General features: G+C 33.1%; 10 protein-coding genes and 2 long non-coding RNA genes across 14 annotated transcripts in view; 6 read left to right on the forward strand and 6 right to left on the reverse strand.

The window, feature by feature from the left end:
• Positions 1-8,250: 8,250 nt before the first annotated feature.
• LOC145329008 (uncharacterized) lies at positions 8,251-120,608 on the reverse strand. The gene is made up of 36 exons (XM_080173005.1): positions 120,545-120,608; positions 120,150-120,218; positions 117,347-117,415; positions 116,746-116,789; positions 116,041-116,118; positions 82,653-82,706; positions 67,437-67,510; positions 66,948-67,043; positions 66,228-66,266; positions 64,794-64,885; positions 64,319-64,379; positions 63,894-63,984; positions 63,235-63,270; positions 47,667-47,748; positions 45,995-46,064; positions 45,359-45,408; positions 45,150-45,188; positions 44,469-44,547; positions 43,886-43,996; positions 41,315-41,349; positions 40,276-40,378; positions 39,159-39,210; positions 21,166-21,225; positions 20,601-20,644; positions 19,869-19,967; positions 19,208-19,293; positions 18,717-18,819; positions 17,952-17,984; positions 17,319-17,378; positions 16,772-16,876; positions 13,926-14,025; positions 13,446-13,540; positions 11,940-12,109; positions 10,769-10,864; positions 9,595-9,653; positions 8,251-9,218 (listed from the first exon to the last, which is right to left on the reverse strand). Exons 5-36 carry the CDS (start codon positions 116,111-116,113, stop codon positions 9,109-9,111), a joined length of 2,457 nt encoding a protein of 818 aa, XP_080029131.1. The 5' UTR covers positions 116,114-116,118; positions 116,746-116,789; positions 117,347-117,415; positions 120,150-120,218; positions 120,545-120,608; the 3' UTR covers positions 8,251-9,108.
• On the reverse strand, positions 23,214-37,956 carry LOC145328357 (uncharacterized). Its single transcript, XM_080171984.1, has 14 exons — positions 37,896-37,956; positions 36,114-36,406; positions 35,597-35,788; positions 32,907-33,005; positions 32,497-32,526; positions 30,728-31,932; positions 28,953-29,057; positions 28,040-28,189; positions 27,338-27,452; positions 26,863-27,034; positions 26,308-26,392; positions 25,198-25,282; positions 25,069-25,073; positions 23,214-24,990 (listed from the first exon to the last, which is right to left on the reverse strand). The coding sequence occupies exons 1-14, from the start codon at positions 37,954-37,956 to the stop codon at positions 23,214-23,216; spliced, it is 4,374 nt and encodes a 1,457-aa protein (XP_080028110.1).
• An 11,084-nt stretch (positions 120,609-131,692) lies between the features above and the next one.
• Positions 131,693-149,271, reverse strand: LOC145327557 (uncharacterized). The gene is made up of 5 exons (XM_080171099.1): positions 149,178-149,271; positions 141,979-142,049; positions 140,704-140,832; positions 133,416-133,487; positions 131,693-131,846 (listed from the first exon to the last, which is right to left on the reverse strand). Exons 1-5 carry the CDS (start codon positions 149,187-149,189, stop codon positions 131,693-131,695), a joined length of 438 nt encoding a protein of 145 aa, XP_080027225.1. The 5' UTR covers positions 149,190-149,271.
• A 31,747-nt stretch (positions 149,272-181,018) lies between these two features.
• Positions 181,019-183,962, forward strand: LOC145327558 (uncharacterized). Its single transcript, XR_013882185.1, has 4 exons — positions 181,019-181,101; positions 182,004-182,061; positions 182,341-182,406; positions 183,861-183,962. It is a non-coding gene; the product is annotated as an uncharacterized LOC145327558 (long non-coding RNA).
• A 296-nt stretch (positions 183,963-184,258) lies between these two features.
• On the forward strand, positions 184,259-200,360 carry LOC145329009 (uncharacterized). Its single transcript, XM_080173006.1, has 28 exons — positions 184,259-184,311; positions 184,614-184,676; positions 184,971-185,049; positions 185,600-185,682; positions 186,237-186,335; positions 187,426-187,471; positions 188,434-188,469; positions 189,006-189,054; positions 189,680-189,775; positions 190,029-190,062; positions 190,413-190,458; positions 190,871-190,983; positions 191,624-191,689; positions 192,030-192,148; positions 192,500-192,584; positions 193,079-193,172; positions 193,512-193,546; positions 194,134-194,183; positions 194,649-194,749; positions 194,877-194,939; positions 196,210-196,300; positions 197,320-197,372; positions 197,640-197,732; positions 198,305-198,442; positions 198,887-198,985; positions 199,400-199,510; positions 199,795-199,920; positions 200,216-200,360. The coding sequence occupies exons 2-28, from the start codon at positions 184,671-184,673 to the stop codon at positions 200,335-200,337; spliced, it is 2,133 nt and encodes a 710-aa protein (XP_080029132.1). The 5' UTR covers positions 184,259-184,311; positions 184,614-184,670; the 3' UTR covers positions 200,338-200,360.
• A 784-nt stretch (positions 200,361-201,144) lies between these two features.
• On the forward strand, positions 201,145-208,769 carry LOC145327889 (gamma-glutamyl hydrolase-like). The gene is made up of 15 exons (XM_080171419.1): positions 201,145-201,283; positions 201,785-201,835; positions 202,319-202,363; positions 202,988-203,037; positions 203,417-203,487; positions 204,075-204,105; positions 204,564-204,609; positions 204,874-204,928; positions 205,724-205,796; positions 206,257-206,345; positions 206,607-206,655; positions 207,005-207,040; positions 207,406-207,491; positions 207,852-207,932; positions 208,587-208,769. The coding sequence occupies exons 1-15, from the start codon at positions 201,214-201,216 to the stop codon at positions 208,690-208,692; spliced, it is 939 nt and encodes a 312-aa protein (XP_080027545.1). The 5' UTR covers positions 201,145-201,213; the 3' UTR covers positions 208,693-208,769.
• Positions 208,770-209,156: 387 nt separating this feature from the next.
• On the reverse strand, positions 209,157-231,332 carry LOC145329011 (methyltransferase-like protein 25B). Its single transcript, XM_080173008.1, has 17 exons — positions 231,208-231,332; positions 230,462-230,662; positions 217,750-217,869; positions 217,463-217,565; positions 217,038-217,167; positions 216,533-216,611; positions 216,116-216,188; positions 215,718-215,798; positions 214,143-214,219; positions 213,861-213,947; positions 213,376-213,474; positions 213,107-213,182; positions 212,591-212,685; positions 211,984-212,071; positions 211,265-211,387; positions 210,645-210,751; positions 209,157-210,201 (listed from the first exon to the last, which is right to left on the reverse strand). Exons 2-17 carry the CDS (start codon positions 230,551-230,553, stop codon positions 210,054-210,056), a joined length of 1,578 nt encoding a protein of 525 aa, XP_080029134.1. The 5' UTR covers positions 230,554-230,662; positions 231,208-231,332; the 3' UTR covers positions 209,157-210,053.
• Positions 218,219-229,872, forward strand: LOC145329010 (uncharacterized). Its single transcript, XM_080173007.1, has 3 exons — positions 218,219-218,417; positions 218,559-218,711; positions 227,082-229,872. The coding sequence occupies exon 3, from the start codon at positions 227,087-227,089 to the stop codon at positions 228,464-228,466; it is 1,380 nt and encodes a 459-aa protein (XP_080029133.1). The 5' UTR covers positions 218,219-218,417; positions 218,559-218,711; positions 227,082-227,086; the 3' UTR covers positions 228,467-229,872.
• LOC145327559 (SREBP regulating gene protein) lies at positions 230,590-238,373 on the reverse strand. Its single transcript, XM_080171100.1, has 9 exons — positions 238,261-238,373; positions 237,657-237,750; positions 235,329-235,402; positions 235,019-235,080; positions 233,954-233,983; positions 232,449-232,520; positions 231,968-232,033; positions 231,203-231,332; positions 230,590-230,672 (listed from the first exon to the last, which is right to left on the reverse strand). The coding sequence occupies exons 1-9, from the start codon at positions 238,310-238,312 to the stop codon at positions 230,590-230,592; spliced, it is 663 nt and encodes a 220-aa protein (XP_080027226.1). The 5' UTR covers positions 238,313-238,373.
• Positions 238,374-239,410: 1,037 nt separating this feature from the next.
• On the forward strand, positions 239,411-249,472 carry LOC145329013 (histone-lysine N-methyltransferase eggless-like). The gene is made up of 14 exons (XM_080173010.1): positions 239,411-239,586; positions 240,164-240,231; positions 240,691-240,931; positions 241,080-241,264; positions 243,236-243,325; positions 243,668-243,811; positions 244,745-244,876; positions 245,163-245,276; positions 245,987-246,103; positions 246,533-246,674; positions 247,076-247,177; positions 247,655-247,735; positions 247,904-247,964; positions 248,637-249,472. The coding sequence occupies exons 1-14, from the start codon at positions 239,442-239,444 to the stop codon at positions 248,752-248,754; spliced, it is 1,740 nt and encodes a 579-aa protein (XP_080029136.1). The 5' UTR covers positions 239,411-239,441; the 3' UTR covers positions 248,755-249,472.
• LOC145329014 (uncharacterized) overlaps positions 249,468-288,358 on the forward strand; it is a 38,903-nt gene continuing 12 nt past the window's right edge. The window contains exons 1-18 of one of the 3 annotated variants that reach the window (XM_080173012.1): positions 249,468-249,648; positions 250,061-250,168; positions 278,011-278,089; positions 278,539-278,694; positions 279,117-279,169; positions 279,689-279,795; positions 280,238-280,305; positions 280,743-280,822; positions 281,631-281,706; positions 282,214-282,314; positions 282,827-282,891; positions 283,182-283,245; positions 283,668-283,728; positions 284,146-284,225; positions 284,620-284,738; positions 285,078-285,875; positions 286,043-286,411; positions 288,232-288,358. The exon at positions 288,232-288,358 is cut by the window's right edge and continues 12 nt beyond it. In XM_080173012.1, coding sequence (XP_080029138.1) covers positions 249,532-249,648; positions 250,061-250,168; positions 278,011-278,089; positions 278,539-278,694; positions 279,117-279,169; positions 279,689-279,795; positions 280,238-280,305; positions 280,743-280,822; positions 281,631-281,706; positions 282,214-282,314; positions 282,827-282,891; positions 283,182-283,245; positions 283,668-283,728; positions 284,146-284,225; positions 284,620-284,738; positions 285,078-285,144 — 1,401 coding nt within the window. In that variant the 5' untranslated portion in view covers positions 249,468-249,531 and the 3' untranslated portion in view covers positions 285,145-285,875; positions 286,043-286,411; positions 288,232-288,358. Of the gene's footprint in view, positions 249,649-250,060; positions 250,169-278,010; positions 278,090-278,538; positions 278,695-279,116; positions 279,170-279,688; positions 279,796-280,237; positions 280,306-280,742; positions 280,823-281,630; positions 281,707-282,213; positions 282,315-282,826; positions 282,892-283,181; positions 283,246-283,667; positions 283,729-284,145; positions 284,226-284,619; positions 284,739-285,077; positions 286,412-288,231 lie in introns of all 3 variants that reach the window. The other 2 variants (XM_080173013.1, XM_080173011.1) reach the window with 2 other exon arrangements.
• Positions 252,349-259,513, reverse strand: LOC145329012 (uncharacterized). Its single transcript, XR_013882750.1, has 7 exons — positions 258,777-259,513; positions 258,228-258,323; positions 257,255-257,346; positions 256,398-256,469; positions 254,770-255,676; positions 253,097-253,153; positions 252,349-252,423 (listed from the first exon to the last, which is right to left on the reverse strand). It is a non-coding gene; the product is annotated as an uncharacterized LOC145329012 (long non-coding RNA).

The raw sequence follows: 288,358 nt of genomic DNA on the forward strand, positions 1-288,358 counted from the left end.
ACATTTAAACAAACCAAAGATCGCGTTTTTTGCAATGGAATGAATATTTCTTACCCTCGTGAATAAATGATGACCTATTGGTCCATCATTTATTCCCTCGGGTAAGAAATATTCATTCCTAAACAAAAAACTGGACAGGAATACCCCATTGTTCTTTTAAAGCATGAAAGACAGAGTGAATTTCAGCACTCTATCTTGAACAATGGCCTAGAAATTCACGTTTCACCTATCCGTTTATTACAGACATTTCTAATTATAGATTGTCGTTGCCACTGAAAAGATGTTCATTTACTAAACAATTTTGTAGAGCAAATTTCAAAAGGTCAAAATGGATTAAAAACTTAAATAATTTAAATATCTGAGAAGGGCCTTGTTTTGTTTTAATAATTGGTCATTTAACATATATTTTTGAATCTTTTATATGATAAAAGTGAGAAGAAAGCTGTTGAATATGATGTTATTAAGTTCCATACACATCCCCTCCCTCTTCCTAAGTATTTCAGGTATAAATAACTCATCAATTTTAGGGTGGATTAATTTTTGGCCCTTTTTTAAAGCGAAACTACTCTATAATTAAATTTATCAATACGTCCGTCAGTTATTCCAACCGTCAGTCAGTTACCTCTTGTGGGAAGAAGGATTTTCTCGTCTTCAAGTCAAGATAGACGGATTCATTATACCAATAAGCATCTAGTACATAATTCATTAATGCTACAAAAAAATATTATTAACAAACAACAATTTAATTAACAAATTCTGAAAGGTTTTGTGACTTTTTCTTTCAATATTTCCATGAATTATTTTGTGCTTCGCTACTTATGAATGTATGTTAGATAAGTATGTTTTGTATAGTTAGTCATGGAATGTTTTTCTTGAAGATTTGTATTAAAATCTATTTTAGGAAACATTTTGGATGTTCGAATTTCATTTCCGCGTCTGGTGAAGAAACTATCATTATTGCAGGAGCTTCTCATGTAAATTCAATTTCTTTGAGAATCAGCCCCTATCAGCTGCCAAAACAGCTTATGCGGTAGTTATTAGTTATTAGATATAGCAGCTTGATTGTTTCTTTTAGAGGCTGTGGCTTTAGCTTACCTGTTTTTGTGGACATCTGAGGTTGATACCAAATAAACTTAAACCCTTAACCTAAAGAAAAAAACAAAAAAAATTATCCCTCCCTTACTCTCACTGTATTTCAAAAATAACTGTAAGTGTTCAATGCCCAACAGGCCACTTTGAAGGAAATTAAAGGAATAACCTCATTCTCATTCTCAGATTGGATTTATTTTATTTGGATCTTACATTAGATTAACATGTACTCTAATAAAGTGAGACTTGTAGCTGGCTAAAATAACGATGCTCAACCATCCAACCACTTCATCCCACTCTATTGCCTCTCATGGATGAACGAGCTGACCAATAAATAATGTCCAGTTTAGCAATCCTAATTGATCTCAATTTTTCACCTGTCATAATATCTATTATTCTCACAGAATAATCGTTTTTTGTTTATTCCTGAAATAGCAGGGAATAATGAAAAACAGAGGTTGATTCTTTTTTAAAAATTTGCCCCACTAATCGCTTAGTGGGGCAAAATTGTTAAAATCTTCCAAAATCAAATAAAAAATCTACAAAAATTAAATAAAATCTCACGTTCATAACCCTTCTATGATTTTGAATAATTTTTGTAAATTTTTAATGTGATTTTAGTGGATTTTTCACGAAAACAATTTTGCCCCACTAATACATATAACTACCCCCCCCCCTTTTCCAATTACATTTTTAGTCTGCTAGCAAATTGTTTTCTGCTGCTTGGCTGTGTTAATATTCCTGACACCATTGGTTGGTTTTCAAAGACCCAATTGAGAGTCGGCACAAGGTCATTGAGATAGGGAAAAACAGTTGTTAAACCTTTTCCCTCTAGTGTTTTACTCTAATGTATGAAATAACTAATAATAATTATACATGGTTGTAAATAGGTGGAATAAATGAAGATACAAAATACCCTGACTCACCAAGGTTAGTTAATTTGGATTTCGTCATATTTTCACAGTAGCTTTTCTCATATATCTATCCCTCTGGAGAGGGCGGGGGGGGGGGCTTAACCTTAGGGGGCAATCATTGACATTTACCTGACCTAACCTAAAAGGAATTATCAAAAGCTAATGTGAAAATACGACGAAACCGGCTACTTCGTTTTCTTTCCATGATCCGTTAATTTTTATGATAATTACGTACTGAAAGATGTAGATGTAACTATAGCGATGCTTAAGACTCTGCATCTTATGATTGCGATGCAAAGCGTCCATTCTCCAATCAGACAACCAAACCTTTGATTGCACACCTTTGTCTGAGAAGTCCTAACTGTGCATGGTAATGAATTGCGCCTGTCTTAAACCAATGCATTTCCCTACTCTAACTATCTAATTCGTGAACCTGACATAGCAGCAGTAGGAACCCTCTTTAGCTGTTTCGGGCTGAGATTCGAACCTATCACCGAACCTTCCCTTTCAAATATCATGTTCTATGGATAATATTTCGAATAAGAAAAGTTACCAAGCTTTCCATATTATACCTTATTGCTACATGAATACTCGTGCAAGGTTTCAAATCGAAGGAAGATTCTAACATGCCTAATTTGACATAGCTTGTTACTGCTGAGTTTCTTAATAGCACAAATTACTCAATCTTGTTTTCAGGACCAGTGAAATTTATGACAAAACCAAAAACACATGGGTTACAGTAGGAAAGCAGTAAATTTTAACATTGTAACATTACTCCAAGCACCAAGTGGGGACACTTCCATTAAATTGTAACAAGGATGACAACATCCATAAAAGCAAAGCCTTAAAATGTTAGGTAAAACAAACATCAACTTGTAGAGTTTTAGAACTGAAAAAGCAAAAGTTTTAGCAAATTTGTTGCAAAACTGCGTAAATACGGGACACTGTTTAAGGACATAGTTTTTAAGACTTGGTTTTAGACATGATTCGTTTATAACATTGTACTTTGTTGTAGTAGGAATCAGCATTCCAAAAATCAGGTATGTTAGGGAACAATATTCATATCAAATATGGATACATGCATTTCATACATTCATAGTTACATACATACTTACATACTGACAAAGTGAGGGAAGCAAATCTAAGGAGAGACCAACCATATAAATAAGATCAGGGATCTAAAGGGATAAAACAATGGCCTATGAATTGATGCACATCTCCAATGATGCCACACAAAATTACCCCTTCTGTAGATTACAATTAGTAGTTGAAACGTTTTGACACTCCAATCAAAATTCAAATTAGTCCCTAAATTTGTTGAGCCAACGAATATAAAACTTTAGGGACTAGTTCAAAAAACAGTTCAATGCCCCCTCCCTCCATGAAAAAATACTGTTATGTGAAGGTGATCTCAACTTTCCAAGAAATAATCTTAAATTGGTGACAACTTCAGATGGGGTCTTTGCTGTTGGAGGCAGGATTTTTATATACTTATATTAATATAGTCTCAATTTTAAAAATTATATTGATTAGTTTTATCTGTAACCAGGGATATTGAAGGATAAGACAAAAGACAGTAAATGAATGTCCATCCACAATTATTATTTCTAGTGAAGATGAAAAGTTTGCACAAGTTTGCTCCAAACATAAAGTAACATTGATGATAAGCATACTAAAGCCGCTTTGTGACCCCAGAAATTTCATCTATAGTCATACCTGACACAAGGAGGTTCAAACTTTTTATTTTTGGGGAGTGGAGGGGGTTAAGGGTTTTAAAGGATTTAAAGGAGATTTATTATACTTTTTAAATTGTTGTAGGTGCCCATGGTATCCTAAAACTTTTTAGGGGGGAGGAATACCCCCTTGAATGTCCATTCCTGGCACCTAAATAACCTGGTATATTTACTTTTTCAGTAGTACTACCGCATAAACTGTAATAAATCCTTTGGCGGTACAGCTTATGGTAGAATTAATCTACCTGATTTAAAAATTTTAGCATTTTTGCTGTTTAGTTTCAGTTTATTTTTATAAATCTTGTATTTTTTCTGAGACAAATTATGACAGGTTTAGTAAGGGTAAGTAGAAAAATGAGAAAAGTGAAGGTGGACAGAAAATACGTAAATTGATGTGGGGCGAAATAATTATGCGCGTTTCCAAAAATACAATCAGACATATTGATAAGCTTGTCTTTTAGAGAGGATTAGCTACTAAATTAATTATCAGTATATAAAATGAAAATAGGTCACTATCAAGTTGGTGGTTATGTTGAAGCTGTGGAGAAGTTCAACCCTATTGAACTCAAGTGGGAAGATACAGGAATTGATCAGAAATGGAATATAATAAGAGGTTTAGTTGTGGTTTCCCTCAAAGGGCTTAGTCGAGCAAAGGAACCTATTCTCTTGTCTTAAAAGTAGGGTTGGGCCGGATACCGGATATTGAAACTATCCAGTCGGATATCCGGCCATTTATATTTTATATTTTACAACAAAAATTTCTGCTTTTTAATTTATAAATGGCTGTAATTTTCTCATTATTGAAGCTAGAAGAACAATTTTTTCTGAATATGCTTATCTTTATGTAAATTTTATATTAGAAATCTCAAAACATAAATTTTGGCGGGGACAGCAGTACTTGGCAGTTTGCCAGCCGCAAACTGGCGGTTGGCAGGTAAACAGCAACGGATTTTATGAAATTGTAATATGTCATGAAGACATATAAAAAGCCTAAGTTTAAAATTTGAAGTCAAAAATTGCTGTCACAAGAACCGTTTTAAGATTTCTGGAGACCTGGAGGTTCAGGACTTGCAGGACTATACCTGGAACCTGAAATCGACTTGAACACCTATTTTTTCATATGAGGATGTACGACTATAGAATATTTAAACATGAAATGCTTTGTTTAAGTAAAAAAAAATGTGTTTACTTTTTACCTGAATGACCTTGCCAGGTTTGCTGGCATCCTGTGCCCGCCAGGAAGGAGGTATTCGAAAAATTCCAACTCTCAGTTATGTGTCATAACCATATTTCGAAAGTCACTTTATTATAGCCCTCGACCTTTTATACACAGAAAATGCACAGGGGGAAGGGGGGGGGGCATGCGTACAATGCCACCTACCCGCCTATCCTCCAACAGGGGTTAATATTACAGATTGAGGGTAGTAATAGTTTATTAGATTAATTGCTTAGAAGAAAGTTTAATAGTTACATAATTTTTAAGTTTTAACCTGAATCCTTATAATAAAGTAGCAGGATGTCTGTTTGTCTGTACTGAAGGATCTCGCTAACCGCTGAACCGATCGGGTTCTCCTTTATAGGGTAGCTTCTCATAGGCCCTGGGAAGGTTTATAACTATTTTGGGGGAGGGTACCACCACTCTTCTAAGAGAAATCGCCTCTAGAAAAAAATACCCCCTCCAAAAAAAATATTTTTATTTAATTTTTCAACTAAATATAAAAATAAGGGGGCGTCAGCCCCCCCCCAAAAAAAAAAAAAATTCCACCCCAGTAATTTTTTCTTTCTTTCTTAAATCTGAAATATAAAAAAATGGTTATCAAATTCAACTCCCCCCCCCCTCAAGTGCCCCTAGAGGCCTCTAAGGGCGTAGCCGCCAGTTTTATATAATAAGACGCCAGTAATTTGGCCGGATATCCGGCAATTTGGCCGGATAACCGGTATTTTGCCGGGTACTCGGCGTTGGCCGGATATCCGGCCAGATACCGGATATCCGGCATTTGAAATCTGCCGGATATCCGGTATCCGGCCAAAAAACTATCCGGCCCAACCCTACTTAAAAGTAAATTAATTGAAAATGGGGGGAGAGGTAATTCTTATTGTTGTTAGGGGATATTATTGAGATATATTAGGTTTAGAGTTGCCCCGCCTCCGCAGGATTAGGGCCCTGCGTAGAAGTTAAGCATTAAGGGAAATATTTTTAATTGATCTCATTTTACATCTTTTTTACAATAATCTTGTAATATTTCAGTTAGGGGACGATATTAAAAACAAGGATGACAACATGGTGAAAGAATTTAACACAAAATTAATTTAATATGATACCTTGGTCATTCTTACATCATTGTACCTTATCGTTGATAAGGGATTTGATGTCAAAACTGATGGTAAAATTAACATGGTAAAAGGGGAGGTGCAGAATTTTTCGGCAATGATCATCAAATTGTACCAACTTGATATGAGAACCATTATTACCAGATTAAAATAACTAACGCACGAACCGCGCTAATTGTGGTAAAACTTTTGGGAATAGTCCCTTTCGTAACATCGCCCCATAAGGGGCGATTCGTCGTATTTTTAAAATGGCTTTTTATAGGTTATTTTAGGTTAGGTTAGGTTATATTGGGTTAGGTGATTGCCCCACAAGGTTAGGTAATTGGCCCCGCAGGGACTAGAAATAGGAAAAAAGCTTCTGTGAAAAATACGAAGAATCGCCTGGTAAGGTGCGATGTTAGTTAAGGGACTATACCCAAACTTTTAATTAAAATCGTAACATTTTTGACTCGTAATCTGATCAGGGAAGCGGACAAAGCCACAAACTGGTTTTGGAGCAGCAGCGATCCCCAAGCATTTAATACCATAAGAATAAATCAATTTGTTTCCAGTATGCCTTCGAAATCGATTAATATCCTGTATATAAAAACCGATTTGCACTGCGCAGCCACACTGAAAAATCACGTATTTAGTTTTCTACAATATGAAAATGTAAAATCAGAATACAAAACCAGTTTTAATCTTATAATCTTTTTATCCGTGGAAAGCTGATTATTAAACGATGCGATAAATAACTAGTTTTTTAAAAACATTTTTTGTATTTATTGGTAGGGCAGAGCTACTTAATAACTGAGTAATGTTGTATGACGTTATAACAACGTTATGCAAAAAAAAAAGATGTTAACATCAATAATGAGTAAAGCAAAGCTCTCATACCAGACGATAGAATTAATAAACATTAACACATATTGCCTGTCAGAACTAAATAAGCAGAATATTGATTTAAACAGTTTTGTATGTAAATTTTAATAAAATTACTTAAACACAAGATATAATTTAACAACATACTTACATTATCAGGACTTGATTGCAGATATATTCTTCCTACCTTACTGATACAGGAATCATCAAGCATAGTTTGAAATAGATAGGACAATTCTTTTTCTCTTCAAAAGATTATATTTCTGCTTTACTTATGGATATCTTTGTTCTTTTTTCTGAATAAATTAACATGAAAATCTAATTCTTTAGAAGACGACTTATTCTTTTCTATTTTCTCAAATAGTTCAACAAAGCATCCAACCGACAATGATTTGTGTTATTGCTATATCAACATGAGCCTGTAGTCCTTAGTAAAACATCTATAATCTGTATTACAATCTGTTCTTTTCTATAGCTGACATCTGTATATCTTGCTATCCATAAACAGATCTATATTATAGATGTATATACAGACAACTACCTACCCTCCTTTTTCAAAGACTTACTTCGTCTGCTTCTAATTTAGTTTCTGCTACTTGGCTGTGTTAATATAAGCGACACCATTGGTTGATTTTCAATGATCCAAAAGAGTGGTTGCACTGCACAAGGCGGTTGAGATGGGGAGATACAGTTATTTAACCCTTTCTCCCTCTAGTGTTATACACTAGTTATCCATATACTTTTTAAAAAAACACCAATGAAAATCCACATTTCTTGAGCACCTATTTGGAGTTATACATAAGGTAAATATCTTTCTATAACTCTACTTTGCTATCAATCTGAATATCTTTCAGCCATCTTATCTATCTACTTTATACTTTCTGCTTATAATACTGATTCATTTGGTAGTATTAGGCATGTTTTTACATTTATCGCTAGTGGCTAGGGGCTAAGCACTTACAGCAGTTTTAGTTGTCCTTGACCAAGTATTATAAAAAGAGTCTTGATCTATTTCAAATGGTTAATAATAGTAATCTAACTGGGTTAAGGAACAATAAAACTGCAATTAAAAAAAGAGGCAAGTGCTTTTTTTTCTTATTAATTATGTAAAAACATAAACATTATAATAGCTTAACAATATAAATTTATATAAGTAGCAACCAATAAAATATTGTAATATTCTTATTTTCTGTTTTGGGTTCTTGTAGTGTTTTCCGACTCATGTAGTCAAAGGAGAAGGAAAGAAACACTTTTTAACTTCAATGACAGACGAACAAAACTAGACAAATAGTAGCTTTGAACTACTAAACAACTAATAAGTGTGAGGTGTTAGGATTTATTTTCAAAATCTTTGGTTTTGCGAGTGCCTCATAGCATAATAAATATTTAATTATTTTATTACATCATTTTATAAAATTATCATTTATTTTATTTAATAGATTACAGTGCTTTAAAATTAATTGAAACATAATTATATCAATGCTTTTAGCTTGTTTGATTAATAAATTCTGTTATATTTTTTTTATATCTCATAAAAATGAAACAAACTAAAGACATCAATAGTTAAAAATTATAATAAGACTTAATTATTCAAAGAAATGTTAGATGTTAATTTTAGTTAATAAAGAACAACAATTTATAACATTTACTAAATTAATTAAATTAATTATTTCTAAGCATTCAAAACAGGGACTTGGATAAAAGTATTTAACCCTTTTTTTAGCATTTAAAATTAATTTTAAGTGACTAACAATATAACACCGATTTTAATGTTTTTATTCAAATCTTATTAGAGTGATAGTTAGCTCATTTTCAACAATTGTTTATTTAACAGTACAACAAAAAAGCAGCCATTTTTTTCATGACTTTCAAGCATATCATGCACGGGCAGTGAATAAGTGAAAATTTCGATTTTTGCTTAATAACATTTTTCTATAATAATACATATAATCGTGACAAATTGATAACAAATATTTTTTTTACTTAAAATTGATACATAACCGGATGATTATAATAATACATTATACTTTTTATTTTCTCTAGAGACTAGCAATTTTTTTTAAATTCATAAAAGTTTTTAATTAAATTTTTTTTGTAATTATTATACAATTTTGTTAATGTAAAAACAAAATAATATTTTGATGCAACTTGTGTTCAACAAGTCGCCGTTTCCCGCACTCTCAAACTTGTGTAACATAATTTCCCGGGAAGGTACCGAAAATACCGGTTCTCTGTGATGTTCCCACAAACCAACCATCATCACACTTCTCCATAACAAATACAACATCACCTAATAAAAAAATCAATCTGTAAACTACAAATATGATAAATTTGCCAAGGATCTAAAGGGATAGGAAAATAGCCTATAAATTGATGCACATCCCCAATTATGATAACAAAATTATCCCTTCTTTAGAATACAATTAGTAGTTGAAACGTTCGGACTTTCAGTTAATGAATCAACCAATCAAAATTTACTAAAGTCCCCAAAGTTGTTAGGCAAACGAATAGGAAAATTATATTAAAAAACTTTGGGGACTAGTGTAAAAAACAGTCCAATATCCCTTCCTCCCTGACGATATCTCATTGCTTGACTTGAGAACTTTGGGTACTTTTAAAATATAATGAATGTTTTGAACGAAAATTTGGATTTTAAAAGTTTCTACCTTCGCAAAGTTCTACTTCATCTTCATTCTGTGGCTTGTAGTTGTACATGGCGCGATATCTAGATAAATTATTCAATGATTATAATTCTGTAACTTATAGTTGTACATGGCGCGATATCTAGATAAATTATTCTTCAATGATTACAATTCTGTAACTTATAGTTTTAAATGGCGCGATATCTAGATTAATTATTCTATGATTTGAATTCTGTGGCTTGTAGTTGTACATGGCGCAATATCTAGATATATTATTCTTCAATGATTACAATTCTGTAACTTATAGTTTTAAATGGCGCGATATCTAGATTAATTATTCTATGATTTGAATTCTGTGGCTTGTAGTTGCACATGGCGCGATATCTAGATATATTATTCAATGATTATAATTCTGTAATTTTTTGTTGTACATAGCGCGATATCTAGATATATTATTCAATGATTATAATTCTGTAATTTTTAGTAGTACATAGCGCGATATCTAGATATATTATTCAATGATTATAATTCTGTAATTTATAGTTGTACATAGCGCGATATCTAGATATATTATTCAATGATTATAATTTTATAATTTTTAGTAGTACATATATATTATTCAATGATTATAATTCTGTAATTTATAGTTGTACATAGCGCGATATCTAGATATATTATTCAATGATTATAATTCTGTAATTTATGGTTGTACATATCGCTATATCTAGTTATATCATTCTATGATTATAATAGATTATAAATGGCGCTTCCAGCTTGTAGGTTCATCTTCAATTAAGAAATTAAATAGATAAAAAACATAAAAACATTTCTCGAGACCTATATAAAGCTCCCCTGAGTTGAAGATCTCTACCAGTAAATTGGTTTTGAGAACTATCGGACAAAAAGCTTTACATTACAGTAGATATATTTTGTAACTTGTAATTGTATAGGCGAGTTATCTAGTTTTATGGTCTAATGGTCATTCCATAAGAACTTTTTTAGAGTAGGGTACCAGCTTTTACCAACAACGATCTTACAATCACGAAACCCATATGCGATATTCAGCTGTCGTTGAGGGGCAACACTTAGTAGAATTGACCTTTTAATCTGCCCCCCACCCCAAATATAATTGTAGACTTATTTCGCTTAAAGGCTATACTTTATTCCTGGTTAGGTACGTATAAAGATGAATACTTACGGGATAGGTTCTGGCTTGTCTGAAGAGTGGGTTCCTGGGTTAGACAGGGCTGATGTGGGGCGGGAGTGGGTGGAGTAAGGTGACAGGGCTCCTGACCTAGATATATACAGTGTGTTTTTTTTTATGAGAACTTTTTTGAAAGCAATTTTACCCATCTTATAGTTATCAGAATTTAATGATTAATGGCTTATTTTCTTCGTTTTTTATAACCATTTATAGAACATCAAAAATATATTTCAGTTTTTATTAAAAAAACACAGTAAAATCAAAAATTAAAAACCTAGGTGTCAACATCTAAAAATGGTTTTAGCGCATTTTTCTCATGCTCAAATCTTCTATCCCTTGCAAGAATGGCTGCAAAACGCTTCAAAGTTGAGATACAGAGTTAAAAATTGATACATATACTTTTGGGGACATGTACTAGAACATATCAAAGTTTGAAGGCAATATCTCAACTAGGAAGGGAGTACTGGCCCACCAAAGTGGACTACAGAAAATCCAATTTTTTTCTTAATTAAAATGCGCTAAAACCTTTTTTAGATGTTGACACCTAAGTTTGAATTTTTTATTTTACTGTACTTTTAAAATAAAAACTGAAATATTTTTTTGGTGTTCTAAGTTTGAATTTTTTATTTTACTGTACTTTTAAAATAAAAACTGAAATATTTTTTTGATGTTCTATAAATGGTTATAAAAAACGAAGAAAATAAGCCGTTAATCATTAAATTCTGATAACTATAAGTAGGGTAAAATTGCTTTCAAAAAAGTTCTCATAAAAAAAAACACTAAAATTGGTAAATTAACGTGCGAAGCGCAGAAATAGGTGCTTGCTTACATGTAGGTACTGGAACACAACTCCAACTCCGATTCCCGCGTAATTAAAGAAATCGAAAATAGTTAAGGGGGGTGGGAAACTTCCCTCTACTTATTTTCAACTTTTTTTAATATTAAGTGGGGGAGGGGGGGGGGGGTTGAGCTCTAATATTCACTTGCTTATTCAAGAAAGCACCCAGAAATATTTTTTTAATTTAAGGGATGTGTGACAATTTTAACTATCCTAGGCTAGGGGGAGGGTTGCACCTAGGTGGTTTAGACCCTTGTAAAGAGTGGTATAGGGGGTGGACTTCTGCTTGAATACATATAAGATAGACAGAAAATTGTTAAAACTTACTTTGACCGCTCAAAAGTAGAGGTGAAGGAAGCCGACATTTGTTGTGCAGAGGTGCTACTCATTGTTTTATTCATTGATTGGTGCGCAGACATTTGATTGATTGATTGTGAGAATGCGCGAGTTTCCTCGCCAATTGTGCTTGTCTTTTCTTCTTTTGGCTCCTTCAAAATCTAGAAAAAGTAGAATGTAATATATTTTTATTTGTCTCAGTTGTTTAATGTCTTTATGTCTGTCATTATATATATATTTATCATATGAATGTAAGTCTTTTTGTAGTTACTTATGTCTGTAAGTACGTATGTCTGTCAAAAGTGTACGTAGGTAACTGCATATATATTTATCAGTATGTCTATATGTCTATCTTTTATATCTATCTGTATGTTTGTCTGTATGTAATATCTCTCAAATAGTGAATGTAGATGTAAATCTGAACATATACAGTGTTTTTTTATGAGAACTTTTTTGAAAGCAATTTTACCCCACTTATAGTTATCAGAATTTAATGATTAACGGCTTATTTTCTTCGTTTTTAAATGCAATTAATAGAAGAACAAAAAAATATTTCGGTTTTTATTTTAAAAGTACAGTAAAATCTAAAATTCAAAACTTAGGTGTCAACATCTAAAAATGGTTTTAGCGCATTTTTCTTATGCTCAAATATTCAACCTTTTGCAAGAATGTCTGCTAAACACTTCAAAGTTGAGATATAGAGCTGAAAATGTATACAGATACTATTAGGGACATGTACTAGAACATATCAAAGTTTGAAGGTAATATCTTAACCAGGGAGGGAGTACTGGCCCCCCAAAGTCGACTACAGAAAATCCAATTTTTTTCTTGCAAAGGGTAGAAGATTTAGAAAAATGCGCTAAATCCATTTTTAGATGTTGACACCTAAGTTTTGAATTTTACATTTTACTGTACTTTTTAAATAAAAACTAAAATATTTTTTTGGTGTTCTATTAATTGCATTAAAAAACGAAGAAAATAAGCCATTAATCATTAAATTCTGATAACTATAAGTGGGGTAAAATTGCTTTCAAAAAAGTTCTCATAAAAAAAACACACTGTATTTGTTCATCTGTCATTATTTATTTCTTTTTGTATGCTTACTCTTATTTGTATGTTGTAAGTTTTTCTATCTATGAGTTTGTCCAATATTTTTTCAACTATCCATCTACCTATTTTTCTACCATATCAGCTCTATAAAAATGTTGTATACTACTTTTTGATTATATGCTATTACTTATTAGAGTGTCATTAAAGTCAATGCTTATAGAGTTTACCTCGACATAAGAGTGTCATTAGAGTCAAAGCTTATAGAGTATACCTCGACATAAGAGTGTCATTAGAGTCAATGCTTATAGAGTATACCTCGACATAAAATTGTTATTAGAGTAAAAGCTTTTAGAGTATACCTCGACATAAGAGTGTAATTAGAGTAAAAGCTTTTAGATTAAACCTCGACATAAGAGTGACATTAGAGTCAAAGCTTATAGAGAATACCTCGACATAAGAAATTGGGAATATTCCTTTTCTGCTTCCCAACTTTCCTTCAAACCAATTGTTATCAACTTTTCTTGTGATTGTCACTGTCTCTCCTAAATATCAAATGAGATAAAATAAGAACTGGATGCATGCCATGTTAAATTACGGATTAAGTCATCAATAATTTAAACAAATTGAAAACAAGGGGGTGGTAGATGTGTTTGTTTCTTACTTTAGGGTCAAACAAGATTAGGTTAAATTTGGTAATAAGTATTCCCACAGTGCCTGGAAATAAGTAAAAAATCAGCATGTTTTAAATTGACGTTCGGACTTTCTGCTAACGATTATAGAGTTGCTATGTTTCCTAAATCGAACTTAACTAGAAATCATTATGAAAAGTTGGAAATCAATAGGATAATTCTAACATGTATTCATGAACGAAAAGAGATATACGTTGCGGACGGATGGACCGACCCTAGTTATATAAAAATGGCTGACCTTTAATGAGAGATAGTTCCATGGGTGTTTGAGCAGCGAAGCTGTACTTGGCTCTGGCCTCACCCTCCACTGTTCGTCCCTTGCGCTGCAAACTTTTGGTCTAGAAACAACAAAATTATCAGAGATAGGTCAATGTAAGATTTAATAATATAATATCAATGATAATGTTATAAACTCTAAAATTAAGTCGACTTTTTTATTGGTAAAAAACTAGACAACTTTTTATAAGGTGCCATGTACAGTGTGTAATGTATAATAGCTTTGCTACTAAAAATGCTACTCATATTTGTTGTTGGTTTATGCAGCTGTAACCAACAACTGGATTAATTCGTATAGGTTTCATGATTTTGGAGGGTCATTACATCGTAGCAAACACGACCTTTTTATCTGACCCCCCCCCCCCCCCCCAATATATGTTTTTAGAACTTTTTTTGCTTTTGGGCTATACACAGGGACAAGGGAAGGCTATTCTGGCAAACAATGCTTTAGAGCTGATTTCATAGATTTCCAGTTAAAACTAGATGATGAGATTATGCAACTTTTGGCAGAATTTGATAAGAATCTCAAGCATTATTATATTAGTTTTTGCTCACTTTACTACAAGCCATGCAAAAATAAGAGTCAGAGATTAGTTCTATGTTTAGTTTTGAGATGAACGAGTTGAATAATGCTTTTTACATATTTTATATATTTTATCTAAATCATAGACTACTCGTAAATTATATGTTTAATAGTGAATAAAATTTATTGAAAATCCCAAAGAGTGGATAGCTGTAATATTTTCAAAAATATTTAAGATTGTTTAGATATTTATCTCATCTAAAAATTTTACATAAAAAAAGTTTTTACGACACCTATCAATAAAATTCTGAACTACATAACTATTCTTTTCCAAATCCTAAATTTTATAATTTATGTTGTTGTTTAATTTGGTATTTCTTGACAACTTCTTGCCTCTAATTGTGAAACAAGTTGGAGGTAATGGGTAATGTAAATTAGAAGCTTTCCTGAAATCATGATTTATTATGTACTGCAATACTAAAAACAACCAATCTTCTCCGAATATTAACATTTACAAACTTTTCACAGAATTTAAAATATGGGGAATTTCCCCCACAGTGCCTTGTAGAGCACAGAATCCCCACTTTCCCGACCATTAATTTAAAACAAATTGTAAACGACCAAAGGGGAGGGAGTCTTGGTATAGCATTAAAGAAACCAAAAGATATAATTCAAATAAGGAGGGGGATCAGTGCTTGATAGGCAACCAATATATGTTTTTTTTATGATTTATATTAAATTAAGTTGATCGTCAAATAGAATTTAGTTCTTTATGTTTCTAGGTCATTCATTTTTTAAAAGCGAAGCTTTTCTATAATTAGGGTCGGTCCGTAAGTCCGTCCGTACGTCCATCCGTTACAGTTAGCTTTTCTCGTTAATCTAAAAAGGTTAGGATTGTCCTTTCGATTTCAAACTTTATATGCTAATTCCTATAGCAGTTAGGTACAAATTCGAAAGCGCAGCAACTCTATAATCATTACTAGAAAGTCCGTACGTCTATTTAAAAGAAGCTTTTCTATAATTAGGGTCGGTCCGTAAGTCCGTCCGTACGTCCATTCGTTACAGTTAGCTTTTTTCGTTAATCTAAAAAGGTTAGGATTGTCCTTTCGATTTCAAACTTCAAATGCTAATTCCTATAGCAGTTAGGTACAAATTGATAAGCGCAGCAACTCTATAATCATTACTAGAAAGTCCGTACGTCTATTTAAAACAAGCTGATTTTTTACTTTTTTTACAACAAATCTTTATATGTTCAAATAATCCTAGTCATCTGATTTTTTTAATACTGATTCCTATTACAACAAGGTATAGTGTTACAAGCGAAGCTTCTCTATAACTAGTCTTAAAAACGTTAGTATGTCCTTAAACAGTAACATGTATTTAATAAGTTTTGCAACAAATTTACTTACAATTTTGCATAGACATATGTTCAGTTTATTCAGTTCTGTCACTCTATAAGTTTTAATGTTCGATTTCCTTCCAATTCAGAGCTTCGCTTTTATAGATGTTGTCATCCTTGTTTTAATAAGTAATGAGCAAAGGATTTTATTTTTGAGCTTTAAAGTAAGATGTTTTTAAGTTATTGAATCAATTTGAAACTTTTACTTTAACTTGCTCTAAAGGGTTAATTAGGAAGTGTTTGAAAATGAGCCAAAGTAAAAATTTGTCAAAATATTTTGTTTTTCGTCTTTAAACAGTTACAAATTTTATGGGTAGGAAAAATATTTAAAGATATTATTTATAGGAAGTATTTAAAAATGTTTTTTTAATCTCCCTACTGTGTTATTTTTTTTAAATCGGTCTGCTAATAACATTAATAATCAGGGTTCGGCAGCCGCGCCTCAGTCTCACTTTTAAACCTGCTTGTGAGCAGAAAAAGAAATTTCAGAAAGAAGGATTGTCTGCTAAAGAGCAGTTTTATACATCCAGCTGAAAATTATAGTATTAAAAAGACAATATCACTGAGGCTTACACGCGGCTTACGTGCGGCTGCCGATCCCTGTTAATAATCTACAAACATTTGATGAGGTTTAGTGAATTTAGATTAGCGAACTTATACTCAGACATAATTACTACAAGCCCCTTTTAATAATAGTTGAATCATCAATAATATTACACACTCATAAAGGTTTCGTGATTAGATTGCGTGATTTTAATAGACTTTTTGGTCAGTGAATACTTCCCTTGTCCCTGGCTATACATAATTCATGAGGTTTGTTTTGACTATTTGACAAACTGACTAGCCAAAATAAAGAGTGGCTGCGTTACTAAAACCAGTGACTTACTATTTCTTGTGTAACTGCAGATTCGTTGGGAAGAATCTCGACATAAGATTTGGGAAATATTCCAACCATTCCGTTTCTCTCTCCCTCGTACCAGTTACTATCAATCTAAAATAAGATTTTTAAATAAAATTCATGTAAAAGTTAAAATTTTGTGTAGTAATGACCATATTAAATATGACTGTTTTAACAAAAAGGTTTGGGTTAAGAACTCATAAGATCAATTTTATAGGTGAACAGAAAAAAAGCAATATTTTTCATAAGTGAACATTTGTTTGTTGTTGCATTTCTAAAAAAAACCTATGATACTACCTTTTAGAAAGTAAGATTTTGTTAAGCTCATAAATATTTTAAAGCTTTTATAGATGATTTAAATAAAAAAGTTATAGAAAGCGTTTTAGTGGTACAATTTTCAAAATAAATCATTTAAAATAATTTTTGAAATATTATCTTTAATTTTCCACAAACCCATTTTCTAAATTTAGGTCGCCTAATAGAAGTTTTCATAAAAATAGATAAATTTTGTTTTCTAAGATAGTAAAATTTGTACCTGTTTCTTAATGTAAATGATGTCTCCCTTTTTAAAAGTAAGCTCTCTGCTATTCTGAGACTGAAAAAAACAAGAATAATTAAAATTTAGTAAGCATAGAGATTCTAAATACTCATACCTGTACGCTTGTCCGTCTATATAGATTAAATACATGCAGGGGGAAGGTTCAAAAGGATCAGAAAAGGAGAGGTGAATTTTTTACTCTTCTTTAATTGGCATAACAAGCATTGGGAAAAGGGGGGGGGGGTGGATATGGACTGTAAATTATTATTGTACCTAAAATTTTATTTAAATGGTTTTTCATTTGTTGACTCAAAGCTTTGTTGAATCTTGAAAGGTTGGTTTAAACTAGCAGTGTCTAAACTTTTTAACCAATTTTTTTATCTACAGAAGGGTAATTTTTAATATTATCATTGCATCATTTTTTCGTCCATTATCGTATACCTTAGTTTTTTTTCTTATACAGACAATTTACAACATATTATCAAAGCATTAATGTTAAGCTTGAGCTACTTATGGAAGCAATCGTCCTTGTTTTAATACAATTTTCACAGTGCGTTATTATTTTATGTGCCTAAAAACTACAAATAAAATGATGACCCTATTTTTTTCTTTAAAAAAAATAAAACTAACTTTTGTATTTCTTCTCTTTTGAGCAACGTTTTCCTAAAAATATTATATTTACAACTGTCTTTATATTGAATATAATATCATTTTTCGGGTAAAGGTAAGTGGGTCAAATTAAGAAGATTTTAGGCGCATAAAAATCATTAAAAAAAAGCCTAACCAGCAGCGGTGATTTCCCCCAAATTAAATATTTGAACACACAACCCTCATCCCTTTATTTTAAGATAAATTGAAAATACTAGTGGGAGGTAAGTTTTTGTTTGTTTCTTCATTATTTTAAGTCATGATAGGTTAGGTTTCATTGAGTACTGGGTAGCCCCACCGGGTTATAACACTGTAGGTATAGGCTCCTTAGGGGTTAGGCATAAGACAAAGACAACACCATACATTTCCTAAATTTTTAATTATCTTAAAAATGAGGAGGTGGGGTTAAGTGCTCGATAGACAATTTTAGAGAAAGCCCGGCCTATACTATCTAAGTTATGTATTAGGTTGCAATCTTGAAGTATTAAAACTAACTAAACTAAGTTAAAAACTAATTATAGAGCGGCTAGCTATGTTACTGTAAGACTGAAAACTTCGTTTTACTGATCCACTATTTAAACTTTTAAAGATGCATGTCTTGTCTGCTAAGATATATTTTGGATATACGAAGAAAGTTTAATCTTTATATTGTTAAAAGCTGGCCTAGAAATCTGGAATAAATATGATTCACAAAGTTACCAAAATTACATTCCTTCGAATATCCAACTTAAGCCTAATTTAGTTTACCTGGAAGGAGTAAAGACCCTTTGCCACCATTGTGCAGTCATCAGGACGTTTTCCAGCGTTCAGGAAAACAGCCTGGCTGCCGTTCAAAGCTTCATCTTCATACCTTAAAAAAGATAATGTTATATTTTAAATAAGAACACGATAATATTGCTGGCTTACTTCTACAAGAGATTGCTGAAGATATATAATTTGATTAATGTGTCTATGATCTAAGCATAGAATATGAATATGTTTTGAATTTATGAGAATAATTTTTTTATACTTTACTTTTTTTCCTTTAACCTAAGTATTTTTAAAACTTTCTTACTCTATTTATTTAGCTTATAAACCCTAAATTGCACAAAAATCATATTTAGATTTTTCAATCATCTTATGAATAATTTAATGGTCAGCGGATAAATTGGGTATTATAACTACAAGCAAAGCAATTTAAAATAATAAAAAACGCGTTTTTGCACATTTGTAAAAGGATAAATGGAAGCTAGGCCTACCTGTTCAAAGGTACGGGTGATTTCTGGCTGGGTAGGAGGGTGTCATGGTGCTTCCTGCTTTCCTGGTCTTTTAGCAGCTCAAACTCCTGGTAGTATTAAATACATTTAGGCGCATTAAATGCAAGACCAAAGCTAAGAGGTCACTTGGCGGTTCTCCTAACGATCTAGTTTTTAACAAAATCCAAAGATTATACTTTTTCTTGCCTTTCCAAGATGAAATATTTATCTAAGCTTATAAAGAATTTCACAATATTTTCGGGGGGCTTGAATTTCATGAATAGGATCAATCCTGTTTAAAATCAAAGGTTTGACCCCCCCCCCAAAAAAAAAAAAAAAAAAAAATACAGAAACCCAATAATACGGTGGTATATTTGTATAAGGAGAAAAGTGAAAATGGGATAGATATTTATCGCATTGTATTTCCGCTTTCCGCGGATATTAACATGAAAAATTATAAAATAAGCCACTAGAGGCCGAAGGTCCAGACTAACATAACTGTAATTAATTTATGTTTTTTTTATATTCATGGAAAACTGTTTGTAATATGATGCAATATATGAGTTTTCAGTATAGCTAGAACCAATTCTAATCCAGCGGATATTAATCGGTTTCGAAGCCATACTCTAAATTAATTTCTACATTATCTCCTTGTTTTATATACCTTTTGTTTGGAAAGTGTGCTGTAGAACTGGTTCAGTTGTTGGTTTTGTCTTTTCTTCATTTCTTCGCTTGTCTCTTGTTCCCGCATTTCATTCCAACGCTGAAATAATGGATATAGGATATACGTGGATATATTGACAGTGGAAAATTAGTCGTCGATTTAGCTTGCCCTATTTTATTTTTATGTTCGTTCATCGTATCCTGTAGGAAAGGAGGGGATTGGGTATTGTCATTTTAGACAGCTGCGAGCATCACTAAATCAGTGTACATAAAATTTGATGCAATATTCAAGTAATAATATACCGATTTATGAAATTATTTGTCTCATAGAAGCTTGCCCCTTCTTTGAGTAATAAGCTTTGGTCTGTCCGTCTGTAATAACCATATACTTTTCCATATTATTGTCTTTCCCCTATTTTATACTCCTAACCATTAAAAATTAACAAATCCTAATAAATTAGATTTCAACTATATTTTTTTAAAACTATGTGCTTTAAGTTAAATTTGATGCGACTGTAATTTATACTAGTACCCAAAGTTTAATAAACATGTTTTCTTATTATACCACAAACTTTGGGATCTTTTTAAAAATCATGATTGGTTGGCTCAAACTATTAGTATTAGTGTCCTAAATTTACCATCAAATTATCGTCGCATCCACTGTCTTATCCTTTAAAATCCTTGTTGGAAGATCAACTTTTAGAGTAGATTCGCTTTTTAAACAAATGTTTACCTTCTGTTCCCATCCAATATTGCTACTTGAGCTACTTTGGCGCTCTAAATATAAAAACTAATTAATTTTAGAAAATCATAAATACTATAATTGAATGCACTTTGTCTTTGATGTACAATGATGTATAATAAGTTATTAAGCAAAACAAATCTATATTCTGTTAGAAATGTATAGAGAAGGACATAATTAAATGTATGAAAGGTTAAAGTAAGCAATAAACCTTCTTCTTCTTTTCTAAGTGATTAGAAAACCTTAAAACCTCTATTTTAGCCTTGCAAACTAACTCTTTTATTTTTTGTTGGTAATTATGTTACCTAATTTACAAACATTGTATTGTATTTTAAAAAAACGTTTAGATTGAGATTCATAAAACACAAATATTGCTAAGTTTAGATTATATCAAATCTGAATACAATGTAAACCTAAGCGTATTTTCATCAAACGAATTAGTCAATCAATCAATGCTTGAAAACCTTATATACATACACGAAGAAGAATTAATATAATAGTTTGTCCTAATAACTATTTATTAAACTTATTTCACACACAAAACACTTTTTCCTACCCTCGCTTCTAGCCCCTTGAAACACTTTGATAGATGGAACGCTAGTGCCAATTGTGTTTTCTAGACATAAACAAAGCATTTGATAGATACATTCATTTTAAATATAAGTATAAGAAGAACAGGGCATAGAAAGATTGAGATTTAGATAGGAATGTATTGAATACTAGCGGAAATGCCCCAAGAGGACTCTAAGTGCACTATTGGGGGTTCACCTTGTTCTAGCGGCGATTTCTCTCTGCAGGGTGGTGGTACCCTACCTCAAAATAGTTATGGACCTTCCCAGAATGTATGGAAAGCTACATTGTAAAGAAGAACCATATCAATCCAGCGGTTTGCAAGAGTAAAACAGACACATACACAGACAAACATCCTGTTACTTTTATAAAAGGAAAAACAAATGATGTAATCTTTCTATGCCTTGTAATTATACTTGCTTTTTAGAACATGTAAATTAAATGAAAATATGCCTGATCTGCCGCTAAATTTCGCAATAATTCTACTAATATTATTCAGCCGTTTCTTGGTGTTGTTAGTTTGTTGTGTTGGGAGTGATTGTGGACTTGAGTCATCTGGTAGTTATAAAAATACTTTACAAGTTAGGCTAGGTTAGGTTGGGTTTGTTAGGTTAGGTTAATAAGGGTTAATTTGGTTAATATTATTACTGGTGATTATTCAATCTTCTTAATGGAAAAGCAACTTTAATCAATTGTAAATTTTACACACAAAAAATGAAATGGATGTTGTACATAGATTTATATCTTTTTTAAATATATGTTTATTAAATTTCTTGAATAAAAACTCAAAACAAAAATCTATTTAAAACTTTATTATTTAGAAGGTGGACTATCTATAATACAAAGTAGAACGATGTCTGTCTGTCCGTCTGTCTGTCTGTCCCTTAAGATCTCGGTAACCACTGAACCGATCGAATTCTACTCTTCAGGGTATCTACCTATTGGTCCTGTGGTGGTTTTAAGCTATTTTCTTTGGGGGTGGGACAAAAACCAAAAAATCCCCCCCAATTTTTTTTTTTTTTTTTTTTTTTTTTGAAGGAGATTTCCATGGTCCTTTACGATTTTCGCCATATTTTTTTTTCACCTCTTGGGGCAAAGCCCATAGAGGCTAGGGGCGAAGCCGCTAGTATTTTTATAACTAAATTATTGAATTCTTAGTTTTAAAGATAGTTTTAAGTTAATCTAGTGTTAGTTGAAAAGCATTCCTTGAAAATTAATGACAGAACTGTCGCATGGTCCATCGTCTATCCTGAAAACTGGCAAGCTAGCCGGCTGATCAGTTAGCAGGTTCACCGACTGGTCTGCTGGTTGCTCATGCTCAGAAGGCTCTTCTAAGTCTAGTTTTTGTTAAATGGGAAACTCTAAAGGATGTTTATTGAAATAGCATATAAATAAATATTATTATCATTATGATTCATAGGTAAATATAAAACAAATTTGATAAGGCAAATAAACATTTTATATTATTTGTCTTTATAATCTTAGAATAACCTAAAATAAGTCTTTTATTCAAACTTTAGAGTGTCCCAAAAATTAGTCCTACCATTTATGACTGAATTTGTTAGTTTTGCTTGAATTCTAGCAACCATACTGTTAGTCATGTTAGTACTTAGTTGGTTATCTTCTGATAGCATACTAAAATTTAGTAGCAGGAATGTGGATCTGTAGTCTAATCTAATCATCGACTAATATATACAATATGGAGATTTGTATTTAGATAAGAGTCTCAAATGTAAAAGATATACTAAAACATTAGCAGATGATCCCCCTTTGTAATTTTGATGATCTGCTTGGGATAAATTAGAACTAGAAGCTGTGCCCCTAGCATTTAGGGGCTCTGTATTAAACGGGGCAGAAAGAAAATAGAAATTAGCTTACAACCATCCGAAGACTTAAATCCAAGAATGAAATAGCCTAAAACCATCACAGGACCGATGTGAAGCTTACAGAGAACCTAATCAGTTCAGTGGTTATTGAAATTATAAACTTCAGTCAAAAAATACTTACTACTTTATAGAATAGGATAAACCTTATTTAGGAGTTCATTAAAGGGGAGGTGGGTAATAAAACAAGATGATCTTCAATATATAAATAAATAACTAGTTTTAGATCCACATCCCTGCAATTCATAAGCTGATCATCAATCATACTGCTAGTCATTGACAGAGGGTCATTCATATCATTCTTAGTATCATCATTCTTTACGTGAATTATGTGCTTTAAAGGCTCCTTGTGGGTGTGACTAGATTGTGTGGCGGGTTTTTTAACATCATTGGCTGTGCTGCTAGCAATAGCATCATTCTTGTTATCCCCAGCGACTTGGCAATACACAGGGTTGCGGGACCCAGCACTGGTTAGATCTTTAAGATTCTTAAAATACATACGGCTCTCCAGACGGTCAGGAATCTTGGGCACGTCACTGGGATGATATTTGTAGTAGTTGCGGAATTGATTCTGCTTCTGCGCATTTGTGTAGCTTGTCGACGGGACGGGCATGTCCCTTTCAAATCTCTGGGACCATCTGAAATGTGGCATCTCTTTTTGTGACACGTGGATGCTGAAGGTTGGACCTTCAAACATTGATTTCATGCTTTCAACACCTCCGGATTGATATTTGGTAAAATATTCATTTTCAGCGCTGGCCTTGTTTGATAGTTTATTAAAGCCTGCATCTTCTATTTTCCCGGATTTTTGTAGGGCCGACATTTTGGTGAGAATTTTAGAGTGTCCAACTTTTTTACATAAATGTTTTATTTTTCCTTTTGTGATTCCGGCTCCACAATCTATAACCTCTTCAGCTTTGGAGGCGCATTTTTCTAGGCGGGATTTTATTTGGTCAACATTGGCCATTTCTTGATTTTTGATGACAACCCTGGTTGTGTCGGTTACATGGCTTTTGATAAATTCAGTATTTACCACAGGTAAACTTTTAGTCATGATGCTATCCTCAGGTTGAAAATGCATCATTTTTTCCTTCACATCCCCTACTTTTGATGTCATTAGATAAGCTCTTGAATGTTTGGTAGGATCTGTTTTGTTAGTCAAAGATCTGCTGCTGTACAAACCGGTTTTTCCCTCAGTGCTCTGACGGATAGAATGAACCTTTTCATGCATTTTGCCAAATGTTTCATCTAGGCTATTGTTTTCATTATCGGTAAGGTCAACATTGGAGATTGACTTTTCAGGGATGTAGCTTTTTTCAAGGTATGTTCCATTTTTGGTAGATTTTCTTGGGGAATTCATGAATGAAGCGTATCCTTCATCATTCAGATTTTCAGGGATACTAGAGGTAGATTTACTTTGGGGACTGTCTTTATCTAGATTAGTTTTTCTAGGTCCTGGCAAGCAAAGATCAAGCTTGCATTTACCGTTGGAGATAGCTTTGTTAAAGGACGAAGTTCTAACTGGGACCTTGGGTGGGGAATCTCCAGTTTCTTCTTGTGGATTTACTGGACAAGGCATGCTTTCAAATGATTTTCTAATTTCCTTCACCTTATTCGGAGGAATATCATTTACATCTTCTTCAATAGATGTAGTTAGAGCAGGGGGAGCATTGCTAATGCTTTCAAATTCATTCTTGATTTCACGAACAGTTTTTTCGGGTTCATCATTATTTTTAGGCTTTACAAGAGGAACATATTCACGTTCTTCTTTCTCTACTTTTGGCTCAGGTTCATGTACCTCCTCAATAGGTTTGATATCAATCTTTTCTTTGGGTGGTTGATAGATGACGGTATGCATAGAAGTACCAGAGCTTATGCTATCAGAACTTTGGGAGAAGGCATTTCCAAGTTTCCCCTTGCGCTTTCTCCTAAATGATTCATATTTTTTTTTATCAAAAGATATTATAATTCTTTAATAAAATGATAATTGGCAACCTTGCTTGTACCTTTTCTGACAAAATTAACTTTTTTGTGCTTAATATTGTTTGAAAATATAATTATATTCCAATACTTTTATCTAAAAAAACAACAACAATGGTTTAAAAATTAATATTGTAATCAAGACATCCTACTACTTTAAAGTTGTAATAAAAATGTGTATCATTCCTGCCAACTCTGAATTCATCTTCAGAATCTGCACTTGCCCAGTTGTCAATAATCCTGCAATATAACATTAATATATAGAATTTTAGAAGTAAGGGGTAGAGGAAGTCAACCCCTCATCCGCATTTACAATGTAAGTGTAAAAAGGAAAATAAAAAATATTCTGGGGGTGTCATTTCTCTTGGGAGGGTAAGATTCTCTAACCAGTACATTTTTACAGTAAAAAGAGATTACATCAGGCTTTAGATTTTTTGGTATATTAAATTTTAATTTATTTTAAGGGAACCCTAACAAATGAGCATAATTTGATAGATTTAAAAACTTATATTACAAAATTTATCTGATAATTTTATTGCAGCTAACTTCATAAGAAATCTTTAAACACATTAACAAACAAAAAACATAGACAACTTTTGATACCACAAAAAAATATTTGAAAAAAACGTATATTTTATCTTGTGTAGGTTAGTTTTGGTTAAGTAAGGAATCTTCTATATTTAATGCAAACAGTTTGAGGAATCTGACTTTAGGCTTTATTAAATAAGATTTTTTAAAGCTAAGCTTTTCTATAATTAGGGTCAGTCCGTCTGTCACAGAGATAAAGCTCTTTTCGTTAACTTAGGCATGTTAGAATTGTCCTATCGATTTCAAACTGTGCATGGTGATTCCTATAGTAGTTAGGTACTATTTGGAAAGCGTAGCAACTCTATAAGCATTACCAGAATGCCCGTACGTCCATTTTAAACATGTTGATTTTTTTTACTTTTTTAACAACAAATTTTTATGTGATCTAATCATCCGATTGATCTGATTTTTAGTATATTGATTCCTGGGACAACAAAGTAAAATGTTATAAGCGAAGCAACTCTATAATCAAGTCCTAAAAATGTAAGTATGTCCATAAACATTATCCTGTATTAAGCAGTTTTTCAACTAATTTACTTACAATTTTGCTTCGACTCTTATATATTTATATTCTGATTATTCAGTTCTGACACTATACAAGTTTTAATGTCCGTTTGTCCTACCGTTTCAGTGCTTCGCTTTTATGGATGTTGTCATCCTTGTTTATTATTAATTACCTTGAAACTGCATCATTCTTTTTATCATCATCAGAAAGGACCAGGATAAAATCATTATTCTCATTATGCTCGTATTCTTCATTTTCTATATTAAAAAGCGATATAAATAAAATCTTTTTGGTTGAAGATTTTAAGAATTTGTTTTCCTTTATTGGTCCCCTTAATAAATTGATTTTTTTCTATTTCTTTTCCTTTTTATAATTGCAAATAGAACAACAATTATTTCAAAATAAAAGGGAGGGGAAAATATTAAATCATTATCTGGCTTATTTATTAAGATATATTAATCAAAAGATAGAAAAAAAAAGAAATATTAATAAAGAAATAAAAGAGGTTGTAATCTAAGATATACATTTATGTACTCTTATGGCTTTGGCTATAAGAGCACTCTAATGGCATTTACTCTATTAGTGCTACATGAGTAGCGTATTACAGACATACACAAACAGACAGTGTGAGGAATCCTAATCTTTACAGAACACGTTTTGCATGTTATAGTGGGAATCGAACCTAAAAATCATGACATCCCATTAATCAAAATTACAATTACGCTTCCTAAAGAATAGCAAACTCTTGGCGATTGATCCCTCGGCTTTGCAGCAGCTACAGCAGTGGGTTTGGCAGCCGCAGCAGTTGGTTTGGCAGCTACAGCAGTTGTCCTTGCAGCAGCAGTAGATTTCTTGTCAGTTTTCTCTGCTTGTGGCAGTAACATCATTGGCACTTTGCCCTAAAAACAGGGATAAATTACTGAAAGAATCATAAATTGTTCAAAGTATTTAAATATACATAAATAAAAATTGAAATGAGGGAAGTGGGGTATTTTTTCCATTATGTTTAAAACTGCACTGTCTTAAGGGGCTACCGTGTACCAAAAATAACCTAGCCTAATCTATTCTCAGGTAAAAAAATAATACAAGAAAAACTATCCGCTCCCCCTTATTTTTTAAGTTAAAAAAAAAACTGTGGATGGCGGTTTCAGTGTCGATAGGAACTTTGATAGAAAGAAAGGGATTTCTAAACTAAAACCTACTTTGGGTGGTTGATAGCTCCACTGCTCCTGTTTGTTCTCCTTGAAATTTACACGTTTCATCAGCTCCTCATTTATGGTCTTGGACAACTTCATTCTCTCCTCCTCTTCTCGGGACCTGTATAATTCATGAGTTTAGATGTACATTTGTAGGAAAGGTGACGGGTTCGAATCTCTACCATGTTTACAATTATGCCTTTTTCTGGTGTGTTACATTCATAATATTGATATTAAGAGGAAAAACGTTGTCCAAAAAAAGGCACAACACACCGAAATGCATAGTTAAGACTTCCAGTCAAAGTTTGTACAAAAACAATTTTTATTTATAGTTAGGGTTGGAATTATCAACGAATTTACAACTAAGGTCTGGCTCTATTTTATTATTAACCATCTCTAGATGAATTAATCAGTTATGTAAAGGGTATTTTATGAATGGAAATGCTAGTACCGTCCTTGGCAGACCAAAAAAAACGTAAGTTGCAAACTAAAGAAAAAAATATGGAACATGAATTATTATATTTTAAATATTTTTTTAGATAATACCAATAAAAAAGTTAAAATTATAGCAAAGAATTTTATAATCAAACTGAAGATACCCTACCTTAATATTTTTTTTTACCTAATTCATTAACATTTTATGTGGTTACGATATCATGCAATATACACAATACACTAATGTTACTTATAGTCGATAGACTTTATTACCTGGATCTAACTTTGTCCACCCTGACAATGTTCTTCTCTGCCTCTTGTAGGCTCTTCACCACAATATCCGGCACGGGCTTCACGAACAAGGTCTGCAGAGGCCGAGCTTTGTCCGTCACCTCGATGGCAAAGTCATGGCGTGAGGGTGATCTATAATATCAAAATAAGTACGATTAAAACAAAAGAAGAAAAGGCAATGCATTTTTAAAAGATATATTCATATATTTTTTTATTCTAAAGTAACAGTATATATTTATGTCAGCTAAGATTTCATAAACGGCTTTCATTTTTAAAACAAAAAAATATGGAAATGTGTACAAGTCCCACCAACACTTGTGCATGGAAAGGCCCCACTCCCCCACCCCACGAAAAATATGTTTTCTGTCTAAAAAAATTATTTGAGGTAACTGGACAAAGTGACTCAAAAATCAACCATAAATATGAGGGATTATCCATATCTTTTTTAGTGAGTTTCTTCCCAACTTTCCCGCTCATCTCCCTAATTTTTATGACGTCACATGGCTGATTTTTTAGACACTTTGTCCAGTTACTTGTTTTGATAGACTACTGGCTATAGACAATCCACTAGTTTAGCTAGGTAATATAATTTCTGTTGCCTAGATGTTACAAAAAATATATCTTTTTTTATAAAAATGAAAGTTTTTTACTAGTGGAAAAGTTGACAGCAAAATAATTCATTTTCAGGTAGCATGTCAGCACTATCTATTTGTAAAGCTTTTTTAGTGCCTATAAAAAAATTATGTCATACTGGCCTACCATTTGTCAATTAAAATATATACCTTCTGGCATGCGATTAGTAATTCAGTCTTTGTTATGGCCTTTCATTGGTCAATTGTATTGAATGACGTCATTTTTTATAGGCACTATAAACGGCTTCTCTATTAGTGATTACCTAGAAGAATGAGCAGAACTAGCATTGCTGGCTCTATTACTCAGAATATCATTCAGCTGATCTTTCAACACTGTCACTTGGTCATTTGACAGAGAGCTACGGGACCTAAACATTATAGAACAATAAAGTTTACATTATATATTTTTTGCAATAATAACAAAACCACGGATTTAAAGGGTTAAGATAATGACCGATAAATTAATGTACATTGATGTATCGTTTGAACACTTAACTTAATATATCAACCTATAAAAATTCACTAAAGTCTCCAAAGTTGTTAAGCCAACGAATAAGAAAACTACAAATTATGCCCTAAAAACCGGTTTTTACAAAGGCCTTTTTTTCGAAGATTTTCTAATTTAAAGGTTGTAAAAAAATGCGCACCTTTTTAAAATTCAAATTGCACAGCTTGTGTTAATAGTTAAAATGTTATGCATATCGTTAGAATCGTCATAAGCTCTAGTTTTTGAAAATATAAATATCTTTTTTGTGCCATTTGTAGTTTAGGAGCTTCATTGAAAAATGTGAGAAAAAGGTTGAAAAGTTTTAAGTTATTTTCTCTTATTCATTCGAATCCGGTGGATAGGAACCGGTTCTCATCCATACGAAAAAACTATGTCTAGCATCGTATTATATCCAGCTTTCTACGAATATAGAAATGTACAATCATAAGATTAAAACTAGTTTTTTTAGCCGGTGACTTCGTCACCTAGGGGCTAAAAAAACTAGTTTTAATCTCATAATTGTACATTCTATATCCGCGGAAAGCCGTTTATAATACGATTCGAGAAATAACTATTATCACATTTTATCACGTAGCTCCTATAACATACATAGCACAGGAATGGTTTTTATATATTAAAAAACTAGAGCTTATGACAATTCTAACGATATGCATAACATTTTAACTATTAACACAAGCTGTGCAATTTGAATTTTAAAAAGGTGCGCATTTTTTTACAACCTTTAAATTAGAAAATCTTCGAAAAAAAGGCCTTTGTAAAAACCGGTTTTTAGGGCATAATTTGTTGAAATAATCATTTTTAAATATTTGAAACATAAATGTCCCATAATAGGTTTTCCAAATATATAAAGCATTTTACAAAATATTTTTATTTTCTATGCATAATTAAGTTTTTTTTTTAAATCATTTCTCTTAAATGACCCTGTAGTTTTCTTATTCGTTGGCTTAACAACTTTGGAGGCTTTAGTGAATTTTTATAGGTTGATATATTAAGTTAAGTGTTCAAACAATACATCAATGTACATTAATTTATCGGTCATTATCTTATCTCTTTAGATCCCTGGTTTTGTTATTACTGCAAGAAATATACAAGTTTTTTTTTAAAAAATCATTTCTCTCGAATGGCCCTGTAGAAAACGAATTACAAAAATTTGAGGACTAGTGTAATAAACAACCAATTGTCCCCTCTCTCTCTCAGTAATAAAACACACTCAATAAATATTTTTAACTTTAACTTTTCAGACAAATTCTAAATAAAACTATTTTGGTCTTAGCTTCTATAAAAAAGGTTTACTGTAGGTGGAAATTGGATTACAACAAGGATGACAACATTCATATGTGGCGAAGCATTAAAATTCATAGATTGGCAACCGAACAAAGTGAGTTAGTAGGCATTGTTCAGTTGCCAAAAAAGAGTGGAAGGAAACTTTCAAGAAAATCACACTTCCCTATTGCGTTATGAAATGACGGACGGACGTACAGACAAGTAGAATTATAGAGTAGCTTTACTGCTAAGGATAATTAGGCATACCTGCTGTGCATGTAAGACGACGTAGCCTTGGTGCTGGGATAAGACGAAAAAGCGTCCGGCTTCTGTTTTCCCTCATTTTCTTTCAGCTTCAACCAGCCATTTTGAACGGCAAAACTGCGCGGCAACGAGTTTGATAGATCAAAGTGGCCAGAGCTTCCTTTTTCATTGAAAACCGCCCGCAGATTTTCTACAGACCTGTCCCTGTTGTCCAACCGACTGTCGCCCCGCCACTTGAAGTCATCCTTGTCCTTGACGCGGAACAGAAAATCTCGCTCTTTTTGGGCGCTCTTTAGGGTAGTCAACAGGCCGTCCAACTCCTCCTTGGCCTTTTCTTTTTTGCGCATTTGTCGCCAGGTATCAAAATCCATGATGTCCTCACTGGTAAGTTTGTGCACCTCCATCCTGCTGGCCGCGTTCTCCAACTTCATCACCTTGTCCAAGGTGTTGAAATAATCTTGCAGCTGGCAAAATCGCGGATTTTTTGGGGTTGAATTTATCATTTCATACACGTAGTTTCTGTACTCCATTTGATCTACAACTATAGAAGCATCCGATCTTTGAGACAGTGAGGATAAAGGTCTTGGAAGACTGCATGATCTCCGGTCAAAAACATCAGAAATGTTTGATAATGCTGACTGAGCACGTTCAGCTGACGATATTCTTGACTTCTCCAGATTAGAAACAGATCTTGGAAACATTAACAAGTTTCTCTGCGGTGAATCCTCATTGCGAATAACACCTCGTGGTAGAGTTTGATTTTCAAGATATTTTTCAATCTGATCATATTGTTTAAAAATAGAATCTGTAACAGCTTGTTTGCTTTTCAGGAAAGCCTCCAGAGATGGCTGGGATGTCTTGACATAAGGCCTTCTGGCAGGGTTTTGTTTACCCCTTGGTCGAGAGGGACGTTCAGTTTTAGGCTTATCAGAATATTCTTTGATCAACAACTTTTGGAAAAAGTTGTCGCCAGTAACTTTTTCTGATTTAATGGGAGATATTTTGACAGCTGGTTTTTCATCAGCTGATTTGGCGCGCTTTTTCAGCATCTCCTGTCCATTCTTCTCTTTTTTCTTTTCCTCCTTCTCCTTTTTGGCTCTCCTGCGCTCTTTTCTGTGCTCCTTGTGTTCTTCAGGTGAAGTACAAGTTGTGCAGGGTTTCTTTTTCTCCTTTCTTTCACGTCTGTCAGCGCGCTTCTTCTCCTTCACCTGATTTTTTCAGGGTTGGATTTTATTTCTAATACAATAGGTGGCTAAATTCCCTCCAAGTGCTCAAGCGTTGAATTCCCCCATTCTTAATTAAATGATAAATAATAGTTATTTCTCGCATCGTATTATAAACGGCTTTCCGCGGATATAGAATGTAAAATTATAAGATTAAAGCTAGTTTTTTTAGCCCCGTGGTGCCGAAGGCACCGGCTAAAAAAACTAGTTTTAATCTTATGATTGTACATTTCTATATTCGTAGAAAACTGGATATAATACGATGCTAGACATAGTTTTTTCGTATGGATAAGAACCGGTTCCTATCCACCGGATTCGAATGAATACGAGAAAAATAATTATTGTAGGGGGGGGGGGAATTGCCGATTTTTCTGCTGCGGGAAATCTAACCTTGCGGGGCTACCCATTACCCCATATAACGTAACTTAACCTAACCAGAAGTTACAAATAAATAGAAATCTAGATTTTGCATTGAAAATAAACATGGTTTGAATATGAATAGCAGATACGCCCCTTGCACCTAAAAGCGAAAAAATATCCAACCCTCACCTCAAGCCTTTTCTTTCTACTTTCTTCATCCTAGGATAAAAGTATATTGAAACAAAATAAATTGGTGCCTTCAAACTTTTCTTCAAGTTAAACATTATTTTTTTTGTAAACTTATTTTCTTATTTTACTTACAATTACTTTATAAAATTGTGCTACAATATGTAAAGCATTTAGGGAACACATTAATTTGTAAGCAATTATACTTTCTTTAATTGCCGCTAAAAATAAGGTTTACTCACGGGTCTTATAGTTATTGGTTGAAAAGTTTATACACTACTAGTTTGTAATCAACCAATCGCATAAAATTTACGTACCCAATATTAACTAAAAAATATAAAAGTCTTTGGGTAGAAATATAATTTGCACTCCCATGTTCCCCCATTCACATTATATATCTGTAAATACTATACCTGTGACAATTCATTGATCTTAGTGCTGCTACTTGTAGAAGATTTAGAATACATAGTGTCCTCCTCTTCATAATTCTGTAGGTCATCACCACCATCATCCTTTACAAGATCATTATCATTATAATAATATATTTAGAATACATAGTGTCCTCCTCTTTATAATTATGTAGGTCATCACCACCATCATCCTTTACAAGATCATTAGCATTATAATAATATATTTAGAATACAGAGTGTCCTCCTCTTCATAATTCTGTGAGTCATCACCACCATCATCCTTTACAAGATCATTATCATTATAATTAATATATTTAGAATAAATAGTGTCCACCTCTTCATAATTCTGTAGGTCATCACCACCATCATCCTTTACAAGATCATCATCAATATAATTAATATATTTAGAATACATAGTGTCCTCCTCTTCATAATTCTGTAGGTCATCACCACCATCATCCTTTACAAGATCATTATCATTATAATAATATATTTAGAATACATAGTGTCCTCCTCTTCATAATTCTGTAGGTCATCACCACCATCATCCTTTACAAGATCATTAGCATTATAATAATATATTTAGAATACAGAGTGTCCTCCTCTTCATAATTCTGTAAGTCATCACCACCATCATCCTTTACAAGATCATTATCATTATAATTAATATATTTAGAATAAATAGTGTCCACCTCTTCATAATTCTGTAGGTCATCACCACCATCATCCTTTACAAGATCATCATCATTATAATTAATATATTTAGAATACATAGTGTCCTCATCTTTATAATTCTGTAGGTCATCACCCCCATAATCCTTTAAAAGATCATTATCATTATAATTAATATATTTAAAATACATAGTGTCCTCTTCTTCATAATTCTGTAGGTCATCACCACCATCATCCTTTAGAAGATCATCATCATTATAATTAATAGATTTAGAATACATAGTGTCCTCCTCTTCATAATTCTGTAGGTCATCACCACCATCATCCTTTAGAAGATCATCATCATTATAATTAATAGATTTAGAATACATAGTGTCCTCCTCTTCATAATTCTGTAGGTCATCACCACCATCATCCTTTACAAGATCATTGTCATTATAATTAATATATTTAGAATACATAGTGTCCACCTCTTCATAATTCTGTAGGTCATCACCACCATCATCCTTTACAAGATCATCATCATTATAATTAATATATTTAGAATACATAGTGTCCTCATCTTTATAATTCTGTAGGTCATCACCCCCATAATCCATTAAAAGATCATTATCATTATAATTAATATATTTAGAATACATAGTGTCTCTTCTTCATAATTCTGTAGGTCATCACCACCATCATCCTTTAGAAGATCATCATCATTATAATTAATAGATTTAGAATACATAGTGTCCTCCTCTTCATAATTCTGTAGGTCATCACCACCATCATCCTTTACAAGATCATTGTCATTATAATTAATAGATTTAGAATACATAGTGTCCTCTTCATAATTCTGTAGGTCATCACCACCATCATCCTTTACAAGATCATTATCATTATAATTAATATATTTAGAATAAATAGTGTCCACCTCTTCATAATTCTGTAGGTCATCACCACCATCATCCTTTACAAGATCATCATCATTATAATTAATATATTTAGAATACATAGTGTCCTCATCTTTATAATTCTGTAGGTCATCACCCCCATAATCCTTTAAAAGATCATTATCATTATAATTAATATATTTAAAATACATAGTGTCCTCTTCTTCATAATTCTGTAGGTCATCACCACCATCATCCTTTAGAAGATCATCATCATTATAATTAATAGATTTAGAATACATAGTGTCCTCCTCTTCATAATTCTGTAGGTCATCACCACCATCATCCTTTAGAAGATCATCATCATTATAATTAATAGATTTAGAATACATAGTGTCCTCCTCTTCATAATTCTGTAGGTCATCACCACCATCATCCTTTACAAGATCATTGTCATTATAATTAATATATTTAGAATACATAGTGTCCACCTCTTCATAATTCTGTAGGTCATCACCACCATCATCCTTTACAAGATCATCATCATTATAATTAATATATTTAGAATACATAGTGTCCTCATCTTTATAATTCTGTAGGTCATCACCCCCATAATCCATTAAAAGATCATTATCATTATAATTAATATATTTAGAATACATAGTGTCCTCTTCTTCATAATTCTGTAGGTCATCACCACCATCATCCTTTAGAAGATCATCATCATTATAATTAATAGATTTAGAATACATAGTGTCCTCCTCTTCATAATTCTGTAGGTCATAACCACCATCATCCTTTACAAGATCATTGTCATTATAATTAATATATTTAGAATACATAGTGTCCTCCTTTTCATAATTCTGGAGGTCATCACCTGTCTATTAAATCAACATGTCTCTTGTCTATATATATATTTGTCTTTCTGTCTGTCTATATTTTTATCTGGCAATCTGTTCTTCTGTTTATCTATATATCAAATCTATTATATTAACCTGTTAAATTGTCTATCTGTCTATCTAACTCTCTGTTTATCTGTCTATCTATCTATCTGTCTATATGTCTTACTGTTTATCTGTCTATTTGTCTGTCTGTTTATCTATATAACTGTCTATCTCCTAAACATAGGTCAAGAAAGAATTGTACCTTGTCTTTATCATCCTTCCGTTCCTCCTTTGCAGCAGAGGCTACTTGTTGGGTAAAATCAATTATATCATCCTTCAAATCTTTAGTAATACCAGGACCATTGTTTGTGCTGTCCTCTCCTTGGTCCTTGGCGATGCTTTGGTCAGAGTTTGTTCTTGTTACATGGTTAGGATTACCAGCTATGTCAAGAACCTGTTTTAAAAGGAATACTTTTAAAAAAATGTATTATTTCTTTAAAGACAAACGATAGGTTTTATATTTATGTTTTGTATTTATTTATAATAATTTGTAAGATTTTCTTAGCGTATGTTAAAGATAGATTCTCTAACCAGATGAGCATCAAGGTCATGGTACAAAAGATCAATACAAAAAGATAATGTTTTTTTTCTTCAGAAAACATCTTTTTTCATTAAAAGAAGTATCTGCTCTATGATTGTATCAATAATTGCTTGTGCTTCGCTAGTTATGGATGTGGTCATCCCTATTTTATGATTGATTAGTTAATATATTCCTTGACCTTAAATCTAGATTCCGAAACTGCTCTGCGCTCAGACAAAAACTGTACAAAATCATTCTCCTTCATTTTATCCTTTAGAGACTTTCGCTCTTTTGGCGAGGACTTTTTCTTGTCCCCTTCCTTGTCTTTGTCCTTATCTTTGTCGCTTGATTTAGAGGGCATAGAGTATTTTAGAAGTTTTGACCAACGTTTGACCATGCTTTGGTCACCATCTTTTTTCTTGGTATCCAGAAGATCAATGCCAAGTACTGAGGGACAATTTGTGGCCCTTTCCTCGGTTATTATATAATATCCTATCAATATTATGCCATTACATTATATTTTGATAAAAAAAATTATTCATAAGAAGCAAAAAAATATTGTGAAAATTAAGTACACTTTAAATAAAAATAGTGGCTATGCCCCTAGAAGCCTCTAGAAGTTGAAGCTGAAGTCTTGAAGTTCATTTTCTTCTTGGAACAATTCTTCTTCGTAGAGTCGTGGTACCCTCTCCAAAAATAGTTATAAACCTTCATAGGACCTGTGCGATGCTTCCTTGTAAAGGTGAACAAGATACAGACAGACATCCTGTTACTTTTATATAAGGATAAGTATAACTTTTTGTATTGTATTTTTAGTAGCGAAGCTACTCTATAATTTGAAATGTCCATCTGTCCGTATGTCCGTAAGTCCGTCTGTCTGTCTGTCCGTATGTCCGTCTGTCCGTCTTAGTTTGGGGGAAACGTGATTTTCTCGGCTCCTATAAAAGATAAAAGGCTGAACATTCCCATTATCAAGGAGCACAATTAACTATAAAACATCAATGTCGATAGGACCGCTTTTTAGCAGGTTTTAGGCTATTTTTGTATTTTTCTCATTTTTCTCCATGTCTTTGGTGTTTATGGTCCGATTTCAAAATTTTTTCAGTTATAGAATCAAAATTAAATTTCCTGTCGTTTCAAGAAAACAACTATGACGGTCAGACTGCCTTTAAGCAGGTTTTAGGCTATTTTTTATTTTTCACATTTTTCTCCATACCTTTGGTGTTTATGGCCCAATTTCCAAAGTTTTTTAGTTATAGATATCAAAATTAGATTTCCTTTCGTTTCAAGAACACATCAATGGCGGTCAGACTGCCTTTTTGCAGGTTTTTGGCTATTTTTTTATTTTTCACATTTTTCTTCATATCTTTGGTGTTTATGGTCCGTTTTTTTTTAATTTTTGTAGTTAAAAATATCAAAATTAAATTTCCCGTTGTTCTGAGCATCCAGTATGTAATTTACTTTGACCGTCAGTCTGTTAGTCATAGTACTGAAATATAAATAAATATTAAGAAATTAACAAATGTTGAAAAGGTTTCGTGATTTTTTCCTAATATGCATGCTTTTGTCAACTAATATCTAAATTCTAATTTAATTTTTTATGCTTCGCTACTTATGGATGTTGTCATCCTTGTTAAAGTATCAAGTTATTTGAAACTGCCTAAAGACATAAGACTAATCTAAAGTATTATTAAATACAGTCAATAATGCTGGCTTACATACCCTAGACAAAGAGTACAGGATCTAAAAAAGGACATATGTAACAGATGAACCAACATGGCTATCTTTTAAAGTGATGCTTCATGCAGGTCTAGGTGAGGGTTATGACTATTTTTGGTGAGGGTACCTCCAACCAATTAAGAGAAATCGACAATAACCATACCCTCCCCCCAATATATTTCCTCATTAAAATGTTATGGCTTTCCTGGGTCATCATCTTCTTCAATTTCTGGTGGGGGAGGAGGTGGAAATTCCTCTGCACCTCCCGCACTACCACTAGTATTATCTCCTCCCGGAGAAACGGCAGGAGGGGGCGGAGCCATGGCCTCGGGGGATGAGTCATCACTCCCGCCACCCCCTTCCAGAGCACCCCTACCCTCCAGACCAGTCAGAATAATTCTTGGCTCCACGTGGACATCAGCTGATGTTTTAGCACCAAAAGATTGCAGGTCACGTGATTCAGAGTCATCAGCTGTTCTCTGCTCCACATCCTCATTGGATGAGATCAAAGGAGCAGTATCTTCTTCTAAACAAATTTTGTATCAATAAATATTTAAAAATAAAATAGTATAGCAAAAACTTTCATTTGTACTTTTTATGTTTTTGGAAACAAAGTTCCTTTTTTACAAATAGAATCTTATTTAATTTGATTTTTTATTACAATTACAAAAATTTATATAATTTATTGATTTTAGCTGTTCCTATTAAATTTGATTTTACCTGAAATGTCAGCCAGATTAAGCCAGATAACCAGTGCATTAAGCTTTTAAAAGCTGCAGTTTTCCATGCAACAGCGTGTCCTTGTTGATTCATAAAGTGACGCATCATTTTCCATCAACAAATTTCCCAGATTTTCTGCATTTACAGGTGCAATTCTTGGATTTGTTGCAGTTTTTTTTTGGTGCAAAGGTGTGATTTCAGCATTGTTTTGGGTGTAGGTGTGGGTGCAATTTAATATATTTTGTACGTTTTTTGTGTAATTTTTAACATTAAAGAATGATAATAATAGAATTATTACAAAATAAAGATTAGATCAGACATACTTTACAGCATTTAATATTCTAAACAAAAACCTACAAAATAACTAAAATTCAATTATCAGATTAAAATAAAAGGGAAAAATATAGATTTTTATTGTGATTTTTGTACTTTCATGCAATTTTACCCAAATAGAAAATCATGAATATTTGATTGTGATACACTTTTCCTGTTTCCTATTTTTTAAAAAGAGAAAAGATTTATTTTTGATCATGCAATTAAATAGATAGGATTGAGATTATGGAAAACAATTTTTTGATTTTTTTTTTCATTTTACAACGTCTTTTTGTAAACATAAAAAAATTAATTTTTTAATCCAAAATTTTGAAAAATTGATAGATAGGTCTACATACATTTCCTTTTTAGGTAGAAAAGCATAAAAACCATGTTACTAAAAAGAATACTAATCAAATTATTTTCCATAAAATGAATCCACCATCCTCCCAAAAGCCACATGCAACTATTTTGATAAAGATGAAAATTTTACCGTTTTCTGACATCCTCAGTCCGTTCACTGGCACATCACCTCCCTTCTGAACCTAGATATAAAATTATCATCAATTTTTAAAAGAAGTTATAATATATAAAAACCCCGAAATTTCCCTAGAAGCTAGAATATATAGTGACATAAAATTTTAACAATTAATTTTTTATTTAAGATCAGGTCGGATAAAGGGAAATAATGAAGTTATATATATACAGTGTGTTTTTTTTATGAGCACTTTTTTGAAAGCAATTTTACCCCACTTATAGTTATCAGAATTTAATGATTAATGGCTTATTTTCTTCGTTTTTTAAAGGGAAATTATGAAACAACAAAAAAAATTACAGTTTTTGTTGAAAAAGTACAGTAAAGTTGAAAATTTAGGTGTCAACATCTAAAAATGGTTTTAGCGCATTTTTCTTATGCTCAAATAATCAACCTTTTGCAAGAATGGCTGCTAAACACTTCAAAGTTGAGATATAAAGCTAAAAATGTATACAGATACTATTAGGGACATGTACTAGAACATATCAAAGTGTGAAGGTCATATCTCAACCAGGGAGGGAGTACTGGCCCCCCAAAGTCAACTACAGAAAATCCATTTTTTTAAGAAAAATGCGCTAAAACCATTTTTATATGTTGACACCTAAGTTTTTAATTTTCAACTTTACTGTACTTTTTCAACAAAAACTGTAATTTTTTTTGTTGTTTCATAATTTCCCTTAAAAAACGAAGAAAATAAGCTATTAATCATTAAATTCTGATAACTATAAGTGGGGTAAAATTGCTTTCAAAAAAGTGCTCATAAAAAAAACACTGTATATGAAAGGAGAGCAGAAAGTAAACCTTTTTGCTTCTCTGTTAAAACTATTGCATTAATCACATAATTATGTCATTTTACTTCTTGTATTTAAAATAGCTAAAACCCATCATTTTTAAAAGGGACATACGGACGTTCTAATATAAGTTACAGAGTTTATACGTTTTTCTAAATTGTGCATAACTCTTAAAGGAATAGCTATGGCAATTTTAAATTCAAATTAAGTTAACATGTCTAAATCAATAATAAGAGCTATACGTTGATGAATCGGCCCTAATTATAGAATAGCATAATACTTACAGATGAATAGATGGCTTTAACAGACTTGGGAGCTGTCTGAGGGTTGTAGGTGTGCTTTCTATAGTTCAGAGTAGAATCACTCTCGTACCCCTGGCTCAGTTTTCTAACAAATATTAAATTATCATTATTTTTTTTATTGATTTATTAACCTAGATGGTCAATCAGACACAAACATCGGTCCAACCTATTAAGAAATTTCTAGCAGACCAAGATATCTAATTATAATTTGATTATTTAGAACTTTTAACAGCAAAATTGTATCCCCAAATATTAGAATGAATGAAACAGCCGTTTGTGAACACTTTCGGACCAATAATGTGATTGGATTGTTCCTACGCTATGTCACCTTGATCCAATTCAGGAAAAGTTTATTTAGACTTAATATTTATTTACTTTTTTCTTTGTTATGATATATGTTAAAACTTCTTTTAAATCTAGCAATATAAAATAACTTTCTATTTTGCAATATTAAAACTACTACATTTAGATATTTAAATTACTTATTTAGGGCAAAGATTGTGTAACTTTAGCTACGTTACTTTACTGACAACTTTGTAACTTAAGATTTTAAATTTCACCAGACCTCAAATGAATAATCTATCTATCTATCTCTTGCTTAGAGATAAGATTATCTATCTATCTAACTGTCAACTGGAGCAAATTTAGGTTAAAATAAGATTTAAATTCAAATTCAGCTAGAGAAATTTAAAGAATAAATTTTTAGGATGCCATATCCTTCTGATAAAAATGTAAATTTGGCAAATATATTTAATAGTTATTTCTCGCATCGTATTATAAACAATTATGTTTTTTTAGCCCCGAGGTGCCAAAGGCACCGGCTAAAAAAACTGGTTTTAATCTTATGATTGTACATTTATATATTCGTAGAAAGCTGGATATAATACGATGCTAGACATAGTTTTTTCGTATTGATGAGAACCGGTTCCTGTCCAACGGATTCGAATGAATACGAGAAAATGTATTCTTAATTTACCCATTTTTGACTTGAACAAGGCATTTGATTCAATTTAATTTTTACCTTTCAAGAGTTCTATCTCTAGATCTGTCTCCCTCCTAAAAAAATAAATAAATGAAACAATATATCAGGAGAAGGATTATGGAACTTGAAGAAAAAAATTTTTGCATTTGAAATGATCAATCATTTTATTATATGTTATGGTGGTAGAAAAGTATGAGACAAAGCATTTTTTAATGATATAATATTAAATAATATAAAATCATAGAGATACAATTTATTAATGTATTCAAATCATATTAGTTAAGGGTAAGACAGGTTAGGTTATTAAAGATGAAACCGGTAAGGTACACACACGGGAAAGCAAATACAAGAAGTTAAAAATAATATCCATTTTAACATTTACATAGATTTGTAAAATTATATGAATGTTTTTAACATATTAACATAGTTTTAAAACAAATCTGTGCTTTAGTTGTAAAAATAATATCTCTCATTTACAGATAAAGGCTCTATAATTCAATGAAAGTGATCTAAATATAACATTAAATTTAAAGGAAACATGCAAGAAATACGCCGTTTTAACTGCTGAAAGACTGCCACAAATAGATCCAATATTATATTGTAAAAATGTAATCAGTACCGACAATCTAAGTTTCTGACAAAGATAAGGTTATAATTTTGTGTCTATGCGATGTATTTTAATATTTTAATTTCTATTATGAGCAATGGAAATCTTTCAAGACTTTCATTGTACACAAAATAACATTTTAAAATGCCTAGAACTTTTTTGTTATTGAAGCTCAAGGCTTTAAATTTGTGGCATTGGGTCTACTTTTGGCAGTCTTTCAGCAGTTAAAACGTTGTATTTCTTGCAGGCATCCTTTAATCATAAAATGTATATTTTTCATAATATTTTTTGTTTCATGTTTCATCTTAATTGTATACAAATAGAGGAAATAATATTATATTCCCAACTTTTGATTTTAAGTTATCATCCTTGTTCTTACCACAGAATGCTGTTACAATTTTAACGCACAACTCATTAAACAAAACAAATGCTCCACATTTTTTTCAATCTTTCTGTTTCTTTAAGAAATAACAGAGAAATGTACATGGATGCTGAAAAAATGTTGCATTACCTCACAATTAAGTAATATAAGTTTTATTTCAGTTACAAAGCCCATAAGAATGAAGCTTTCATAAAAGTTTTTTTTTCAGAGTGGGAGGTTCTGAGTGTGGTAGGTACTCCAGATATGGTAAATGAAAAGTCTAAAATTGACCTGATTTAATGTAAGTTGCTTCGGAGAGGATGGGGGAAGTCTAATAGCCTTAAACCATCCCTAAATATCTGTAAATTTTTCCCAGAAAACTACAACCTATTTCAGCCAGTATTTCCCAAGATCTTTAGCCTCAGACAAAATACTTTTTATTATAGGATATAGGCGTAAAAGGGCATAAATTTATCATCATAAGGCCAATTTCTTGAATATGAAAGAGGCACTATAGTTTTTCTTTCGTCAAGATAATAATCCTAGTATAAAAAATTAGTAAGGTTTTCTTTGTCTGAAGCTTAATTTACAAAATTAGGATACTAAACTTATTGAATTCCCTTTTATTGGGAAGCTTCAACAAAGGTCCTTAGATGGTTTTAGGCTATTTTCGACCTCCTTTCAATCCTTTTAATACATAGCACTAAGGTCGCAGCAGCTAGTTAAATTTATAGCAATAGTCTAATTTTCAGAAACTTTAATCTTTTCTTTGCATAAGGCAGAAAAAATGCGGCTAAAGTTTGTTTTAATCATTAGACATGCTTATCTTGGCGGTCAAATGAAAACTTATATTCTTTCTAATACTGCAGTTACTCAATTAAAGTTCTCATTTATTAAGAAGTTAAATGACTTCTTTCTGTCTTATTTCATTAAAATCTACAAAGCAATGTAAATATATTTTTGTTAATATTTTTATCCATACGAATGTAGCAATAAAAAGTTAACATTTATATTTTTAGGAAACTTTCTTATATTCTGTTAATAGCTAAAAATTTCCATTTTATTTCAAACAAAATTATTTTATTTTTCTTGAGTCGGTCAAAAAAAAATAGTATTACAACCATATTAAAAGATATATCAGACAATCTTTTTAAAAGCAATTTGAATTTAACTATACTAAACATGTTTTTATTCAGGAATCAGTATCGGCAGAAATGAAAACGATTCCGTGCCGAGATAGCAAATAATTGAAACTTTGAACTTGTGTAATACAAGTTTCTACCCAAATATTTAAATATCCCTCAAGAAATTCAATATTATCTTTGGCCTAAACTTTTGACAGAATCTTATAAAAAAGGGGATGAATTAAAAAATTTATTTTGTCAAAGTATCCGAATGTCATATTAGAATAGTCCATTATTATAATATGACGTCATTCTGGATATTATTTTTCGGCAAAAATTTTTTTAATTAATCTTCCTTTTTTATAGGCACTATATGCAGCTTTCTTTTAAGAAGCAGTTTTTTTAATAAATAATCAAAACATAAGATGAATGAATATAAAACAAAACACACTAAAAGGGACAAAACAAGGACAGCACTACTACAAAACTGGGGGAAGGCAAACAACAAGGACAAAAACCTTTCTCACTGAAATATTATGCTCCGACTTGGATGATAGGAGTGGATTGAAGCTATGGGAGCCGGCATATTTGGTAATAGAGCACCCAGATCCAACAGGTGTTGTTGATCTCTTAATGAATTTGAAAAATAAAAAAAATCTTTTTAATTATTTGTATAAAAATCCACAAAATGAATGATATATGTATTGATTGGAATATTACTTTAATATGATAAAAAAAAGTTTAAATAAAAACCTTTCTTTGATTTTAAAATAAAACTCTAAAATATATTAGTGATTTCCACAAAGTACCTGGGAAGCACAGAACCCACCCTCTTATTTTTGAAGTTAATGAAACATGGAAGAGTTTTTTTCCAATTCCTAAACCTTTTGGGAGGCTCTAACCCCGTAGGGCCTTAATATTCGGTGTCCTAATTTAACCCATTATAATCTAAAGAAAAAATATACACACAGAAAACGATTAAATCTCCCTTCTATTTTCAATTTATTTCAAAATATGGGGGGGTTCTATGCTATAATTAGAACTTAGATGGAAACCTGTAGTAAAATTTTAGAGGAGCTACTCTATAACTAATTCGTCTACCTTTTCATTAACAGAGCATCTGCCAGGCCTGTAGTCTTCTATACGTCCAGGTTGCACACGGAATCTCTCTCTTTCATACCTACACACACACAGATTCAGATATAATAAAGATATAGATAGGTACAAAGGCAGGAAGGCATATTATAATTGAAGGATAAATGATTTAATGAAGGATTTAACAAGTAGAGATTTATAAGAGTATTGAAGGATAGGTAGTCACGGGATTCCTCCCCACGGGATAACTCCCACACGGGACTCCTCCCACACGGGATCCCTCCCACGGTATTCCTCCCACACGGGATACCTCCCACGGGACTCCTCCCACACGGGATCCCTCCCACGGGATTCCTCCCAAACGGGATACCTCCCACGGTATTCCTCCCACACGGGATTCCTCCCAAACGGGATACCTCCCACAGTATTCCTCCCACACGGGATCCCTCCCACGGTATTATTACAGAAATAAACATGGAGGGAGGAAATAGGAAAAAATAATCAATGTATGTATAGGCGAATAAATGGATACATAAAGTTATAAGTGGGCGGATAGAGTTAGAGACTTGAGTATATATGGATCAAAGCACGGATGGATTCAATACTAAATAGGAAAAAAAAGATATGTAAAATCAAAAAAGAAAATTATTGAAGTAGACGAATTAAATTTAATATAAATAAACTAACCTTGCTTGGGCAGAGCTAGCCGAGGGAGGTGGGCTCAAACTAAAAAAATACAAAATAAAAATATTTTTATCTTTATTAATTGATCTATTAAAAAAAATTAAACAGTAATTTATTTTCTCGTATTTATTCGAATCCGGTGGATCTTAAGCTTCAGACAAATAAAAACTTTACTACTTTATAGAAAAGATTATCAATCTTAAATGGTTTACCTTCTTTGTCTAGTTTCAGCACCAGGTGAAAAAGAATCCAGTGATCCAACCTAAATTATCAGAAAAAATTACTTCGTAATCTTTATGAGCTAATTAGCCTTTTTATTCAATTCAGTGTTTTGTTGTTGTTATCTAGTTATAATATAAGATCAAGGGTTGAAGGGTTAGTTATTATTTCGCCTTAGAGTTTTCCTCCAGACTGCAATTTTCTAGTCCAATTGAGAATTGAGTCATATTCGATACCATAAAACAAATTATAATAAAAAACATTCTATTGTGTAAAAAATGTGTAAGATAAACATTTATCTTAATCGAAGACGAAGAAAGTCGCTCAAAAAAATTGTAACGTCATAAAAATAAGGATTGAGGAGAGGAGTAGTGGGAAAGAAAACCCCTAAAAAAGAGGTGGATAATCCCACATTTTTTTGACGTCACAGGCTGATTTTTTAGCGACTTTCTTCGTCTTTATCTAAGTTATTTCTACTAGCAGTAACGTTGGTGACTCTTCCTTACTTCTTTAAAGATATGCTAGATACCTTAGACATAATTTTAACACTAGATATGGAGGAGGGATAATTTATCGTCTATTGCCATATCCTGGCACCCTTAAGGCTTAGCAAGTCTCTCATTCCTTACCTTGATATTTTGTTCTCGTTCAAATCTTGATAGGTGCTTGCTATATGGCGGTGGGCTTCTTGGTGGAGACCTAGATAGATAGATAGATAGTAGATATATAGATAGTAGATATATAGATAAAAGTAGATGGGTGGAAATTTTGACTAGTACTTTCTATATGGCGGTGGGCTTCTTGGTGGAGACCTAGATATAGAAGTAGATAGATAGAAATAGATAGATAGAAATAGATAGATAGAAATAGATAGATGGATATAAATCTTGACTGGTGCTTGCTATATGGCGGTGGGCTCCTTGGTGGGGACCTAGATAGATAGATAGATAAATAGTAGATGGATAGAAATCTTGACTGGCACTTGATTTATGGCGGTGGGCTCCTTGGAGGGGACCTAGATAGATAGATAATAGATAGATTGATAGATAGTAGATATATAGATAATAGTAGATAGGTGGAAATTTTTACTAGTACTATGTAGTAGTATATGGCGGTGGGCTTCTTGGTGGGGGCATTGATAAATAAATAGATAGATAGAAATATTGCTGTTAATTGCTTTATGGCGGTTGGCTTTTTGGTGAAGACCTTAGGTAAATGGAGAACGTCGCTCAAAAAAATTTCTGACGTCAATAAAATATTTACCTTGTAAAGTACTTAACAATGTCTATTTGAGTAATATGTTCATTTTATAAATAAAAACTTACCCTTTTCTAGATTAAAATATTTAGCTTGTAAAGTCCTTATTTTGTCTATTTAAAAAATATATCCAATGAATTAAAACTTACCCTGTAGTGCTCTTTTCTAGAGCGAAATATTTAGCTTGTAAAGTCCTTATTTTTTTCTAACAAACGTATTATCATAAATAAAAACTCGTCCTTTTCTAAAGTGAAACATTTAGCTTGTAAGGTCCTTATTTATGTTTATCTGGCCAATTATATGTATACTAGCGGCTTCGCCCCTAGCCTCTAGGGGCTTTGCCCCAAGAAAAAAAATAATTTTCTGCACCAGCTGCACCAGCAGCACCAGGAGTATTTTTTTGGGGGGGGTAAATTTTCATTTTTGGGGGGGTTGGGGGTGTCCCACCCCCCAAGAAAATAGCTTAAAACCACCACAGGACCGATAGGTATATACCCTGAAGAGTAGAATCCAATCGGTTCAGTGGTTACCGAGATCTTAAGCTTCAGACAGACAGACGGACAGACGGACAGACATCGTTCTACTTTGTATTATAGATTTAATGAATAAAAACTTACCCTGTAGTGTCCTTCTCTAGAATGAAATATTTAGCTTGTAAAGTCCTTATTTTTGTCTATCTGACTAATGATATGTATATTTAATAAATAAAAGCTTACCCTGTAGCGTCCTTTTCTAGAGTGAAATATTTAGCTTGTAAACGTAAAGTCCTTATTTAAGTATTTGAATATTAGTTCATTTTTTAAGAATAACTCTGTAGTGTCCTTTTCTATAGTAACTATTTAGCTTTAATGATATGTATATTCAATGAATAAAAACTTACCCTGTAGTGTCCTTCTCTAGAATGAAATATTTAGCTTGTAAAGTCCTCATTTCTCTCTATGTGACTAATGAATTAAAACTTACCCTGTAGAGTGTTTTTCTATGGTGAAATATTTAGCTTGTAAAGTCCTTATTTATTTCTATCTTACAATAAACAAAACTTACCCTGTAGTGTCCTTTTCTAGAGTGAAATATTTAGCTTGTAGAGCCCCTATTTCTGTATCAGTCTCGCACTCGGAGTAACTTCCTAAAATGAAAATGAAGTTAAATGATAGTCAATAACAAATTTGAAAAGTGAAAAATAAAATTGTAAACATGCATAATCATATGTTATCAAAGAATTTTTCAATCTTGTAATCATGTTCTCTAATTCGTTGGCTTTAAGACTTTGGGTACTTTTATTAACTATTGCATGTTTGTTACAAACCAACAGTGTCTGAACTTTTCCACCATTATTTTTTATATGCATACACTGTAGGATAAAAGGAAAGGACAATGCAGGATAAATTAATCTTTCCCCAATAAACTGTTATATCACAGGGAGTAAGGGAGGGGACAATGGGCAATTAATTTAATTTAAGAGATTTCAAAAATTCACTCTAATCCTTAAAATTTGGAGGAAATTGTAAAGGGTTTGTATATTAAATTTAGAAAATTATAAACTAAGAAAAAAGTCATGCAAAGCGAAATTACATCTTGTTTTTGATGAAATATATAGAGGTTTTATGGTGCGATTTTTATATTACAAGATTAAAGGACCCAGCCAACTGCTGGCTGGCTGGGCAAAAATATGAACCAATACGCCAGCCTGCCCTTTTTTATCCAGTTTATTTCCCATGCTCTATGCCCCCACCTCCCATCTCCCTTTTCCTATCGTGTGCTTTAAAAAAAGGGAGATGAGAGGAGAGGGGAGTGAAATAGAGTATGGGAGGGGGGCTGTGTATTCACAACTCTCTGTCTGCTAGATTCAAAAATAACACAACGAGTAGCGGCATTTTATGCGCAAGTACCCAAACTCAGTCAGAAACTGCTAAATTCTTGCACATTCCCTTTAAACCAGTACCCAAAGTCTGAGACTACTAAAGATTGAATATTCGATCCATTGTCCCCTCCCTTACTCCCTGGTTATATCAACTGATATGAAGTGGGAATGTTATTATTATTATGAATTTAAATTGATTAAATATCTAAAACAGTACTCAAATACTTATTAAGCTAAACAATAAATAAAAATGCAAATAATTATGCAAATCAATTAATAATTAGACATATAGGCCAGGTATGGATATTCTGAAAAACATAAAGTAAATTAAGAAACAATCTATGTCACAGAGCAAATAAGGTAAGTTTAAGCATTAAAATGTTCAAGGAATAATCAGAAATAGTATATATTATTTTCAACCAATCAAAACTAATTTTATAGAGTTAATTAATACATGATCATATGTAAAGTGTGTTACTTTATTTTATGTTTGTATTATTATTTGGCCACAACTTGGTCAAAAATGCTCACAAATCAGACCTTTTTCAACTGAAGATGCTCAAATGGTTCCTTTACAAGCCCAATCAATCAGTTTTAAGATATTTTTATATTTCAAGAAAAATTTATGAAAATACTAAAAAACAGCAAATTTGGGTGTTACCTTTATATGCACAGATACCATAAAATCAACAGAAAAAATACTTATTTTTACTTTTCTGCCATTTTTAAAGTTTGATTCTGTTGAATTGGCTATTCTTGAAGGGATTTATGCATTGAAATATACTAAAACATAATATTGGGCAGAAATTAATAGTTTAATAGATAAGTTGTCATAATGCTCATGTATTTGGATACCATCTGGGTCATCATCACCAACAGCAAGAGCATCTTTAAGATCATCATCCCCAAAATTAAGATTTAGATTATCATTTTTTTACCATATTAAAAAACTTTTTGTTTTACTTTTTGGGCTAATTATTATTACTAACAAGTATTTAAATACATCCTGTCAACTGGAGGTTGGCAGCTGTCCTCTGAAGTGATAGAGATCGAATTTCTTATTTTCCAAAAATTTCTTTCTTTAAAATACATTAATTTCTGTCCAATATTGTGTTTCAGTATAATCAATACATAAATCCCTTCAAGAATAGCCAATTTAACAGAATCAAACTTTAAAAATGACAGAAAAGTAAAAATAAGTATTTTTTTCTGTTGATTTTATGGTATCTGTGCATATAAAAGGTAACACCCAAATTTGCCGTTTTTTAGTATTTTCATCAATTTTCCTTAAAATATAAAGATATCTTAAAACTGATTGATTGGGCTTGTAAAGGAACCATTTGAGCATCTTCGGTCGAAAAAGGTCTGATTTGTGAGCATTTTTGACCAAGTTGTGGCCAAATAATAATAAAACATAAAATAAAGTAACACACTTTATATTATTAATAACATTCAAGTTTTATTTATTTTTCAGAATACCTGTCCTTGGCCCCCAAAACACCATGCATTAAAAGTTACCAAACTAGTGAAATTTAATCCTAATTGTGAAATAAGATACTCAAATTCTGATAATTTTAGATTTAATATGAAAAAACGTGAAAAATATAATTTTCATTGAAACATGATTTTTCATAATTAGATATTACATTAAAGATTGATAAAATTTAAAAGTTTTGAAAAATCAAAATAAAAAGCTTTGACGTCCGGCCTTGATTAGCAGTGATTTAACTTTAAAACATATATTGCTATCTTAAATATAGATTCACCTAAGATTATTCAAGCTATTGGCTTTGATCTAGAATTTAGTGGCTACAATGTCAAATGGTACCTCCATAAAAAAAGGCAAAAACGACACCAAGATATATATAAAGATTAGTGTGGCCCAAATGAAGGTCTAAATCGCTTTTCAATGTGCGTCATGTAAAAATAGGTTATGTATTGTTTGTAGATTTTAGCCCTATAATTGATTTTAAGAAAAAATCTATCGCTATCTCGTCAAATGCATATTTATTTTCACCTTTAATTCCCCAATTTATGAAAGACTTACACCAGATATAAAGCAAAACATCAAATTTTCTGTCTGTTTGTTTACAAACATTGAAATAAAATATTAAAATCACCAGGAATAAACATATGAAGAAAGAAAGTATAAAAATTTATTTATGTACAATTACAATAATTTGGGAAAGCTAATTCATACTGCAAAATTATTGAAGAAAAATAATTAAAGATAAGCCTTACTCTTTATTCCTGGTTTAATAAAAAACAATCAAATTATTTTTTGCAATATTAATTTTTTTATTAGTATGCTTTTTTTTAAAGTAGAATATGAGAATAAGTATATTACATATTTTTTTTTACCTTCATTTAACTTTTTATTTGAGTAAATTGTCTCTTTATTGGCGACAATGTCTGTTGAGCCATGAAATTTATTAAAAACACTTTTTCCTATTTTATGTCTTTAAAATGTATATTTTTTAGAGTTTTTCATCATTTCTCTTCTCATAAGACTAATAGCTACTGTTTTAGTTCAATTTCTTACACAAATTATCAATTTAAATAAAACAATGTTTTTAAACGTTTTTCGAAATTATTGGGCAGGAATGGCGGTTCTGCCTACTTTTTATGATTGCTTTATATTTGAACTCTTGTTACATTATTTTAGGTTGGCAGTTCTTTAATTATTTCTTGTTAAAATCATGAAAATATGAAGTTTTTGATAAAAAGCTTAAGATTGAAATTTCGAGATCAATTTTCATTGTAGAGAGGTCTAGTTTTCACTAAAAGGTCTACATTTGAGCCGGTAACAACTTCAAGGTATCCGCAAATTGATATGGTAAAGATTTAAAAATTCATGTTTTTTTGGGCCAGTCTAATAAAGATTTCCTGAAAAGCACAGTTCGATTGGTTAAGCCATTTTTGAGCTTTATTGCTTGAGAAACATACCTAAAAATCTACTTCTTTTTAAAAGCGAAGCTTTTCTATTATTAGGGTCGGTCCGTACGTCCGTCACAGACGGATAGCTCTATTCGTTAATTTAAATTAGTTAAAATTGTCCTATCGATTCCAAACTTTGCATGTTGATTCCTGTAGTAGTTAGGTACGATTTAGAAAGCGTAGCAACTCTATAACAGTTACCAGAATGTCCGTACGTCCATTTTAAACATGTTGATTTTTTTACTTTTTTAACAACAAATTTTTATGTGATCCTTTTTATCCATAGAGAAAATAATAAAAGAGAGAAATCGAGGTATTTGAAGGACTAAAATAGGCAGTGGGCCTAGAGGCCTATATTGAGCAATTGCCGCGCTGAATTTTTAATGTTATTCCACCACTTTTCAAAATGGGAATATCTTAAAATTAAATGTAATTTCATCAATTATAGTTGCTGTTTGAAGCATAAATCTAATTTTTAAGGGATGATATAGAAATATTTTGAATTATCATCCATTCTGATGAAACCTAATGAAAGAATATAAAATTATCATTATTAATTTTTCATGACTTTGCTACTGACTTTAATCATAACACTCATTATCAGCTTATAAGATTTATATTGCAGTCTATCTAACTTATATTTTTTAATAAATAAACGTTTTTACAAATTTAATATGAACATTTGATTGTAAATTATAATAATCAGTTTTTCAGTGCCATCTAGCTTTGGATATAGAACTAGAATATCAAAGCGTTCATCAATTTTTATTTTGCCTGTATTTTTCTTGTTTTGGATTTTTGTCACTAAAGGGCCAAACCCTGAGGGGTAAATAACATCACTTGAAAATGTTAAAAATATTGTAAAAACGAGTATTGTCTGAGAAAGAACATAGATAGCTTTACAGATTATTCACTTATTTAGATTATTCAGTTATGAAATTTTTTATTTAATATTTAGCCTTAGTTTTAATGTATGTCTTTGAAGTAGACAACTAGCGAACCTGGTGGCTGAGAGCTAAACTATTAATTTTTTATTAGTAAACATTTTAAAGTTTTATCATGTTAATTAGATTTAAATATTACATTTAGGCTAATTTGAAAAAAAATAAATTTTTGAACATAAAAGGTGAACCCTCCTATTTTTAAACTAGGCGAAACATACTTTTCTGCTGCACTAAGACCGTCCGCGGCTGTTTGTTTTTTAAGATTCTAAATCAAATTGTATTTTAAATATTTTCTTTAATTTTTTTAAAAACATAATAAATTACAGAAAAATAATAATAATTAATAAGATAAAATTTTTTTTATTTTTTTTACATATATAGAATAGGTTATGATTAAGATGCAAAAAGCCGCGGACGGTTTAGATAAATAGCAGACAAATTATTTTAGTAGGGGGGAAGTAATATTTTACAATGAAATTGGGGTGAGTATTCATCCTCTTATCCTTTTTCCTTATGTTTTTATCTGATTTTTGGTATATTGATTCCTGGGACAATAAAGTATGATGTTATAATCAAGTCCGAAAAATGTAAGTATGTCCATAAACATTATCCTGTATTAAGCAGTTTTTCAACAAATTTACTTACAATTTTGCTTCGACTCTTATACATTCATATTCTAATTATTCACTTCTGACACTATACAAGTGTTAATGTCCGTTTGTCCTACCGTTTCAGTGCTTCGCTTTTATGGATGTTGTCATCCTTGTTTTATTTTCAAATCTTAGCACCTTCTTTATGCAAATTCGATTTTTAATTTGTGCAGGCTAATTAGAGCAGAGTTTGTCCTTTCCAATAAAATCTTTGCTGTCAGTATTAGACTTAAAAATAATATCAACTAGTATGTATAGGTTTCTAAAAGTAATGATATCTTATTTGTATTTTGATGTGAATATCAAGGAAATGTCAGTTATGAACACTTTTATTCATTAAATCGACATTAGCTAGTAAAACTGTATGTCAACACAAACAATTCAGATCAAGCAATGTTTACTTCTATTTAAAACACAAGTTTATTTAGATTTTGTATTTAGCATGCGTCAAGCATTAAATTAATTTAAAAATTGACAAATTCTTTAAAATCTCTATTAAAACATCTGTATATCCAACCCCATTACATCGTTTTTTGAATTTATTGATTTTTGAATAATATAGCATTATGTAATTGTTATCTTCATAGGGGCTAGAGCCCACCCGCAATAATAATACACAAGTGTTAAATCCTACATAAAAGTGTTAGTATGTATGTCTATCTTTCTGTACCGAAACATCTCGCTAATCGCTTTACTGATATGGCTTTTCTTTACAGTAAAGTTTTTTACATGTACTGGAAAGGTTTTTCTTAGTTTGAGGGAGTGTACTTCCCCCCTTACAAGAAAAATCGCCCCTAGAAAAAGGTAACCCCCTTTACTTCATTTTTCGCTTTGATAATTAAAATTTGAATATGGTCAACCCCTCCCCTCTCTACAAAAGCTCCTAGAGGCCTCTTAGCCACTGAATTAGAATTATAAGGGGAGTGAAAGGTATGCACTTGCGGTTTGAGAGAATTTGCGGATAAATTTAATGAAGCTTGAAACATAGTAAACGGTTAAGTTGTCATTTATTCATAAATAATATTAAAACTTTCTAATGTGACTGCCACTGTATAAGTTCGTGGAGCGAGGATGGCTGTTCTACAAAAATATTGCGCAAATCTTGTGATGCAAAATTTAAGGTTGTTTGCATATTTTGTTGTTTAGAATCGGTCTGTAAGTATTTTAGTATGAATAGTACTGATAGAATCTTGGAAATCGTGTAGTTTTTCTTTTGCAACTACTTTGAAATTGCGATTCCTAAAACGATAATATGCGAGGTACTCAAGTAATCAACTCTAAAACCGTAAGTCCATAAAAAATATCGTGTATTTGATCTACATCATAACATTAAAATTTTGTTTAGATTTTGAATTAGATAAAATTCTGTATATTGTTTCTTTGATATTTGGTCAATCTATGCTTGTAATGGTGGTTGGTCCTTTCCGAATAGTTGAGCTAAGCTTTTATTAATGCTGTCATACTTGTTATTCCTAAGATTAAAATTATAATCTATTTACGATCTATAATTCAGTAAGAATGTCCCTTTCTGTGTGTTAAAAGTAAAACCGCCCTTATTAATGATCTAAGTACACTGTTAAGATTGTTTAATGCTTCATTGGTCATCTAAAAGGAGATACTTTCATTTCAGAAACTAAGATAGAAATTCTGAATAAAACTCTATTATAAAAATTAAATAAAGTTTAATTTAAGTATTATTTTTTTAGTATAAGTTCTAAACTGATTAATATCCACTGGTTTAAAACCACTCTTCAGCCATAATGAAAACTCACGTATAGCATCGTATTACAGACAATTTTCTAAGGATATTAAAATAAAAAACATAAATAAATATAAGCTTTGTTAGCCTGGGCCTTAGGCCCCTCGAACCTGACAAAAATGGTATAATGCTCATGATTTTTTTTAATATCCGAAGAAGACTGTCAATAATACGATGCGATATATAACTATTAGAAAACTGAATATTGGGTAGCAGAGTTGCTCTATAAGTGGTGTATGTAAAGCTTTGGTTTAGGTTTAAAGACATAAACTCTAATGAAAATATCATTTTCAGTAATCTAATATAATAATATTTTCAATAAGTATGATTTTAAACCTTTTGGAAATTGTAGTTGTCTAGAAAAGTTTTCAGTAAACTTATTACTTTCCTTGTTAAAGTTTGTAGAGAGAAGTCTTTAAATCTATAAATGAAGATTTTCTTATGTATAAAAAATAATATTTTCATCTCTTTATCCTTTAAAAGCGTTGCTTTTCTATATTTATGGTCGCGTCGGTCCATCCATCCGTACTAATACATCTTATAATTAGTAAGGTATTTAAAAATCTTCCTATAGAATTCAAACTTTGTATGATGATTTTGGTACAATCACAAATCGCCATGATTTTACATGGTAATTCTTGGGATGATTTAGTAACTTTCAACTTTACCATTAAAATTTTGAAATATTTTTTTTCTAAATATTACTTACCATTCTTATAACCAATAAAACTAGAATCTATTCGAAATTTATGTTTCCGGGCATCCCGTGATCCTTCAGATCCTTCCCGCGCTCCTAAAGACTCATAATTTCTTTCCCGCATTTCTTGGATGCTATAGGTATGGCGGCTGTTTGTACCATTGGCGATTCTTGAATCTAAAGATGGCGGCTGATTAAAGGAACTGGTTTGTTGTGGCACATTGTAGGACCCGTACGAGTTTCTTCTGGCAGCTGTTGATGGTGCATAGCTGCCAATGTTGTTGTAGTGGTAGCCATTTTGTCCGCCATTTTGGAAGTGGTTCTGATAACCTTTCTGTTGATTGTTCTGGAAACCATTGAATTGATTGTTTTGGCGGTCTTTTTGGTAGCCATTTTGGTGGCCATGTTGGTAACTATTGGGGTAACCATTTTGTGTGACAGGCAGGGAGGAATAAGATTCTGAATGCAGATATTTTCTAAGCTCTGTAATGTAACTATTATTTGCAGGCTTCTGGTGGTAGGATTTATCTTTAATAATGATGGCTAGATAAAATAGGGGGGGGGGGGGTATCCTTACTCGCATTTCTAATTTTGAAACATTATTTCTATAAAAACCCTTGGATCTTAAGAGATAAGACACTGGACGATAAAATGATACATGTCCCTAACGTTGAAAAATTTTGATAAATTAATTATTGGTTGACTATTACGAAATTGGGACAACCCAATCAAAATTAAATAAAAGTAACCAAAGTTTTGAGCCAACCATTAAGAATAAAGATAACGTCGTTGTAAATAGTACAATTATAATTTAGAGTCCCATATTTCCTCCATTCATGGAAAAGCACAACATATTTTTATCTAGCATTAGCCTACCAAGATCAAAAGAACTTTTTGAGATGGGACTAGCCCGAAATGACCGGAAATCTAAGCTCGCTCGTTGCTGGACATAATTGCCACTGTCGTACTCATCAGAAGTTCCTCCATTTGGATTCCTGGAGACAGCCAGGTATGGATTAGATTGGCCACTGGAGGTAAGATTGCTGTTTTGGGTCAGGATATATGTAGATTAAGTGAAAAATAAATGAACATTTAAAGATATACTTTTCCATTAAAAATGTATAAATAGGAGTAGGTATTTGAATAAAATCATAGCCTTTTTCATTTCAATTGAGCATAACATTAACTTTATATTCAAAGAAACAATTTATTGTTCTATTTATATATAAATTATATAAATAAAAAAGATTTTTTGTATAAAGAAAAATATTTTTAAAAATAACCATGACCAAAAACACCCACTTTTTCAATCTTCTAAAGGCACTTCCTTGGCTTAAGCTAAACTTTTGAGAGTTATAATTATTGTTGTTCGCTTCATAGTATTGCAGAGAATGAAATGAATTTCTTGAATATTCATAATCCTCCAAATTTGAATCTGTTATCAAATCTTTGGTATCTGGCGGGGATATCAAATGTTTCACTGAATCCGCATAACTAACCATTTTTAGTCACTTTTCATGGCTTTTTTAAAAATCCAAAATACCAATTTCATTATTTAATATTTAGAATTCATGATATATTATAAATAAAATGAATTGGCACTATTCTAACAAAATATCTAACTAAACTTTTTAATGTGTTAAATGTAAAATTTGTTTGAAACTAATAGTTTTGCTTCTGTAATGCAATCTTATCAAGCGTAAAACTTATATCGATAATAGACAGATGAGAATTAGAGGTACAATTTGAAAAATTTAATAGTAACTAGCTGCTGCACCCCTAGCATCTAGTGGATTTGTATTCGAAGGAAAAGGCAGAAAAACAGCCTAAAACCATCCTAACACTTAAATGTAAAAATAGCTCAAAACCAGTCATAGCATATTTAAATCTTTTCTAAAATAGAGAACTGAATCGTTCTGGTAATAAGCGAGATCTTCATGGACAAACAAAATTGTCTTGTTAATTTTATAAATGTGTATGAATCTATAGCATGTATATTCATTGTCTTCATCAAATTTAAAGGTGTAATGTATACCTCTTTTTTGATTGTTAATTCCATTTATGAAACTCCAATTGATTTTTAGTTTACATTTTAGAAAATAGTTTTTGTGAGTGTTCAGTCTATATCTTGTATATTAATTATCTTTATCAAGTTAACACATGATGAGGAGACCAGATATTTCAGAGGTGCACGCTCACGCTCACAGAAGCAAGGAGGGGAGGGGGGGGTGTAAGAGGGGTTCAAACAGGACCATTAAAGTTCAAAGGGGAGAGTATTTATACAAACTTGATTAATTATAAATTAGCATTTTTCTGTATTTTTGATTAATTATTTTCTTAAAAATAATATACCAAAAAAAGTTTAAAAAAAAACATTTTTTAGTTTGAATTTTTGCTTATGTTTTTGTGTATTTTCAAGCCACATCTGGTGATAGGAATGTGAATAGAAAATTAAGCTTTGCAACATATCCTTATCTAATGTCTTTTTTTTGTAAAATTGAGTGAAATTGTTTTTAAGATTACTGATATCTAGTTTCATACCATTTTAATAAGGAAGAATTAAGAGAGAGATAGAGAGAGAGAAAGAGAGAGAGAGAGAGAGAGAGAGAGAGACAGAGACAGAGAGAGAGAGAGAGAGACAGAGAGACAGAGGAAGAAGCTTTTAATTTGACAAGACATCATAAATGCCTGAGGGGTAGGGGAAACCCCCTCTTAATTATGTCCCATATAAAGCAGCAAGAAATAAAATTAAATTCTTATTAAAATATCTTAAAACCTGCTGATAAACAAATATCAAGATAAGTGTAAAATAAGCAAAGTTTTAGTTTATGAAATAAAAAAATGTCTTTGTAAAAATGAATAAATACCATCTTAAACAAAACTACCAGTGTCTCCATAGAATTTAAAGTAAAAGTGGAAACTTAGAGAGAAGGGTAATAATCATGACCATATCCGGTATAAAGAGAAACTTTGAACCTTTGATTATTTTGTTAATTAAAGAAAAGAAAGCCTTTTTGAGACTACCAAAACAAAATTTAGTTTATGAAGTAGAAAAAAGTTTTTGTGCTTTTTTGTTGCTTTCCCTCAAAGTGCCTTTCCAGCGCTAACCCCCCCCCCCCCTCCACACAATTTCTAAATACAAAGAAAAAAGGGGGGAATTATTTCTTCCATGCATAAGAGCTGCGTGGGGCTCTAACCATGCTGGCCATATAACTTCGGGGCTACCCAGTACCCGATATAACCTAACCTAAACTTACCTAAAGTAAGAAATAAAAAAACTTCCCCCACTCAATCTGTTAAATTCATTTGAAAATAAGGGGGATGGGGTCTGTGCTCGACTAGTGACTTAGAGGGTTGTGGTTTTGCTACAAATAAAACAAAATATATGAGACTCCTCTTAAATTAGCCAAGAAGAATTTTGAAGGATGAAAGCACATACTATTAATACCAGAGACATGATATGAACTCTTAAATTGAATCCCATATTCCAAAGTAACAGTAGGATGTGTGTCTGGTAAGATCTCGTAAACAGCTAGATCGTTTCTTCCATAAAAATATGCTAAAATTGTTATCTATAAAGAAATTTTAAAAACCAGTAAATGTGTATGCTAAAAGTAGGGACGTCCAAGTAGGCGGGATAAAGAGATGTAACCCCTCCCACTTCCAAAAAAAAAGCTTGGACGCCCTTGCCAAAAAAAGTCAACCTAATATTTTTAGTAAATCCATGTTTCTGTGTATGAAATTAAATGACTGTTAAAGGAGAATATTGAGAGAGGGATGGTAACTTTTTATACGTGGCGCGAAACAGGTGCTTAATTGTGATTCTTGTAACCAGTGTTTATACAATAATTTCAACTTTAGGACATATCATTATTAGAAGAGCGTTACATATGCATTTTGTAAGGCATAATGCAGACATAGATATCGGTAAAATTAGTTACAACAGTATGCCATTATTATAATTAATTCATTTAATTTCACATAAGTCATCATAATACTTCAATTATCAACAGAAGGTGTTATTTTTATTTTTTTTTTTTGTCTAAAGATGGCTCTAGACTATTTTATATTTAAATTGAAAACCTTCAAAAGTTTAGTCAAACTCGAAAAATTTAAAATAGATGTTTAAATAATTCAGAAAAATATATTTCACTTTCCTATTAAAACTCTTAATGCTCTAGACTTTAAAACACAAAAAAGTGTGCCATTTCGCTAACGATTGAAGGACTGTACTATTAAATATCTTAAATAAAAAAAGAATTTTCATTAAGAAGTTTTAACCCAGTTAAGTAGTAACAAGAACTGTACACATTGAAATTTGAAATATTTTTGTGTTTGTCAAAAAACCATTCGTCGGATAATGCTTGTCCTAAATTTTTAATTAGTCAAATAATTCTCATTACTAATAGTTTGGTAGTTTATTCTTTATATTACACTTTACTAAGTGTGTCACGCGCCTGACAATAGTATACGCGAGAAAAAAATAAAACATACAGTCTTTTTTAGATGCTATCATAAAAAGAACTGCGGAAAAATAAAAATTTCACGCACAGTCATTTTTGATCAAAAGCATTTCCGCTGGTTCCATAATTTCAAATTTGTGATTGAAGCTTTGTTAATTTTGTTATTAATGGCTAAAAGTTTATTGTCTCTAGGCAGACTTTTTTTTTAATTTTCATTAATCTTTTGTATTTTCTGGGTATTAGTATCAAAATTTCTAGGCATTCAATAGGATTAACTATAGGTTAAAGGACAAGTAGATTTTATGTTACTTAAATTATATCTTTTAATATATTTTAGCTTCTAAGCTTATGAATATTGTCATCCTTGGTATATTTTGTGTATTTCTATTACTATCTTTAATTCAAAGTAGAATGACATCTGTCCGTCCGTCTGTCTGATCTCAGTAATCACTGAATCGATCGGATTCTACTCTTCATGGAATATACCTACTGGTCCTTTAGTGGTTTTAGGCTATTTTCTTGGGGCGTGGGAACCCCCCCCCCCAAAAAAAAAAAAATCTTTTTTTTAGGCAGTTAATTATTTAGGATTGGTGGAGGTACTTTTTTAAAACTACCTCTTGGGGCAAAGTCGCTAGTTACTTATAAAATAATTTTCTCAATAACAAAAAAAATGAAAAATTTAAGTCTGTAAATATTACTTGAGACAAAAAAATGAGTTTTAATACATACCACATGCTGCATTTGTGATTAATAAAGAAGTATCATAGTAGTCACTATTTTTGACAAGTGGAAATCAACAATTGAAAAAAGAATAATTGACAACATTCTAAAAAGTTTAAGGAATGATCTTAAAGAATGTATTTCAATTGTACAGAGATGATTAAACTTTTGTTACGAGTTAAAAATCAGGGAGAGGGGAAAATATTCTGAAAAATTAAATATCAATATCAGCTGTCTACTCTATTGGTAGCCCAGTAAAAAAACTTTTTTATTTGAGTTTTCATTCATAACTTTACCGACAGATGTACCGATTAACCAATTATATTCTAAATCGGTATTGGGAATGTTCATAAATATATTCTGCGGTCTATCTTAAATAGCGTCCAAGATATTCACACTTTTCTCATACCTTTCTTACGGACGGAAGGGCGGACGGACAGACATTTCAAATTACATAGAAGTACCTGTTCAAAATTAGCATTTTTAAAGAAAAAAATAAATATGTAAAAAAAACTTCATAAACTTTTTGAAAAAATCTTCCAATTTGTTTAGTAAAAATCATCCAACTTTTTTTTGTAAAATCATTAGTAGTTGTTTTCTAAATAATGCTTTGTTTATATTTTTCTTTGAGAAGACATACCCCTGCTCTTGAACTTTTAATAAAAGTTAAAAACCTTGTCATTGTCATGAAAGCTTAAATTTTATCACCTACTGAGAAACATAGAGTTAATATCTCCATGGATGGGAAAATTAATTTAGCAGTGAGGACAAATTATTATGTCTAATGAAAGGTATTTTAACAATATAAAAAATTGTTTGTAAAGACTTGCAAGAAAGGGGGTAAAGTAATCTTAGGTGATCTTGGGACATTTCTATAACCAAAAAATGGTCAACATCCCACCCCCATCTCCCCCAAATTTAAAAATCATTCATTATCATAAATAAAAATTATCCATGCCATTTCCTATCTATAGTGATAATTAGTAAATGATTCCCAGGCATCCAACCACAGACGAGATATTTCTAATCACAAGTCAAACATTTTTTACTTAATTTTAAATGAAAGAATGTAACTTTTTGTTTTCTGATATGTTTGAGAAAAAAATTCTGTTTTAAGTTGTAGATATCTTAAATTGCTTTACTTAAGGAGATATGCTTTTTAGGGAAGCTTTGTATATATAAATTAGGAAGTCGTAAGGCAATCAAATTAAGACCGCCCTCATTCATTCAATTTTAGAGGCTAGGGCCAAAGCTTTTCCATGGATTTTTTGTATTTTAAATCAGTTTACTTTTTTCATCTATTAGTTTTATCAAGGATCTAAAGGGATAAGACAATGCCCTAAAAATTAATGTACATCCCCAATTATGATGCACAAAATTACTCCTTCTGTAGCGTAAGATTAGTGGATGAAACGTTTGAACTTAATAAATCAACCAATCAAAATTCGTTAAAGGTCCCCAAATTTATAAAGCCAAAGAATATAAAAAAAAAAGGTTATTGTAAACCTTTGGGGACTAGTGTAATAAACATCCCAGTGTCCCCTCACTGGGTTTTATAGCTTTAAAGGCAACTTTTGAAAGATTTACAATACTTTCTAAAAACCACTAAAATTGTTTGAAAGAGAAAATTAATTTTTTAACCAAACTCTTTAGGAAGATAAATCATAGGTGTCGTGGTCGATGGAAAAAACCACATTATCTCTATTTGCATCATAGCTACTCGTAAATTTTGTATTTTACTTTATTCTAAAAGCGCAGCATAAAAAAAATCGATTAAAATAGTTATTTGTCGCATCGTATTATAGGCATCTTTTCGGAGAATTTTTTTTTAATAACACAACTGGTAGGTATTGATGTTATGATTTTTATTTTATTATTCGTAGAAAATTGTCTATAATACGAAACAATAAAAATTTTACAGAATTGGTTCTAATCCAGCTGATATTAATTACATAAAAATATTTTTATTTTTGAACTACAATTGTCAATTTTAAAGTTTTTAAATTTAGCAACACCTTCAAATGTTAGAATTTACTTATCCTTGTTTAACTGCAATATTGCATGCTTCGATATTAATTGATAGTTTTTGCCTTTTTCGTGTACATAAATAGTATTTTTAGGGAAATATTATCACAAGAAATATAAATTTTCTCTACTCTTTAAATTAGTAGTGAACTAGCCCTCAACCATTTTTAATGGGTTACCATTTCTTCCGCAAAAATAGTTTTTAAAACATGCCACATTAGATCAATAAGGTTTTTGTCTGTAGCTAAATATCTCGGAATTTGCTGGCATATATGGATTGTACTTTTCAAGAAAGATTTATAAATATCTAGGAATTATGTTAGTAACATAAAAGTAAAAATTTTAAATAAACCAGTAAAATTTTAAGCACATGTAATATACAAATATGTAGTTTAAGGATTTAAATAAATAAAAATAGATGCATGGAGTAAATAAATTAAATAAAATATGATGCAGGTTGTAAATAAAATAAATATTGGCAGGATACTAATTAAACATCTAAAAAAGCGTGCACTTAATATATATAAATAAATGTACATTCAACACTTTGCAGTACCTCGAGATTTTCGGCCAGAAGTCTTAGGTAGCAAATCTATATATTAAGAGGAATGAGTTTAACTCCGAAGCAATTTTTATATGTATAATGAGTTTTTGTTAAATTAAAACCTTTTACATTGTAATTCATGTAACTTTAGTTATTTTTTACATCAATAATCATTAAAACCTCATCCAACCCCCAACCCCCTCCAACCCTCCTCTCTTAATGTTTGAACTCCTTGACATCTAAATCTTTTCAAAAAATTTGATTCTTTAAAGATGGCTTATAAACAGATAAATGGTAACATAGTTACTTTCCCTCAAAATGCATACAGAGCACTAACACACACAACCCCTCCCAACTTAAAAAAATCAAAAGGGAGGGGGGTGTTCCTTAGCCGGACCATCTTGATGGCTATGCCTAATCCTACGGTTCTAATCTTTCCTAATAAGCAAAATAAAAGAAACATTACTCCTTCCCTTCTAATTTTTTATTAAATTCAAAACAAGTGTGGGGTTCTGTACTCGACTAGGCACTTTGCGGTAAATTTACCGTAATATTCTAATAAAAATATGTTGAAATAAGAATGACTAAGGTTACCTCTTAAACAAAATTATCTAGATTCAATAATCTTTGTCTTTCCTATTCTACCATTAAAATGGATGGAAAGTGCCTACCTTGTCTGTTTTGAAAGTTATCCTCCAAGTATCTTTTAACTTTCTTCTCCTGCCTAGCTTTCTTCAACAATAGAACGTCAGGATCTTCAACCTGTTGATAGATAACATTAGATGTTATAGGTGGTGGTTACCCCCCTCCCCCCAAGCTCTTTTTAAGATGAATTGAAAATGATAATGAGAAAAAAAGTAACCTCTCTCTCATATTTTCAATTTCAAGTTCATAAAGACACATAGAATTTTTAGGTCGACAGTTTTCATAAAGTTCTTTTGGCTTGTGAAGGAAAAACCACCGGTCCGACTCCAAGTAAATCTTTTGTAAACTTAGCTTTTCACTTCTAATTGTATGGTCTGAACGTTACAAAGTAAGTACAACAGTCTATATTAAGAGCGAAGCTACTCTACAACGTAGTTTGCTCTATAGTTACCTTAGGCAGAGGAGTTGCTTTCCAATTTTCTAAAGTTCTCGCAAGAGAGTTATCATTATCCCTGAGAAAAAAAAATATTATGATAAAGGCCTGTAAATTTTCTATAATTCATGTAAGTTAGAACTAATATAATAATCATAATGTTCTTTTAAAGTGACTAATCTCTTCTTTTTACGACCGCTGACTAAAATCAATCAATGATTTTATTAAGATTTGAAATAAAATTGAAAAAGCTATCACTTCTGGCAAAGTTATTAATTGTTCTGGATAACTGACTTTTAAATTAGCTTCATAAAAATGTTTTACATTCAGTTGTGTGCAGAAGGTGGTGTGTACCCACCTGTCAAAATTAACACCACTCTTAACCCCTCTTGACAGGGTACTCTTCCCCTTGACCCCCCCCCCCCCCTACTAAAAGAGACAAAGGATTGTTTGATAATAAATTTATTGTTTATTGTGCTATCCCTGTACCCACCTGTGCTTTGGTTCAGGGGCATCCGAATATTTCTTGGCGTGAAGATCTTTCAACTTTCTGTCTAAAGTTGCATCTTTCCAAGCAAAGCTCTCCTGAAAATACAGTATCCTTATAAAAAAGGTAACAGAATTTTTGTCTGTCTTTTTGTGTGTCTGTAGGATCTTGCTAACCGCTGAACCGACATGGTCTTCCTTTACAGGGTAGCTTCAAAATAAACCCAATTTTTTTTACTTTTTATTTATAATTCTAAAACAAAAAATTTGGGTTATTGAAATCAACTCCCCCTCCTCAAGTGCCCCTAAAGGCCTCTAGAGGCGTAGCTGCTAGTTACTTAATAAAGTGGCTAAAAAGTAGTCAAACTAACATTGCTGTTTCAAGTTTAAATATGATTATGGTTATGGGAATCTACACAAAAAGGTCAGACGTCACCATCTTACACCATCAAATTTTTGTAAATGTTCTTCTATAAAAACGGACGGAGAACCAATAAGCATGATAAAGGGAACTAAAGTTTCTTTTAACAAGGATGACAACATCCATAAAAGCGAAGCACTGAAACGGTAGGACAAACGGACATTAACATTTGTATAGAGTCAGAACTGAATAATCAGAATATAAATGTATAAGAGTCGAACCAAAATTGTAAGTAAATTTGTTGAAAAACTGCTGGATACAGGATAATGTTTATGAACATACTTACATTTTTGGGACTTGATTATAGAGTTGCTTCGCTTATAATAGCTTTGTTGTCCCAGGAATTAATATACCAAAAATCAGGTTAATCGGATGCTTAGATACATGAAAATTTGTTGTTAAAAAAGTAAAAAAAATCGACATGTTTAAAATGGTCGTACGGACATTTTGGTTATTGATTATAGAGTTGCTACGCTTTTTAAATCGTACCTAATTACTAAAGGAATCACCATGCAAAGTTTGAAATCGATAGGACAATTGTAAGTTTGTAACATGCCTAAATTAAAAGCTATCCGTTACGGACGGACGTACGTACGGACCGACCCTAATTATAGAAAAGCTTCGCTTTTAAAAATAGTTTTGCATTAAGATATTTTTTTTTAAATCTTAAACAATTTAGTAAAAATGTCACAATTATCAATAGACTAAAAAGAATGTGCATTTAGAGTAGAATAACAAATTAATATAGACAAAACTTGGCAGTTTTTAAACGGAATTTGTCTAACAATTTTCACTTTTATGTGAAATATTTCTATTCTGAATTTCCTCAATTGTATGAAATAAGGAATGATGTTCATATGAATTCCATCACCCTTAATTCTCCCAAATCAATAAATAAATTTAAAAATAAGGGGGAGAGGGGATCAGAGGAGGGGTTTCGACCAGGGAAACCGCTATAAAATCAATTGTAAAGTAAAGTGTAATGCAGTAAAACCTTTAATATCTTAATTCCAACTATACCTTAGGATCAGGGCTGTTATAAGCACTGTCGGAGGAAACCTAAATAAACAATATACATATGATTGTTTACATTAAAACAAAGAGATTTAAAGATCATCACGAAACTCTTCTCACGTAATTTTATATTAACTAATATCATATTGTTATCATTACTGATAGACCGACAGAAAATTAAGTTAAATACGTGATGATTCTTGGTACAAGGAAGCTTAACAAAAACTTCAGGCGTCAATTTTGATTAGCAACTGAGAAAATCATGTTTTCCCATAAAGTTGTGGATTATAGAGTAGATTTGGTACTTAAAAGAATAAGTAAAATTTAAACATGTCCAAAGCCCTTTTTTTGAGAAGGGACTACTTACAAGAGGGGTGGGGGTAATAAACATATTTTGGTGCCAAATGTGAAAATTTTTTGAATCCAATGACATTATTAATTAGGGAGCCAAAATTACAAAATGATATAAAAATTCGGGTATAGTCCCTTTCGTAACATCGCAGCTTATGGGGCGATTCTTCGTATTTTTCACAGTAGCTTTTCTCCTATTTTTAGCCCATGCGGGGGGCTCTAACCCTGCGGGGCCAATTACCCAACCCTGTGGGGCAATCACCTTACCCAATATAACCTATACTAAAATAACCTATAAAAAGCCATTTAAAAAATACGACGAATCGCCCCTTATGGGGCGATGTTACGAAAGGAACTATTCCTAAAAAATCTTACACTGCGTTGAACTCTCTTGAGACTGCTGGAGTCAAAGTTGACAGGTTTGAAGTCCTTGTCGAGGCTGGGTGACGGCTGGTTCCGAGGTGTCCAAGTCTAGAACAACAACAATTATGTACATGAGTACGCCATTTTGGATCAAGTATGTCCTTCTCCCTTAAAGTGCCAAGCGACCAGAGAACCCAACCTTTTATTATTGAGAACCATAGGAGTATTTTTTCTTTCTTTTCTCATACACACTAAAAACTATTAACAGAGGGAGTTCTGGGCTTTTGCCAATTAGTCACAAAGTCACTTACGCTATTAATAGTATAAGTTTTATAACGCATTGACATAAAAAAAGAGAGTTTTAAGCACAGCATAAACCTCTTTTGACAGGGGTCTTCGACCCCCCCCCCCCCCAACCCAATGAGGAAAATGTCAAAATCTTTAAGACGTGTCGAAATTTTTGGAGGCACTTTTCACAACCCCTTAAATTTTACCACCTACCTTAGGTATATCTCTGAAGGAGATATCCTTTGCTTGGCTGTGGTTGTTAATTTCCTCAGTGCTAGACCACTTGGCTAAAATAAAAATCATGTTAACTTTAATGAGAACTAGCGCCCATAGCATCTACATATAGGTTCTGTATCCAAAGAGGGAAGGAGGAAAGAGAAAGGTAGCGTAAAACCATCCCAAAACTACCTTTTAAATAATTGATATTAAATAATTAAGATAATTTACATTTTCTAAAAAATTTTAAAGTCATTCTCATATTTAAGATGAGATAAAAAAAATTTTGTACAAGCATCTTAATTATCTAAATTTTTCATGTTTGAGTTGTTCAAAATTATATCATGTAAATCTAAAAGAAGCTTTGCTCTAAAGTTTTTTTTTATTTAGGAAAGCAAAAAATAGAAGATTTATTAATAGTGTTACAGTTTGCTTTTTAAATGTCTTTTTTAAACAAGTACAATAACATCAACAAAAAAATTCAATTAATTTATGATATAAAATTACCAACCAATAGATTTTAAATTTTGAGCAGTTAATTAAAAAAAATATGTGGTCATAATTGCATTAGATTTAATCAGTAGAGTACAAAGGATTAAATAACTGTATCTCCCCATCGCAATGTCCTTCTGCCCAATTCCAATTGAAAATCAACCAATGGTGTAGTGTGTAACAACACAGCCAAGTAGCTGGAAATAATTTTGTAGCAGATAAATACGGTCATTGAAAAAGGATGGAGGTAGTTATATGTTTATACATCTATACTAAATGTAGATCTGTTATTTAATCTAATGCCATATAATCGTCATATACAAATTTAATGTTATTTGTTTAAGAAAATGTTATATCAGCAGTCATATTAGCACCCAACCCCCCCCCCCTCCCTTCCAACTCCCCCATCAAAAAAATAAAAGAGTAACATCCTTGTTAAATATAACTTTAGGAATAGCTACGCTGCTTAGATCATGAGTGATTAATGTAAAGCTTGGAACATATTATATTTCGCTTCAATTATTTTATTAGGCACGGTTCTTCACACCTTAGGGTGGCAGGGATAGGTTTACCTACATATAAATAAGGATGACATCAAAGATTTTGAAGGTATACCTTACAAATAGTGCCTAATAAAAATTAAATCATACAATGCAAATGACTAATGATAGGCCAGTATACATTGTAATTGACCAATGGTAAAATAATAGTTGCCTATCATTGCTCATTATTTTGTATTTTTTATCAAGTACTATATGCTGATCTAATTAAAATTTAAGTGTATTTTAATTATTTCTATTACTAAGATGCTTTGTCACATCTGACATTTAACATATTGTTTTCGTCCTTTTAATAGATCTAATAAACCAATTATTGTCAAAAACTCAACTCCTTGAATAGACAATTCTCAACAGTCAATTTTCAAATATTAAATTTTTTTTAGATTACATGTCTCTGTTTCAAAGCTTAAACACCGTGTAAAAAAAACTTAAAAAGAGAAATTGGATATTTATAAGAAATCACAAATCATCTAGATGTGTCATAAGTCATTTTTTATTTTTATTTTATTTATTGCCATAAAATTGCCATTAAACCTTGTGTGTAGATTCTTGTAGCGATAAGGAATACTCCGAAAGTGTAACAGCTTTACATGTTATCGTTACCGCCGGAAGTTCCATTTTAAACACGCTGCTTTTCTTCTAGTTTAAACTAATTGTTATAAAAAAAATATTTTCAAATAGTGAATCATAGGTCGATTAAGAATGAAATTTGTATTATCATTATTTGTCCAGAGTCTTAATTTTTTGCTTTATTTTAATTGGATTATTTATCATTTTTTATAAAATCTTCAAAAATTGAATGGAAGGTTTGGTGACTTTAACAATTCTATTATCATTTCAAATAAGTATTAGACAAATAAAAATTAACTTCCTTTCTATTTTTGTGAGAAAAAAATCTTTTGGGAAGTAGTCAAGTATTTGCAACATTTTAGCTATTCAAAATTATTTCATAAGTATAAAGTAGATTTTAAAAACTAGGTTTTTGGTTGTAGGTTTCTTAAAATCAGAGATCTTATGGGATGAGAAAATGAACGATAAATGGTTGTACAGACCAAATAATGACAAACAAAATTACCCTTTCTGTAGATTAAAATCATACTTAAAAATATTGAACAATGCTATTTCAAACCAAACAATCAATATTTATTAGAATTATCCTAAGTTTTTAAGCCAGCGAATGGGCGAATAAAATTCTTAAAATGGTATAATTTACAGACTAATGTTTCCTCTATCCCTGTATATATATCATTGGTTGATTATTTATAATACAAAGTAGAACGATGTCTGTCTGTCTGTCTGTCCGTCTGTCTGTCCGTCCCTTAAGATCTCGGTAACCACTGAACCGATCGGATTCTACTCATCAGAGAATATACCTACTGGTCCTGTGGTGGTTTTAGGCTATTTTCAACCCCCCCCCCCCCATTTTTTTTTGTAGAAGATTTCCTTGGTCCTTTAACGCATTTCGCCAAAGATTTTTTTTATCACCTCTTGGGGCAAAGTCTCTAGGGGCTAGGGGCGAAGCCGCTAGTTTCTATATAAAACAACTTACTTTAAGTGTACACTAATAAATCACAAATAACCACTTTTTAATGTCTTTTGTATTAATCCAATTCTAATTAGATGTTACTGACTGTCCGTCCAAAATTTAACTAAAAAGTAATGTATAAAATATAAGCATACTATGAATGAAATTTCCTACCATAAAAAAAAAGTTTGAGGAGGAATAAAAAATTTGCAAAATCGAGCATAAACATGGTCTACACCCTTAAAAATACACTTCATTATTTTGTATTATCTGCATAGTATATACATAAAGAAAAGTTAGTAAATGTATAGTATAAATTAATTCTTTTATGAACAAACTCTAATAAACTTTTTCTAAGTCGTCAACTATTGTGGCAATGTAAAGTTACAACCCATTTTTAGATTAAAGAAAAGATTTCAAAGATTTAACAATGCTTAATGAGAAAAAAACCATAAATATTTTGTTTGTTATGAAATAAAAAATTGATAGATTTGCCTTATAACTATTGCTCCTACTCTGATACACCACAACCACTAATTACAATCTAAAAAAGGGGAAATTTTAATTATCATCATTGGGGATGTAAATCAATTTATCAGCCATTGTCATGTCCCTTTAGATCCCTAAAAAAGTCTCACTTTAAAATAATATTAGACTGTTTAAAAAATAAACAATTAAAAAAATTAAATCAAAAAGAAATTTAAGAGTGTACCTTTAAATTAGTAATCATGCAATACCAGTAGTTAACTAGGTTAATTTTAACTACAGAGCAATTAATTTGTCTTTAGATTTGAGTAATTTAAACATTCTAAGGAATTATAATTAATAATATTTAAAATTATACAGTTTTAGAATCATATTATTTCAATTGAGTTTAGATATTTATCTATAGGTAAAAAAAAAATGTTAAATTTGATGGGAGTTGTTTATAATATAATTTGACAGATTTATACATGTTTATTTAACAGCAAAACTATTGTATTATTAACGTTTGTCTGTATGTCTGGAAAATTTGGCTCAGCTATGAGATTATATGAGAAAAAGGAAATTAGGCGGTTTCCCTTAAAGTGCCCGGCGACAACAGATACCCCTTACCCCTATTTGGGGGTTTGGTTGTTTTTCGTGTGTAAGTGTTTTACCTTTGGTAAAGGTTAGGTTAGATGATATTGAGTAGGGGAAGCTCGGCAGAGCAACCGCAGGGGTTTTATAGAAGGATCTCCCCCCCCCCCCCATTCCTATTTTATTCGCTTTCAAGGGTGTGGGATTATGGGATGTAAGGCACTTTAAAAGAAAATACTGAAAAGGTTTGGTAGATCATTGTGTGCAGAAATCACAAGTTATTTTTGATTGAGTTTTCAGTTTGAAGGAAAGCTACACACAGGTCCCAGAATGCTTTTATGCACTTTGATTTTTAAATTTAAATCTCGGGATGGTGCTCGAGTTCCCTCCAAAGGGGGAGCTGATAAAGTTTTTAGGTATATATCATATCTTATCGCCAATGCAAGTTGTCATCCTTGTTACACATGAACATCAGAATTTTACATACACATAGTATACACCCTTTTGTCAATCAATTTCTACATACATACAATGAAGTAAAACAATAGAGGAAGAAGGGGTTAGATAACTGTATGTCCCCACCCTGTGGATCCTGGACCGACTTTCAATTGAGTCTTTGAATATCAGTCAATAGCATCGCAAATATTAACACAGCCAAGTTAAACATAGATTCATACCAGAATTATTGTAGAAACAAAAAAAATCATAAAAAATATTAATCCTTTATGTGTTTTATTTGAAGGAATCATTATCCCAATGTTCTTTTTGGAATTCTACAAACTCTTTTTATAACCTCTGTTGGTAGCTTTTAACCCTCCCAAGGAAATCTTACTTTGTAATAAACTAGCGGCTTCGCCCCTAGCATCTAGGGGCTTTGCCCTATGAAGTAATTTAATTTATTTTATATTTTTTTTAATTTAAAAAAATAAATAATGGTATTGCTGCCCATAATCTATGTGAAGTAGTTTCCCCAGATTTTTTTTGGGGGGGGAGGGGGGATTTCATTTTTGAGGGGGTTGGGGGTGTCCCACCTCCGAAGAAAATAGCTTAAAACCACCACAGGACCATTAGGGATATACACTGAAGAGTAGAATCCGATCTGTTCCAGTGGTTACCGGGATCTTAAGTTTCAGACGGAAAGACGGACGGACAGACATCAAGCTACTTTGTATTATATTATAGATACAAAAAATATCAAATTTAAAACCTAGCTTGAACAGAATCATGTAATAAAAAAAGACAATATGCATTGCAGAGGACTTTTGGGACCTACTTTTAACTAAAGTAGATTTTAAAGGAGACTTTCAAAGATAAATAGATAATTAGAAAGTTAGGTAAATATGTTAATTAATTCCTAGCAAAATTCCAAGTACGCAAATACCTTTCATTCAAAGGATATAATATGTTTCAGTTAGGTTATTCCTTATACATACAATAACTTTACTCTGTGTATACATAAAGATCTCTTAAATGACTGGAACGTTATATCTTTGCATAGGTTCTTTTCTTTCAAAAGGATTTACAGCGAAAATTGTATGGCAAGCTTTATTAGGTATCTAAAAGGATAATACAATGGCCGATAAATTGATGTTCAACCCAAACGATGATAAACAAAATTACCCCTTCTGTAGATTATAATTAGTGGTTGGAAGGTTTGAACACTAAACTTTTAAATCCAATGAATCTAAATTCACTAAAGTCCCCAAAGTTGTAAAGCCAACAAATTAGAAAATGTTATTATAAAACTTTGGGGGCTTGTGTAATTAACAGCAATTTGTCTCTCTCTTTCTGAAGCTTTATAAATGTTTTTACATTTTAAAAAGCAATCAAAACCAATGATTTTGTAAAGATGTAATTTTCTGATAAAGCATTCATATTTTTTATAAAATAATAGAAAACATGAAAAATAGAATAAAAAAAGTTAAATCTACTAAAATTACATCATATTCATGAAACTTTATTTTTACATTTCAGTTCTTTTTCTACTTAAAATGCTATTTTTGCATTCTACTATGGAAAAAAATAGGCAAATATATTGTTATGTTTGTGTGATCTAAAAACTTTTGTACATTGTTTGGAGCTAAAAGCTTAAGAAGGGGAAATGTGTTTAATAGTTATCTATCGCATCGTTAATAGACAGTTTTCCGCAGATATTAAAATACAAATTTTATTTTAGGACCTTTATTCCAAAATTTGTCGAAAATTGTTTGTAAAATAAAATGATATATCTGATTTTTAAGTATGGCTTAGAACTGGTTCTAATCCAGCAAATATTAATCTGTTCGACGAAATTAAAAAAATAGTTATCTCAAATTTGATGCTTTTGACTAATTTTATTTAATCCCATATAGTCAACAAATAGGACTTGTAATTCATACTATTCGAGTTAGTCGGCATAAACTATAAAAAAACATTTTTTACTTGTTAGAAATCTCTAAATGACTCGATACATCCACTGTGGTTTGAACATTGAACAAATCCCCTTGTACATTATTATTTGTTTAAAGTTTACTTTATGAAAATTACATCATTTGCATAACATTTTTTCTAGGAACTCAAGGAAATAAATGCAAATATGCATGCTTGCAATGTTGTATATAAAAGGAAGACAAATTAGTAAGTTTTGTACAAGATGTCAAAATAAAAACCGATGCCCTAAGAGAGGGGGGGTGTTGGATGTATATGGCCGGAGGTAAACATTTTTATTGTGTTTCCGATAATTCAGTTGGATAATTTTAGTACATTTTGCTGAAAAATAAAAAGTTTTAGATCAATGAACAATTATTTTGTAATCAAAGTGTCTAAAAAAATCACCCATTTGACGTCATAAAAATGAGGGATGAAAGAAGAAGTGGGTAAGAAAAGCCCTAAAAAGAGATGGATAATCCCTCATTTTTATGACGTCACATGGCTGACTTTTTGAGAGACTTTGTAAAGCTTATGGACGGACGAACCAAAACTTTATAATAACTTATATAAATAGTAATAGTTTTATTTAAATAGGTTACGCGTATCCATAACTTTGCATGTTTAGGAAATTTATATTTGAAGTCATGTTAGTATTGACTTTGTAAATGCATTTTGTTATGTACAGAAAAAAGGGGAAAAAATACTGAAAAACAATTTATATGATTTAATTATTCACCTAATCAAAATTAGAAAATTGATTAAGTTTTAATTATCTGCTATGTGATGAAATTCATCATTAAAAGTCTTGGAACTAAATATAAGTAACATCCTTCAAAACTCTTTGATTGTATGACCTTTGACAAGAAGTCTTTAGTGTGCATGGAAACTTGCTAGTGCTTTCACACAAAGTGTCTGTTGAGCACTGATAACCCCCATCCCCTTAATATATTTTTCTTTTATATAGAAGCTTTATTCAGGTTCAGGTTAAAGTACATTTTCAACGTAACTTTTCTATGACTTACATAGTCTATATGTATATTGTATATACACAATAATTGTCTTAATGAATGACGTATAATTTTGTTTATCATCATTGGAGAAGTATATAAAATTTTCACCCATTGTCTTATCCCTTAAGAACCCAGAAAATTATAAAGCCATGCTCATATGGATAAATTTATTGTTTTGCAATAATGCAATTATCCTTTTATTTGATTTTGAAAATATTGTGTGTTAATTGGATTAATTAGTAATTGCACTTCAGTCACACGCACAATTAGGCATTCAAATCAGGGATCAAAAGGGATAAGAAAAATTTCCGATAAATTCATATTCACCCCAATGATGATACACAAAAATGCCCCAATAATTGAAACGTTTGGACACTCAACTTAATGAACCAACCAATTAAAATTCAATAAAAGGCTCTAAAGTACGAATAAAAAATGGTACTTTTAAAAACTTTGGGGACAAGTGTAATAAACAGCCAAATTTCCCTATACATTTATACAAATATACATTAAAGGTTGATTACATCTATAAGAAGCGAAGCTCATTAATTTTAGTTATTCTTTTAAAGAACATTAGAGACATACCAAGCCTTAATAGAAGCTGATAAAAGCATGTTTTTCAAACAGACAAACCAACGGACCAATTAATTCTTTGAATAGATGCTCATAGATTAGGATTTATAGAATAGCTTTGCTGCTTAAATGCGTCTACATTTCAAATCAGTTTCTGCCATTTTGTTCTTATCTAAGAACAAAAGCTTTTTTTAAAGTAAAAACGTAACAAGCTGAAATTTGTCTATTTAGGCAAAATTGTTTTGAGCAAGAAAACTTCAAAGTTGATACTTTTTACAAATGAAATGCGCTGATGCTAAACTAAATTTTTGTCTCTTGATTTATTAGTAAGTAAATTTTGCTATTCTAAACTACGTTCTGTTGACTTTCAACCTAGAGACCTAAATAAATAAAAAGAATAGTAAAATGTAACACACATGTAGGATGTAATATCTAAAGTCTTTTAACTAATTCAATAAATGAGTGTGGGAAAGGCAATACGAGAGCGAATATAATAACATACTGGCAGACAGACATTAATTATAGAGTAGTTACACTATTTAACAAGGATGACAACATCCATAAAAGCGAAGCACTGAAACGGTAGGACAAACGGACATTAACACTTGTATAGTATCTGAACTGAATAATCAGAATTTTAAAGTTTAAGAGTCGAAGCAAAATTGTAAATAAATTAGTTGAAAAACTGCTTGAAGCATGATAATGTTTATGGACATACTTACATTTTTGGACTTGATTATAGAGATGCTTCGCTTATAATATTGTTCTTTGTTGTCCCAGGAATCAATATACCAAAAATCAGATCAAACGGATAATTATAACACTTGAAAATTTGTTGTTAAAAAAGTAGAAAAATCAACATGTTTAAAATGGACGTACGGACATTCTGGTAATGATTATAGAGTTGCTACGCTTTCTAAATCGTATCCAACTACTACAGGAATCATCATGCAAAGTTTGAAATCGATAGGACAATTCTAACATGCCTAAATTAACGAATAAAAGCTATCTATCTCGGACGGACGTACGGACGGACGGACGGACGGACGTACGGATGGACGGACGGACCGACCCTAATTATAGAAAAGCTTCGCTTTTAAAAAGATTAAATAAAAAAAAATAAAAAAGACAGACTTAGGTCAAAGTTAAGCTACAATAATAAAGTCTTCAAATTTATTATCTAGCACAAGATTAGCTTTCAAGGGTTGAAGCTTTTCTTTGCATTGCTTTATTAATTGCAAGCAATTTGATGGACTACTATTTGATGGGTTATCCTGGGAGTTTTACGTTGATATTGGGTATGATTTTACATAATATTGTATTTTAGAATATAATAGTTCGACACTTAATCCAACCCCACCCCCCCCCAAAAAAAAAAAAATTTTAGAAGATAGCTTTAGTCTAAATTCTAAGCTAGATAAAGGTTTAAGGTTAGATTACTGTCTTAATATTTTAATTTAAAACTTCCTGAACTAACATTAACATCCTTGTCTGAAAATAGTTTTTGCAATTCAAATCTACCTTCACGTCTTAGCTAAATTAGGGCGGAGTTTTTTTTGGTGGGAATCCACTTCCGCGTGTGTATAACATTATTAAATCGCCATTACAACGTATTATAATAACAGCACAAGATGTCCCCTTCACGTTGCTTTACTCTCACTATTAAATACCAGGAAGAGAGGTGACATTGGCCTATTCATTAAACTAGTCTCCAAAGTTTTATAATAAAATTTTCTTATTCATTGGCTGAACAACTTTGGGACTTTAATGAAGTTTTATTAGTTGGTTAAGTACCTTAACATTGTCTTATCCCTTAGGATTCCCGATTAAATACACTCTTTTAGATATTTACTAATGTGACTTTTAATGAATATGAAACACTTTTTTTTGGGGGGGGGGGGATCTGCGGAATGGAACGCACACCTTTTACCAGAATTATAAAAATAGGTGAACTAAATACTACAGTTTTCTTATCATAACTTTCAATACTAAATTTTAGCCTTTTACGTATTTAGCGATTTTAATAAATTTGTTTTTTAGGGGGACAGTGTCCAAACTTTTCCACCAATAATTTTCATCTACTTAAGGGTTTATTTTGATGATTACCATGATGATTTCCATTAGGAATGTATTTTAATTATCGTCCATTGTCTTATCTATTATAGAATGCCTGATAATAATTTGAGTTAAAAAAAAAACACAAATAAACACAATCTCAATATGCAGATTAAAATCGCTTGATAGCTGTCTCTATTTGAAAACAAGAAATCAATCTAAGAAAGCAAACATTAAATAAAAGTTAAAGAGTGGCTTACACTTTTTATTTTTAGCTAATTAACCCAAAAAATCTTTTGGGAATAATTATCCTTTTTCATGATAATTATAGAAATGTTTCACCTCTAGAAAAATTGTTAAACCTGAAAACAACGATAAAAAAGGTCTAACGACCTATAAAAGAATAAAACAAACAACTTTTTAGCCACATTAAAAGTTAATTTTGTCACCTATAATTAATTTGAAGACTTTTTTACTTTTTTAAAGGAATAAGATCTCTGACAAAAATAAAGGGGGGAAAATTTGTTGATCATTTACAGTTGTCGTTTGTAACAAAAGATATCGAAAACGGATGCTAAAAAAGCTCTACAGATGTCCTGTAAAAATATAACTTTTTTTCTGTTAAGATATCACTAACTGTTAAATCTATGGAGTTCTCCGATTTAACAAGGATGACAACATCCATAAAAGCGAAGCACTGAAACGGTAGGACAAACGGACATTAATACTTGTATAGTGTCAGAACTGAATAATAATAATATAAATGATAAGATTCGAAGCAAAATTGTAAGTAAATTTGTTGAAAAACTGCTTGATACAGGATAATGTTTATGGACATACTTACATCTTTAGGGCTTGATTATAGAGTTGCTTCGCTTAAAATATTGTTCTTTGTTGTCCCAGGAATCAATATACCAAATATCAGATCAAACGGATAATTAGATCGTATAAAAATTTGTTGTTAAAAAAGTAGAAAAATCAACATGTTTAAAATGGACGTACGGACATTCTGGTAATGATTATAAAGTTGCTACGCTTTCTAAATCGTACCTAACTATTTCAGGAATTACCATGCAAAATTTGAAATCAATAGGACAATTCTAACATGCCTAAATTAACGAAAAAAGCTATTTAAAAAAAAGTAAAAAAATCAATATGTTTAAAATGGACGTACGGACATTTTGGTAATGATTATAGAGTTGCTACGCTTTCTAAATCGTACCTAACTACTACAGAAATCACCATGCAAAGTTTGAAATCGATAGGACAATTCTAAAGTGCTTAAATTATCGAATGAAAGCTAACTATCTCGGACGGACGTACGGACGGACGGACCGACCCTAATTATAGAAAAGCTTCGCTTTAAAAAAAAAGCTTTACATATCTCCCAGGATAGTTTTAGGTTTTTTGATTATAAATTAAAGTTTTGGAATGATTTAAGCCATTTTCCTCCCTCTTTGAATATACAGATTCCTTAGATGAGAGGGGAGAAGCCACTATTTTGTTTAAAAGAAAATAATAAAATTCTTCCCTATTTCTCAATTTAAATTGTCCTTGTTTACTTAAATGTTATTTATTTAGTGAAATCTTGACATTTGACAAGCTAAATCTTTTTAAAACAATTATAAATAAAAGAAAATTCATGAATTTCCCCCCTCATTTTTTTAAGCGTAGTTATTCTTTAAATTGTAAAGTCTGTTCGTCGCATGAAAATTCTTTAGACTGAATAGGTTAATTGCAAGACTATTGTGTATTAGTTTTAAAAGTTAAGATACGAGACTGTGACTTTTTATATGCTAAGGCATACCCCTTGTAAAAACTTTTAAAAACGTCTAGCTAAACATTTTTAAAATTCTTTTAAAATCTTTAGCATGTCACTTTGAAGAAAATTGTTCTTGTTATAAGCAAAGTATTAATACATTCAGTATGTGTCCGTCCGTAAGGATGGTGATTTAGAGGACTATTAGACACAATTTTAAAAACAAAAATGTAATTTAGTATTATCATGTCCAATTTAATAAACTATTACATGTATTTTTGTTTAAACAACTTAATCATTTTTAAAACAATAATCCAATCTGTTACTGTTAGTTTATCAGAAAAATTTGATGAGCTTTTCTCTTTTGGATTGTGTCATCTTTGTTAAAATGTCCATTTATCTAAGTGAAGTATAATTGTTTAAGTTAACAAATTTTTCCTCTTAATTTGTGCAAGTCTTGTCACAAAGATTTATTAATCTATGTATCATAGACAAAACATACTGTAGTAGACAGTGAAATATTTTTTGGAGATTTTAGCTCATTTAAATTATTTTATGTTTGTGTGTCTGTTTGTGCATATACTTTTAATATTTAGCCCACAGGTAAAAAAGTAGTTATTTTATTAAAATAAAGGAGTTAATTAGAATATTATCATGTTCTTTGTAAGTTAGTCAAGACATTTTCTTCGCCCTCAGAGGCCTTGGGTTACTTGAGATGGGGGTGGGGGGTTGATTAATAACCCCCTTTTTATTTTATTACCCCTATCCCAATTTTTAAAACAATCATATGTTTTAAACAGAGCCCGAGAATTCATTTTTTCTTAACATAATCCAATTAAGTACAGACAAGCTAACAGGCAAAAAGACAATGTGAATTATAGAGTAGCTCCGCTACTAACAATAACTTCTCTAGCGCATAGCAACCTAATCATGACCTCTACTGAATTACGGATGGACTGATAATAATGAATGTGCACACCATAGCTCTAGCTCAGAGTAATCTACTCATGACCCCTACTACATTACGGATGGACTGATAATAATGTATGTGTGCACCATAGCTTAGCACACAGGAACCTACTCATGACCCCTACTACATTACGGATGGACTGATAATAATGAATGTGCACACCATAGCTCTAGCTCAGAGTAATCTACTCATGACCCCTACTACATTACGGATAGACTGATAATAATGAATGTGCGCACCATAGCTCTAGCACACAGGAACCTACACACGACCCCTACTACATTACGGATGGACTGATAATAATAAATGTGTGCACCATAGCTCTAGCACACAGGAACCTACTCATGACCCCTACTACATTACGGATGGACTTATAATAATGAATGTGCGCACCATAGCTCTAGCACACAGGAACCTACTCATGACCCCTACTACATTACGGATGGACTTATAATAATGAATGTGCGCACCATAGCTCTAGCACACAGGAACCTACTCATGACCCCTACTACATTACGGATGGACTGATAATAATAAATGTGTGCACCATAGCTCTAGCACACAGGAACCTTCTCATGACCCCTACTACATTACGGATGTACTGATAATAATGAGTGTGCGCACCATAGCTCTAGCACACAGGAACCTACTCATGACCCCTACTACATTACGGATGTACTGATAATAATGAATGTGTGCACCATAGCTCTAGCACACAGGAACCTACTCATTACCCCTACTACATTACGGATGGACTGATAATAATGAATGGACGCACCATATCATAGATCTAGCTCAGAGTAACCTACTCATGACCCCTACTACATTACGGATGGACTGATAATAATGAATGTGCGCACCATAGCTCTTGGACACAGAAACCTACTCATGACCCCTACTACATTACGGATGGACTGATAATAATGAATGGACGCACCGCCCTTTAATTTAAATTTAATTCTCTCCAGCACCTCCCAAATGTTAGTACATTAGTTTTTTTAACACGGCTGAGAAGCTAAATTTTTACCACTTTATTTGTTTTTCATAGAAAAAAAAAACATAATCTTAGATTTAGTTAAAAGTCATTAGGAACATTGTCGTAAAAATATTATGGGACTTAGTGAAGGGCAAGTTATTTCTGAAATCAACAATTCATAATTATTTGTATGTTTTAGTAATGCTCAACTTAAATTGACATTAAATTGATGTCAAAAGTTAATAATAGGGAAATAATTAAGAAGAATTAAATAGATAAAATATAAACTATAATACATTTTTGGATAAAAAAAACAAATTCTCAGTACTTTATTTCTCCCCTTTTCTATTTAAAAATTGTGAACCATGCAAATAAAATCCTTATTGCCATATTATATATCTACTAAAATTTTTGTCTTTTTGTCATAAGTTTTTTATGGATGACTTCCTTACACATATTTTAATTAATCTTTATAAGCAAGGCATAATTAATCTAATTAATTTTTTATCTGTATTCGTAATTATTCTCTTTTTAACTATTTTAAAGTCATTAAAGTTTTTTTTCTAAGCTTTCCTAATTAAAATTTACTATGGAGCTCCTTGCAATTTTTTTATGGTAGGTGGAAGGGGTGGGATAATTAATTATAGTGTAAATTTTAAGAAATTATGTTACTATTGTTTATATCTGAAAAAAAAATATTTGAAAATATGCCTTATAAGTGTCCTATTTTACTTATACTGGACCTACCTAAAAATGCTGGGACTCGAACTGGGTGCACCTGACGCTATATTCTTGTTTACAAATTGAAGAAATATTCACATACATAGACGTTGATTTTGTTAAAATATTCCTATCCTTACTAAAGTTATGAAGGTTTAAAGATTTAAAAAAAGGGTAGTTTCGCTCCTCTAAAACAGCAAGATGTACTTACAAAATACACATTAGAAGTTAACAGAGGCAAAATTTAAGTTATTTCCTGGCTAAAGCAAAAAAAATGCATCATTTCTTCAAATACAAGCCTATTTATGGAAGTTTACTTTAGTCTACTCTTAATGTCCCGATTTTTGGCAAAAGATCGCACTGTGATCATATGGTATTTTTTTTCCTTTGCGTTAAAAACTTTATAATGCATGGAGAGAGGAGTGCGGGCACTGATCAGAATTTAATAATGTTTTATTTATTTGAATATGGCGAATTTAACAATTTTACAACATCATTCATAGTTTTAATATTGTATTATTTCTTTCAATTTACAGATGACAAGATTTTTATTGTCAATTTTAAGGAGTGGAGCTTCTTAATTTCATTTGAGATAGTATATACCATAAGAAGCCAGAGCCCAAAATATTTTTGCTTGTACTACATATTATATAAAGTTTTTTGTCTGAATCTTAAGATTTCAGTAACTACTGAACAAATTGAGTTTTTCTTTTTATGGAAGCTTCTTAAAGGTTCCTGGATGGTTTTAGCTATTTTCCTTCTTTTCTTACTCTATCTAATATAGAGCTGCTAGATGCTTTGAGCAAAGCCGCTAATTTGGAATGAGGATTCTGCAAAAATATTCCAGATGCATATTACATAGGACAGCCAGTAGAAGCAAAGTTTAGATATATCCATAATCATAATTATACAATAGCGTAATGAACGGACATACGGACATTTGGAAGTCTTAAGGTTAGTATTAATATTTTAAATAATTTTCTTTGAATATTATAATATTAGAATAGAGGACGTTTATCGGAATATAGAGTTACTTTTGCTTACAAAATGTAGATTAACTTACAGGGTGGTCGAGCAACCCATAAAACAAATATAAAAGACTCACCATTTTTTAGGCTTCTGGCGTCGAATGAGGGTGAGGGACAGGTCTTGGTGCGTCCTGCAATATTTTGTTTTCCTACAGTCATTCTTGATTACAGAGTAGCTACTACACATAGTTAGGTATATAAGTAAATTTCTCGTTAAAACAAAAATATTGGCGAATTTTAGAAAGGTTTAGACACTTAAAGTAGGAGGGTGGGGTGGCGTAAACAATCCCCCCAATGCAGGCCTTCCTAACGTCAATTTCAAGGTTTGTTTGACACCTACATACATCCCCTTCTGTAAAAGCATGAATACGCAAAATTAGATAGAGGTGATTCATCTAGTTTCTTGAATTGCCCAATCCAATTTCTGAAGTTTTACTGACAATCCTTCGCCAATCAAAACTGATAGTTAAAAAAATTTAAAATTATTCTTAATTGTTTCTAAAATAATTAGACCAACAAAAGATGTACACAGTTTTTCTTTAGTTGCTTATTGTCTCCAAAAATAAGAATAAATTCGCCTTGGGCTACGAGAAATCTCCTTATATACCTAACTATACAAAGCTACAAGAGAGTGGTCAAGTACGGCTCGTTAACTTTATATATGAAAATTGTTTATGTTCTGACCAAGCTTTTTTTAACTTTACACTATAATTTCGTACTCAGAAATAAATCATTTTTATCTGAATTTTAAAAAAGATATATTATCGGTATTTAAATACTACAAAGCAGCAGTTGGTATAAAAATATAAAGTAAGTATCCCTTCTCATCAGATATACATAATATATGATTCCAAGTATAAAAAAATCTCTACCAAAAAAGATTTTTGCGCGCTTCGCGCGCATTTTTAATACTAAATATTCAATAAAATTTTAATTACCCCCCCCTCCTAAAATTTTACCCCGGGGGTAAATTTTTGGGGGGTTAAACAAAATTTACCCCTGCCAACAGATTTCAGGGGGGTTAATTACCCCCCCCCCCCCACCAAGCAAATTTTACCCCCAGAGTAAAAATTTTTTTTTTGGGGGGGCGCCATTTTACCCCCCAAAAAACGAATTACCCCCCTTTAAAAAATTACCACCCCCCCAAAAAAAAAGCTTGGACGCCCCTGCAAGTAGGTAAAGAATTTCAATTATTTTTATGTTTTTACCTACATTTCAGAAATATTTCTTAACAGTGTATTAAGTCGTTGGTCCGTCAGTCTGTCTGCATAAGGATTTTTTTCTTTGCCGCTTTAATGGAAAATGACAATATTTATTATGTAGATTCCTCTCATCTACTTTTTAACAACTTTGTCCAAGGACGCCCAATGGGGTGGAGGTAAAGGGGTGATTACCCCACCTTAAAAAATATTAACCCCCCCCCCAAAAAAAAAAAAATCAAAAAGCTTGGACGCCCCTGATTTTTTCCGTCAATCTTTTATGTTTCTTAGCATTTTTGAAAAATGGATTTATTTCTAGGATCTGAGCTTTTTAGAAAATGCTTTACCCTTGTTTATTTAGTTTTTGTTTTAGACTAAATTGATTTTTAAAAAGATTTGAACCCGCCCCTGATTAATTATTATAATTTCAAGTTTTAGCATTTCAATACATTTTTGTAATGGATTTATTATTAAATGGATCTTACAACAGTTTTTATGTTCTCTAATAAAGTGAAACACACAGTAGGCTAAAATAACGATTCCAACTTCCCATTCTATTGGATCAACGAGATGACCAATGAATGAGTTCTATTTAGCAAGCTAAATTGACTTCAGTTTTCCCCTGTCACAATATCCACGTATATTCTACATCCATTATTTTTGTAATGTTATCTTAGCGGTCACTCACTCTTTATCTGTATAAATTAAACAAAAATATTCACGGACACAGGGATGGGACAATGGGCAATAAATAAATCGGTACCCCTCCCCCCTTCTTTCAAAGAAGGGGTTTTTCTACCCATGGCTAACCCCTGCCTGGTTCCCTAACCCTGTGTTGGTACACATTACCAAGTATAACCTAACCTAGCCTAACCAACTTTTAACATTTTTCCTAATTTTCCTCAAATTCAAAAAAAAGTTTTTTTTTATTAAATGCACCTCCCTTCCTGATATGTGTAATTATGTATTTTTAGAAATTTTCTCTCTTTAGGTATTAAAAGTAAATAAGAATATCAGATAGAAAAAAAACAAGGATAAATATGTTTACAAATATATACTCTGATTTAATATGAATATTATAATTGTAAAAAACACTTTTCTATTTGATTAAAGATTCAATAGAGAGATTAATAGTCTAGAACAACCCAAAGAACTATGTGAATCTTCCCTGAAATGGAGAACCCAATCTGTTCAGAAGTTATCGAAATCTTAAGCTACAGACAAAAAACCTTACTACTTTATATGATAGGATATAGTATAGGATATGATGTTACAGACAAACTAATTTATTAGGTAGCTAAACTATATAAAAAGCATGGATGGGGACAATTCATCAAAGCAAAGCTCAACAAATCAGACAGACAAACTAACTTACTGATATACATAAAGTAACAGCATATTCAAAATATTCAACAATATCTAGAAGTCCATATAAAACAAATTCGTGTAAATATATCCCAAAATTACTTAATTACAGAACGTACTGACATTCTAAGACTTCCTTGATGAGATGTCGTTCATAAAATAGCACCAAAATATCCTAGGAATCATTATTCCAAAAATCAGATGAATCAGATAATTATTTAATTTATAAAATTGATTCTTTAAGGTTTAAATAAATCAACTTGTTTAAATTGAAATACTACTAGTTTTTACAGGAATCACCTTGCCAAGTTTTGAATCGATAGGACAATTCTGACATTCAAACCCTAATTATAAAAAAGGTTTCTCTTTCAAAAAGCAGATGGGATATAAAAAGGACATAAATTCTTACGCAAGGTTGGAACCACCCAAAAAGTAAACTAAAGTGGTTACACGATCAATTTAGAGAATTGTGTTCTTTTATACTTTTATAGACAGACATGTGCATTTTTCTTTGCGGTAACCTAAACCCTAGCTAGTCCTCTGAGTTTTGACACCTCAAATTAAATTAGAATTTGGATAAATGTAATTCAAAAATAATTACACTTAAGCCTAAAATTATTGTTACATACTCTATTGAGACACTCACATATAGCGTCCCTAGCATCTAAGGACTCTGGTCTCAAAGGAGCAAAAAAGTAGCCCAAAACCTTCCCACGGCTTAAGTCTAAAAAAAAACTTCCCAGGACCTATGTGAAGCTTTCCTTAAGGGAAGAACTCAATCAAATCTATAGTTATTGAAATCTAAATCTTCAGACAAAAAAACTTTACTACTTTATAAAATATAAGTCCTCGTGTATCAACAACAACAAAAACTGACAACAAAAAGTTGCGAAACTTAATAAATAGTTATTAGCATATCATAATTATGCTTTAATTGGTTCTAAAGCAATAAAATTAAATTTTTCCGCCCAATGTTAAACATGAAAGGATGGTAAAAAAGGGAAATAATTATTTGCAATGATTTTTAAGTTTTCTAATTAAATCAAAAATAATTTTTCCATCATTGCTTCGAAACCGATTAACATCCGCTTGATTAGAACCAGTTCAGAGCCATTCTGAAAAATCATGTAAAGCATCGTATGACAGAAAACTTTTCACGATTATTTAAAAAATCATAAAATTAATAGCAATTTTGTTTGCCCAGTCATTTTCCCCCCTGGGCTATGTACTGGTTTTAATCTTATAATTTTTTATTTTAACATCTGCGGAAAGCTTTCTATATTTTATGATACGATGTGATAAATAACTATTATTGTTTATTAAAAGATTAATTAAAAGAAATAGGTCTACTAATTTAACTGAACATTCGTACAGCGTAACATTTAGAACATGTAATAAGCGCAGCAACTCTATTCAAAAAGTTGGTAAGGTAGGTCTGTCTGTCTATCACTTTCTTTAAATCATCTTCTCTCTTTTCTTTCTTTCACTACTTGACCTAACGAAATTTTTCTTTCTTATTCTTGTTCTTTAGTTTTCTCTCTCTCTCTCTCTCTCTCTCTCTCTAAAATACTCTATATCTATTAATGCACTTGTGTTTGGCTTAACATTTCAAAAAACTTTACTTCTATTGGACCAAATCATTCCTTTTTCAATTCTAATTCATTACAAATATATCACAAATTATAAAAATTTGTACTTGCAAATCTTTTCTGTAATTAGTGTCCGAATATATAAAGATAGTTTGCTATATAATAAAAATAGAGTAGTTGAGAAATAAGACTTTTAGACCATCCATACTGTTTGGTGAATATCGACATAAATTAGAAGACGAAGAAAGTCGCTCAATGTGACGTCATAAAAATTAGGGATTATCCATCTCTTTTTTAAGAGTTTTCTTTCCCACTCCTCCTCTTCTCATCCCTCATTTTTATGTCGATATAATTTTTTTGAGCGACTTTCTTCGTCTTCCATAAATTACTGTGAAAACATTCCTACAACAATAAGTCATTAATATGTCAGTTATAGTCACATTTGTTTAAAGCAGGAATACGATTTAGACAACAAGCGAAATAAATCTAAAATGATATTTGTGGGGCAAATAAAAACGTTGTCAATTCTACAAGTGTTGCCCCCCTACGACTGCTGAAAATCACGTTAAGGTTTTGTAATTTTTTTGCTAACAAAATAGTTACATTCTCTATAAGGCTATTATGACTTTTTAAAGTTATCATCCTTGTTTGTGTAAAAATATCCTAAGAATTCCCATCAAAGGCTTAAAATGCATCAGGACTGAAAAAAAATCTTGGGTCAATGCATTTTTATCTTATAATGTCATAAATATCCAGCTATTTGTGTCATAAGAATGGATGTAAAAAAATACGCGGATATTATTACAGGGAAAAAATTGTCGTCAATTTAGCTTGTTAACATGGAACTCGTTTATTAGTCAGTTCGTTCACCCAATGGGAGGGGAGGAATAGGGTAAGAGTTGGAAGGGGAAGATCTTTTTTTTAACCCGCTGCTTTTTTTAATCTTATTGGAGAACTTTTAAAAATCTGGTGTAAGATCCAAGAAATAAAATATCAATTGACGTAAGACTGGGTAGATATGAATAATTAAGAAAAAGTGTTGTGTGTTTGTTTCTTTAGCTCTACAAAACAACTAAACAATTTCAGGGAAGCTTATCATAGATCCTGACATGTTTCAGACATTTTTCTGTGTGGTTTTGGTCTATCATAAAAAAAATATTTACTTTGTGCTACTTTTAAAAGCTAAGATTTTCTATAATTAGGGTCGGTCCGTCCGTCCGTAACGGATAGCTTTTTTCGTTAATTTAGGCAAGTTAGAATTGTCTTATCGACTTCAAGTTTGTATGATGGTTCCTGTAGTAGTTAGGTACAATTTAGAAAGCGTAGCAACTCTATAATCGTTACCAGAATGTCCGTACGTCCATTTTCAACACGTTGATTTTTTCACTTTTTTAACAACAAATTTTTATATGATCTAATTATCCGATTGATCTGATTTTTGGTATACTGATTCCTGGGACATAAATGTACAATATTATAAGCGAAACAACTCTATAATCAAGTCCTAAAAATGTAAGTATGTCCTGAAACATTATCCTGCATCAAGCAATTTTTCAACAAATTTACTTACAATTTTGCTTCAAATACATTTATATTCTGATTATTCAGATCTGACACTATACAAGTGTTAATGCCCTTTTGTCCTACCGTTTCAGAGCATCACTTTTATGGATGTTGTCATCCCTGTTTCAAAATAGTCAACTCTCACCAAATCATAAATTCTATTAGGATTTATTTAAGGCAATTATCTATATATTTTTGACAACCATAAAATAATTTTTTCACAGTAAATCTTTTTAGTAATGGATGTTTTTTCTTCAAAATTTACAATCTGATAAAGATTTGCAATTTGCTAATATACTATTGTTTAGAGAGAAATTGCATACCTACATAAAAGAAAATAAAACATGCATGATCTAACCCACAAAGCAAGGAAATACAGTTAAAAACAAAAATAAATAATTATCAAAATTAGTTTTTAAAAATTTACATAAATCTAAAGAAACCAAATAATCATTTTATCAATTTTAGAATACTTCTATGTAAATCCTTTAATGTTTTTAATTCTTTGATCAAAAGTCCATCTATCTATCTATGATCTGTCCATTTGTTGTGGTGAGAAAGAAAACTGATGTTTATCAGTAAACACTTAACAAGGATAGTTGTGTGGAAAAGTAGCGCAGTATTTAAAACTTTAGAATTATTAAAAGTGTTGCTTGCAACCTTCTGCAATTTAAGAATATTTTAGATAGTTAAAATGATAAATACCAAGACAAAAATGACTGTTAAATCAAAGTTGGGTGGAAAAGGAATTTTTTTCTTTATTAAGTTTTAAAAATGAGAAAATCTGTAGATTGTCTCGAGACTACATTGCAAGAAAATAGGAAAAACTAACATTCTAACATTTTGACGCTTTATTTTCAGTGCACATTAACATACATACAGACAAACTGAATTGTAGAGAAGCTTTATTACTTAGAAATTGTTCTGGGCAAGCGAGTAACATCATAAGATTACTCATAAAAAGGAAAGCTTATTAACTTGTAGTACAACTATATAGTAAATAAATAATACTCATAATACAATTATTTCTTTTTGCTATTGTTTTTTGTTGAATTTTGACATCACATATTATTTCAAAACAAATTTAACAAGTTAATTAGACATTTAACCATATAATTCACTTATTTTTTTATTATTTAAAGATTTCTAGTATGTCCTTTTTAAGGCTGTGTGCTACTAAGTGTGTTCCTTAAAGCTTTCTCCTATATATTAAGAGAAATAGGAATATAGATATGGGTCAATTATTATATTTTAAAATCAGGGGGAATTATTGCGAATTTTTTCAAACATTTTTAAAAATAAATTACGGATCATAGATGTCCAAAATGTTTTAATTTGTAGTGTGTAAAATAGAGTGCGAAGCACTACAAAAAAAATTAATCCACCTTAATTCTTACTTTAGGGAAGAGTTTACATGGGTTGATAGTCTAACATTTTGTTTGTAAAATGTCAAAATTTTACATAATTTATAAAACTAAGGTCTCTGAACCATAGTGTAAAACACCCCGAAAATTGTGTTAGTGGTTTAATTTTATTTTTTGGAGGGTAACAATAGGAACCCCAAAAAGATTAGGGTTTTCCATTTTGTCCAACCTTCTCCATTGGACGTCCTTGGAGGGGTTTATTTAAAGGCAAAATCCTTTATTGCTTGACAAATCATGAATATTTTTAATAGTTATTTCTCGTATCGTATTATGAACGGCTTTCCGCGGATATAGAGTGTACAATTATAAGATTAAAATTAGTTTTTTTTAGCCCCGAGGTGCCGGAGGCACCGGCTAAAAAACTGGTTTTAATCTTATGATTGTACATTTCTATATTCGTAAAAAAAAACTGGATATAATACGATGCTAGACATAGTTTTTTCGTATGGATGAGAACCGGTTCCTATCCACTGGATTTGAATGAATACGAGAAAACTACATTACCTATCCCTTGATCCCTGACTGCACTCCTCCCAGGAGATCTCAAGAGACCTATCCTTTTCTCTCTCCTCCTCCTTCTTCCTTTACCCTTTTAATTTCTCACTTCACTATTGAAAACTTGAAAATATATCATAGCAGTCAAGCTTCTTATAGGTCCAATTTATGCAGTCATATCGTTAGTTTCAAAAACTAATTTAAGGCTTCAAAATATTAAAATTGGTGCCAAATATTGCTAAATTCCCTAATTTTCATACTGGGGTTAAACGTGTGAAAGAAAGGGGTTAAATGGGAATATTATAAATATTGAAATAGCTATACATTTTCATACAGCCAGGATATCGTTGTAAATCACTAATTATCCCTTTCAAAAACTTAGCTAGACCATTTAATTTTATTGGGCAATTTGAGTTTTTTAAAAAATGTTGGACTTCTCAAATAAATTAGCATGTTCATATGATCACGGAACCTTCGCATATTACAAAAAAAATTTTCTAGCTAAAGTTTTTTTTTGTTGAAATATACATGAAGAAATTTAAATAGATATAAAATTTGTATAATAGATAAGATTTTTAACACTGAAAGGTTTTTTTACTTAATATTTACTTAATATGCACGTCATTATAAAGTATAAACATTGTTTACTGAAGCAAAATGTTGTCCAGATTAAATAGTGATTGTCAAAGAACCACTTTATCTTGTTTGACTTGTAATTTTACAGTTCGTATTTGTAAAGTAGCGGCACTGCAATTTAAAAATTTCCCTCCTTTTTATGAGGTTCTTATGATAATACTCCACTGTAACTTAAGAAGGGGTCATCTTAAACGGGTCAACATATGGGAGAGGGAGAGGATTAAGAATAAAATGAGAGATAAAAAACAAGGATGATAACTTCCTTAAAAGCAAAATAGTAGTACAAACAAACATTAACACTTGTATTTTGTCTGTTGTTATAACTGAATAATCAGAATATAAATGTTTAAGTAAAAACAAAATTATAAGTGAATATTTGGAGTTGCTATGCTTTCTAAATTGTACAATAGAACAATACTAACATGCCTAAATTCTAAAAAATCTATCAGTTCCAGATGTACAGACGGACGGACGTGCAACCAACCCCAATTATAGAAAAGAAAATTATGATAAGAGATATCAGTAAAGGACGGAGCGGCCTTGATTATAGAAAAGCTTCGCTTTTAAAAATTGGTCCTTAGAAACACATTCTTACAAAGGTATATCTAACATTGTCTCACATAAAAGTTAATTTTTAAAAGCGAAGCTTTTCTATAATTAGGGTCGGTCCGTCCATACGTCCGTCCGTCACTCCGTACGTCCGTCCATAACAGATAGCTTTTTTCGTTAATTTAGGCATGTTAGAACTGTCCTATCGATTTCAAACTTTGCATAGTGATTCCTGCAGTAATTAGGTAAGATTTAGAAAGCGTAGCAACTCTATAATCAATTTTACATCGACTCTTATACATTTTGACACTATACAAGTGTTAATGTCCGTTTGTCCTACCTGTTCAGCGCTTCGCTTTTATGGATGTTGTCATCCTTGTTGTTTCTATAAATGCTCATATTTAAACTTCCTATTGTATAGGATTATGGGGGGTGGGGTGTGTTCACAGGGTTTTTTAACCCCCCCCCCCCCCTCCCATATTCAATTGAATATGATTTACTTTACAAGGCATAGGAAAAAAACAAGCCGTTCTTATTTTCTCTGCTCCCTTCCTGAACTACAAATGAATTCTTAAGAGCAACTTTTTTTATGGGGGGGGGGGGGGAGGGAGATTAGAATATAGAATTAGTTTTTTTCTTCGGCACCTCGGGGCCAAAAAAACTGGTTTTAATCTTATAATTGTACATTCTATATCCGCGGAAAGCCGTTTATAATACAATGAAAGAAATAACTATTATTGTCCATGTTTTACCTTTTACCTTTATTTTGGCAGAAAATAGTAGTAAATCATATTCAATTGGATATGGGGGGGGGGGGGAACTCTGTTTAACTTTAGCCAAATAAAGGAAATCAGAGGGTTTATCAACAAGGATGACAACATCCATAAAAGCGAATCAGTAGTACAAACAAACAGTAACACTTGTAGATTGTCAGAACTGAATAATCAGAATAAAGTATAAACAGAATTATAAGTTAATATTATAAAGTTGTTCCACTTTCTTAATCTATCAGTTCTAGATGTACAGACGGACGGACGTGAAACCAACCCCAATTATAGAAAAGCTTTGTTTTTAACAGCAGTAGATATAATTAACACCCCTTCCCATAAATCTTTACAATAGGAACTTGATGTTTAAATATGAGCAGTTTTAAAAGTTAAAAGAAACAAAATTTAACTTTCACTTTTAATTAAGAAGCTTTATTGTTCATTGGTTCAGCGGTTAGTGAGATCCTTAGTTAGAGCATGACTTGGACCTTTCTAGGGAATAGGTAGAAAGCAATCAATTACAAATCTGCAAAATTAATCTTTTTTTAAAAATAGAATCTGTTTGTTTTGTATTGATTCTCTGCTTGTAAAACTTATATAATAAGCTTTTTTTTAAGCGAAGCTTTCTATGATTAGGATCGTTCCGTCCGTTCAGAACAAATAGCTATTTTTTGTTAGCTAAAATTTAAATTGGATAGGGAAATGGGCGGAGATATGTTATATATAGAATCTGTACTTATACTTTTGTCTTTCCAACCCCTTCAGTATTCTCATGCAATAATTTTTGTATGCCTTAAAACAGCTATTTTTTTAGAAAAATAAAATATCATTTTGTATGTAATAAAATAGTAATAAAATGTTTAAAATAGTTGTACGGACATTCTGGTAACAATTATAGAGTTGTTACGCTTTCTAAATTTTAATTTTAATTTGAGCATTTATAAAAGTTATAAAAACAGAATGACAACATCCATGAAAGGGAAGCTCTGAAATAGTAGGACAAACAAACATTAACACCTGTAGAGTGTCAGAACTGAATAACATTATACATTGTTGTTCTAGGAATCTGTATTCCAAAAATCATATCATTCAGATAATTATAATGCATAAAAATTTGATGTTGAAAAACTTGAAAATCAACATGTTTGAAATGGACATACGGACATTCTGATAACGAAAAGAGCTAACTGTTACAGACGTACGGACCGACTCTTATAATAGAAAAGAAGTTGAGGTTTTGATTTGAGCAAGGGGTCGAACTTGAAACCTTACTTTTAATAAAGCAGAGCTTTTCTATGATTAGAGTCGGTATGTCCGTCAATTACGGTTAGGTATGTCCTTTAAACAGTATTCTGTATTTAACAATTTTACAAAAAAAATGACGTATGATTTTGTCAAAAATAATACATTTATAAGTCCAAGCAAACGAATGAGAAAACGTGATTATAAAATGTTGGGTACCAGTATAATTTACACTTTACAGTCCATTCAATCCCTACTTGCCTTCCGGGTTTTAAAAATGGACAAACAATGAAATAATATGAAATATATACATGGATATACTGAGAAAGAAAATTTGTAGTTAATTTAGCTTGCTAACACAGAACTCGTTTATTGTTCATTAGTTCATCTAGTAGAAGGGGAGTGGGTAGATTGGGGGGTGGGGGGTATGGTTATTTTAGCCAGCTATGAGTTTCACTTTATCAGAATACATGAAAATATGATGCAGCATCCAAGTAATAATATTTCCGTTGTAGTAGCGCCTCTAAAATGGAATGGACACACACACAAATAATCTATGATTCATACCCAGGAATCTGAGGGGATTAGAAAATGGACTTTGCATTGATGTACATCACCAAAAATTATAAATAAAAATCTATACAATATAAAACATTGGTTAAAAAGATTGGGCACTACAAGTTCGGACCCTACCAATCACAATTCAATTTTTTTAACCTATGAGTAAAAAAACTTATTAATAAAACTTTGAGTACTTGTGTCATTAATTATCAAATGTCCTTAACAGTGCAGTGGTCCTTTTTTGGGATAGTATCGACTTTAAAATGGATTTATAATTAATTAGACATTACATCAGATTTTCCTGTTCTATTAAAAAGTGAACTATTCGGCGGGCTAAAATTTATATCTCCCCCATTCCTCTTCTTTACCCCTTCCCTTCCATCCCGACCAACAAATGTGAGGGGATATTGCAACCTAAATTTTTCTCTTCTTGTAGTCGATATAAACCAATAAAATTGCATGTTGACAAGGATATTGATCAGAGATCTAAATTGATAAGACAATGGCCGATAAATTGATGTACATCGCTAATATTAATACACAAATTTACCCTTTTTTTTACTACTATAGTGGTTGAAACGTTGGACACCCAACTTAATGAACAAACCAATCAAAATTCAAAACTTAATAAAAGTCCCCAAATTTGTAAAGCCAACGAATATATGATTAGTGAGATGAACAGCCCATTGTCCCCTCCCTCCCTGGATATTGATAGAGCTATATTATAAAATACTCATGTTGCATGTTGCAGTTGTTTACTCAGCTGGGCCCAGGAAGGGAACTTTGATGATAAACAAAAATACCCCTCATTAGATTACAATTTAAGTTTAAAATGTCTGGACACTTAACTTTATTGTGTTTTAAATTGTCACATAATCTTTAAGCAACGATCACAGAGTTGATAAATACATTTTATACCCAAAGTTTTTAAGCTTATATAATTTACAGTCCAATGTCCACCCTCTCCGTGACTCTGCTAGTTCAATAAGCTTAGTACTCAGATTTCATACATTTTCAACCCCCCCCCCCCATAAAATTGGGTTAAAATCATATCGATCCAAAGAAACAATAAGTTATAAAGACATCCTGTTACTTTTTTTTACAAGAAATACTGGTTAACTTCAAGCGTAGTTTGTAGTATATTTAGAATTGAAAACAAAACCATATGTTAAAAATAACCTCCCATTAAAAAAATATTTACCCTCCCCCCCCCCAAAACAAAAAAAATAAGCTTGGATGCCCCTGGTACATCCCCAGTAATGATAAACAAAATTACCCCATATGTAGATTAAGATTATTGGTTGAAAAGTGTGGACACTGATAGTCTTAAACCAACCAATGAAAATACAATAAAAGTACCCAAAGTTTTGCGCCAACCAATAAAATAAAGTAATTTTAAAACTTTGGGTACCAATTTAATTTACAGTCTAATACACCCTCCTCCCTGGGGACAGTAAAGAATTTCTGTTATGATCTTTATGTAAGAATGTTAAAAAATATTGAGAGGGTTTTACCTATTAGAAGCTAACCTGTAAAGTTCAGCTAGATCAAAACAGACGCACACATTCAACGGCAAAATTTGTGCTGTGTTGTTATTTTTGGTTTTTTTTGGGTCAGTAGCTTAAAAAATATCTGAACTAGTATCCTATTATATGTATACTAGCAGCTACGCCCCTAGCATCTAGAGGCTCTTTATTCGAAGGGGCAAAAAAAGAACTAAAGAATAGCTTAAAACCATCGTAAACCTTAAATATGAAAATATAACAGCATAAAACCATCACAAAAATTATGTGAAGCTTACCTAGAATAGAGAACCCAATCTGTTTAGCAGTTATTGAAATCTAAAGCTTAAGACAAAAAACTCAAACTTCTTTATATAATAGGATGTTATTTTTTTCTAAATACTTATACTCTTCTTATATTTATTTAAGTCTCGTTGTAAGTAAAAGATCCCTCCCCTCCCCCTATTATGATGTATGATATATGATGAATGATCATCGGTCAACTTTTGCTAAAAGAGATGGGGGGGGGGGGAGTTCAGTATAGGTCAAGTGAAAGTTAAATCCTAAAGGGTATTATTTTCTTCCATCCAAAGTTGTAAGTCAAATATAAATATGAAGGGGGGGGGGGGTGAGGGATATTTTTAAGGTTTAATTATATCAACAAGGATCACAACATCCATAAAAGCGAAATGGTAGTACAATCAAACATTAACATAAGCATAAATGTATAAGTATAATCAAAATTATAAGTAAGTATTATATAGTTGCAACGCTTTCTAAATCTATACAATATCTATACATTAAATTAATGATGCACAGACCGACGCGTCAAGTCTCAAGAACCAACACAAATTATAGAAAAACCTCACTTAGCTTAGACATACATTTATTAAACTTTAACAGTATATAGTCCTCCCCCTCCCCTTTATGATAGGAAGTTGGTCATGAATATGATGTTTACAAATGAGCAATTTTTTTATAAGTTACAATACACAAATTGTCAAAATCCATAAAAGCGAAACAAATTTAAAATGCATGATAATTTTGATTATTTCATTTAATTTAAGCATTCTTATAATTGTACATTCTATATCCTAGAAAGCGGTTTATATTAATTGTAAGTATGACTGAGTCTCAGAGAATTTGAATGTTTATTATTTTTTGGTTAGATTTATAATAAAATTTGTTCAACATGATTTTTAATATTAAATGCGCTGTTAACTCTATATTTGTTTGTCTGACTTTATATTCACTGAGCTTTGCTTTTAAGGGTGTTATCATACTTGTTTAGTTACATTCAGAGCGGAAGCCAAGCTACTCCTTTTTAAACATTTTGATTTTTTGAATTTTTAGTTACAAAGCTACTCTGTAATATGTTATTTGACAAGGATGACAACATACATAAAAGCAAAGCTCTAAAACGAACATTAACACATTTAGAGTTGCAAATAACAACTTTGGAGACTTTTTTTCTTTAATTTTGATTGGTTGGTTTATTAAGCATGAAATGCTGCCAAAATGAAAATAAAAAAACAAGCGAAATTAGCAATAAGAACTAAGATTAACTATCTTGCTACGAGATTGCGTGATGATAGAAAAAAAATGTATTCACCAAACCTTTATTATTCCAAGTCATAAAATTCTAGTGAGGCCATAAACCTTCTTCGTATGATAATATTTTCTGGAATTTTTATGATTTTCTGACAATGTTTGACCGTAAAGATATGTGAACATATGTAGTATCTTACAAATACATCCCAAATCTAGCATAAGTTGACCCCTTCTATCTGTATGAAAATGTTAACAGAGGTGTGAAGTCTCAATTTCCGGTCGTTTGAATATATCGGGGAATTTGTATATTTTTAGGGTTATTTTAGTATTTTGAAAATATTGAAAACAGTAACATTTCTCTACGAAATCACCCATCGTTTAAGATTTTGAGTATGTTTTGAAAAATACTATAAACTAAAACTATCATTGAATTTATGTTTATAACTACTTTGGGGGAGAGTATCTGTAAAACATATAATCCCCATTTTTTTCTTTTTAAAACTATAAAAGTGGAGGGTTAACTTACCTCCTAACCTGCAATCAAGTTTCCCTAGAAGTCTCTAGGGGCGTAGCCAGAATTTTTATATAAAAGGAAAGTTTACATCTTGTTTTGGGTACATTTTAACATTTTTTTAAAGTGTTCGCCTCCTTTGATCTTAAGAGAGTGATTACTTAGACTTATACACCGCCTATACACACACAGGGACAGATTATGGGGAAAAAGTTTTTGAATTGTTATTTATCGCATCTTATTGTTATTCAGATTCGTAAAACCTCGTTGGTATAAGATACAATACATGATTTTTTTAGTATGGCTTAGAACCGCTCTTGAATTCACGGATACGGATATTGATCGGTTTCGAAGCCAAAGACTTATCCTCTTTAGCACAGCCTATTATCCAAAATATCAGTTTGCATGTTAGGCTATTCCGGCAGGGATCGGAAGCCTCACGTAAGCCGCGCATAAGCCTCAGTTTTAAACCTGCTTGTGAGCAGAAAAAAAATTTAAGAAAGAAGGATTGTCTGCTAAAGAGCCGTTTTATACATCCAGCTGAATTTTATAGTGATAAAATCACGATTTCACTGAGGCTTACACGCGGCTTACGTGAGGCTTCCGATCCCTGTATTCCGGGGAGAGAGGGGACATTGAAATGTAATGGTTTTACACGTTCCTTCATTCATTGAACTTTTATTAACCAATTAGGTGGTGTGATTAAATTTTGTCATTGATTTTTACATCCAAAAAATTGTTTAGTCAACCAGTACCACTTTAACGTTAACATCAGAAATTATAAAGACAATGAATTACAATTACAAGAAACTGTTATTTTAGATTGGCGGAAAAGTTAGAGTCTAAAGATATAGCTTACTTCACTTTCATATTATTATCCCTGCAATTGAAGTAATATTTTGCCTGGCTTATTCAAACATTTATTATTAGAAAACTGTTCCCTGCATATGTAAAGCATATAGCAGATTAAAGGAGTCATATGAGAGTGGATTCCTAATCGCAGATATATTCTGATCCTTACTGCTAGAGCTTCGCCTCTAGCCACTTTGGGGAGCAAGGCGTCTCTAAAGAGGCAGTGCGGGTGATCCCCCCCACCTAACTAAAAAAAAGACTAAGTTAAAACTTCCTCTGAAATATAAAATAAAAATAGCTTCGCTAATATTGAACATAATCGTTCTGGTAAAGATTTTTCTGAATTACTTGTTCTTGTTAAACAGCCGCAATCCGACCGCAAATAAAATGCGGTTGATAATCCCTGTAATCTTGTAAACAACATTTTTACTCTGGGAGGATATTCAGAGAGGACAATTAAATTTAGGAGGTGAACATTTGTAGCCCAGCTCCTCTACAATTTTATATGTAAGTTCGTCCATTAAATTCTTATACTAAAGTCTTTGTGTTTGTGTGTTTGTACCGAAGGATCTCGCTAACCGCTGAACCGATCAGGTTCTCCTTAACAGGGTAGCTTCTCATAGGTTCCAGGAAGGTTTATAACTATCTTGTGGGAGGGTACCAACACCCTCCCAAGAGAAATCACCCCTTCCGAAAAAGAGACTTGAACGAAACATAAACCAATTATTTCTCTAATTAGATATTTTAAATAAAAAAAAACATTCAAACTAAAGTGCCACTAGAGGCCTCTAGGGGCGTAGCCGCTAGTATTTAATGTGCTTAACTAGCTGGATGTGTCTCTTTATTACAGCTGACTTTTCAGAAAGCTTTATAATCGTCCTTTAAAAGCCAAAAAGATTCCTCTAAAAGTAGGCAGCATTCATCAATTGCTTAACTAGTTTAAATATTTTTTTTTAATATTCAGCCATGGAAATTTTTATTCTTGTTACCAAAGGGAAGATAGGAGAATTAGATATATGAGTTTCTTACACCAAAATTCTTTAAATTTCTTATCAATACTAAAACAAGTAATACTTTTTAAAAGTGAAGCTTTTCTACTCATATTGTCGGCCCATATTTCCGTCAGTCCGTAATGTATGCTCTAATAAGTCAATAGAGTTGCTGTACTGATAAAAATGATGCTTGTAGAAATGGTAGCTGAACAAAGTGTTTAGAAATCAGCCTTGTGACGTCATAAATATGAGGGATTATCCATCTCTTTTTTAGGGGTTTTCTTTCCCACTTCTTCTCTCATCTCCCTCATTTTTATGACGTCACATGACTGATTTTTGAGACACTTTGTCGAGCTACTAGAAATGTCTAAAAATAAATAATTTGATTTAAAGCAGAACATTGTTTAGTTTGTGTGTAAACAAAAACTCAAAATTAAATGTTTACTCATCTGAAGAATTAACTTTCATTTAGCAAGGAAAATTATATCCATAAGTAGCCTAGGAATAAAGAAAAAACTGAAAGCTCTTATAGTTAATTTAATAATAAATAAATAAGAAAATAAATATCACCTATTGTGCGGAAATAATTTTAGCGATTGCCTATGGTTAAATGATGGAGATGTATAGTTTTCAAGCTTTCTTAACTCACTTTCATGGACGGGCCTTGAATATACTTATGGTCTATACCAGACGGGCGGAAAGATGTACGGACAAAAAAACAGGTGAATTGTTGTACTAGAAGTTCCCCCAATGCAAATAAAGATTACAACTTAAATTCCTCGAAAGCATCAAAGGTATGAGTAAGGTAAGGGTATATTGTGTTCAGGCTGACCGACGACGTAACTTATAGCTACATGTTTGGTCTTTAAAATTGTATAAAACTTTTTTTATTAAATTTTTTTTTCTTTATTTTATTCTCTCATTCTTTTTAAAAGCGAAGCTTTTCCATAATTAGGGTCGGTCCGTCCGTCCGTACGTCCGTCCGATATAGATAGCTTTTATTCGTTAATTTAGGCATGTTAGAATTGTCCTATCGATTTCAAACTTTGCATGGTGATTCCTTTAGTAGTTAGGTACGATTTAGAAAGCGTAGCAACTCTATAATCATTATTAGAATGTCCGTACGTCCATTTTAAACATGTTGATTTTTCTACTTTTTTAACAACAAATTTTTATGTGATCTAATTATCCGTTTGATCTGATTTTTGGTATATTGATTCCTGGGACAACAAAGAACGATATTTTAAGCGAAGCAACTCTATAATCAAGTCCTAAAGATGTAAGTATGTCCACAAACATTATCCTGTATCAAGCAGTTTTTCAACAAATTTACTTACAATTTTGCTTCGAATCTTATACTTTTATATTCTGATTATTCAGTTCAGACACTATACAAGTGTTAATGTCCGTTTGTCCTACAGTTTTAGTGCTTCGCTTTTATGGGTGTTGTCATCCTTGTTTATTTATATTTTAAAGATTTAAATTTCTAAAAATTCAGAATAAAGTTATTATTGAAAATATATTTAAAAACTCAACAGCATGAAATTGAATAGGTTGAGTGATTTTAATACTGTATTTATTACTAGCAGCTACGCCCCTAGAGGCCTCTAGCGGCATTTAAATGTTTTTTTTTATTTGAAATATCTAATTAGAGAAATAATTGGTTTATGTTTCGTTCAAGTCTCTTTTTCGGGAGGGATAATTTTTTTTTCTAGGTGCGATTTCTCTTGGGAGGGTTGTAGTACCCTCCCCCAAAATAGTTATAAACCTTCCCGGGACCTATGAGAAGCTACCCTGTTAAGGAGAACCCGATCGGTTCAGCGGTTAGCGAGATCCTTCGGTACAAACACACAAACACACAGACATCCTGTTACTTTAGTATAAGAAAAATATATTTAAAAACCCAACACTGTCTGAAATTAAACAGGTTGAGTGATTTTGATACTGTATTTATTATATTACTACTAGCAGGTTATCCCCTAGCATCTAGAGGATATTAGCATTGGTAGGGAAGAGCAGGAAAAAAGCCTAAAACCATCCAAAGACTTAGATCTTAAAAATTAGAAAGCCTAAAAACACGATGGGACATTTGTGATGCTTCCATAAAAAGGAGATCTAAATCCGTTCAGTTATTATTGAAAGCTTAAGAACTAACTACTTTATTATTTTGGATTTGGGCTATGGAATCCAATTCTCTCCCACTATACCAATACCAGGGATAAGGGATGGGAAACGTAAGAAAATATTATTCCAGGCCTATTTTCCAACTAGGCCTAAAAAACTAGTTTCGGGATGACGCAGTAGTTAGATTTGAAAACTATGAACAATGATGAAATAGCTATTATATGAATGCAAAGAAAAAAAGTATAGAATAGTATTCAGGTAGTTAATTTCACCAATCATGAAATATAATAAAAACTTTCCAAAGAACCAATATGTTAGTGGCTTTAAGTAGAATCCCGTTATTACTTCGCCAACCCCCCCCCCCCCCATTTAAAAAAAAAGTTTTTTTGAGATGGTTAAATCTGATTTATTTTCAAACGTTTTAAGGGGGGATCTACTTCACCCCAAAATTTGTATTTAGAAATATACACCGCTTTAGCCCCCCAGCTTTAATAAATAAATTAAGTAGATTTGAATAAGTACATGGGTAACATTCTATCAACTAATTGTTCCATAGCATACATATAAATAAAGAATTTAAAAAAAAATTTATTTTACGTTAAATATTAACAGAAAAGTTCAATTAAGTGTGCAATAATTTTTACCAAAATTAATGAAAATTTTTTTTTAACAAAACACAGTACACTTTTATTTACACATTGAACTAGTTTTGTATTTGTAATCATTTAGGTGGGTTATCAATTCCACATGAAATGTAACTTTTAAATTGTCTAAAGACAATGAGTTTTTCACATTGTTCTAAAGTATAAAATGTTGAATCCTACTCAGTCTTCAAAAAACGATCTCTCAATTTATGTTTTGCTATATGGACATTTATTAATGTGTAGATTTAATAATAAGTTGATGTGATTGAACGTCATATATATTGTTGTCCTTCTGATAGCAGAAACTTTCCATTGTTGTCTTTCTAATAGCAGAAATTTATGTTTGCTTGAATTAATTTAGCCAATAATAAACTGGGGGACGCGTTTGTTATTAATAATTGGTTAATGCTAAAAGCAAGTTTCAGGCTATTGGATATTGGCCTACAGCCAATAATGAACTGGCGAAAAAGAGTTGATTTTATAGGCAAAAAAGAAAAGTTGCCCCATCACTTTTAAAAGGAGGCTGAGACCTAATTTTCGGTCAGGTTTCCCATCCCTTATCCCTGACCAATACTGAACTAACCTTAAACATTGGGGAACATTTGATTAAGCTATTACTGAAAATAAATCCATAAACACACAGTTAAACCTCCTACTACTAAAGAATTGATAACAGTATTATTTATCCCCTTCACCCTCACACACTAATATTTCATCAAGTCATAATTTGAAAGCACCTGAATATACAATTAACAAAAAGTTCATTTGGGAAAAATATTCTTAAAAATTTGATTGATCAAGCAATAAATCTGATAATAGTTATTTCTTTCATCGTATTACAGCCAGCTTTCCGCGGATATAGAATGTACAATTATATGCCGAAGGCACGGGCTAAAAAAACTGGTTTTATCTTATGATTGTACATTTTTATATATTTGTAGAACGCTGGAAAAATAATACGATGCTAGACATAGTTTTTGGGTATAGTCCTTTCCATGACATCGCTCCATATGGAGCGATGATTTTCTATAGCTCCTTCAAGGAGCTATAGCATAGCCTCTTATCATATGGAGCGATGTGATAGCCCCTTTTAAGGAGCGTTCATATCGCCCCTTATGATAAGAGGCTATGCTATAGCTCCTTCATGGCCTCTTAATAGCTCCTTTGAAGGGGCGTTAATATCGCCTCTTATGATAAGAGGCTATGCTATAGCCCCATGATGGCTCCTTTATAGCCTCTCCATCGCCCCTCCGTAGTCCCTTACCTTAATTTATATAACAACCCACTTGATGGCCCCTACATCGCTCCTCCATCGCCCCTTCTCCAAATTTATATTACATTGTACTTTGATGGCCCCTACATCGCTCCTACATCGCCCCTTCATCGCTCCTACATCGCTCCTTCATCGCTCCTTCTCCAAATTTATATTAAATTGTACTGTGATGGCCCCTACATCGCTCCTACATCGCTCCTTCTCCAAATTAATATTAAATTGTACTGTGATGGCCCCTACATCGCTCCTACATCGCTCCTTCATCGCTCCTACATCGCCCCTTCATCGCTCCTTCTCCAAATTTATATTAAATTGCAACTTGATGGCCCCTACATCGCTGCTACATCGCTCCTTCATCGCTCCTACATCGCCCCTCCATCGCTCCTACATCGCTCCTTCTCCAAATTTATATTAAATTGTACTGTGATGGCCCCTACATCGCTCCTACATCGCTCCTTCATCGCTCCTACATCGCCCCTTCATCGCTCCTTCTCCAAATTTATATTAAATTGTACTGTGATGGCCCCTACATCGCTCCTACATCGCTCCTTCTCCAAATTAATATTAAATTGTACTGTGATGGCCCCTACATCGCTCCTACATCGCTCCTTCATCGCTCCTACATCGCCCCTTCATCGCTCCTTCTCCAAATTTATATTAAATTGCAACTTGATGGCCCCTACATCGCTGCTACATCGCTCCTTCATCGCTCCTACATCGCCCCTCCATCGCTCCTACATCGCTCCTTCTCCAAATTTATATTAAATTGTACTGTGATGGCCCCTACATCGCTCCTACATCGCTCCTTCATCGCTCCTACATCGCCCCTTCATCGCTCCTTCTCCAAATTTATATTACATTGTACTTTGATGGCCCCTACATCGCCCCTCCATCGCTCCTACATCGCCCCTCCATCGCTCCTTCATCGCTCCTTCTCCAAATTTATATTACATTGTACTTTGATGGCCCCTACATCGCCCCTCCATCGCTCAGCCTCCTACATCGCCCCTCCATCGCTCCTACATCGCTCCTTCATCGCTCCTTCTCCAAATTTATATTAAATTGTACTGTGATGGCCCCTACATCGCTCCTACATCGCTCCTTCATCGCTCCTACATCGCCCCTTCATCGCTCCTTCTCCAAATTTATATTACATTGCAACTTGATGGCCCCTACATCGCTCCTACATCGCTCCTCCATCGCTCCTTCATCGCTCCTACATCGCCCCTTCATCGCTCCTTCTCCAAATTTATATTACATTGCAACTTGATGGCCCCTACATCGCTCCTCCATCGCCCCTTAATAGCCCCTTACCTTAATTTATATAACAAAGCTCCTATATGGCCTCTCTATCGCCCCTTAATAGCCACTTAATTTAATTATATAACATTGCCCCTACATAGCCTCTCCATCGCCCCTTAATAGCCCCTTACCTAAATTTATATAACAAAGCTCCTATATAGCCTCTCCATCGCCCCTTAATAGCCCCTTACCTTAATTATGTAACATAGCCCCTACATAGCCTCTCAATCGCCCCTTAATAGCCTCTTACCTTAATTTATATAACATAGCCCCTATATAGCCTCTCCATCGCCCCTTAATAGCCCCTTACCCTAATCTATATAACATAGCCCCTGCAAAGCCTCTCCATCGCCCCTTAATAGCCCCTTACCTTAATCTATATAACAAAGCTCCTACATAGCCTCTCCATCGCCCCATAATAGCCTCTTACCTTAATTATGTAACATAGCCCCTACATAGCCTCTCCATCGCCCCTTAATATCCCCTTACCTTAATTATATAACATAGCTCCTACATAGCCTCCCCATCGCCCCTTAATAGCCCCTTACCCGAATTTATATAACATAGCCCCTAAATAGCCTCTCCATCGCCCCTTAATAGCCCCTTAATAGCCCCTTACCTTAATTTATATAAAATAGCCCCTACATAGCCTCTCCATCGCCCCTTAATAGTCCTTTACCTTAATTTATATAAAATAGCCCCTATATAGCCTCTCCATCGCCCCTTAATAGCCAATTTATATAACATAGCCGCTACATAGCCTCTCCATCGCCCCTTAATAGCTCCTTACCTTAATTTATATAACATAGCCTCTCCATCGCCCCTTAATAGCCCTCCATCGCCACTTAAAAGCCCCTTACCTTAATTTATATAACATAGCCTCTACATAGCCTCTCCATCGCCCCTTAATAGCCCCTTATATCCTCCTTCAAAACAGTTATACACCTTCCCAGGATCTATTGGAAGCTACCCTATAAAGGAGAACCATATCGGTTCTGCAGTTAGCGATCTTCTTTGATACATACAGACAATGATCCAGTTACTTTTTATAAGGATTAAAAATAAAATGGCCTAAAGCCATCTCATTACCCATAGGAAGCTTCACTGCAAAGGAGAACCATGTCGGTTTAGTGGTTAGCAAGGTACAGACAGACATACATACAGACAAAGATCCTGTTACTTTATTATAAGGATTAAAATAAAATAGTTATTAACCTCCCCAGGACCTATGAGAAGCTACCCTATTAAGGAGAACGATCTCAGGACCTATAGGAATCTTCACTGTAAAGGAGAACCATATTGGTTCAGCGGTTAGCAAGATCCTTCGGTACAGACAGACATTCATACATACAGACAAAGACTCTGTTAATTTATTTTAAGAAATACAGATAAAATTGTTATAAACCTTTCCAGGCCTAAAACCATCTCAGGACCTAATTTCTGCCGTTGACAACTCGAGTTAAGTTACTATATTATTTTTACAATGTTTAACTTATCTGTTATTATTTGCTGACGAAAAGTTTGGGCAAAAAAAAAGATTTATTCTTCAATGAAATATCTCTCCAGTATAATTTTGGCAAGTGCTAATTTATTAAGAATAAAGTTTGCCACAAATTTACCAAAAAATCTCATTGTCATTTCGCCAGGGAGGATTGGGATAGTTCCCAAAGTGTTATAAGTTGGCTTATCCAAGAGTGCTGTCTAGTCTCCAAAGTTTTATAATACTGTTTTCTTATTCGTTAGATTAACAACCTTGGGGACTTTTTATTGTTTTGTGATTGTTTAGTTCATTAAGTTGAGTGTCTAAATGTTTCAACCACTAATTCTAAACTAAAGAAGGGGTAATTTTGTGAATCATCAATGGGAATAATTAATATATAAACATACATATATATACAGTGTTTTTTTTATGAGAACATTTTTGAAAGCAATTTTACCCTACTTATAGTTATCAGAATTTAATGATTAATGGCTTATTGTCTTCGTTTTTTATGACCATTAACAGAAAAGCAAAAAAATATTTCAGTTTTTATTTAAAAAGTTCAGTAAATTCAAAATTTCAAAACATGGGTGTCAACATCTAAAATAGTTATTTCTCGCATCGTATTATAAACGGCTTTCCGCGGATATAGAAAGTACAATTATGAGATTAAAACTAGTTTTTTTAGCCCCGAGGTGCCGAAGGCACCGGCTAAAAAAACTGGGTTTAATCTTATGATTGTACATATCTATATTCGTAGAAAGCTGGATATAATACGATGCTAGACATAGTTTTTTCGTATGGATGAGAACCGGTTCCTATCCACCGGATTCAAATGAATACGCGAAATGGTTTTAGCGCATTTTTCTTATGCTCAAATCTTCTACCCTTTCCAAGAATGGAGGGAGTACATTGGGGGGCCAGTATTCCCTCCCTGGTTGAGATATGGCCTTCAAATTTCAAAATTTTCTAGTACATGTCACAAATAGTATCTATATAAATTTTTAGCTCTATATCTCAACTTTGAAGCGTTTTGCAGCCATTCTTGCAAAGGTAGATTATAAGAAAAATGCACTAAAACCATTTTTAGATGTTGACACCTAAGTTTTAAATTTTTTAATTTACTGTACTTTTTGAATAAAAACTGAAATATTTTTTGCTTTTCTATTAAAGGTTATAAAAAAAGAAGAGAATAAGCCATTAATCATTAAATTCTGATAACTATAAGTAAGGTAAAATTGCTTTCAAAAAAGTTCTCATAAAAAAACACACTGTATATATGTATATATATCATTTTATCGACAATCGTCTTATCCCTGTAGATCTCTGATTATCAGAGCATTTTTGAAATATTTGCTGCTTATTTTTTGGCTGCCTTTGGCAAAATAATTTTTTTTCATAAAAAATGTATACAAAATTATCGTATTAATTTGGTAAATATATCATTGCACTTGAATTATTTTTAAGTCACTAACGGCTAATCCCATAGATGACCCTAGGAGTACTTTAATGAATAGATGTGGTGGAGAGGGGGGGGGGGAGGGGGAAGGTTAAGAATTTAAGGGAAGTGATACCTTCCGGGGGCTGAAAGTGTTGGTCCCCTCCCCAAAATGAAAACTTTTCCTGCGAGTAAAATAAGCTTCAATGTAAAGGAGAAGCATATCGGTTCAGTTGATACTGATAAACATCCTGTTACTTTAATGTAAATATTAGTTTAAGGATAGTCTGTATAATCTCAGGGAGAAAGGAAACATTAGGCAATTTTTACAATAGTCTCCAAAGTTTTATAATGAAGTTTTCTTATTCGTTGGCTCAAAACTTTGGGGACTTTTGTCATATTTTGGTTGTAGTGTTGCAATTTTGTGTATCGTTATTAGGGATGGATAAAAATTTATCGGCCATTGTCTTATTCCTTTAGATCCTTGGTATAATCAACTGAATAACAGTTCCAACAACAAAAATTAAGATATTGCTTCGCTTTTTATGGACAAATATCCTGTTATTTTATTATAAGGAAAAAAAATAAACTATCTTATAATCATCTCAGGACTCAGCGGTTAGCAAGATCCTACGGTATAGACAGACAGACATACATCATATCGGTTTAGCAGCAAACGAGATCCTTTGCTACAGACAAAAAAAACTTTGTATATCGACTAGCGGCTACGCCCCCAGCATCTATTGGCTCTGTATTCAAAGGGGAATGAATAAAAGCCTAAAACCTTCCCAGGACTTAAAATAGAATAGCCTAAAACCATCCCTCGACTTAAAATAAAATAGCCTAAAGCCATTACAAGACAAATATTAAGCTTACCTGAAATAGAAAGCCCAATCTGTTTAGTAGTTATTGAGATCTTAAGTTTCAGAACAGAAAGCCTTACTAACGTGGACAAACGCAGGATATTTCGGACAAATGTCGGAGTGGACATTATATAAGTAAAACGCAGAAGTGTCTATAATATCTTAAAAATTTGGTTTCAACAACATTTGTTTAGTTATCTCTACACAGGTTAGGTTAGGTTAAGATATAAATATACAAATAAGCCCCTTGCAGGGGTTAGGCATATAAAAAAACATATTTGACAGTTGTAAACAATGTGAGAAAAAAATATGTTTTAGTTTAATAAAATGTTCTATCTGTTTCAAACCTTTGCCTTTCGATAGAACTTACCTACTTTGGAAAACTGTCAGACTGATTTTAAAATTTCAGTCTGTGAGAAAAGATATTAAAGATTTTTTTTTGTTTTGAAAGATTTTTATCTTATAAATAAAATAAAAGACACTCCTGCGTTTTACATAAGCAATGTCCACTCCGACGATTGTCCCATTCCTAGGTTTGTCCACTCCAACGTTTGTTTATGTTTTACTACTTTATATAATAGGATAATATGTATTCTTCTTTTATATTTCTCTTTTCTTATTCACTTGCAGCTGCGCTCTTTTTAATGTAAGGAGGCAGAAAAATAGCCTAAACCAATTAGGGGCTTAAATCTGAAAATGAAAAAGCAAAAAACCATCCCATGACCTATGTGAAGCTTCCCTTAAATGGAGAATTTAGTCAGTTTATGAAATTTTTAAGCTTCAGACCAAAAAAAATACTTTTTTTGTTAAAAGAGAAACTTTTCTACAATTAGGGTTAGTCCTTTCGTCATTGCTCTTCTCATTAAGTTAAGCATGTGGTTTTCTCTGCTATTGTTAAAGATAGACTGTTGAGATTTTTAGTGAATATTCCCATGACATATGTATATCCAGTCTATAAATTATTTTGTCTGTCTCTCAATTATGCTTCAAAAGACTTAGGTTTCGTGATAATCTTTGAGTAATAGCATATTCTCTTAAAGTCTGCTCTATAACTTACTTTGTCTGTTTGTCCATTATATGATCCTTATTCAATATTCTATTTAACTAAAAAATTTCATTCTCTTAGTTTATTTTTTTTCTTTATTTCATTATGTTATTATATTATTTATATTTATTTTATTAATTCATTATATTTTCATTATAATTTTCCTTTTTAAATGTGAAACTTTTCTATAGTAAGGTTTGGTTTGTCCGTACGTCCAAACGGTTAGACGACATTTTCTTTAATTTAGACATGTTATAAATATCCTATCGATTTCAAACTTTGCAGAATGATTTCTATAACAGTTGGGTACAATACTATATTCATTACTAGAAAGTATGTACGTCCATTTTTTTGTATAATATCATTGTCCCATTCATCTGGGTTTTGGAGTAATGTTTCTTAGGACAACAAGGTTTAGTATTATAATCAAATACTAAAAATAAAATTATGCCCCTAGCCTCTAGGGGCTTTGCCCCAAGAGGTGATAAAAATTTTTTTTGGCGAAATTCGTAATAGGACCAAGAAAATCTTCAGCAAAAAAAAAAATGGGGGGGGGGTTTGTTTTTGGGGGGGTTGGGGGTATCCCACCCCCCAAGAAAATAGCCTAAAACCACCACAGGACCAGTAGGTATATTCCCTGAATAGTAGAATATAATCGGTTCAGTGGTTACCGAGATCTTAAGGGACTGACAGACGGACAGACAGACGGACAGACAGACAGACGGATGGACAGACATTCTACTTTGTATTATAGATTTACGCTAATTTTAACAAAATTTATGTTTGACCTCCTGATTTTAGAGCTATGCTTTTGTGAATGTTGTTATCCTTGTTATCTTGCTTTTTTTTCCTTTTTCATAACCTATTATATAAAGTAGTAATCTTTTTTTGTCTGTAGAAAAGCTAACCGCTGAACCTATATGGTTCGCCTTTACAGTGAAGCTTCTTTTAAGTTCATAGAGGGTTTATAATTATTTCGAGGGAGGGTATCTCCACCCTCCCAGAAAATTCACCCCAAGAAAAATATTACCCCATCCCCTCAAAAAATCTTTTTAACTTTTTAAAAGCAAAGCTTTTCTATATTAAGGATCAGTCCGTACGTCCGTAACGGTTAGCTATTTTCGTTAATTTAGGCATGTGATTCCTGTAGTAGAAAGGTACGATTTAGAAAGTCTATAATCATTATCAGAATATCCGTACGTCCATTTTAAGCATACTAATTATTAACTTACAACAAATTTTTATGTATCAAAATTATCCGATTAATCTGATTTCTGGGATACTGATTCCTAGGACAACAAAATAGAATGTTATAAGCGAATCATATCTATAATCAAGTCCAAAAAATGTGAGTACGTCCTTAAGCATTTTCCTGCATGTAAGCAATTTCTCAATAAATTTACTTACAATTTTGTTTCGAATTTTAAATTTATGTTCTGACTATTCAGTTCTGACACTCTACATTATTAATGTTCATTAAACTTTTTTCTACCGTTTCAGAGCTTTGCTTTTATAAATGTTGTCATCCTTGTCATCCTTTTAAAACTTAAATTTAAAACTGTAGAGGGTCACATTCCTTCCTTACCTTAATGCCCTACCTTCTATAATGAAGGGGCAATGCAATTACAGAGGCTGTACAGGAGCCATAAAGGGCCTATGTTATATAAATTAAGGTAAGGGGCGATGAAGAGGCTATGAAGGGGCTATGTTATATAAATTAAGGTAAGAGGCTATTAAGGGGCGATGGAGAGGCTATGTAGGGGATATGTTATATAATTAAGGTAAGGGGCTATTAAGGGGCGATGGAGATGCTTTGTAGGGCCTATGTTATATAAATTAAGGTAAGAGGCTATTAAGGGGCGATGGAGAGGCTATGTAGGGGCTATGTTATATAAATTAGGGTAAGGGGCTATTAAGGGGCGATGGAGAGGCTATGTAGGGGCTATGTTATATATATTAAGGTAAGGATTATATAAATTAAGGTAAGAGGCTATTAAGGGGCGATGGATAGGCTATGTAGGGGCTATGCTATATAAATTAAGGTAAGGGGCTATTAAGGGGCGATGGAGAGGCTATGTAGGGCTATGTTATATAAATTAAGGTAAGGGGCTATTAAGGGGCGATGGAGAGGCTATGTAGAGGCTATGTTATATAAATTAAGGTAAGGGGCTATTAAGGGGCGATGGAGGGGCTATGTAGGGGCTAAGTTATATAAATTAAGGTAAGGAGCTATTAAGGGGCGATGGAGAGGCTATGTAGGGGCTATGTTATATAAATTAAGGTAAGGGGCGATGGAGAGGCTATGTAGGGGCTATGCTATATAAATTAAGGTAAGGGGCTATTAAGGGGCGATGGAGAGGCTATGTAGGGCTATGTTATATAAATTAAGGTAAGGGGCTATTAAGGGGCGATGGAGAGGCTATGTAGGGGCTATGTTATATAAATTAAGGTAAGGGGCTATTAAGGGGCGATGGAGAGGCTATGTAGGGGCTATGTTATATAAATTAAGGTAAGGAGCTATTAAGGGGCGATGGAGAGGCTATGTAGGGGCTATGTTATATAAATTAAGGTAAGGGGCGATGGAGAGGCTATGTAGGGGCTATGTTATATAAATTAAGGTAATGGGCTTTTAAGGGGCGATGGAGAGGCTATGTAGGGGCTATGCTAGATAAATTAAGGTAAGGGGCTATTAAGGGGCGATGGAGTGGCTATGTAGGGCTATGTTATATAAATTAAGGTAAGGGGCTATTAAGGGGCGATGGAGAGGCTATGTAGGGGCTATGCTATATAAATTAAGGTAAGGGGCTATTAAGGGGCGATGGAGAGGCTATGTAGGGCCATGTTATATAAATTAAGGTAAGGGGCTATTAAGGGGCGATGGAGAGGCTATGTAGAGGCTATGTTATATAAATTAAGGTAAGGGGCTATTAAGGGGCGATGGAGAGGCTAAGTAGGGGCTATGTTATATAAATTAAGGTAAGGAGCTATTAAGGGGCGATGGAGAGGCTACGTAGGGGCTATGTTATATAAATTAAGGTAAGGGGCGATGGAGAGGCTATGTAGGGGCTATGTTATATAAATTAAGGTAATGGGCTTTTAAGGGGCGATGGAGAGGCTATGTAGGGGCAATGTTATATAAATTAAGGTAAGGGACTATTAAGGGGAGATGGAGAGGCTATGTAGGAGCTTTGTTATATAAATAAAGGTAAGGGGCTATTAGGGGCGATGGAGAGGCTATGTAGGGGCTTTTTTATATAAATTAAGGTAAGGGGCTATTAAGGGGCGATGGAGAGGCTATGTAGGGGCTATGTTATATAAATTAAGGTAAGGAGCTATTAAGGGGCGATGGAGAGGCTATGTAGGGGCTATGTTATATAAATTAAGGTAAGGGGCGATGGAGAGGCTATGTAGGGGCTATGTTATATAAATTAAGGTAATGGGCTTTTAAGGGGCGATGGAGAGGCTATGTAGGGGCTATGCTATATAAATTAAGGTAAGGGGCTATTAAGGGGCGATGGAGAGGCTATGTAGGGCTATGTTATATAAATTAAGGTAAGGGGCTATTAAGGGGCGATGGAGAGGCTATGTAGGGGCTATGCTATATAAATTAAGGTAAGGGGCTATTAAGGGGCGATGGAGAGGCTATGTAGGGCTATGTTATATAAATTAAGGTAAGGGGCTATTAAGGGGCGATGGAGAGGCTATGTTATATAAATTAAGGTAAGGGGCTATTAAGGGGCGATGGAGAGGCTAAGTAGGGGCTATGTTATATAAATTAAGGTAAGGAGCTATTAAGGGGCGATGGAGAGGCTATGTAGGGGCTATGTTATATAAATTAAGGTAAGGGGCGATGGAGAGGCTATGTAGGGGCTATGTTATATAAATTAAGGTAATGGGCTTTTAAGGGGCGATGGAGAGGCTATGTAGGGGCTATGTTATATAAATTAAGGTAAGGGACTATTAAGGGGAGATGGAGAGGCTATGTAGGAGCTTTGTTATATAAATAAAGGTAAGGGGCTATTAGGGGCGATGGAGAGGCTATGTAGGGGCTTTTTTATATAAATTAAGGTAAGGGGCTATTAAGGGGCGATGGAGAGGCTATGTAGGGGCTATGTTATATAAATTAAGGTAAGGAGCTATTAAGGGGCGATGGAGAGGCTATGTAGGGGCTTTTTTTATATAAATTAAGGTAAGGGGCTATTAAGGGGCGATGGGGCGATGGAGGAGCGATGGAGGAGAGATGTAGGGGCCATCAAAGTACAATGTAATATAAATTTGTGGAAGGAGCGATGAAGGGGCGATGTAGGAGCGATGGAGGAGCGATGTAGCAGCGATGTAGGGGCCATCAAGTTGCAATGTTATATAAATTTGGAGAAGGAGCGATGAAGGGGCGATGTAGGAGCGATGTAGGAGCGATGTAGGAGCGATGTAGGAGCGATGTAGGGGTCATCAAGTTGCAATGTAATATAAATTTGGAGAAGGAGCGATGAAGGGGCGATGGAGGAGCGATGTAGGAGCGATGTAGGGGCCATCAAGTTGCAATGTAATATAAATTTGGAGAAGGAGCAATGAAGGGGCGATGTAGGAGCGATGAAGGAGCGATGTAGGAGCGATGTAGGGGCCATCACAGTACAATTTAATATAAATTTGGAGAAGGAGCGATGAAGGGGCGATGTAGGAGCGATGAAGGAGCGATGTAGCAGCGATGTAGGGGCCATCAAGTTGCAATGTAATATAAATTTGTAGAAGGAGCAATGAAGGGGCGATGTAGGAGCGATGTAGGGGCGATGTAGGAGCGATGTAGGGGCCATCACAGTACAATTTAATATAAATTTGGAGAAGGAGCGATGAAGGAGCGATGTAGGAGCGATGAAGGAGCGATGTAGGAGCGATGTAGGGGCCATCACAGTACAATGTAATATAAATTTGAAGAAGGAGCGATGAAGGGGCAATGTAGGAGCGATGGAGGGGCGATGTAGGAGCGATGGAGGGGCGATGTAGGGGCCATCAAAGTACAATGTAATATAAATTTGAAGAAGGAGCGATGAAGGGGCGATGTAGGAGCGATGGAGGGGCGATGTAGGGGCCATCAAAGTACAATGTAATATAAATTTGGAGAAGGAGCGATGGAGGAGCGATGAAGGGGCGATGTAGGAGCGATGTAGGGGCCATCAAGGGACTAAGATATATATAATAGTGAAGGGGCCATGAAGAGGCGATATTTAATTAAATAGCCCCTTGGGATAAGAGGACATATCATCTCCTCTTTAGAAGGGGCGATAAAGGAGCGATAAAGGATCATTTAATCGCCTCTTAGGGCAAGGGGCTATCAAATCGCTCCTTTCAAGGAGTCATAACATCGCCTCTTGTTATAAGGGGCTATTAAATCGCTCCTTTCAAGGAGCCAATACATCGCCCCTTGTCATAAGAGGCGATCAATTAAAATCATCGCCCCATATGGAGCGATGTCATGGAAAGGACTATACCCTAGTTTTTTCGTATGGATGAGAACCGGTTCCTATCCACCGGATTCGAATTAATACGAGAAAAATAATTAAAAATTTAAATAACATTATTTGTTTTTGTCTGTATCAAAATTGTTCTCATTTATAGTAAAGCTTCTTATAGGTCCAGGGAAGGTTTCTAACTATTTCAGCGGAAAAAGTCTCCCCGAAAACTGAAAAGAGTCTCCTCCGAAAAATGTTTGTTACTTTTTCTTTTAAAACTAAAATTGAAGGAGAATGGTCGACTAAGCCCCCGACCTAGCGCCCCTAGAGGCCTAGTTAAGATATTGCTAAGAGCTGGACCTATATGGCCTATCCTTTAAAGAGAGATTTTTACTAGGTCTTTGGATGGTTTACTATTTTGAAGAGAATTCAGAATACCTCATTTGAAGCACCTCTAAAAAATAACTGATCTCCGAACTCACAACTCCCTCCCCCCCCCCCCTACCTTCTTCTAGGTAAGCTTATAGATTTGAATTAATCCAATCTATTTCATTCTACTTTCATTTCTGCTTAACACTTTTATCTATTTCTGCTTTCATTATTAAAATAATTATTTATTTTTGAGAATATATGTCACTGCTATTGAATGGGATCTTGTTTATAGCATCATATTTACTTTACAAGAATAAAAACTTACAAAGGAACGCTAAATATCTAAATAGTATTTGAATTTGATTAAAGATGAAATCTTTTAGAAAAATTCAAAATGATATATACCAACTGCTGCTTTTATTGTTTATGTATAATACAAACTTAAGAGAGAGAGAAAAGCGTGCAAGGACAAGGCATAATTATGGCGCGGAAACCGTAACATATTCAGCGATATTCATGTTGAATGTTAGCAATAGAAAACAGACAACCATATCATTACAGACAGACGTCATACAATACAAATGACCAATGATAGGCAGTATACATTTTAATTGACTAATTGAAGGCCAGTATTAAGCCAATTTTTACAGGCACTATAAGCTGATTCATCAATGCTTACCTGTTTCATCAATGCTGTTCCTGCCAGAAGTAGGAGGGGATGAGAGACCATAGGACGATTCAGAAAATCTCATCTGACCTGAAATGGAAAACAAGGATGACAAGATCATGATTAGCTAAACATCAAACAATTTACAAAGTATAGCAAAAAATTCTACAGTCGTAATGGCTTGGAATATCTTGCGACCCAAACTGTTTCTTGCAGACGCACAGAAAGTAGGACGGTCAAATATCCAATAATACAGAGAAGATTGGGTATAAAAATTAAACTAAAGCTCCTAAATAAATAATAATCTTACTAAAAATCACGAAATATCGCCTGAAGAGCATGTACATCAATATAAGTTTAGTGATGTTTTGGCAGGTTTCCAAATTAGCGAAATAAAATTAATTTCACATATACAATATACATAATGAGATAAGAGGGAATGAAAAAAAATACTTATTGCTATTTTTTAGATCAAAATATATTCCAGTATGGCTTCAAAACCGATTAATATCTGCTGGATTAGAACCGATTTTAAGCCATAATGAAAAATCACATGTCGTATCGTATTATAGACACTTTTCTAAGAGCTCTAAAATCAAATCATTACAATAATACCAGTTTTGTCAGCCCGGACCTTCGGCCACTCGGCGCTAACAAAACTGGATCTGATCTTATTTATTAAGGTGAAAAGCTGTCTAAAATACGAATTTATTGTACCTGATGAACTAGCAGATCTTGTTGTGTTGGTCTGATGACTAATTCTACAAAATTAATTGTTTACACAAATCTGATACATTGTTTGTGATTTACCTGAAAGTTTCTGACGAACACGGACCCCCCCCCCTCTATTTTAACAATGAGGATATAGTTAGTTTTTTCTTATGCCTAACCATGGTTCTTATTTACATTGAAACTTCTTATGGATGAAGGAAAGGTTTATTTTAAGGGAGGGTTCCCCCACACTCCCAAGACAAATATCCCCTAAAAATACTTGCCTCCTTATTTTTTCTTTTTCTTTTTAAAAGCGAATATTTTCTATATTTAGGGTCAGTCCGTAACAAAGTATGATGTTATAAGCAAAGCAACTCTATAATCAAGTCCTAAAAATGTAAGTATGTCCATAAACATTATCCTGTATCAAGCAGTTTTTCAACAAATTTACTTACAATTTTGCTTTGACTTTTATACATTTATATTCTGATTATTCAGTTCTGACACTATTCAAGTGTTAATGTTCGTTTGTCCTACCGTTTCAGAGCTTCGCTTTTATGGATGTTGTCATCCTTGTTAGATCTAAAATGTAGTTTTGTATAAAGACCTATTATTGTTGTTATAGTTTCCATTTGAAAAGTTCTGTTGGTGGCCATTAGAGTTGTTGTTTCTTGTGCTACAAAATAAATATATTATTATCAATGTCCCTTATGACCTCGCTAACCAATAACTCAATTAAGTTTTCCGCTATAGGTCTCGTAGTGGGTTTAATTCTCTGGTTGGTTTTAGGTCATTTTATACCTTCTCCCTCTCTTTTTGATTAAAGATCCTTTAGATGCTAGAGGCACCATCGATCACTGGTCGCCAGAAGGGAAAAGCAGTTTTTTGAAAGGGGCTATCTGAGATTATTACAGATTCTGATATATACATATATAGACTGATGAAAAATGCAAAAAACGAAATCAAAAGCGTTCCTTCTTGAGAGAAAATCCGGGAAAAAGGTTTTAGCTATTTTTAACCTAAAATTCACATTGGCAATCCTGCAAAGAAATATACAGACATTTTAAACATTTCATTGCTCAGCACCTAGAAGTAGTATAAAAATGCTACATATACCATTGGAAAGCTCATAACCTCTAGTTTTCATATTGGGGGGGGGTGGTTCGAGGGTCTCCCCCCTATGGAAATAGCTTTAAACCATCACAGGACCATTAGGTATATTCCCTGAAGAGTAGAGCCCATTAGTTTAAGCGGTTGCCAAGCTTCATACGGACAGACAATTATCATTCTTTGTTTTATAGATATAATAGAATTAATTCTAGCATTTGTCGTATCTATTGTCTGTTGCCTTTAGAAAAAATCTAGTGTTTGTCATATTCTAGCGTTTGTCGCATTCTAGCGTTTGTCGTATCTAGCGTATGTTGTGTCTAGGGTTTGTCTGTCTACTGTTTGTCTGTCTAGCGTTTGTCACATCTACTGTTTGACGTATCTAGGGTTTGACGTAGTACCTAAAATTATAAGTTATTATTTTAAAGATATTAAGCTGATTTTTTAAATTTAAAATTTATTCACATAATTGAGATACATAGCCACTAAAGATTTAATTTTAACACTTTCTTTCTAGGGGCTAGTGGGGTGAAACACCTTCAATTGTAAAGTTTTAAGATCCAGTGGGGGGGGGGGTGAGTTTATACACTTATAGGCAATGAAATTTAGTATAAAATATTGCTCTGGATGTTTGGGCTTGTTGTTATAGTTATCAACCTTATTATTTTTGTAAATTCTCTTATATGATTAAATCTACCAGTAAACCTTAGGTTTGGCACTTGCCTTCTAGGGGCTAGAGGGGTAAAACTGCCCCCAAAACTACTAAAACTTTAAGTTCTAAGCTTTTAAAAAAATATTGGGATGATTTTGTTAATGAAAACTTTTTTCCAAATAACTGAACTAAATAATCATTCATGAAAGTTCAACATTATATTATTGATAATAAGCTCAGAACTTATAATATTTTTATTTGGGGGATGTTTTACTCCACTAGATTCTAGAAGGAAAATGCCAAAATGAAATCTGTAATAGCTACTTAGTTCAGTTATGTGAAAAATGTTGACAGTAGAAAAATTTGCTTGATATCTTTAAAAATAATCTCATAGCTTTTAATTTTAGTGTTTTAGGGGCTTTTTACCCCACAAGCCCCTAGAAGGAAAGTGCTAAAAATAATTTTTTAAAAAGTTTTACAGGTAGATCCAATCATATAAGAAAAAAAAATCATTTGATAACTATAACAACAAGTCCAAACAGCCAGGGCAAAATCTTTAGTTGCTATGTTTCTCAATAATGTGAATAAATTTCAAATAAAAAAATCATCTTGATATCTTTAAAAATAGGCTCATAACTTATAATATTTGTGTTTTGGGGGGTGTTAAAACTCACTAGTACCAAGAAGGAAAGTGGCAAAATAAAATCTTTAGTGACTACTTAGCTTAATTATGCAAAAAAAGTTTACAAAAAATTAGCTTGATATCTCTAAAAATAAGCTCAGATTTTAGTGTTTTGGAGCTGTATTACCCCACTAGCCCCTAGAAGGATAGAGCCAAAATTCAATTTTCAATATTTATACTAGTAGATTTAATCATATAAGAGATCTTACAAAAAGAATCAGGTTAATATGTATAACAAGAAACCCAAAAACATCCACAGCAAAATTTTATACTGAATTTCATTGCCTATAAGTGTATTGTATAAACTCCCCCCCCCCCCCCCCCACCAAACCTCCTTGGTTCTTACTACAAACTATACACATTTCAAAGACTATTTTAAATAAAGCTAAAATTGAATGCACCCAAAATATACAAATATACCTATATAAAATAATTATATAACTCCTAGGTGCTAAGCAAAACAATTTTAAAATGGTTTGTATAACAAGTATCAAACTTAAAATTCAAGAAAAACTGCATTTTAAAAACTTGAGTATACTTCAGAGGATAGCTCAAAAACTAATAATAGTACAAAAACGTTATATACCAATATGAAAACTAGAGGTTATGAGCTTTCCAATGGTATGTGTAGTATTTTTATACCACTTCTAGGTGCTGAGCAATGACATGTTTAAAATGTCTGTATATTTCTTTGCAGGCTTGCCAATGTGAATTTTAGGTTAAAAATAACTAAAAATTTTTTCCCGGATTTTCTACCAAGAAGGAACGCTTTTTATTTCGCATTTTGCATTTTTAATCAGTCTATATATGTATATATCAGAATCTGTAATAATCTCAGATAGCCCCTTTCAAAAAACTGCTTTTCCCTTCCGGCGACCAGTGCGATAGACATAAAGTTTGTACTCCTTTAAATATTGTTGGTTGAAAAGGTAGGACACTGCTATATTGTACCAACCAATTATAACTAACCTTGTATAATTATTCCTAATTGTATTGACAGTACTGTCAGAATCATCCGTACTTTGATCTCCAAGACTTCTAGACCAAAATTTCAAATACTACTGATTCTTTTATTGCGGGAGGTTTTAAAAATACGTCCACACTCTCAAAAAGCTATTTTTAAGCGTAGTTAGTAAGGCTTTTTATTGACTACAGCATATTCCCTACACTTACTACTATTGTCACGCATCTGACATAGTAGTATAAGGTAAAATATATTAAATGGTGTTGAATATGACGTGGTTTCAACTGGGATTCGAACTAATCAGTATTCAATTATTTAGTTGCTTAAACATAAAATATGAAGTATAATAATCACGAAACCTTTCAAACTCAAAACTTTTAAAAAGTAAATTTGAAAATGCCTGAATTTAGTATCTCTGACTTTTAGGAATTCTTGTACCAAATCTGTTTCGTTGGATTTTACCGAAAACTATATAGACATTCTTTTAGATTGTTTACAGTTTAAGTATAACGATGCCTGCCGTTTGTCCGTCTTTTTGTATGTCCAAATATCTCGATAATCGACGCTTTTCCAAAAAACTGAAACTGGGGTGAAGTCACTAAATCAACCATACAGAAATAGGCTGTGGACGATTATTTAAACTTATAGTGAAAAAAACACTAGAATAATCACATGATAAAATAGTCAAACGGCAAGAGCTAACAGTAAAAACAAATTGGCTCGGTAATCTTCACAAAATTATTACTTTTTGGATGATCATGCGGATAATGTAAGTTGTAGTATCATAAAATGTCAGACGTCTATACTTGATAGCAGCCGAGAAAATAAAGTTTCCCCTTGAAATATACTTGTGGCTTCGCTAAGAGCGGCTTGGGGAACAAAATAGCTTATAGCCGAACCTAGTAATAGTGTCTGACTGATTATGACGTAAGAAAAAAAAATAGCCAATGAGAGGTCATTATTGACCAATGGTAAAATTTATAGTGGCCTCTCATTGGCTAATTTTTTTTCTTACGTCATAATCAGTCAGACACTATTACTAGGTTCCTTATAGCCATTCCAATACTTCGATTTAAGAAGGAAATAGTCTAAAACCATGTGAATATGAAGCTTTCAAAAAATAGAAAATTTCAGAACATTCTTAATTCATATGAAAATATGTAAAAGAATGTCTAATATTCCTGTGGATTATTTGCAGGTGAACTGTTAACCAGATAGCTAAAACCTTGAGGCATCTTCTTACCATTTTTCTATTCATTTATAACATATCTTTATTTCATTTCTATATTCTATCAATGGATATATACGTGGATATTATGATAAGGGAAAAATTGTCAATTTAGGTTGCTATTTCTCCCGTCATTTATTGGCCAGTTTGTTCATCTAGCAGGAGAGGAGAGGATGGTGTAAATGGGGTTGATTGGGTTTAACGTTATTTTAGCCAGATTAGAGCATCACTTAGAGTCCATGAATCTGGTGCACCATCAAAGTAATAATATTTTATCTTTTCTCCACTTCTCGTCTATTCTTATCCCCCCCCCCCCCTCATCTTTTTATCTACCTAAACCTAAATCTAAGTTGTTGGGTCGACATCCATTATCCTACTCTCTTCTTAAAAGCCACTGGTTACGATGTAGAAAGTTTAAGGGGTAAAACAGACTAACCGTAATCTTTCTACTTTAGGTATCTTTGGTTAACAAAAATAAATAAAGAAAAAGTTTGGCAGAAACTCTGTAAACAAGGAAAATCATTCTCATAATAAGAGGAGCTAAAATTTAGTTTGTTTATATTTAAAACACTATTTCACAAAATGTTTGGAAAAGCCCCAGGTCTCTAGGGGCATGTGAGGTAAGGGGGGGGGGGGGTCGTCCTTCCACTTTTAGTTTTAAAAAGAAAAAGATTTTAAAAATATTTCTCGTATTCATTCGAATCTCGTGGATAGGAACCGGTTCTCATCCATACGAAAAAACTATGTCTAGCATATGTCTATTTTAGCCGGTGCCTTCGGCACCACTGGGCTAAAACAACTAGTTTTAATCTTATAATTGTACATTCTATATCCGCGGAAAGCCGTTTATAATACGATACGAGAAATAACTATTCTAGGTGATGTATTTTTTTAAAAGCTATTTCTCTAGGGAGGATAAAGTTACCCTTATCCAAAATAGTAGTGGACCTTCGGCAAGGCAAACTTTTGTGAAAAAACGACAAATAGACAGATGAACAGACAAAAAAATATGTATATGTAGAATCGGTAACCAAAAGAGACCACTCCATAAATTATAAATGACTAATTCTTATTCAACATAGACAAATTTGTATATAGAGAGCCTAATTCATATTTTAATCGGTTAGTTCACAATTTTAAACAGCTGTAGAGCGGCCAATTTTAAAGCTAAGAAAACCAAATTTTATGACAAACTATTATTTTTTATAAAAAAAATACCTTTTCTGACCATCGCCGAAAAACGACAAATAATGGAAACAGCCAATTTTGGCGGTAAAATGGCGATTGTCGTCGCTAAATAATATTTTTATCTGTTTATAGTTACAACTTATTAAGATATTATTTTAGTTTTAAAAAAATTGGCACTTCCAGCACCAAAACCGGCAAAAACAGGCAGTTAAACTTCTGTACCCCTACTTAACCCACTAACAGACCCCCCCCCCCCCCTCTATCTCGGCTCCTGTTACAGATAGAGACGTAAAACTTTTTTGTGGTAGTTTATGTGTATTTTTAGAGAAAATTACTTTTTTTAGTCATAGCAGTCAGACCACTCCTTATCCGCTTTTTAGCAGCCAGCTGCGGCTAATCATTTTACCACCAAAATTGGCGGTTTTTGTTATTTGTCGTTTTTTGGCGATGGTCAGAAAAAGTGTTTTTTTTTTGTTATGAAAAATAATAGCTCTTTTTTAAATTTGGTTTTCCTAGCTTTAAAATAGGCCGCTCTACAGCTTTTTTAATATTTAGCGGCTGGCTGCTAAAAAGCGGATAAGGAGCAGTCTGATCAGCTATGACTAGAAAAAGTAATTTTCTCTAAAAATACACATGAACCAACAGAAAAAAGTTTTACGTCTCTATCTGTAACAGGAGCCGAGATAGAGGGAGGTCTGTTAGGGGGTTAAGTAGGGGTACAGAAGTTTAACTGCCTGTTTTTGCCAGTTTTGGTGCTGGAGGGGGCAATTTTTTTTTAACTGAAAATAATATCTTAAAAAATTGTAACTATAAACAGATAAAAATATTATTTAGCGCCACCAACTGCCATTTTACCGCCAATTTTGGCGGTATCTGTTATTTGTCCTTTTTTGGCAATGGTCAGAAAAGGTATTTTTTTTATAAAAAATAATAGTTTGTCATAAAATTTGGTTTTCTTAGCTTTAAAAATTGGCTGCTCTACAGCTGGTTAATTATTTAGCGGCTGGCCGCTAAAAAGCAGATAAGGAGCGGTCTGATTGCTATGACTAGAAAAAGTAATTTTCTCTAAAAATACACATGAAGAAGTTTAACTGCCTGTTTTGGCCGGTTTTGGTGCTGGAAGCGCCAATTTTTTTAAACTGAAATAATATCTTAATAAGTTGTAACTATAAACAGATAAAAATATTATTTAGCGCCGCCAACCGCCATTTTACCGCCAAAATTGGCGGTTTCCGTTATTTGTCGTTTTTCGGCGATGGTCAGAAAAGGTATTTTTTTGTTATAAAAAATAATAGTTCATCATAAAATTTGGTTTTCTTAGCTTTAAAATTGGCTGCTCTACAGCAGTTTTAATATTTAGCGGCTGGCTGCTAAAAAGCGGATAAGGAGCGGTCTGACTGCTATGAATAGAAAAAGTAATTTTCTCTAAAAATACACATGAACCACCAGAAAAAGTTTTACGTCTCTATCTGTAACAGGAGCCGAGATAGAGGGGGGTCTTATAGGGGGTTAAGTAGGGGTACAGAAGTTTAACTGCCTGTTTTTGCTGGTTTTGGTGCTGGAAGCGCCAATTTTTTTTTAACTGAGAATAATATCTTAATATGTTGTAACTATAAACAGTGAAAAAAGGGACAAAAAAAGATATTTTTTAGGCCTTTCAAAAGGCAGTTTTGAAATCCCGTTATTTCATTAAAAAATTTAAAATGCTTAGAGAATGGCTTGGAAGGTGAATTTAGGTGTTCTGCATATTTCAACTTAAACACATAAGGCCTAAGATATGATATTCCGAAAATCTTTTGTCAAAGTCTACTCTACACCTAGCGCTGGCGATTTCATTTTTCACAGGTATAATTGAAATATGCAGAAGAGCTTAAAACCTGCACATTACTGAGATATTGTTAAAACCGCCGTGCTACCGTTATCTGTTGATATTTTACATGCCTGGCGCTAGGTCGCCAGTAGAGATAAAGAGCTGAAATTTTGTACATGTATTTCTAGGCCCCTAAAGTAACTTTTTAGGTTAGCAGAAAAATGAAATTCGAAAAGGGTATTTTCATGAAAAGATCTAATCTGTATATACAATACATCTATACTATAGATCTGTTGATATAAAGCTTAGCTTTCCTCACTGTGTCTCTCTGTACTATTCCTGAGCTGGATCTTTAAATCATTTTAGTGGTGAGCAAGATTGGGGTGACCCAACTTTCCACCAATGAGAGCACAGCATTTTATGAAATTCCGCGCTGTGATTGGCTGAAATTCGGCTCACCCCGATCTGGCTCACCACTAAAATGATTAAAAGATCAAGCTAAGATGTTCTTTTATAAATACAAAATTTATAACAATGACTTTGACGTTATTGCCAGAGAGAGGGGGGACAATGAGCTATTCATTACACTAGTCTCCAAAGTTTTATAATAACGTTTCTCGTATTCATTCGAATCCGGTGGATAGGAACCGGTTCTCATCCATACGAAAAAACTATGTCTAGCATCGTATTATATCCAGCTTTCTACGAATATAAAAATGTACAATCATAAGATTAAAACTAGTTTTTGTAGCCCGTGCCTTCGGCACCTCGGGGCTAAAAAAGCTAATCTTATAATTGTACATTCTATATCCGCGGAAAGCTGTTTATAATACGATGCGAGAAATACCTATTTCTTATTCTTTGGCTTAACAACTTTGGGGAGCCTAGAGAATTTTGTTTGGTTGGATCATTAAGTTACGTATTCAAACGTTTCAACCAAACGTTTTAAACAACAGAAGTGGTAATTTTGTGTATCATCATTGGAGATGAACATCAATTAATCGGCCATTGCCTTATCCCTTAAGGTTTGCTGTTTGCAGATTTTTTTATCATAAAACTTTCCAATCTATCAAATATTTGAACTATGGTGTTTAATTTTGGTCATGGATGCGAAAGAAAGCCAATGTTTAAAATTAAATGAATTATTCATAGCCTAATAAGATAAGAGTGACTTTCAAAAAGAGGTATTTGTGACATGTAAAAAAAATTATTGAAGTACAATGCATCCTGTAAGGAACAATTAAAATCAGGGCTCAGCAGCCGCACATTAGCCTCAAATTTAAACCAGCAAGTGGGACAAAAAAAAATTTGTAAAGATTGATTGTCTGGTTAGGAAAAAGTTTTGACATCCAGCTGAATTTAAAAGTTATGATATGACAATTTCAGCGATTGAAATATTCTTAAACGTAGGGCTGTTGCAAGTAGACAATAAGAAAATAATCTTTTAACAAAATTTAACATTTTAATATACAGTTTTTGTCATTTTACAATAAGTTATTTTTACTAGAAAATAAAATAAAGTAAATTGATAAGATTTCATATAAAAATTTCATGATTTTTTTAAAATCTTGGCTATATTTGGTATTTAATCTGAACTGGATCTTTAAATCATTTAATGGTGATTTAAAGATCCAGCTCTGTCAATTTGTTTTTAAAGAGTTTTAATTTAAAAACTGAGCTTTGTTTATGGGTTTGCAGCTGTTAAGTGTAGCCTTAAAAAATTATTAAAATTTGATTAATGTGCCATTAAATGAAGAAACTGGCAATTTTATATTAACAAATCAGCAGGCTATTGTACTTTAATCGATTAAATTATCAAGAAAGCATTTGGCTACACTATAGCTTTAAACACAAGAATGAATTGAAAATTATTTTTTATATTTTAACTTCATTTTTTGCCAATAAATTAAAGCTCTTAAATTCCTTGGGTTTTTTGGTGATACAGAAAATATAATTTTTGTCACAATTATGATAGTTTAGTAAAGGAATAGTGAACAAACAAATCAACATCCTATTGCTCACCAAATTCATTCTTTTAGCAATTTAACAACACATTTAAATTTTATTATAGAATGAAAGGTTTATGGTTTTTGCATTGCATAAATTTTTAGTCGCAAAGCTACTCCATAAGTTACTTTGTCTGTATGTATGTACATCTGTCCGTAAAGGTGTGGGAGACACTCAAGAGGGTGGATACAACCTTTACTAAAATAACACACCTTTTGTTGTCTTTAATACACCCCCTTCGATTTTGGTTTAAGGGAGGGAGTTAACATTTTTGGGTGAGCTTCGCGCATCCTCTGGCAAAAGCCTGTGCACGCCACTGTGTCCAATTGTTTTTGGTTTTCTTAAAAAGTTTTTTGTAAAATATGATTTTAGAACCCAAATTTGTTTGGACATAACTAATAATATTAATGTTTAAAGATTTTTATCTTTAAGCTTTAGGGAGATTGAACCATGAATTGGGGGATAATTATTCAACTGAAAAAAAATTTCTAGTAATTTATACACATTAATGAAATGAAATGATTTGTGTTACAAATAATGCTTTCAAGAAAAATGTATGAAATATATTGAAGGAATATAATTTAACTACAAAATGCTTATTCTTTGGATGAAATATTCCGCCAAAAGGTTCAAAAACAATAAGACCCTGCATAAGAATAAGAATTTATGCCTAGATACCTATTTTTTAAGAATATATTATTGAGCTGCACTTTTTTTTGTAAAAATGTATACGAATGGAATGGCATTGCAATAACATTTTTCAAACCCTGAATCATTGACATAATCTACATATAGGTCTGGATGGTTGATACCTTAGTCTCTGTAGAGAAGAAAAGAACCATATATGGACAGTCTTAGTTAATAATTCAGTTAATTTTACACTATTTTAAGTAGCGAAGCTACTTTTTAATTTCGTCAGTAAGCTACATTATTATATGCTAATTAAGACATATAGCAGATTTTATTAAGGAAAAACTTTTTTGACCTATGCATGTATAGTTGAAACATAAACTGATGTAAAGATTTATCTAACAACTGATCATCGTTAATTTCTATATTCGTCTGACGAAGCCCAAATTACATAACTTTTGCACCACGTCGTCTTCTTGTGACGTCATAAAATGAGGGAGATGAAAGGAGAAGTGGGAAACAAATTTCTTAAAAAAGAGATGGAGAATATGACGTCAAAGGAAGACGACGTGGTGCAAAAGTTAAGTATTTTGGGCTTCGTCTATCCGTCTGTCTGTTACTTTTTTCCTTCCATTTGCTCTACTGTTTTACTCTGACATCGAAGAGCTTAGCTACATATGAATTTTTTCATCATTGTTTCTGTAAGGTTTAGTTTTGGTTTTAAAAAAAATTCTTAAAATAAATATTTATAAAATTAGTCAAAAGACAATTAAATGACGATTTTGCAGAAAATCCCTAAACTTTAATCGCTAAATTCATCTCATATCAAAGATCAAACTAACCTAACCTTAACCATAATGTTTAAACTTATGGAAATCTATAAAAATTTGATAATAATTCCATTGTAATGAATGACAGAGATAATCATTCTCAACAAAAAAAACTAATAATTCCATAAAAAAAAATATTTTACTATTACAATGTTATAATATTTTTTCAATTCTTAAATAAATTTTGTTTTAACAATTTGGTTCGCCTCTAGCCACTAGAATCATAATCAGGAAAATTGCATAAAACCATTATAACTACGCTAGGTTTACTAAAGGCAATATTAAGATTCTTGGAGGTTTAAGTATCCCACACAGAGATTTTGGTGCAAAATGCTAGCTGGGAAATTATAAACCCTTTATAATCCAATTACACAGGAACTTAAAAAAAATCTTAAAAATTGTCAAAATTTATTTTATTATTCTTATTACTGTTTCAATATTTTGTACCTATTGTTGGCTAATTTTATTCTTGTCATATTTCATTTACAAATATTTATACATTTTAACATAGAATAAAATAGAGTTTAATATAGATAAAAGAAGCGCCCATAAATGCATCAAAACGCTAATACAGAAGGGAAAATTTAGAAACATTCATCTCAGAAATAAATTGAAGAGTTTAAAAACAATTAGACGATTTATTAAGGCTAAAAGAACTGCTTTTCCAGTATGGCTTCGAAACCGATTAATATACGCTGTTTTAGAACCGGTTCTGAGCCTTATTCGAAAATAATGTGTCGTATCATAGACAATTTTCCACATGTATTGAAATAAAAATCACAAAATAATACCAGTTCATTGACCCGGGTCTACGGCCCCTCGGGGTCAACTAAACTGGGATCATTCTTATTATTCATTTCATCATCCAATGAAAGCTGTCCAGTCTATTATAAGATGCAATTTTCAACTATTCTATTCTTTTCTATGGTAACTGAAAAGGTTGTTATTCACTTGTATTACAATTGATTTTACCTTTTATGGTCTATGTATCATTTAAACAAGGATGGCAACATCCTTCACAAAATATACTCATACATTTTGCAACAGTTATCTCAGATATCAACGCAATGGAGATAGAGACAGACAAAGTAGATTATTGAGAAGATGTTTATTGCTCCATATTATTGCTTACGGACTATATAAGTTATTTACTGGATACCCATTCAGCCATCGATCTTATAATAGTTAGATATATAGATGTATAGATGGGCGGATAAATATTCCTTTGCGTTATTTAAATAAATGGATTTAAATAGAGATAAATTTCTTTTCAGTTTGTATTATAAGCTTTGTTTTGAATGGATAGATAGATGTCTAATTGGGAGGGAAAGGACAATAATTGATAAAAAGTTCTATAACCTTTTCATTCCAAAATTTTCTTTACAAAAGCAACATTTTCCTAGACTTTTATTAATAGATTCAAACGTAAATAATCCTTTGATTGTTCAACTTTTAGTTGTAAATATGATCTGTAAATAGTTGCGCCTGTTTAATTGTTTATGGAATAATGATTTCCCCTTCTCTTATAGAAAATGTTTTAGGTTAAAGAACTAGTCTTTATAAAAGAAGAAAAAAATATATGTTTTTTTATTTGAAAAAAAAAGATAGAAAAGATGATAGGTAGATAGATAGAAGTGTTTATAGTTGAGAAGATTGATGGATAGATAGATAGATTAAATTATCCTTATTTGGACTTTAGGTTATTTCTAAAAACATGCTATCAAACATAATGACAGCTTAGAATTACAGGAGTTTCCTCTTATTGGTCACCGTAACACTACTTGGGTTTATAACACTATAGCACTATAGACACCGCCTTTGTATATGATTTAAATGGTTATTGCCAAATTTTAGCTTGTGCGCGCGGGGGAGGTTGGCCATTCGTTTCAGCAACAAAATAAAAACATCCAAATGACAACTATAGTAACATGTCTTTAAATATAAGTGATGTATAACAAGACAACTACCTGGATCCCCCTGTTGGAGACCTTTTTCGTCCGTTAGCAACTTACTTTCTGCTCTTTTGTAGCGACTTGGCTGTGTTAATATTTTCGACGCTATTGGTTGATTTTCAAATTCCCAATTGAAAGTCCACAGGGTCTTCGTGGGGCATGCAGTTATTTAACCCCTTCCACTAATTGTTTTACTATAATACTAAGATAATAGTATTAGAGTGATTTTATTGCAAGTCAAAGAAACTTTAATTAATACAAAAAGAGTATTTAGATTAAAAGTTGCATGGATTGAATTAAAATACTTTTATTAAAGCATATCAAATGAAAATATTAACTTTACTGTAGAAACATTATGTATTGGATTGAACTTATACTTTGAAAGTAAGAAAAGCGATGTACAGAATTAAACTGCATTAGTTTAAATAGACCCCTTATACAATTTAATTTTGTTATAGAAAAAAAAAACATTAAATTGTCTTTATTTTTAAAGCAAAATGAGCTTGCAATTTTGATGGAATAATACAAAGTACCGATGATCCATTTTTTTTCTTGATTTTTCTATGACCTATTTTTTAATCTTTATACATCCTTCCTCCCACCTCTCACTTTTTTTATTTTTTCTTGTTATCTATGGTTTCTTTTGTTGGGGGGGGGGGGGGGGGGGGGTGGTTAATTGTTATTGAAACAACTAAGAAACTATATGTGGGTGGGAGGGATGCAAAATAAAAATGTTATGAAAGCTCTTTCTTAATTCATTATACTTTTATTCGCAAGATTAAAGAAGTGAGAACTAAACTTTTATAGAAGCTTTTATCGCTCCTTTTTAAATAATTTAATTTTACCATACAGATCTAACCACTTAAACGATTTTTTGCTCAATAAAGATAAGTTCCTGTAGGTTACTATTAGCGTTGATATTTAAATTTGCATTGATATTATTATTCAAATTATTCATATCATTGGTTGTATAACTGTTATCAGCCTGAGAACAAAGATCTTCATAATTTCATAGAAATCGATCAAAAAGCAAATAATTTGAATGATTCAGTACGTATAGCCAGGTGAATTGTATGATGACATTTTTTTAAAGCGAAGCTTTTCTATATTTAGGGTCAGTCCGTCCGTCCGCCCGTCCGTCCGTACGTCCGTCCATAACGGATAGCTTTTTTCGTTAATTTAGGCATGTTAGAATTGTCATATCGATTTTAAATTTTGCATGGTGATTCCTTTTGTAGTTAGGTACGATAAAGAAAGCATAGCAACTCTATAATCATCACAAAAATGTCCGTACGTCCATTTTAAACATGTTGATTTTTTACTTTTTTAACAACAAGTTTTTATGTGATCTAATCATCCGATTGATCTGATTTTTGGTATAATGATTCCTGGGACAACAAAGTATAATGTTATAAGCGAAGCAACTCAATAATCAAGTCCTAAAAATGTAAGTATGTCCATAAACATTATCCTGAATCAGGCAGTTTTTCAACAAATTTACTTACAATTTTGCTTTGACTCTTATACATTTATATTCTGATTATTCAGTTCTGACACTATACAAGTGTTAATGTCCGTTTGTCCTACCGTTTCAGTGCTTCGCTTTTATGGATGTTGTCAACCTTGCTCTGTCTCTTCGTGCTTTAAAATTCGAAAGTGTATAACATATTGTGCATTGTGCTGTTCTCCATTAAAATTTGATAAAACTATGAATCATACATTAATGTATATTGTACATTCCCAATAATGATCATCAAAATTAACCCACTTGTATATTAAAATAATTGGTGGAGGAGTCCATAATACACTGTTAAAAAAATAAAATTAAGTATCCAAAGTTTTAAGCCAAACGAATAAGAGAACGAGTTAAAAACTTATGGAAACAATTTATAACACAGTAGGTTTAGGCAATTTTTTTGCCAAATAGATTATTTAATATGAAGATTTCCTGTGAAGTAGTAGAGGAGCTAAAGTTATGAATATTATTTGTATGTTTGGCTGTGCTCGTTGGATTTACATATCTTTGTTTTACCCCGCCAGGTTTATCAAGGTTTAACCTAAATAAAACAATTAATAGTCCTAGTAAAAATGTTAGAAGTGTATTTTCTTTTATGATCCTTATGATCACTCAAACGGCAAGACCTTACTTCCCCACACAAGAATTGTATGAAATCTTCAAAAAAAATCTGTTAAATCACAATCTATATAAAAATGTAACACACTTCATTTTTATTTATTATGATGATATAAACACCAAACCTTTCAACAGAAAGTTTATTAGATAAAGTCTTGGTAAATAGAATATTTTTTTAAAAATTGAGATTAGATATTTGAACAGAGCTGGATCTTTAAATCATTTCAATGGTGTGCCAAATCGGGGTGCGCCGAATTTCCACCAATGAGAGCACAGCATTTTACGAAATGCCGCGCTGTGATTGGCTAATATTCGGCGCACCCCGATTTGGCGCACCATTGAAATGATTTAAAGATCCAGCTCAGTATGAACAAATTTGTAAATTCGGGTAAAAGATATATTTTTCTAACTCGTCTATTCTATTCATGCTTTTAAACAGAAAGATGCTTTTAAGAGTTTAGGAAAGTTTTTTTAAAGAAGCTTTTCTCCTAGAAATCATTTATCAGCCTTCGGCTGTCAAATTCTGTCTTTCTAAGTATTGCTTTTAGGCCAAAATTATTCACGTTATTATAAAGTAACAGAAAAAATCTAATATTGATTAGATAACTTATAAAAGAAAGCTTTCAAAACTAAATAACTAAATAAAAATGGCATAGCGTGCGCAGAGAATTTTGCAAGAGGGTGTGACTTGTTGGGGAACACTTTTCTTTCCCTCGCCCCTTGGCATAAATTGTATTAATTTTATAAAAACAAAAGCAAATTATTGTTTTTTGATTGTTTGAATAAACATCTAAAATTATAAGTGTTGACCGCTGGAAAAAATCAGTGACGTTTTTAGCATCCTACCAAAAACATTATTAAATTGAAAAATTAAATTTATCTGATTCGGCTGAAAACACATGATTTACTAAAATCAGATGATATGTTCTAAAAAGGCTCAACTTTCTTTAAATTATTAGTATAGAACAAGCCAATAATAATCTTTTGAGGAAAAATTATTGAAATTATTAAGTCATTATATAAACAAAAAATCTATTAATAGAACTCTATCCGATAGTTTGCGAAATTTTAATGAACAATGGAAAATATTGCTCTTCTATAAAATCAGATTTGTTGTTTTAGAAAATACACAAATGTATCTTTTACAGGGCAATGATAATTCATCTATAAACACACACACACACACACTTTGAAAGGATGCATTCATATATCTTTATGTAAAAGTAACAGGATCTCTGACTGTGTATCTGTGTGTCTTTCTTTCAAATTGTTACAGTGTAGCTTCTCATTGGTCCTTGGAAGTTTTATAACAATTTTTGGGGAGGGTACCTTTATCCTTCCATGAGAAAATGATGTATTTTTTAAATAAAAAAATAAAGATTACTGCAGACATAAAAACCTTAAACATAGCGAAAATCACCTCAAAATTAAAATAAAAAAATTAAGTTTTATGGTTCAAAAACAAAAAAATATTTATTTGAAAATATCTTACCCAAAATTAAAGTCATCAGTTCTGTTTGGGATACTCAGGTTATCCAACATTGAGGCAGCTTCACCATAGTCCCTAGATAGATAGATAGATAGATAGATAGATAGATAGATAGATAGATAGATAAATAGATAGATAGATAGATAAATAGATAGATAAAAAGATAGATAGATAGATAAATAGATTCATGTTTAAATATGTTCATATCTTATCATTAATTAACATCAAGTTTTGATAAGATTTAAATAATTTTACATCATTACATGTTAATTTCAAATTTGAATTTACTTAATTGCCTATTTTTTAGCGCAGCTACTCTACAACTTTAAGAGGTAATTTATCCCTTTCATTCAGTCGATCCCAACTTTGAATTCTAGTTTTGGAAAGACGAAGTAAAAATTTTGGGGACGGTCATTTTTTCTTGGAGCGATTTCTTTTGGGAGGGTGGTGGTAACCTCAACCAAAATAGTTATAAACCTTACCAGGAACTACAGAAGACTGTAAAGGAGAACCATATAGGTTCAGCGGTTAGAGCGTGCATACAGACAGACAACTTTTATATAAGGATAAAACAATTACTTTAACCCAAATAGAGGGCTAAATAAATAAACAATATAAGGGTGAAATTTATACTTTATTTTGACTTTCTAATAGCTAGATAATTTAGACACAAATCTTCCTTAGGATTTAAAATAAACAAGAATAACAACATCAGTAAAAGCAAAGCAGTAGATCAGTAAAGAACACTTTTAGAGCAAAAGGGATTTAAAACAAAAGTTTTTTTGAAATCTCTGTAGCTCCTAGCCATAATGTTATGTTTTTGATATATTATGGGATCATTCAAGAAAACGAAGAGCTTTTCTCCTATTTCTAGCCCCTGCGGGAGGGGGGCTCTAACCCTGCGTGGCAATCATTAATTTCATTTACCCAACCAAACCTAACATATCAAAAGCTACTATGAAAATACGACGAAACCCGCTACTTCGTTTTCTTTCCATGATACAAAATATTTTTCTATTACCAGTGCCGGGACGAAATTACAGAGTAGCTCCCCTATTTAAGATTTAAAAGAGGTTACATTTAGTTAAAATTTAAGCATGAATAAAGATGTGTTTCAGGATATAAGTTGTATTCCCCTTCTCTGAATAAAGTATTCTTTCAAAGCAGTGGAAAAATATAACTTTAAATGAAAAAAAAACAAGGAGTAATAATATGTTCATGGTATTAGTGTATTTTTGTTTCAATATTTATATTATACTTAACATCAATATTTGACTTTTATCAAATAAAGTTTAGTAACTTCCATTAACGTCTGGGGTGTGGGGAGGGTATGAAAAGTTCGAATCCCTGCTCAAACCAACTGCATCATAACAAGACACGTTAAAAGATTACTACTGCTGTTATATCAGATGCGCGACTTACATTAATGGTAAAAGCAAAGGGTTTTACTTGACCAATAACAGGTGCAATTCATTACCTTGCATAGTAAGGACTTCAAGACAAATTCTGTACAATCAAAAGGTTGGTTGTGCGCAATGGTTTAAAAGCAATGCCCCATGACTTAAAATTGGTAATGTTTTAGGGACGCTTTAGGTAAAGAGGCAAGTTTATATAAACAATCCTATCTCTTATAAAAACATATAAATACATAGATACATAGATAATTAGATAAATAGATAGATATAAACAATCATATCTCTTATAAAAACACATACATACATAGATACATAGATAATTAGATAAATACATAGATATAAACAATCCTATCTCTTATAAAAACACATAGATACATAGATAATTAGATAAATACATAGATATAAACAATCCTATCTCTTATAAAAACACATACATACAGATAGGTTGATAATTAGATATATAGATAGATATAAACAATCATATCACTTATAAAAACACATATGTACATAGATACATAGATAATTAGATAAACAGACAGATATAAACAATCCTATCTCTATACATTTTTCAAAGTTATAAAGCTTTAAGTATTTTCCTTGCATGTTGAAATAGTTATTTATCCCATAGTATTTTAGACAATTTTCCACGGATATTAAAATGAAAATTATAAGATCAAAACCAGTTATGTTAGCCCTGTGAGAGGCAAACGGGAATATCGTCTGTAATATATGATTTTTCAGTGTGGCTGAGAACCGGTTCTAATCCATTGGATATTAATCGGTTTCGAAGCCGTACTAAAAAAGAAATTATGCGTATAATGTCTTAACCTGTATGGGTAATGTTTTGTGATGCTAATAATTAGACTGGAACCAGTAATAGCGCAGATACTCTACAATTTACAAGAACAACGAATACGAATTTTTTGGTAAGGCAAAAGAAGAATAGAAAAAAAGATTCAGAATAACATTTATATAATCAACAGATGACCTATCCATCGCCCCTAGCCTCTAGGGGAAGGCAAGAAGGTAAAAAAATAGGTTAAAACTACTCTAAGACTTTTATATAGCTTCTTGAAAAATGAAACCCATTTGGACCAACAATTTTTAGTTTCTGATATAAATCACTAGCTATTTTATAATATAGGATAGTATAATTTAGAAAGAGATAAAGAAATCATAATAGATTTTGATTGTACATACATGTTAAAAATTCAAAAGCAAATCTTTTAAAAACAGATATTTTATCCCCCATACACTTTCAATGTTGTATTGTGCAGATTTCTGTTAACATACTTTTAACCCCATTTTCACCAGTTACAGCTTTTTTACCTTACAGCTAACAAGAACGTTAATTTTTATATTTGTACAACTAGTAAAATGGAAAAGAGTACAAGTCGAATAGTTGGAAGTTCAATTGTGTCCTTTTTTTGTTGATAAAAATCTCTTAAACAGCTGGCCCAATATAAAAATCTTTTTCATAGGATTTAGGTCTGTCTTACTCCAAAAAAAATACTACTTTAGAAAAAGGCTAAATTCTTTTTTCCTAAAGATGGCATTTCCACTGCCTCATTACAAATACATGTACTGTACTGACAAATGAATTAAAGAGTAGCTTCGCTACTAAAAGAAAAGAGTTGACAATAAATTTAAAGTTTGCATGCTTATTAGTTACATTGCTTTCTAAGTTTATACACTATAACAATAGTATTCCTATATTTGGAACTTTTGATACAGATTGTACACTGTTATAATAGTTTTCCTAAAATGAAACTTTTGATACATACTTTTAAATAAAGTAGTAAAGTTTTTTGCCTGTAGCTTAAGATTTCAATGACTACTGATTCCTTTTTTCTTTTAATTTTAGGCAGTTTTTTTTTTATCTAATTTTTGCCCCCTTTTTACTAACCCCTTTAAATAAAGAGGCCTTAGATGCTAGAGGAGCAGACACTAACTATATATTAGATAATTTGAGATTGTAAAGCCTATTTTGATACTATAATTTTAAAATTTCTTTGCATTGCTGTAAAAAAAATCCATCATAAAATTATAATACAAACGTAAAGCACATTAGAAATCCCTTTCTTTTATGTTATTTAATACTTAAATTTTTTACTTGGGTTCAATCCATTCATGTTAAAATAGAAACAGGAGGTAAACCCCTAGTAAATTTTTGTCTGATCTTAAGCAATTTTAAATGTATAAACAATTAAATACTTTAGCTCTTCCTATAAACAAATAGTAGCACAAATATAACAACAGTTTTGCAGCCTTTCAAATCAGAAAATCTACTGTGACACTTTATTCTAAATAACAAAAGAACCCTATTATCTGAATTAAAAGACAAATTGAGAATTGGTGCATTTTTTCTGTCTCCCCTTGTATCTTTTCTCAGTAGTTCTGCTACTCTATAATTAAGATTGTCTAAAAGTTGCTAGTATCTTAAAATTAATATAATAAAAAAATACATCTAATTTTTAATTTAATTCTCTAAAATTACAGGCTAAATTAGAAAACAATGGGATCTACTGCAGTTCATGGTAAAATATTGCTGGTAACGAATATTGCCAAAAATCTATGAATTTTAAAGGCTGCTAGCTGCCAAATGGCTAAATGTACAGATTATACCCGCACACCATTTTAAGCGGTATAAGAAGGCCTACAAATAATCTGGAATAGCCAAAAATCAATAATGCATTATTATCTCGCAGTGCAGAGAAATGCGCGAAAAGGCCTATTTACATGTTTTTTTCTTCAGTGAAGCTTTCCCTGTGCATCATTGGATCTTGGCTATTCCAGATTATTTGTAGGCCTTCTGATACCGCTTAAAATGGTGTGCGGGTATGATCTGGACGTTCAGCCGTTTGGCAGTTAGCAGCCTTTAAAATTCATAGATTTTTAGCAATATTCGTTACCAGCAATATTTTACCGTGAAGTGCAGTAGATCAAAAAAATGATATATAAAATACCTTAAATATATAAATAAGCAACCCCCCCCCTAGATATACCACACTTTTCTGGGATCTTGCTGCGTCAAGTATCAACTGTTGGGAATATCAAAGGATGACCCCATGCAAAATTTGAGCCGGATCCGGCCAAAACCGGCCGTGAATTTTATAAAAAACCGTTTTTTTCCGGTTTTTATAGGGTATCTATAAATCGATTCAGCTGGAGCAAAACCGGTTGGAGGTACAAAAAATTTTACTTCACATGAAATTTAGCCAATGCAATTGCCTACAAAAATGTACTTCATCATCAACTTGATTGGACAACTCTTTCCCCTCCTAAATGTCCATTAAAACCTCGGAAACGGCAAAAATCGCCAAAAATCACGCCTTCGGCGGCGAATAACGGCTAAACGGTCAGCCGGAGGCGAATGAAACATAAATAAAGAAATGTTCGCCTCAAAAAGTTGTTCAATATCAAAGAGATGCTTGAAGTCTCTAAAACGACTCCTTCCCCTCCTTTAAAGGGAAAAACTGAAAAAACGTTATTTTCAAAAGTATGCCCACTTCGTAGGTGTGGGGGGCACTGAACCCGTCACCAAATATAAAGTCTAGGCGGCCCACAATGCTGAATTTTCACCAAGTGAAAGTCTTGTGTCATTATCTCTTATGAGAAAAAAGTTATTAATTAATTAAAATTTCAAATTGTGATTTTTTGATGGATTTCTTTGATGAAATGACAGGCTGGTCAATTTTTAGGCCATTTTTTGCTGTTTTCGGCCCGCCACGTCCAAACGGTTTGAGATATTCTCACGGGACCTTTTGCCCGACCTAAGTCTGGTTATTTGTGAGGTCTAAGAAAGAAAAAATCCCGGATTGGATGAAGCACGACGTCGCTGCGCGCCGTCAAAAATCGCTGGTCGGCTCATTTTGCCCCCTCAAACCCTCACCTCGTGCCATTTTTCTGTGTAAAGATTATAATTATAATCTTTTGCGTAAGTCTGATTTTTTTCCCTAGACCTCACAAATAACCAGACTTAGGTCGGGCAAAAGGTCCCGTGAGATTATCTCAAACCGTTTGGGCGTGACGGCCCAAAAACCACAAAAAATGGCCTAAAAATTGACCGGCCTGTCATTTCATCAAAGAAATCCATCAAAAAATCACAATTTGAAATTTTAATTAATTAATAACTTTTTTCTCATAAGAGATAATGACACAAGACTTTCACTTGGTGAAAATTCAGCATTGTGGGCCGCCTAGACTTTATATTTGGTGACCCTGGGGTGACGGGTTCAGTGCCCCCCACACCTACGAAGTGGGCATACTTTTGAAAATAACGTTTTTTCAGTTTTTCCCCTTAAAGGAGGGGAAGGAGTCGTTTTAGAGACTTCAAGCATCTCTTTGATATTGAACAACTTTTTGAGGCGAACATTTCTTTATTTATGTTTCATTCGCCTCCGGCTGACCGTTTAGCCGTTATTCGCCGCCGAAGGCGTGATTTTTGGCGATTTTTGCCGTTTCCGAGGTTTTAATGGACATTTAGGAGGGGAAAGAGTTGTCCAATCAAGTTGATGATGAAGTACATTTTTGTAGGCAATTGCATTGGCTAAATTTCATGTGAAGTAAAATTTTTTGTACCTCCAACCGGTTTTGCTCCAGCTGAATCGATTTACAGATACCCTATAAAAACCGGAAAAAAACGGTTTTTTATAAAATTCACGGCCGGTTTTGGCCGGATCCGGCTCAAATTTTGCATGGGGTCATCCTTTGATATTCCCAACAGTTGATACTTGACGCAGCAAGATCCCAGAAAAGTGTGGTATATCTACCCCCCCCCCCCCCCCCCCCAATCACCTAATCTTTTTTAAGTTAAGATATTCAATCTGACTAATATCTAAATTTGCAGATTTCAACTAATTTAACCTAACTTATAAAAAAGGACCATAGATATTTTATTATCGAAAAATAAAACCATTAGGGAACTGAGGTCAAAATTGCTTCGCTCCTTGTAAACTAAATTGTCCTTGTTTTTGTCTTTTTCTGCTGTGGCCGTAAATTAGACAAAACGCATTTTTAGAGGACAAAAAGGTTAACTAGTCAATTAAACTTTTTATTTCAATAAAAAGTGTGTTCTTTTTTGGTTAGTGAATAAAATAACAGAGTATTTGTCTGTCCGTTAAAATCACTAGGAAAGGTTATCTATAATACAAAGTAGAATGATCATTGATCTCTGTCCGTCTGTCCTATAAGACCCGGTAGCCACTGAACCGATTGGATTCTACTCTTTAGGGAATATACCTACTGGTCCTGTGGTGGTTTTAGGCTATTTTTTTTTTGGGGGGGGGAGGACATCTCTAAACCCCCCAAAAAAACAAAAAAATCCCCTGAATTTTTAAAAATCAGTTCGAAATAAGTGGTTGCAGCTCAATCTTTTTATTTTTATTATTTTTTTAAATTACCTCTTGGGGCGAAGCCGCTAGTAGGTTATATTTTGGCATCTCTAAATTAAAGTAAAAGGATCTTTGTCTATTTGTTTCTATGTCTCTTAAATGGTTAGACCGAACGTTTCAAATTTTTCAGAGAAATTTTACATTGGTACATGGTAGGTAGATTTTTTATGAAACCCAAAAAATTATTGATTTATGTAATGGCGTTTAATCCTTATCTTCAGCTAAGTTAAGATTCATGATTAAACATAATATATAAGTAGATACAATGATAGGGGAAAATTTTTCGTCAATTCAGGTTGCTAACATTGACCTCATTTATTGGTCAGTTCCTTAACTCAGTAGGAGAGAGGGTAAAGAGGGTGGATGGGGGTATCTTTATTTAAGCTAGCTACAATTATGACTTGATTAGAGTACATAAAAATCTGGTGCAACATCCAAGTAATAATACATCGATTGAATCATGTAATGAATCGATCATCTCACCTGAAATCATCTGCCAGCTGATCCAGAATATCATTGACTGAGCCGCTACAGGTAGACAGACCATCAGCCAGCTCGTCATAGGTCAGGTCATCGCAGGGCACCTCGTCGTAGTCAGGTATGCTTGCGGTGTCCTGCAAGGTTCAGTTAAAGGGTCAAATAGAGATGAAGTTAGTAAATTGATAAATATATCTCAATCGTTATTCGCCTTTTTAATGAAGAAGAACATTTGTGTGTTGAAAAAGATGAAAAGATGAAAAATTATGATTGTTTTAATTTTATGATTTTTATTTCAATATTTGTGGGAAATGGCCTATAATACGATGCTATACATGATTTTTCAATATGGCTGAGAACTGGTTTTAATCCTATAAAGCGTTTTTGAAGAAATACTGGAAAAAAATATTTTTTAGCTTTTTTAAAAATAGTTAAGGGAAGGGTTAAAAGAGAGGTTTAAAACAAGGATGACAACATCCATAAGTAGCGAAGCTTAAAAATTATGGATGGATATCCGGAAAAAATAAACTTTATTGCAGTTTCATAAAAAAAACATTAAATTAAAAAATTCCTAAACCTTATAAGATTTATAACGTGAAAATTGATCTATCACCTCAGCAAATTAGCAAATCTTAATGAAACTTTGTTGGGATATGTAAATTGTGAACTTATTTAATCCTTAAAAATATCAGCCACCTATCTCAAATAGGAGTAAAGAAAATCATGAAAACCTAAAAATCTAGGAATCGAACTAGCACCCCAAGCAATAAGCAAATCTCGATAAAACTTGATAAAAGTATGCAAAATATGAAAGTATTCAATCCGTAAAAATGTCAGCCATCTGCGTTGAGAAAATAGGGGTTGAGAAAAATCATAAATACTTAAAAATGTAGGAATCGATCTGGCTTCCCAACCAACTGACGAATCCTAATGAATCTTGGTGAAAATATGAAGACTGTTTACATAATTAATCCCTGAAAATTTCAGCACTCTATCTTTTACAGAAGCCGAGAAAATCACGTTTCCCCCTTTCTGTCTCAGACAGACGAAAGGACAGACGGACGGACGGACAGACGGACGGACGGACGGACGGATATTTCGAATTATAGAGTAGCTTCGCTACTAAAAAGAATATATGCAAGTTATGAAAGAGGGTGAAAATGCATTTTAGCTGAAAATGGGTAGAAAGAGGGATAATCAATTTGTTATAAATTAGAGGTCTAAGAGACCATAATTATAGAAAAGCTTCGCGTTTCTATTTATCAGTTGGATTTGACGCTTTCCTGATTCTGATGGTGATTATGAGAATGTTGTTGATGACTACCCAAATGTTGGGGTAGCAATGGAGTTACCTGGAATACAAATAGATAGATAGATATATGGCTGAATATATAGATAGATAGATGGCTGGATATATAGATAGATATATGGCTGGATATATAGATAGATAGATAACTGGATATATAGATAGATATATGGCTGGATATATAGATAGATAGATGGCTGAATAAATAGATAGATAGATGCAGTGACATGCTGAGGTTTTTGCCACCCCCTTGATCCAAAGCTTTGGGTGATGTATTACAGCCAACAAGAGGGATGTAATTTTATTGTCAGGTGGGTTTAATTGGGGTGTGAGTTCTTTACCCTGACTCCACTCTTTGCTGTATTAGGGAGGTGTATCATTGGATGTAGAGCTTTGTCAAGAGTGGTTTGGGGGTAGACACTGAGGAGGCTGTTTTCACCCCCTATATTTTAACAAGGGGGATGTTTTTACTCTCCTTTTGCACGCCTCGGGATAGATGGCTTGATAAATAGATAGTCTTCAGATAAGTAGAAAAAAATAAAAATGATAAAGATTATTAAAGAAAAGGCACTAGCATAAAAATAGAGTAGCTTCGCTACTTAAAGCTTGTCTGTATGTATATCCTGCAAGTATATAGGGCCAACTGTGAACAGTATGAAATCTGTTAACTTTTTACCCCATAACATTTGAAAGTTAGCACTTCACTTTGCATGATAAATTATCATACTACAAAAAGCAAGGATTTTAAGAAAAGGAAAATGGAAGTTAAATGTGTTATACCTCTATTTACACTTCTGTAGATTAAAATCATTAATAAAAATTTGAACACTTATGTTTTTTTACCAACCAATGCAATGTAAAGGACTCAAAGTTTTCTAGGAACGAAGATCGTTTATATGAACTTATCAAATCCAATTTCCCCTCTCTCCCTGACTAAAGCAGAAAGCAGTCCAATATTTTATTGCATTTATTTAAAAAAAGCTTTCTTAAGTTTGGGTCTATACCTTTTTACATTGCATTCTAAAATAAAATGATTGTTATAAAACTTAAAATCTTAAATCATAAATCTTAAAATCATTTTTATTCTTTTTGGACCAAATATGTCTTATAAGTGTCTATTTTAAGGCTGGCACTTTTTAAATAGTGGCTTTTCTCCTAGCCTCTATAATTAATACCTAAAGACACTTAGACACTAACAATATGTAGAATATCTAACTTTAACAAAGATGACAACATCCATAAAAGTGAAGCACAGAAACGGTAGGACAAACGGACATTAACACGTGTATAGTGTCAGAACTGAATAATCAAAATATAAATGTATAAGAGTCGAAGCAAAATTGTAAGTAAATTTGTTAAAAACTGCTTGGTACAGAAAAATGTTCATGGACATACTAACTTTTTTAGGACTTAATTATAGAGTTGCTTCACTAATAATATTGTACTTTGTTTTCCCAAGAATCAGTATACAAAAATTAGATCAATCGGAAAAATAGATCACATAAAAATTTGTTGTTAAAAAAGTAAAAAATTAACATGTTTAAAATGGACGTACGGACATTCTGGTGATGATTATAGAGTTGCTACGCTTTCTAAATCGTACCCAACTACTACAGGAATCATCATGCAAAGTTTGAAATCGATAGGACAATTCTAACATGCCTAAATTAACGAATAAAAGCTATCTAATTATAGAAAAGCTTCGCTTTTAAAAAAAAGAGTAATTGCCTCTATTGTCTTAAATTAATAGAAAATACGCCTCAAATTATAAGAATACATCTGTGAAAATAAAGGTCTATTTATACACATTGTACAAGGGCGTAACAAGGGATAGGATAGGTTAATTGTGTACAAACATGTTAGTACCCCCCCCCCCCCCATCTCCTTAAATATATATATATATCGATTGTATTATAAAGAAGGTTAGCTTATCTTCCTTTAACCTTTTTCTAAAGTATTACCATGAAGAAATTCTATCTTTTCTATCCTATATGAAGCAGTACGGTTTTTCGTCTGTCCTTTAAAATCTCACCAACTTCATCTAGATGGGAATAGTTAATTCCATAAATACATATGGTCCAGAGAAACCAATCAATTCCCCTTAACTTCATTAATTTTGAAAAAAAATAATATGAAAGTTTAGATAAAGAGCCCTAGAAGATAGAGGTGAAGCCACTTGTACTTAATAATGCATAATATGCATTTGATTATATTTGCATGAGTAAATTATGTCACTTTTCTTTTAACATATTTTGAAAAGCGAAGCTTTCTATAATTAGTGTACGTCCGTCCGTATGCTCGTCCGATATTATTATCATATTTATCTGTTTTTTAGAATACTGATTCCTATTACAACCAGGTACAATGTAATGAGCAAAGCATTTCTACAATCAAGACCTATTATTATTGTCCCTGGCCTAATAACTACTAAATATTTTTGCTAATTCAGATATGTTTGGTATTGTTAAATTTTATTTTACTTGACTCGATAATTTTATCACATTGTATTATAGACAGCTTCCCGCGGATATTGAAATGAAAAATTATCATGTTCAACCAGTTTTGTTAGCCCCGTTTTTTCTTTTAGTATTCGTTAAACGTTTTCTGTAATACGGTGCTAAACATAATTTTTCAGTATGGCTGAGAACCGGTTATCCTATGGATATCAATTGGTTTCGACGTCTTACTAGAATAATTGTTTACTGCATTTTTTAAAGAACGCATATAAGTGACTAAAAATGCACTTTTGAAGTGATTTTTCCTAAAAGGCTAATTTCATGTAATTTAACAAAGTTTAGCAAAAACAAGGACGTTATCGTACATTAGACAAAATAAAATCATTCTAAACAGATAACAAAAGTTTACCAATATGAAATATAATACTTTATAGTCCTTTATTTTCAAAAATACTAAATTTTAATAACAACGTCGTTTCGACATTCATAATAACATTTTTTTTTTAATTTATATATTATTCCTAGGATATTGCACCACATTTTTTATGTTCTCTAATAAAGTAAAACTCGCAGCGGGCTGAAATGCCCCCCAATTACCCCCTTTTCCCCATCTCCTCTCCTTCCCACTGTATATTATGAACTTACCAATTAATGAGTTCCATGTTAACAAGCTAAATTGACGACAACTTTTTCCCAGTCATAATATCCACGTATATTTTTGTATTATGTTATATAAACGCGACATAACACATTGTAATTGTATGTCAACGTTCTACTTTCATATTTTACAGGGCGAACAAACACAAGCATGGAGGTTAAACACAGTGGGGAGGGAGGAGACATTAGACTGTAAATCATACTGTTACTGTAAAACAAAATCCTTGTAGAGTAGCTTCGCATCCTTAAAAAAAACTTTAAAGGACACGAAAGCATTCTTTGTAAAAAAAATATTTTCAAGGCGATCAATATATTTGTACAGAGTTTAAGTAATTATCATGGAGATAAAACAAAACCTGCCAACGTGGCTCAACACTTGGAGCATCCGTTCGTCGTCGGGGAGGTGGCGTTAAAAAGGGTTTATACTGATGCTTTGTCTGGTGCGCGACATAAATAATTAGGGGGAATGACTTGGCCCAAAATAGGCGTCGCTCATTAACATGCACAGTTATGACTTTTAAGACAAATGTCGTGCAATCAAAAGGTGTCTATATGGCGAATGGACGCTTTTCACCGCAGTTAGGACGCGAAGTATGATTCAAGGTGAGTTAAGAGGTCTAGAACCCGTAGCGATACCAAGCCTCCTAATTATATCAATCTATGATAGCGTTTACTCTTTTATTGGCTTCGCTCTTAGTCTACAGGGGTATCGTTCCAAGGGTGGAGAGGGTGTAATGAAAAAAATTCTATTGGTAAAATTACCAAGGTTATATTATCAAAAAAAAGGTAGCTTATGAAAGTGATTTTGTTTGAATATTTAATTTGATTAAACACATTTTAATGATATTTTTGTACTTATTTAATTATCAAAATTACTTAAATTCGTTACTTTTTATATTCATTTAAAAGTATCAAAGCAAGAAATTAGAAAAATTCCCCATACGCAAAAACTATGAAATAAAATATTTGATTAAATTCTTTACAAATTAGAATTGCAAGATGGCTTTTTATTTCGTTTTAAACAAGGGTGATAATATCAATGAAAGCAGAACTCAATAAATATGTGTAATGTGTGATATTCTCATTTATGTAGTAAGAGCTTAAATTGAATCTAGTTAATTATTCTATATTGATTATTTAGTGCTTTTCCCCCAAGTGCCTAGCTAGTACACAACCCCCCCCCCCCCCCCTATTATTTTAAAATAAATTGAAATTAATGGGAGTAGGTTTTGCTATATGCCTTGTCTAACCCCTGCGGTGCTATATAACCATGTGAAACTTCCCTGTGCCCAATATAACTTAACCTAACTTATTCTAAGGTAATCATTACATAAGTGAATAACTACTCCTTCCTTCTTTTTGAAAAATTAATTCATAATAAGATTTGGGGGAGTAATCACTCGACTATGCACTTTGAGGGGAAGCGCACATATTTAAAAATTGATGTTTCTTGCTTACAATCTACAGAACCCAATTTCAAAATTTATACAAAAAAAATTTATGATATTAATATGTATATTTGATATCTGCTTCAAAAATCTAAAAGTCATTTTTCTATCTGTTTCAAGCAGATCATATCAAGCAAAGAAAGCTGAAAAAAAGTATGTCCATACGAATTAGCAAAATTTAAAAATCAATGCTATATTTTCTTTAAAATTTAATAACCAAATGTCGAAATCACTATCGGTTACGGCATTAGAATCAAGAGGCACTGTATTTTACGATTGAAAAAAACCTGAAGTCATTCCAATCCTTAAATCTACAAATAAAATAGCATAAAACCATCCACGGACATAAGTGAAAAGTGCTGCTTCCCTTAAAGGGAGAACTCAATCGGTTTAGTTGGTTATTGAAATTGAATGCCTAATTCAGACAATATAAGCCTTATAAACCTAACTACTTTATATAAATAAATTCAATACTATATATAAACCACTACTTAATCGAAGTAAACTATCTTATATTGACAGAAAGTCATTAGTATTTATAGGGTTCTTGTGGTAGTTAGATAATGTTAATAAATAACTAATTGTATAAGAAGCAGCTTATATTGCCTATTAAAAATGACGTCATAGAATACAAATGACCAAGTATACCGTTTACTATTGGTCAACTACAGTGTAAACTGGCCTATCATTGGTCATTTGTATTGTATGACATCATTTCTTATTAGGCACTATAAGCTGCTTCACTTTATAATAGTAGCTCACTATTTAGAATCTTGCTAGTTTCAAAAAAATTTATTTAGCTGTTTTATAGAATGATGTAAAAAAATTACATTTTCACAACTTCCATATTTGGCCGCGAATCATTTTTTCCAGAAGTTTTTTTTATAATTAACATACAAATGCAACATTAAATATTTTCATTCATTCTGTACAAAAATATTTATCCTTATATGAAAGTGGCTCAACACGTAGCGCATCCGCAGCATAACTAAAGACGTTAAAAATGATTCCTACGGCTGAATTCTATAATGCGCGACATAAATAGTTAGATTAGGGGGAATGCCTTGGCCCAAAACATGCGCAACTCACTACCATGCACAGTTAGGACTTCTCAGACAAGATCGTGCAAAAAGAGGGTTGGTTGTCTGATTGGCAAGTGGATGCTTTACACCGCAACCATAGGGCTTAGGGCTGACAACCCTATCCCATATCCATTAAAAAAGCCAAATTGTTACAGAAACAGTAACTAATTGCCAGCGGCCTATGCTCCCTCTGTGGAGTGAAAAAAGGGCTTGTTACTGTTTATATTAAAGTAACTGTGTCTGTGTGTAAGTAACCGTTGAACCGATATGGTTCTCCTTTACAATATATCTTCTCATAAGTCCATGGAAGTTTTAAATTATTTTGGGGAAGGGTACCACCACCATCCTAGGTGAAATCGCTTCAAAGTTAAAAATAATTCAATCCCTGTTCCACGCTACTTCATGATAGAATCATCCTTGTTATATGTCTCACAGCAAGGATCTAGCCTAAACACAAACCTATACGCAGACCAACTCACTGAGTTAATCTTAAAAGGATCTTATTTTTTCAAATGATTTACAATCAGAGACACAAAAGAAGGATGATTTGAGCAAACCATTCTATAGTAATTGGGCAAAAAATGACTGGTGGCATGCAGAAGGGGGGTGTCAACACCCTCCTTAAAGGTCCTACGACAAACGCAGGAGTCCCAAACGTCGGAGTGGACAAACGTCGGAGTGGACACTTACCCTAACCTAACCTATTTTAGACCATCTTATAGGTTTTTTAAATGCCTAACCCCTGCGGGCGGCTTATTTGTTCATTCATATCTTAACCTAACCTGGGACTCCTGCGTTTGTCCTGGAACCTCCCTAAAATGTACTGTATTTATTACCCCCTAATGAATTCCCAACCACGTGGTGAATTTCTTTGCACGCCACTGAGTTAAAAGATTTTATTCTGCTGCTATGTCAGATGGGCAACACAAATAGTAAGAGTAGGAGGAATGCTTTGGTCCATAAAAGGCGAAAGTCCTTAATATCCACAGTAAGGACTTCAAGACAAACGTCTTGCATTCGTACATTTTAAAGGTTGGTTATATGCAATTGATTATGGATATTTTTTTTTTTTAGTAATATTTATTAAGGTATCAATATGGTTCTCTATGACTATGAACTTATTCACCTTTTATAACTTAACTAAAAATTGAATCATCACAAACATATATATATAGCATTAATTTACTAGAAGTTGTTTTCTCGTTTTCATTCGAAAGCGATTAGTATTCAGTCTAGCATCGTATTATGTCCAGTTTTCTACGAATACATAAAAATGTACAATCATAAGATTTTTTAGTCCGTGCCTTCGGCATTTCGGGGCTAAAAAACTGGTTTTAATCTTACAAACATTTGTACATTTTAAATGTTTATAATAGGTTGCGAGAAATAACTTTTCTCTAACATTTTTTAATGCTGCGAAACTTATGTTTTTTTACCAATAAGAAGACAGACCAACTTTCTATGATAGTATAATGTAACGGTAATCACTTATAGAGAAGCTTCCCTTTAAAAAAATATTTTCTAAATTTACCTTCAACGCCATTATGAATATTTTCACTAAAAGATCTGCTCAAAACTTTCTTCACTTTATTTAAAAACACATAAACATAAAATGTATATGCACTGAAAATAACACTTTTTTAACACTTTAAAATATTTTTTCTTCACTATATTTCACTTTTTTAAGACAACTAAAAATTAAATAATACTGCCCCCTTTTCATTTATTAATCCTTTTATATAAAATACTAAAGTTTTTTTTTGTCAGAAGCTAAAGATTCCAGAAATTACTTTTCTGGGAAGCTTTATGAATGTCTTTTGATTTTTAAGGCTATACTTCTGACCTCCCCCCCCCCCCAAATATATTAATGTATAAACGTCATTTTTCAATAATTAAGCTATAAGACCTATATACTAGAGAGTTTGTAAATTTTACGTAAATATTTTCATGAAAATAAAAAGAAACACTGAAAAACTAAAACGACTCTTTTCATTGATTTGCTTCCCAACTTGTATAATATTTGACTGAACATGCTTTGCGCTGCGCTCAAAATATTTTCCCCGACCGCACGTCACTTCAGGGTTAACTTTACTACGAGAAAGATTCTCTGAGGGTCGGTTCTAGGGTCTTTAAGTATCTTGAATATTACATCATTTTAGCGGGCTAAATAGGTCTTAAATATGTTGTTACTTATGATCTTAGGAACTATCCCAAGTGTGTAATACTCAAGAGTAACATTTGAAAAAAAAATTTGGGTGTTATGTTCATTCAGAATGTATGTGTTAACAATACAACGGGAAAAAATTAATTCTAGTTAAACAAGGTTGACAACATTTATAAAAAGCGAAGCTAATAAGTAGGGTTGGGCGATACCGGATACCGGATATCCGGCTGATTTCAATGCCGGATATCCAGTATCTGCCGGGTATCCGGCCAACGCCGGATAGCCGGCAAATAATCGGTTATCCGGGCCAAATTACCGGATAACCGGCCAAATTACTACATATTTAAGTATCTAAAAAGGATATAGTCCCTTTCGTGGCAACGCATCTTAAGGGGCGATTCGTTGACTTTTTAAATTGCTTTTAATAGGTTATTTTAGGTTAGGTTAGTTTATATTTGGTTAGGTGTTGCCCCGCAGGGTTAGGCAATTGGCCTCGCAAGGTTAGAGTCCCCCGCGAGAGGCTAGAAATAGGGGGAAAGCTACTGTGAAAATACGAATAATCGCTCCTTAAGGGGCGTCACCACGAAAGGGACTATACCGCAAAAAAAATTTCTTCATAAACTGGTGTTTTTATATTATACTAGCGGCTGCATCCCTAGTATCTAGGGATATTAGAAGGGATATGAAAGGGCAGAAAAATAACTTAAAACCTTACAACGACTTTTTTTTGTAAAAAATTAAACAGCCTAAAACCACCCTGGGACCTATAAGAAGCTTCACTCTAAAGGAGAACCATATCGGTTCAGTGGTTAGCGAGATCCTTCGCTACAGACAAAAAAAGCTTACTACTTTATATAATAGGATAAAATTAATGTTGAAGCTTAAAAATTAAATGATCTTTCTTCTTAGCAAATAAATCTAATTAACTATTACTAACCTCAATCTGTAATATCAACCCCTAATGGTTGGAGGATGGGCGGGGAGGTGGCGTTGAATGCCTGCCCCTTCCCCCCCCCCTCATTTTTTTTCTATCCTATTTTCTGTGTATAAAAGGTAGAGGGCTATAACTGAGTGACTTTCGAAATATTGGTATGACACATAACTGAGAGTTGACATTTTTTAATACCTCCTTCCTGGGTGGCACAGGATGCAGCAATTCTGGTAAGGGTCATTCAGGTAATATTCATTCAGTAAAATATTTATTTACTTAAACAAAGCATTTCTTGTTATCTAATACTAAAATATCCTATAAGCGTACATCCTCATATGTAATATATGTGTTCAAGTCGATTTCAGGTTCCAGTATAATCTTGCAAGTCCTGAACGTCCAGGTCTCCAGAAATCTTTAAACGGTTCCTGTGACCGCAAATTTTTACTTGAAGATTTCAAATTTTAAACTTAGGCTTTTTTATATATCTTCATGACATATTACAATTTCATAAAATCCGTTGCCGTTTACCTGCCAACCATCGGTTTGCGGCTGGCAGCTGCCAAGTACTGCTGCCACCGCCAAAATTTATGTTTTGAGATTTCTAATATAAAATTTACATAAAGATAAAGAAATTCAGAAAAAAATTGTTCTTCTAGCTTCAATAATAAGAAAATTACAGCCATTTAAGATAAAAAAAACAGAGATTTTTTGTTGTTCAATATCCGGCCCAGATACCGGAAATTGAAACTAACCGGCCGGATATCCGGCCACACCGGATATCCGGCCAACCCTACTAATCAGACGGTCATACTAACATTGATTTCTATTAGGTATATTACTCTTCTCCAATTATTAGATTAAATGAAAAATATGTTTTCTTAACCTAGCCTAAGAAATTGCTACTGTAGTGTAATGTTTCTCATGGTAGATGAGGGGTTCTAATCTGAAGCTAAAGATGTCAAAAATTGTTTTCTACTGCTGCTATATTATAGGGAATTACCAATTACCATACACAGTTAAGACTTCTAGACAGGGGTCATGCAATCAAAGGGCTGGTTGTCCAAAAAAACGTTTATATATCATCTTGATCATTCCTTAATGTGCAAAATATTATTATAGATTTACTACAAAATTAGACCAAAATGTGTAAGCTGTCCTCCGGATGTTATCCAGGTTAATAGAAGAGATGCGTTTTTGTATATTTTTTAGTGCCTTTAAAAAAACTGCGTAGATACCGTATGGATACTGAAGTACAACTCAGAAGCTGTTTATAATGCCTATAAAAAATGACGTCATATGGCCTTCCATTGGTCATTTAAAATGTATACCTGTCAATATAATCTAGTCTGTGTTTCGGCATATCATTGTGCATTATTTTTTTATATGCACTATAAACAGCTTAACAACTGCAATAATATAGCAAACAAGTTATCGTAACATTATCTGAACACTCATTGAGATATAAGTGTGGGTGAAAAATAGATAGAAAGATACAACTCTCAAAAAGAGCCGGTGAGAGTAAAAAAGCAAAAAAAAAAAGGTTGAGAGAGTGAAAGAGAGAGAGAGACAGAGAAAGAGAGAGAGAGGCAAAGGGAGAGATAGTGAGAAAGAGAGAGAGAGAGAGAGAGAGAGAGAGAGAGAGAGAGAGAGAGAGAGAGAGAGATATACCCTAGAAGCGCACTTGTCCTGCAAGATATTTGCTTATTAAAAAGTTTTTTTTAAATCTTTCTCTCTCTAACTATATATTTCTCTCTCTTTCTCTCTCTCTCTCTCTCTCTCTCTCTCTCTCTCTCTCTCTCTCTCTCTCTCTCTCTCTCTCTTCTCTCTCTCTCTCTCTCTCTCTCTCTTCTCTCTCGCTCTCTCTTTTTATCTCTCATTCTCTCTCTCTCTCTCTCTCTCTCTCTTCTCTCTCTCTCTCTTTCTCTCTCCTCTCTCATCTCTCTCTCTCTCTCTCTCTCTCTCTCTCTCTCTCTCTCTCTCTCTCTCTCTCTCTCTCTCTCTCTCTCTCTCTCTCTCTCTCTCTCTCTCTCTCTCTCTCTCTCTATCTCTCTCTCTCTCTCTCTCTCTCTCTCTCTCTCCTGGTATCACTATCTCCCTATATCATTTTTTACCTATCACATTATAACCTGAAAGTTCAGGTGAATTATATTCCTATTAAAACAAAAAATGTGTAATAAATAAGCGCATTTTTTATATTCGACTGTTTCAGTTGTAATTATAAGGGATGATGTGTATTTGTCCAGGGAAAAATAAGCTAACAACATTTTTTATTTTCAGGAAGAAATCTGTGGTTTCCCTCAAAGTGCCTAGTTGAGTTAAGAAAACCCCCCCTTCAACCAGATGTAATTGGGAAATAAGGAGAGTGGGGTTATATTCATATTTTACAGTTTTGCTTTAGGTTAGGGTATATTGGGTACAAGTTAGCCCCGTAGGGTTAGGGCATCATAGGTAAAAATTGAGCACCACTGGTATGGGCCTTAGGAACCCCCTTATTTTCAATTTATTTTAAAAATAAAGGAAAGGTTTCATTGCACTCTTGGCCCTTTTAGGGAAAGCTCCTGAAGATCAAACAATGAAAAGGCTTAGAGCCTAGCGTGCTATATTGGCTTTATAATTATAATAAGGATAGTATGTGTTGGAATTTAAATGAGGCATACAGACATATTTTTATCCAGAGAAGGGATAGGGCATCTATAAATAGTTTTTTACCTTACCATTTATAAATTTTATTCCAGAAAGAAGCTATTTTCTTACTTTTTGTTTTGGGGTCACCCTTAATTTATTACAAATTTTTATTACAAAATTAAATATAAATTAATTGGTATTTTTCTCCATGCAGTCCTATTATCATTTTATATTTATTTGAAAACAAAATAATTCTCTAGAATATTCCCTTCCTTAGCAATTTAAATTACATTTCATCCCCTTGTATTCCCTTTAAACGTAGATGATAGTTTTAAAAATCGAAGCTTTTCTATAATTAGGGTCGGTCCGTCCGTACGCCCGTCCATAACGGATAGCTCTTTTCGCTAATGTTAGAATTGTCCTATTGATTTCAAACTTTGCAGGGTGATTCCTGTAGTAGTTAGGTACGATTTAAAAAGCGTAGCAACTCTATAATCATTACCAGAATGTCCGTACGTCCATTTTCAACATGTTGATTTTTTCACTTTTTTAACAAAAAAATTTTATATGATCCAGTTATCCGATTGATCTGAATTTTGGTATACTGATTCCTGGGACAACAAAGTACAATATTAAAAGCAAAGCAACTCTATAATTAAGTCCTAAAAATGTAAGTATGTCCTTAAACATATTCCGCATCCAGCAATTTTTCAACAAATTTACTTACAATTTTGCTTCGAGTGTTATAAATTTATATTCTAATTATTCAGTTCTGACAACATATAAGTGTTAATGTCCTACCGTTTCAGAACTTCGCTTTTATGGATGTTGTCATCCTTGTTTATCCTTTCAAATAAAGTCAAATTTATGGCGAACTATTTTTTTCTGTTATTTATAGCAGCGAAGCAACTATTTTTTCAGTCTGTCCATCCTGTAAGTTATAATTGAAATCGGAAATCTCAAGGGATAAGATAATGATAGATAAATTTAATTTCATCCTCTGCAATGATGTTAAACATTATTACCCCTCCTACTTATAAAAACTATAGGATGAAAAGTTTAAACACTGCTAGTTTGACCCAACAAACAAGAATTAATAATATAAAACTAAAAATATGAAAAGTTTTTAAACCAACTAAAGAGAGAACGTTCTTATCCCTAGTAATCTCAAAACGTGTAAGTAAGCAATTAACATTTTTTTTGGCTTACTTAAATGTACCATTGTGCCATTTTTGTGGTAAATTACTGATAAGCCATAAAAATACTAATTGCTTACTTATATCAGCATTCAACAACAATTTGGTCTTACTTGTGTGATAAAAGAGGGTGGAGTAAATAAATACTCAGTCATTTACAGTAAAAGTGGCTTATATAAGTTAAAGTGAAGAAAAAGAAGGAGGAGTAATAATTAATCCCTTCCTTCCTGTAAGCAGTTTATGAAAAAAAGAGAAGCTTTGGCTGATATAAGCCAAATAAGCAACAAATGTGATTGATTGCTTATAAGTAATTTATCAAAAAATTGGATGATTTGGTATATAAGCCAAATAAGCAATAAATGTGATTAATTGCTTATAAGTAATTAATCAAAAAATTGCATGATTTGGTATATAAGCCATGTAAGCATTTATTGTGATTGATTGCTTATAAGTAATTTATCAAAAAATTGCATGATTTGGTATATAAGCCAAATTAGCATTTATTGTGATTGATTGCTTATAAGTAATTTATCAAAAAATTGCATGATTTCGTATATAAGCCAAATTAGCATTTATTGTGATTGATTGCTTATAAGTAATTTATCAAAAAATTGCATGATTTAGTATATAAGCCAAATAAGCAATAATTTTCATTGATTGCTTGTAAGTAATTTATAAGAAAAATTGTATGATTTGGTATATAAGCCAAATAAGCATTTTTTGTGATTGATTGCTTGTAAGTAATTTATGAAAAAATAGCATGATTTGGTACACAAAACAAATAAGCATTTATTGTAGTTAATTGCTTAAAAGTAATTTACCAAAAAATAGCATGATTTGGTATTTAAGCCAAATAAGCAATAATTTTCATTGATTACTTATAAGTAATTTATCAAAAAATTGCATGATTTGGTATTTAAGCCAAATAAGCATTTATTGTGATTGATTGCTTATAAGTAATCTATCAAAAAATTGCATGATTTGGTATATAAGCCAAATAAGCATTTATTGCGATTGATTGCTTATAAGTAATTTAACAAAAAAAAGTATGATTTATTATATAAGCCAAATAAGCATTAAATGTTATTGATTGCTTGTAAGTAATTTATGAAAAAATAGCATTATTTGGTATATAAGCCAAATAAGCAATAATTTTCATTGATTACTTATAAGTAATTTATCAAAAAATTGCATGATTTGGTATATAAGCCAAATAAGCAATTATTTTCATTGATTGCTTATAAGTAATTTACCAAAAAATAGTATTATTTGGTGTGTAAGCCAAATAAGCAATAATTTTCATTGATTGCTTACAGGTAATTTATCTAAAATAGCATGATTTGGTATGTAAGCCAAATAAGCAATAATTTTCATTGATTGCTTACTGGTAATTTATCAAAAAATAGCATGATTAGGTATGTAAGCCAAATAAGCAATAACTTTTATTGATTGCTTACAAGTAATTTACCATAAAATAGAATGATTCGGTATATAAGCCAAAAAAGCAATCATTTTCATTGATTGCTTATAACTAATTTACCAATTTACTTGTAAGCAATCAATAAAGTTATTGTTTACTAGTGGCTATGCTCCTAGAGGCATCTAGGGGCACTTGAGAAGAGGAGTTGAATCTCAAAACCATAAAATGTTTTATATTAGTTTATTTCTCTTCGGAGGTGGGTGGTACCCTCCCCCAAATAGTTATTAACCTTTCTGTGACCTATGAGAAACTACCTTGTTAAGGAGAACTTGATTGGTTCAGTGATTAGTGAGATCCTTCTGAACTTGTTCTTATGCCCTAGAAGCCTATAGGGTACTCGAGTATATGGGAGAGGGGGTGGTCATTATCCCTCCATTTATGATAATGTAGATACCCTTCCTGAAACATTCTCTGTACCTATACGAACCATCACAATAAAGAAGAACCATATTGGTTCAGCGGTTAGCAAGATCCTTCATTAGATACAGACATACAGACATCATGTTACTTTTAAAATAAGGTAATAGCAAGCCTAAATTATCGTGATTGAAGAAACATCCACCAAATATTTACATCACGCCTATTAACATTCTTAATACTGCTTTTGTTTTATTTCTTCAAAACAATGAGATATGGTAAACTGATAGCTAGCTGGATAGATAGATATATTAAAACAGGGAACTATAGGGATAAGATGATGGTTGATAAATTTATGTATATCCCCAATGATGATACACAAAATTACCCTTTCAGTGGATTAGTAGTTGAAACATTTGAACACCCAACTTAATGATCTAAACAATCAAAATCACAAAGTCCCCAAAGTTGTTAAGCCAACGTATAAGAAAACGTTATTATAAAAATTTTGGGACTAGTGTAATAATTTTGGGAGAGTACTTCAACCCTCCAAAGAAAAATTGCCTTAGAAAAAAATAAATCCTCCTCAAAAAAGTTTCTACTTTTTAAAACTGAAATTTGGGTGTGATTCACTATCTTCCCCTTTTTCTACGGGCAGAATGGTGGTGGTAACCTCCCTCCAAATAGATATAAACCTTCCCAGGACCTATGAGAAGCTACCATGAAAAGGAGAAGTAAATTGGTTCAGGGTTTAGCAAGATCCTTCAATACAAACAGACACACACATACACAAATATCCTTTTACTTATAAGGATTTGGTTAATATACCAAATAAAATTATTTTTTAATAAATTACTTGCAAGCAAACACTCAAAAATTTTGTTTATTTTGCTTAAATACCAAAGCATACTATTTTTGATAAATTACTTGTAAGCAATAAATGAAAATCATTGCTTATTTGACTTATATACCAAATCATGCTATTTTTGATAAATTACTTGTAAGCAATTAATGAAAATTATTGCTTATTTTGCTTACATACCAAATCATACTATTTTTTTTATAAATTACTTGTAAGCAATCAATGAAAATTATTGCTTATTTGGCTTACATACCAAATCATGCTATTTTTTGATAAATTACCTGTAAGCAATGAATGAAAATTATTGCTTATTTGGCTTACATACCAAATAATACTATTTTTTGGTAAATTACTTATAAGCAATCAATGAAAATCATTGCTTATTTGACTTATATACCAAATCATGCAATTTTTTGATAAATTACTTATAAGTAATCAATGAAAATTATTGCTTAACTGGCTTATATACCAAATCATGCTATTTTTTCATAAATTACTTACAAGCAATCAATAACATTTAATGCTTATTTGGCTTATATACCAAATCATGCAATTTTTTGATAAATTACTTATAAGCAATCAATCACATTTGTTGCTTATTTTGCTTATATCAGCCAAATCTTCTCTTTTTTTCATAGTATTTATTTACTCCACCCTCTTTTATCTCACAAGTAAGACCAAATTGTTGTTGAATGCTGATATAAGTAAGCAATTAGTATTTTTATGGCTTATCAGTAATTTACCACCAAATTATGCTATTTTTTTGATAAATTACTTGTAAGTAATCAATGACCATCATCTAGCTTATATACCAAATCATGCTATTCTTTTGATAAATTAGTTGTAAGCAATTAATGAAAGTTATTGCTTATTTGGCTTACATATCAATCATACTATTTTTTGATAAATTAATTTTAAGCAATTTAAGATACTTTTAAGATACTTTTTCGTAGGTCTTACTGTTTAAGAATCATTTTTTGTAGCTAGAAAGTGCTAAATACTTCATTTTAATCGCCTTTAATTGCTTTATAATATACAGATAATAATTTGGTTGTTTTAGAACAGTTGACTAAAAAATGAGGTTTTGTGATAAAAGCACTTTTGTTGTAACTCAAAAAGTATATTTTTTCCCCAAAATTTTTGGCTGTAAAGAAGCTTTATATATTCATATGACATCCACTAAAATTTGACTTATGGTATATTATTCATAACATCACCAGAAGGAAATAAATTTTAGATAAAAAAGTTTACAATTCAGTTTTTACACTGCTATGCATCGTTCAACGCCCCTCCCCTATTATCTCAGTTCCTATTAGAGCTAGAGGGATAAATTTTTTTGTGCAAGTCCCCTGTGTTATGATGAATCTCCGACTTTAACTAAGTCAAAGTAAATTTTTGCTTCCTTCACCCTTTTATTTAACAACCTTTGTTTTTAGGTCCTTTTTACTTAAAAATTTCAAACAGCTGTAATTTTTTTATTTTGAAGCTAGAAGAAAATGATTTTGCAGAAAATGTTTTTCTTTATGTAAATTTTATATTTGAAATATCAAAATATAAATTTCAGAGGCCGCAGCTGTACTTGGCAGCTGCCAGCCGCCGCCGTCGGCGGGAAAACGGCGGCGGATGTAGACATGTAAGAAAAGCTTAAGTTTAAAATTTAAAGTCTCTAAGTCAAAAATTGCGGCCACAGGAGCCTTTTAAAGATTTCTAGAGACCTGGAGAATCAGGACCTGCGGGATCATACCTGGAACCTGAAATTGACACCTGTATCTAATATGAGAATGTATTACTAGAGAATACTTTAGTATTTTGGTAAGATAAAATGCTTTGTTTAAGTCAAAAAAATATTTTTGCTCTTTACCTGGATGACCCTGCCAGGTTTGCTGGCATCTGTGCCCGCCGGAAGGAGACATTCAAAAAATTCCAACTCTCAGTTATGTGTCATACCCATACTTTAAAAGTCACCCAGTTTGGGCTCTTTATCTTTAACACACAGAAAATGAGATAGAACCCCCCCCCCCCCCCGACCGTAAAGGGTTAATTATGGGAATGTTGTCAAAAAGTTTCAGCCTTTTACCTTTTATAGGAGCTGAGATAATCACGTTTCCCCCACTTCGTGACTGACAGACGGACGGACATTTCGAATTATAAAGTAGCTTCGCTCTACTAAGAATTATAGAGTAGCTTCGCTCTACTAGTAATAATAAGATTAAAACTGGTTTAATGATTTTATGATTTTTTAATATTCGTGGTGGAAAATTTTCTTTACGATGCTATCCTTATTTTTTTAAATATTGCTGAGAACTGGTTCTAATCCAGCTGATACTAATCGGTTTCGAAGCCATACTGGAAATTGTGAATTTTTTTAAACAAAGCTTTTCTATAATTCGTGTCGGTACGTCCATTCTTACACCGATATCGATTTAAAACTTTGGATTATTATAAGGTACCAGAATGATTGTTCATACATCAATGTTGATTTTTTAACCTTTTCGACAAAAAAAATTATTCATCCTGTTCATTTTTTTGGAATACTAATTCCTGTTACAACTAGGTACAATGTTATAAGCATCTTTATAAACATGTCCTAACAATGTAAGATGTCCTGGAGCAGTATCATGTTTATTCAGTTATGCCACTCTTATACAATTGTTAATTTATGGATGTTGTTTCTCTGATATTTATCAGGGATCTGATGGGATAAAACAATGGCCGATAAATTGATGTACATCTCCATTGATAATTCACAAAATTATGATTTCTGTAGATTACAATAAGAAGTTGAAACTTCTGGACTCTCAACTTAATAAACCAACCAATCAAAGTTTAATAAAAGTCCATTATCTGTCCCATTTTATTAAAGTCAGAATTTAGTTCATAACATTTTTCGTCCATTGTTCCATCCCTGTAGATATATGTATATACCAATATATATTCAAAATCAGTTTTTTTATATTGGACACCAGTTGTTTCCAGTATGGCTTCGTAACCGATTAATATCCGCTGGATTGGAACCGGTTCTCAGCAATGTATAGCATCTTGTTACATTACAGACTAATTTCCCATGAATATTAAATAATAATATTATAAAATTATCACCAGTTTTGTTAGCCCGGGGTTTCGGCCTATTGGTTATGTAATCGGTATATTCCTGCATTTTACTTCCAATTTACTATGTCTATAACTAGCGGCTGTGCCTCGGCTAGGACCTTTGCCTTCATCTAACAATTTTTTAGATTATCATTATCTTATATTTTTATATCCTAGTTTATTATTTATCTTTTATTGCCCTGTGCCCTTTGTGTGCCATTGTATTTATTTGAAATTGGCATTGCCCTGTTTTCCATTAAATCACGGATATCAAGGGATAAGGCATTGGACGATAAATAGATATACAATCCCAATAATGAAAAAAATAACACCTTTGGAAAATTCAAATTATAGGTTGAAAAGTTTTGAACATACCAATCAAATTTCAATAAAAATGCCTAGAGTGTTTAGGCCAACGAACGTGGTTAAAAACTTTGGGTACTAGGGCAATTTACAGTTCAATAAGAAGCTTCACGGTAAAGGAGAACCATATCAGTTCAGATGTTAGCGAGATCCTTTGCCACAGAAAGACAGACAAAGATCCTGTTACTTTATTTGTGACCCCTCATTGTCCCCAATTAGTTTTTTGAAAATTAAAAAAAAATTTCTTGGGGCGATTTCTCTTGGATGGATTTCTATGAAAAGCTACCCTGTAAAGGAGAACCATATTGTTTTAGCGGTTAGCGAGATCCTTCAGTACAGACAGATCGACTGACATACATACATACAGACAATGATCCTGTTACTTTATCATAAGGAATAAAAAAAATGGCCTAAAACCACCTCAGGATCTATAGGAATCTCCACAGTAAAGGAGAACCATATTGATTCAGCGGTTATCAAGATCCTTAGAGACATACATACATACAGACAGAATTCTTGTTACTTTATTATAAGGAATACAAATACAGTAGCCTAAAACCATCTCAGGACCGATAGGAAACTACCCTGTAAAGGTGAACTATATCGGTAACGGTTACCGAGATCCTTCAGTATAGACAGACAGACAGACATACATACAGATAAAGACCCTGTTATTTTATTATAAGTAATGAAAATAAAATAGCCTAAAACCATCTCAGGACCTTTAGGAAGCTTCACTGTAAAGGAGAACCATATTGGTTCAGTGGTTAGCAAGATCCTTTGGTATAGACAGACAGACATACATACAGAGAACCATATCGGTTCAGCGGTAAAAGAACTCCTTTGCTACAGAAAAAAAAACCTTTCTATTTTGTATATCGATAATATCTATTCTTTTTTTATATTGCTCTATGTTTTATATTTTTACTAGCGGCTACGCCCTTAGAAGCCTCTAGGGGCACTTAAGGTAGGAGGGGGAAAGTCGACCTCATCCCATTTTAAATTTGAGTTCAAAAGAATAAAAAATATTTTTTGGTGGGAGGGGGTTGAAGACACCCTCCCCAAAAATAGTTTAAAACCTTGCCATGACCTATAAAAAGCTTTACTGTAAAGCAGAACAATATCGGTTCAGCGGTTAGCGAGATCCTTCGGGACAGAAAAAAAATGCTTACTACTTTATATAATAGGATTATTTACTTGCGGTTGCGCCTCTTTTAGTGTAAGAAGGAGGCAGAAAAATAACCCATACCATCTAGGGGCTCAAATCTAAACATAAAATAGCATAAAACCAACCCAGGACCTATATGAAGCTTCCCTTTAAAGGAAATTCAATTAGTTCCGTAATTTATGAAATCTTTAGCTTCTTAAAAAAAACCTTACTATTTTGTATAATAGGATACAACTAGCGGTTTTACAAACAAATCAGTAATTTTTTTATTGGTTAAGTGTCAAATGTGTGTGTGTGTGAGTGTGTGCATGTGAGCGTGCGTCCTTTAGGTTTGACTGTGGCATTATGTGGTAGCATTGCGGTCAAAACAGGTAGTAATCATGTATCCGTTTGTGGATTAACACTGAGTGAACATTGTGTGTGTGTTACAACAGTTAAAATTATTAGAGTATTAATAACCATCAATTCAAAGTTTGGAGTATGTGCAAACAAATTAATAATTATTTAAGATAATGCTGTTAACATTTTTAAATTCAAATATTAAATTTGATTGTTTGAATTCCAATATGTATACAATGCAATATTTTATTATTCACATTTTTAAGAATGGATGTAAACAAACAAACCAATACATCAAATACCAAGCCATATGAATTACGTATAAGGTAGGGTGAAGTAAATAAACAAACATATTTCAGTATGTATTTTAAATCAAAATTTACTTCTGAATTAACCGACTCTTATGCATACGGAAAAATATGTATTATTATGTAGATAATTTCGTGGCAACGCCCCTTAAGGGGCGATTCGTCGTATTTTTTAAATAGCACTTAATAGGTTATTTTAGTTTGGGTTAGGTGATTGCCCCGCAGGGTTAGACAATTAGCCCTGCAGCGTTAGAGCCCCCCACAGGGGATAGTAGGAAAATAGCTACTAAAAAAATACGAAGAAACCCATTAAGGGGCGTTGCCACGAAAGGGGCTATACCCAATTTCCTAGTTAAAACGAAATTTCCAGTATGGCTTTGAAATCGATTAATATTTGCTGGATTAGAACCAGTTCTCAGCCACACTGAAAAATTATGTATAGGATCGTATTACAGACAGTTTTCCACGTATCTTAAAATAAAACTCATATACCTAAAACCAATTTTCTAAGCTTGGGCACCGCGGGTTGAAGAAAACTGATTTTAATCTTAATTTTTCATTCTGATATCCGCGAAAAGCTGTCTATAATATGATGCAATAAATAATTATATTCTTTCTTTTACACTTACATGGAAACTTTACAGTTTACTGGTAGTAATATGATTTTTTAATATTCATGAAAAATTGTATGTAATACGCTGCTTTACATATTTTTTTAGTATATCTAAGAACCGGTTCTAATCCAGCGGATATTAATCGGTTTTGAAGCCATACTGAAAATGGATTTATTAATATTTAAAAGCAAAGCTTCTCTACAATTAGGTTTGGTTCGTACGTCCATATTGGTTAGCTCTTTTTGTTAAGGGGGGGGGGGCGAAAGTGACACTTTTTGAAACCAAAACTAAAAGTCAACAAAGGAACTCAACTAAAAAAAGAGTTACAGGTCTGAGATTTTGCTTAGCAGTTGCTTTATAGGGGTAAAATATGGAACTGTGAAGAAACGGCGGCGCAACTGCCGAAAACCGCCGTTTCCCGCCGAAATTTTTTTGCCTTTTCTCGGCGGTTTTCGGCGGTTGCGACGCCGTTTTTCACAGTTCCATATTGTACCCCTATAATGCAACTGCCACGCAAAATGTCAGACCTGTAACTCTTTTTTTTAGTTGAGTTCCTTTGACTTTTAATTTTGGTTTCAAAAAGTGTCACTTTCGCCCCCCCCCCCCCCCTTTAAACTGGTTAGAATTGTCCTGTCGATCTAAAACTATGCACTATAACACTACAATCAAGTCCCAAAAATGTAAGAATCTACAATACAAAGTAGAACGATGTCTGTCTGTCTGTCTCTCCGTCCGTCTGTCCGTCCGTCCGTCCGTCCGTCCGTCCGTCCGTCCGTCCGTCCGTTCCTTAAGATCTCGGTAACCACTGAACCGATCGGATTCTACTCTTCAGGGAATATACCTACTGGTCCTGTAGTGGTTTTAGGCTATTTTCTTGGGGAGTGGGACACCCCCAACCCCCCAAAAAACAAAAAATCCCCCCCATTTTTTTTTGTAGGGGATTTCCTTGGTCCTTTTTTTTGTAGGGGATTTCCTTGGTCCTTTTTTTGTAGGGGATTTCCTTGGTCCTTTTACGTATTTCGTCCAAATTTTTTTTTTATCACCTCTTGGGGCAAAACCCCTAGAGGCTAGGTGCGAAGTCGCTAGTGTCCTTAAATAGTATCATGCTCCTTTCATAGCTTTGATTTTATAGGTTTGTCATCCATGTTTCTTTGATATTTATCAGGGATCCAATGGGATAAGACAATGGCCGATAAATTGATGTACATAAATTTTGATAACTTTAAGGATTTTGATTAGTTAGTTTCAAACTTATTTTGCCCAAACTTCAATCAATTCAATTAACGATTTAAATCCACATAAGGGGTAATTTTATTTATCATCATTGTCTAATCTCTTAAGATCCCTGAATTATACACTACTCTTATAAAATGGGATTCTCCTTCAATTTTTAAGTAATCATCTAGGGTTGTTAGGCGAAAAAAAAAGAAATTATGAAACTTTGGGAACTGGTGTAATAAACAGCTAAATGTCACATCCCTCCCTAAAAAAAAACTCGTTCATTGGTCAGCTAAAAACTTTAAAACTGTAGAATTAGATCTAAATGTTATATTTTGATATAGTTTAATATTAGATTCAATTGACTTTTATTGTCCTATCTCTCTCTGAAAACATAAAATTCTTTGTAAAACCAAAGTTGGTAGTGCTAGCACAATGAAAGATTAATCATACTATTGCATTATTGCAAAGAGCGGGTATAGTCCCTTTCGAGGCAATGCACCTTAAGGGGCAATTCTTCGTAATTTTTCACAGTAGCTTTACTCCTATTTCTAGCTCCTGCGGGGACTCTAACCCTGCGGGGCCAATTGCCTAAACCTGTGGGGCAATCACCTAACCAATTATAACCTAACCTTACCTAAATTATCCTTAAAAGAGCCATTTTTTAAATACGACGCATCGCCCCTTAAGGGGCGTTGACACGAAAGGGACTATTCCCCAAAGAGCTGTAGATTAGATTAACTATGGAAAAATGGCGAAGGACAATGAAATATTAATTATCATTAACCAAGCAAATGCTGCACTATGTTTTATGTAAAATAGGTATTGTTATTAACGTAACTTTGTCCCCTCCTTCCCAGAGAAAGTTTAACACATAATATATTTTTTCACATACATGAGGTTTTGTAAAAAAAAACATTTGTCGTCGGGAAAAGAAAACAAAGATAGATGCATTTACAAAAACAAAGCTAACAAATTAAAATTATGAAATATTAGGATTGAAAAGGGATAGCACAATGGCCGATAACTTGATGTATATCTCTAATAATGACTTACAAAATTACTCCTTCTGTAAATTGGTGGTTGAAACGTTTGAACTTAATAAACTAATCAAAATTTAGTAAAAGTCATAAAAGTTGTTAAGTCGACGAATTAGAAAACGTTATTATATAACTTTGGGGACTAGTGTAATATATACAATACAGCCTATTGACCCTTCCCTCCGTAATAACCACGTCGCCCTTTGGTCAATTTAAAAACTTTGGGTACATAGTCCCCTCTCTTTTCTCTCTAGTAACAAATAATAACTAAAACAATAGATAAGAGCGAAGCTACTTTACAATTCACGTCTTTGTTTGTCATGAGTTTGTAACTTAATTGATTTTCCGGTATGGCTTCGAAACAGATTAATATCCGCTGGATTAGAACCCGTTCTAAGCTATACTGAAAAATCATGTATCATATTGTAATATATCCAGTTTTATATGAATTTAAAAATGTAAAATGTAATATTAAAAACAGTTTTATATAGTCATCTCGGGGTTGAATGTATTTATTTCAAAGTTTATAAATTGTATCTTTCTACATATAGTCCGTCAATCTGTCCGTTATTTGTCTATTTTTGAAAACGATTTAACACGAACCTTTTTACATTTTTTAAAAGCTAAAAATTTTGTTATTAACACTTTCTTGTTATAATATTTACTTAACAAATATAGGAAATGGGCGGGGGTTTTATATAGAAGTGTTTGGATTAGAAACTTAAATAATAATCAAAACTTTTTTTTTATTTATGTGATGAATATCTTTGAGCATGGGAGGTGTCATTAGACCATAAATTACTCTGGTACCCAAAGTTTTATAACAATTATTGGGGGCGGATAGTAGGATCCTTAGTAACAGACAGACAGAGAGACACACATAGATCCTGTTACTTTATTTAAAAAAAGGATATAGAGCAGGGTTATACAATCTATGATCAAATAAATAATATTTTTTTTATAACATCGTATTATAGTCAGCTTTCTGCGGATATAAATATGTACAATTATTACCACCATTTTTTTTATGTTTAATCTTTTGATTGTACATTTTATATTCATAGAAAACTGACTATAATAATTTTTCAGTATGGCTGAGAACTGGTTCTAATCCACCGGATATTTATCGGTTTCGAAGCGAAACTAAACATATTTTTCCAGTATGGCTTCGAATTCAATTGATTTCCGCGGGATAAAAAACGGTTTTAAGTGAGACTAAAATTTATGTTTATCACCCCTAGGGATCTAAAGGGAGAAGACGATAGCCGATAAATTGAAGTACATCCAAAAATACCCCTTCTGTAATTTACCATTAGTGGTTGAAAAGTTTAGACACCATACACCAATCTAACCAAACAAAATTCATTAAAAGTCCCCAAAGTTGTTAAGCAAACAAAATGAAAACATTATTATAAAACTTCGGGAATGAGGGGGGACAATTGGCTGTTTATTACACTAGTCCCCAAAGTTTTACGATAATGTTTTCTTATTCGCTCTCTTAACAACTTTGTTGACTTTTGCTAAATTTTGGTTGGTTGGTTTAACCACTACCATACTTAATAACCTAACCATTCAAAATCTAATAAATGCCCCCAAAGTTATTAAGCCAGCGAATAAGAAAACGTTATTGTAAAATTTTGGGGACTAGTGTAATAAACAGCCCATTGTCCCTTACTTACTTAATAACCTAACCAAAAATTAATAACATAATTAAAAAATTCAGTAAAAATCCCCAAAGTTCTTAAGTTAACGAATAAGAAAACGTTATTATAAGACTTTGGGAACTAGCAGAGAGAGAGAGGGAGGGAAGATTGTGCTGTTTAATACAAAGGTTAAAATAGCGTTTTCTTATGTGATGGCCTAACAACTTTGGGGACTACAGAAGGGGAATTTTGTGTGTCATCATTGGTAATGTACATCAATTTATCAGCCATTGTTTTATCTCTAAAGATCCCTATATTTTGATATAATTTCAGTATTTTAATTGAGTATTTAGTCAAATTTAGTTTAAAGTAAAAACAAGAATCACATTATAGACAGATATATAACATTAAAAATAATCGTTTTTTCCCCGCGTTCAACTGTTGAATTAAGGGATCTAAAGGGATAGGACAATGGATGATACATTAATATATATCTTCAATGATTATAAACTACCCCTCATTAATTGTAATTTTATTGAGTAAAACGTTTGCACATTGCAAGTAAATTAATTAACAATGGATAATATTTTTTTATATATCCCAAAAAGTAATGAACAAAATTATGTACCCAAAGTGTTTAAGCCATCAAGCACAACATTGTGGACCAGTGTAATTTACAGTCAATGGTCACCTCCCCTTATATTATTCAATATTTCTTTCTGTGTTACAATTTATTAAAGCTTTGTATAAACAAAGGAGGGAGGGGACACTGGACTGGAAATTATACTTGTGAGAAAAACTAATCTGTTGTTTGTTGGCTTAAAAACTTGTATGTTTTTTTTTGGGTTGTACAAACCAACAGTGCCTTAACCTTTCTATTACTGAAGTGTTACCTACAAAAAAAGATTTATTGTAATTGGGTTGCTTACATAAATTTATCGTCCATTGTCTTATCACCTTTCCTGGTAAGATCGAAAATTTAGTCTATAATGAAAACAAGGATAGTTCACTCCATTAAAGGGAGGGAGGGGACCATGGGCTATTTAAAACTAGTTCCCATAGTTTTATAATAATTTTTCCTATTCGTTGGCCTAACAACTTTGGGGATTGGTTGATTCATTAAGTTGAGTGTACAAAAGTTTCAACCACTAATTGTAATGGAAGATTTTTGTTTTATCATCAGGGATGTACATTAATTTCTCGGCCTTTATCTTATCCCTTTAGATCCCTGCATTAAAGCAATAATAGATAAGAAACAATTTAGTTATTTTAATTTCGTCTATTGTCACATTCCTTCACTATCCATACAATGCTTTACTGTGGTGGGCCTTCACGTCTGCATATTGTCATATTTAAAACAAATATTTTTGCAAATTAGTATAAGACCATACATATTTGAATAGATTTTGTTTGATGAAGGTAAATATAAATGGGAAGATTAAGTAATAAACTATGGTTCTGAATATTCTATCATTTTGACGAAGGTGATGATGCACTATCCTATCATATAAAGTAGTAGCGTTTTTTATCTATCCCGAAGGATCTCGCTAACCACTGAACCTATATTAGTCTCCTTTACAGTGAAACTTCTTAGAGGTCCTGGGAAGGTTTTAAACTATTTTTGAGAAGGGTATCTTCACGCCCCCCACAAACCAAAAAATATTTTTTTACTCTTTTGAAACTCAAATTTAAAATAGACTGAGGTTGACTTTTCCCCCTCCTACCCCTAGATGCTTTAATTATCATAAAGAAAGACAAAATAACCCTTTCCTTTGTTATATATTTCAAATACTAACATTTAAAAAATAAGCAAACAAGATCATAAGTAGGGCAACAATAACAATTCAACCTTTATAAATCTTTATATTTTTTTCATAAGAAGCGCAGCAATAACAATCTACACCTTCTTAAACAAGAATGATTAGATTATAAGTAGGCAAGTAGCTTCTTAAAGAAGAATATTAACCCTACAAATTGGATATTGATAGCTGATTACTTTTTAGTAGCGAAGCTACTCTATAATTCGATATGTCCGTCCGTCCGTCTGTCCGTCCATCAGTCCATCCGTCCATCCGTCCATCCGTCCGTCCGTCCATCCGTCCGTCCGTCCATCCGTCCGTCTGTCTGTTTGTCTGTCTGTCAGAGAAAAAGTGGGAAAACATGAATTTCTCGGCTCCTATGACAGATAGAAGGCTGAAACTTTATGACAACATTCCCATCACTAAGGATTAAAATTAACTTTCACATCCATTGCGGTTGGCATAGACGTCCAAGGGTGGGGTAATGGGGCGATTACCCCCCCCCAAACGATTTTGGGGGTGCCTACGGCCCCTTAAATCTGTTGGCAGGGGTAAATTTAGTTTACCCCCCCCCAAATTTACCCCCGGGGTTAAATTTTTGGGGGGGGTAATTTAAATTTTATTAAATATATAGTATTAAAAATGCGCGGGAAGCGCGCAAAAATTTTTTTTATTAGAGATTTTTTTTTACCCCCCCAAAATTGTTTGGGGGGGGTAAATACACCCTCCTAAATGGTTGGGGGTGCCTACGGCACCCCCAGGGTAGGGGTAAATTTTGAATGGGGGGGGTAAAATGAAAAAAATTTGGGGGGGGGGGTAATCGCCCCATTACCCCCCCCCTTGGACGCCTATGATGTCAGTCATCATACAAAATAAAATAAGGTTTTGTGTTTTTTTTCTCCAATTAATTAAATCTATTCTTGATTTTAAAGAATACTCTTTCTCTTTCTACTTGTAGGTATTCCCATCCACAATTTTTGTGCTTCGCTACTTATGGATGTTGTCATCCTTGTTCAATTTTTTACTTGCACTTCCATATTTCTTCTTGTAAGTCTATATGTAAATCCATATGTCTGGACTAGCTTAATGTCCATTTGTTTGTATGTTTATCTGTATGTCCGACAATCTATCTGCATGTCTGTCAGTCTGTCTGTCTGTCTATATGTCCAACATTCTCTCTGTCCATCTGACTATCTGTCTATTTTTTACTCTATCCATTTTTCTGTCTGTCTATCCATCTGTCTTGAAGTCTTTCTAACTGTCCATCTGTTTGCATATCCATCTGTATGTCCATCTATCTATTTGTCCATCTGTCTGTCCGTCAATCTATTTGTATTTAAACTGTTTTTCTGTCTGTCTGTTAGTCTTCTGTTAAGATTAATTATTATTTAAGTAGTGCAACAATAACAATTTACACCTTTGTAAACAAAGATAATTATATCAATAAGTAGCACAAAAAAACATTCTCTACTTTTTAAACAAAAATAATTATTTTATAAGTAGCACAAAATAACATTCTATACTTTCTTTAACAAGAATAATTATTTTATAAGTAGCGCAGCAATACCAAGGTATACAATAAGTAGCACAAAATAACATTCTATACTTTCTTAAACAAGAACAATTATTTTATAAGTAGAGCAAAAATACCAAGCCATACCTTCCAATACAAGAATAATTAGAATATAAGTAGGGCAACATAACAAGAATACCTTCTTAAACAAGAATATTAACCCTAATAAATTGGGGGTAGGGGGGGGGGGGGGAGTTTTGCTATCTGTTTGAAAGTATATCTAAATGTCTGTTGATTTGTCTGTCTACATTTACATCTGTCTGTTTGACTGTCTGTCCATCTGTCTGTTTATCTTTCTGTGTAAGGTAAATAAATACTTTTTTTAATTTTTAGAAAAAAAGGCATCAAGATTTCAATTCCACCAATTTAAAATATTTTTTCAATGCTTTCATGTCATTTTGTCTGGTTTTTGGGACATTTGTCTGTCTGTTTGTTTGTTAGTTTCTTCATTATGTTTATTAGGGTGGGTTCATATTGGCAATTTATCTGACACCAAAGCAGGAACTAGAACTTGATTTTTATAACTACAATACACCTCTGGATTTTTTTTATTCATCTTAAGTCTAAAAACTGTTGGTTACCACACATTCAATTGAATAGCTATTTGTGAATTGTCATAAGCTCTAGTTTTTGGATACGTAAGAACTAATCCTGAGCTAAGTTTAGTATAGGAGCTATATGGTAAAATGTTCCTCCTTACTTAAAACTTTTCAACTTTTTTCTCACATATCAATATAGCTCCTAAACTACAAATAGCTGAAAAAACTGGTATTCAAGGCACAATATTGTTATTAAATGTTGATAAAAATTCTTGAATGTTTAATTGGAAATTGTTAAGAAATATTTTTATGTAATCCTATTTAGTACATTTGAATATATTTTGTTTGTCTGTAATTATTTTTCATTAGATTACTTCAGTGAAGAACATAAACTTATCACCTGAAAAAATAATAGGGTGCATTTAGGATCACTTTAAAAATAGATTGTTGTTTTTTTATTCAGTCTGTTGTTAGAGTGGTTTTGCTGGAACTCCTATAGACTTCATTTAATCAGAAACATCAAATTAATTTGTATCAACTTGAATAAATTTTCATCAGAGTCTTTTGTATTATAAATAAATATATAAAATAATTTTTAAAATGTTTGAGCAAGTTTATGTGAGGTTTTAGTAGCTCAAAAGAAAGGTAAGAAAACATAAGATAGCTGGTGTTCAAGTACATATTTCACAGTAAAAAGGTTGAATTAAAGAAAGCATAAAATAAATAAATGGATGACTTAAGTAAGCAATCAACCCCAAAAATGGCTTATTTAAGTAAGGGTTTTGCAACAAAAATGGATGATTTAAGTAAGTAATCAACCCCAAAAATGTCTTATTTAAGTAAGGGTTTTGCAACAAAAATGGATGATTTAAGTAAGCAATCAACCCCAAAAATGGCTTATTTAAGTAAGGATTTTGCAACAAAAATGGATAATTTAAGTAAGTACTCAACCCCAAAAATGGCTTATTTAAGTAAGGATTTTGTAGCAAAAATGGATGATTTAAGTAAGCAATCAACCCCAAAAATGGCTTATTTAAGTAAGGATTTTGCAACCAAAATGGATGATTTAAGTAAGTAATCAACCCCAAAAATGGCTTATTTAAGTAAGGATTTTGCAACCAAAATGGATGATTTAAGTAAGCCATTTTTGGGGTTGATTGCTTACTTAAATCATCCATTTTATGTTGCAAAATCCTTACTTAAATAAGCCTTTTTTGGGGTTGATTGCTTACTTAAATCATCCATTTTTGCTACAAAATCCTTACTTAAATAAGCCATTTTTGGGGTTGATTACTTACTTTAATCATCCATTTTGGTTGCAAAATCCTTACTTAAATAAGCCATTTTTGGGGTTGATTGCTTACTTAAATCATCCATTTTTGTTGCAAAAACCTTACTTAAATAAGCCATTTTTGGGGTTGATTACTTACTTAAATCATCCATTTTTGTTGCAAAAACCTTACTGAAATAAGGGATTTTTGGGGTTGATTGCTTACTTAAATCATCCATTTTTGCTACAAAATCCTTACTTAAATAAGCCATTTTTTTGGGGTTGATTGCTTACTTAAATCCTCCATTTTGGTTGCAAAATCCTTACTTAAATAAGTAATCAACCCCAAAAATGGCTTATTTAAGTAAGAATTTTGCAACAAAAATGGATGATTTAAGTAAGGGTTTTGCAGCAAAAATGGAGGATTTAAGTAAGCAATCGACCCCAAAAATGGCTTGTTTAAGTAAGGATTTTGTAGCAAAAATGGAAGATATAAGTAGGACATTAATCACAAAAATTGCTTGTTTAAGTAAGGATTTTGTAGCAAAAATGGAAGATATAAGTAGGACATTAATCACAAAAATGGCTTGTTTAAGTAAGCAATCAACTACAAATATAGCCTAAATGGCTGAGAAGGGATTAAATTTTGAGGAAAAATAATCCGGATTAAAATCTTAATCTGTAAGACATTTACGTCAAAAGCGTCCGATTTGGCTGATTCTTATCAGCCACCCTCATTTTTGGGGATTTTTAGGGGTTTATAGGGCAATAATAGTTCTTCAAGTAAGCAATTAACCTACGAAAATGGCTCGTTAGTCCGACATGTCCGATTTGAGTAAGCCACTTTTGTTGTAAAGTGCGGACTTTCCCGATGTGAGCACGTCCTACTTAAATCTGACAAAAATGCTTATATAAGCACAAAAAAAGGTAAATTGCTGAGATAGAGATTACTAGGGTATGCAACTTATACTGAGTAAAATTGTAATTTACATTTCAATGGAAATTATTTCTTGAAAAAAATATATTCAATACTAATGTTTATCTAATCCATACCTTTGTCCAATTGTCTGATTTTAATTTTAATAAATTGAAAAGGTCTCTAGGGGCAGTAGCCTCTTATACATTTTAACAGACTGTATAGAATATAGCCAATTAATATTTTTTATGAAAGCTAATTTGAATAGCTAACCTTGTACTGAAAGTAAACACATTTCTTGTATGCAAGTTATACATACATATGGACCTAAATATTTACCAGTTAGGAGGGTGAAATCATTTTTATAAAAGCAGAATTATAATCTAGGAGGATTACGGGGTTTCCCTATAAAAAAATTATTCCATTTTCCCCTCTCTTGGTAATTATAGCATGATGCTTTCATCAACAAGAGAGGGGGAAATGGAATTATAATTACCTTAATCATAGATTATATTTCTACTTTTATAAAAATGATTTCACCCTCCTAACTGTTTACTAATTTTTAACCTTCATGGTTATTATTTAACTGTAAAAGTATGTTATAGTTCCCTATGGAAGCTTGCATCACTTTATCAACAAACATAAAAATTATTATGGTTGACATACCATCGACACTCTCAATTATATATATTTACATACAGATCATTCTTCGCTTTCAAGTTAAAGTTAGCTTTAAAAATGAAGGGGGTAATTTTTTATAAGGGCGATCAAACTAGTTTAACTTTTCTTCCAGGTCCCATTAGTAGTTTTACTGTATAGTCTAGCCAACAGTTAGCGAGAACTTTTGTTACAAACACATGCACACAGAGACAGACATTCATTTTGTCTCTTTTTATTAAAAAACTTCATTTTTGAAATAAATATACTTTTTAGGAAATAATAAGAATTGCAATATAGAAAAAGGTCAGCTACGCGCATTTTACGTTTCTATTTGAAGCGGAAGATGTCCCCAATAAATATTAGGAACAAATGCATTTTTCTCTTATAGTAAAGTAACATAAAAGAATAAAAGAAAAGTAAGGGCAAATATTTTAGTTAAAATCTAGAAAAATGTGCCTTAATGGATACTATTTTTCTAAAATTTTTAAACTTAAAGTAAAACCTAGTAAGATTTTTTTGTCTGAAGCTTAAGATTTCGTTGATTACTAAACCGATAGAGGTCTCCAAGTAAGGGATGCTTAACATAGGTTAGCCCATTTTTAATTTAAATCAATAACTACTGAACCGACTTAGTTCTTTGTTTTATGTAAGCTTTACATAGATCCTGTTATGGTTTCAGGCTATTTTATTAAGTCTTGGAATGGTTTTATGCTGTTTTTCGAATGCAGACCTGCCGCTAGTTATTATAAAAGGATATTTATTTCTATCAAAATTCTCAATTAAATCTGTATTATCAAATACAAAACTAACTACAAAGTGTCCTATTTTATAAAGGAATTTGGGTAAAGTAATGAAGGTGAAATTTCAGAATTCTTAAATTTGAAATTAGAATATAGGGGAAGAAAGTGAAAATAAATTTTAAAACTTTCAGAATGTTTTGTCCTTTGCAATTGGCTTCTCTCCTAGCCTCTAGGAGCTTCGTCCCAAGAATCGTTTATACAAGCTAAAGAGACAATATAAAAAATCTTTAACTAAAGTTACTCTAAGCCACAGATTGTCTCAGGTTGAATAATTTTTCTAATTTCTAGGTAAAAAAATAATCTCACTAGAAAATAGTTAAAAACCAACGCAGGACCAGTAGGTATATTCCCTGAAGAGTATACCCCAATCGGTTCAGCGGTTACCGAGATTGTACATTGTTTTATAGCTATCCTTCTATCAGTCAATAAAAGAGCGATAATTAACAATAACCTTAATTTTTCTATGACTGATATTATACATACAGGGTGCGCCACATAAATCCGGACTTTTTCTTATTTTTAAACAAATGAACATAAAATCGTCAATTTTAAAGATTTTATTGAATTTTAAAAACTGGAAAGTAAACTAGGTACATGACTATTAGATTATTAAATAAAATCACCACAAGCCTCAATCACAGCCTCTACCCGCCCCCTGAACCGCCCCCCGATCCTGGTCACCATGTCCCTGTCCAAGCTTGCGAAGTTCTCCTTGATAGTTGCAATGAGGGAGGTCTTTGTGGTATGGGCGTGTCTATTGGTACGTGCTTTAGTGGCGCTCCAGGCCCAAAAGTCAATTAGTTGAAGATCGAGGCTGCCGGGAGGCCATACCTCCTTAGGGACGTGAGTAACTGCAGGATCCAAATTCACCCATCTTTCAAGCTACCCTTCAACACGGCGGCTCTCATTTGGTCCACAAATAAGCTAGAACAACGTTTAATACCTTTTTGGAAATGGCATAACGATTAAGCTAGGGTTACCATCGCAACACATAGTCTAAAACGAGTTTTAAGGTTACAAATGGGCCTTTGTAGTCGAGAACGGAGAAATTTTCACGGATTTTTACAATTTTTGACGTTTTTGACATCTCAAAATCTGCCACGTTTCACTTTAATGGAGTACTACGGCCAAGCCATTTCAGATAGAGAGCTCTAGTCTTTTCGACTGTCTTACACTGTTAAAAATATTTTTTTTATTTAGTATCAATTGATACTCTGGAGAGTATTGGACCCGTAAGTACCCTACAACTATATAATTAATATATAACACTATGTAATACTATATAACACAATAATTATTACTATACAGAACCCATACATTTTTTTAGTATCGATTGATACGCTCTAGGGTACTATAGAATACGCTGTAGAAAAGTTTATAAAAATAGTAATATTTTATACGTTGTAGGGTATTGGAAAATACGCTGTAGAAATGTTTCTTGATTTAGTACTATTTCATACGCTGTAGCGTATCAGACAATACGCAAGAGAATGGTTTATTAAAATAGTAACTATTCATTCGTTCTAGGGTACAAATCTGTACTGTAAAGAATAATTGAAACAGGCACCATTCGTGCACACCTCTCATGGAAGTGTTTCAATGCTTGGTCGTTTTAGACAAAGATGAAATGTTACTATTTATGCTCAGATTTATAGTTTTGTTTTTTGTAATTATGACTGACCATAGTTTTTATTTTTAAGGATAATGTTTAGTCCTAAACATCTTTAAAGTAATTTTTTTTACTAAATTTACATTTAAATTAATGTTTTATGGCTCTGCTTGGTATGTTTATTGATATAACAAAATGTACAGCATGACCCTCAAAAAAGTATTTTTAAGCATCTGCAGCCCTTATTTCTTAATGAATTATAAAAAAGTGCATATGTCCTTGTTCTCCATAGTATTCCACATAAGTAGATATAAAAATATTTTTTTTACCTCCATTAACACCGGAGATTTTTAGAGCTAAAGTTTTGAAAAAGTGACTGAGGAAAAAGTAACTTTTAACATGAAACAACTTTTTTAGCAAAATTAAGGTAGAAATCCTTTTATTTTTGTTACTAGCAGAAACTTTATACAAAAATGAAATATAAAATTTAGTTTTTGAGTAAAAAGCATTTTTTTACACATATTTTTTGAGTCTTTTTAGTTTAATGATATTTTGAAAAACTTACTTATTAGGCAAAATTGTTTAAGATTAAAAAACCAAATAAATCTTTATGAATATAGCAGGAAAATTGTTTTTGTTTCACAATCCTAACTTTAATAACAAAAAAGTTATAAAGAAAATAAAATTAAAACATAATGATTTTTTTGTCTAAAAAGCTTAATTAACCCCCTATTAAATTATTGAGATGTCAGAAAGTAGGCGGAGCAACTGTCATAATTAATCCTTTTCTCAAATAAGGGTTAATAAATAACCTAAAATTTGCAAATAATCAATTCATTCAGTAGTATTTTTTGCCATTAAAAATTTATATTTTTTGGTGGAATAAAAAAGAAATAATTAGTTAACTTGTTTTTCTTTGTGTATCATTATTCAGTTGCCAGAAAAACATAATATAACCATCCAAAAAATAAGAGAAACAAAAAAAAATTTTTTTCTCAGTCACTTTTTCAAAACTTTAGCTCTAAAAATCTCCGGTGTTAATGGAGGTAAAAAAAATATTTTTATATCTACTTATGTGGAATACTATGGAGAACAAGGACATAAGCATTTTTTTATAATTCATTGAGAAATAAGGGCTGCAGATGCTTAAAAATACTTTTTTGAGGGTCATGCTGTATATGTACATATAATAATCATATATTATAAACTGATCTTTCATACAAAGTAAAACAGTTTCATTCCCTACAAAGTATCAAAAATTATGATAGAGGGTAACAACAATTGCGAAGGAGGGCAATGAAAAATTACTTCTACCGTATTGAATTATATTCCCAAGAGCGTATTAGACAATACTATACAGACAAATACATTATTTAGTACTACGTGTTACTTCACATAACATTACCTAATACTTAGTACAGCATTGAAAACTTCCTTGTATCGTAATGAGGTTTTTTTCCTACTACGTACGGATTGATACTATACATTAATGTGAAGAATATAGAGTATCATCTGATGCTAAAAAAAAAAATTATTTTTAACAGTGTACTTATGTATCTAACAGTATCCCCAGCAAGTTGCATAACTCTACCTCACCTACAGATGGGCTGAGGTCAGATTTAGTGGGCCCTAGTCGAGAATCCAGGGTAAACTATCAGCGCAATTCGATTCTGCCATGTTAAAGATGAGCGCTGCCAGCTCGGAGAACACGGCCTCCATCGTCCAAAATTTGTATGGACAAAAAGGTAATTACCTAAGCTTTTTATAGTGTGGTCAAACGTCATGATTGGTCAAGTAGTTTTGGTGCTATGGCCATTAGAAAAAAGTCCGGATTTATGTGGCGCACCCTGTACATAAAACATAATTTCTTTTTTTATACTAGCGGCTACGCCCCTAGAGGCCTCTAGTGGCACTTTAAATGTTTTTTGTTTGTTAAAGTTAATTTTTTATGTACGATACCACCTTATTTGACGTTGAAGTCTCCCAGATTTTAAGAAAATTTTCAATTTTTTTGTCATTTCTTTTGGGAGGGTGTAAGTACCCTCCCCTAAAATAGTTAAAAACCTTCCCAGGACATATGAGAATCTACCCTGTTAAGGAGAACCCGATCGGTTTAGCGGTTAGCGAGATCCTTCGGTACACACAGACAGACACACAGACAAACATCCTGTTACTTTAGTATAAGGATTTTTATTAATCAGTAAATAGAAAAATACTTTATTTTTGTGTATATCATATTTTTCTTTTATGTTTGTCATAATCTTGAAACTGGCCGAGAAGCTTCGTTAATGTCCATGAATATAATATATAATTCCAAAATTATAATTAAATCTTTAAGATTTTAATGATCCGGTAAATTCAAATATATTAAAAGTTGTTATCCAAAAATTTTGAAGGTTAATTGTTTGTCGAGGTATTTTGAATATAACAAAGCATTTTTTGTTTAATACTTTACTAAACAAAATTGTTCAACACAAAATTTTACTGAATTATCATTGCATATAACAAAGACGTTTAATTTTTTCAATTCAGGGGGTTAAAGGCACATGAACCGCGCCAACCACTTACCGATTTAGTTTTTATGGAAAGCTTTATATCTTATTATGCTATTTTTTATTATGCCGACTCCTTGAAGCTAATCATAGAGCCTATGAAAAAAAATGGATAATTTGGCCGAAAAATATCGACGTCATTCGGGATACTTTTTCAATTTATCCTCTTTTTTATAGGCACTATAAAGAGCTTTAATAAATGAACTGACCAATAAATGAGGTCAAAATTAGCAACCTAAATTACCGAAAAATTTTCCCCTGTCAAGATATCCACATATTCTATATCCATTCCTGAATTTGAACATTTGATGTAAAAATCATATTTTAGGTGTAAGGGCTTATCAAAAATTGACCGTAAGCACAACACACCAGGGAGGGAGAGGACAATGGTCAGTATATTACACTAGTCCCCAAAGTTTTATAATAAAGTTTTTTTATTAGTTGGGTTCAACAACTCTGGGACCTTTTAATTAAGTTTGATTGGTTGGGTTATAAACTTAAGTGTACAAACGTTTCAACCACTAATTGTAACACAAAAAAGGGGTGATTTTGTGTATCATCATTGGAGATGTATATAAATTAATCGGCAATTGTCTTATCCCTTTATATCCCTGACAACACACGGCTCTAAATCTGTCTCAATTGATTAAGGTGTAGAATGATATCCAACTTTTTTAACAAAAAAATTTTCAAAAATCAAAGTTTAGTCTTAGATATTATGTGGTAATGACAATTATGTCCAAAAATAGCACAGCTAAAGTTTATTACAACAAGGATGACAACATCCTTAAAAGCAAAGCTCTAAAACGGTATGATGACAGACGGACATGAACTCTAATAGAGTGTCAGAACTGAATAATTTTGAAAAAATAAAAATATAAAAGTTTTGACAAAATTATACGTTATATTTGGTGCAAAACTTTTTAAAATACAGAATTCTGTCACATAAAAAATTGTTTTGAATAAATTTAAAAATCAACATGTTTAAAATGGACGTACGGACATTCTGGTTTCTAAATCGTACCTAACTACTACAGGAATCATCATACAAAGTTTGAACTTGCTTAAATTAACGAAAAATCTATCCGTTACGTACAGACGGACGTACTGACCGACCCTAATTATAGAAAATTACTATGAATATATTGTTTTTAGACATTACGAAAGGTTGCGTGTTTTTTGTTATTGCTTAATTTTAAAAAAGATAGATTATAAGGATATAATTGTCGAAGCTTTCCCATAACTAGGGACAGTCCATCCGTCCGTAACGGCTAGCTCTTTTCGTAGACTTAGTTTTGTTATCAATTTCAAACTTTGCATGATTTAGGTACGATTTAGGAAGCATAGCAACTCTACAAAGTCCGTGCGTCCATTAAGACAACAACTTTTTGTAAGCTGTTATTCTCCTATTCATCTGATTTTGGGAATAATGATTCCTACGACAACAACGTATTATATTATAAGCGAGGCATCTCTTCTATCATAATCATATGTCTTTTGACTGTATTATGTATTTAAGCAATCTTGCAACTTTATGCACAATTCTGTTTAGACTTACAAATTAATACTTTGCTTACTAAGTTAAGTTACTGTTCGTTTGTCCTAGAGTTTGTATTATATTATACTTCATATCTAAAAGTAAAGGAAGTAAATATTAATGATAACTAACATTGATAAGAATATTTTTTATATTTTCAGTTTATATTTACTAGCTGACACTAGCAAAGCTATTTCATGAATTTATAGGTCGGAAAAAAATTATGACATTTCCAGAATTGCCTCAAAACCGCTGGATGTGAACAAGTCAAGGACGTCCAAGCTTTTTTATTTGCATTGGGGGGGAGGGTAAAAAATTAAAAGTTATAATTTTCGGGGGGGGGGGGGGTAAGCTTTTTATCATAGAGGCAAGGACAATCGAGCTTTTTTAACTTACCCCTCATTCCTTGGACGTCCCTGGAACCAGTTCTAGATCATACTAAAAGTAAAAAATCATGCATCGTATTATAGACAATTTTCTATGAATAAGGTAATGAAAATCCTATTCTTTATATCAGTTTTGTTAGCACGGGCACTCGGCACCTCGGGGCTATAAGAACTGATATTAAGCTTATACGTTTTCTGTTTACTATCCAAGGAAAGCTGTCTATAATACGATGCGCTAAATAACTGTTCTATAACAAACTAATATACGGTAATATCATGTAAGCATATTTGATTCTACACCAAAAATTGTATAATTGTTTTTTATACAGAGAAGATGTTTTACTAAAAAACAGATCAAAACACTTTTGGTTCAAAATGTCTGACGAAGTTAACAATGGAAAAGGTCAACATCCGAGGTAATGAAAAATATTGGGATCTAGTGTAGTTCACGCTGAAATATTCCTGGTAACACGATTATCTTTAAAACTCTATGATCTTTAAAGGCTGCTAGCTGCCAAACTGCCGAACTTATATGTCTTTCCTACACACCGTTTAAGCGGCATCATATATGTAAAATATGAGGTAGCTATGATCCAATGATACACAGGGAAAGCTTCACTGAAGAAAAAACGCCTAAAATGAGTATTTTTGGCGCATTTGTGTGCACTGCGAGCTAACTCTGCATTAGTCCAGATTAATTGTAGTAGTCTTTAAAGTTCATAGTTTTGTTAGACAAAGCTATAGTCGCTGCTGCAGTTAGCCACAAGCTGCTTAGCGGAAGCAACAGCCACCATAGGCCACATTTAGCCTATACCATACTCAGTAAGGCCACCCTAAGCCATTCCTGTCGACTCCAAATTTTAAATTAGCTGCAGCTAGGCCTAAGACACTCATCTGCAGCCACTCTAAGTTACACTCAGCCTCAGATACACTCATTAGCAGCTATGGCTGCTTAATTTGAATTAAGTTGCAGCAGCGCGGTTGAAGGCGTATCTTCGGGGTGTTTTTTTTTAATCTGCGAAATAAATTAACATGTTTAATCAAACTGTGTTGATCACTCTATGGTATTATATTTTAGTTAAGTTTTTTATTGTCTGAAGCTTAAGATCTCAGTAACTAATGGGCCAGTTGGATTCTCTATTTTAGGTAACCTTCAACTAGGTCCTGTGATGATTTTTGACTATTTTATTTTCATATTTATGTCTTAAGATTGTTTTAAGCTGTTTCTCTAGCCCCCTCTCTGTCGCTTCTAATTTAGATTCTAGAGGCGTAGACGCTACTGTAAAATTATTTCATCATTTTTATGAATAAAATTTAGGTTGGAAGTCCAAAATACTCCAACAGATTCTCCATTGACAGGAAGAAAAAGTACACAGGTATTGGCAACTGGACACAAAGAGATCAATATATGTAGATGTATATACAGATAACTACCTTCCAATGACCTTTTTTGTCTGCTAGCAAATTGTTTTCTGCTACTTGGATGTGTTAATATTCCCGACACTATCGATTGATTTTCAAAGACCCAATTGAGAGGCGGCACAATGTCCTTAGGATGAGAACATACAGTTATTTAACCCAATCCCTACCATAATCAAAAAAATCATCACTTTTTAAAAAATTTATGCGCTTTAACTAAACAATTATACTTTTAGGTATTCAATCGCCTACGAGAGAATACATTTTTCCACACGATTATTCTACAACCAGGACGATTGAGCAGGAATTATATTTAGACACTATACCTATACATGATTCATGTGATGTACACTGGTACAGGGTGTTTCAAGAGAAACGTTTTTAAAAATCTTAATTATGCATAGAAAAAAAAACATTTTATAAAATGCTTTATATATTTGAAAACCTATCCTAGGAAATTTATGTTTCAAATATTTTAACATGATTTTTTCAACAAAATATGATTTAAAAACCGGTTTTACCAAAGGACTTATTTTGAAGATTTACGGATTTAAAGAATGTGGAAAAATATGCGCACATTTTTAAAATTCAAATTGCGCGGCTTGTATTAATAGTAGAAAAAATGGTATGCATACCGTTAGAATCATCATAAATTCTAGTTTTGGATACAAAAGAACCCTACCTATGCTACGTATAGTATAGGAGCTACGTGTTAAAATGTTTCAACTTACTTAAAACTTTTCATCTTTTCTCACAATTTTCAACGAAGCTCTTAAACTACAAATAGCACAAAAATAGTTCTTAGGTGGGTTCTATAAACAAAACTGTTACGGTATCAACAGCTGCAAATGCGGTATAAACAACAAAAATCTGACGCTAGACGTTCAGAAGTCATCTCACTGTATACGCAGTCGCTGTAACATATCGCCGTTATGACGTCATTTCACATTGCTGTAGATTTCACAGATGGATCAGGGAGATGAACAGCATCTCACAGTATAAGCTATCAAAAGCTGTCAAAATTCCTACTTTTACAGACAAAAATTATGTAAACAAAACAAAAAATCATGCATTGCAAGCATTATTTATTAGGAAAAAACGGGGCATTTATAAAAGGGGATAAAAAATTTAATTTAAAAAAAAAAATAATTTATATGTCTAATTTGTTAAAACTAGATTTTTTTTTTAAATTTTGATAATTAAATATCTTTTAAAAAATTTTTGGAGATAAAATATTTCATTGGAAAAAAAATAATCTATAATTGAGTAAAAAAAAATTTAAGGGGAGGGGGGTGTTAGGGGTACTTTCCTTTCCCCCTCTCCCTTTTCATTTTCTGTACTTTAAAAAATAAGCTAAAATGACCTAATATGAATACGACATTTGGTTAATATTCCATTTTTATGAGTTCTTGTTGTTGATTTTGTTGTTGTTGACAGCTGCAGTATTGCCGTTCTATCACGGTTCCATAATACCATATTACATCTCACAGTAATGTTTATAGAACGCACCGACACACAAAAATGGCCGCCCGAGGTACTGCAATGTGAGATACCGTGATAGAACAGCAATGTGATAGAACTGTGATCACAGTTCCGACTATAGAACCCACCTCTTATATTTCCAAAAACTTCTCCATCCAGTAAAAGGGAAGGGTAAAGAGGGTGAATTAAGTGTAAGATCCAAGTAATAAAATATCCATTATCCGACAAAAATATTAACTCTGATTAAAACAAAAAGTCTAACTATAAAAATTTTAGAATACTTTTCTTTTTGTTTGAAGTGTGTTTGCCTGTTTGGGATATTTCTAGGGACAAAGATATGGCACCTCAACAGAAACTATGGGATCTAAAGGGATAAGACAATTGCAGATAAAGTGATGTACGTTCTTGATAATGATACACAAAATTATCCCTTCTGTAGATAACAATTATCGGTTGAAACGTTTGAACATTAAACTAAATCAATTAACAAGTGAAAATTCAATAGAAAACCCTAAGGTTGTAAAGTCAAGGCATAAGAAAACGACAGTAAAGTAAAGAAGCATGCAGTAAAAATAATATAAAAATTGGAAAGGCATGCATTCCCCAATTTTAAATGAAAAATTGAAATAAAATCAAATTTGCTTAAGAGGTGCCATAACACTTAATATATATGTAGTGATGTACTGGTACTCAGAAACTACTATCTCAAAGCTCAGTTTGATTGGGTAATTTTAAAACATCCACCCTGTCTTCAAATAAAATAAGTCAATTTTTTTGCTTTGCAAAGTAATGAGATTTGAAAACTGACCCTTTGATTAAATAACCTTTTTCTTCAAGCATAATCTTTTGCAAATTTTGATTTTGTACCAAGAATATCCAACGACAAATGCCATAACCACACTTGTAATGATCTTCTTTAGTTTGACACTATTTAGTGCCCGTATTAGAACTCAATGACATATTTGAGTATTGAAAATTTATTGTCACAAATACAGTCATGTCGTCAATTAATCTTTTAAAAATTTAGATTTTTAAAAATCATGCTGAAGAGGAAAAGAGAAATTGTTCAGATTATTATATAACTATGAAGGTCGGTATTGTTTAATTGAATATAGTACTTATTCTATAGATAGAAACACAACCGATACTTTTTTTTAGAAACATAGCTACTCTTTAATTTAATTTTTCTGTCCGTATGAGTCCGTAATGCTATTGGGTACACGTGATTTTCTCGGCTCCTTTTCAAGTTTGATAGCTGAAATTTTTAGGGATTAAAAAAGTTCACATTTTACATATTTAAACCAAGTTTCATCAAGAATTGCCCATGAATTTGGGTGCTAGATCAATTCCTAGGTTTTGATAGAATAGCTGTGCTATTTTTTAGGAAGTTTGTAATGAGACGTGCAGCAGAGACAGAGACATATTCAGAAGGGAGCAAACATATGCCCAAGTTACTATTGTTTCAGGAATCATCAATAATGAATTAAAAGCAGTGGCATGCACTGCGCAGTGATTCACCTGGGGGGTGTTAAACCTATGTGGAGTGTATGAGAATACAGTTTAACATAATATCTTGTATTTTTGACAACTACCTTCCCTACACTACTTATAAGAGATTTATAAAAATATTTTATTTTTATTACTTTATGTTTGTAAATTTGGACTTGAAACTAAGCCCTTTAACAATCTTTTTTTATGCTACAAATATACAATTCATATGAAAAAATGATTCCTAGAACTTAGAGGTAAAATGTTATAAGCGAATCAACTGTATGATAAAGCCCTATAAATGTAAGTTTGTCCTTTAACATCATACTGTATTTAGGCATTTTTCTAACAAATTTATAAGTTTTTCAAGACTACTAAATTACTATTCCGCTTATTATGTTCTCAAACTCTACAAGTGTTAATGTCCGTTTGTCGTACCGTCTGTTTTTAGAGCTTTGATTTTATGGATGATGTCATCCTTGTTTTATCTATGAAAGAAACTAAATAACATTATGATGATTTGTCCAGCAATGATTTTGTGTTTGCCAGCCATGACCATGATTGTGGACCTCATCTTTACTAAAAATATCACATTCAAATCACTTGCAAGGAAAAGATCTTTTATGTAATACCTATATTTGTGACAACTTTTGCTACAAAGAAACTTCCCATGAAGTATAAGGGACACTGAATTTCATTTGTAAACAATATTCTAATTCTAATATTCTCGATGTTAGTTAGGGATGGAATTGGAGGAGACATTAAACTGTAAATAACATTGATGCTTCAAATTTAAAAAAGAAACATAATTTTTGGCCCAAAACATATGTCTTGATAGATTGGTTAAACCATAAGTGTCCAAACTATTGACTTATCCTTGAAGATCCCATTATTTTAATCATAGAAATGTTTAAATTTTGTTTTTATGAGGTAAACCTTAATTTTTCTATTTAAGATCTTTAATTATAAACTAGCAGCTACGCCTCAAGAGGTCTCCATTGCATGGGAGGTGGTGTTACCTTCCTCCCAAATAGATATAAACCTTCCCAAGACATACGAGAAGCTAGATTTTAAAGGAGAATCATATTGGTTCATCGGTACAGACAGACAGACAGACTCACAAACATCCTGTTGCTTGTATATAAGGATCTTTCTGTTGGTCAGAGCTCTGTTTGTTCAGCCACTAGTGGTGTATAAGGCCTTTAGGGTCAGTATTTCTCCTGACAATCTCAAACTTAAATCTGAATTCATGAATGTTAAGGTGAGCATAAGGATTACAACATCAATAATTAGCAGAGCTCATAAACATAAAAGTATAGAAAACAGGCAAGGAGTTAATAAGAAAAAGTAATTTATACAGACAATGCGAATTGATCAACAAAATATTAGACTCAAAAATAACCAGGAAGGGAGGAGATATTTGACTGTTTAATATTTAAGTTCCCAAAGTATCATAATAACTTTTTCTTATTTGTCGGTTCAACCAGTTTGGAGACTTTTATTGAATTTTGATTGGTTGGTTCAATAATTTAGTAGAATGTTCAAACATTTGAATCACAATCAGTAGGGGTAATTTTGGGTACCTTAATTGGTAATGTACATCAATTATCGGCTATTGTCACATCCTTTTAGATCCCTGTAAATAACCAACCTAATTCAATAGCAGATGAGAAAAATTAATTTTCATAATAAAAAATTTATGTCTCATAGAACATGAGAGACAGACTAATGATATTAGTTATATAATAAATGTTCATTGGTTGGCAGAATCTTCACAAACATATTTAGCCATGTATCTAAAATACCAGCAAAGAAATTAACATTGATATAACACGGATGGTTGGACAAATAAAATAGTAGCTTCCCAACCAAGAAAAAAATTTGATGTCTGTCAGTCTGTCTGTTATTCTAAATTTGAGATGGATTTCCATTTTTAAAAATATAATTTTTTCAGCTGCTATGTTAAAGATATTTCTAATTTTGAGTAAATATTTCCATAAGAAAAGAACATTCACAATTTCCCTGGTCAGAAATTTTACAACGTTTTTAGCGAAATTTTAACAAAAATGCTCTAAAATTTAGACAATTTTTACGATCTACACGTTGTCGAATTTGTTTCCAAATTAGACAATATTTTTGGTAAAATTAAAATTCGACAATTTTCTCACGCAGTTTTAATGCTCCAAAATCGCCAAAATTTTAGGGAACATTTTGCAAAAAAAAATCTGTAAAATTTAGTACAATTTCATTTTCTTAAAATTATAATATTTATAATAATCATAATGATTAATTCTTACTTTTATATTTAAAGCTTTGCTACTTATGGATGTTTTAATCATTGTTTTCTTTAGATCTATGAGATAGCTGGTGAATCCATATGTCAAATACTTTTGCAAGGTTACAAGTTAATACATTTTTTTGAATTTACAAGAATAATGTTTAAGCTACAATATCTTAAATAATAAAATACAAAGATGACAACAGATATCAACAGCAAAAATCTACATTACAAAAGCAACCCAATAGACAGTTATCTTATTCATATCGCCATAGGGGCAATGTAATAAATTTTTGATATATTGCTGGATTTTTATCTAAATACTACTATATATATTACTAGCAGCTTCGCCCCTAGCCTCTAGGGGCTTTGCCCCAAGAGATGATAAAAAAGTTAAGGTGAAATTCGTAAAAAAACAAAAAAAAATAAGAAGGACCAAGGAAATCTCATAAAAAAAAGGACCAAGGATATCTCCTACAAAAAAAAAAAAATGTTTTTTGGGGGGGTTGGGGGTGTCCCACCCCCAAGAAAATAGCTTAAAACCACCACAGGACCAGTAGGTATATTCCCTGAAGAGTAGAATCCTATCAGTTCAGTGGTTACCGAGATCTTAAGCTTCAGACGGATGGACGGACGGACATACATCATTCTACTTTGTATTATAGATTATGTCATTCTTTCTTTTTCATTTCTTTCTCTCTTTTTTCATTTCTTTGTCCATTTGTCAATTCATAATTTTTATGTGCTTGGTTTCTATGTAGGTTGTCAAATGTTCGTTTTGATTGGCTCTAAAGAGTTATCCAAAATCCTAATTAGTAACTGTCTTTAGTGCCCGAGCAAAATAGGGATAGATGTCACTGCTTTTGGCCTACCTATTCTATTGATTCAGGAGATACCCTATACCGCATTTCTTTTCTAGGGAGTTTCTTTCCCTCTTCCCTTTCTCTTTCCCTATGACGTCAATACTATAGGTAGACCAAACACGGTGACATCTATCCCCATTTTCCTAGGGCAATAAACCCAGTTACTCCTAATTATTTTAATTAGTGATTTAAATATTAACTTATATGAAAATTGAAAGGAGGAGTGATGATTTTTGAATTCATAGCCAGACATAAGGGAAGTTTTATTATAAATAAGACAAAAGTATTATATATACTGTATTAATGGATAAAAAATACGTGGGTATTGTGAGAGATTTTTGATCAATATAATAGAAACCTAAAATGACGACAAAGATTCCCCTGGCACAATATTCACGTATTATATATCCATTTTGCCTTGATGTATTAATGTTTTTTTTCTAAATTTATTGGTAATAATCAATATAGGAGGAATCTTTATTGGTGAGATGTTAACACACAATAAGTACAGTTTTTTCGTGGAAAATTGATACATGATTTTTCAGTATAATCTTGCGTATATTTTTGGGTTTAAGGAAGTCCAAGGGGGGTGGTAGTAAAGGGATGATTACCCCAATGCAATGTCAGAGTTCGCCATAGTCACCCCATAAGTATAAGAAAGGGGGGAGGGGGAGTAGTAACCTCCAACAAAATTTGAAAGGCTTTCAAAAATAGAAATTTTTCGGCCAGCGGTGTGCAAGCTAGCCTTGGAATAAAATCTTTTTTTGTTCTTGGAATAAAACTAAAAAACAGGATGGAAGAGTTATTCTCATTGGAGAAAGAAAACTTGAACTGGCCAGGTATTTAGAAAATGATATTCAACTTGAAGAAAAGCTTATAACCGTTAACAGTCGAGCCCCTTTTCGAACCTTAGTCGGTCGTTGGGGGCACTGAACGACCCGCCTCCTCCTCCTCCTTTTATCTTAGCTCCTATTAAAGCTAGACAATCTTTGTATGTTTCCCTTGTTTGATGTAAAGAATTTCCGACTTTAAGACAGTCAAATTAAATTTTTTTCTTTGTTTTTAGATCCATTTTTATTCAAAAATTTAAAACGTAGTAATTTTCTTATTTTTGGAGCTATCAGCTGTTTTTTAAGAAAACGATTATTTTTGTTTAAATTTTGTTTGGCCCCTCAGACTAACAAATCTGGTTTTAATCATATAATTTTCGTTTTAATTCCAAGGAAAGCTTTCAATATTACGATGCGATAAATAACTATTATGATAGAGAAATATGCAAGCATTATAAATAGAAGAGGCAGGATAACTGTCTGTGTGTCTGTTTGTAATTAAAGATTTTGCTAACTGCTAAACAGGTTTAGTAGTTGTATCTAGGCTGACTAGATAATGTACTTGTAATATCAATCTAATTTGTTTTAATTGTACATATATTGATTAATTCATTTTTTTGTTAATTACTACAAGCCTAGCAACCTCTGTAGTAGCAGTAACCTATGGTATAAGCTCCCATTGGCTATTTGATCTTTACCAGAAGGACCCACCAATGATTGAAAGATTAAGGTTGGTCGTTTAGTGATTTTTTACCATAGATAGATCCAGACAAACTGTATTAGACTGAATTAATAATACGTCAAACTTAAAAAGGAATTTCTAGAAGACATATATTTTTGTTTATATTTATTTATACATATATGATCCAATAACCAACAACTTAATAAAGTTTTTTCAATTTTCATTATAGGTAAAGGTTTTGTAATTTTGGGTAGTAGTAGATAGGCGTTCTTTTTGTCTTTTTGAATTCTGTTTCTTTTAGATTTGGAGTTCGTGCTGCTTTGGATATTGTTCCCAGGAAATTTTTATTCCACAAATATTTACCACTTTTTGAAGAAGTTCTTTTTAGTGCCTTAAAAAATGACGTCATACAATACAAATGATCAATGAAAGGCAAATACACATACTAAATTACAAATGGCACGCCAGTACACATCTTAATTGAACAATGGTTGGTCAGTATGACGCCATTTTTTATAGGCACTATAAAAAGCTTAACCTTTAAAGATAAAACCCAACTTTTTTGTATTTAGTTTATAAAAGCAAAAAAACGAAGACAATTAATAATATATTAAATAACAAGTTGAATTTAAACAAAAACGGACCAATATTTGTTCTATCATTAAGAATAAAAATCTGTGAAAAAAGGTTGACTTTGACACTGTGTTTTGTAACAGTCAGCTTGGAATGGAAGGAAAGGACCATAGAATAGAAGTTTATAATTTTGTTAAAAACTTTATCATTAAAGTTAAAATTTTAAAAGCAGTTATTGACTTTGTCCTTAGATTATCTAGGGGATTCGCCTAATATGAGAGTTTGCCTACCCTTCTAAAACCTAACTAACTTTACAGAAGGAAAGCAAATTAAATCAGTTCAACCATTAAAGATATCCAAGGCTTCTAATTTATATAATAGCCTCGGAAATATAAAAACAGAGTCCCTTCAAAAGAACAGACAGCAATTTGCTAGCAGGCAAAAAGGGTCTCCACCACTTGGGCCAGGAAGCTGTCTGGATTATATCTATACTTATAAATTTTTAAAGACACAATCCTTCAGGGACAAAATTCATCGTGTGACTATTCTATGATCTGATTCCAATTGAACAGAAAGGAGGAATGGCGACAACATTATTTTTCTGTCTCTTCTTGCTGTTGTCGCCATACATCTGTTCACTATTCTTCATCAAGACATATCTTCACTGTATGAGACACTTTGACAGGAAAAGTTCAATACAAAGATGGTCAATATTCTGTATAGTATTTACTTAATACCTATATTTGTGACAGTTTTAAACACATAAAATGCAAAATCTTTACAATTACAAAAGGTACTTTTGGAGGTGGTGTAGCTTTTTTTTATTTGGTCTTCGCCCTTATGGTATGATGTGGGTTTCTTATTTGTTTTTGCCTTAAAAAATGAGGGGATGAGGATATTTTTCCTTTTTGGTGGGAATGGGGTTATCCCACTCCCCCAATAATATAGCTTAAACCCCCCGCAGGAACAATAGCTATATTCTAAAGCTATATAAAAGAATAGAGCCTAATCAGTTCAGCGGATTTTTAAAATATATTTTTAAGGGAAGAAAAATTTATTATGACCAAAAATAAATTCACAGATTTCCTAAAATTTAAGTTGAGTAGTTTTGGAGATGTAACTAGAAATAAACATTGAAAGTATTATGCAATTAATTTCTGTGATAAACAATTAGAGCAAAAGACTAGGGGTTAAATAGCTATGTGTCCTCACCCGAGGACCTAAGGTCTCCAATAAGGGTATTAAGGTAGTGGTCTGAGTATACATCTATATCTATAAATTTATTAATAAATAGATGATTTGTATTTGATCTGAATATGGTTAAGGACCTTGTTAGTATTGCCAATGTTTTGGAGAGACACAACAAATATTGATCAGCATTCAGTTAAGGTTTTTATTAAAGATAAATAATCCTAAAATAAAAGTAACAGGATGTATGTTTGTCTGTACAAAAGGATCCTACTAACCGCTTGGTTAACATGTTTTTTCTGAACAATAAATTTATTTAAAGGTACTTGGAAGGTTTATAACTATTTTTGGGGAAGGTACCTCCAACCTCCCGATGGAAATCTTCCTTGGAAAAAATGCCGTCACTCCAAAAATTGAAATAGTAGAGTCAACTCAACCTCCAGCCCCTCCTTCCACCTTTAAGTTTCCCTAGAGGAGCGCAGCCACTTGTAATGATTAAAATGTTAAAAGTCTTAAAAATAATCTTCTCCGTGTATTACAGAGCTGGAGAAACTCTCGGATAAAGAACAAAGTTTTTGGATTTATTGTTCAGCTATCATCCTTGGTTGTTCTTGTTTTGTTGGCCCATGATGCCATGGGAGTTCTCAAACATGATTCCTGGTAAGAACACGGATATAGAATGTCTAAAACTAGTAAAGTAGTATAGCAATAACATAATTTAATGAATTATACTAGGGTACACAAAACATTGGAATCCTGTCCTCTTTTAATCAATTCAATCATTCTAATATTTCTGCATCAATACTAAGTACACAATTAAATGTGTTAAGACTAAGCTACTAAAAATTCAAACGTTCCTCCAAAAAAATGAATATGGGGAAAGTATTAATTATGTTACTGTTCTATGAGATTTTATCCTGTATTTCTAGTTAATAATCCTCTATTAACATTCTATTTTTGAGCTAACTTTTATAGTATTTTATCCATTACAATGATTTTGTTACTTTTAAGGTGGTACTGCAATGAACAAACAAATGTAATCCAAGAAGTTTTGAAATATTTGTTTAAAATTATTCTTATATTTCTAGCTTTCTCCAGGGATTGCATATATTAAACATTTCATAATATTATTTCTTAAACAATAATTAGCGGCTATGCCACTAGAGTTCTATACGTGCACCTAAGGGGTGGAGGGGATGTAACTAAACCCCACCTTTATAATTTTGTTTTAAAAAGAAAAGTAATATTTTTAGAAGGTTTAATCTTGGATGGGGCGATTTCTTTAGGGAGGTTGCTGATACCCTCCAATAGAATAGTTCTAAACCTTCCAGGACCAATAAGATGGTTTTGGCCCTGGGCCTTAACCCTGTGGAGTGCCCTAACCCAATATTACAATTTAATTTAACTATTTAAAGTTAAACACTACCATAATTAAAATACTCACCCTGCCTATTTTTTACTTATTTTAAAATAAGGGTGGGATTTCCTGTGATTAGTCACTTTGAGGGTTGCCGAAATAAACCTTCGACGATTTTTTTATTACCTGAAATTATTAAAAATTATCATATATACAACCATATGCTGTATAATAGTATTGAGCTGATACAATGTTACTTCTGGAATATTACTTGGATGGATGGTGTTCTATTACAGGCTTTAAAAATCAGAAATAAACCTTTTGCAGGTAATACTTTTAATAGAGTTATACAGACAGTAAACTTAGATTTTGGGCGTTTGTAATTAAAATTTGTAATTAAAATACTTGGCCGTTTAGAGTGTAAGGAGAAAAATCTTAAATCCTGTACTGTGCGATTTGGGTGGCATTGCTGAATGGGGGTACAGCTACTCTATTTTCTCATTTATTTTAACTGACTATTTTTTTGGGCCGGATGTGTAGCAAAACTAAAATATAAAGTACCTTAATGACTACTTTCCCAGATCCGTAGCAACTCTATACATGGCATCTTCCCTGACTAAATTTACTCTTTCTACACCTTTTAATTTTTCTTAATTTTTTATTCAGCTCAACTAGAAGAAGAACAAACAGAGGCAGACATAGTATACTTTTTATAAATCTTTTTAGTTTTGCAGCCATTTTATAATCAAGATATGTTTGTATGTTACTCACTTTGAACATGAATATACTTTACTATGTTGTGTCTTATCTATCCTAAAATTTAACTTTATTACTTGTCATGTTATTTGAACCATAAAAGTAACTCGGTTTAATTTCTTATGGCACAATGTGATGAGACTTTACTGTGTCATATTAAATGATTTATTTGAGAGTTCAAGGCTTTCAAGTTACATCCTATTTAGAAGCACAGCTACTCAATAGTAATGGCATGCCTGTATATCCCACTTCTTATTTTTTTATCTTTCAATCTAAAATATTGTTGTTGTTTTATCACTTTAAGTTAATGATATAAGAAAAATTATACAGTATGACCCATAGAAAAGTTGCTTTAAGGGTTTGCAGCCCTTATTTCTTGTGCATTACCAAAACATATATTTATCAATGTTCTCTATGCATTTCTACTTTTAAATACACCAAGTATTAAGCTCTAGAAATCCTCAAAGTAACTTTTTTAAGGGTAATGCTGTAGATTTTTTATTTTAATGGCCTATTATTAATATTTGTGTAGGCACAAGCCCCAAGAGAAAATCAGACTAGCACAAGAACTAGAATAAGAAAGTAAGAATTAAATTCATTAGTAAAATAAGATTTTATTAACATTTGATATTGATGTTCAGTTTTAAAATGCAAAGCATAATCTAAAGAGCATATATTCCCTCACTCTATTTGTATGTAACTATCAAACCTGAAGATTCCTATCTTGAATATATTTGATGATTACTAATACAAATTTAAACCAGGATTCTTACTTGGATGATAACCTAAAACTTAAAATAATTTCATCGTTTTTTTACTGGTCATTTTTTCAGTTTTTTCTCCATGGAATACAAAGAGGAATAAAATCTTTATTCCAATTGAAAAATCTATTCTCATGTTATTACAAATACTATGCTATAAAGAATTAATCATCTGATAAAAACCCAAATAAACATGAACTATCATTGAAAACCCAACTAATTTTATGTAATTTAAAGACAGAGTAAGGGAAATAAATCTTTGTGTTTTGAAAAGTTTTAATGTTAGGTTAACCACAAGGTTTGGAATGAAAAGATTTGAAGTATCTGAGAATACTGTCCTCAGGGAGGAAAATTGTGTGCTTTGGAAAGTTTTTGATGCCTTTCTCGGTGAGTTTTAAAGGAATTTTTCTAAACTTAGAGTTGGATATGCTTTTAAAATGGTGTTGAAAAGATACAAATCTGCCCCAAAATGTTGTCTCTATAACTTTAATTTTCATAAGCGTTTCTGTTTTAGGAATAGTGGAATTGATAGCTCTGTTTACTTTCTTGATTATAGTTCTCCAAGCAAAGGGACAAGGTACTAATATTATCCAGATATTGTTCATCTCAAGATAAAGGGAAAATATTGATAAATAAATACAAAATGATATTCAATTATAGAAACTAGTAAGGGTATTTTGTCTTAAGCTTTAGATCTCAATAACTACTGAACTGATTGGGTTCTCTATTTAAAAGAAAGTTTCACACAGGTCTTGTTATGCTTTTAGGCCATTTAACCCCTTACAGTCGGGCCCCTTGCTGCACCTTAATCAGTCAGGGAGAGGGCGTTCAACGCCCCCCCTTATTATCTCAGTTCCTATTAGAGCTAGAGGGCTGATTTTTTTGTGCAAGTCCCCTGTTTGATAATGAATATCCGACCTTTTATAAGTCTAAGTCAATTTTCGCTTCCTTCACCCTTTTATTTAACAACCTTTGTTTTTAGGTCTTTTTTTACTTAAAAATTTTAAACGGCTGTAATTTTCTTATTTTTGAAGCTAGAAGAAAAATTTTTTTTCCAGAAAATGTTTATCTTTATGTAAATTTTACATTAGAAATATCAAAATATAAATTTCAGCGGCCGCAGCTGTACTTGGCAGCTGCCAGCCGCCGCAGTCGGCGGTCGGCGGGAAAACGGCGGCGGATCTTCATGAAATTTTAATACGTTATGTAGACATGTAAGAAAAGCTTAAGTTTAAAATTTGAAGTCTCTAAGTTAAAAATTGCGGCCACAGGAGCCTTTTAAAGATTTCTGGAGACCTGGAGGATCAGGACCTGCAGGATCATACCTGGAACCTGAAAGTGACTTGAACACCTGTATTTTACATAAGGATGTACTACTAGAGGATTTTTTAGTATTTTAGTATGATAAAATGCTTTGTTTTAGTCAAAAAAATATTTTTGCTCTTTACCTGGATGACCCTGCCAGGTTTGCTGGCATCCTGTGCCCGCCAGGATGGAGATATTCAAAAAATTCCAACTCTCAGTTATGTGTCATACCCATACTTTAAAAGTCAAGCAGTTTGGGCTCTTTATCTTTCACACACAGAAAATGAGATAGAAAAAACCTGATGGGGGGGGCGTTCAACGCCCCTCTCCCCCGACCGTTAAGGGTTAATATTCAGATTTAATTCTTAGGATGGTTTTAATTTATTTTTCAGTCTCTTTTAATACAGAGCCTTGTTGAAATATTGGGGTAAAGTTGATGAAATTATTAGTATATTCAAGCACGTGAAGAACATCTTTATTATATAACATGCAACTATACACAATCACTTACAAAAAATTAACAATCCATGTCTTATATTCAGAAGGTTATGTGGTACCAGTTTATCAAGCAGAAATAATGAAAGAACTGCCAATGTTACAGAATTGTGCCAATAAATCATTAAAAACTGAAGAGTAAGAATTTTGTGAAGCAAAGCTTTTCTACATTTATTAGATGTCCAATTTGTCCATATGTAAATGGTAGAAGAGATCTATCAAAAATAATAATTTGCAGCTAAGGCTTCAAACTGTAATTCTTTATTGTTGATTATATCCTTATGTATAAGTAACAGGATATCTGTCTGTACTTCAGACGGCTGAACTGATTTGTTTCCTTTACAATGTAGCTTCTCATGGGTCCTTAGATGGGTTTTTAATAAATGCTGCGTTTTTTTCGACAATTTTTTCGACATTGATTGATTGAACGAAGACGATTGGATTTCAACACAGAGTATACAACATAAGAATTCAAAATTTTAAAATTATTATTTTAGCCATTTGTATAATGTCTAATACAACTTAAATCCATTTTCGCTGCGTATTTATTAATGCGTCTTTTTAGAGCTGTGTTAGACATTATACAAATGGCTAAAATAATAATTTAAAATTTTGAATTCTCAAGTTGTATACTCTGTTAAAATCGTATGGGGCATTGCTCTTCAAGATGGAATAAGGTTTTTAGCAGAGTATACAACTTAAGTATTCAAAATTTTAAAATTATTATTTTGGCCATTTGTATAATGTCTAATACAGATCTAAAAAGATGCATTGATAAATATGCAGCGAAAATGGATTTAAGTTGTATGGCTAAAATAATAATTTTAAAATTTTAAATTCTTATGTTGTATACTCTCCCATCGTCTTCGTTCAATCAATCAATGTCTAAAAAATAGTCGAAAAAACGCGGCATTTATTAAAAACCCATCTCTGGGATGGTATATAACTTTTTTGGGGGAGGGTACCACTACTCTTGAAAGAGAAAAAAGAGAAAAATATGGTATGGTGGTTATATTACCCCCCCCCCCCTTCCAATTCAAGTGCATCTGGAGGCTTTTAGGTATGAAGCTTCTATTTAGAGATATTGTAGATAATTCTGCCATGTCTTCTAACACATTTTTACAAATACATTTAAATGAAAATTTTCTATGTTACAGTGAAAAGAAAATGTTCTGCGACATAAAATTCAAGATGTTCTCCAAAGGATTGAGTTAGTTATTTTTTATTCAAATTTATTTTTGTAGCTTTGCCATTTCAGATATACAAATAAACCTCTTCTGGTGGGGATTTCTATTACATTTAGGCATTTCTTAATAACTCACTGTCCATTCATTACTATTTAAGCTTCTACATGTGGGCAAGGTTAACCATTTACATAGTTTGATAGAAAAAGGGTAATCTGAATACAGTTTTAGTGCACTAATTAAAAAAATCATTTTATCTTAATTACATCTCTTCTTTGATTATTTTGTTTTAGTGGTATATTATCTACACCAAACAATTGAAGCAGGCAACAATGAATTGGCTAAGACTATTATTGAGTGTGATGATATAGAATGTACTATACTCAAGGAATAGCATTTTTGTTGCAAAAACATTTTCTCGTATTCATTTGAATCCGGTGGATAGGAACCGGTTCTCATGAATACGAAAAAACTATGTCTAGCATCGTATTATATCCAGTTTTCTACGAATATAGAAATGTACAATTATAAGATTAAAACTAGTTTTTTAGCCGGTGCCTTCAGCACCATGGGGCTAAAAAAACTAGTTTTAATCTTATAATTGTACATTCTATATCCGTGGAAAGCTGTTTATAATACGATACGAGAAATAACTATTATCCTACTGGAGAAAGAGATAAGACAATGGATGATAAATTGATGTACATTCCCAATGGTGATAAACAAATCATCTGCAGATTAAAAGATTTGAATACAATCAAGGAGGGTTTTAAGTATTTATTTTGAGTTTGCATGGTTTTAGGCTAAAACTTAGCTCCCTTCGTATATGGAGCCCCTTGATGCTATATGTGCAGTGGATAGTAATAGATAAAATATCTTGTAACCTAGCCTAATTATGGCCATTTAGTTTAAAATTAAACGACCATTGCATCACTGTACCAAAAATGATTATTGAAACAGAAATTTGAGTCTCCTGAAGAAAATAAGTACACCATACAATCTGCCCTGCATGTGGCCATCAAGCACCAAAATCTGGAGATTTCAAATCTTTTGATACACCACTTTAAAAAAGAGATCAATGAACTTAATTATGCTGGTAATGTAATAGTATGAATCAGAATCTTATTCATTAAGCTGATTCTAAGTCATACTAAAAAATCAAGTTTTGTAGATCGTATAATAGAGAATTTTCATTACAAAAAATGATAATTTTAGGATAAATCACTTCTTCTTTGGCTCGGGCTCAGGGCCAAGAATTCTGGAATTTATTCTATGATTTTTCATGATTGCTTATGATTATTTTTTCAATATAGGGAAGCATCATATAGGTTCAAGGATGAATTTAGGCTCTTTTGCTTTTTAATTTAAGTGTATGGGTGGTATTAGGCTATTTTCCACCTTTCCATATCCCTTTGAAACTAAGCTCCTAGATTCTAAGGGCTCAGCTACTATAGTAACATAAACTGTTACAATACAATTGTTTTTGTAAATTTGTCTCTTTTCTTCTTAGTTTTGGATGTTTAATCCTTGTTTGTTTTAGGTTTAACACCGCTACACCTTGCTCTGCTAAGCAAAACAGAAGTTGGGCTGCAAATAGCTGATGCACTTCTTGAAAATGGAGCTGATCCATCAAAAGCAGGTATTGGACCAGTGTGGTGTGCAAAGCAATTCACCTGGGGGTGTAAAATCATTAGGGGAAAGAGTAAGGCAGGCCATTTGCAATTTAAGGGGTGTAATAGTGTTGATACCATTAAACCCCCTATTCTAGACGCCACTGTATCGGTCAATCACATTTATCAGAGTATAACCTGTAAAGAACAGCTACCTATTAGGGGAGAAAAAGAGTAAGGCAGGCCTTTTGCAATTTAAGGGGTGAAATAGAGTTGATACCATTAAACCCCCATTCTAGACGCCACTGTATCGGTCAATCACATTTATCAGAGGATAACCTGTAAAGAACAGCTACCCATTGAAATAACAAATTCTTGGACAAGGCTCTATCTTACACCTGTCTGATTTAAATGCCTTGTATAACTATTATACTTGTTTTTAGACAGCAATGGTCGTGCTCCTCTGTATTACACTGATGATGTAATCATTGCTGAGAAAATGTTGCAGATTAACGAAAGTAGAACAATTCTATCAAGCCATGAATGCACACAGGGTAACCCTATAATATGACTGCAAACTGTCGGCACAGTTTTACTAATAGAAAACTAATAATTATCCCATTAAAATAACAGAATGTTTGTCTGGCTTAAAAAAAAAATTAGGGAGGAGATCATTTTTACCCACCCCTACATTAGTTGTAAACCTTCCCAGGGCATACAAGAAAATACATTGTAAAGGGGAATCATATAGGTTTAGTGGTTAGAGAGATCCTTCAGTGCACACAGTCAGCCAAACATCCTGTTACTTCATATAAGAATAATTCCTGGTATTTTTTAGGTTTGACACCTGTACACTTGTTATGTAACAGAAAAGTTGATGACATGACAAAGTTGATGGAGTTGTACTGGTACTGGGACAGTCGATCATTCAATGAACTAGACAATAATAAAACAGACGCTATAGGTACTTTTATCTTGATCATAGAAACATCAGGCTCTTTATATAGCTTTACATTTTACGGGCAATTTCAAGTCTTCCTCCTCCCCCTTAAAAAGCAGCCTTTTAATATAAAGCTAAATTTATTGACGTGGGGGTAAGCCTCAGTCTGTTAAGAACTCTCAAATTACTCAAAAAATTTATGGTTTTAGGCTATTTTAATTCTCTCCTACTCTAGATTATGGGGACTGTTAAAATTACTATAGCAAAAAATCCTAATATAGACTACAATAGTAGGATTGATAATCTTTTAATGTTTTAGGTGTGTGTTGTAATGAATGTAGAAGAAAACTTGATAAAGATTTTAGTAAAAAATGCACAATTTTAAAGAAATATTATAAAGCAAGTAGTCTAAGAGAATCAAGATTTGATAATATTACTTAGTAAAATAAATCTAATTCATTCCATTTTTTTGTTGTTTCGTATGTATAATTGCGTTGTGTTCACGAAGGCTTAGTTTAACTCACAATAAAAAATTCTACTTTTTTTTAGAATAATGGTAAATAAGCTTCAAAAGACATATTGTATATGTAATAATATATTTATTTATAAAGGTTTCATAATTTTTAGTTATCTTTCTATTTTTGTTATGACCACTGAACATCTGCTAAATAAATTAGACAAGAGGGACAAACAATCACAGTTGACTTGTAGAAAAGTATGGTTAGTAACAAATAAAACACATTAAAACTAACCTACAATTCTAATCTCATAGGCAAACAAAAGATAACACAATTCAAACTTGTTTAATTTAGTTTTTTGATAAATTTCATTCGACTAATATATGATACAATTATTTATTGTATTTTCGGAATATTGTTTATGCTGGAATGGGTATTCCAACTAATCTGGCCATGTGTGATCACATGGCAAAACTTTAAATTTCTCTATCACCTACATCAACGAAAAAGGAAGAAATTACAAATTTTGCCATGCAATCGCAATATTGACAGAATAATATGAAAATCTATTCCCGTATGTGCTATAGTGCGAATATGCAAAACATAATTTTGGCGCATTGTAAGCGAAAATAAATCAACTTAAAACTAATTTCTCCAGTCTAATTTTGCTAAGACATAATAAGAAATTAGAAAGAAACCAAACTAAAGCTTGCAATGCACACTGTTTCATCTTTTTTGATTGTTATTATGCTATAGTGTCTCTAAACCTGGTCGATTTCGGTTTACACAGTCTTTCTCCCTATTTTATTAAGGATTTCTTGTGATACTCTATTTTATGTATGAATTCTAACAGATAGAAATGAAGTTAATATTTGGAATATTGTTTGCTACGTTTTCTCAAGCATTTGCAGTTGACCGACCTATTATAGGTATTTTTTTATGATAAAAATGAAGTAAATCTATTTTCTATATTAGAGGTTGGTCCGTCTGCAACCAATTGATTTTATCAGTAATTTTGGCGATGTTTTGGTTGTCCTATCGATTTCAAACTTGACATGATTATTCCTGTAAAAGTTTGTGAAAATTTAGAATACGTAGCAACTCTATAATCATTACCAGATAGTCAATATGTTCATTTACTTTGTATAATTTCATAAATGGTGGCTTTGAGCTAGTCCTTAAATAACAGATTCCAAAAATCTTATTTTCGAAGTTTATTGTTGTTTTGAAAAATAATATATATTTCAAACAGAAAAATATAAACCCCAAATTAAATCAAACAAAAATTCCCGATCTGTGGATGAAAATTATTGTACGAAAAGAACAAATATTTGTAGCTTATACTTACCAAGTAATAATAATAGCCAATAAACTAAATAAATCTAAGATAATATATAGGGAGTAGATAAAAAGCTTCTTTTTCTTTAAAGGTATTTTGAGCCAGGAGGTATCTTCGAGTCTAAATGAATTTGGTATTACAGGTGAAAATTATACAATTTATTTAGATTGTGTTTAGGAAGTATTATAAAAAGTTTAGAAGAATTTTTTGGCAAATAAATATTGAAGACGATGATTTATAATTAATTAAAAGCTTATTCAATCCAACTTTTTCAACCATTCTTTAATTTTAGTAACTAGGATGTATTGTATGCTCCTCTTTATTTCATATAATATACCTAACCCCCACCCCCCTCCACACAAACACGCCCTTAATTTCTGAACTGTCTAATATACTCTAATTTAAAATGCTTTATCATGAATAAATTTTTAAGCATATATGTATAATCTACAAGTGGTGGGTTTTTTTTCGCCTCATAGCAAGTTGCTTTCTTCTCTTTTGTAGCAACTTAGCTTTGTTAATATTTCCGACGTTATTGACTGATATTCAAATACCCTATTGAAAGTCGGCACCCTCCCCGTGAACATATTCTTGCCCCCTCTATTCTTTTACTTTAATTTATCAGGAACTTATATTGCAAGCAGCTATGTCAAATGGGTGGAAGCAGCAGGTAAATCCAATTATAAGTTGTTCTAGGATGTTTCAAATTTTCATGAAAACTTCCCATTTGTTCTGGGCTGTTTGTCGTATTTTCTTTTAGTTAGGAAAATTGAATTAAAATTGGAATAGATTTCCGTTTTTATAAGGTTATTATTCTATCATACCCTAAAATACAAGCTATTACCTGAGCAAAGACCATTGCAATACAAAATTAACAAGTTAGAACTTTGGGTTTAGACGCTGATGGGTGCGTCCAGAGCGTATTAACTAATGTCTTGATTGTAGAGAAGCTTCGCTTCAACCCAAATAACTCAGGGTAACTTTGTACACGTTTCTTTATGGGCAAACAAAACAATATCGAATTCAATATTTACATTTTAGGTTGGGTTAACAACAGATTATACATGATTCCTTCCCTTTATATATTTGGGAAAAGGAATGGGCAGAAATAAAAGTAGAATTACATTTGACAATACATTTAACAAAAATATTAACAAGCACTTTATTATTGAAGGGAACATAGCTACTCCATAAGTCGGTCTGTCCCGCTAAACAAACAATATAGTACTTTGATAACATTTATAGTATATTAAAAAAATTTAAATAAAAGAAAAATAAACTTACTTGTGATTAGGAGCTAGAGCTGTGCCTATTATTGTGAACAGTGATCAAGATTTCACACAGGTGACATACAGTTATTAATTTAATTGTCCTTGTTTTTTTTCAAAATTAAGCTAGCTAAAGTTTTGACCATCCTCTTTATACAAAAGTGACATGATAACTGTGTGTTTGTGTATATACCGAAGAATCTCTCGAACCGCTGAAATGATATGGTTCTTCTTTGTAGCTTCTCATAGGTTTTGGGAGGTTTATAACTATTTTGGGTGGGGGCACAGCAACCCTAAAATAATCTCCCCTAGAAAAAATTGACCTCTCTAAAAAATTTTGATAGTTTTTTTTTATTATTACTAATTAACTGCTTCATACTTCCATTGCTTTAAATACAATCAATCGAATAAGAGTCAAATGAAAGTGGCCATTGGTTATAAATTTATATATGTAGATGTTCCAATACCTGAATGGACTCCTAATTCCTGGAGGCGCTGTTTCTCTATCAGATTCTCCTTATTCCAGGTAAATTCTTGGCGCTTTCCTGCAATTGGCGTATTGAGCACTAAAGCTTTCCCCCCCCCCCCCGTATTTTTTTTAAAGCCTCTAGGTGCCTTGAGATGGGATTAATGTCAACCCTCCCTCACCATTTTTTTTTGGCAGGAGATAAACTGTCTTTTTTGGGGGGGACGGATGGTTCACTTTTTCTAGAGGCGATATCTCTTTCAAGGGGGAGGAACCCTACTCAAAAATAGTTAAACCCCTTCTCTGGACCTATAAGAAGCTTCACTGCTGTAACGAAGACCCATATCTGTTTGGTTGTTATCGAGATCCTTCACTACAGACAAAAAAGTCTTACAACTTTATATTATAGGTTATATTATATCTATTGAGAAACTTTAACTTCAGCCATAAAGGGCTCAGCTCCAAGAGGAAAAACTCACTCCATCCCCTCACAGTATAGAAAATAAATATTTTTTGGGTAGATGTAAATTTTTTATTGAGGTGAACCTTCAGTATAAATAACCTAAAACCTGCCAATGAAACTGCAGAATAATCCCAACACAATTGTAAATAAGTATAACTCTATTGATTTATTTTAATATTTTCAGAGTTGGCTCTTACTTTCTTGAACAAGCAATGGTAAGTTTAATTAAATATTATTTGGACAAACCCCAAACTGTCCCAGTTTTGAGCAAGACGATTCCAGTTACGTCACATACGTTTCGGGAAAGAAAAAGGGAAGGGGGGAAGAAAATCTCTTCAAAAGAGATGGGAGAAAAGGGAAGAGATTTTCTTCCCCCTTTCACTTTGTATATGACGTCACAGGAATCGTCTTGCTCAAAACTGGGACAGTTTGGGGTTTGTCATTATTTGCATCAACTTAACATGATGTTCTACACAAGTTAACATTTAATTTAATTTTCAAGAATACAAAAAAGCATGCAAAAACAAGCTTTGTTTGTCATAGGAAACAATCTTTCATCATCGTTATTTTCATTTTCTTCAATAACATGGGGGGAAGGATTCTGTGCTATATAGGCACTTTGGGGGAAAGTACCAGAAGCTAATTTTACGAATTAATTCAAAATATAATTTAGATTGCCAACGACCAGGACGAACACTTTCCTATTTGGGGAACATGTCTAGGAAAATGTTTATATTTATATGGTTGATTCATTGACACAAGTTATCCTTGGCTTAAAGAAATTTCACCTTGATAATATCGCAGATAATAGGAAAGCACTTTTGCAAGCCATCTTTCGTATTTAACCTATACACCATTTTTTTGTTAACTGCATCCTATAAAAATTATTTCCATAATCTTTAATTTTCTTTTACATTTGCTCTTGACACCTTTATATTTTCAAAGAGCTTCCCTTTAAAAACCATAAATATAATCTATGTGAATAGGATTCGAACTTTTGGCTTTCCTGACCAACAATGAAGTTCGTAATCTTGCTAGGTAGGATATTATAACAGATTTATCGGGGGGTGAACTTGTAATGGGAAATCGCTAAAGGGAAGCGGGTAAGAGATTAAATAAAGTAAGTGGCTTGGAGGGAAATTTTATCCTAGAAGATTTTATCATGAGATTTCTGAACAGATAAATGTTGGTTGGACTTTAGTAAAGCATTTAATATGTTGACGACTATATTGTAAACTCCATTATCAGGGAGGGATAGGAAGGATAATAGTATTTCTCGTATTCATTCGAATCCGGTGGATAGGAACCGGTTCTCATCCATACGAAAAACTATGTCTAGCATCGTATTATATCCAGCTTTCTACGAATATAAAAATGTACAATCATAAGATTAAAACCAGTTTTTTATCCGGTGCCTTCGGCACCTCGGGGCTAAAAAAACTAGTTTTCATCTTATAGTTGTACATTTTATATCCGCGGAAAGCCGTTTATAATACGATGCGAGAAATAACTATTATAGTATAGCTTTGAAACCGATTTTAAAACCCCTGGATTACTTTTCTATCCGCAGAAAACTGTTTATAAATTGATGCAATAAATAACTATTTTCGCCGGGTAATGTAGAAAATTTTCCGCGGATAATAAAAAATGAAAAATTACTGGGCAAACAAAACAGAAAGTTTTAGTAGAAATTTAACTATACGATTTAAGATTTTTCTGTATAGCTCAGAACCGGTTTAATTCCATCGGAAATTAATCGGATTTCTAGCAGCAACTTTGTGATATTTTTAAGAAGATTACAAATCTTTATAAAATCAATATTTTTTTTCTTAGTTGTGAAGCAAATGATATAGCTCTTCCCTTAAACCCTACTGAAAATTTCACCAATAGCAGAGTTTTAAAGGAGGTAAGATAAACTTAACACGGCGACGTAAGCAAAAGTTCAAAGGCAGAGTTGAAATTATTTTAGTACAACCAATTCATTTTATTTCTTTTGATCTACTAATTAAAGGTATGATATGTATTGTATTTTGGGGAATAGTCTCTTTCGTGGCAACGCTCTTTAAGGGGCGATTCGTCGTAGTTCAAAATTGGCTTTTTATTAGTTATTTTAGGTTAGGTTATATTGGGTTAGTAGATGGCCCTACAGGGTTGGGCAATTGGCCCCGCAGGGGTAAGAAATAGGAGAAAAGCTACTGTGAAAAAACGAAGAAACGCAGCTATAGGTGCGTTGCCACGAATTTGTATTACATTATTATTGATAGTAAATAAAAAGAATACTATTAATATAAAATATTTTTGGGGCAATTGGTTAGGCAAGCTTCTATGGATCAAGCGCTTTTTATGAATAAAATTGTCTTTTTTAGGCAAGTTCAGAAATGTTGGAAGTGTTAGCTACAGAAAAAGTTACCTCAAATTTTCACCATTGGTGTCTTACTATGGAAAATTTCACCAAGTAGTTTATACTTTACAGTTCAATATAATTTACTCTAATAGCGGCTGCGCCCCGAGGGAAAGCAGGAAAATAACCTAAAAACACTCCGGGACCCCTGTGGAGCTTAAATAATGGAGAACTCAATTGGTTCATTAAAAGTTAAATTCAATACTAAAAATATTTCAATTTAATTTAACTGGTTTAATCGGTACTATAACAGTATTTTTTGTTTAATAATTTTATAATTGTATTACAAGCTAAACTATTTAAATCCTTGTTTAGGTACGAAATGGATTCATTTTGGAATGTTATTTCAACCAACGAAGATATAGTAAATATAACCTTTAATAATATATATATATATAAAATAATTAGCGGGTGCGCCCCTTGCATTTAGGGGATCAGTATTCAAAGGGGTAAGAATGGACAGAAAAATATCATAAAACAACCATGAGGCTTAAATCTAAAAGTAAAATAGACTATAACCACCTCGGGACCATAGTGAAGCTTCCCTAATAAGAAGAACTCTATCCGATGATTTAAGCTTAGTAATAATTATAATCATATGCTTCAGCAGACAAAAAAGCCTTACTACTTTTATTATTAGATACATTAATATAAGCAATTATTCTGATATTTTTTCCTAACTATTTAATATCACTTCAATTACTTTTTTTTAGAATGGAATGGAGTTTATTTCTATGTTTGAAGCAAAGGTGAAAATACATTTCTGTTTGAAAAAATATAACTTTTTTATTATAACAAGTTAATTTAAGCTTTAAAAATGTGATTTTGTGTATCATGATTGGGTAAACGCCATTCATCTATCAAATAACCAACTCCTCCCCCTAGATTGTTCAGTTTTTGTTACAAAGTAAAGTACTATTTAAGGCGGAGGGGGGCTCTAGTGTGAAGACGTTTCTTTTGGGAGGGTTAACTCACCCACCCAACTATCAATAAGAAAAACAAACCTGCCTGGGAACTACTTGAAAATTCCTAAACAAAGAATCATTTTGTCAAGCAGTTAGCGAGATCTTATATTTAAAGATAAAAAGTTACTTTTATGTTATACTTATTTCAGGACTATCCTATCTATGGTGTACAATTCCACCCTGAGAAGAACAACTATGAATGGGCCCCAAAGCTTGAAAGCATTCCGCATTCAAGGTGCATCATAGTGTATACATTTATTTCCAGTATGGATTCGTTAGCGATTAAAATCCACTGGATTTGAACCGGTCCTGAGCCAGTTTTGATAGCCCGGACCTTCAGCCCCTAAGAACTAACAAACTGTATTATAAATTTCATTTTGATATCCGCGGAAACTTGTCTATAATACGATAAGATGAATAACTATTATATCATTAAAAAATAATTATTTATTTAGTTTCATATGTAAAGTAGCCTAATAAAACCTATTTGATATCGTTTAGAACTTTTCATGTTAATAGGCATGATATACAAAGACATACTTAAAGCTAAAGGTATTGATCTAATAAATCCTTGCATTTTAATATATTTTTTTAGAAATGCGGTAAAGGTTTCCAACTACTTTGCAGATTTCTTTGTGGAGGAGGCTAGAAAGAGTACCCATACCTTTCCCTCAAGGTAAATATATCCTTCTTTAAAAGAGGATCTTATTAGTCTGTGTCCCCAAGAATATCGCTAACCACTGAACCTATATGGTTATCCTTTACAGAGTAGCTTTTTTTTTTGGGGGGGGGGGACGACCCTCCCAAGTGAAATCACCATTACATAAAAATGAAAAAAAACCTTTTCTTTTGAACTACAAATAAAAGTACAGGGCTAGACTTACCCCCATCCTCAAGTGCCCCTAGTGGCCTTTATATACGTTTAAAATCTACATTGTAAATGTCCTATGAAGATAAACTAAATAACCCATTCTTTTGATTTATACTATAACGTATAACCAACGAATAAGTGAAAGTTTAGTAAAATACATGATATACAGTCCAATATACAGTTCAATATCCCCTTCCTCAATCCCAGCGTTGCGGATCCGGAGCCGCCATATTTTGCTGGAGCCGTAATTTTCGTTAAAAAACGGCTTCGGCTCCGGACTAGATAAATAAAGAGATTTTATATAAATTATATTTTGGTCACTCTGTTTTGTCATGTGCAAATGACCCTTTTAAGTTTTTTAAGTCAATTTTTATCAAAAATTGAACTTTTGAGCCGCACCAAAATCAAACGTCTCAGCCACGCAGCTCAATCCTAAACTGAACTTGTTTTGTTTTCTAGAGAGATTGAAGAAGAGTATTTGATATACAACTGGAACCCAGCCTACACCGGACAAGAAGCCATCAACTATGGATTCCAAACAATCTACGTTTTTCCAGACCCTTAAATTTCATTTTTATGCAAAAACAAATTTGGTTCAATAGAAAATACTAAAATTAGTTTCTAATAAATATTTGCAATTAATATTCATGATCTTTAAAGATCATTTTCTAAGCTCTGAATGCCTTATTTTGCTACTTTTAATCAACTTAGTTGCGAAAAAAGGATTATAGCACCTTCCTTCATCTACAGACAATAAATTAAAGTAAAAGAATAGAGGAGACACGAGTAATAAGTAACTGTCCAAAGAGTATGTGTGGACCCTGTGACTACTTTCAATTCGGTCTTTGAATATCAAACCCATAGCGTCGAAAATATAAACACAGTCGAGTTTTCTATTTTCTATCTCACGAAAAAGGTCCACACGACGTGGGCCAGATAGTTGTCTGGATTTTTTTGCTGTTATCAGGATTCTGAATTCAAATCCCAATATTTTCTTAAGTTTAAACAACAAAAATTTTTTTTAAAAAAGATTTATTGTTGGTGAGGTCTTAAGTTAGGCCGTTTAATTGCTATTATTATCACAACAAAAAAATTAAGTACAAAAAAAATAAAAACAAAATCAAACAGAACAATAAATCACAGATTGTAATAATATAAGCAGACAATAAATATTATTTGATAAGGGAAGGATATTTTACATAAAGAAAAAAAAAATGTCCTTAATATTAGGCCAGTTTAAAAGAAACATCTTGCTAATCTAATAAATTTAAGGGGGGGGTTTAATGCAACCATCTCGTAATCAGTGAGCAAATGGCACTTAGAATTTGAATTTCCATCTGAAATTTTGCATGAGTAATCCTTGGTAGGTCTATTTTCCCTAAATCGAACAAAAAGTTGGAAAAGTAACGGCTAACGGCTCAGCCGTTTTGCCATTTTTCGGCTATTCATAGTGTAAATTAGTCACGAAACCTATCTCCACATAATACTCTTTGTCACTCTAAAACGCTATCAAACGGTTTTATACGGTAGCTGTTGGTACTAGGAGTTTTAAAAATGGTTATTGCTTTCATTTAACATGAATTAAACCAAAAATATGTTATAAAAAGTTGATACCTACGTAATTTATGATGGATTTACCCTGAAAATAGGCAAACAACGGCTAACCGGCTGAGCCGCCAGCCGTTACTTTTCTAACTTTTTGTTCGATTTAGGGAAAAAGACCTACCAAGGATTACTCATGCAAAAGTTCAGATGGAAATTCGAATTCTAAGTGACATTTGCTCACTGATTACGAGATGGTTGCATTAAAAAAAACCCCCTTTGGAAAATAGTTTTCTTCTACTATAATATTCCCTCCTATTATTTAATAAAAAATTTATCATTAATTAAGAACTAATCGTTTTTTATTGGTAACATTTTCTCAGATCAATTTTTTACAGCAAATAAAATCTGATTTCTAGGCGACAGAATTGGGTCAAATAGAGGTATGAGTAGGCTATTATGGCCGGCTTCGTACAGAGATATACAGCGGTCAAGTAGGATGACCGTTTCAAGTACTGGCGCCAGGGACAATCTAAAACAATCATAAATCATATATTCGAAAGCAGTTGATTATTGCTGTGTGTTCATGTATAAGTAAGATAACTATATTAGCTTGAACAAAAAGTGCTGCACATTAACACAAGTGTGTTTTTGGTATTCACAAAATGGTAACAAAAAATTATCATTTGATAAAAGATGGAATGGGTGCCTTTACACAAAGCTCCTTGCGAGCATAGAAAAGCCTTCCTCATTATTATATAAATAAATTGCAAATAAGCAAGGGGAGGCTTTTTTATGAACTCAATGGCCTAACCTAGCACTAAATATGACCTAACATACGGTTAAACACTATCAAATGAAAAACTATCCCTTCCCCACCACCCCTCCTTATTTTTAAATAAGTTTTAAAAAATGGAGGAAGGGGTTTATTTGCTGAACTAGACACTATGAGGGTAACCTCAAAACTATCTCTACCTTAGAGTGTAATAGACAACAACCTCCCACCATGATTCTAATTCTTTAGTAATATCTTGGGTATTAAAATCTTCAGGTTCAAATTTTATGCTGAGATTACTCGTAGCCTAAATGAAACATTGAATTAAATTAAATATTTATACATAAAGAAGGTCATTTTTCTGTATTTTCCGAAAAGTTGTGTGTTGTCGGTTAGTCAAACTTTTTTTAATTATGAACATTTCATATATACACATTTGGTCAAAATTAAGAACAGTTTGACCTAACAAACGCCTTTGACTTTGATAAACACACAACCTTACAGAAAATATGCGAAAATATTACCCCATTTTAATTCTTAGGATATCTTCATGGAAATGGTCTTTACATCACATATTCCAATAAGACATAATATTATTGAGCTTTTGATGTAGCTCAAATTAATAATGAATAATGGATAAGCAATAAGCACACAAAAAAGTTAGAAAAACTAGTATTTATTGGAATATTTAAACTGATGCAGAAACTGGAGTCAGTATTTATGCAGTTATCTATATTCCAAATTACAAACATATAAAAATTACATATGCCATCAAAAGAATTGGACCTTGCAGATAAAATTTTAACTAAATCAAAATCACCTTAACTGCATAATCTTGGAAAGACATGAGATGAGCCTTAGCAACAGTCTTCAATATTGTGTGCCGTAAATCTACACTTCTGGTAACCAGAATCTTTTCCAGTACTGCTCGGTAACAATGAACCTGAACACAAAGACAGAGATAAGATAAATATTATAGTAAAACACTAGAGGGAAAGGGGTTAAATAACTGTATCTCCCCATCGCAGTGTCCTTGTGCCAACTCTCAATCGGGTCATTGAAAATCAACCAATGGTGTCGGTTATATCAACACAGCCAAGTAGCTGAAAACAATTTAGTAGTAGAAAGTCCATATGAACAATCTCTTAATTGTAAGGATAGTAACACAGTGTAGGCACAAACCGACCGCATAATTAGGCAAAAGGGCAGTTATCTTTATATCATCCGATAGTTAGTAATAAATATGCTATTTATCTGACTTTTGAAAAATTGATTCTTGGGACAACTAGGTTCAACATTCAAAGCAAAGTATCTCTATAATAAAGTCTTAAAAATGTAAGTATGTCCATAAACACAATACCTACTGTATTTACAATTTGCAACAAGTTCATATACAATTTAGTTTATACATTAGTAATCTACTTTGACACTCTACACGTGTTTATGTTCGTTTTTTTCCACCGTTTGATTTCAGAGCTTCCCTTTTATAGATCTATTATTATCCTAGTTAAAAGGAAAATAGTTGAAAACATGTTTTACCTTTAACTTATCTTCTTCTCCTGCCCTAAGTCTGTCTCTGTACATTTCAATAGCATGACAGGCCAACTCAGCATTTGTATAGTTGAATCTTAATTATTGATAAATATTTTTCAATCACTTTTTCATAGCTCGACAGCCGCACATCAGCCGACTGAAAATCTCATTGAAATCAACTCTTTACAAATTTAAAAATTAGCTGAATGTATAAACCTGACCAAAATTTCCCTTTTTTCAAAAAATAATTTGAGAAGCATCCAGGCATGTTTAAATTTGAGGCTTTGTCGCTTCTGTAGCGCGGCGACTGAGCCGTCGAGTCCTGCCTTTTGAGTTTTGTAAGATTTTCAATAAATTGGGTTGATAATAGGATAAGGACTGATATTTTGAGTTTAAGTACAAAAGCTTAATTCTAATTTGTTTAAAATTCGATGTAATTCAATTGAAAATTACATTACTTATTCTTACAAAATGATACCTAGCTCTTGTTAAAAAGTAGAAAATTAAGCTTTTACTTATTATTACATACTATCTATTTGCTATTTGCCTATCTTTGAAACTCAACATACATGCATAAATTGAAATTCTATAAAAAAAACTGGTAAAAACTCACCTCCATTGTGTTTGTATGCTGTTGACAAAATGTGACATAGGAAAATGTTGTTGGACCTTCATATAACAGCAACCAACAGAGTGTAACATCACAGCCTTAAGGAAAACAATAGTTGTGCTAATGTTAAAGTTCCTAAATATTTAAGCATATGTTAAAACTAGGTAGAGGATTGATTTCTTTTAATAAATAAAACTAAAAGTTAGGCGTAAAACAAAATCAAATCTTAAATTTTTACAAGGATGATAAACAAAATAACCCCATCTGAATATTTAAATTATTGGATAAAAAAAACTAACGACACTTCTAGTTTTGAACTAACCCAGGAATAAGGTAAAGCCTACAAGCGATATAAACCTAAAACATTATTTAGTGCGAAGAATAAAATAAATCAAAATTCAATAAAAAGTACCCAACGAATAAGATAACGTGGTTATAAAACTTTAGGTATCTGGGAATGTCACCTCCCTCCTTGATTTTTTTTACATTTTTAATATATTATCTAATTATGATACATACCTTAGTATCATTGGTGAACATTCTAATAAGTACAGGTGCCAAATCTCCACATGTGTGCAGTCCAACTATTCCATATCTACAAAAACAAGAAGGTGGGCTTTTTAGCAAGGTGTGCCAAAAGGGGGGAGGGAGGGGGCCAACAATAATTCTGCGGTGCTTCTCTGTACCCATTATAACCTAACCTTACCTGAAGTAAGTAAAAAACAAAAACAAAATATATTATAATCAGTACCTAATTGTATATAAAAACTTTATAAAAGTACTTATACCTAAGATTGATATCCGTAGTGGAGAATTTTTCTGACAAAATTGTATGAAAAGCCTCAAGGTTCATGTCGGGTGCAAGAAAACTTGTCACGTGCACAGGTCTGATCATACACACATATCATTTATCAAATTAGAAGACCTAATATTAAAGAGGTGAGATTAGTCTCATTTCAATATCTAGTAATACAAAAATAGGACCGATTAAGCTATACAATCCAGGGTACTTGTATTGGTGCAGATCTCTTTACTCACCCCCCCCCCCCCCTAACAAACACGCCTAGGACAATGAGTTTATGTTTTCTGGGGGTTGCAACTGAAACTGATTTTTTTTTAGATCGGATATATTCTAAAAGAAACTTTAGCTTCCAACCCCCCCCCCCCCCCCTCAAAAAAAAGAAGTAATAAGGTAGAGAACGTACTATTTAAATTTTTAAGGCAAAAGCTGTTGACTGGCTGCAGCCGTAAATACTAAATAAATATCATGTTCCTTGAGTCAGGAAGGGTACTGGGCAGTTCTCCATTCGAATCTTTCAAGTCTTGGAATTTAGGCTTCGATAATTTATCCTCCAATTTCCTGACAATAAATTTTCTTATCATATTTTTTAATAACCTTTAAAATGTTTTAATTCTAAAAATCACAGGACAATTAATTTCTTAATGCAGCAATAACAAAGATTTATTAATAGGAAATGTTGTTGAAATGACTAATTCCAATAAAATAACGGACGGCAACTTTTCCAAGGTTGCTGGTTTATGAAAAATCAATTACCTGACGGACTCTTCTAATTGAGCATCAAATTTCTTGGCGGCATCCGTAAAGTCATTGTTGGAATCAACACATGCTACCTGAAATTTATAAGTCAACTTCAAAAATATTTTCAATTGCTAAATGCTCGTGACTTTCAAGTTTAATGAATAGAAGAGTAAACACAGTCCCCCACAAGGATGTCCAAGTATTTTTTTTTTGGTTAGGGGTAAAACTTTTTTTATTTTTTTTTGGGGGGGGGAGGGTAAGCACTCTATTCCCCCCCCCCCCATTTCAGAACCTAGGTTCCCCTACAAGATAATTATAGCCCAACTATAACACAAGGAGAGATATAAAGTTTTTGTCTCTAAGCCTTGCAGTTTGAGTTTCATTCTTTATGTTTGAACTAGCGGCTTCGCCCCTAGCCTCTAGAGGCGTTGCCCCAAGAGGATTGATTAAACCAATTTTTCGTATTTTAGATTTTAAAAAAAAAATTCTTTGAGAGGGGGTAATTTTTTTTTTTTGAGGGGGGGGGGGGAGCCGAGTAGTCGACCCCACTATTTAAATTTTAGTTTTAAAAAGAAAAATTTTTTTTTGGGGGGAGGGGAATTTTTCATTTTTGGGTGGTTGGGGGTGTCCCACCCCCCAAGAAAAAAGTTATAAATCTTCCCAGGACCTATGAGAAGCTACCCTTTAAAGGAATACCCGCTCGGTTCAGCGGTTAGCGAGATCCTTCGCTACAAACAAACAAACAGACATCGTTCTACTTTGTATTAATTATAGATTAACTAGGACACCTGCCATGCCCATACTCATTCCAAAATCCATATGCATACCTACGGGTTATGTGCATAGGAGAGGTATCTTGCCAGAGCTGGATCTTTAAATCATTTTAATGGTGATTTAAATCGGGGTGCGCCGAAATTCAGCCAATCACAGCGCGGCATTTTTAAAATGCGCCGCTGTGATTGGCTGAAATTCTGTGCGGGGTGATTTAGCGCACCATTGAAATGATTTAAAGATCCAGCTCAGGTGACCAACACCTGATCCAACATATGCATACCTGTAGGTTATGTGCATAGGAGAGGTATCTTGCCAGGTGACCAACACCTGATCCAACATATGCATACCTGTAGGTTATGTGCATAGGAGAGATATCTTGCCAGGTGACCAACACCTGATTCAACACATGCATACCTGTAGGTTATGTGCATAGGAGAGGTATCTTGCCAGGTGATCAACAGCTGATCCAACATATGCATACCTGTAGGTTATGTGCATAGGAGAGATATCTTGCCAGGTGACCAACACCTGATTCAACACATGCATACCTGTAGGTTATGTGCATAGGAGAGGTATCTTGCCAGGTGATCAACAGCTGATCCAACATATGCATACCTGTAGGTTATGTGCATAGGATAGGTATCTTGCCAGGTGATCAACACCTGATCCAACATATGCATACCTGTAGGTTATGTGCATAGGATAGGTATCTTGCTAGGTGATCAACACCTGATCCAACATATGCATACCTGTAGGTTATGTGCAATGGATAGGTATCTTGCCAGGTGATCAAAACCTGATCCAACATATGCATACCTGTAGGTTATGTGCATAGGAGAGGTATCTTGCCAGGTGACCAACACCTGATCCAACATCTATTAACTTTGATTCTTCCATCTAAATAATTTTTGTAAAAGTTTTAAAAAGATTAATACCATTTTTTTTTATACTTAAACAATTATGTCAAAATATGTAGAGCAAGAGAAAAGTAATTTATCTTAATGTATTTGAACCTCTTTATCTTTTTTCATTGTTAAAATTTTTTTCTGCTATTTTCGTTGTCAGAAAACATAAAAATTCGCAAAATCATTAAATGTATTAAAACTTGAAGATCTAATATAAATTCTTCTTATGCTTCTAAGTCTTAAAATAAAAGCATTCTATAAATGTACATCAATATAAACAATATAATTATGAAAAAAAAACTATTTTACCTCCGACATTGTGTCTTTGATAAATTTTCCCATTCTAGCAAGCTCATATTGTTTCTTGGGTTTTACATGTTTCCTAAAGGAGCATAATATAAAAATCCACGAAATTTGATTCATAAATGATTGCTAAATAGAACTAAGGAATTTTCAAGACTATGCCTCTAGGAGCATTTGGGAAGTCGACCTTCCACTTTTATATTAGTTTTTAAACAAAAAAAAGGGTAGGTAATTTTTTCTAAGGATGATTTCTATTTCGCTGGTTGTGTTACCCTCCCCTAATCTATCTATACTTTCATAAACTTAAGATAAGCTTTACTGTAAAGGAGAATCCAAAAGGTAGTGCAAGTTAGAGATATCCTTCGCTACAGACCCAAAGACAGCCTATTACTTATAAATACAAACAGGATAAATTTTGAATACCTGAAAATATGTTTTAGAGATGACTGGTGCCCAGAAAATACGCTAAACATTTCTTCATAAAACTCATACTTTCTAACCCCTGAACAAATAATATCATAATAATACTCCACCAAAGTAGTTTGTAAAATGGATGGACACACTAAATCGTCTACAAATCCCTTGCAAAGATAGTCATGGTAATACCTTTTATCAACCCCATCCAAAAATTATTTCAATGCATCATTATCGTTATATTGCAGATTTTACCCTTTATGATTTAGTAATTTAGCTTTGCATTTATTGATGTTCTTACCAGGGCCTGACAGCCGCGCCAAAGCCTCAAATTTAAACCAGCTTGTGTGCAAAAAAAAAATTTAAAAAACATGGATTGTCTGTTTAGGATTAGGTTTAGACATCCAGCCAAATTTTAAAGTTATGAAATGAAGCTTTCACTATGGCTTACACACGGCTGCTGAGCCCTGATCCTATAAAGATTTTGTACCTGATAATTATTAATGTTATGTACCTGACTTGCACTGCGGTTGATATATATCACAATCATTTTTATTCTCGTCATAATTGCTTTTCCCGGATTTGTTAGCAGTTTTTGATACACTTTCTCTCATTAACTCTTTTACAACTTTAAAATCCTTTATCTGAACAAAGCATTAAATGATTAGAATAATGTAGTGCTTTTGCATATAATTCATATTTGTTTAGTTTTCATTTTACAATGGATATAGGATATAGGTGGATATATTGACAGGGGAAAATTTGTCGTCAATTTAGCTTACTAATATGGACCTCATTTATTCGTAAGTTCGTTCATTTATTAGGAGGGGGTAAAGTGGTGGGTTCGAGGAAGGGTATCGTTATTTATCCAAGTACATGAAAATCTGGTGCAACATCCAAGTAATAATATATCTATTGACGATAAATCTATAAACCAACCTGATGTCTGTTAAGTGAAAGGGCGTGTATTGACTGTTTGAATGCTAGCAAAGACAGTGGCCAAACTTTTTCCTGGCTGGCACAAACATCTGGATCCAGTAAACTAAAAACAGTTTTATAATCAAGTAAATTGAGACCCAAAAAAAGTATACCTATCTATTAAAAAATCTAGATAATCAGTAGATTTTCGGCGATTTTAATTTGGTTCCTAACCATGTTAATTGTTAATACCTAAGGGAAATTGGTCTACTTAGTGAGCAGTCAATCTATCCCCAATTTTATTTTACCTGGCCAGACTTGAAGGCGATGAAGTGCTAAGGCATACCCTCCATCCTGCTGGTAGCTGCAACCATAAAGATGTATCCAAGAAGTAGTCCAACACAAAACTGTCAATCACCCATTGGTAACTAAAAATAACGTGTCATAAAACATGATAAAAGGCAATATTTTAAAATATTAACTAAACTAGCGACTACGCCCCTAGAGGCTCTAGGGGCACTTGAGGTGTGGGGGGAGGGTGAGAGGAAGTGGACCATCCCCACTTTCAATTTTAGTTTTAAAAAGAAAAATTAAGAAAAAATTTTCCTCATGGGGGGTGGGTGATTTTTTTTCTAGGCGATTTCTTATGGATGATATCCTCCCCCAAAAGTTAAAATATTCCCAGCACCTAAGAGAAGCTATGATATAAAGGAGAATTTTATCGGTTCAGTAGTCAGCGAGATCATTTGGTACACACAGACAGACAGATACTGTGCAGTCCAATCTAACGGCTGTCCATTTTTAGGTCGAGCCAGAACAGAAGGTTGCTTTCAGTCTACTGCGGCAGATATTATAAATAATCGGTCTGTTCTTTCTTTTTTCCAATCATTCAAAAACAAAACTTTTTTCAGACCGTCTATCTATAATGTCTGCCGGCTCTTAAGAGAAATCTAGGCTGGCACTATCCAATATACAGGTAGAGCTGCCATTTCTCTTTTACTGTACCTTAACCCTTAAAGTATATAAAATACAAGATGGGAAAACTAAGGCTGGTAGCTAGGATAAAGTTTTAGGTTTCAACTGATTTATTAAACATATTAATATTTAATTATTTCAGCAAACCAACATCAACCTGCCCCCTACTTCCACGACCTTGATACTTGCAGAAACAAATGCCCGGACAACCACAGTGGTAACCCGGGATACTGGAAGACCAGAGGCTGGAAAGAACAGGACAGCAGATTTGAAGAACACACTGTATAAACAGCAGGTACAAAATTTATTCCAGCAAAGTGCCTAGAAGTCTTTGTGTCTGTCTGTTAACAATATCTATCTTAGCCAACAATTTGACTTTGACATTGATGTTGATATAAGATCTTGGATACTGTGCCATACCTGGAAAAACTCCTGACCATACAGCTTGGTCTAATTTAGCTCTTATTAATTGAGGGCACATCCAAACTTTACCCCCCGGCACTTGTTCACAAGGCCACTTAAAACCCCCCCCCCCCTTATTTCCTCCGGTACTTGTACTTTACAAGACCCATCCCATTATTAGCTTCAATGGTTCTGTTCAACCGGAACTTAGAAAATAATAATCACCAATAAAAAAAAAAAAAAAAGGGTAGTATATAGAAATATAATAAAACCATCCATAAGTGGTAAATGAGGGAAGTTTTCATTACAAAACCGCCCGGAGCAATTACACGCTCAAGGCATAACACCCTTCACCTACCCTCCATTAACCACCCCACCCCTCCACAAAATACACGTTCAAAATCCGACTCTGCGACTGTTGTGAACCGGCGGCCTAAAACCGTCAGAGTTTTAGCCAAAAAACATAAACTCAACACCCCGTTTGAATTACGCGCCAAAAAACTCCTTAAAACAAAAAAAGAGCTACTTCAACGGAAAAAACCGGTTGACCGCAACTCTAGGCCTGTCGTTTCTTCACGCAGGTCCAGTGTAAGTCGCACCCCCCCAGGCCAAAACAGCCACCACCGTAGCCCATCCCCGTCACCTATCCGAGGATTCCCTACACCCCCTGCAGCTCCCCAATTACTTGCAGCCCCCCACCTACCCTCTTCACCTGTTGATCCATTGATAACATTTCCCGTTACACATCCGTATAACGGCCTTTCACCACAAACCCCAACAACCCCTACAGATACTGAAGAGTTTGAGCTAGCCCCACAGCAACTAGATTGGGATAATTATTCCCCCATACCATCCTTTCAAAAATCAGCTTCAATTCTTGAAGAAGCTCTGGAACAACTCTATTCTGAAGATTTACAGAAAGAGGTTCAGGACGAGGTTTTTTATAACCCTGAACAGTTCCCGTTACACGACCACCTCCCAGGCTCAGCTTATAACGCTTCCACATCGACACACAATATTAGTGTTGATCTATCTACGCTTTTTACAGCGCAGACCCCAACCATGACTGATGAGGCAACCAAACTCATCATCGAATGCGATGAGTGCATGATGATAGACGAAGACTGTCAGGGCATCATAAATAACCCTGACAGGTTTAGCATTGAAAAGCTAGACAATAGTCTATCATTATTGGAAGAAAAAGCCTTGTCAATTCGCCACATCATAGCTTTCTTTCGCAACAGCCCAGACCCAAGGGTCACCGAAGTTGATGTAAACAAAGCACTACAGCTACGTTTAGCAATGCGCTCGAAAATCGAATTCATTCATGAACATCGTACGTCACGATTGAAAGCCCAATCAATTACGACAACTGCTGCTCCAGCAGTACCTCTCTCTACCTGTTCTGACGACTCGACTACCACTTCAGCAGTCGGATCCGAGGCAGGTACCTTACCATGTGACAGGCAAGTAACTGCGCCTCCAGCAGTTACGGCTCAAGCCACAGCTGTTCCTGCAGCAACTACGCTCCAGCATACAGCCCCCATCCCCAACCGCATTAATCCTACGACATACGCGGTGAAGCAAGCAAGGGTAAAACAAAAAAGGGACCCTTTGCTTGTGGAGCTTGACGACCTCTGCGAAAAATTCACTGATCTTAAAACCACCGAAGTTAAGCATTTAGGTCAGTTCAATAAGCTCAATGCTCAATTTAAAGAGCTAATTGAGAAAGCACAGCGTACCTTACAGAAAGCCAAAACCTTATGTGAGGACGCAATGGTTACTGACATGGAGCAAGATGCAACAGCATTAGATGCCCAGTCGACCATGCTTGAAACCGAGATATCCAGCGTGGAATCCTTCATTGAAAGTTTGAGAACTCGATTTGGGGTACCTATCTCAGGACACTCTTTCAATCAGCGGTCATCTAACATTCCTATCCCTCACTTTTCTGGGGCTAAAACGGATAAATTTGACCTATTCACGTTCCAAAAGAAGTTCCAGATTTACATCGACTCAATGCCTTCAATAGCAGAAGTCGAAGCGTTAGAAATCCTGAAGGAAAAATGCCTGCAAGGCAACGCACAGATGTTGTGCTCAGCCGAAAAAAACATTAAGGCTTGTATGAAGCAACTGTCGTTCCACTATGGCAGTAAAACCAGCATCATAGCCAAACGCAAGGCTAAAATCATGGAACTTGGACCATGCCCAAAATACAACTGGGAACAGCAGATTACCTGGATGGTAAAACTCCGTTCATTACTTGCTGATACCCAGGAGTTTGCAAAAGAGAACGATGCGGAGCAAACTCTGTATCACGGCAAAACAGATATCGCCAACTCCGTGCTGAACCTTCTCAAAGGCGACTACTTTAAGGAAATGTCGAAAACGTTCCTCAAAAGCGCTGATGAAAATGGAGAGGAAGATGGGCAGTATTGCTATGAACAGCTTCTCCTCTTCCTTGATTGTGAGCTACGCCAACTCCAATACCAGCTTAATCAGCATGAAGGAGCATCCCTCCATACTGGCACCACAACCTCTGTTGGAAACAATGCCAACACGAGCAGTGGTAGCTCCGGCAATAGACAGCCACACCAGACTGGTAACAACCCTGGTCAGAAAAACTCGAACCGGAGTAAACCAGCCTCGAACACTTACACGGCCTCAACTTTCAATGCATCAGAGGAGCCAAAACAACGCTTTAAAGGCAAGACTGTTGACAAGTCGGCTAAGACGCAAACCCCGCTCTTAGCATATACAGGCGCATCTTCAAAGCCCGTATTGACTGATTGTGCTCTTTGTCAAAACAAACATACATATTTGTTTGAATGCAACACACCGCACAAGGAGAAACGTAAACTCCACGGCAAGACAAAAGCATGTCACAGGTGCCTCAGGATGGACGCCAACGTCAATTTTGAAAACATTGACGATTGGTGGAATCATCACAAAAATAACTGTCGCACAACCTTTTACTGTCAAACCGACAGTTGCCAGTACGCGTCACTCCACCGTGTACAGAAACACATACTTGCGTGTTCTGTTCATACCGAGCAGAACAAGCGTCGCCTGGACGACTTCCGCAAATCCTTGCCAAAGGACATGCATATAACCTCTGGCAATTTACTGTTCATGGATAATATCACCATGAATCTCCAAACCTCCGACTCCTCACCTGAAGATTCCGGCCCCAACACCTTTCCTGATGTTCCCGCCCCTGGCATCTTCATGTGCCAAAATGTTCCTGACCCCTCGGGGAACCCGCTATTGGTGTTTTATGACAGCGGGTGCGGTACCGCAGCAGTCTCAGCCTCAGCAGCTATAAGACTAAACGCGTCGGAGCACCGCCCAGGACCGACCCTCATGAATGTAGCAGGCGGTAAAGTTGTCCACTTACCCTATGGAAGTGACAAGTTTACACTGCCCGTTGACGACAGTTCTATGTCTGCGACCATAATCGCCGCAAAGATGGACACATTAACAGCTCCATTTCCCAGATGGGAACTCAACGAGCCGTACAATGACCTTGTTGCACATTACAAGGGTCATGAACTCCTACCAACTGTACCCGATGTCATTGGAGGAGGCCAAGTCGACATAATTCTCGGGATCAAGTACAACTACTTGTTCCCAATGCGCATATGCTCATTACCCTGTGGCCTGTCATTGTACAGAAGCCCACTCAAGGGTGTCAATGGCCACACAGGTGTACTTGGTGGACCACACAAGGCTTGGGCTAAAGCAGCTGAGACAGTAAATTTCGTGGGTGCTGCGCTATTCTTCACTCACGAACTGTCTGCATATCGTTACACCACTGAATCACTTTTCAACAGTGGCAAAAATTGGTGTGCAACTGACCCCAAAGATGATACCTTCCCACATCTCTGTCCAATCACTGTAGAGGAAACTACAGATGAGGACACTTCGCTGGATGTTCATACATACAGCTCAAATATCCAACATGTCAAAACACATGAAAGGAAATTCCTCGAAAGTGAAGACATTGGCACACAAGCACCTTACCGTTGTATAGGATGCCGCGTCTGCAACGATTGCAAAAACGGCGATATCCTGGAGGCAACTTCTCTCAAAGAAGAAGCCGAACAATTCCTTATCAAAAACTCGGTTAAGTTCAAACCGGACGAAAAACGGATCGTAGCAACCCTCCCTTTCATTGCTGATCCGGTTAAGGAGTTGCAACCCAACAGAAATAGGGCCCTCAAAGTCCTGGAGTCACAGTTGCGAAAACTCCAAAAAGATCCTGAGGCAAAACTACAGGTATTGGCATCACATGACAAGCTAGCATCTAATGGCTACTCATGTGACATTGACGACCTGTCCACTGAGGAAAGAGCTTTAGTAGACAACCTTCCAGGAGAATATTACCTCCCTTGGCGCTTCGTCACTAAAGAGAACTCAATCTCAACACCTGTGCGTGTAGTCTTCGACGCATCTGCGACGACTTCCTCAGGTAAAAGCTTAAATGATGTCTTGGCAAAAGGCACCAACAAATTGGAAAAGATCCTAGCTTTGGATATCAACTTCAGAGCAGGCCCGCATGCCTTCGCATGTGACATACGGATGGCTTACAACCAAGTCGAGTTGGAACCATCTGATTTCCGCTGGCATAAATACTTATGGGTCGACAGTCTTGACCCCAGTGGCACTGTCAGAACACGTATCATGCGCACAATCATCTACGGTGTTAAACCCTCTGGCAACCAAACAGCAGAGGGAATTGAACAGGTAGCTCAGTATGTCATGGACAACTTCCCTGAACACACTGCAGGTGCCCAGGTCCTCAAAACTAAAACATATGTTGATGATACCTCTGATTCAACAGACTCCGCAGCTGATCTGGATAAACTTATTGCTGGAGTTAAATTCACACTTGACTTAGCAGGCATGAGTGTTAAAAGCTTTGTCAGATCTTCAGCTGTACCTGAAGATACCGTGTCCAGTGACGGAATACATGTCGGATACCTCGGCTATCGCTGGGCACCACTAGCCGACACCCTCAGCTTGGACGCAAAACCGTTGTCATTTGGTAAGACAAAACGAGGGAAAAGACCTCCACCAGTAGAAGGCAGCCTTGAAGAGGCTCTTCTACCTAACTTTACCAAAAGAACCATTCTGTCGCAAGTTGCTTCAAACTTCGACATCCTTGGGTTATGCACCCCTGTGACTGCTAAATTCAAAGCAGATTATCACGACCTCCTTTCATATGCCACTGGTTGGGATGATGGGCTCCCAACCAAGCTGCTCATCACCTGGGTGGCCAACATTGAAACCATGCAACAACTTGCATCAGTTTCATGTCCACGGTCAGTGATCCCGGCAAACTCTCAACCCAAAGTTGATCTGTTAGTATCTGTTGATGCTAGCCAAAACATGGCAATTGTATGTGTGCATGTTAGATCAACATCTCTCTCAGGAGAGGTCACTGTCCGTTTAGCAGCTGCTAAATCCAAGATTGTGACCGGCTCCACAATCCCTCGAGCAGAGCTCAGGGCAGCTGTTGTAGGCACCATTCTTGCAACAACTGTCGCAAAAAACCTCAAGAATAAGGTTGACAAGGTCACCTTTTTTACAGATTCCAGTGTTGTCCTGTCTTGGCTTCATCAAGACGCGCGACCACTCTCCCTTGGCGTGCGCAGCTGTGTAATCGAAATTCGAAGGTTCTCTTCCCCTGATCAATGGCGTCATGTTGAATCTGAAAACAACATCGCAGATCTTGGGACTCGTTTCCTTGCCACTATCAAGGACATTGACTCTAACTCAGAATGGCAGAATGGCAAACCCTGGATGTATCTCGACTACCAGGACATGCCAGCCAAATCCTTCACAGACCTCAAGCTAACAATGGAGGCAAAACAGGCCGCTGCCCAAGAGGTTAGAATCCTTCACAGTGATTCAAAATCACCTCAGGAAAGGACAGCTGAGATAACAAAGTTTTCAGGTTATCTTTATGACCCGTGTAAACGGTCCTGGCCTAAATCTCTCCGTGTCATTGCCATTATTCGAAAGTTCTGCTTCTTTGATTTCAAATCATATCGCAGTAAGACGAAGGCAAAAGCTGCACAACTCACCACAAGGGTTGTCCAGCTATCGGACGAGGAAATCCAGACAGCTGAGAATTACTACTTTAGGCTAGCCACCAAAGAGATAATCAAGTTCTCCAGCTCAAAGGCCCACGGCAACAATGTCGTCTCCGATGATGGGATCATAAAATACAATGGTCGTATTGTCGAGGGAACAAACATTGAAGATGTTGACAATATCATGCCAGATTTGTCTCCGCTTCATTTCGTTAGACCAATTGTTGATCGTCATAGCATAATAGCATACTCCATTATGCTATATGCCCACCAAGAGCTCGCACTACACAGAAATGTAAATGCAACACTCTTAGAGTCTAGGCACATTGCCTACATTCTCAATGGCAGAGATCTTTCCAAGGAGATTCGAGCAGCTTGCCCACACTGTCGTAGGTTTAAAGCCAAGCTTTTAGAAGCTGAAATGGGACCAATCCACCAAAACAGATTGACCATTGCTCCTCCGTTCTATTACTGCCAACTTGACCTCATGGGTCCCTTCCTGGCCCACTGTGAACACAACCACAGGTCCTCAGTCAAAGTCTGGGGCCTAGTCTGTAGAGACCCAGCTTCTTCTGCTACTGCTTGTTATGCTATGACGAAGTATAACACAGACGCCTTCCTACAGGCTTTCCAACGGTTTGTTCATCGGTACTGTTACCCCAAAAAGGTGTACATCGACCCAGGTGCACAACTTATCAAAGGCGTAGCAAAGTCAGAATTTTCCATGGCTGACATTACCAAAACACTGAATGGAAAAAGCTGTAGCATCGAATACGAAATCGGTCCTACCGCTGCACACAATTATCAGGGATGTGTGGAACGCTCTATCAAGGAAATTAAAACCTTGTTCAATGCAACATTCAATGGTCTTAAATTGGATGTTATGTCATATGAAACTGCGTTCTCATACATTGCCAACGAGATAAACAACATGCCAATCTGCACTGTATCCAGGACTGAGGATATAGGTCATGCAGACCTCATCACTCCAAACCGTCTGATACACGGCAGAAATAACAGGCGAGCACCCACTGGGCCAATGAGGGTAGAACAACCCTCCCGTCTCCTGGAACAGATGGAGCGCCTCTACCAATCATGGTGGCAAATCTGGCTGTATGAACGTCTCCCAGATTACATCCCAAGGCCAAAAAAGTTTGGCAAATCAGGTCCACAGCCTAAAGAGATGGATATTGTTGTCTTTCTCCGTGCCCCAGATGAGTTAATCGGGGACCAACTTTGGCGCCTTGGCCAAGTGTTACACCTCATCACTTCCGATGATGGTATTATTCGTCAAGTAATTATTCGTTGGCGGAAACACTGGAGAGAAGAGTTTCATGAAACCAGAAGAAGTGTCAGGCACATTGCTATTCTCTTCTCCGAGGACGAGTTATCGTTAGTTGACCAAATCAGGTCCGCGTCTTCCCAGTGTGACAAGTCATACCTCACCGAACAAAACCACATATAATATCTCATAAAACAACATGGCTGAAATTGCCACTAAATAGCAAATGAGTACTGGTCCCCAGAACTTACTGCTTTTCTCTTCAAAAAACACGGCTGAAATTGCCACTAAATAGCAAATGAGTACTGGTCCCCAGAACTTATTGCTTTTCTCTTCAAAAACACGGCTGAAACTGCCACTAAATCGCAAATGAGTACTGGTCCCCAGAACTTATTGCTTTTCTTCTTCAAAAACACGGCTGAAGCTACCTGAAAACTGCTTGCTCCTGCCTTAATTTTACATTCAAATAACCTTGACAAAACCAATCATGTTTGTACCTAACGGTGATTTTTTTACTTTACTTGGCACAAACAAGACTTCTTGCTTTTTCATCGTCACTGATGTTTTAACAGCATTTTATCATTAAAGTAATTTTAACTCTTCGAAACACAACTACCACACTATGTAGTAATGTACTTTTAATCATTTCAACCTCATAACAAACATAACTACAGCGCTGTTTACGGCGTTGTAGCTTAATCATTTCATAACCAAACGGTGGGATTGTAATTATCTCCCAGTTGAGCAGAACCGGAGTGTTACAACATCCATGGAAGCGACATTTAGTATTATTATAATTTATTTTGTCCCTATATATTATGTAAAAAACTATTGTATCCCTTTATCGACACTACCGCGTCTAACAAACATTTTTTTGTTTTAGTCACGATGGATTCCAACAACAGAACCATCAAAGAAGCTACCCTAGAGTCATATAAAGCCAAAAAGAAAAGGTCAAAGGTGGTCCAGACTTCAGCTTACGCAAAGCTGGCAATAAATGAGGAACATTCCATTGATAAGCAACTCTATGATGAGATTACCAGTGATGGTATGGTAACACTTCTGCTGGAGGAAGCCAAAACGGCCCAAAAAATCAATTCGGTCAGAAAAACGATTGATGAACTCCAGCATAAAATATTCGATCTCTCGGACCAAATGGAAGCCACTGACGAAACAGGAGGCAACTTCACACCTGGCGAGGAAGATGATATACCTACACCAGAGTGGACCAACAAAGGCACCTTTTGTGAAACAACACGATACATCCGGGAACAAGTTGTCAAGAGAGCAAAGTTCCAACTACTTTCAAAAATGAAAGTCCCAGACGAGGATAGGACTCCCCCTCCATTACCTGATGACTTACTGGAAGAAATCGACAATCTTGTAGAATACACGGCAAGAAACAATACAGAAAAACTGTATACTCAAGCCATTGATGTTGATCTTATCCGGCAGCTAGTCGGACCAGATCATGCAAAAGCCCAAAGGTACCAAAGATTGTTTACAGACACTATGTACATCAATCACCTTATAGCCAAACGAAAAACCCTTGAGGTACATCTGGCAAGATTGGAGTATACAGCTGCCCAAAAAAAGTACCTGCATCGAATGAAAACCGTGGAGAATATGGATGCCTTCATCAAGACCATCCCCAAATATCACACAAATCGTTTATTTTGCAGAAAAAAGACGTGTAAAGACTGTAAACATAAGTCCAACCCAACTTTGGCTACTTATGGTCTACAAAAAAAATCTTCTAAAATCCGTAATCCGGCACCAAAACCATCACAGCGCCAAAGATCACCATCCACAGAAAGACCACCACGGCGCCAAAAATCACTGTCTCCAGAGCGTCCAACACTATCACAGCGCTGGATAGCACCTTCACCAGAGTTTAGGCAGCCCTCACCACCCCCAAGAGAGGTCCACTATCAAGAAGAAACTCAGTATCGGACCGATTACTATCAACAGGAAAACCACCGTGAAAACTCTCAGCAGATCTCCGAGTTTTCATATCAGTCTGACCACCAGCCTTATGGTCGTAGGGATTACCCAACGACCCATGACCAATATCGGGAGGACCAATATGACCCCCCAGACCGTCGCCAGTATCTTGAACAATATGACCCCCATGACCGCCGCCAATATCCTGATCAATATGACCCCCGTGACCGCCACCAGTACCAAGATTACCGCCGTGACCACCAAGAATACCCACATCATGAGGAATTCTATGGCAGGATGTCTTCCAAGCGGCCAAGATACTAAATTAAAAGTAAGAACAATAAAATATTGTATCATTTTATGGTGATTTTATTTTTTTATGTGTTTTTATCTTTTTAATATTCCATATCCCGTTTTTAAAAGTTTTATTCCACTGCATTAATTCTGATTTTTTCAGACCACAAAAAAAGCTAAATCAAAAAATGAGCATCCCACTGAACATCTTGGCAGCCATGGGAGCTACATATCACCACAGTAATTTTTGTAACCATAACATCAGGGATACCCGTGGAATGTTAGAAACCATACGGCTTGGGGTTGAGAAGTTTTTCGACAGTTTCCCCCAAGACCAGGAGAATATTCAATACCTGGCAAAATTCACCCGCCCTCTCTACATCCTCGAAAATGAGGTTGACATGTGGGAGGAAACCATGGTTGGACTTACGCAGTCAGAGGCCAGGGACAAGCTCAACCAGCTACGGGCCAGAGTTTTTATCCTGGCAACCAAAATGGGTCCGGCCGCAGAGGCCTATCTTGCGTCCATCAGTCCAGCCACATCACAGCCCAATATAGTTGAGCCATGGCGCAGAGTATCTGCGCAGAAACTGCAAAGGACCTTGCAGTTTCTAAAGGAAGCCCGGGAGGAGGTAAAATACCACCAGTATAAAGAGGAGAGATACCTGGAGCAAATTGAGGTAAATTCTGATGAGTTGACCTTCCTGAGAGACCTGGAGAAGGTAACCATGGACTTACTGGACCAATCCAACCAGAAGTTAGAACTCCTGGAGCTCACCAAGGAACAAGCCCAGATGTCCAAGGAGAAGGCCCACCGGGAAAGCCAGAGATCTGACCGGGCTATGGCTCGAGCCAAGCTGGCTGAACACCAACTCAGAGAGGACTCCAGCCGATATGAAGATCAGCTGGCAGCTGCCAACATGAGGAGAATCAAGCCCGTGCAGCTGGTGTCCAACTCTCACAAGAGATGACAGCCGCCAAGGCAGAGATAGAGGCATTGCAAATGGAAAATTTCTGCCTCAAGTTTAAAAACTTAAAAATTTAAATGCTCCTCAATTTTCTATTTTTTCAGATACAAGGGTATGGATTAAAATAAAAAACACACAAAGTTAAACAATGAAAAGAAATAGCTACCTAATCAAATTTAAAGTAGGTCCAATACTTTAAAAAATACCTTAATATTGTAAGGTATTGGCTTCAAGACCGGTTTGTGTCGCCCTTTCCCACTAACAAAATATTGTAAAACATGCAGTGGTCTGTTTGCAACCCTATGTTCTTTTCTTTCCTCCCCGGAGTGTGCAGTCCAATCTAACGGCTGTCCATTTTTAGGTCGAGCCAGAACAGAAGGTTGCTTTCAGTCTACTGCGGCAGATATTATAAATAATCGGTCTGTTCTTTCTTTTTTCCAATCATTCAAAAACAAAACTTTTTTCAGACCGTCTATCTATAATGTCTGCCGGCTCTTAAGAGAAATCTAGGCTGGCACTATCCAATATACAGGTAGAGCTGCCATTTCTCTTTTACTGTACCTTAACCCTTAAAGTATATAAAATACAGGATGGGAAAACTAAGGCTGGTAGCTAGGATAAAGTTTTAGGTTTCAACTGATTTATTAAACATATTAATATTTAATTATTTCAGCAAACCAACATCAACCTGCCCCCTACTTCCACGACCTTGATACTTGCAGAAACAAATGCCCGGACAACCACAGTGGTAACCCGGGATACTGGAAGACCAGAGGCTGGAAAGAACAGGACAGCAGATTTGAAGAACACACTGTATAAACAGCAGGTACAAAATTTATTCCAGCAAAGTGCCTAGAAGTCTTTGTGTCTGTCTGTTAACAATATCTATCTTAGCCAACAATTTGACTTTGACAGATACAGATCCTGCTACAATTATCTAAATTCTAAGGCTACCCATTGAAAAAAATTTAAAACTAGGTACCTAGGTATTTAAAAGATTTTCACAAAATTTGCTTGCTAGAAAATTTGTTTCCTTAGGTACTTAAATACCTATTACCTTTCAAGCAGCTGTAGACAATTCTTTAATTGATTCTTGTAGTATTCAATGTTATCTTTATTTACATTAACATATTCTTTGTTGATATTCATCTTAAGTTATTTTAATTGAGGTAAGGCTGGGTTGGTTTATTCACTTTCATCTGCACTATTCAGTAGAGGGGAAAGGTTCTTTCCGTAACAATATTTCTTCTTTTTATTCCTAAACATACCTAACATAAGTAAAGGGTTAAGAGCTAATGATCCAAATAAATTTATTTATTTAAAACAGTTTTAACTTTATGTTACATATGTTTTTTAATAGGGATTTTTTTCCAGTATGGCTTCGAAACCGATTAATATCCACTGGATTAGAATCGGTTTTTAGCCATAATGAAAGATCCTGTATAGCATCGTATAACAGACAATTTTCTACGAATATTAAAATAAAAATGATAAAATTGATACCTATTAGTTTTGTTAGCCCGGACACTTGTCCCCTCGGGGCTAACAAAACTGGTTATTATCTTCAAATTTTTAAATTTTAATATCCGCGGATAGCTGTCTATAATACGATGCTGTAAACAACTATTATCTTAAATATTGAAAATCGTTAAAAATACTCGACAAGAGAAATTATGTATAGACCTTGTAATCCAAAGAAATTGAATTAAAATGAGGCGTTAAAATTACTTCCTATTTAAAATATTTTTATAAATATTGGCACCAGTTCAGTAATATATATAGGTCCCCAAAGAAGTACCTAACCTGTATGTGTTTTCGTGCTTGACACTGCTGGAGCTTGTCCGACACTTAGCCAGACAAAGTTCAAAATGATCACTCACAGATACAAACAACACGTTATTGTTTTCAGCTGCCTGCTTCAGAAAATCCTTCACAACAATGAATGTAGAATTTAAGTGGATATTATAACAGGGAAAATTTTAGTCAATTTAGCTTGCTATTTCACTTATTATTTATTGGTCGAGACGTTCATCTATTAGGAGGGAAAGGGATTGGGTAAAGGGGGAATGATTGAGATCGTTATTTTAGCCAGTTACACGGTTCACTTTATTAGAGTACATGAAAATCTGGTGTAATATTCAAGTAATAATATAGCCATTGAAATAACATACGTTAATAAATATGACACATTAAAGATATCGCAAGTAAGTTTTATAATTGAAACCTGCATAAAACCAAATTTACTTTTAGTACGACAAACTTACCATAAAATATACATAACGAATATGAAGCAATTAATATTAAATGCAGGGATCTAAAAGGATAAGACAATGTCCGAAAAATTAATATACATTCTCAATGATGACACAAAAAATAACCTCTTTTGTATGTTGCAATTAGTGGTTGATACGTTTGGACACTCAACTTAATTAAAAGACCAATAAAAATCCATTAGTCCCCTAAGTTGTTAAGCAAACGAATAAGAAAACGATATTTAAAAACTTTCTGGATCAGAATAATGAACAGCGTAATGTCCACTGCTGCCCTGATATCAATGACTTACTTGCAACTCAGGTCTCTGTTCTTTTCTCAGACAACAACTAATACAAAATTCGTATTCTTGACAACACTATTTAAAGAATATACATTCATGATTTTGTTTTGTGTATTCTTAACTTTTACTGGCGGACATGTTGCAGGAAAAAGTTTTTTTTCAGATAGAATATCCATTTCCTAATTTCAACAGTCAGTTGTCTGCCTGGCTTTACACTTGGACTTCTTACAACCAAAAAGTAATTTGGATTATGGAAAGAAAACGAAGTAGCGGGTTTCGTCGTATTTTCACAGTAGCTCTTGACTGATAGGTTATTTTAGGTTAAGTAAATGTTAATGAGTGCCCCGCAGGGTTCGGAAATTGGCCCCGCATGGTTAGAGCTCCCCGCTGGGGCTAGAAATAGGAGAAAAGTTCTTGTGAAAATACGACGAAACCCGCTACTTCGTTTTCTTTTCATAATCCAGTATTTTATTTCATCATGAATGTTTTCCTGAGTGTTTGTATCACAATCTTGACAAGAATATCTTCCCAGATTATTAATCTTATCACAGCAACCGTTACCCTGGTAATTAAATCCTATTAAAGCTTAACATTTCGATAACTTCAGAACTAATTGTGTTCTAACTTTCATGGAAGCTTCACATAGTCCCCGGGATGGTTTTAGGCTTTTTTTTATATTTAAACCTTTGGATGGTTTACAGGCTATTTTTCTATTCCATTAGTCCCCAGAAGCTTGGGGCGCATCTGCTAGTTATTAATAAAATACCGACTATGCCTTGGGAAGAAACCCTCCACTTTCAATTTCAGTTAAAAAAGGGGGGGGGGGTAAAATGTAGTGACTCGTGCCACGACATACCAGCAATTTTATTTTGGATGCTACTCCCTTAGTTTTAGAGATAATTGGGTAAAATCTTTTGGGCTGGGTCACTAATTAACCCAAGTTTTGGTATCTTTCAAAAAAAAAAAAAAACGGCGGCGGGACCGCCGCTCCCGCCGTTCACCGCCGCCAAAAAAAATTTTTATTGCTTTTCTCGCCGAATTAGGCAATTTGGAATCATTTGAGACCATGTTATTTTTTTTCAAAAATTTTTTTCCTTACAAGCAAATATTTTTTACTGACCTACCTCAAAAGGTTTTGTTTCAATATCTTTAAAAGCACAGGAGAAGCACTGAATTTAAGATATATCTTAATAAACGAGAATTTGAAAAATATGATTTAAGTACCCCCACAGGGTTGGTTATAAAGGGAAAAATTTTTGAAAAAAATAACATGGTCTCAAATGATTCCAAATTGCCTAATTCGGCGAGAAATACAATATAAAAAAAATTTTGGCGGCGGCGGAAAATGGCGGTGAACGGCGGTCCTGCCGCCGTTTTTTTTGAAAGATACCAAAACTTGGGGTAATTAGTGACCCAGCCCAAAAGATTTTACCCAATTATCTCTAAAACTAAGGGAGCAGCATCCAAAATAAAATTGCTGGTATGTCGTGGCACGAGTCACCACATTTTACACCCCCCCCCCCCCTTTTATATTATTTTTAGTGGCCAGGCGATTTATCATTGGAGATTGGAGGTACTAACCCTCCCCCAAAATAGAAATAAAACGTCCCTAGACCCTAAATGAGAGACATATATCGAGATTCTTAGCAAGACATAGACAGAAGACATCCTATTATTTTAAAATAAGGATAAGTTTTTATGTCTTGTACTAATAATCCAATTAACTTGATCATTTTTTATTATTATTTACATATACAGGTATGGGTGTAAGTAGATTAATCTAGTCTGTCTAGAGCTTTACTTTTCATTCCAGGACGTGGAGATTAATATAAAAAATAAAAATATTACTTGTCTATTTTTGGTTTATCTCCTCCCATTCCATAAACATGAGAAAACTTACAAATCAATAGGTACAACATTTAAACAAGAAACTCGATGATTTTTTAAAAGTCGTAAGGTGCACAATTATAGTCTAAGTAAAATAACAACTTCTACCTGGATGTTTTCTCTTTTGCACACAAAACCCTGAAAATAACAAATCTGTTAGAAATATATATTTTTCTGTATATTTTCATCAACAATTTCAAATAATGCTTTTTGGTTCTTACCAGGGATCTTAAGGTATAAAACAATGGCCGATAAATTGATTCACATCCCCAATCACGATGCACAAAATTACCCCTTGATTAACCAGGAAACCAACATCCTACCTGTGAAAGAGCACAATGAGATGCTCACCAACCAATTTTTACTCTCCATGCACAAACAAGATCATCCCAACCATCATCTCCTGACTGAGCCTATTCAGCCCAGGAAAATTAAATCATCCATCATAGACAAACAACCAAATGTGCATAGGTATCTTAGAGACGGCGAGCCGGTTGAACGGAACTACAAGAAGAGACTGAAGAAGATACATGACGATGCTCACGCTGACTGTAGGAATAAATACCCTGTAAATAAAGTTTTAAACACTCGACCCCCTGCAATTAATGTAAAGGAAGAAAAAAGACTGCCAAGAATGACAAGAAGCAAATTAGCTCAGCTAAGGTCAGGGTACAGCCCATTCCTACAATCATATTTAGCCAGAATTGACCAGAGAATTGACCCCAAATGTACAGATTGTAACCTCGAGGACCACACCACTGTACATGTTTTTAACTGCCCGACGAAACCTACTAGGTTAACCCCCATCAATCTATGGACGAAGCCCAAAAAATGTGCGGAATTCCTTGATATATTGTATGAAGAATCTAGCTCCTGATGGCTAACAACAACAACAACCCCTTTTGTAGATTATAATTTTTGGTTGAAACATTTTGATATTCAACTTAATGGACCAACCAAACAAAATTTTATGAAAGTCCTTAAAGTTGATAAGCCAACAAATAAGAAAACGTTATTATAAGACTTTGGAGACTAATGTAATAAACAGCAGAACCTGGTTCTTACCTTACCAGAATATAAAGTGGAATTTTTGACATTATGGGAAAATATTTATAAAATATTCTTAGTTAATTTTTATTTTCCAATTTCTGTATCCATAAAAAATGTATTTACCTTATCGTCAGTGACAATATATTTTCCTTGCATAGAATTTCTGCATGTACTCGGACGATATTCTGATTTAAACATTTCATTTAATCAAAAAAGTAAGTTAAATTCTCTATGATTTAATCATAGTTAATACTAAGTTTATCTAATTATAACTTATTACAAGTCCTTATTAAAATGTATGTTTATTTCTGCTTGTATTTGATAAAAAATAAATGTTTATCATAAAGTGAATAGTTTGTAAGCCAACATTTAAATTAACTTTAAACACATCATACTCATTTTTTATTTATACACAAAAATTAAATGAATATGCCTGTAGAAGAATTATGTTGCTCCTGATTTCCTTCCTCGCCGTCCCAATTAAACGGTTGATTTAACTTCCTCAATCTAAAATATACAAAATTACCTAGGTACCTACCATAAAAATGACTTTGAAAATTGCTATTTTTAAGTGAAAATCAAAGTTTTATTATCTCAGAGGGAAGGATATGAGACAAAACTGTTGTTAGTTACCACCTTTACGTAAACTGAAAATAATAGGTATTCTCTAATATTTTGTAATTTAATTTTGATGGAGTTCTTAGCAAAAACGCAGAGTTGTGGATCCGGATCCGCAAGATCCGCATTTTTTTTAGTCCAAGGATCCGGATCCGCAAAAAATGCGGATCCGTATCCTTGGACTCAAAAAAATGCGGGGAAAATGGAAAAATCTACCTAAATTTATATAAAATAGTCACTTACAAAGACATTCTCGTGATAAGAGCCAATTTTTAAGGTTTAGGTTCAGACTTAAAAATTATAAGTATTTTTGACTTCGAAATTAAGGAACAAATATGTTTTGAAAAATTTGGTGATTTCATTTTTATTGTCAAGGATTCGGAGTTGGATCCTATACTTAGGATCCGGATCCGCACTGACAAAATTTTGAGGATCCGGATCCGCATACAATCAATGCGGATCCACAACTCTGCAAAAAAGGCGGTCCATTTTCGAATATTAAAAGTTTTAATGGTGAAAGTCGATAGTAGACAATTATGATTAGTTTTAAGACACTATTCATCCACATTATTGCTGACTCTCGTCCCTTTCAATGCAAGATCATAGTCTGGAGGTTCAATGAGAAATTATAGTTACACATATTAAAGAGGATACAATTTTTGATGTCTTTAGTTATTGTTAACCAAATATGTACATTTAGCTATGTGAGGTAAAAATGTTAGAGGGAATTTAGAAGGACTGACAAACAGAATAAAGAGTGTATTCGCAAAGTTGGTAAAGTGTAGATACTTAAGCTTATGAATAGTAATAATTGACCCTACTAATAATATAGTACCACGCTTCGGGGTATTGTAATTAAAACTATAAAGAAAAAGTTTAAGAGATGAAAAGTATATTGTAAAAAAAAGAATAACTATTTATATAATAATAATATGGTAAAATAGAAACATTCATTAATATTAAACTTGACTAGGGAATTGATAATATCCTTCGTAGATACCTGTGGCAGTTTTATAGTATATCTGCCACAGATATTTAATTCAGACATTACCAATTACCCGGTCTGCCATACCTATGGGAGGCTGGGGGGAGCAGTTGGTATCAGCTTGTGCTGTAAAACTGAACTAACTTTTTAGAAAGAAATTTGCCTTTTTATATAAAATTGTTTAGGTGTTGGCTCAAAAGGGAAAGAGGTGGGGAGAGCTCTAAAAGCTATAAGTGTGCTTTGTTGTTTAACTTTTTAACAAGAATGGCTATGTTTTAGTTAGGTATGGCTTTTATAAGATTACATACATTAGTGGTTTACTAACAATTATATGACTAAACTTTATGAATTTTAAATAACAACAAAAAGTTTAAATGTTGTTTTTACAATCATGAAACATGGGGTTTTTCTAATAATATATAAAATGAATTTTTAGTAAAGTAAAAAGTTTTTATTTTGATTATTAGATAAAAGAAAATTTAACTAAAAAATAGAAGTTTTGTAAAAAGGTGTACAAAGAAGTATTGGCTTTACTAGGAGCTGTGACTCATTTCTTTGTTGAAAAATCTTGTTGTCTAAAAGATACGTTAAAAAGCATGGGTGTATTCTTTAAACAACTGTGGGCTTAAATTAAAGATTAAACTTTGAGGTGAAGCTTTATAGTAATGTCTTTATATTTTGCTGGGAAGTTTTGTTGTTATATTTTGCTTGAGAGCTATACTTATTTAATTACAAGTTATATAAACATACAAATTTTATAGATTGACTATGACATTGTAAAAGTAGTAAAGAGAACTAAATATGAGTTTAAGGTTCTCCCTAAGAATATTCTGGTAGGGGCGCAGCCAATGGATTGTATCTTTGTGTAAAGAAAAGGGCCTCTGTGTTTTGAAGCGCGTATTTTTTAGGGTGTGTAATCTTAGTGGTGAGAATCTTTTGTTGTATAATTTTGGAACTACACAAAGAATATTTTCAAATGCAGTTTGTTTAGTTTTAAAGTTAGATGTTTATGGTAAGTAATGATTTATAAAATTGATTTTTTTTATAGTAAAATTTGAAAAAAATTGTAGGAGAGGAAAGAGAATTTTTCATCACCATTATGACGCAGTTTGGGTCAAGAATAAATCCCATCACATCCGGTGCTACGTTAAACATTACCTTAGAGTATTATCTTCCTCTGTTTCACAAAACAAGAAGCAAGTATTTCTCCAACTTATATTAACTACACCGAATATCAGCAAAACACAAAACACTATAATAAAAATTATTCTCTTTTCCTAAAGCTAGGAGATTGTACACTAGAAAAATCAAACCTCTATCTTTCCTGGGCGGGCCATGAGAAAATCTATTTTTTTTGTAAACGTACTCGGGTGGACGGACGGACAGGCCTACCCTAGGATTTTTAAACTTATTATGTTTTTTTTTGTCTACTTAGATCTCGCTAACCGCAGAACTAATCGAGTTCTCCATTTTAAGTAAGCAATGTCTCCTTTTTGTCCTAATGCCCGGAATATTAGGTAAAGTAACTCCAAACAAATAACAAACTATTTATTGCACGACCATTGTCAGGAAGTCTTTATAACGTACATGGTAAAGAATGCACGTACCTGTCTATAAGCCAAGTCATTGCCCCTACACCTACAGCTACGTAAATGACAGAGAGACAGTAAGTAAAATATGCCGCAGGTTAGATCCTGGGAATGTTTTAGGCTATTTTATTATAGGACAATGATTCATTGGACCATGAGAATAATTTTATTTCCTAAAAGTAATCTTCTCTTTTGCGTACGCAAACACAGGGTAAAGATTTGCATTATTTCAATATAACAACTACCGCACACATTTTAGTTCATTATTCTACTTAATTAGATTTCTAAAAAATTGAAATGTGTGTCAGTATTAATAATACATTCATAAATAAAAATGGAAAATAGATGGTGTCAGACAAACGAACATTAACAAATTTATAGTTATAAAGAAAGTATTTGACCACAATTATGACATAAAAAAAAACATTTTTAAAATCGCATTTGCTAATTAATTTGTATTTAAATAAAGTATAATTTTGACTAGTTTGAAATCGATAAGACAATTTTTATATAAAAAAAACAATAGGAGTTTTAACAGACGGACAAACCCTGAATGTAATAAAGCTTCACTTTTAAAAATATGTAAATGTAAAAATATTAATTATATTAACATAATAATAAATTGAAAGTGTTGTTGACTAAAGAAATAAATAATTAATGTGTTGTGTGTGTTTGTTTACTAAAAAAAAAGTTGAGAAAATTTAGCAGACACGGTTTATAGTATTTTTAACATAATAAAACTTTTTATTACATTTTTTGGTAAAAAAAACAATACAATAGTATCAAAAAAGCTTTTTATACATAATGTCAACAATTTAATATAAAAAAACGACTATTTTATAACTAATAAACAATTAATAAAGCATATTTTTAAAATTGTGTTGTAAAATTCACTGAAAGCCATATAAAAAGACGACATTTATAAATTTCCTCCAAAATTCCTAAACTGTTACATTTGGACATTTTGAGAGTTAAAAGGGCTTAAAAAGTGTAAAACTTTGAGATTGTAAAGAAAAGAATTAAATAAACCTTCTTATATATTTAAAAATGAAAGGAAAAAATATATTTTAATTGTACCGAAGACGACTTTATTATCTTGTTTTGATTTTACGCACAATGCCGCTATTTATTATTTGTATTATATTTTGATTTGCGAAACTTGTTGCTTGCAAATTGGAATTATTCGGCGATTTTTTAGAATTACCACCGGACCAATGGGTCTATTCCCTGAGAAGCGTTTACCAAAATCGTTAGCTTCAAAAAAGCCTTTTTAGTGATTTATAGGATATATTTACTATGTGAAAGTTTACTTTTCTTAAATTAATTTTAGGATATTTGTCCTTTTTTTCAGAATATGTTTGATCAATCAGCCAAGATAACATACAAATTTCTGCTGAACATCAAAGATGGGGATAATGTGAAGGTTTCTCGAAATGCTGCTTGGGATGAAGCTTCTGTGACCAAAGTAGAGCATAATGACATTACTGTCAAGTTTCATGGTAATTACACAATGTAGCATTGCTACATGCATATGCATGTATAATACTGATCTAGAAAGTGTGAATTCTCTGCAAGAATAAAAATCCTCGAAAATTCTACATTTGATTGGAAGGCAAATAGAATAACGAAAAAGATATCTAGAAAAATTCTTAATGAGCAAAAAAATTAAAATTGACCATTTCTAAGTCAACGGATTTAAAAGTAGGGAAAGTGTATAAAAAAATATTTGCGACAAAATTGCAGCGAATATGTAGTATTATATATTGCTTCATAAGTATGGAAACAAAATGGTTTTATTAGACATAATTTTTTACATTACTAGGTAGGTGATACCTAAATATTTCATTTATTATCTTCATATTAAAATTACCTATGTTAGGTATATATATTCTTACACAATCTTGTATCTGAAAATTTGATCCTCTGAAGACGTTTCACCATAATATTAGTTTATGAAGTTAGTTTTTGAATGTTTGGGCCTGAGATTAAGGGAGTCAACTTGAAATTGGGAAGGGCTGTGTAGTGTACACCTTTTTTCGCCCCTGTGCAATACTGCTTGAAGGATTTTTTATTTAGGCGACGAGAAAGAAGAAACAATTCATCGCAGTTCTGGAAGATTTTATCCGATTCATTGTGCTTTCAGGGTATAGAGTTTCCTTCAAATTAAAAATATTCTTTTTATTAAAAGTAAAGCTCTTATTGTTGATTTATGCATGTAACACTAAGGTATAGGTAGTCTATAAGCATAGTAACTCTTTTATTATTACTAAAAATTCTGTATGTCAAATTTAAGACTATTTGTTGAATATTATATTTTTCTTTGACAACAATACTAATAAGTTTAAAAGTTTTTACAAATTATCCCAATTAATTTTGAAATATCGAGTCATTGAATGATTAGGCTAAATGTTTTAAGCGGAGCAACTACATAATCTAGTTTTAAATGTTAGATGTGTCCATATTTAGCACCCTGTATTAAATAATTTCTAAGATCTTTATTAAAAAACTTAAGTCTTACTGTAATCATTTGAGCTTCGCTTTAATGGATGTTGTCATCCTTGTAATTTTTTTTCGCACTTTGTTAAGGTAACTCTAAACTTCAGGATTTTGATAATCTTGCTATTCAAGAAAAGGGCAATAATGAATATGGAGAAATTGTTACAAGAAAAATAACTTGTGCTGGACCCAGACCATATGAAGACCATGAATGTGGCCCTGGCTGTACCACTAAATACTTCCCGTTCTTGTTCCGCGATCAAAATCCTTTTATTGTTCCTCTGCTGCTTGGTTGGGCCCGTGATTTGGTTTGTTTGAAATCTGAAGCGGAGAAAACTAAATCAACTAAAAGGGAGACTCTTAATTATCAAAATATTCGTTAAATATAAATTGAAATTTTACCAGTGAAAACAAAGAGAGATAATTTTTGCTTTTGTGTAACAATTTGTATTTCTGAGAGAAGGTAATAAAAACTGTAATCTAAGAGTTTCTTTTTAAAGATGGCAGGTTTTTTACACAGCTCCCTGTGGAAAGCGTCTACGAAACAAATCAGAAGTAGCAAGCTATTTAAGCACATGTCAAAACGATCTAGGGATTGATTGTTTTGTTTTTGACCCGTGGATTCGTATTTTGGACGAGTTCATTCCTCACAAGAACTTAATCAATGTTCCTGATATAAGCCAGGAATGATTTTAGTATAACCTTCGGTATTTTAAAGTTTAAAGATGAAATTACAAAATTGCTAGATAAGTAATGATTGATTACTAAGATATATAAGTTTTCCGGAATTTTAAAGTTAGGGGGAGATTTGAAATCTGCATCAAATTTTGTGGATTTTTTATTAAATTCGTTTTTTCTATAATTCTTTATCTAAAAGCGGAAATGCAATTTAATTTAATTAATTTGGGCATCTGTTATTGGTGGATTTAAAAAATCTGCGCTCTGATTGGATGGCGTACAATGTACATCATTCAACTAATTAGAGCGCAGGTAGTTTAAAATTCACCTATCCTATTGGTCAAAATTTATTAACTTAAAATGCATTTCCGCTTTTAGATAAAGAATTACCTTTACAAAAAACGAATTTTATATAAAAAAAAATCCTTAAAAGGGGGGGGGGGGGGCGAAAGTGACACTTTTTGAAACCAAAACTAAAAGTCAAAGGAACTCAACTAAAAAAAGAGTTACAGGTCTGATATTTTGCATGGCAGTTGCTTTATAGGGGTACAATATGGAACTGTGAAGAAACGGCGTCGCAACCGCCGAAAACCGCCGAGAAAAGGCAAAAAAAATTTCGGCGGGAAACGGCGGTTTTCGGCGGTTGCGCCGCCGTTTCTTCACAGTTCCATATTTTACCCCTAAAAAGCAACTGCCATGCAAAATATCAGACCTGTAACTCTTTTTTTAGTTGAGTTCCTTTGTTGACTTTTAGTTTTGGTTTCAAAAAGTGTCACTTTCGCCCCCCCCCCCCTTTGATGCAGATTTCAAATCTCCCCCTAACATTAAGATTCCAGAATACTTATAAAGGGTGTTTAAAAAAAAACCAATCGCTTCACTCTTTTCAATATAAACCCTACAGTTTTGGTCAAAAACTAACAAAAAATGACCCAAATCATGTCCAAGCAATGACAATGAGAAAACACTATTGAATTTTGATTTCTACTCACATCTCCTGAGCACTATAGCTCGAGTCTTAGCCCTTGTAGAAATTTTTCCCTACGTTGAGAGTGCATATTTTATTACAAATTAAGAAAGTTTTGTCTTTTTTAAGAAAGAATAAACTGTCTAAAGTACTTGAAATCTTGTAGATAAGACCCCATAATGTTTAAAGTTTTTGATGGGGCATATAAAGACCTTTCTATAGACGCCTTAACCAGATTTCTGACACAATCCTTGCCAATTTGGCATCAAAAAGACAGACCAATCAAACATTGAGACATGACTGCTCTGTCTTTAAAAAAAAAGAACTAACTGTCTTTTATACTTAAAATCTTGTAAATAGAACCCATAATGTTTAGAATTTTTGATGGGACATGTAAATACCTTTCTATAGACACCTTAATCAGGTTTGTAACACAATCTGAGCCATTTTGACATCAAAAAGAAAGATCTGTCAAACATCAAGAACTAGAGAGACTTGTCATGTCTAAATGTTTGATGGGTCTGTCTTTTTTATGCCAAATTGGCTAGGATTAAGTTAGAAACCTGGTTAAGGTGTCTATAGAAAGGTCTTTACATGCTCCATTAAAGAATCTAAACATTATGGGGTCTATCTACAAGATTTTAAGTACTTAAGACAATTTGTTGTATTCTAATCTCCATGTAAGGAAAAATTTTCCACAAGGGCTATGACTCGAGCTGTAGTGCTCAGGAGATGTGAGTAGAAATCAAAATTCAATAGTCCTTTCTCATTGTCATTGCTTGGACATGATTTGAGTCATTTTTTGTTAGTTTTTGACTTAAACTGTAGGGTTTATATTGAAAAGAGTGAAGCGATTGGTTTTTTTTTAAACACCCTTTATATCTTATTGATTACCTAAAGATTTTATTTTCATTTTGCTGTACAACTGAACTGAGTACCTACTTACAATTGTATGTTAAGAAAGAATGTATAATGATATTAAATTAATTTTGAATGCTATAATCATAAATCAGGGAAAAGAGGAATGTCCTATTCCTGCTGTTAATTCGTATGATACATCTGTTCCAGAACTTGATTACCTCACAGATTATTCTCCGCAGGTAAGGATACATCAACAATGGCAATAGTGTTAATATTCTCCTAAGAATGACAAATACATCATTTTATCATGCTAGAGACGTTCAAAATGACTCGACTGCTGCTATGTCTGGCGCGTATAATCTATAGGTAAAGTAGGGAAAATGCTGTGACCCAAAAGTCATTATCTGCACAGTTAGGACTTTCAATATTGAAGTTCGTACACTTAAAAGGTTTGTTGTCTGTTGGGATTTACTTAATGTTGATATGATTTTTTAAAATCCAAATATCGACATTTTTACGTAGCCTCGATCAGAAAATAAATCTTTTACTTGTAAATAATTAGGATTTTTGATATGTTTAAGGGTGATGTAGAAATACCAAAAGACAAGGATTTCTTGGTGTCATGTGACTGTACTGACAACTGTAGTGATAAGAAGAAATGCGGATGTGCACAGTTGACCGTCAAAGGAACGGCTCAGGATGAAGCAGGAGAACGTTGCCTACTGGTATGAACTTTCAAAAGCGATGCTTTTTTTAAATTATTGTTCGTACGTCAGAAACAGTTTAATCTTAAAACAATTACTAAGAATTTAATAAAAACTAGGGTTGGGCCGGATATCCGGTGTGGCCGGATATCCGGCCATTTTCAATATCCGGCCGGATACCGGATATTGAAACTATCCGGCCGCATATCCGGCTCTATAATTTTTTATACTTTACATCAAAAATCTCTGCTTTTTAAAATCTTAAATGGCTATAATTTTCTTATTATTGAAGCTAGAAGAACATTTTTCTGAATAAGTTTAACTTTATGTAAATTTATATAAGATTTCTGAAGAAATTTTTTTTTACTACTTTTATATCTGGAAATTTGGCCGGATAACCGGATATTTGCCGGATATCCGGCCGGTTACCGGATATCCGGCATTTGAAATCAGCCGGATATCCGGTATCCGGTATCCGGCCAAAAAAGTATCCGGCCCAACCCTAATAAAAACAATAATGACGTCTATTAAAAAAAAAATAAGGTCAGATTTATAATTTTTGGATGCACAGTTCACATACCTAAGGTTAAAACTCACTCTACTATAACTTAAATACCCAAATATGCAAAATTTGTCCCTTGAAATATGGAACAATTTTGTCGTTAAATTCCTTTTAATCCTCAAATAAATTGAATTTTTGTAAGACTAGGCAATGCTGATTTTTTCCAAGTAGTCTGAATTTTAGAATATTAAGTATTTTTATTAAATGTTTTGAAAAGATTAAGGGTGAATTCGATTTATTATTTTAAGTGTACAAACGAACAAACATGGTTCTACTTTGCATTATAGATAAAATATAGATTTAAATAATAAAACCAATTGTCTCCAGCTCTGATAAACCTTACCTAATCAACACAAACTGAAAAACAAATCAAAATTTACGTATTTTTGTAGGATGCCGGGTATGACCATCGCAGATTGCCGGATTGTGTAATAACCGGAATATTTGAGTGCAACAAAAACTGTAAATGTTCTGCGTCGTGTCATAACAAAGTGACACAACGGCCTATTCAACTTAAACTACAGGTGAGTCATAAACATTGTTGTTACACGGCTGAGTTTATACAGTAATGCGTGACTTCCACATGAAAAGTTAAAAAAGGATAGAATTTTTATATAAATATCTTGTTCAATTGATTTGCACATTTCTGATAAAGAGTAATTCAAAACAATATTACATATTTTAAATAGGAATATCATTACCCTGTGTTATACTTAGGGGTCATTATTTTCTAGGGCGATTTTTGTTATTTTTATATACGGACAGAATCAGATATACCTACATAATATACATTAATAATAATTTACTTAGGTGTTTAAGACCAAAAATCGTGGATGGGGCCTCAGAGCTCTGCACGACATACCAGAAGGAACATTTATCTGTAAATATGTTGGCAGACTATATTCCTCTACACATGCCACACAGGTAATTTCTTTTCCAGATTGGCTTCGAAACCGATTAATATCCGCTGGATTAGAACCGGTTCTCAGTCATACTGAAAAATCATGTATAGCATCGTATTACGTACAATTTTTTCACGAATATTAAAAAATCAATGAATTAATATTTACTAGTTTTTTTTTAGCCCAGTTCTATGGCCTCTCGGGGCTAACAAATCTTGTTTGAATTTTATAATTTTTCATTTTAATACCCGCGGAAAGCTGTCTGTAATACTATGCGATATATAGGTAACTATTCCAATACTTCAATTTTGTTCTTAAGAGTAATAATGATTATTTAATATGTAGCGTGTATAAAAGTAAGAGGATGGCTGTCTGTAGCTTGGGATCTTGCTAATCCCTGGATTTTTAGGGTTCTCCTTTACAGTGAAGCTTGTTATAGGTCCTGGTACAGGGAAGGTTTATGCTATTTTGAGGGAAGGTACCTCCATCCTCTCAATAAAATTTCACGACAAGTTTTTTTTCTCTTCGTTTTAAAACTAAAATTGAGAGCGGATTGTTGACTTATCCCCTTCCTAACTGCTCCTAGAGGCCAATAGTATTTAATATATTTGATGTCTCCCAGCTTTACAGACTTATCAACAACAAAAAACTGGTTTAAAAACAGTCTCTAATTATAACACATACCTACACAAAAATAATTTTAATTCTGCTATCAAAGAACATTCTTTCTAGATATGCAAGGTGGATGGTACTACTTACGACGACTATTTCTGTGAACTTGATCTGATTGAATTAGTGGAATCTAAAAAGGAAGGCTATGAGGAAGATGTTGTTGAACCTGACATGGAGGTAAGTTAAACTATATTCTTAATCAAGGCATAAAAGAGCGAGGATTATTTCTTCAGAATATTTATAAGTGATAAGGTCACAGCTTGTATTTCAACAGGGGGGGGGGGGGGGGAAGTCTACCCAAAAATGGTGGTTTCAGATATCATGTGTCTTGTCTAGTACATCTATTATTAAGAATTTAAGAATACTAAATATCTTCCGATTTATTTTAATAAAGAATTGAGTGAAGGGGGTGTTTATGGTGTTGTTTTTCTTGATATACCAGCAATTTTATTTTGTGTGTGGTTCGCAGCTGTTTTTAAATGATAAAGCGTTTGAGTTAATATCAGACCGATTAAAACTCATTTATCTCCAAAGACTAAATAGGTATGTAGGTTTTTGTAATACAAAGTATTTCATTGTATCACAATTCACAATATCTCTTAATAGGATGAGAACAGTCAAGAAATGAATGGAGTAGAGCAAAATGGGGTAGAAAATAACGATGACAATGATAATGAAAATAGAAGAGAAAATTTGGCAAAAATTGAGGAAGAATTAATTGAGCTTACATCAAAAATCACAAACCCAGGTATCCCATTAAATAAAGTATAAAGCTTTTTCGGTTGAACGTTAAGATTTTGCTTACCACTGAACCAATTGAGTTCTTTGCTTAAGGATATCTTCAAATCGGTTCTGGGAAAGGTTTAAGGCTATCTGTTTTTTCAAGTTCAAGTCATGTAGTTCATTAGGGCAATAACTATACCCTTCCCCTTGTGTTGATATTAATATTCTGTCACCAAGAAGGACAGGAATATTATTAGCAAGGTTTCAAAAGTTTTTCTCCTGTACATTTCCGAATTCGAAGCTATTCTCTTGGAAATTCAATTAAACCGGTTCCGAAACATTGGATAAACATATATGTGTCATTTCTTCAGAAAATGTCGAAAATTTTATTTGTCAAATTATTACCCACCTAGATTTTTATTTTAGATAATAATCCGCCAAGTAACAATGATAAACCCTCTGAAGACGAAATGCCACTAAAGAAAAAGTTTAAATCCATTAGAAAGTTTTGGCCTGAGAGAGAACAAGAGGAAAGCTTGCAAAATTATTCATTTAATAATTTTCACCTTTAATTCAAGTTTTAAAGGGAAGGGGCGGTTGTGACACTTTGAAACCAAAACTACAAGAATTCAACTTAAAAAATAGTTAAAGCACTGAAATTTGGAATGACACTCGCTTTAAAGAGGTACTGGTACAATGAGGAGCTCTGAAGAAAAGTTGATGAAACTGTTGCTACCGCCGTTACCAGCTAAAAATAATTTGGCGATAGCGGCGGTTCCGCCGCCGTTTCTTCAGTTCCACATTGTACCTCTTTAAAGCAACTGCCGTACCAAATTTCAGTGCTGTAACTCTTTTTTTTTACTTGAGTTCCTTTTAGTTTTAGTTTCAAAAAGTGTCCCTTCCTTTAATGATATCTTAAATTTTGAATTTTCATACATTTCTTCGATATGGGTAATGGGCCGGGTATATTGTTTAAGTTTAGTATGAATATTTGCAAATGAGCTTAGGTTTTTATAATTGACGCGATGCACTCTGGCAACGTAGGAAGATATCTCAACCATAGCTGTGACCCAAATGTTTACGTACAGGAATATATATTTTACAAGGCCTATTCTATAGTATACCAAATAAGATAATCTGGTTATGAACGTTTGGGTACCAGTTTAATTTCCAATCTAATATCTTCTCCTTCCCTGCGGTTTTTCCAAACCTACAAGTGGCTCTATAGCATTTTAAAATATATATTGTATATTTAGAATACTTTTAATGAAACACATGATTTGAGATTTCATCAAGTGGCTTTTTTCTCTTGCAGGTATATTACACACACACTTTTTGGTGAAGGAAGCGTTTCTTTATATATCCTCGTAAAATTCCGTAAAGTTTTGATTAAGTTTCCAGTCAAATGCGCTTATTATGTCCAACTGTTTTTAAATATGCGTTTGGTTTACATGAAGAAAAGTTAGACTTAATAAGCGCATTTGACTGGAAGCTTGCTCATAATTTTACGGAATATTGCGAAAGCTACTGTTTCCTTTTTCATTCTTTCAAGGGTATAAAGTAAAGGTAAATCGAATATATATCTTTTTTAACTTAAATCAGAAATGGCACTTTTAATTTGAGAATTTAGATTATTTTATTTTGGTCCACCCTTTAGCTCCTGTATTTTTAATTTGAAAAGTGGAAAATAAGTTGAGACACTTAAAAGTTAAAAGTCTAATCTCTAGGTACTAAATAACCTGTAAGATTTTTTTATAAACAACTACCATTATTATGTAAATTATTCTTTTTAAAAATTCGAAATATCCCAAGGCATATATGTTTGTCAGTTGCAGTACGTACACCTTAAAAACAATACCTACTGTCCTTGTTAAATATTTGTGTTGAAACCCACCCCATAAAAAAATATCAGGATTTTCCTTTCAAATTTTTAAAATTACTGAATTTCCTTTCAAAATAGGGTTCTACAAATCTCCCCAAAATTTAGGTACATCCGTGCAGGAGAAGAATTGTGCTGGAATTATGACTATGAAGTTGGATCTGTAGAGGATAAACAAATGGACTGCCATTGTGGAGCTGCTAATTGCAGAAAACGGCTGCTCTAAAGAGCCTTAAGACATTAACTCCAGAAAGCGTCTGCTTTATAAGTTGGGAAGCTGCTAACTTTAAAAAACAATGACATTAAAGAAGAATTTGATACTTTGATACCTAGTTCAACAAAATATAATATTTTTCAATGGGTTACCAATGCATGTTGGCAGAAAAGATTAGTACTAAAATTAATGTCGTCAGCTTTTTAAAACTATTTCTGTTCTATTTAATTGGATTGCTCATAAGCGTAGGATTCTTTTATTTATTTTGCTGATTTTTATTATTAACTGGCTATTATTAATCAAATTTGGGCATTAGGTTACCAGTATTATTTTATTTGTAACACTACAGAAATGCGTTTTACACTAATCTAAAAATATCTTGTGAAAATTATGATGTGTACCTGAAAATCTTTTTGTGATAGTTTTAATTTCAAGTATTTTCTTTAATTACTCTCTCTCTATCTCTCTCTCTCTCTCTTATAACATATGAGAATAAGTGATGTTCCATTTTAAAGGAAGCCTACAGGAAATATATCGCCCTAAATGCTGAAAGACTACCACAAATAGACCCCAGATAATAAGCCTCCAGGTTCAAAAACAAAATAAGTTACCTATAGTCTTCCAGCATTTAGAACGGTGTATTTCCTGCAGGCTTCCTTTATTAAATAAGCAGTGCTACTTTTCTATGCATGAACTTAATTAATTAAGCTTGTTTCTATGTATTTTAGAAGTGAATAATGTACCAACGATCTACCTCATTATTTTAAACAAACTTCCTCACTTAAAAAAATGACGTTTTTTTACTATATTAAATATTATTGTTCTTTTTGTTTGTTGAAATGCAAGTCTACGGATACTTTGCCAGACGCAAGATGGAATCAAAAGAAAGAAAGTGAATCTAATAAGGTAGGTAGATTTTTTATTTTGACTTGCTTCATTTTATCCTACCTAGTAAACTTTACGTATTTTCAATGCTAGGGAATTTTGCATGGAGGGACTGTGCAAAAACGTAAGCAAGTTATATTATGCACCTTCAAGCAGTGATATTGAGTATTTTTTGGTTTCTGATTCTGTTTAATATAATTGTCATACAAATAAACTAAAAATGATAATTTTCACTATGATTTTACATGAATGAAATTGAAATGTTAGGCGACTAAATAACTTCAAACGCTGTAAAATGCAAATGTAGGTCTTAACAATACTTGCTTTCGTTCGTACATAGTCCCTTTACGTTGTGTGAAAATGTTTAGTTCGTATTTTTTAGTGTTGTGAAAGAACGACGATGTGTCTAATTTTGCCTTTCTTTATCTCGCAGGGCATAACTCAATCTCGAAGTCATACAGGCCTTGCCCTACACAGGGGAGATTCACAACCTAGTGGATTCCCGAGAACAGATAGCTTCTACAGACAAAACAGCTACCCTAGGAAAAAAGATAACTTACAAATACATTGCTTAACTCTAAATGATTACCTACTATGAGGCAGTTTCGCTCTAAGTGCATATGCAGTCGAGTTCAAAACCACCACCCTCTTTTTATTTTAAGTAAACTTAAAATAAGGGGAGTAGTTTTTGTTTTATTTATTACTTTAAATCAGGTTAGGTTACATTGGGTACAGTGTAATACCGTAGGGTTAGGGCAATCCGCAGCGTTTAGGAATAGGGAAAATACCCCACTCTTTTTTTCAATTTATTTTCAAGATGTGGGTGGGGTTTGATAATTGAGTAAAAACCGGCTATTTTGGGAACTAGCCTATTTGGTAATGTGGTATTCACCATCCAAGTTTATGCATCTCCATCCCTGTCCAGTGTCCACATTCCTATACTTCTCTGGCTGAGTCAGACCTTCACTTGTAACCGCCACTATACTCCATCCTGCTGTGTTGAGGGACTAGTTGATTTTATGCAGGCCTTGTGAGAACATCTCTCCATCAGCTTGCACTTGGTAGACTGTATACCTATATGCTAGGTTGTCGACAGTCTTAGTCCCATATTCCTGTGCACGTGGTTTTCTGTCCTGTACAGAAAACGAGACGTCCAAGCCTTTAATTGATATCATATTTAATATATCCAATAATAATAATAATCCCATTAATCTGCCTATTCTAACCAGTTTAATTGCTTAATAAATATTGTATTTTTTAGAAATACCTTTGTTATATTATTGATATTTAATTGTATCGAAGCTACTCTATACTCGTACTCCGGTCTGTCTGTACATCCCCTCATACGTCATTTTGGCGCAGTCTTGTCTACCACTCAATTTTTGAGGGGGGAAGGTATAGATAATTATTAACGTACAGACAAAATTAAACTGTAAAGTAGCTTCGATTGCAAAGTGAAATTAATATTTTCCTGATAACTAAGTTTATTCACGGAAACAGTTTATAGTAACAATTTGTTACAGAATATTTCTAATAATTATTTCGTGGCAAACTGCCAAATAAAGATAAAAAGGAACCCGCCTTTTATTTTCACACTAGTATTTAATTTCACACATTTCCATATTTTCTCCCTAAAACAGGAAGAAAGGGATACTCCCAAGTTCTTAAAAAAGTTCGTGGTAGACAAAGCAGTGTTAACGAACACTACACTCCAGCACCATGACCGATAATGCCAAGAAGGGGGATGATAAAACCAAAACTCCGCCGGCTCTGCCGGCTTCGGCCGTCCCTGGTACCTCGCAGCCGCAGTCAGACCCGCTTTCCCCTGAAAAAATCAAAGAACTCATAACGGAAGCGTTAAATGTTAAGTTAAACGAATACTCGTCACATTATAGAGATATAATAAAACAAGAATCCGAGATTATGAAGCTCGAAATAGAAACAAAATGGGCAGGGTTTAAGGACACGGAATCACATCGCAGATTATTAGCCGATACCGACATCTTAGACCTAAAACGTAGGGTATCAAAACTCCCAGCGGACGGAAATCTTGGCCCATTGTTTGCGGAAAAAACGTTAAACGAAAGTCTTAACACGACTCATTTTAACACCATAGGTGATGATTCAATTAATGCCACTTTTTATGACCGGCTATCGGTCCAACAAAGGATAAACGTGACCGAATGGGTCGCCAAGGATAGAATTACAGCCCCAGGTTGTATGGCCTATTCAATTGTAGGCTTTGTAGGTCCGGCGGATAATGACAATTGGATGAATGTAAGAGAAACTTCTCTAACGGAATACGAAAAAACCTTATTAGAAAGGTTTCCCTTTATCCCTGATAGGATTAAGTCGTTAGAACCCCTCCGTAGACCTACACGGTCTGCACCCAATGTAGCAACAAGACCCTCTACAAGAAACACACCAGGCACAGGCACATCCGCGACGGCAACAACTAGCGCCGCCGACGATGATTTTATTAAAGAATGCTTTATTAAGGGACAAAAATGGGATTCCGACTTTGCGAGGGATGCCCCTAGGTGGGACGGCAGGGCCGACTTTGATAATTTCTTTTCTAATTTGTGGAGGGTTGCAAAGACATACAGAATCTGTGACCCAATCCTTTTTAAGGATATTTTATACCAGCAAATTTATGACTCTAGAGGGGAACGATTAGGAGACCTAATTGCGCCTGAAAGAAATCAGGCCTTATATGCCTTAAGTTATTACCTGATGATTAGGAGGCTGGTCACTCCTTTCTCGGATCCAGAAGTAGCCTCGCAGTACTTCTACAACCTAAAACAGGAGACTAATCAACCCCTTGACACCTATTTTGAAAACAAACTTAGGGTGTTCAAACTCATGAATCCTGGCCTCATACCTAAAAAGAAGTGGAAAGAATTCTATCTTAATGTTAGCAAAAATCTGCTGTATACCAACCTTGCCATGGACATGGCCAATTACGTTGAGAGTATGCAATTTTTGGACGATTACAACGCTTACTTAAATAAACTTATTAACCTCGGACAGAGATACGTTAATTGGGATGGGTCTGGCCATATTAGCAAGGAAAACCTTTCGGCTTGCTATTCCCAAGCCATGGAAATGTTCCTACCTAAAAATTCTGCGGAAATGAAAAAACAACCCATAATCAGCATTATCGAAGATAATACCCCCACTAACACGGCAGTGTATAAGGAAAACTTAACCGAAGAACCTGACGAGGTTCCCTCTTGGGTAGATCATGAGGATGATCCTATTGCTTGGGATCAAATCGAGGGCGTTATAGGAGCCTTTAATGGGAGGAGTAAAAATATTAAATGCTGGCATTGTAATATCCCTGGCCATGTAGTGCAGAATTGCAACAAAAAGAAAGCTGGGGAGCCCCCACATCCTGAGTCCCGCTTTGGTAAAACACGGAGTAAATTCACCCCACCTAGAAAAGCTCCAGGTAATAGTAATAAAATACCTGAGCAGTATGCGCGTAAAACTATCAACCAAATGGATCAGGAAGCCAGCAATGAATCTGAAATAGATAAACATGTACAAGCGATTGTTAAAAATCACGTCCATTATATGTAAAAAAATAAATGGATATATGCGATATTAATTGTCCCTATCCCAGAAAATAAAAATTTGCTGAATGAATTTCATATTTTGATATGAAAGATAAACAAAATATCCCATGTCAAGCTAAACTTGCAAATTCCTTAATATCAAATATCCCTTGCCAGGCAATGCTTTGGCGCGAAAAAATAAAACAAATTGTTATTATTAAGTATGACTAAGCAACACAAAATAAACTCCTTCCCCTCCTTTCCCTATCCAAATGTAGCTGATACAGGAAATTGGGGGAAATAGGGAGGTAACCTGAGGAGCATTTCACATGCACTTAATATTTCCATTTTTTTATATTTAATAGTCTTTATAAAGAAGCCAACAAGTGAATACCTATTTTCTATTTAGTAGTATTTATTTTTGATATCGCATGATCTATTTAAAATGTAAATAGCGTATATTTTTAAGTGTATATACATATGAATCTAAAATAATTGAATTCGATTTTTAACCGCTAGGTGTCTGTAAGCAAATTATCTGTATATAAACAATGATTTTAGAGCTAAAGCCTCAGTATCGATTTTATTTGAAAGTTGCACATTTTTAGTTCATTTTTCAGCAATTATGTATAATAACGGATTTGTATGGGTTAATATCATTGTATTTTGCACAGTGACAATAATAGAACTATATTTAATTTATTATGTATCCAAAAGATGTCGCCTCGAGTGCTACCGCGGTCCATATAAATAGGGATCCATATATAAAAGTTAAAAATTAAAAACTTAAATCACTTAAAACGTGATTAATAAAATCTAAAACATTTTGATTAAATTATTTTCCGCTAGGATTACTAGCAGAATAAAATTAACTTAGTTCTATTAGCTTCCGCTAGGATTACCAGCGGAATAAAAGGCCACTATATAAAATTGAATGTATATTATTAATCAAGGCCAGTTACGAACAAAGCAGTTACTACAAACCACTTCTTATTTTTGAGGCTGACTTCAGCATTAATTATACTTTAGTAAATACATAAACTTGTTCTACCCCATAGGTGGAAAAATGAAGTATAAATACTAACAATATCAGAATGATAAATCAGTCATGGTTGATCCTCTTTATTATATTAGTCATATCTAATATTTTTTGAGCTGTAATTCAGCGCTAACTTTATATTATTTAATATTGTGAATCAAGTACTAACTAGTAAAAAATATTTTGTATAAATACAGATAGAAGTCAAAAAATAATTCAGTCCGTTTTTAATGTCTTGTTAGTTACAAGCTGAACACTTATTTTTAAGCTACTTTGTAGCCTTTCAATCTTTCGAAAACTTTTTAGTTCAATTTTACTCCGATAGGTTTTTATCATATATCCAAGTATATAAATAAGGACCCGTATTAAAGTTTAGTAGTTTCTTTAGAACTATCAACATTCTCATGCTTATTAAGAAATTTCTAGAGCTAAAAAGCGCTTAATAAAAACTTAATGAAACCCAGAAAGTTATATAAAATTATTTTAACAATTAACCATATTGTTAAAACATTTCATTATTTAAAAAGATTCGACAGACAACTATACCTGGAACACAGGAAATCTCTGTGTGAGGATTACCATCGTCTAACCGCTGGGGTTGGGATCTTGGAAAATATGCATCTTAGGCTTCGACTAAAAATATAATTTATTTTATAATGCCTATCTGTGCAAAACTAAAAGTTCTTAATCCCGTGGGGGGGGAATTCCTGCAACACGCTTTAGTGGATACAGGAAACAACTTTAGGTCCCTTATTTCTAAAGAAATCTTAGATGATAATAAAATCACATTCACCCCTGCCAATCTTAGCGCTCTGTCTGTAGATTTAAAACCAGTAAATATCATAGGACACGTAAACTTAAAATTCAGCTTTAATGGATCAGATAAAATATTCGAAGAAACATTTTGCATCCCTGAAACGACGTCTAAAATTATAAATCTAGGATATGAATTTCTCAAAGTTAATCGAATTAATTTATTACTAGATAAGTTTTCATTTGAGCTCCCCACTGGCGAGCAAATTCCAATAGAAAATTCAACAATTAACATAGTTGAAGAGAGTAAAAACATACCCTTAATTCCTACAAACAATGTTCATACGGAACAAAACTCCCTTATCCCAGGAATAAATTGGAGTAACCAGGGGGGGACTGGGACATTAAAACAAAATAAAACATGCGTAAAATTAGCAAAGAAAACAACATTCTTGCCGGGGGGGAATACAACGGTAATAACAATACCTATCCACCAAAAAAATAGGAAGCTGTATATATCCCCAAATAATTCTAAAATGACAAGCCATAACGGCTTGATGCTTATGGAGGGTATATATAATGTAAATGAGAAGGGAGAATGTTGGGTAAATTTTGTTAATTTAGCAGGAAAAAATATTACCTTATTGAATAACGTTAAAGTTGGATATTGCTTTGAATTCGAATCGGATTCCCCAAATTCCTGCAATAAAAATATTAATCAAATAAATGAATTGTCAGGAACTACACTTCTTAAAAGAATTAAATTCATTAAAGAAAAATTAGACTTAGAAAATAGTGATCTTATCAAAAATAACCCAGGGATGAAGGAAAAGGTAGTAAAATTATGCCTTGATCATTTCGATATATTTTCGGTTGACGATGCCGATATCGGTAACTGCGATCTCTTACAGTATAAAATAGACTTGATCCCCGGGGCTAAACCTACTAAGGCTAGAAACATTCAATTAAACCCATTGTACGAAGCCAAATTAAAAGAACAAATTGAAAACTGGTTAAGGGGGGGCGTCATTGAGGAGGGCTACAGCGAGTGGTCCTCCCCAATCTTTGCGGTAAAGAAAAAACCAACGGCTGGGGGGGAAGGTAAACTTAGGTTCGTAATCGATTTTCGTGCGCTTAATAGTGTAACACGAAAAATTAACTGGCCCCTTCCCTTGATTTCTAGTAATTTAGAAAAATTAGGCACTGGCAATGTATTTACCACCCTCGACTTGACTAGCGCCTTCCATGCGCTAGCCATTTTGGAGGAAAGTAAGCACTTGACAGCGTTCACAGCCCTTAACCGGCAGTATCTTTTCAAGAAACTGCCGTTCGGACTGTGTAACGCGCCAAGTGTTTTCTGCCATTTGATGGACAGAGTCCTAACCCTTATCCCTGGCTTGTACGAATTTATAATTTCTTACCTTGATGATCTTATTATATTCTCAAAGAATGTTGATGAACATCTGAAGCATCTCAGAAAACTCTTCGGAGTCCTAAAAATAGCAAAACTTAAGTTAAATCTAGCCAAATGTAAATTTTTCACATCTGAATGTACATATTTAGGTCATATAGTCAGTTCCCAAGGACTTAAAATGAACCCCGCATATTTAGAACAGATTAAAAATTGGAGCAGGCCCAGGACAGGCAAGGAACTCCAGCGTTTCCTGGGCTTCTCCAATTATTATAGGGCCTATTTCCCATCCTATGCAAAAAACTCTTGTACCCTAGATGAACACAGAAACGATAAAGTTATCGAATGGACCGATTCCCTATCAAAAGATTGGGAAAATTTTATAAATATGTTCTCAAATTCTATAAGTAAAGGCTATCCCCAGTGGGATAACCCAAACCCCTTTATAGTAGATGTAGATTTTTCTACAAGTTATTTCGCTGGAATTCTCAGCCAAAAACAGGGGGGGGAAGAAAGAATTATTGGAATATGTTCCAAAAAATGTAACGGGGCAGAGAAAAATTATCCAAGTTATAAAGGCGAATTAGCATGCCTAGTATTTGTTCTTAAAACCTTTCTTCATTATTTAAGATTTAGAAACTTTATTGTACGTACAGATTCAATTTCCCTAGTTCATTACAAAAAATGGCAAAAAGGAACAATAAATGGTGTAACTCTGAGATGGATTTTCTTTATCCAAAGTTTTGACTTTACAGTAATTCATAGGAAGGGTAGGGACCATTGCAATGCCGACAATCTATCTAGAGGGCAATTTTTATGCAAAGAACATAAGGAAACAGATTGTGAAAAATGTACTAGCTCATTTACCTTGGATCCTTATGAACAGGATTGCCCCTACCAAGACCAGATTTTTGAGTTACATGCGGCGTCGGAAGTCGGTGTGCACAATGCCTGGCAATCTGAAACACAAAAAGATCAAGTATTATCTGACATTCGTAGGTGGATATTCGAAAAAAAGAAGTTGTCGAGTTTTGAAAGAGCAGAACTAACCGGCCGGAAAGAGGTCCTTTTTAAATTAATAGAACATTTATACGTTATGGAAGGACTTCTAATATTTAGACAACCTCTTAGCAATGGAACATTCATTGAACGACCCGTCGTACCCATTGGATTATATAATAAAGTTTTTGAATTAGCACACAATAATATTATAGGTCACAAGGGGATTAACGAAACAATACGCAAGATAAATGAAAGATTCTTCCTTATAGGAATTAATAAGTTTGTTGAATCACGCATTAAAAATTGTATCACCTGCCTAAGAAAAATAGGACAGGTACCTAAACATAAACAACCCATCACCCATTCAGCCATTAGTCACGAGATTTTTGGCCAGGTATCAGTAGAGCTTATCGGTCCTTTAACCCCTAACTACTTTCAAGGACAACATGTCCGCTACATATTTATCCTAGTTGACCTATTCTCTAGGTACATAATCGCCCACCCCATCAAGGACGCCACCGTGGAAAGCACGGTAAAAGTTATCCTTGAACAGGTGGTACCCACCTACGGCTTATTTCGGTCATTGAGGAGTGACAGGGGAACAAATTTTACTGGGGAAGTTTTCAAAAAAGTTATGGATGAATTAGGTATCGAAACTAAACTTATTCCCCCAAGAAACCCTAATAGTAACCCATGTGAAAGGCATAATCAAAGCATTTATGCAGGTCTAAGATCTGATGACCGATTCGAAAGTAAAGACTGGGCAAGAAAATTAGCTTTGACCACTTTTGTAATTAACTCTAGTACGTCTAGAAGAACGGGGTACACGCCATATTACCTTATGTTCGGCAGACAACCAACTCTTAATCTCGATTTCTTTTCACCAATCCTGCAGAACAGGCAAGACATTGATTGCAGGTCTTACTTAAACTACCTAAAAAATTTGGAAGAAATTATTGCACAGGTTTCCAAAAAATCTAAAATCTATTTAGAGTTTCAAAATAAATCTAGAAAGGCTTCATCTCCCATTTTCGTTAACGACGTATGCTTTGCTTTTTTTAACCTAGTCAAGATAGGGGTCAGTAAAAAATTGTTAGTAGAGATAAAATACGAAAAATAGATTCTAAAGTAGAATTATTGGGGGAAACACTTTCCTTTAACGTCTTTCCAATTGAGGAAATTGTCCCGTCTGAGGAAATAACATTGACCATAGATAATACCGGACAAACCGAAATAAACGATAATAAAGGTATGGAAAACGACGATTTTACCTACCTAGATAACGATAGTGACGATTTTATAGAAGAAAACCCTGAAATTAGTCAGGACGTACCCCAAGGGGAGGTGGATTGTGATGGGGGAGGGGATATAATGGAAAAAAACTCACCATTTGAGCCACAGCCCAAAGACCAAGAACCCCCTGGCGCAGATCGGTCATCCGGTCCTAACATCCACGTCGAAAATAGTTTCTTAGAAGAAACTGTCCCGTCCGAGGCTTCTTTCTTCGCACAACGACCCAAACAATCCAGCCCTGAAAAGGTTATTAATGTTAACAAACAAAGCATAGTACCCAAATATATATTAGAAGAAGAAAGAAAAACTAGGTCACAAGGGGGGGATAACCGCATACATGTCCAAATCGGACTGCATAACCCAATTAAAAGGAAGAAATAAAATGTATATAAAATGTATAATTATATAAAACAAAGGTGGCAAATGTATATAGCTTAATCTACGTATGTATAATAACGAAAATAAACAAAAAAAATATATATGTTAAAACTAACTAATTAACATATTTCAGAGAAAAACAAGAAGCATAAAAATAAAATGCAGCATCATTTGGCAAAGGCACCAGGAGCTCGAGGTAAATTTATTTTGGGATTCTTGGGGCTTTTTATTATTTTGGCAAAATCAAATGCGTCCGAAATAATACAAATAGATGCGACTCAATGTGTAGCAAACGAAAACCCGCGTTTGAAAATCTCTGAATGCGCTGCGTTTCTTAATATTACCAATATTGAACAAAAACAATTTCACCTACTTCAAAAGGTTGAAAGAAAAATTATACCTGGAATTCGTTGCCACCTCCGAACCAGTACTCATTACTGGTATTGTGGCAGATATAGCCACATCCACCTCACTGCTCCAGCACTCGTGGAGATACCGAGCCTCGTAACTTATGAAGACTGTTACACCATGTCCAAAACTAAAATATTTAACTTTGAAGGAAAATCAGTCTCAGTGTATGAACACCAGATGTCATACACGCGTTTCCTGGTAAACGGGACGCTTACTTACCCTAACGACCTCCTTAACGGCATCGACCCCGCCTGCGAGGGACACGGCGTAACCATTAACGGCATTTTTATCCCTGGGACATTTGAGGAAAAACAAATAGGGGTCCAGGCTGAGCCTGTTGAATTATTACAAACAAAAGCGGGCTGTTACCTGGGCAGTCACTGGGTGGGAAACAATTGTCTAGATCACAATCTTAGAATAGGCTACGATAAAATTATCTCGGATGATAAATCTGATAACGCACAAAAATTCACTTCTCCTTGGCGAACGGTAGACATCTTTAATATTTCATTGTTTACATTTGAAGGAGAACAGGGTGACCAAAAATATCTAGTGATCGATCCCCAAATTACGCTAGCGTTAGAACTTAAAGATCAAAAACATTTTGAAAATCTAATTCCCGAATTATCTTATTACAAAACTAATATTGATAACTTAGTGGTATGGTTCACAAACTCTGTAAAACCATATTTCCCACTTTTAAACGCTAAGGAAAAATATGACATGTTACCACTAGAGATTTTCTATTCCTACCAACAATATAGTAAATTAATCGTCCCCGAAACTCGCTGTTTACAGAATCACTTTCTGTCTAAAAGTAGTATTCAGACCCATCGTAAAAAACTAGTTAGGGCGCTCGGTGAACTGGATCTGGTAATACAGTGCGATAACCTTAAAATCAATGTTTCTTTGGGAGAAAATTTACCCTGTTTTGTGGATCATTTCTCGGTTTCAATCAATAATAAGACTATGGGGATATCACCGTTTTCACGCAGATTGGTTAACACCACCCATTTAATTCCGACTAAATGTTCCGAAAATCCAATTTTCTTACATTTGTACCAAGGAAAATTCCTTGGGAATCAAGGGCAGGGTATGCAAATATTAAATGTAAACCAATATCTTATGGATAAACCGATTAGCCTATTTCTTTATCATTCTTGGCAAAGCCTAGAAAAAACTAATTTCTCAGAAAGTGCCGAGGAATTATACCTCAGCCAACTTGCCGCGGACTCCAATAATTTTGAAGTAAAAATAACCGACTCCTGGTTTATTCAAACGTATCATAAGGTGGTTGATTTTCTATCTAGTACTTGGTATCATATAGTGCTTGTAGTAGCAGCCATCCTTACAGGAATAGGGTCGTTATTATGCGTCGCTTTTATCATCTATATATTAGCCTGCACCAAAATTCACGCGTACAAAGCAGGAGGTACGAGTGAAACACACAAATTACGGGATTTTACAAATAATGGGGAAAACTAATCTCCAAAAAACGGACGACCTGTAAACAGACATATATACCTATAAGATTGTCGTCCCTAAAGGTCGTCTTTGTAAAAATATTTCCTTATTCGGTATAAGGAATTAATGACCCTTAATTTTAAGTTTATTATTTTTATTTTAGGATATCCCAGGCGGAATTTTTCAAGGGGTTTCCACCACTCCCATGGGGCCGGTCACCCTTCATACCATTGAGGATATGAAGAGGCACCCTTCTACAATGAAGAGGACTATTATTACGACAGCAATCATGGCTATCCCCAGGGCGGCCCTGAGGAAGCCTACTATGAACCTGACGAGAACAGGTATCAGCCTCGAGTAAAACCGCCACGCAACCCTGAAAACCTCAGTGAACTTCAGTGTGTCTCAAAATCGATCCACGTCTATCGCAACGCGGGAAAAGATGTTCCAAAGGAACTCCTTGAATTGCAAGAAAAATTGCGGCAGGCTAAAAATTTAGAGGCCAACGAATATCCCGATAAAGCCAGGCCTAGGGCCAGGCCTCTAATGGAACAAAATATGATACCTAGGGGAGGGGAACCGCAAAAAAATCGGGTGGAATCGCCACCAAAACGTAGTGCCTCACCTGAACTAGAGGTAGTCGCCGTAAAATCAGCCCCAAAAGTGGCAGAAAAACGTCCGCCAACACCAACAGGCAGCGGCGGCCCAGCAGCCAAGAAGGCTAAGGTGGAAACTCAACCGCCTCCATTACCCCCTAAAAAGAAAGAGACATTAGCAGAAAGCAAAATTGAGCCTAAAGCTTTTTGGGTGACTGCTGAGGAATGGAAAAAAGTCCTATCCTCCACCGTAAAAGAAGCAATGGAAGAAGCTCTTCTCCCCTTCCAGAGAAGCCTGGAATCTAAAATTGCTAGCAATGCTTCATTTGTTGAGAAAGCATATATACAACATGGCAAGCGCCTTATTGAAATTTCCGCAGAATTACTGCGGAACCGCAAAACTTTGCGCGAAAAAATTCGCACTGTCTCTGAGGACTCGACCGTCGAGTTAAAATCACGAATGACCACTGTTATTGAGGCCACTAGTCGATTGTTGGACCAAAACTCTGACAGGGTAATTAAATATATTAATACTCGTTGTAATATTATGAATGTACCTGGGCAGAATGTGGCGACCATAGAGGCATCCCTTCCCGCTGAGGACGTACCCCGGCCAGATGATGATGGAGTTGAGCTGGTTTCCCACTATGGCGGTTCTGAGTGCTCTGATGAGTACAGGCCCACCGATAGAGAAGGCAATCCTGAGGTCCTTGATCCTGCAGAGGAAAACAGTGACACAGAGCTCGATGCTCAAATCAGTGAGCTCTTTCCATCTGGAATTGATCTGCCTGCTAATCCGCAGGCTGGCGCTGTCTCTGAAGACCCAGTGGCCACGGCTCCCTGCGAGGGCGTGTTGGCCCTCCAGAATGCTGTTGCTCCAGAGCTTCCAGCAGCTCCAGAAGATCCTACTCCCTCAGAACCCAATCCTGTTGATATCGTAAAGAGGGCTATGGCCGCAATCGAAGAACCTGCGAGTACAACAGCAACCCGCAGAAGCAGGCGTGCAGGTCAACTGTGAGGGAATATTTCATATTCCCTCAGAAGGAGGCGAGTGTGGTATTCACCATCCAAGTTTATGCATCTCCATCCCTGTCCACATTCCTATACTTCTCTGGCTGAGTCAGACCTCCACTTGTAACCGCCACTATACTCCATCCTGCTGTGTTGAGGGACTAGTTGATTTTATGCAGGCCTTGTGAGAACATCTCTCCATCAGCTTGCACTTGGTAGACTGTATACCTATATGCTAGGTTGTCGACAGTCTTAGTCCCATATTCCTGTGCACGTGGTTTTCTGTCCTGTACAGAAAACGAGACGTCCAAGCCTTTAATTGATATCATATTTAATATATCCAATAATAATAATAATCCCATTAATCTGCCTATTCTAACCAGTTTAATTGCTTAATAAATATTGTATTTTTTAGAAATACCTTTGTTATATTATTGATATTTAATTGTATCGAAGCTACTCTATACTCGTACTCCGGTCTGTCTGTACATCCCCTCATACGTCAGTAAATCATATATTAACTACACCTAACTTTTCCGCCATTCTTATTATTAATAATTAAGCATTGCTATTATACTGAAATATAAACATACATTTTAAGACCAAAACTAAACCTCATCTGTAAAGAATCATATGCATGATTCGCATACCTGCATTACTTGGGTTTTCGCCACCCAAACGCCACCGAAGACTGGCCATTGATAAACGTGACACGCGATCATAAGCGTAGCAATGAACATTTTTCACCATAAATATTAGATTCTCAGATAGCAAAGTATTCACTTATTTTATCATTTAAATCATAAAATAATACTTGTTATATCTTAATTTTACTTCATGGAAAATCTATAGTTCTAATCTGTAAAATATTTTAATTCTTGTTCATTTTTCAAGCATGTATCTTCAGTTTAAAAGCGTATATCTTCATTTTTTTAGCATGGATCTTCATTTTTTAAACGTCAATCTTCATTTTTTTAGCGTCAATCTTCATTTTTTTAGCGCAAATCTTCATTTTAAAAGCATGGATCTTCATTTTTTAAGAAGGAATCTTCATTTTTAAGTGTCGATCTTTATTTTTTAAGCGTGTATCTTTATTTTTTAAGCGTGTATCTTTATTTTTTAAGCGTGGATCTTCATTTTTAAAGCGGGAATCTTCATTTTTAAGTGTCAATCTTCTTTTTATTTTTTAAGCTTATTTCTTCATTTTTAACGCGTCAATCTTAATTTTTTAAGTGTCAATCTTCTTTTTTTTAGCACCAATCTTCATTTTAAAAGCGTGGGTCTTCATTTTTTAAGCACGTATCTTCATTTTCTAAGTGTGTATCTTCAATTTTTAGCATGTATCTTCATTTTTTAAGCGTCAATCTTCATTTTTTAAGTGTTAATCTTCATTTTTTTAGCATCAATCTTCATTTTATAGCGCCAATCTTCATTTTAAAAGCATGGATCTTCATTTTTTAAGCATGGATCTTCATTTTTTAAGCATGTATCTTCATTTATAAGCATGGATCTTCATTTTTTAAGCGTGGATCTTCATTTTTAAAGTGGGAATCTTCATTTTTAAGTGTCAATCATCATTTTTTAAGCTTATTTCTTCATTTATAACGCGTCAATCTTTATTTTTTAAGTGTCAATCTTCATTTTTTTAGCATCAATCTTCTTTTATTTAGCGCCAAACTTCATTTTAAAAAAAGCATGGATCTTCATTTTTTATGCGTGGATCTTCATTTTTTAAACATGTATCTTCATTTTTTAAGCATGGATCTTCATTTTTTAACATCAATCTTCATATTTTAAGCGTGGATCTTCATTTTTATAGTGTCAATCTTCATTTTTTGCTTTAATCTTAATTTTAAAAGCATGTATCTTCATTTTTAAAGCATAAATCTTCATTTTTTCAGCGTCAATCTTCATTTTTTAAGCATCAATCTTTATTTTAAAAAGCATGTATCTTCATTTTTCAAGCATGAATCTTCATTTTAAAAGTGTAGATCTTTATATTTAAGCGCCAATCTTCATATTTAAGCAGCAATCTTCATTTTTTAGCGTGTATCTACATTTTTAAAGCATGTATCTTCATTTTTTTATCATCAATCTTCATTTTTAAAGCGTGGATCTTCATTTTTTAAGTGTGTATCTTCATTTTTTAAGTGTGTTTCTTCATTCTTCAAGCGTCAATCTTAATTTTATTAGCGCCAATCTTCATTTTTTTAGCGCCAATCTTCATTTTAAAAGTATAGATCTTCATTGTTTAAGCGTGGATCTTCATTTTTTAAGCATGTATCTTCATTTTTAAGCGTGGATCTTCATTTTTTAAGCGTCAATCTTCAATTTTTATCTTCATTTTTAATAGGGTGGGTCGATTTTGGACATTTTTTTTCTGAGGCCAAAGCGGGGATCTGCACTCAATTTATATTGATATAATACACCTCTGGATGATTTAAAATTTATCCTACGTCTTAAAACCGCTGACGACCAGACATTCAATTGTAAAGCTATTTGTAAATGGGAGTAAAAAATTTTTTGAATCAGAACTATGGCTTCATGGTGCTCCCTGGAAATGCCTTGAGGAGCTGAGTCAGGAACTTTTGTCCGTTTCAAAAAATCTCGTTCCTAGCCTGAGAAAATCTAAAAAACCTCTACAAATTGGACAATTCTCAATAAACCTTTAAAAAATTTGTTTTTTTAGTGATTTCTAAGGCTAGGAACGATATATTTTGAAACGGACAAAAGTTCCTGATTCAGCTCCTCGAGGCCTTTCTAGGGAGCACCATGAAGTCATAGTTCTGATTCAAAAAATTTTTGAATGTCGTCTTTGCATACTAATAAGTAATGAATTATATTTTTAAGTGGTCGTGTTCTAAAACTCAATTTTTTAAAATTCTTTTTTGGTCAGAAATGTTTTTAAGGTTGATTTTATCTGTTGCATATCCCCGCTTTGTCTAATTCCGATATGAACCCACCCTAATTTTTAAGCATTTATCTTCATTTTTTAAGCATGTATCTTTATTTTTTAAGTGTCAATCTTCATTTTTTTTTAGCATCAATCTTCATTTCAAAAGCGTGGATCTTCATTTTTAAAGCATGTATCTTCATTTTTAAGCGTGGATCTTTATTTTTAAGTGTGTATCTTCATTTTTTAAGCGTGGATCTTCATTTTTAAAGTGTGTATCTTCATTTTTTAAGCATGGATCTTCATATTTTAAAAGTGTATCTTCATTTTAAAATTGTGGATCTTCTTTTTTTAAGCATGGATTTTCATATTTTAACTGTGTAACTTCATTTTCTAAGCGCGGATTTTAAGATATCAATCTTACTGATGACAATTACAGATTTGCCATGAAGTAACATTAAAATATAAAAAGATTATTTAATAATTTAAATGATAAAGCAAATGAATAAATTTTATTATCTTTGAACATGATATTTCAGGTGTAAAAAGTTTATTGCAATGATTATGATAGCCTGTCAGTTTAATCCTTGGCCACAACTTTAAAATAAAGATTATCATTATCACATTTCATTCACCCATATAGTTTCTAACATAAGCAGACATTTTGATTATAAAAGAATGCTTCAAAAATGTATTAATGACATTAGATATACTATTATCACCAAAGGGAAAAATGTTCTATGATATTGGAAACTGGGATATTCCCTCTTCCCCCCTTCCAAAGGTTGAGTCTAAATTCTATATTTAAACACAAATGTATCAAAAGTGGTGGCGAGGGTTGACAAAATGGGTCTAGCTCAGGCCACAGATGAGCTGCAGAAATTCTTTTGTAGTCTACGGATACTTTATGAGATTCTACTATCAGTTACCATTGAACCTATAGCGTTTGACACTAGCACTTGTATTGGTACTTCGACTTTGGGAGTCTACCAGACAGCCTACAGTTGACTCAGCTTAACCAAACTTGATATACAGCACCCTTAAGCATCAGAGAGCATATCACCTCGAAGTATAGACCCCGCTCAGATGACTTTAGAGGGCACTTAGGTCGCCCTGAACCGTGGTACCCCAAAACTTGGATTCCTGTATCTCGACTTCAGAGCACCTTAACACAGTGGTCCTCAAGGCAAAAGAAGTTTGACAAAAACCACCAGAAAAACGGACTATGTGACCATCAAATATACCCATTGGGGGGCCAGGAACTGATTTCCTTAAAATCATAGCTGTTCCTTCTTGGGATTTATTCCATTTCAAAGATCATCGTTTTAATACAGTTTTTATCTGATCTTGACCCAGGCAACTTTGGACAGCCATCCAGGCCAGGGGAAAAGTGGGGAAAAAATTGTACAAGGTGTTTAAACTGTTTTTAACCTATTTTTTTATCATATATCAAAAATATACTATGACACCAGTAGAATCAGACTGCAGAGCCCAAATTTGAATTAAGTCCCCAATAAACTTTTTTTGGGGGATTTAAAAATCAATTTTATATGTTGCTGTGATCATTTTGATGGAAGCAAAAGCATTTTTTAGTTTGGGGTTAAATTGTTTCTTACAGAACAATTTGATGTGATTCAGATTATATCAATACAATAATAAAAACTCTACTCTGTTCGATGCAAATAATTTTTTTCTAAAACAATAATTTATATAGAAGAAATTTAACATTAAAATAAAACATATTATTCTGAAGTCTGAACCAATTAGAAGTCTCGTTTCATTTCAGTTTTTTACAATTCAAAAAAGAGTGTTTTCACAAAGTGACTTATTTCCAATGTAGTTAAATAATTTTTATTTAATTAAAATGAAAAGAATGAAAACTATACACATAAAAGATACATGCTTTTTAAAAATAAGTTTGAATAATCTTATATTTTATCATATTTGTATATGTGACAAAAAAAATTTGTTGTATTGCGTAAACGTTTGTTGTCATCTTTCACTATTTAACCCTTTACAGCCAATTTTTTTGTGTTTTAAATAAGTGATGGAAAACAAGCACGATAAAGTTAATTCATTGATATATTGTAAAGAATTAAGTTTTTAATGAATTAATTTAGATGAAATCAAAAGGCCTAATTTTACTCTATACCAGAATACTATATATATGAAGCAAAACACTCTAAAAGCTACGAATTTTACCCAAATAAAAAAAGACCTTTTGCTCTGATCAAAAAAGACCACAGCAACAGTAAAATTAATTTTTAAATCCCCTCAAAAAAGTTTATTGGGGACTTAATTCAAATTTAGGCTCTGCAGTTTAATTATACTGGTGTCATAGTATATTTTTGATATATGTTTTAAAAATAGGTTAAAAACAGTTTAAAAAAAAACTGCGTTTCCTGGTTTTGGGAAACAACCAGTAGGAGTATGAAAAAAATAATCATATATTCTAATTCTCTTTAAAAATATGGATAAATTTCATTAAAGGTGATTTTTAATATCTCTTGAAACAATAGCGCTTTTTAGAGCTTAAATAATTCAAAATTTATGTGTGTTGCTGTATTCTTGTAAAATTTAGGGCTATAACGTTCAACTAAAGTCTTCTTTTTGCTTGAAAACAACATTATATCATGCCCAATGAAATATTCTAATGATCACGTTTTAAATTTAACTTAAATATGCTTATTTTTACAGAACAAATGATTAACTTTATTCTTGCTTTATTTATAATTCAATTTAATAGTATTAAAAATCTTCATGTTAGTTCCTCACTCCTCCCCCTTTAATCTCCTAATCCCTTTTGATTGATACATGACATAATACTCAAATATCAAGTTATTAAAGAAAAAGTCTTTTTTTCGGTAATTTTGAACCAAGATAACTTGCTTATTTTTAAAGATATTGAAATGAAATAAAAAGTTACTTGTTTTATTCTTCAATGCACACAGTATTATAAGAGATTCCTTACTTAAAATGATGTTGAAATAGAGAAATAGAAAAAAGTAAATTCTGAAGAACCTAAAAAGCTCTTTGCATGTAGCAAGAAAAAGAAAAAATGTAAAAAATCTTAAATGGTTACATTGATTTAACCTTTTGTTACTTTAATATTGCACTTTTCAACCTATATGTTGCACAATAAATGAGTTATTTGATTATAATTGTTATCACAGTTTTAGCATCAGGCATTTTTACCCTACATATACCTTTCAGTACAGCCGCATTTTTAGAGATATCGAAAAACACCTTAAGTAAATGTTATGTACATTTTTACAGAGAATATGGACATATAATTATTTTTTTCATGCTCCTTCTGGTTGATTCCCAAAACTGGAAAACGCAGTTTTTTTTAGACAACTTGTAAAAAACAGCAAAGATGGGTAATTTCCTAGTGTATCCAGAGATATGTGTCCTTAACTGGTCAGCCAAACAGCCTGGCCACACCGCTGGAAGGAGGCTGGCCATTGTCTCCAATGACTTCAGATGGTAGTTAGAGCCAGCCATTGTGGTTCTTTATGCTAGCTCCTCAGGAAGGCCCTCTGGGGCCAATACACCAGGGCCTGGTTAAAAAAAACTTTTCCACCACTGGGGGAGAAAATGTTAGGTCATGAATTTTTGTGATCTACCCAAGCCAGATTTTCAGGGATTAAAAGGATATTTCCTATTCTGAGACCATAGCAACAAAAATAGTGACAAACAACCTTATTATTTTAAGGAATTCAGTCTCTATTATCTTTAAAATTGAATAAATCCCAAGGAACAGATATGATTTTAAGGAAATCAGTTCCTAGCCCCCCAATGCACACTGGTCTGAAAACGCAGTTTTGGGTCAACGATTCGTTTTTAGCCGTTTTTAGCCGTTTTTAGGCCGATTTTAATGCCCAATATGGCAAATTGGGGGTTTTAGGGGTCAGGGAGTCCATTTATGAGAAAAAAAATATATGACCTTGAAGGTCAAAGACCTTTAAAGTCTGCTTTTCGCCGTTCCCGAGGTTTTATTCGACATTTAGGGTGGGAAGGAGCTGTCCAATCAAGAGGACTATGAAATACTTTTTGAAAGACAATTGTATTGGCTAAATTTCATGTGAAGTCAAAATTTTTGTACGTCTAACTGTTTTTTCACCAGCTGAATTAAAATAATTGCGCGATTTTAATTTTTTAATATCTTGATCATTTTACCTATATTGTCTTGATTTAATCCATTTAAAAATCATTATAATCAATTGTTATTCCTGCATTAAAGGCTATAGCGCGCCAATATGTATTGTATAACCTTAGTCTAAGTACTCGCTAGGCGTACGTAGTAGTCAGACTTACGAATACACATAAAGAGTAGGCTGAAAGAATAATATCAATTATATGAATATAAAACAATTAAATTGACATTTAAAAATTTATTTTAACTAATCTATATGAAATATAACAGATTTTTATACTATTTGTGTATGTATTCTCGGTTATTAATATGTATTGTATAACCTCAGTCTAAGTACTCACTAGGCGTACGTAGTAGTCAGATTTATGAATACACATAAAGAGTAGGCTGAAAGAATAATATCAATTATGTGAATATAAAACAATTAAATTGACATTTAAAAATTTATTTTAACTAATCTATATGAAATGTAACAGATTTTTATACTATTTAGCTATTTCGTATGTTTTCATTTTGTTTATCAGATATTACTCCGCAAAAATAGATCCTTCCCCCCTCTACGCATCAGAATAATTTTAAATTACAACATCGATGAAATTCAATCGATCTATTAGTTTTTAAGATAATGCACAAAACGAACAAAATCAGAAGCCATATATATCATGCTATATGAAGCCAATTACAATGCCAACAAATTCTCTTTAATAAACATATAGGTTTACTCAGGTTATATTCACTAAGAAAATTTTGCAAAACTTACCCTATGTTAAAAATTGATTTAAAAAAACCACATTTTTGCATTTTGTACCATTTTTTGTGTTATAATTAATTTTTGAACTTATATAGGACTTATTTTAGTTGGACAATTTCCAACATGCAGATATTTGATTTTATCACATTTAAGCAAGTATAGCCAATTTATCAATGTCAACAATACCTTCTTAGATTTTAGGATTCTGCAACTTTGGCCCCAAATTATTTCAAAAAACATATTATCAACATGGGTTGATATTTAAATAAAGGTGGCCCAGGATGTCTTTGAAGACTGGCAGGTCAACTTTTGTCTAAATTGATGGGTAGGAAAAATTGAATTGTTGACCCCTCCAGACCAGTGTGCAATGGATATATTTGATGGCCACATAGTCAGTTTTTCTGGTGGTTTTTGTCAAACTTCTTTTGCCTTGTGGACCACTGTGTTAAGTGCGCTCTAGAGTGACACCAGACCCCTAGTATTGTCAGGAAAGCTGTTTAGCTTGTTAAGTCTTTAGAGTACTTAAACTCGTTTGCAGCTTGACGGAGTTTAGTTATGTAGATTCTACCATACTTAACCCATCTCAGCAGGACGGGAGTAGTAACCGCAGATCCAAAAACCAGTGCTCAACACAGTTCCTCTTCTTTGGCAAGTCACCATGTGGGCTACAGTTGATCTAGGACGGAGGTTAAGGTGTGTACAGAGAGCTCTTAGCATGCTGAAGAGAAAACTTGACAACATAAAACACCTTTGTAAGTGGTTATGGACTCCTAGAACTCAAATTTTGAAAATTTCTCGATTCATGTCTATGGGGATGCCTAACCCCCAAAAGGAGTCAAAAAATGTCCAAAAGGCTTTAATTAAAGTTGCTCAGCTTGCCATGCTGAACCTTTTAAAATCCTCTGTAGCTCAATCCTAGCCCAAGTTAGAGATACTGAAAGATTCCCCTGGTTGAAAGATCGATGTTTTCACCCTTCTTGGTTATGGTTAGCGCACTCTCAAGATAGCCTAGGGGACACATTTTTTTTGGAACTCAGGCCACAGATGAGCTAGAAACGAGTTTAAGTACTCTACAGAGAGCTCTTGGCAAATTAAAGGCAGTTACCATTTGAATTTATAGTCTAAAGTCACTTTGGAGGGCACTTTAGGCACCCTGAAGACGGTAGGCTGACACCAGGATTTCCCAGATTTCAGCTTAGTGTCCTTGGTTTGACTTCAGGGCGCCCTAAGTGCCCTCTAGAGTCGTCTGAGAGGGGTTCTTTACTCCAAGGTGATATGATCTAGGATGCCTTGAGATACCCTGTGCCAAGTTTGGTTAAGCTGAGTCTAATGTAGGCAGCCTGGTAGACTCCCAAAGACGAGGTACTAAAGCGAGTGTATGGGTCACCTTGACTAAGGAATGGTGTTCGATAGAGCAAGAAAAAAGGTGGCGAAGGGTTGACAAAACGGGTCTAGCTCAGGCCTGAGATGAGCTACATTTCTTCTTTTGGTGTCTACGGAGAGCTTATGAGATTCTACTAGCAGTTACCAATTGAACCCATAGTCTAAAGTCACTCTAAGTAATCGTCAGGGTGCCCTAAAGTCAGGCAACCTTAACCAGTAGAAGGAGTGGACCCAGATTAAGATGGCTTTAATAAAGATGCTCTAAATGCCCTTACAAATGTCCACACCAAGTTTGGTTTAGCTATCTCAATCCATTCTCTGCTGGTAGTACGCCAAAGTCAAGGTACCATTGCGAGTATACAGGTAGTCACCTTGACTAAGGAATGGTGTTCATTAGAGCGAGAAAAGTGGTGGCGAGGGTTGACAAAGCGGGTCTAGCTCAGGCCACAGATGAACTACAGAAATTCTTTTGTAGTCTACGGATACGTTATGAGATTCTACTATCAGTTACCATTTGAACCTATAGTCTACAGTCACTCTAAGTACTCATCAGGGTGCCCCAAAGTCAAGCAACCTTAACCGGTGGAAGGAGTGGACCCTGCTCAAGATGGCTATAATAAAAGATGCTTTAAATGCCCTCAAGAATGTTCACACCGAGTTTGGTTCAGCTATCCCAACCCATTCTCCGCTGGTAGTACGCCTAAGTCGAGGTACAGGAGCGAGTATTCTCCTATATGCGTAAAGGGGTTGCATATACGGGGGAAAGGGTTGGGAGCTTGAAAAACGTTACTGAGGGTTGACAAAACGGGTCCAGCTCAGGCCACAGATGAGCTACAGAAATTCTTTTGTAGTCTAGGGATACTTTATGAGATTCTACAAGCAGTTACCATTTGAACCTATAGTCTAAAGTCACTCTAAGTACTCTTTAGGGTGCCCCAAAGTCAGGCAACCTTAACTGGTAGAAGGATTGGACCCAGCTTAAGATGGCTTTAATTAAGATGCTCTAAATGTCCATCCAAGTTTGGTTTAGCTATCTCAACCCATTCTCCGCTGGTAGACTGCCAAAGACGAGGTACCAGAGTGAGTATACGGGTAGTCTGACTTACAGACAGCATGACTACTGTATAGCATTTGACACTAGCGCCCATGCTGGTACCTCTGCTTTGGCGCTCTACTACGGGAGTAAGGGTTGAGATATTAATGTCTAGTCTTTACCATGGTGTCAGACAGGCATCTGGTAGTACTCTCCTAGCTTGGGGTGCCTGTATCTCAACTACCAAGGTGCTGAGAGAGAAAAGACAGAGCTTGTAAGAGAAAAGATATGACTTGCAAGTAGTGTCTTTTACAAGCTGTGTCTTTTCTATTACAAGCTCTGTCTTTTGTGAAATTTTGCCTCTCAAAAGACAAAACTTGCAAGAGAAAAGACAGAGCTTGTAAGAGAAAAGACACAACTTGCAATTAATGTCTTTTACAAGCTGTGTCTTTTCTATTACAAGCTCTGTCTTTTGTGAAATTTTGCCTCTCAAAAGACAAAACTTGCAAGAGAAATGACAGAGCTTGTAAGAGAAAAGACATGACTTGCAAGTAGTGTCTTTTACAAGCTGTGTCTTTTCTATTACAAGCTCTGTCTTTTGTGAAATTTGGCCTCTCAAAAGATAAAACTTGCAAGAGAAAAGACAGAGCTTGTAAGAGAAAAGACATTACTTGCAAGTAGTGTCTTTTTTATTGCAAGCTCTGTCTTTTGTGAGATTTGGCCTCTCAAAAGATAAAACTTGCAAGAGAAAAGACACAACTTGCATGTAGTGTCTTTTCTATTACATGCTCTGTCTTTTGTGAGATTTTGCCTCTCAAAAGACAAAACTTGCAAGAGAAAAGACAAAGCTTGTAAGAGAAAAGACACAACTTGCAAGTAGTGTCTTTTCTATTACAAGCTCTGTCTTCTGTGAGATTTGGCCTTTCAAAAGACAAAACTTGCAAGAGAAAAGACAGGGCTTGTAAGAGAAAAGACAAGACTTGCATGTAGTGGCTTTTACAAGCTGTGACTTTTCTATTACATGCTCTGTCTTTTGTGAGATTTGGCATCTTAAAAGACAAAACTTGAATGAGAAAAGACATTGCTTGTAAGAGAAAAGACACGACTTGCAAGTAATGTCTTTTACAAGCTGTGTCTTTTCTATTACAAGCTCTATCTTTTGTGAAATTTGGCCTCTCAAAGGACAAAACTTGCAAGAGAAAAGACAGAGCTTGTAAGAGAAAAGACACAACTTGCAAGTAGTGTCTTTTACAAGCTGTGTCTTTTTATTGCAAGCTCTGTCTTTTGCAAAATTGGTCTCTCAAAAGACAAAACTTGCAAGAGAAAAGACAGAGCTTGGTGAATAAAAGGTTAATAGGGGGGGGGGGGGGGAGGATAATCTTTTGAATACCTATTCAATATTCAGAGATTTGGAATTTTATATCTGATGTGGGAGAATAGCTCCCCTTTAAACAGTCCTAGGGATAGGGGAACTAAACCCCCATTATACAAACAATTATAAAGGGAATTAATTATTTAAGTTGGGTGTTGAGTTGTAGTCAAATGATCTTATTAAGTTAAATTTTTTTAATGATAACCCATTGTATAATAATGAAATGGTCGATAATAAAGAACAGCTTGACTTACTAAGAGCATTTGAATACAACATCTACCTTAGACCTTTTTTTTTATACGCGAAAAAAATTACCGTTATATACGCGGAAAAAAATGAAGATCAAGGTCTTCATGAAGATCTTATTATTTTGGTGTCACTGAAGATTTTGAAAAGTAATGCAGGTATGCAGTGATATGTGATATGCTCTCTGATGCCTAAGGGTGCCCTGTACCAAGTTTGGTTATGCTAGTCTTCTCTAGGCTGCCTGGTAGACTCCCAAAGTCGAGGTATCAATACAAGCGCTAGTGTCAAATGCTATACAGTAGTCAAACTGACTTACCCATATACTCGCTCCGGTACCTCGTCTTTGGCAGTCTACCAGCAGAGCTAGGGTTGAGATATCAAAACCAAACTTAGTGTGGACATTCTTGACACTTTTTGCTCTATCAAACACCATTCCTTAGTCAAGTAGACTACTGTATACTCGCTCTGGTATATGGTCTTTGGCATGCTTTTAGCAGATGTAGGGTTAAGATATCAACACCAAAATGTGTGGACATTCTTGACAGCATTTAGAGCATCTTTTATTAATAACTTTTTCAAATTGGGTCGCTCCTTCTACCGGTTAAGGTTGCCTGATTTTGGGGCACAGAGTGACTTAAAACTATGGGTTCAAATGGTAACTGCTAGTAAAATCTCAAAACGAATCCATAGACACCAAAATAATTTCTGTAGCTCATCTGTGGCCTGAGCTGGACCCGTTTTGTCAACCCTCGCTACCACTTTTCTCGCTCTTAAGGGCAGCTTGACTACTGTATAGTGTTTGACACTCAAGCTCCTGGTTCCTCGTCTTTGGCGCTCTACTACGGGAGTAAGGGTGGAGATATCGACGTCTAGTCTTCGACAGGTTATCAAGGCACTGAGAGAGAAAAGACACAGCTTGTAATACAATCTCTGTCTTTTGTGATTGCAAGTCGTGTCTTTTCTCTTACAAGCTCTGTCTTTTGTGGATTCTGGCCTCACAAAAGACACAACTTTCAAGAGAAAAGACAGAGCTTGTAATAGAAAAGACACAGCTTGTAGTACAACCTCTGAAGTTGTGGCCAAAGATTAAACCGACAGGCTATCATAATCATTGCAATAAACTTTTTACACCTGTAATATCATGTTCAAAGATATAAAATGTATTCATTTGCATTATCATTTAAATTATTAAATAATTTTTTTATATATTAATTTTACTTCATGGCAAATCTGTAATTGTGATCAGTAAAATTGACTTTAAAAATCTTAATTTGTGTCAGAAATTTTTTTAATATCTTTTAAAATCCACGCTTAGAAAATGAAGATCCATGCTTTTAAAATGAATTTACATGCTTAAAATAAGAAGATCCATGCTTAAAAAATGAAGATGCACACTTTTAAAATGAAGATACACTTCTAAAAATGAAGATCCACACTTAGAAAATAAAGATCCACACTTAGAAAATAAAGATCCATGCTTAAAAAATGAAGATACACACTTTAAAAATGAAGATACACGCTTATAAAATAAAGATCCATGCTTAAAAAATAAAGATCCTTGCTAAAAAATGAAGATCCACGCTTAGAAAATGTAGATACATTCTTTAAAAATGAAGATACATGCCTTTCAAATGAATAGACACGCTTAAAAAATGAAGATCCACGCTTTAAAAATGAAGATCCATGCTTTAAAATGAAGATCCATGCTAAAGAATGAAGATTGACGCTTTAAAAATGTAGATCCATGCTTTAAAAATAAAGATCCATGTTTTTAAAATGAAGAAAAATGCTTAAAAAATGAAGATACATGCTTAAAAAATGAAGATACATGCTTAAAAAATAAAGATACACGCTAAAAAATTAAGATTGCTGCTCAAAAAATGAAGATTGACGCCTAAAAATGAAGATTGGCGCTTTAAAATGAAGATTCATGCTTTTAAAATGAAGATTGAAGCTTTAAAAATGATGATCCATGCTATAAAAATGAAGGTTTATGATTAAAAAAAGAAGATTGACGCTGAAAAAATGAAGATTGATGCTTTTAAAATGAAGATACACGCTTTTAAAATAAAGATTGAAGCAAAAAATGAAGATTGACACTTTAAAAATGAAGATCCACGCTTAAAATATGAAGATTGATGTTAAAAAATGAAGATCCATGCTTAAAAAATGAAGATACATGCTTAAAAAATTAAGATCCACGCATAAAAAATGAAGATACATGCTTTTAAAATGAAGATTGGTGCTAAAAAAAAGAAGATTGATGCTAAAAAAATGAAGATTGAAACTTAAAAAATTAAGATTGACGTGTTAAAAATGAAGAAATAAGCTTAAAAATGATGATTGACACTTCAAAATGAAGATTCCTGCTTTAAAAATGAAGATCCACGCTTAAAAAATGAAGATCCATGCTTAAAAAATGAAGATCCATGCTTAAAAAATGAAGATACATGCTTAAAAAATGAAGATCCATGCATAAAAAATTAAGATCCATGCTTTTAAAATGAAGATTGGCGCTATAAAATGAAGATTGATGCTAAAAAAATGAAGATTAACACTTAAAAAATGAAGATTGACGCGCAAAAAATGAAGATACATGCTAAAAATTGAAGATACACACTTAAAAAATGAAGATAGGAGATTAAAAAATGAAGACCCACGCTTTTAAAATGAAGATTAGCGCTAAAAAAAAGAAGATTGATGCTAAAAAAATCAAGATTGAAACTTAAAAATTTAAGATTGACGCGTTAAAAATGAAGAAATAAGCTTAAAAAATGATGATTGACACTTAAAAATGAAGATTCCCGCTTTAAAAATGAAGATCCACGCTTAAAAAATAAAGATACACGCTTAAAAAATGAAGATTAACGCTTAAAAATGAAGATTCCTGCTTAAAAAATGAAGATCCATGCTTTTAAAATGAAGATTGATGCTAAAAGGATTAAGATTGGCGTTTAAAACATGAAGATCCATGCTAAAAAATGAAGATATACGCTTTTAAACTGAAGATACGTGCTTGTAAAATGAACAAGAATTAAAATATTTTACAGATTAGAACTATAGATTTTCCATGAAGTAAAATTAAGATAAAACAAGTATTATTTTATGATTTAAATGATAAAATAAGTGAATACTTTGCTATCTGAGAATCTAATATTTATGGTGAAAAATGTTCATTGCTACGCTTATGATCGCGTGTCACGTTTATCAATGGCCAGTCTTTGGTGGCGTTTGGGTGGCGAAAACCCAAGTAATGCAGGTATGTGCAGCATGAAATAACTGCAAGTGACATGATCTTACTTTATTGGTGATAGGTACATATGATCATAATCAAAATAAACACAAACATGATAAGCATAATATTAAAACAGTATAAAACAATTGTGGCTGGTGAGTGAGAGCTTTCTGGTCCTGGCCTCGAACCTGCAACAGGCATACATTAACAGGGTTTGAGTGGATGGCAGGCATGATATTTTGGTGGATTCTCCTATTGACTTGATATGCTACTATATCCTTTTAAAATGCCCTTGCATTGTAATTTAAATTTAGAAAGAATTTCTAAAATATATTGGCTTTAAAGCTTTATTTTTTTTTATAACTATAGGTAATATAATTAAGTAATCTTTAAAATGTCAGAACATCAAGTTCAAGCATCGATATAGCCAGAAGAAATAGTAGTAGAGATACTGCTCCCATTGCTTCTGTCTGTGAAGGTATGATAACTTATTATTATTACTTGGATCTTACACCAGTTTATCTTATACTATAATAAAGTGAGACGTGTAGCTGGTAAAGTAATCCCCCCTTTACCCTTTCACCTCGCCTCCTTGTATGAACAAACTAGCTAATAAGAAATGTCCATAATAGGAACCAAAATTGATGACAATTTTTCTCCTGTCATAATATTCACGTATATTCTTTACCTATTTATTGGTATGATCAACTTCAGTTGTTAAGGAAGATATATGACAAATTAAATGCATTCATTGTAAATGGTAATTGTATTACTTCCATAATCCACATGGTTTAAAATACAATTGGCAAACAACCTTTTGATTGCACGTCCTTTGAGTTTAAGTTACAGCTTAAAAAAAGATTGTGTCTGTAGGCTTAGAAAAGAAAATCATTTTAATTATATTTTAATTTATAATGAAATATTTAGGCTCATTTCTGTATGGAGTGACACCCAACACCCCATGTGGTTGCAACAACGGGTCACCAGAGGGATTCAAGCGCAGTACCCCATTGATCTCTGCATTCAAGAAGAGTACACCACACTTTCAAGCACTGCATAGGGTTCCCAGTGTCTCTGACGCAGGTTAGTTTGGTTTCATTCAAGAATGGAGGATTTAAATCTACTCTATAATTCAAAATGTACTTTTATCCGTCAGGAATGTTTTTGGAGAAACCTGAATTTTTCAACTAATCTAATTTCAGATAGACGGACATTTTAAAAAATATTTCAAATTCCAAACAAATATTGCATGTAGTTTGTTTCTTACTCGGTTAGGTGGTCTGACAGTAATGCTTAAAAAGGCTTATATATAAACGTTTTTTTATATATGTTTATATAAAAAGGTTTCTTTATAAACTATTTAACTATCCTGTTCTCTTTCTTTCTCTTTTATTATTCTTTTGAATGACCATTGAACATCTGCTCTATAGCTAACCTTGACTACTAGGTACATATTTTATTAATGAGTAACTTATTTATAAACTTAATTATCCCTGTATGTTAAGAGTTCACAATGCCAGAAATGAACCAGATGTCAGCCATCATATCTCCATATCAGGTTATTCTATTGATTTTTCATTTACTTAACCCTTCTTCCCGGACTTTAAACTCAACTAGGATTACAACATTACCATAAAAGCGTAGCTCAACATATCAGACTTTGACAAATACATAAAAAAAATATTGTTTATTAACAATATTAACATGTCCAAAAATAATAATTTTTATATCTATTCCAATCTTACTTGAATGTTACAGGATGTTTATTACGGACATACTTTCATTCTAAAACTTAGTAATAGAAATGCTTCGCTTATAATATGGTGCCTAATCGTCATAGAAATCAAAATTAAAATAATCTGATATATAGGATAATTGTAGCTTATAAAATTGATGTCATAATATCAACATGTTTTAAATCGATACGACAATTATAATATAACTAATTTAACCACAAGAGCTATCCGTTAGGCACGGACGGACTTACCCTAATTATAGACAAGCTTTTTTTAAATAGGAAAATGAAGCATTAAAATTGTTCAAGAACTAGAACTAAGAATTAAATTTTTATTTTTAGATTTCAGCATTGTTTCTAACCTTCCCACCCCGACTTAGGCTCTACCCATGGACTTTATTGTACTCGTTGAAACGGGATGGCTGCAGTCTAGCAAGTCTTTATTCAAAGTAAGATTTTGTTCTAAAAAACATGACGTTTTTTTATTTTAGCTACCTACATAATGTAGTATAATGTAATTTGTAGTTGATCTGTTACAAAAAGTAGAAATTGAAAATATTTTCGCGGGGGGGGGGGGGGGCTTTTTTTGTTGGTAAGTTTATTACTTCAGTTTAGGTAAGGTTATGTAAGGGTTAGAGCACTGCAGGTATAGGCCCCGCAGAGTTATGGTCCCCCGCCAGGGCTAGGCAAAGAAAAAAAATTAAGTGCAGGGGTTATCAATGCTTCACTTAGTGTGAAATATGAAGCTTCGCTTTCAAGGATGTTCTCATCCTTATTTTTTAAAGGACGTTTTCATCCTTATTTTTTTTAAGGATGTTCTCATCCTTACTTTTTAAAGGATGTTCTCATCCTTACTTTTTAAAGGATGTTCTCATCCTTATTTTTTTTTAGACTTGAAGATTATGACCACACATTGTTGATGATTATAATGGACACAAAAAGAACTATTTTTGGAGCAGGCATAACATTTTTTCTACCTACTTATTAAATGTAGATTATTTAATTCCTTAATATAGATACACATTTTATACCCAATAACAATACCAAACATACATTTTAAATTTTGTCTGTATGATGTCATGTTCTCCACTTAAAACAAGCTTTAAATAGGTGGGACTTAGGCAGGTCTTTAGCTATTTTTCAAAAATATAAACTGTCCCTAGATTCTAGGGATACAGCCTAAAGTACTCATGATTAGGTTTCCCAATTTTAAGCTGCTATATGGAATTACTTTGATGTCTCTTTATTCCATTTTACTCTATGAATCACTTAATTATGATTGTGCTTTATTTCTTTAATCTTTACTTGTGTTTTTTTTTTATCTTTGTTAACATTTTAAACACGGCGTAAAAGAAATTGTAGGTAGGCTTTTTTTTTTAAATGTTAATGATATTAGTTTTATCTCCACCAAACCTGAAGCTACGCGGTAAAACCTACTATGGAACCTTTGAAACATTTATCTTTACTTTCTATCCAAGGAAAAACTTTATTCAAAAGGGGACTATCCACGAACGAGAGCACATGATTCTAAGTACCTTCCAGCATTGATCCTCAGTATTTTCTTTCAGAATATAATAGGTCACCCTATATCATTAATGTATTGACGAGAAAATTTATGTTTCACCATATTTTTTTTAGGTATTTTAATTTATTTTGAAAACTTTTATGAAGCTAATTCTTTTAATAATTAGATATTTGATGATACATATGCAAATACTCGTTTTAAATAGATTGTAAATTAATCCATACTAGCATTAATTTGAACATACATATGAGATATAGTAAATGTGCTTTTAACTTTTTAAAAATTTTTATCATTTGACAACATGGACAATTAAAGACACCCCGAACTCAACAAAACGTTTGATAGAATTTTGACTAAAAAAGCTGAACATTTTTTTACTTTTCTTCAACTTGAAGTGGTGAAACATAAATTTTCTCGTCAATATATTAATTATTAATGGTGACCTATTATATTCTGAAAGAAAATACTTAGGATCAATGCTGGAAGGTACTTAGAATCACGTGCTCTTGTTCATGGATAGTCCTCTTTTAAATTAATAAGACAATGCGGATAGACCTCTAAGGGTCGTTTATCTCTCCCACCTCTAACTTTGAAACACGTCATTTCCCCCCCCCCCCAAAAAAAAAAAAAAACTGCTTCCTTAAATATTACAAAATCATCCTTAATAACAGTGAATTTGCCATAAATTATTCATTTAAATGATGATTAATTTTTTTTCTATTATCAAAAAAAATTTAAAAATAAAGTTTTTGGCTTATTAGACTGCAAAAGTACCATCCCTCTGGTGCTAATAACTATTTTACAATGGGCATGACAGATGGAATTACAATTGGAGGTAGGATATCAACTTTTTAGTGAAGTAAGAACAATTAGATCTATATGAAGAACACCAACAACACACTGGCAAATTAATTTAATGCATTGTATGATACTTGAAATGTTTTGATTAATAGGTATACCAATACATATTTAAAGCAAAGTAGTTTAGAGTATAAAACTGTTATGAATAAAATGTTAAAAAAGGTCTACCTACTTATACAAGTATTATAATTAAAATTTGAGTAGGTAGTAAAAACTGTGTTACAAATGATTTCTTATATTTGTTTATAGAATTTAATGTGGTAATTCCTTAAAATTCATGTGTTCTGATCCAAATATTTTTGTCACACTATTCACTTATTCTATATCAATTGCTATGAGATTCTTTTGGAAAATTATTTTTCGCAATCATTAACTTATGATGATCTAAAAAAACACTGCTTGTTAAATGCACTTTAAGGGACTGACCCTTTGACTGAAATAGCCAGTATATCACATAAGGTTCATACCTATAGATATTTAGGTTGGTTGCCAGCCCTGTGGCTGGACAGTAACTTGGAACGAGGAACAACAAATTGTTCTCCAACTTTTGATAACCTGCCACTCACAGATGATGAAACTTTCACAGGAAATTATTCATTTTATTTGAGTAAAGAAAATATTTTCCAGTATGATTGGATTGAAAGTGGCTCTGGTCATACTTAATAATTATATATCTTACCATAATACAGAATTTTTACACGAATAATAAGATAGACTTTTAGGATAAATAAACATACAAGAAATTGTAAAATTAAATAAAGAATCTTAAAGGGGGAGACAATGAACAATAAATTATGAGCCAACTAACAAGATAACGTTGTAATGAAACTTAAGGTACCAAGTCCACTGTCTTCACCCTCCCTGTTAAAAAAAATGTATAAATTATTGAACAGTATATGTATGTAAAATTCGACTTTTTGCTTAGAATTTAAAAAAAACTAAATAAATTTGGGATAAGATAAGGATATGAATAGGATAAGACTATGAACGATGAATTATGAGCCAACAAATAAGATAAGATAACGTTGTTATAAAACTTTGAGTACCTAGTCTATTGTCCCCATCCTCCATGTTTAAAAAATGGATAAATTATAACAGTACGAGACATGGAGTGTTGGGCTTTGGCAGAACAAGAATACATGACTGATATGAATATACCAGGAATATTAAAATTTCAAAAAAAGTTTATTATTTCTTACAGCATTTAAACATTCAATGTGATTGGCTGGAGTCTTAATACTAAATACTAATTCATGGCTATACTTTTATCATACTGTTAGGTTTTACCGACGATGCAATGGTCGTACAAAAGTTTGTTTACAGAAAAAGGTTTTTAACTTAACTGGCTATAAAAGCAACTTTATCTTACCATATTATTTTAAATGCTGAATATCATATGGTTACCAACTGAATTTTTAAAGAAACTATTAAAAATTATTCGTAATGGCTAGGGTCTGCGCCGATTTACAGTCAGTTTGAATCATCTCTTCTTGCTGAAAAGAAACCAGAAAAGGTAATATAATACTATAAACATAGAGTAGCTCAGCTATATTAAAACTGTAGGTATTTATTGACTGGTAGTTACACCAGTCAAGGCCTGGGTACTTGGGGATTTTTCTGTGATTATTCTAGGCAGGTTGTGTTTACCTTCACCCAAAATAGTTAAAAACCTTCCCTTGATGTCAACCCCCCCCCACTTTTTTTATTTTAGTTTTATGAGGAAAAGAAAATATTTTTACTATTGCGGGGGAGATTTTTTTTCCAGGTGCGATTTCTCTTTGGAGGGTTGAGCTACCCTCCCCTAAAATGATTATAAACCTACCCTGGACTTATAAGAAGCTTTACTGCAAAGAAGAACTATATCTGATCAGTGGTTTACGAGATCTTACAATACAGACAAACAGACATACATTCTGTTACCATTCTATTTTCTAGGAGGTTGGTGGTGTACGATGTGGTAGACGTGCTCGCTATTATCAACCAACTTGGAAACCAGGCATATTATAATCAATATAAAATTCAAACAACTTTAAAGTTTCTGCCAGCTTAACTTTGCTCTTTCAGCATTGTTAATAAATATTAGATAAATTGTCCCATTCAATCCTTATCCCTTTAACAGCAACTTCAAGCAGGGAGGGAGAGGAAATTGGGGTGTTTTTAAACTAGTCCCTGAATGTTCTATAATAAAGTTATCTTACTCGATGGCTTAAAAACTTTGGGGATTTTTATCAAATTTTGATTGGTTGTTTTTTAAGTTGAGTGTCTAGGTAAACGTTTAAACCATTAATTGTAATCTACAGAAGGGATAATTTGGTGCATCATCATTGGGAATGTACATCAATTTATCGGCCATTGTCTTATCCCTTTATATCCCTTTTTTTATTTTTGATAAAAAGATTATTCCTAATAATAGAACTGATGAAATCTGGGGAAAGAAAGATATTTAAACTTGGAGAAGAAAGTGACGAATCTGACCATGATGATATTTTCCAGGTATTTATTTTATTTTATCAAATTCAATAATGAACAAAAATTGATACATATATTAATTTGAAGGTAGGAGCCGGAGCTGCATCAAAATTAAACGGCTCTGACACGCTGCCTACAATAATATCAAACTGACAAAAATTAATTTTTAAGATATTATAGTAAAATTAGAGCAGATTTTTTTTGGACATTAGAGGCATTAGGTAACGATTTCCAGAAATTGTTATTTTTTTTTAAATTTTGTCTAGTTTTTTTCAATTAGAAATTATGCTATGTAGTGAATATTAGCGTTCTACTCCTGTTTTTAAAGTCTTAAAACTCACACCTTTATGTAATTTTGCAAAAGCTACTAGGTATTCACTTTCATCTGTAAACAACTGTCAATCTTTTTATCCTTCAGGAGGAGGTAACAACTCGACCACCGTGTAGAAATGAAGTACAAAAAATTAATGGCTGTGAAAACAAATATAGTGGGGCATGTTTGAAGCCCCAAGCTCCAAAGAGCTACCAACACCATCGCAGGAATAGAGTTTAACTTTCTCTAATTCACAACACCCATGTCTAAGGTGATTTAAAAAATATAAAAAAAAAACAAGCATTAAGTATATGGAAAACATAAATTTGGGTTTAAAATTAACCATAATTTGCACTATATGATTTTGCACTAAAATTCCAGAGATCAAATCAGAAATCCCTTTTAAAAACCTTATTTTTAGCGCAGATTTCTATTCTTTGAAAGTGCCTTGAATTGCAATCTCTGGTTATTATTTATCTTCCGTTGTCTTGTAGGTACATTTTTGTCATAAACTCATGCTCAAACTCATTAAAAAGGACGTCAAAGTTTACTCTAAAACAATTCAGAGTGCAAGGAGGTTCCATTAAATCTCCCATCATGGCGGCCTCATGGGCAGAAAGATACAGATAAACAAAAATAGCTCGATTTACTTCGTTTTTACTGCATGATTTTCGCGATGATTTTAATTGTTTCTGTCAGCCTATATTTTTATGAAATGACAAATGACAATGATAAGTAGAAATATTATAATAACTCGATTTGATTTTAAAGAAATATTCATGTCAATAACTATACATACATATTATCATTTGTCATTAATGATTTACAGTCGTACATATTTTTAAAAGTTTGTATTTGATGTTTTTGTTCATACTTAAGCTTAAAAATTAAAACTTAAGTATTATATCATTATTTTATCTAGTACCCTTTTTTTCACAATTATTTTATAAATGTAACATTTATGAGCGACTGACACTGCAAATTGTGTTTGATGTTCAATTTGAAACTGATTGTCAGAAAACTATTTGATTACATGGACGATAGGTATAAAGAAAGATACTTAAGATAATTTTGAAACCCTTGAAACAATAAAATCAAATAGAAAAGGGTAGCTTACGACATAAAAATTTTAAAAACTTCAAAATTTATTATTCTTTAGAATTAACAAAAATCAACTCCGTAGGTAAGAAATTAAAATCTCTATTTTTCTTTATACCTATTTGTCTTTTTATGAACTACCTGATTTTATACTTGAATATTTGAATTTTTATATATTTTTTAATATCAACTGGAGACTTATGTTTTGAAAGCCATTGGCTGTGATTTAAGGTTGTGCCTTATGATTAGGTGATGGTTAAATGGTTTAATTTTTGTGTATTTTTTTTAAGTGAAAAAAAATACATGCAACTATTTTGATAGACATTGTTTTTGTAATACTTGACTTCCTATCCAAACTGATAATTAGATTTTATTTTAAAATTGATACATTACAAAAATTTAACCATTTAACCTTGCACCAATGTAAAAGATTATTTTTGTACCTATGTGATTTATCCTATGGATATTATTGATTTTTGTTGTTGTTTTTTTTTATGTGTGCTTATTTTTATGCATAGTTCAAGATTATTTTTGATATTTAACAATTTTTGTTCAAATAATTCTTACCCTTAATTTTGTTTTGATTTCATGTTTTTGTTTATATCCCTTTTAAGGCTTTTTGTTGGCTGAGAAAGGGAAAAAACAAATGCATTTCAAATGTCATATTTCTAACAGAACAGAAGTAAAAATGGGACCAACTCGGCGTAGCATCCAGCTACTGGACGACGATACGGAGAATGACGAACCATTGTTGAACCATTCACAAGAAGAGAAAAGAGAAGTTAGAAACAAGATTGAGGTTGGTTTATCTAATATGCTTATACGATGTAATCTTCTTCCTATCATAAAAAGTAGTAAGCTTTTTTGTCACGAGTGAAGGATCTTGCTAACCGCTAAACCGATATGATTCCCCTTTTAAGTAAAGCTTCTTAAAGGTCGATGAAAGCTTTTAAAACTATTTAGTTGGAGGGTATATTCACCCTCCCAATAATAGATGACCCCCCCCCCCCCCCTAACTTAAGTGCCTCTTAAGGCTTCGAGTGGCATAGCCGCTAGTTTCATATAAAGTAGTAATTTTTTGTTGTTTTAAGCTTGAGATCTCAATAACTAATGAACCGATCGGGTTCTAAATTCTAGAAATAGAAAAATAGTGAGGAAAAAACTACCATCACCAATTTTTCCGAAAATTAGGGTTTTCTTGTGTAGTTTGAAATATCCAGCGTGGCCATATTCTTCAGTATACTGAAAATCTTCAGTATTCTTCAGTATTTGGAAATTGGGGCTTCAGTATTTTCAGTAAATACTGAATATTCAGTATTTGAAAATTTTATTCAGTATTTTTCAGTTTTTGGAAATTTTAATGATTCAGTATTTTCATTATTTCTTAAATTCCAAAAATTTTTGCATAAATAAGATGTTTTTTTAAGTAGTTGATGTCAGATTTTTTTCGGCGCTTCGCGCCTCACTTTACTTTCCTTTAAATTACCCTATAACTTTGTACATTAATTTTGTTTTTTTTATGGTAATCATAGACGTCCAAGGGGGGGGGGGGTAAAGGGGCGATTACCCCACCAAATTTTTTTTCATTTTACCCCCCCCCCCCTTTTAAAATTTATCCCTAACCTGGTGGTGCCGTAGGCACCCCCAACCATTAAGGAGGGGGTATTTACCCCCCCCAAACAATTTTGGGGAGGTAAATACCCCCCCCTAAAAAATAAAAATCTCTAACCAAAAAAATTTTGCGCGCTTGCGCGCATTTTTAATACTAAATATTTAATAAAAGTTAAATTACCCCCCCCCCCCAAAAAAAAATTTTTACCCCAGGGTGTAAATTTTGGGGGGAGTAAAAAAATTTACCCCTGCCAACAGATTTCAGGGGGGGTAATTAACCCCCCCCCCAAGCAAATTTTACCCCCAGGGTGAAAATTTTGGGTGGGGTAAAAAAATTGCGACGCGCAAATTTTACCCCCCCCCCCCCAAAAGCGAATTACCCTCCCCTTAAAAAAATTTTACCTTTCCCCCCCCCAAAAAAAAGCTTGGACGTCTATGATGGTAATATACATTTTTTTTTCAATTTCATGTCGAATATAAATTTTTTAGATATTTGAGATGCTTTTATACAGTATTTTTTTGTCTATCAATAGAATGAATGATCTAAGGTGAGTACTTTGCATGATTATTAAAGGTAAAGTTTTTTAGCATGCTCTTAAATTAACTAAAAAGTATTTAGGTTTTGTAATCATTTAAAATATTTATCAGTCATTTTCTGCTTAATTGGTGCAAGAAAATCTAAGAGGCAAAATTAAAAGGTCTTTAAAATATCCCCCAAATTATAAAGGTATGATATATAAAATTTTGAAATGAGGAATCATATAAAAAAAATACTTATTCAGTATTTGTATTTTTTTGTTCAGTATTTCAGTATTTTTTCTTATTTTAGGATTCAGTATTTTCAGTATTTCCTTTTTTTCTTCAGTATTTTCAGTATTTTTTCTTATTTTAGGATTCAGTATTTCCTTTTTTTTCTTCAGTATCAGTATTTTTTTGGTTGTGGCCACACTGAATATCAGAAATTGATTTGTCTTTCTTTAACGAACACTGCCATCTTGTTATGTGTAGGAACTAGCTGAAAGACTGGAAACCTACAGAAAAGTAGAGGTAAAAGATCTTTACAACGATGATGGATTTAAAAGCTTGCTGGAAGATTCTAAGAAAATGATCCAGAACATTCAAAATCCCCAGGAGT

Source organism: Acartia tonsa, chromosome 9 (assembly GCF_053477335.1).
Source record: "Acartia tonsa isolate MP-2025a chromosome 9, ASM5347733v1, whole genome shotgun sequence".
Lineage (NCBI taxonomy): Eukaryota > Metazoa > Arthropoda > Copepoda > Calanoida > Acartiidae > Acartia > Acartia tonsa.

Bases quoted from the DNA above. Each gene is read 5' to 3' on its own strand.
- LOC145328357 (XM_080171984.1), bottom strand. From the start codon at position 37,956: ATGGCTCCGCCCCCTCCTGCCGTTTCTCCGGGAGGAGATAATACTAGT. The intron at 36,407-37,895 runs GTGCAGAGGAAT...TAATATTGATAG, and splicing joins TACTAGTGGTAGTGCGGGAG to GATATTATATAATAACCGAG. The intron at 33,006-35,596 runs GTACAATTCTTT...GATCTTGTAAAG, and splicing joins GGAAGGATGATAAAGACAAG to GATGATGGTGGTGATGACCT.
- LOC145329008 (XM_080173005.1), bottom strand. From the start codon at position 116,113: ATGAGATTTTCTGAATCGTCCTATGGTCTCTCATCCCCTCCTACTTCT. The intron at 47,749-63,234 runs GTACTGCAAAGT...TTTTCATTTTAG, and splicing joins TTCTGGCCGAAAATCTCGAG to GAAGTTACTCCGAGTGCGAG. The intron at 19,294-19,868 runs GTATATAAAACA...TAATACTACCAG, and splicing joins GCACACTTTCCAAACAAAAG to GAGTTTGAGCTGCTAAAAGA.
- LOC145327557 (XM_080171099.1), bottom strand. The intron at 133,488-140,703 runs GTGAGATGATCG...CTATCTATCTAG, and splicing joins CAGCTGGCAGATGATTTCAG to GGACTATGGTGAAGCTGCCT. The intron at 131,847-133,415 runs GTAAGATATTTT...TGTTTTATTTAG, and splicing joins ACTGATGACTTTAATTTTGG to GTTAAACCTTGATAAACCTG.
- LOC145329009 (XM_080173006.1), top strand. The intron at 190,984-191,623 runs AGGAAAAGTTCA...TGAATATGGTTA, and splicing joins ACTGTATGAGACACTTTGAC to AGGACCTTGTTAGTATTGCC. The intron at 193,547-194,133 runs GTATACTTTTTA...ATATTTGTGTAG, and splicing joins AACAAACAGAGGCAGACATA to GCACAAGCCCCAAGAGAAAA.
- LOC145327889 (XM_080171419.1), top strand. From the start codon at position 201,214: ATGAAGTTAATATTTGGAATATTGTTTGCTACGTTTTCTCAAGCATTT. The intron at 201,284-201,784 runs GTATTTTTTTAT...TTTTCTTTAAAG, and splicing joins AGTTGACCGACCTATTATAG to GTATTTTGAGCCAGGAGGTA. The intron at 204,610-204,873 runs TAGGAAAATGTT...AATCTATGTGAA, and splicing joins TCCTATTTGGGGAACATGTC to TAGGATTCGAACTTTTGGCT.
- LOC145329010 (XM_080173007.1), top strand. From the start codon at position 227,087: ATGGATTCCAACAACAGAACCATCAAAGAAGCTACCCTAGAGTCATAT.
- LOC145329011 (XM_080173008.1), bottom strand. From the start codon at position 230,553: ATGAATATCAACAAAGAATATGTTAATGTAAATAAAGATAACATTGAA. The intron at 217,566-217,749 runs GTAAAATAAAAT...AACTGTTTTTAG, and splicing joins TCGCCTTCAAGTCTGGCCAG to TTTACTGGATCCAGATGTTT. The intron at 210,202-210,644 runs GTAGAGATAGTT...TGATTGTTTTAG, and splicing joins GTTGTCTATTACACTCTAAG to ATTGTCCCTGGCGCCAGTAC.
- LOC145327559 (XM_080171100.1), bottom strand. From the start codon at position 238,312: ATGCAAATCTTTACCCTGTGTTTGCGTACGCAAAAGAGAAGATTACTT. The intron at 232,034-232,448 runs GAAAACATTCAT...TTCTTTAAATAG, and splicing joins ATTGTGATACAAACACTCAG to TGTTGTCAAGAATACGAATT. The intron at 231,333-231,967 runs GTAAGTCATTGA...ATTGTTGTGAAG, and splicing joins AACAGAGACCTGAGTTGCAA to GATTTTCTGAAGCAGGCAGC.
- LOC145329013 (XM_080173010.1), top strand. From the start codon at position 239,442: ATGTTTGATCAATCAGCCAAGATAACATACAAATTTCTGCTGAACATC. The intron at 244,877-245,162 runs GTGAGTCATAAA...TAATTTACTTAG, and splicing joins CTATTCAACTTAAACTACAG to GTGTTTAAGACCAAAAATCG. The intron at 246,104-246,532 runs GTAAGTTAAACT...ATCTCTTAATAG, and splicing joins TTGTTGAACCTGACATGGAG to GATGAGAACAGTCAAGAAAT.